The sequence below is a fragment of the Pinus tabuliformis genome, chromosome 8, assembly GCF_031772625.1.
Source record: "Pinus tabuliformis cultivar Carrire ecotype Pingquan chromosome 8, CPIR1, whole genome shotgun sequence".
NCBI lineage: Eukaryota > Viridiplantae > Streptophyta > Pinopsida > Pinales > Pinaceae > Pinus > Pinus tabuliformis.
Window position 1 is genome coordinate 815,059,974 of NC_142294.1, and position 288,358 is coordinate 815,348,331.

At 38.3% G+C, this 288,358-nt stretch overlaps 2 protein-coding genes and 2 pseudogenes across 3 annotated transcripts; 1 reads left to right on the forward strand and 3 right to left on the reverse strand.

Moving 5' to 3' along the window:
* Positions 1-17,454: 17,454 nt before the first annotated feature.
* LOC149238063 (purple acid phosphatase 23-like) lies at positions 17,455-149,668 on the reverse strand. The gene is made up of 7 exons (XM_089372906.1): positions 149,197-149,668; positions 148,906-149,097; positions 139,003-139,339; positions 19,481-19,698; positions 18,977-19,167; positions 18,497-18,775; positions 17,455-17,766 (listed from the first exon to the last, which is right to left on the reverse strand). The coding sequence occupies exons 1-7, from the start codon at positions 149,456-149,458 to the stop codon at positions 17,641-17,643; spliced, it is 1,605 nt and encodes a 534-aa protein (XP_089229032.1). The 5' UTR covers positions 149,459-149,668; the 3' UTR covers positions 17,455-17,640.
* Positions 149,669-152,759: 3,091 nt separating this feature from the next.
* Positions 152,760-191,465, reverse strand: LOC149238064 (cysteine synthase 1 pseudogene; annotated as a pseudogene). The gene is made up of 3 exons (XR_016245934.1): positions 191,315-191,465; positions 154,052-154,179; positions 152,760-152,882 (listed from the first exon to the last, which is right to left on the reverse strand). The product of XR_016245934.1 is annotated as a cysteine synthase 1 pseudogene (transcript).
* Positions 191,466-242,348: 50,883 nt separating this feature from the next.
* On the reverse strand, positions 242,349-258,275 carry LOC149238065 (phospho-2-dehydro-3-deoxyheptonate aldolase 1, chloroplastic-like; annotated as a pseudogene).
* A 287-nt stretch (positions 258,276-258,562) lies between these two features.
* On the forward strand, positions 258,563-260,514 carry LOC149238066 (peroxidase 5-like). Its single transcript, XM_089369459.1, has 4 exons — positions 258,563-258,790; positions 259,400-259,591; positions 259,733-259,910; positions 260,081-260,514. The coding sequence occupies exons 1-4, from the start codon at positions 258,563-258,565 to the stop codon at positions 260,512-260,514; spliced, it is 1,032 nt and encodes a 343-aa protein (XP_089225585.1).
* The last annotated feature ends 27,844 nt before the right edge of the window (positions 260,515-288,358 follow it).

Genomic DNA, 288,358 nt, shown 5'->3' on the forward strand with positions numbered 1-288,358 from the left:
GCTTGCCTGAGGGATAAATTTGTGCATTTCTAGGAGGGAGCAAGGTTGGATGCCCAGAGGGATTGCGCAATTTCTGGGCTGAGTAGTTGACTGCCCAGAATTGTGCAATTTTTGGGCTAAGCAATCCTGCTGGGTCAGATTCCGCAGTTTTCTCAAGGAAGGTTGACTAGTAGGATTGCACAGTTTCTGAGCCCAGCAGGCTGCCAGACATGATTACGCAATTTATGGAGGGAAAACTAGTTCCCCTCCAGAACCGCGCAATTTCTTGAGGGAGCTGCTAAGCTAACAACTGGACTTAGTTCGGGGAAGCAGCCTGTGAGGGGAATGCAACAAGCCATCATGCACAGGCTGTCATGTTGCTAGAAAATCACTGAAGCTCATGTACTTGACAGTGCAAGACATGCTACTGAGGATGGTTAGTAGGGAGGCTCAAAAACGAAGCTAAGGAAAAATTTTAGAGGGTGGTTGTAGCTACTACAACAAGACTAAAGACATCCTAATAAATAACAAAATTTGTCCCATCCTATATATTAGGGGATTTTTTAGATCTAAAATGGGTCTCCTAAGGAAATTATAAAATAATAGTGGAAATAATAAAATAAGATTAGATTACATCATCAAGTTTTAGAGGGAAAAAAGAAAAAACTATTTTTTCAACTCATATTTTCAATTTATCTCCTTATGGGTTTACTCAAATTTATAGCGGAAACATTCGTTGGATGCAAAATTTTATTCCTCATCCACGGAGTACCCATGTTGCATACTTTCGATGGACCCTACTACATGAAAAATGAGAAATACATGAAAAACATGATTGCAATCACGTTTTTTCATGCATTTCTCATTTTTTGTGTAACAGGTTCCATCGAAAGTATGAAAAATGGGTACTCCTTGGATGAGGAATTAAATTTTGTATCCAACGAGTACTCCCACTCGAAATTTGAGTAAAACCTTAGGGAGATAAGTTGAACATACGAGTTGAAAAAATAGTTTTATTATTTTATTATTTTTTAATCTTTTTACTTTTTGACTCCAAAAATTATGAATCATCCCCCATGGTTGACATCATCATCTTGAATCCTATTAGTTCTTATAAAGTTTATTTTGGTTGTACATTTTTCTTAGGAGGCCCATTTTAGAACTCAAAATTTCCCTAATGTTTCATTTGATTTACTTGGTCATTCGGTGAGTTATCTCTTGTAGCAATTATGTCTCCTCATGTAGCAAATTTATCCCTTCTTGTAGAAAACCTGTTACACCACTTTCCTTCATCAGTTTTGATCCCCACTGTAACTATAACTAAGTCTAGATGAATAATGACCCCCCAACTATGATTTTTTGATCAGGGGAAGCTCCTAAGCCACTCCAACCCTTCCTTTTATTCCCTGCAAAAACATAATAGACAGTTTTTTTAGCACAAGTATGATGCAAGTAGGTTACTGATTTACAAGAAAGTGTGAACTAGGTAGATGGTACATGCAATTCTGATTGGTAGTTTGATGAATTATGCAAGATAAAATATCTTTCTTTCTGCAAGTAGATTAACCTTTGTCCTTTCATGAATTGATTAGTTAGCATTTACAATTTGAGCAAGTAGCATTTCCATTTCTTGCAAATAGAGTAACAATTCCATTTTTTCAATTAGTTTAGGATTTGATTTCATGACATTCACTCCATTACATCAGATCAACAAAAGAATGACACATTGTATGCTGCACATATAGTGTCAATACCTCTTAAGTTTGTACAAACCCCGGGTTGATAATTAAAGTTGGTAGCCTTGGGAGTTGCAACATTCTTGTTGCAATACTGAGGCTCATCAATTTGTTCATTTGAATTTCCTTTTGGATTTATCTATTCACTTGGAATGTCTACAGAGATTTGGTGAGATCCTTCAGATTGGTCTTCAATGGAGCATAAGTTATTTTGGTGCAACTAGAACATACTGTAGTAGCTAATTACATTATAGAGTGCATTGAATATAGAGTTAACTTTGTATGGCTATTGGTTTATTAATGAAATGGGGAAAAAATGATCCAAATTTATGAAGGAATGAAAAGAAACACAAATATAATCAGAAACACAAAGATACAACGAAAACAAAACTTCAATTCATTAATAACAAAGTACTTAAAATTGTTTACATGTGGAATGGAAATAGACTATCTTAGGCGATGGTAGCTTATCTCTGAGAAGAGATGTGGCAGCTACATGCCTTCCGAATTGTGTTACAATGAGGCTCAAAGACCTATTTATTATTGAGAAATAATGAAAAGTTGTAAACATCCAAAAACCTAACCCTAGGAGATGAAGTGCTAAAAGTCTATGGGCCCTGTTGGGGTAAATTGGTACATCAACTTCATGGGGTCGTAACTTTGGCATATGATCTCCGTTTGATGCGTACAATACCTCATTAGAAATATCTATATGAGGACTACAACTTTTGAATACAAATATTTACCACGAGTCACAGGTTTGCCCATTTTCCAAAAAATCATTGCTTAGGGCCTCAAAATGGCTCTGGAAGTTTAGGACCTAAAAAAAAGTAAATTGTGCTACAATTAATGAAACTGAAAGAAAAAATGGTAGGGGTCCAAGTGGAATAGGTAGGTGGCCACCAATATCCACCTGGATCAGTCCTCCCCCCTTAGGAAGTAATGGTCCCTATTGCGTTGAGTGCCTCCATGAGATGGGGAAAGTTCTGCTGAAATTGGTCCTTGGTGAGCCACTTGCCTTGGTGCAGGAGTTGACCAAATTTGACAATCCAATACAGTTGGATCCTCTGCTAGCAAGTGTTATTCAATCGCGTGTCCATGATCGAATCAGTTGTGGCATGTTCCATGCAGTCTAGGTTTATCTTTTTTGGTGTGAGTTGTTCTGCAATGTTTGGTGTGTCCAATAATGGTGAAAAGTATGGCCGAAGACAGTCCACATTGAACACTAGGTGCATGCCTAGGAATGGGGGAATTTTGAGCTCAAAATCATTGTCTCCCACAACCTTGGTGATGGTGTAAATTCCATATCGAAGTGGTCTGAGCTTCCAATGGGCTTTGGTAAGGTGTTTCTGCAAATGCAACAAAACTTTGTCGCCAACCTGAAACTTGTGCGACACCTGATGTTGATCATGTGGTTGATTGTACTTGGCATTGGACTTATGTAAGATGTCGTGCACCTACTGGCAGATGTGTTGGATGTATTCAATAAACTGGGTTGCTTTATCAACCTCGGGCTGCACATGTGCAAATTATGTCTGTGTAGTCGCTTGAGGCATGGCAACATCAATCAGACACAATCATTGAAAACCCAGACCCACTTGAAAAGGGTTGCGACCAATCGAGCTATGGAGAGCTCTATTATAATTGTGTTGCACATAAGGAAGGCTCTCATCCCATGTTTGTGGATGCTTGGAGTTGTACATGCGTAGTATGTGCATTATCATCTTGTTGACAATCTGTCTTTGACCATTAGTCTCGAGATGGAATGCAGTCGACTTGACGAGCTTAGTGTCTAATAATGTCCAGAGGATCGACCAAAATGTGCTCAGGAACTTGCTATTCCGATATGATATAATGGTCTACGAGATTCCAAAATGTACCCATACTCGTTCAAAGAATAGTTTGGAAATGTCCTCTGCTGTGATACTCTTCTTGCAAGCCGAAAAAATATCCATCTTAGAAAATATGTCCACGACCACAAATACATAGTCATTACCATGCTTGGTAGAAGGGAGGCCCGACAAATAGTCCATGGAGATGGATTCCCAGGGATAACAGGGAGTAGGTAGAGGAGTGCACAAGACTTACTTCTTGATGGTTGGCTTGGTGATGGCACAAGTAGTGTAGGATCTGATATATTTTCCAATGACCTGTCAGAGTTTGGTCCAATAAAAATATTTATGTCATACGGCCGCAATTTTCTCCACACTGAAGTGTCCTGCGACCCGACTATAGTGTGCCTCCCAAATCAATTTGGCATGCTCTCTTGAAGGAACAAAAAGGTGGACCAGGTAGCATAATTATGCATCCTGGCGGTGGAAATCTAGAACTTGCTTGCCATCCACTAGAATCTAGTAACTAGTGGAGAACTCCAAATCATTCTTGTACAGTTGCGGCCATCCAGAGGTCTCGTGGCCACAAGAGCTGAGAATAATGGTTAGTGTTGCAACTGGGGGCTGATTGAGGCAATCTGCAAGATGATTGCTGCTACCCTTCTTGTACTTAATGTTCAAGTGGAATTGCTACAGATATGTAGACCACTTCTGATGGTAATCATTCTGTAGCATTCCTTGTGTATGTATAAATTGAAGAGGTTGGTGATCTGTGTAGATGAATATCTCCTTCCCTAGAATGTAATGTTTCCATTGCCGGAAAGCCTACATGATATAATACATCTCTTTATAATAGGTGGGGTGCTTCTGAATTGTATCAGAAAGTGTCTCACTGTGATAGGTCACCAGATGTCCTTGCTGGGTGAGAACTACACCAATATCAAAGTTAGAGGCATCTATCTCGTTTCAAATGGTTGTTGCAAGTTTGGAAATGTGAGTACAAGTGCATAACAGAGGTGGTGCTTCAGCTCAATGAATGCCTTCTGTTGGGACTTGGACTAGGAAAATTTTTCTTTCTCTCTGCCCTTGGTAACCCGAATCAAGGTCCAAGTGATATGGGAGAATCCCAACACGAACCTCTGATAAAATTTGGCAAGGCCCAAAAAGCTATAAATATCTGTCAGAGTGGTCGGGGCTGGCCAATCCCAAATGACTTGGATCATACCCAGATCCACATGCACGCCTTGCTCATCTATGATGTAACCCAGATATTGGACCTGGCTCATGCCAAAGGTGCATTTCTCCAAGTTGACACAGTTTGTGTTGTCGCAGGTTTTGAAGGACCTGTCGAATGTATTACAAGTCCTCTTCCTAACTCTTTCTAAAGATAAGAAAGTCATCTAGATATACAACCATGAACAAGTTGGTGAAGGGCAGCAAGATGTCATCCATCAAACCTCATAAAATTTGCAGGTGCATTTGTCAACCCGGAGGGCATGACCAACCATTCAAAAAAGCCTTCCTTGGATTTGAAGGCAGTCTTCCATAAATCTATGGGCTCTATTGGAACCTCATGATAGCCAGACTTCATATCGAACTTGCTGAAATACTTGCCCCCCTTGAGTTTGTTAAGATGGTCATCAATCCGCGGGATTGGATGCCTTTTCCTGACAGTGATTTTGTTTAGTGCCCAATAATCAATGCAAAGCCTCTAGGTCCCATCCTTATTCTATACAAGTACAATTAGGCTCCCACAAGGTGAGGAACTTGGTCAGATGTCCCCCTTTTGCAGCTCCTCATCGATCTACTACTTGATCTCTTCATTTTCCATAATGGAGCAGCGATATATCGACCTATTGAGTAGAGGTGCTCCAAGGGTCATATCGATCAAATGCTTGACCTGATAGTGTAAGGGCACCCTTGTGGAGAAGATGTTCTTGTATTCTTCCATGACCTTATCCACATGATTCTGCTGCATGGAGGAACCTTTCCTGGGGTCCATGGCTGTGGCCACGATCTTCCCCTTACTTTGAGAGTGAATAAAAAAGAAAACAAATTTCCTTGTTTGGGAGATGATCTTACTACATTTCTTAGTAGAGATCAAAGAATGGAAGTAGGCAGGACTATCTTTGGTATCATGTATAACTTATTGCCTAAAGTAATAATAACATTGTGAGGCCTAGACTCATACACAACATTATTGATTTGGGGTAGTATCGGATGTGCTCTAAGCTTAAAATTTTGAAGGGAGGCTTGGGCACATGTAGTCCAAAGAACCCAGAAAGCGTTTTGGGAAATTCCACCCATATTTTTTTTATTAAAATAATTAATATTTTTAATGGGGATCCTAAGTCCAAACTTAGGAAAGTTAAAATATTAATGGGTATTAATCGAATTATGGGTGAATCTTCTAGAAAAAGACAGATCAAAGCCAAAACGATCTGAGCCTTTGATTATGATTTAATCTAGGTCGTTGGTTGTCCAACAGAAAGATATAAGAAGGGGCTTGCGGGTCATTTGGAAAACACACTGAGAGATCAAGGAAATCGATTTTCTGAAGTGAGAAGTTCTCAGGAGGAAAAATCGATTGAAGAGATTTTTTGTAGCAGAGGGTAATGAGAATCCGAAAGAAGGAATTTCTGGAGAGTATGAGGCAAAGAGAGAACATAAAGGCATCTAAAGAAAGGTTAACACTGACCCACGCAGTGCTGACGCAGAGGCAACGCAGTCCTTGAGGGGAAGTCAATTTTCCTGCTAAGGGGAAGTCGAGTTTAAGTTGTCGGAAGCCGGGGTATGAGTTCGGGAGGCAGAAGTTCGCTTTTCTCAGCCAGCAGAGGAGACGGAAGAGGAACAACATAATACCTAGGAGGGGTGATGCAGAAACTGTCGGGAGTGACGTAGTTTGGCGCAGAGGCCATGCAGAGGGTGACGTAGAGCCTCCAGTTCAACATGGTCAGTCACTGATTCTCCAGTAACAGGGTGAGATCATTTCAACAATCTTTTGTTTAGTATTCTTTCTATATCAAATTGCTAGTTGAGCACCCTATAATTGTACTCAGATTTTCTCCTGCATAATAATAAAAGCCTCAGAGCTACTGCACCAGTTTTCCCGCATTGGGTTTTTCCGGGGACTATTGTCCAAAAATAACGGTGTCCTATGTGTTTCTATTTTCCTTGCTCAGTTTCTATGTTTCATAATCATATTTAATTTGGTGTAGTTTGCTTCAGTAATTTACTTCAATGTTTCAAGAAGAAATCTAAAATAAGTTTGTAATGCAATTTACGATCTAGGTTAAGTAGATTCAGATGGTTGCAGTAGGATTCTTGAGATTGTTAGATCTAGGATTTTTCACAAACATGACGCTTACACAAGTATGGTTGGCCTAATAATACATCACAAACTTCAAGAGGAGAAAAATAAGACAATACATCATCCGTGAAGGGCTTGATGTTGTAGGGAATTCGACATTGCTGGCTAATGCGAAGATCTCATCGTTGGTGAAGCCACCCAATGGTGTACAGTTGAGGGTGTGGTGTGGTTGGTAGGCACAACCGCTTCATGACCTCTACTAAAATGAGGTTATTTTGGTTCCCGCTGTCGACAATGAACTACAACGGCGAACCCTTGATCCACATCTATGAGTGGAAGAGACACTACCCCTCTGCTAGATCTCCAGGCTCAATCTTCTGGACCTTGGTGGTGGCAACAATGGCGTTGAGTTCTGCGTCAATAATTTTATTCCCCTTGTCATTCCCATTATCTAGTTCTAGCTTAGAATCAAAACATGTATCAGACTCTGAAGCTTTCATCTTGACCACTAATGACTGCTTGGTGCGACACTCATTTGCATTGTGAGTGGGGCTCTTGTGGAACTCACACCACTTTCCTGTGTGCTTCTTTGTCTTCGTGGTTTCATTCTTTGATTGAGGCTTCAATGGGGTGTTATGGGTCGATCCACCTTAGCTCTGCCCTTTGTTTTGTGATTTGGGGGTGCTCTTCCCTGCTTCTGATTCACATATCCAAAGTCGCGCTTCTTTTGTCTAAATTTTTGTTCAATCTTGGCAACATATTGGTATGCTGCACTAAGCGGGATGTTCAGGAAATCCATTTCTTCCTGAATGTATTTGTTCAGACATCCACGGTACTTGAGCACCAGATGTCACTCAGATTCCTTGATACCCAACTTTATGCGTAGAGTATGAAAATCATTTGTGAGCTCATGCACATCTTGGTCTCTTTGCTGCCGTAGATTGGTCCATTGTATGTACTTATCCTCATAGCTCCCCATGGGGTAATACTATTCCTTGATAACATCTTAGAAAGAGTTCCAAGAGGGGGCGACTATAAATAGAGAGGGTTCCTTGACCATTTTATCACAATAAGTTTCCCACCAGTCCTTGACATGGGGGCAGCCTTAAGCAATGCAAAAATAATCTTCTCCCTATTGGAGAAACTGCCTTAAGCAATGCAAAAATAATCTTCTCCCTATTGGAGAAACTATGGACCAAAAAATAACCTTCCAACAAGTTCAACCATTTATCTACAATGTTTGCATCTATTTGACCTTCGAATATAGGGATATCGAAGTTCACTTGTACCTTGAAGGGGGCGACGCCTCTGAAGTGACTGCTGGATGAAGATGCGACGCCGGTGGGCATCCACTGAAGGATTTGGGAAAAATTTTCCATCATCTTGTTCCTTTTACACTTGAGGGATTCTTCGAGCAACAATTTGATAAGATCTCCTACTCCATCGTCCTTCTTTTCTTCCGCCATGGGAGGCCGTCAGTGTCGGCGAGGATGGTCTTGCAAAGGCTCAACTAGTTCAAGTCCCAACTCCTTATACCTTGACCTCGTTGGGGACATGCACAGAAAAATACAGAAAGAACATACCGCTCTGATACCACTGATCCAAATTTATGAAGGAACAAAATGAAATACATATATAAACAAAAACAAAGAGATACAATGAAAACACAACTTCAATTCATTAATAACAAAGCACTGAAAATTGTTAACATGCAGAATGGAAATGGACTAGCTCAAGCAATGGTAGCTTATCTCTAAAAAAATATGTGGCGACTAAATGCCTTCTAAACTGTGTTAGCATGAGGCTCAAAGCCCTATTTATTATTGAGAAACATTAGAAAACCTTAAACATCCAAAAACCTAACCCTAGGAGATGAAGCGCCAAAAGTCTGTGGAACCTGTTGGGGTAAATTGGCACATCAACTCCCTGGGGCCATAACTTTGGCATACGATCTTCGTTTGATGCGTACGATACCTTGTTAAAAGTATTTATTCGATGACTACAACATTCGACTACAAACCTTTATTGTAAACAACAATTTTTCTTGCTTTCCAAAATTACCTTTTTCAGTGAAGACACATCAACAGTTGCTTTCCGCCTATTACACTTGGATCCCCACCATTTTTTCTTGCAATGATTTTTCTTGCACATCAACATTTTTATTAGCTCAGAAAACAATTTTTGATGGTCAAAGACCTGGATCGGAAAACGAGCTTTGTGCAATGGTGAAGCAGCTAAAGGATCGAACTACTTTGATACCAAATGAAGCGAACAAAGTTTGTTCTTCGAATTAAATACTCCAAAAGACTTGGAATATAAAGATATCCATGAGGATACAAATATTATATATTAAATGTATGAATATGATTGATGATACAATGAGAGTAAGAGACTTGCTTATATACCAAGCAGGTGTCTCTTCATGGAGAGTCATGTCTCTCATTTAGACATGACTCTTCAACCTAATTACTAATTAACTAATCATTATTTATGATTATTATCATTTACATTATTTCCTATACATTTTCTTCATAACAGACAAGTACTTTCCCTAAGCTAAATCCCTATTTTGCAAATATAATTTAGTTACCTTTCCATAGAAGTAGCTGTGGATTCCCAAAGGATGTGGGGAAATGCTCATATTGCATACCAATGTTTAGTTATTGAAACATAAATGTTTAAGTTCTTTTGTTGTTATACTTTCTAGTCAAATGGCATTTATGGAAAGGAAAAAATGCATTCACTTCTATGAAAGGAATATTCATTTCTGATTATAAGAAATGACCCAAATATTCAATATAAAACTCATAAAATAAACAATTAATTTCCTTTTCATTTAAAATTTACATTAATGATTTTAATTTTCCTTTTCTTTTCTTATGCAAAGAATTATCATATGAATTATCATACTTTTTTATTTTTACTGTATAGGACATTGGTGTAAACAATAATTATTATAATAAGTTATGATAGGCCTATTCTTACTAAGTTCCAATAACACATATCCTTCTCTAATCATTACACCATTCTACTAGTACTCAAAAGTGGGATCTATATCCATTGCAAAGACTACTATTTTTGCACATATGGATCTACTACAATAAAGAGATCATGTTCCTACAACCACATACTTGCTAGGTTAATCATGGATAGGTCATAGAGTATTTAAGGTAATCATGATTTGATCATTGATGTGTTCACTATAGGTGGTTTAAAGGTATTGGGCAACCCATGGTATTTGTCCATGTTATTTGATATGATGAAGCCTATTTAAAGGTTTCAAAAACTCTATTGCAAAATGTCTCAAACAACATTGTGTTTGGCTAGCTTGGCCAAGTAAAATAGATATCTATTTGGGTGTTGGTTTTCTATGTTAAAGGATTTTAGGATAAATATTGGCTCCACGTGCATGTGTTTTGTGTTGTCTTAATTTCTCCCTGGGAATTAACATTTAGTATCAAAGCCTAATCACCTCGGATCCAAGGTGTTGGGGACATGATTTTTTGATCTAATCTTGACTTGATTGGGAGCTTATGCAAAATAAAAAATTGTTGCCAAAAAATGACAAACACAACAAGACTTCAAAGCAGAGTGAGCTTAAAGTGTATGGACTTTCCTTGACATGCATAGAAAAACATAGATTTGTGGGTGGATGGTGTTAATTTGGTAGCTCGTGACAAATTCCAAACGTGGGACTAGATTCCTCGTTTCGAGAGAACCATTTTTTACTATTGAAGAACTCAAATCGGATAAGGGAAAGTGAACTTATGAAAAAAAACCCACATATGCACATTTGAACAGGTTGGTCCTAATAACAAATTGGTCACCCTTGGAAGCCTATAAATACAAGTGACTTCAAGCTCATTTGGACATCATCGAAGCATCTTCTTCTTTTCTTCTTCATTGATTGGTTCACATAGGTCTGAGTTGGGGTCGAGAAAATTGGTCCATACAGGTCTGAGATTACAGGGTCTGAAGCTCGCGCATGTTTCTAGGGTTTTGGGTTACAATTGGAGGCTTGTCAAAGGCAATTTTTGACTGTAGTCGCAGACTTGTAGGCTCAAGGTGGAAAATAGAAGCTCTCAATTGCACACATGTCGCTTCCTCCATGTGACTGGAAATTAGGGCAAAAATTTGACAGTTGACCGCAACTGACCGCAATTGACCGAAGACAAGAAAAGTTGTCTTTGATATATATTGATGATGAGAACATATTTATGAATGTTATTTGGTTAATTTTGTTGGATGATTTTGTATTGGGATCATTGTACTCTCTACTGAACATTTTATGACAATCTAATAGAAGAAAATTTTCAAAGGATTTTCCCCCTTGTGGAGTTTTTCCTTGGTCTTTGACCAAATCTAGTGTCTCTTTTTGATGTGTTGATTGTCTCCTTTGTCATTGCATTTACTATTCTATCTTGAATTACTGTTGATGATTGGAAACATTAATTGTTATTGAAAATATTGCTAATTGAGGAATTGAATTGGACTAAAGTAATTGAAACAACATAGAACAATCTGAAAATTAATAGATGGATAAATCTATTGCTTAGATGCCTCATGGTATTGACCTTAGGAGTTGGCCTATTGATCTGTATTGGCCTAACTGGACAATGTAGTCATCAAGTGCATAGTGTAGGGTTGAAGCTCACTATTGAACACTCTTGTTGAGAGCATGTAGACTTTGTAATGTATTTTAACCATTTAATTGCTAATAATACTTCAAGTGTGCTTTAGAATGTGGGGTTTTTCTCTCGAAAGGGTTTTCATTAGGAAATAGTTGTCTAATGGTTTGTTGTTTATTTCATTTATTGCTTTATGCTTATGCACATTCTTCCCTCATGGATTAGAGTAGGAAGTTATTATGCACATCTGCTTCCTTTCATTTGGTATCAGAGCATGGTTAGCCTAGACTGTCTCACGAGAGTGGTCAAAGAATGATAATGAAATTCTTGAGGTTTTGAATCAATCCATTGTTGGTATGGGTGTATGGATTGTTGTAAGTATAGATTGTTAATTTGGAAGTAGAATGATGGTATTTATACTGAAGATGCTTGTTAATAACCACAAACTGCATGAGTCATGTCTCCTTTTGTGTAGACAATGGAATGGAGCCAAAAGCCAAAGATCAAGCAAAGGTCAAGAAAAAAAGTTGTCATGCAAGATTTGAAAGCATGGGAAATAAGTGTTTAGATTCATTGGACTTACAAGAAATAGAAGAAACAAATCCACTAGTTGAGGCTAATTAGATCATGGTTGAGGTAAAACATAAACTAGATCTGATGAGAATTCGTCAATTTGCTTTATTATGAATCTATTGTGTGGTTCTATGCTATTGGCAAGCCAAGATAGAGGATCCATGATAGTTGAGCGTGAGTTTCCAAAAGGAGCAGTGTGCCATGTGATCAAGTGACTACCTTTAATCTCAACAACTTTTAGGTTGACTACATAGTTTTTAGCGATGTGATGGAGGACACATGTGCAAGGGATCTCCAAGGGAAGGATCAATTGGATGGAATTGTGGGAATTAGGATCATTGTATAAATTATTCAACATATAGATATTGTGAGTTTGACTGTGTTCATGCTTGAATCTTGTTAACTATAATGGTTGCAACAATGGAGATTTAGCCAAAGAAGATGCTAGACAAAATGGATCAACTTGTCACAAATCTCCCTATAACAAACTCCTAAGTTGTACAGGTATTGAAGGATGTCGATGACCATGGTGAACTTGGTAGTGCATGGCAAAACAATGGTATCAGAGCTTTGCATGGGGAAGTTGGGGAGCTTAGAGCTAGCAAGTGCGGTGTTATCCATCAGGTTCATGAATATAACAAGTTATTCAATGCTCTCTAGGTTGGCATCGAACATGGAATTGATGTGTAGGGAGGCATTGGGGTTTGCCCAATCTAGAGCTAAGTGTTGATGTTGTGGTTGTTTTAATGATTGTGCAAGATGATCAACCTACATGAGGTTTGGGATTATGAATTTGAAGAGGTTGTGTAAATCTAAGATTTTCCATCATTGGCATGGTGACAGTGTAAACAAGAATATTTCATGCTGGAATTAATGTTGCTCCTTGATATGTTGGTCTTTGTGTATTCACTTTGGTGAAATGGGAATTTTATTACCTTCTAGCACATTGCTATTATTTTAATGGCATAGCCATCAAGTGGAAGGGAGAATGGTTATATGTATTATTTTTATATATGTGGGGTTTTGATGGTTTGTGGGTATATGAACCATGGTGAATGGCGGCTAGAAATGCATCACAAGGATTAATGTCGAGCATAGGCGGAAGTATGTGGATGTAGAGTTAAAGGAAAAACACTTGATTAAGGATTTTTTCATTTGGCTCATTGTATTTGGAGCAAAGAGGGATATAGGTAAGGAAGTATGTAGATGCTTCTTCCATCATTTGCTCAGGGATACAATGATAAGTACATTGTCAAGAAGTACTTGATTTATGATTGTATTTGGAGCAAGAGGGATGTAGGCAATGAAACACGTTGATTTTTCCCAACATCACGTGTTCGGGCATACAATTATCATTATTTTAATGTAGTTTGATTTTATCACATATGTAAATGGGCATATGGTTGTAAGACCTTTTTAGGCATGCATATCCCTAGGTTAATGGTTTACCGATATGAAGTTTAGATGTAGATTTAGGTGATAGGGGGCATGTTGTATTCTTAAGAAACCAATTAATAAACTTTGAGGGAGGTACATGATTATCCGAAGTCAAGTTTAAATGGGGAGATGTTACGTTAATCTTGATTAGGTCATACTAAGTTGTTAAGATAACCTTGATTGAATCATTGATGGGTGTACAGGTGCATAGTATTTAGTAACCCTTGATATTTGATATACTGAAACCTATTTTGAAGACATGAAGAACTTCACTGTAAAATGTCTCAAGCAATCTATCTTAGGTTGGCTTGGCCAAGTAAAGCAGGTGTCTATTTAGGTTCTAGTTTTCATGAGCATGCATTTTGTGTTGTCTTTTATATTTCACTCTCCAAGAACCAACCATACTCCTATGGAAACATCATTGCCATGGAGGAGCCTTCATCATTTCAAACTTCTATGGTTGAGAGTATTGAATTCAAAGTTTCCACAAAAAAGGGTTGATACTAAATGGACTATATATATATATTGAAATTTACAATCCTGTTTATTTCAAGATAGCATGTTAAATTTGAGAGTATTAGATATAAGTGGGACAAAAGAAAAATATACAGAGTGGCTTAACCAAATTTATCGGTATCTGTGATGATGAATTAGCATATAAGTAATGAAAAAAATGAACTTAAGCAATTGGCAATGATCATAATAATGATCAGGAATCCGAAGGGTCAAGTTTTGAACAATGAGGATCCTAAACTAAATTAACATCTACAATCCTAAAGTAAAATAACATCTGCAACAAATTCAAGAATTCAACAGCCTTGAAATCAGGTGCAAGATCATTGTAAATCAATGGAAATCAATATGAAGAGAGGATCATTAATGGGAACAACAGTACCCACTTTCGGGATATTCAAAAATAGAGATAACTTTCCTCCAGGTCAAAACAGTGAATTAATTAAAATTCACAAATATAAGGTTTTGGACCAAGAAAGAAGTATTGGTACATTAATCAGTATTATCATTCAAGCATGCATTTATTTGCTAAAATGTTCACGAACAATTGCAGTATCAAGTATTATCAGTCAAGCATGTATTTATTTGCTCAAATTTTCATGAACAAATGCAATATCAAGTAAAATGAAATGTGCATCCATCACTAAAACCCTCAATGAGGCTATTAAATGATTATCACTACTCTATCAGAAATTCATGTCTATTCCTCTTTTCATTTAGACTACTCCATGGAATTAATGGTGAACATCTAAAACAATACCTCAGGACCATAAGGTGGATTATAGCATATCACTATTATACATGAAAGAACTGTGATAATCCCTTGGTTATAAGTGTTTTGATTTTCTAAATGATTGAAAAATCTTTGTAATTTATATACCATCCTATTATTGGCTTATAGAAGCTGTTACTGCGATCACACTTCAAAGGACAAAAACAATTTCAAGAAGGGGTAGCTGGTAATGTACCAATTATATTATTATATAACTATTATTTAAAACAACACCAATAGTAGTTGATTATAATGAATATTACAGTAAAAGATGACCAAATGAAAATGAAAATAAATTGCTATGCCACTAATAATTAAGGAATACAGTATCAACAATTATTTATGATATTAAGTAATCAAGATATAGGATTGTTATTTGTAACTGTTCAAATTGGTAGGAGACGAGTATATATTCTCGTCTTCCATTGTAATCTTTCTTCAAATCTGGAAATATTTTTATTTTTTTCTATGGTCCCATTACAACTTTCTATAACTCCAACAGGCCTTATGATGTCCATTTTTTAAAACAAAAAGTTCATTTGAGAACAGTAATGTTTTTTGTTTGATGGTAAATACTAAATGGACGAAAAATTGACAGTCGAACACGTCCAAAGCCTTCCAAGTCAATGAATTGCTATTGGTAGTTTAAGAATCTCCCATAAAACCCAAGGACACCTTTTTTGACCTTACTACTAGTCATCTTATTCATTTAGAAGTTCCTCTTCTCAAGTGTCTTTCCTGTAACTGACCAGAGTCATTCAAACACTTGTTCTAGTTCTATAGATTTACCAAGTCTGCATGGTGATGGGTAGCGGCCTTTTGTGGCCATCTATCCCCAATCCCATTTCCTAGCAAGCCACATCTCTGAGGGATAAATCGCCTTAGTTTGTAGAAATTTGCATGCAAACTTGATAGAATTGAAACCTGAATTTTAATATGGAAAAGGACAATACAATTTCTAATAAAAACCCTCCCTATAGATTTTTTGTTGGGATGAACAGGTGGCTCTGTGTGTTCAAATGTTTTTACTGATCAGGTGGCTCTGTGTGTCAAAAAGTTTTTGCTGATCAGGTGGCTCTGTGTGTCAATCTGTTTTTGCAGATCAGGTTCAAGTTTAGAAAGTTGAGTTCAGATATCAACCACGTCCACAAGTTCTATGACTACTAGGGTGGGGACCCCATGGGGCCTGTACCATGTGCCAGGAGCCTGCTGCTCCTCCAGTCCTCTTGTAGCAGTCCCACCTAAACAGTGGCTAGAGCAGGCACAAGCTTGGTCAAGTGGATAGAGAACATCAGAGTGTCACCATAGCCACGGCCTTGACGGACATTGTATATGGGGCATTCAAATTGCCCAATTTCTGGTGAGTCAAAGTTCATCTTTTTCTGCTCCCTTCTTTTCACAAACCCTATGACCTGTGTCATCATAAAATGGGCCAGAACCCCTGGGCCCTGGGGCAAAATTCCATGGTCAAAGATTCCAACAATGAGGTGGAATGTTTTAAAGTTCCTAACAAATGTAGGGGCAATTTTTGCTAGATATGGGGGTGATATGAATGCCCCTTATTCCACGCCGCTTTGAAGCCCCTATAACCTGCTGCAAAATGATAAATTCTCCATGTTGACCCTAGCATTTTCTGACAACAAAAGGAGAATGATAGCTGGAAAATTGAGGTCCAAAAGCCCAAACCTCATATAGATGGATGGGTTGGTCATGCAATAATGACAGCGGTGATACTCTTGCCAGGACATAGCACCTACAAAAGCATAATTTTTTTCTTCTTTTACAATATTGGCGCTTCTTATTATGTAGACTGTATCCACCATGATGGCATTTTAATTTTTGTACTGGCACAAGATAGCAACACGATATATTTTCACTAGATATTGTAGTTAGGGGAGTTTGTCTTTAGATTTTAATTTTTGGGACTTTCTTGGGACTATTATTGCCCTCAAACCTAGTGCGTATGGTGGTTGCCTTTGCAACCTACATTTCTTTTGTATCATAATGATGAGTACAAACATTGCTTTATTAATTGTTGAAGGAAGCATTTTCTTAAAAAATGGTAGATCCTAAAGTATAAGATATCTAACTTAATGACATTTTGGATAAGGCACTGTATATATTTGTTGTTCTGTTCATGTTGATGTTAAAGATTGCTTAGTAAACAATTGATATTATAACTTGGTTTCTAATACTGTTTATATACAGATCTCCACTTTCAACACTAAAACAGTGCATCAAGCAATAACTGCAAAAGAAGTAGATGACACATTAGGTTGTGTGGCAAAAATGCACAACATTTATCTGTGATAATTACTAGGTGGAATGTCTCAAACGTAGGAAAATTTGCTTCATAGGATAAGGATCAAATGTTGGCTAATTGTCTGATTGCAACAACTTAATTTCAGTTTGTGTTGCCGGTAATGTTGTGATTTAATCAACAGAGGTATAAATGTGCTGCATTGAGCATGAGCATCCTAAATGGTTTTTCCGATATCCACTCAAAGTCATTAGTCTATCAGACAACACTTTAATCTATTTTACTGTATTGAGGTCCTACAGTCTACAACCCATGTTATCAATTTGTCTAAGATTTTTGAGATTATCGAGTGTTAGTGCCTACTACCAAGTGATTAATTTGCAAAAACACAGGAAAGAAATATCAACACGTCTCTATGGAAAAGTAAAATATCTTTTCAAATCACATAATAATATTTATGCAAATATTTTGCTTATGGCAATGATAGCTAGATGTTCTCAGAGATAGATCTTTTCATCCGTAAAGTTGAGACTAGGGTGTTCTGTGTATTTGTCACTGCTTACTTTTGCTTTCAACAAAGGAGATTTCTCCCCTTATTTTTCACAGGAAGGCCGTCATATGAGCACAAATTTCAGGTTGTCTTACAATATAAATTTCATCACCCACATTTCCATAAGCATCCTGATTGCGATGCCAAGTCCAAAGTGCATGAGTGGAATTCTTTACCTACACAACCACATATACATAGTTATGTTAGAACCAAGTTACTGTTGTTTCCATTAATATCAATAAATTGCAGACAATTGTTGCATTCAGAGAAGTGAGGTGCTCTAAAGTTTACAGGCTGGGTGGGATGAAATATTCAACACTTCTGTGTGTGCGTATGTGAGTGCATATCTGTAACACTAAAGAAATGAAAAGCAACCAACATAGAGTTTATGTTACTTAGAATATTTAAAAAATAAATAAATTAGAATAGATCCAACTTTACCTTGGATCTATTACATGTCAAGAAGGATAACAAAACATTGAGGTTCGCACCTCATACATTTTGATCCTTATCGACACTTAATAGATCCAGGGTTAACATGTATCTATGCTAGTCACTCAATAAGGATACATAGAGCCTGCAGTGAGAGGTGGGTGGTGGCTAAGGGAAAGTTGGCTGAAAGGCAGCAGTGTTGAGGCAAAGGATTGGTCGGTAGGTGTAAAATAAGATTGACTCAGGTGAGATTGATGGTGGGAGGGGAGTTAATTGTTGGTTTTGGCTGGGGGAAGTTAGTTTCCACCATAGTGGTGTCAGAATATGCATGCATTTAACATATAACCAAGGAAGGGAAGTTGATTTGCAGTCCTTTTTTCTTGTAACTAGTATAAGATATCTCTGCCTGTATGGTGTAGAATCCAAGAATTTCATTTTGGACCATTTCATTTTTATTTTCAATGTCAATCATACCTCTAATATGCCATGTCCAAAGCTGGATTCTCTAAGGGCACTCCAATCAGGCTGTCTGTCCCAGCAAAGCTTCCCCTTTGCTGGACCAGAGGTGTAATTAAAAGGGCATACCCCTCCAAAGTCGTGGTTATGTATTTTTTTTGGACAATTTCCAGGTTTGTCTGCATGCCTTGTTGCAAGCTTCTCAATGTTTCCACCATCTCCCACTGTGATATACACTGGACCACATGGGTTTAGGACATAGTTATAAACTCTGTTCATCCTCTCATATGCATGTACCTGTCACAAATATAATAGTAGGAAGATTTGATTAAATTTTGAGGTAGAAAGCTGGATGCTATAAAACTACTCTTAACCAAGCATTTCTGTTTGTATCTACAATATGCGAAAATTCAGAGATTTGACTGTAGCAAGCCACCACATAAACATGATTATTAGCGTGTTTACTTTTTTTAATCTGACAAATGCTAGATAACTTACATGGCCATTGAACACCAAGTCTACACCATATTCATATAGGATGTCTTCCATCTGTTGTCTCATACACTCAAATTCTTGATAATGGTTAGTGTAACTATTATACCAAGGAGAATGCCATGATGCAATCAACCAAGGAGTCAGTTCACGGTTTACATTTTCAAGATCTTGCTTGAGCCAAGCATATTGTTCACCTAATCCATCAAAGAAACTTGCATTAGTTGACAATCAAATGAATGGCATGTTAGCAAGAAATCTGATTGCTGAAATGCCGATTTTACAGTTCAGAATATGATGGGTTGCATTTGCACTCATAAATAATATATAGTAGTAGACAAGGTCAATTATGCCAATCAAGTCTAGGCTTTCCAGCTGCAGACTGACAATCTGAATAGCAGATTCCAAATTCAACAGAACAAAAGAAGTAATGTGTATAAAATTTACTAGTTGCTATCTTTATTTAGTTATAAAGAACAACCAAAATGATATTAAACAAGCATAACTTACTGGATCTATTGAAATCTATATAAGCTGCAAGCATGAGAAAGTGTACCCCTCCAGCATTGAAGGAATAATACAGGCTATTGTTGGATCCAGACTCTTCAGAGGGAACTGCAAACCGGGCACTATATGACGCAAATGTGAGGTCTCCCACTTGAGGTTCTATATCATGATTTCCTCCTAGAACCATCATTGGTATGTGTGACAACAATGGCTCCATAAACCTGGAAAATCACAAACACAACAGTCTCTGTTTATTTCTCCTTAACAAAAGAATAACTCCATACACCGTGCAATAAATATGGAACAAACATCATGACTATATGGAGAAAGATCTATATTGTACAAGGGGCTCTTTTTCAAAGTTACACAAACATTGCTTCCTAAAGAGAGACACTGATACCATCAATTTCTTATTTTATAATTATTGCACAATGGGACTTCCATGGTACATGACACCAGTCATGTCAGTGGCTAGCCAATACATCTGTTTAAAAAAGTAAACAATATTTCTTGTTTGTGATGTTCAATGACAACTTTACTATATATCTTGTCATGTAACTTCAACAACAACCAATCTGCCATAAAAAACATCGCATGGAGATTTATAAATCTTGTTCAATGGCTAATATCTTTCTAGTAGATTAGAGGCTTAGGTAGATCAAGGGAAAACCTAGTTACATTGGCAATGGCTGGCATCTTAGACATCTACCTTAGTTTTTTCATTTTCCTTTCTGGTATGAAAAGAAGAGTTTCTATTACTATGGGCTTGTGGCCAAAGGATTTGCATCATATGTATTTGAAGTAGAAAGGGAACTCTCTTGTAATGCCCCATTTTAGTGAGTCTTATTATTAGTTATTATCATTGTTTTGAGGGCATTTGAGATGGGTGGATGACCTTGTATTGTTTTATGTATATAACTTTGTATAGCTTATGTTTTGACACTATTAGCTGATATAAAATGATTATAGGCTGCCATATGATCTGATGACTGTAGGATGATCTATGAGTAGGTTGAGATTCATTGGATGTTAGTGAATATTATAAATCTGTGCATGGATTAATGATTATTATTATATATCATGAGTCTTCCACAATACTTTGTAGATGTAAATTATTACTCTATTATTGTATGGATTCTAGATAAAGTATTTCATCTTGTCAAAAAATTAGTATCATAAGCAGGGCCATATATGGTCTAGTTTAGGGAGTGGGAATTTTTGCTATTATGCCTTAGGTGATTTGAAATTTGTCCTTATATGGTTTGTCATCCACCATAGTACATTTTAGCAGAAAATGGAAACTGTTACCACCTTAACTAGCATCTAAGTGGAATATCCCAATCCATGGATACCACCATGGGGTAATGGATAAGAGTTACATCAGTCACCTCAATACAACTTCCTCTTCACTTTTGGCTGATTCTCAAGAGGTCAAGGGTGGTACTCTGATATATGATAAATTATTTTGAGATTTGGTACTCACCCGAATGGGTAACCCCTTAGGAGAATTTATTTTCCTATTGTTTCAGCTTGTCAGCGAGGATCCCTTTGATGATCCACAGATAGTCAACCTCAGATGCCTCCCATCCATGCTTCGTTCAGTGCTTTATTGCATCTAGCCTACTCATAAGATGAAGGTGGGTCATCAAATATGAGGCACATTATGTTGAAGTTTGTAGCTCGGGTCGGTTGTTAGTTTTTTTTTTTGTAGCATCGGAAGTGTTCTAGTGTCGAAACTTTTTGGAGAGGCTAAAACATAGGAGTTTTCCATAACCCAGAAGTTGTTTATAGAAATTCCACCTAGAAGTGTTTCAATTAGATTATCAACCAATTTTTTAATACTTCCTAAGTCTAAAATTAGGAAATCTAGTTAATTAATCAGTATTAATTGAGAAAGGTGTGAATTATCTAGAAACTCACATGGATCCACTGAGAAATAATCTCAGCCATTGATTAAGATTTAATCTTGGTCGTTGGACTCTGGAGTCCCACAGTGAGATTATAAGAAGTCAATGGGTAGATGAAGAAACACACTTGAGATCGATTTCCTTGGGCAGTTCAATTTCTCCAGAGAGCAGCAGCAGTTGTTGGAAGAGTTCGAGCTAGAGAAGGGAAGCAAAGACAGAGGGGGGCAGAGATAGTGAGTCCGGGGGAAGTTTTCCAGTCTCGGACTCGGAAAGAGAAGGCCGAAAATTTTCTCCAAGAGGCAATGCAGAGCCTTAGAAGAGCAATTTGATCCAGCTGAAGAGGAAGACTTTGTCAGTTCCAAAGGCCGGGAAAGTTTTCCAGAGGGCCAGAGAAACATTTTCCTAGTCCGCAGCAGGTAGGATAGCTAGATTTTCAGTTCCAGAGGTCGGGAAAGTTTTCCAGAGGGCCAGAGAAGCATTTTCCTAGTCCGCAACAGGTAGGACGGCTAGATTGGCAGTCGATTCAAGTAGTGCGTGTGGTAGGCAGTCCTAGGGTGACGCAGAGCCTGTGTAGATCACTTGGACAACTACCTTTCAGAGGTCAGACAATGCTGGGATTGCTTGGAGAAAGAGTAAAAGCCCTCAAATAATTTTTTCCAGTATTTCTCTTGGATAGATTTGCCAGTTTGGTGATATTTATTGTACTCAAAATTTCTCACTGTTGCTTTGTAATAAAAACCCTCAGATGTTGCACCGGTTTTCCCAAGTTGGGTTTTTCCAGGGACTTTAGTCCAAAAACCACTGTGTCATATTTTTGTATGTGTATGCCAGTATTTTCTCAATTTCCAGTTTATCTTCCGCAATATTTTTATTTGTGAAGATTACAGTGTGAATAATTTGTTGTTGCCATAGCAATAAACTACTAAATTAATTAACAGTTAGAAGAATTAGTTCCAGTTGCTGCAATAAAAATTTCAGTGGTGAAATTTTCACATGGTATCAGAGCGATTTTGATCAAACGGGGAAACTTAGAAGTAGAAGTAGAATTTTTTTGTTCAGAGGAAGCAACAAGATGAATTTATGGTGGCTGCACAAAGCCTGACCCGGGCAGTGCGAGTTGCTCGAGCAAGTTCAATTTTTAAGTGTAGGTTGGCAAAAAAAAGTCAGCTTGCCAGTTCGAGTGATTCCAACAGGTAGAAGTGCAGTTGTAGCTCAAATTTTCGTTGAGCATATTCCTTGTTTGGGCGCAAAAGGGTTTTGCAACAGTAGAATTAGCGTGAGGTGGAAGAGGAAGTGCACACACAGAGATAATTTTTCTCAAAGGCTTTCTAGTTTAGAAATCTGATTTTCCAATTGCAAGCAGCAGTAGCTGCAAGCAAATTTTCACTCCAGAAGGGAGCGCGAGTAGTAGATTCAGCAGCCAAGCAAAGGGAAAGAGGGAGTTCCCAGTTCAGATTCGAGATGGACACAACTGGGCTTAGAGATCAGGATAGGTTGGAGGGAGCCTCCAACTTTGTCATCTGGAAGGCCGGATGTCCTTCCTGCTAGATGAATTTGGCCTAAAGACCTATGTAGAAAATGTGGTGGTAGTACCACTAGATGTAGATCAACTCTAAGAGTACAGGAAAGAGATGGAAACGGTGAAGTGGATGATCTTGGATGGTGTTTGAGACCATATAGTCTCACATATATTGGCCAAGAATATATTAGGTCCCTATAATACTAGTGTAGCCCCCTTATTGTTATTGTTAGTGTAGCCCCCTATTGTTATTGTTGTGCCCATGTAGCCCCCATATTGTTATTGTTGTGCCCCATAGAAGCCCACTATTGTTATTTTTGTTCCCTTACATTATTATTGTTATGTATGCTCTGATTATATTGTGACCCCTTAGACTCCTATATATACCAAGGAGGTCTTATCATTTGTATCATCTAAGAATTGTTCATTTATGTGATGTAAAGGAGGTTTCCCCTCAAAGAGGCTAATTTTCAATTTGTTGATCTATATTTTCTTCTCTTTTGTGATCTGGTTGCATAACATTTGGTATCAGAGCTTTGGCTTCTAGGGTTTCATTGCTTCAAACAGGTCATCAGGGAATTTTTATTATAACTTTTTTTCTGTGAAGCTTCAAAAGCTGACATTTCGACCACATGGAGAAGAAATCTAGGTAAACTTCGTGTAGAAATTTCAGATATTAGTTCCCTATATTTTTTAGATATAGTCTGAATAAGTTAGGGTTTTTGCATGCTCCAAAATTCAGTCTCAAACAAGTGACCTAGGGAAAATTGTCATAACTTTCTCTAGAGCCATCGGATTTGAATTTCATAAAAAGTTATTGAAATTGCACGAACTGTAGTTTGTCGTGTATCATTTTCAGGGATGAAGGATGAAATAATAACACGTGGAATTTTGTACAAGTTCGCTCTACTTAACCAATCCATAATCAGGTTATCGTGGGAGATTAGGCATAATGTTATCTTGAAGAATCCAATCTTGGTCCGACTTCTCGCGTTGGAAAGAAGATTCAAAGGGCTACCACAAGACGAAATTTCAGACCCTGAAGAGCCGAATTTATAGAGATACAGTAATTTTAATATTGAGCTCCTAAAAGCAAGAAAAAGGTGTGTATTTTTTTAATTTTTTTTTGCATAACTTTTGTTTGAAAAATCAGTTTGAAGTGATTCAAAGGGCATATTCAAGCATAGATATCTTTTTCTAATTCCATAATGTCTCGAAACAAAAGAATGGATACACCTAGTAAGCAACCAAAAAGCTCTACTATGACACATGAAGAAGAGGAAGAAATGCAGCATGATATATCAAAATTATGAGACCAAGTGCAAAAATTTCATTCTCGCAATAAGTAACAAAAACTGAATTGGAAGCCATGATGAATGTTAAGATAGATGGTATAAAAAGGGACATGGGAGTTTTGAATGATGGCTTAAAAGAAGACATGGCATCAACAATGAATGTCAAGATAGAAGGGTTGAAGGAAGGTTTGGCAAAGTTGTTATAAGAAAGGCTTCCCAGTGGTGACAAGGTAATCCATGAAAATCATGATGAGGAAAAAAAGAATATGAATTATGATTTTAGAGACTCCAATGTTGGGTTTAACACCGACCACATTCCAAAGATCGATATGAGGAAGTTTGATGGCAAGGATCTGGTAACATGGATACTACAGATGGAGCAATATTTTGATCTCTATGATGTGCAACACACACAAAAGGTATGCATTACATCTTTATATTTAGAACCCAATCAGTTTGTATGGTATCAATGGTTTTGTTCTTGTAAACCACTTGTAACTTGATCAACTTTTACGGAGGAAATGATAGCACATTATGAGGATACAAAGAGCAACACCTTCTTTAGCCCATTGATAAATCTCAAACAAAAGGGTTCAATGGCGGAGCACATTGAGAAATTCCAAAAATTGAATATCAAGGTAATTGATATTCCAGAGGAGCGTAGGATTGATTTCTTCATAGGGACTTTAAAGGAGAACATCCAACATGAGGTTCGCCTTTGAGAACTTGATTCATTGGAGAAGGCATTCAGAGTGGCAAAAAAAGTTGAAAGCAAAATTATGGCAACAAGGAAGTATACCAGTCACAACTATAAAGATGGAAGTGTTGCTGCTCCTAAACTTCTACAACCTACAAGGTTGACACCACAACAATTGGAGGAAAAAAGAGCAAAAGAGCTTTGTTAGAGTTGTGATAGCAAATATACTAAAGGTCATAAGTGTGTCGAGAATAAATTATTTTACATAGATTGTGAAGAGGAGGAAGAAAAGGAATAAGAAACATCAAAAGGGGAGGATATACACTAGGAACCAACCCCAAAGAAATAAGAAATGAATCCGACCATATCTTGTAATGCATTGGCGAAAATTACCACTCCTAAAATTCTCAGTATCGAAGGATATATCAAGAAGAAAAAGGTAATAGTGTTGATTGATTTGGGTAGTACCTATAATTTTATTCATTGTAAGATAACCAAGGAATTAAATTGCATCCTATATCCAACACCAGACTATCAAGTGATGGATACAAATGGAGGAACTATAAATTTCTCTGGAAAGTGCCATAATATCAAGCTAACCGTGGGGGAATATGTATTGAATAGTCCAATGCTTTGCATTCCAATGGGTGGTGTTGATGTTGTGCTAGGAGTCCAATGGTTACAATCTTTGGGGACATTACCTTTTAATTTTCAAGAACTTTTCTTCAATTTTTTTTGGGAAGGAAAAGAAGTTGAATTAAGGGGTATCGCAGGAAAAAAAAAAGGAAGATAATCAACTCTAATGGCATGACAAAGCTTCTGAAGAAAAAACAATGGGGTGTAATTGCATAATTATGCTCACTAGAGGTTAAAACATCAAAAACATCTATTTCTCCAGATCTCCAAAAAGTCTTGGACAATCATTCCAAGGTATTTGAGACTCCAAAAGGCCTCCCACCTATTCGTGATCATGATCATGCTATTCATTTGATTCCAAGAAGTGTTCCTTTAAACATCATGCCTTACAGATGTCCCTATGCCCAAAAGAGTGAAATTGAATGTATGGTTGCAGAAATGCTAAAGGTTGGTATAATTCAACCTAGTCAAAGTTATTTCTTTGCTGCAGTAGTATTGGTGCACAAGAAGGATGGATCATGGTGTATGAGTCCGGATTATAGGGAGCTCAACAAGCTCACTATTAAAGATAAATTTCCCATTCATGTGATTGATGAATTGTTGGATGAATTAGATGGAGCAATTTACTTCACCAACGTGGATCTTCGTGTTGGATATCATCAAATTAGAATGAAGACTAAAGACATTCTGAAAACAACATTCAAAACTCATGGAGGTCATTATGAATTTTTGGTCATGCCTTTTGGCATAACTAATGCACCTTCCGCATTTCAAGGTTTGATGAATTCCATTTTCAAACCCTTCATTAGAAAATTTGTGTTAGTATTTTTTGATGATATACTAATCTACAACAATACTTGGAAGGATCATGTTCAACATGTTGACATGCTGCTCAAATTATTGGAGGAAAAACAATTATTTACAAAAACCTCCAAACGTTTCTTTGGAGTACAGGAGGTGGAATATTTGGGTCTTATTGTATCTCATGAGGGTGTTAGGGTAGACTCTAACAAAATTAAAGCCATTAAGGAATTGAAAATACCAACCCTAAAGCATCTTCGAAGATTTCTTGGGTTGGCAGGGTATTTATCGCAAGTTTGTTAAGAATTATGGGAGAATATAAACACCTCTAACAACATTATTGAAGAAAGATGCATTTTCTTGCACTCTAGAAGCAACTAAGGCCTTTGAACATCTTAAAGAGGCAATGTGCCAAGCACCGGTCTTAGCTACGCCAAACTTCACAAAAACCTTTATTGTGGAATGTGATGCCTCGGGAAATGGAATTGGTGTTGTTTTAATGCAAGAAGGAAGACCCATTGCTTTTGAAAGTTGTCCAATCAAGGGAAAGTATTTACACAAACCTATTTATGAGAAGGAAATGTTGGCAATACTACATGCACTAAAGAAATGGCAACCTTACCTAATGGGAAGACACTTCAAGGTAAAAACAGAGCATGATAGTCTTAAAAACTTTTTGGAACAAAGATTATCTTCCAAAGAGAAGTAAAAATGGGTCACAAAGATGTTGGGTTATGACTTTGAAATCATCTACAAAAAAAGGAAGCAAAATGTTGTTGTAGATGCACTCTCAAGAAAGGATGAGGATGTGGAAGCATTGCTTTGTGCCATTTCTATTATCCAACCTGATTGGATAACTGAAGCAAGAGATGAATGAAAGAATGATGAAGAGGCATGGACACTCATTCAAAAGTTGCAGCAAGATCCCAGTACACCTGATACATTTATCTAGAAAAATGATCTGTTATGGTACAAAGATCGATTATATTTTTGTAATAATTCTCAGCTCAAACAAAATATTCTTTTGGAATTGCACACCTCCCCCTTAGGAGGGCACTCAAGATTTTTAAAAACTTGCCAAAGGGTCAAGAAGGATTTTTTTTGGGATGGCCTTAAATTTGATATTCAAAAGTTTGTGGTAGAGTGTTTGGTTTTCTAACAAAATAAAGTTGAAACAATTAAGACCTCAGGTATGTTACAACCTTTAGCCATTCCAAGTCAGCGTTGCGAGGATGTCTCAATGGATTTTATCACAGGCTTACCAATTATGAAGGAAAGAGTGTCATATGGTGGTAGTTGATAAATTTACCAAGTATGGACACTTTTGTGCATTATCTCATCCTCTTAAATGCAGTACAGTTGCTACTACATTTATGGAAACAATTCAAAACTTACATGGAAACCCAAAGATTATTGTAAGTGAGAGATCCCATTTTCACTGGAATTTTTTGGACATAATTATTTTCTTGTCTTGGTACTCAATTAGCTCATAGCTCATCTTATCATCCACAATCTAACGGGCAAACTGAGATAGTGAACAAATGTTTGGAAGGATATCTTCGTTGCTTTGTATCTGATAAAAAAACACAATGGGTCAAGTGGTTACCTCTGGCTGAATGATGGTATAACACTTCCTTCCATAATGCAGCAAAAATGACCCCATTTTTGGCACTTTTATCGATATCATCCACCGTCCATCGCATCATCTTTAAGAGAAAATTCTAAGGTTCAAGCAGTGGAAGATCACATCGAGCATCAAAAGTTCTACAACTCTTAAAGGATAACGTCACTTTGGTGCAGAATTGAAAGAAGCAACAGGCAGATCAACATCGTAGTGAAAGAAGTTTTGATGTAGGTGATTGGGTATTTTTACGGCTACAACCATACAAACAAATGTCCCTCAAGCAAGCTAAGAAGGATAATAAATTATCACCCAAGTACTATGGTCCTTACAAGGTGTTGCAAAATATTGGTACTATGGCATACAAATTGGAGCTGCCTGCATCTTCCTAAGTACACCTAGTTTTCCATGTTTCATGCTTAAAGAAGGTTATCGGTGACAAGCTCCTAGTTCAAACAATATTGCCAGAAGTTGACAAAGAAGGAAAAATCATATTTGTTCCTGAAGAAATCACAGTAACAAGAACCTTACAACTACGAAATCGATTAATTTCAAAGTATCTCATTAAGTGGAAGAACTTACCTGTTGAAGATTCCACATGGGAGGATGAGAATTTTATACAGAAGTATCCGAAACTACTCAATCGTTGAGGACAACACTTTTTTGAAGGAGAGGGGCATGTTAGGCCCCTATAATACTAGTGTAGCCCCCTTATTGTTATTGTTATTGTAGCCCCCTATTGTTATTGTTGTGCCAATGTAGCCCCCTTATTGTTATTGTTATTGTAGCCCCCTATTGTTATTGTTGTGCCAATGTAGCCCCCATATTGTTATTGTTGTGCCCTTACATTATTATTTTTATGTAGGCTCTGATTATATTGTGACTCCTTAGACTCCTATAAATACCAAGAAGGTCTTATCATTTGTATGATCTAAGAATTTTTAATTTATGTGATGTACAGGAGGTTGCCCCCTCGAAGAGGCTAATTTTCAATTCATTGATCTATCTTTTCTTCTCTTTTGTGATCTGGTTGAATAACAGCGTACGACCAAGGAGGTGTGGAATGCTCTCGATCAACTATATCAGAATCCTCCCGAGCAGTGGAAGATGTTCCTATAGGAGAAGCTGAGAAACATTAGGATGCAAAAGGGTGAAGACATAGATCCCTTCCTCACCAGGATTTAGGAAATCTGGGATCAACGTGCAACCATTAGGGAGGCACCTCAACTGATAGATCTTGTGTGTTTGGTACTAAATAGTGTCTCAGAGGAGTGGCAAGTCTTTGTCAAAAGTATCTTCGGCTGAGACACATTGACTAGACGAGACAAGATGTGGTCAAACCTGCAACAGGAGATGAGGCGAGCTCTAGTAAAGAGCTCCATCAGCGAAAGAAACATCAAGGGTTCAAAAGGTGAAAAGGAAGAGGAGAATGTGGCCCTTGCATCAAAGGGTCCTAGTCAAGGACAGGGGGAAAAAAAGAAAAAGAAGGACCTATCTAAGGTAAAGTGCTTCAGGTGTGGCGAGTTTGGCCACTACAATACTTAGTGTCCTCTTAGGAAGAAGGATAAGTAGGAGAAGCAAGACCAAGCAGTAGCATCTGCAGAGATAGACAAATTGTCCTCCAGGTTGGAGGAAGACTTCGCCATGTTTGCTGCTAAACCTCCAGGAGTGAGGTGGGGCAATATGGAGTTATAGTCTCAGGGCAGCATAGAGATGGGTAGGGTCCATTAAGGTGACCTCCTCATGGATCATTACCTTGCTACAGGGGCCCACAATATTCAATAGTAGGATGCAGTGATGCGGGGGAGCGCCCCCCCCCCCTTCGAACCCGCTCCCGAAGCGCGCTCCGGGCGGGAGCGGCTCGGGAGCGGGTCGGGAGCGCGCTCCCCAAATCGCTCCCGGACGGGAGCGATTTTCGGGAGCGCGCTCCCGTAAAAAAATTTGCGCTCCCTGGTCTGTGAGGGAGCGCTTCAGGGAGCGATCGCTCCCGCGCTCCCGGAGCACTTTTTAATGCCCGGGAGCGATCGGGGAGCGATCGCTCCCTGATCGCTCCCGGGCATTAAAAAACGCTCCGGGAGCGAATTTTAAAAATTCGGGAGCGATTCGGCGGAAAAAAATTCCGCGGACCCGAAAAAAACAAAAAATTTAACTTATTTTTTTGGATTTATAAGCCCAATGGGCCAAAACAAAATCATTTCAATGAGATTGAGCTTGAGTTTGAGAGCAAAGGAGCAAGGAGCAAGAGCTGAGGAGCAAGGAGCCAGAGCTGAGGAGCGAGGAGCAAGTGCCAAGGAGCGAGGAGCAAGCTTGCAGAGGTAAGTAACTTAATCATTTAGTTAGTTTAGCTGGTTAGGTGGTTAGTTTGGTTAGTTTAATTTACCTGTTTGAGTTTAAAGATCATTAATTTAAATTAAATTAATAAATTAAATGAATTAATCCCAATAAACTAAATTAATTTGCAGATTCAAGACTCAAACCCTACAAACATCAAACACGATGGACCTGGGGATTTTTATTGGCATTTTCCTCTTCCTGGTCCCTTTTCTGGTTATTATGGTGGTGGAGAGTAGGAAACGGAGGGGGCCTGAAACTGAAGAGGTGGATGAAGAAGCCGGAGGAAGTCAAATAGGTGAAAACCCCAGTGAGGAGGATGTGGAGGAGGGTGAACATGAGGGTCAAAAAACTAAACAAGACCAAACTCCATTGTGGAAATATGTTCAGAGGCCTGAAGCAGGGAGAGGGGGTGGAACCACTAAATTTCATTGCCCCCATTGCAATTCTGATTTCACAGGCTCATACACCCGTTTGAGAAGACACCTTTGCGGGAAAAGGGCATGGGATGGAGAGAAACAAATAGGAATCAGAACTTGCGACAAGGTGTCAACAGAAGATAGAGCCAAATACATAAAGGAAGAGGAGGACGCCCAATACAAAGCAAAAAGATCAAGGGGTTTCTTTGAAAGCTCACAAAGAACTCCTTCAGCATCCTCCCAAGGCAGTGGATATGGACATGGAGGCTCAGGGTCATCATCTTTACGCCGTAGAACCATATCAGATTTCCTTGATGAGGGGTGTAGGAATGATGTGGATTCAAAAATTTACAGGTTCCTCTATGCAAATGGGATACCATTCAATGTTCTACGCTCACCTTATTGGCACGAAATGGTTTCTGCCATAAATGATGCCCCTAAAGGATACAAGAGCCCTGGGTATGACAAGGCAAGAACAGTTGGCCTTGATCATGAAAAAGCAAAAATATCACATTCTTTGAATAAAATGACAAGTTCTTGGACTGACAATGGGGTGTCCATTGTATCTGATGGATGGACAAATGTAAAAGGCAAGCCATTGATAAGTGTTCTCGCTGTGTCCCGAAGTGGTCCCATTTTTCTAGCTGCACATGATTACTCAGACAAGTTCAAGACCGCTATCAACATTGCAGAAGCATTGCTTGAAACAATTGAGCGTATTGGCCCATACAATGTCATCCAAGTCATCACTGATAATGCTCCTAATTGTAAGGCAGCAGGAGCAATTATTGAGGATAGATACCCGAACATATTTTGGTCTCGATGTTTGGTTCACACATTGAACCTTCTGTTGCATGATATTGTCAAAAACAAAAATGAACAATACCAATGGATTGGTGATTTGTACAAGAAAGGAAAAAAAATGATAAAATTTATTACAAATCATAGCAATACCCATGGCCTTTTCCGCAGTCACTCGAGATTGGAGTTGCTGAAGATTGCGAGGACTAGATTTGGTAGCTATTACCTCACCTTCAGGCGCCTTTTGAAGGTAAGAGAGGGTTTAGCTAGCATGGTATCAAGTCCAAATTGGCAGGTGTTAAAGGAAAGGGCTACAAATGTAGCTGACATTGCAGGTTTTGAAACGGTGGAGGAGGCCGCTCTTGATGGGCAGTTTTGGACAACTGTGAGACAGGTATTGGATTTCACCAAGCCAATTTATAACATGATTCGGTTTGCAGATACAGACAAACCAGTGATTGGTGAGGTGTATGAGCAAATGGATACCATGTTGGGGGAAATAAAAGACATTGTTAATAACAGAGATCCCGACTTGTACAATCTGATTCACGATTGTGTGTGTCAACGGTGGAAAAGGCTTAACCTTCCACTACATTGCTTGGCGTATATCCTTACGCCAAAATACTACTCAGATTCTTGGTTGGGCAAACCTGCAGCAGGGGGTGGTGTTAGGACCAAACCCCATTTAGATCGAGAGGTAACTAAAGGATATCTGGATGCATTAGAAAAGTTGGTGCCTGACAGGGAGGAATGTGCAGCTGTGCGCCTTGAAATAGGCAGATACTTCACTGGCAGTGGTTTGTATGGTAACTTCCATGCAATGGACGACAAAGATAAATTTGATTCTCTCACATGGTGGGAAACATATGGCGGCGACGGACTTTTGCGAAAATTGGCATTGAAAGTTCTTGCACAGGTTGTAAATTCTTCTTCTGCAGAGAGGTGTTGGAGCACCTACAGTTATATACATAATGTGAAAAGAAACAGGCTCAACGAAAACCGAGCAGAAAGCTTGGTTTATGTGCACTACAATTTGAGGTTGTTGAGCCATTACTGTGATCGGGCTAATGAAGATCTCACATATAAAATTTGGGACAATCACCCTGAGGATGACAATTTGGAAGATGGCATTGTACATATGGAAGAACTAGAAGATGAGCTTGTACGGGATGAAGCTGAAGCAGCTGCAGCAGCCATGCCACCTCCACCTCCACCATCCAGTTCTCGGGGCCCGAGTCTTGTTCCATTGCTGTCGCCACCTCCATCGACACCCTCGCGTGGAGGCTCTAGTTCTGGTCGTCGGTCTGGGCGGGAGACTCCTAGAAGACCGCCAAGACCTACTTATACTCCTGGAGACTCTCGTGGCAAGGGCCACTTGTAGATTTACAGTTTACTTGTCTTTTTTAGTTTCTATTAGACTTGTGACTTGTCACTTTAGTTTTCATAACTGTTCAGTGTTGAGTTTTGAGTCCTTGACTCTTGACTCTTGACTCTTTCATATCATTATGACATTATGATATTTTTTGTAAACATTATATCACTGGTGACTGTGACAATGAAAATTTGAAGTTTGAAGTTGGGCCTTGGCAATTATAACTCATTGGTAATGATTGTGAATTATGAATATGATGCTTTGTGAAAGACTAAAGTTGTTTCATTTCATCTCATTATTCATGTTTCATTTTATAAATTTTTAACATTTCATATCATGTTAACAGTTAGAAGTTAGGACTTAGAAATATCTTCGATATTACTTCTTGTAATGGTTAAACTTGGCTTACAAGTACAACTTGTTACTTTGGTGATCAATGATGATAAATGTTATTGAATTGAATGTTATTTTAATTTATTATTTTACTAAGGTTGATGACGATTATAATTTCTAGATGATTGATGTGATATGGTTCAATGATCAATTTATGTTTTTTTATGTTTTTTATGTCTATTTCATCATTCTACATGTTTTTGTTGACATATATGTATCAAAAATTAAAAAATATAAAAAATATATATATTTTTAAAAAATCGCTCCCCGATTCGCTCCCAAACCGGGAGCTTCTGAAAATGGTCGCTCCCGCTCCCGCTTCCGCTCCCGCTCCCCGCTCCCGCTCCCGCTCCCAAGTAACACTGGTAGGATGGATCAACGTTAGTGATATAGTCAGATTCCAAAGTGACAGTTGCAAACTAGTTGCATTTAGGTGCTGAGGAGCACAGGGTAATGTTGACAATAGAGCAGGAGGCTTAGTGGCAGAGTCAGCAACAACGCAGACTCTTCAGTGGACAGTGCAGAGGCTAGTAGCAGTCAGATGCTCAGGAGACAGATGCAGCACAAAGACATAGTTGATTCAGTATTTCAAATGCTTCTCAGTTGCAGTAGTTGCAATTGCAACAACAACAGATGAGAGGGAGTTGCAGTGCAGATGCAGTGTTGGTAGCAGCATAGCAATGTCAACAACATCACATATGCAGCATCAGAGTTGCGGAGTGGTTGATGGGAAGTGGAAGGCAATCACAATCGCCAAACATCAACAACGCATGGAGGATGATGCAAAGATAGGGTGTTGGAGCAGTTCAACACTAGAACACCTTCCTCGCTAAGAGGGAGTGTTAGTTTTTTTTTGTAGCATCGGAGCGTTCTAGTCTCGAAACATTGTGAAGAGGCTAAAACACAGGAGTTCTCCATAGCCCATAAATCGTTTATGGAAATTCCACCTAGAAGTGTCTCAATTAGATTATTAATCAATTTTTTAATATTTCCTAAATCTAAACTTAGGAAATCTGGTTAATTAATCAGTATTAGTTGAGAAAGGTGTGATATATCTAGAAATTCAAACGGATGGACTGAGAAATAATCTCAGCCATTGATTAATATTTAATCTTAGCCGTTGGAGTCCCATAGTGAGATTATAAAAAGTCGATGGCTAGTTGGAGAAAGACACTTGAGATCAATTTCCTTGGGCAGTCGATTTCTCCAAAGAGCAGAAGCAATTGTCGGAAGAGTTCGAGCTAGAGAAGGGATGCAAAGAAAGTGAGTCCGGGGGAAGTTTTCCAGTCCCGGAGAGTCCAAAAGAGAAGGAAGAAAATTTTCTCTAGGAGGTTGTGCAGAGCCTTAGAAGAATAGTTTGATCCAGTTGAAGAGGAAGAAATTTTTAGTTCCAAAGGTCGGTAAAATTTTCCATGGGTCGGAGAAGCATTTTCCCAGTCAGTAGCAGGCAGGACGACTAGATTGGCAGTCGATTCAAGCAATGCGTGTGGCAGGCAGTGCTAAGGTGATGCAGTGCCTGCGCAGATCACTTGGGCGACTAACCTTTCAGAGGTCAAATAGTGTCGGGATTGCTTGGAGAGAGGGTAAAAGCCCTCAAATAATTTTTGCCAGTATTTCTCTTGGATAGATTCACCAATTTGGCAATATTTATTGTACTCAGAATTTCTCACTGTTGCTTAATAATAAAAACCCTCAGTTGCTGCATCGGTTTTCCCAAGTTGGGTTTTCCCAGGGACTTTAGTCCAAAAACAACTGTCATAATTTTGTACATGTGTGCTAGTATTTTCTCAGTTTCCAGTGTATCTTCCGTAGCATTTTTGTTTGTGAAAATTGCAGTGTGAATAATTCGTTGTTTCCATAGCAATAAACTGCTAAATTAATTAACAGTTAGAAGAATTAGTTCTAGTTGTTGCAATGAAAATTTCAGTGGTAAAATTTTCACACAGGTACTTCTGCACAGGCCTTGTGTCTAGGCTTGGAGAAGTCACCCACATCTCCTTAGAACACTTGCTCTAGGTTGAGCAAGTTGTTGATGTAACTTAGCCTAAGTCTAACTTAGGAGAGAGCACATATGAATATGTTGGCTTATTGAGCTAATAGAAACTTAGGAAAAGTAAATTAATCTACTTTAGTGAATAAGCTTCAATCTTAGCCATTGATCTCAAGTGAGGTGAGATCCAATCTCAGTAGTCAATCACTTTGAGATTAGGGCTAGGGTTAGGGTCAGTTGTTGCTCAAATTGTACACATAATTGCGACAATGCTCAGGGCAAGGGCTATCACTCTGATCCCTGCCCTCTCTGTTCAAGTTATCTCCTAAATGCAAGCTAGGGAGGGTAGTCCCTATGGATGAGATGATGAAAAACACGTTGGGAACCAAGAATTCCAAGAGACACAACTGAATGGCCTAGCAACTTGGGTTAAAATTAAATGGAAAGTATGATTATTAAGCACACTTTGATTAGATTCCTTAAGATTATGAATTAGAGACCAATGCCTTTAAATTTAATTACTTGCACAATATAGATTGATATTCCAAGTTACTGGATGAACAATTGCTGCAGGATGCAAACTCTATCCTAGATGAAATGCAGGACCTAGATCTAAGTGAGATGCAAGCTCTTGGAAGATTTTAATTATATGCCTAATCTAGATGAATCCTCCTCCTTAATTCTTTGAAGTTAGTCTCGAACGCAAGTTGTAGAGAGAGTCCCAAAGGAAGGAGGCTCTGGCCTCATTAACAATACCTCCCATGGGGTTCTACCTAGGTGCCTCTGTTCTGACAAGGGATTTCCCGCAAGAGAACCACAAAGTCACCTATTTTAACTGCGAATGAGGGTCTAGACTTCTCAAATTGTGTGAAGAAGTTGGTCCTATCTTTCTTTCAACCAAACTTGTGCTTCGAGGAATTTTTTTTAGAGATGCACTTCTAACCTAAAATGAAGATACAAGATATGAGTGATTGCTTCAATGAGATTACAAATAAATTAAATGCTTCAATATGACAAACTTAAGTCACTTTCTCACAATGTTATAAGATTACAAGATGACAATTGCAAATGAATGAAGCACTTAAAGAATACTTTAACAATTATCTCAATGAAACAAGATTTAGCAATGTCAATCATCCAAGATGCTTATTAGAGCCAATTAGATCTCATTTAATTTCTCTTATGCAATTTGGAACAAGAGAAACTTTAGAGCACAATGATGAGATAATATCTACTTATCACTTTGATTATGAACCAATTGCAATTTCCTCTTAAGCACAAAAGTAATCAAATCCAATTAAGCACAAGGAGAGATGAGATTGCTAACATTGATATATAATACAAGATAAGACTAACAAATACATTCAACTACTAATGAGATGCTCATGTAAGAGAAACTCAATGCAATGACGCAAAATGCAAAGGGACAAGTTAATGAACTAACTAGCTATCCTCAAGATGCAAGATTTATACAATTAAATCACCAATGATTCCTCACAATGCTTTCACTTTGAAAATGCACCAGACTTAAACAAATCAGATCAGATTCCCTTAACCATGAAATCGGTCCCAAAACTTGAATGAGAAGCACGCAAGAAACAAGTTATTTAAGCCCTTAGTTGATGTGCGTTACTTCTTAGAGTTATTAGGCTTATTTAGAGATGTTTTAGGGCTTCTTTAGAGTGATTAACATTTGATTATGTCACTGATAGATTAGTCTTCAGATCTGGTTATTTATAACAGCCAACAAAAGAGAGGAAGGGAGAGAAGATCAAACCCATTAGGCCAAACGGCCTAGTTTCAATGGCAAATTTGTCCTGTTGAGGCACCAAAAAGGTGATGTTTGAGCTCTCTAACACATGCAACCACCAATGATTAGACTGAAAACCAAAGGAATGCTCTCAAAATCCCACGGCTAGGGAAAGGTGAGCCTCTTAGGCTAGCGGCTAAGGCAAATGACTTCAAAAATGTGATGTGAGGCTTCCAACAAGTGCAAGACACCTGCAAACACAAGGGATTAGCCCTAAAAATAATTCAAATGATAAATCAAGCAAATGGCTAGGGTTTAGAGGCCCTTTAGGGCTGCGGCTAGGGCTAGAAGCCCTAGAAACCCTTGTGGCTAAGTGAGTGAAGGCCCTTTAGGCTTACGGCTAGGCTCTAAAGGGTTTGGATGATGAAACAAATGAACATTAAGCCCTTGAAACCCTTCTTCAATTGATAATGAGCCTGCAAAACCAAGATTAGTCCACTAGACAAGAAATTTCATGGATTAAAGGAAAAAATACAATTAGAAACCACTACAAACCCTTGCCAAAAATCACTTTAGGCCTGCAAAACAAATTGTCAGCCCATAAAATCAACTGCAAGGTGAAATTAGGCCCTTCTAGGCTTGCGGCTAGGCCTTAGAGGCTGAAATAGGGTTATGGCTAGCCTTCAAAGGCCACTTAGAGGATGCGGCTAGGGCTACAAGCTCTCAAATCCTTGCGGCTAGGACTACAAGCCCTCAAATCCCTGCGGCTAGGCCTTAAAGGCCTTCAAACCCTTGCGGCTTCCCTTGATGAAGTAGATGGATGAGTATGAGCCACACAAAATCGACATGCAAAGCATTCAGATTAGAAATACTTGTGCAAACCCAAGGTTTTTGCAATAAAAAGGCCGTCTAGGGCTAGTGGCTCCCTCTTGGAGGCTAAACGTTGCAAATCTGGCACTTGGGTCTTGCAACTTAGGGTGTCTAAATCCTAGATCAACCCTCCTTGGCTGAATGTACTCCTCTTGGCTAGACGACTCCTCCTTAGGTGAAAATAGGCCCAAACCCTATCCATCTAGGCTAGGTGACGGTCTCAAGCTTCTGGCTTCATATTTGTCTTTGAATCCTTGAGCTAATGGCACCTGGAAGTCAAATAAATAGAGCCAAGCCAAAAGAACTAGAAAATTATGAAATAAAAACCCCAAAATATTATTTACAAAATGAGAAAAACAATATAAAAGGGTTATAAATAATTTACAATATCTACAAGAGAAATATTAGCTCTAACTATCAAATAAATCATTTATAGTCCAAGTATATTTTGAAAATAAATGAGAGAAATAATTTTCTTTTAATGTCCAAGCTAAGACCTTGCACCAATAATCGCTAGATAAGCTTAGAGCCCAAACAAGATGTGATCACCTCAAAGTCCATGAACTTGGGGCATGCCCCAAGGCTTAATATCTGAAGATCTCTACACAAAAGATAGACTATTAGTTATAGAGGGGTTTGATTCACACAAATAGACTAGAGATCTAGAGATACCTGCTAGATCTACCAGCTTCAATGTGTTTCCTCTAGCCCAATACCTAAAGCAAGATACTTGTGCTAATAGATAATCCAACCACTGGCTATGGAACAACAATCTTTAGTTAAAGATAATTAGAGCATTAGGATCAATTCAACATACCATGAATAATCAAGCAAGAGACACCTTGCATTGAAACCCCAAAGACTTTTATTAAAAATATTCCAGCAGAGCTTAGCTCAATACAAAAGATTTTCAATCTAGTTCAAAACAAGTTGAAGGTACAATGAGGAGCTTGAAAGCTTCCTTATATAGAAAAAATGAGAGGGATTAACCTCTCCAAGTGGAAATAACAATTAGTTGCATTGATCCATGGCTTGATCCTTGTTGAAAAAATTTGATCCCTTGATCAATTGGCACAAATCTCTAAAACGATTTGATCTTCCTTGTTCTCTATGATGGAGGGTCAAACCTTGACTTCTAGACCACTGGAGGACCTTCAAAAAAATAGAAATATTGTTACTTGTGCAAAATTCTTAACTGCTTGGCCCAAAAAATTCGATTTGTTGGAAAATAGTCTTCTTTGGCCCAAACGAATTTCTGGACTGGGTCCTTCTGCCTTGGAAATGAGGCTTTTATTTTTGACTTGAATATTTTTCTTTGAAAATGGCCTCAAATAATTTTTTGATGAATTTTCCACTTGGAGAGCAATTAATTTTCCCTTCATTTCATTTTTTCGATAATTTTTGGCTAATTTTAACTTTTTATTTTTGCCAAAAATTAAAATTAATAGACTCAAGAGGGGATTGAATATTTTTCCACCCTCGAGGTGTATCTAAAAAATATTTTGGTAATGATTTTTTTGCCCCATCCTATGCTGGTGGCGTGACGGAAGCAAACTGAGCGAGGGTTTGGAACAGGGCTTTAGGGTTGGTAACAATGGAGGGGTAAGGAGGGGGGAGTTCTACTCCCTCCTACAGTCAAGTAGTTGCGAATAGAGACGAGGAAGCGGGTTAACTTCGTATGGATTAAAAAAACCAATGGAGGCAGAAATGGAGGAAATAAGCACAAAATTACAAAAAGAGAATCAAAAGGGAGTCAGAGGGGAGCAAGGAACAGGAGACAACAGTCAGAAAGCGGAGCACAAGGCGGGGACAGGACCCTGCAAACCCAGGGTTGTTCTAAATGATCCAGCGCTACAGGCACATAGGGATCACATGGCGACATATGCAGTTATTTGCAAATTTATGGGAATATGGCCAACGGAGAAGGCTTTGTACGCATGGATTAAAAACCACTGGAAACCAAAGGGGGACATAACCCTTCACCTTGGGTCCAAGGGTTTCTTCATAGTGGTGTTCACAAACCTCGAGGATAAGGATAGAGTTTTTGATGGTGGACCATATTTCTTTGCTGTTGCAGGCCTCTACATGCGACCACGGTTGATGAATTTGTCCTGGAACGAGAGACATTCACTTCTGTACCGGTATGGATAATGAATTTTGTCCCGGAACGAGAGACATTCACTTCTGTACCGGTATGGATAAGACTCTACTCCCTACCTTTAGATTACTAGTTGCCAGAATCACTGAAAGCCATAGGCAATAAATTAGGTCATTTTTTAAAAATATCAGATGCGACTCTGCGAGGAAAATACACATCCTTTGCCCGCATATGCGTAGAAATGGACCTATCGGGAGCACTGTCGGATGAAATCATTCTTGAAGTCTATGATGAAGAATGGGTGCAGGCGGTCGACTATGAACATGTCCCATTCAGATGCTGTAAGTGTCATGAACACGGACACCTCTTCAGAGACTGCCCACTAAACAAACTGACGGATAATACCAAAACCAACACAGGCAAAGACCCTGTAGGATTCACCAAGGTAGGAGGCAAAGGGAAAGGAGGAAAAAAGCACCAAAAGAAAGCTAACGAGGAAAAGCAACCAAGTCATAACAGTTTCAAGATTTTAGAAGAAGAAGGAGTGAACAATGGAACGAACCAGGCCTCGGAGGATAATCCTGCAGAGAAGGAAAAAGATACTAGCATGGAAGATATACCTGAAAACAACATACCAAGGGAGGTTTTGCCAAGCACTATGGAACTTGGCAGGGACCATGAGATGACCCCAAGTGAAGTTGGAACGGAGGACCACGAACTACAGGAAATCCTTGAGAGGGAGAATCTTGATCTAGAAAAGTTCCTGGAGCAAGGAACTACCAAAGGAGTTGACTCTCTACCACAAGAGGAGTTTGACAGAGTGCAACAGCTCTTCCTCTGGAGATCTCAAGCAAAGGGTTCTGGGGTCAAAAGGAACCATGACAGCCAGGAAAACAAAGGGATAAAATCGATGGAAGTTACATCAAGTCACTCCTCCAAGAACCCAGGCAGGAAAAGAGGAAGGAAGAGACAGAATGAACTATTGACAGAATGCGGGAAACTCATGATTAACTCAGGTAAGATGAAATATCTCACCAATTACTCATTCACAAACCTTTCATAATGAAGCTCACAACCTAGAACATTAGGGGTCTAGGAAGTAAAAGAAAACAACGAAATCTCAGTAATAGAATAAAAGAAGAAAAACCAAATATGGTATTTATACAAGAAACTAAATGTTCAATAGAAAAAATCAGAGAGATACATAGTAAATGGCTCATTAAGTATGAGTATCTAGAAGTTAAAGCAAACAACACTACAGGAGGGATTCTTACTCTTTGGAATCCTTGGAAAATTGGAATCCTGGATGCTGAGGCATCCAGGAACTACCTTTTGATGGTGATCCAACCTTTGGGTGATAAGGAACTATATATGATCACAAATGTCTATGGTCCCTAGAAACTTGAGGACAAAATCAAGCTTCTCACCTCACTGGAGGAGCTGAGAGAAAGACATCCTGTTATGCCCTAGATTCTAGGAGGAGACTTTAACATGATAAGATCTCTCACAGAAAAAAAGGAGGGACCAGGATACTAGGTAGGGACTCCATTGCCTTCCAGAACTTCCTAAATGACATGAGACTAGTGGATACGGAGACAATAAATGGCACTTTCACCTGGAACAATAAGAGGGGAGGGGCTTCTCAGGTTGCCTCTAAACTAGACAGATTCATAATCTTGGAGGACCTCATTCTCACGGGCCTTGACCTAACTGCTTCAATCCTTCCTTTTGGAGGCTCGGATCACTGGCCAATCCAACTTGAAGCTTCTTTTATAGGCACTCCAAGGAACAGACCCTTCAGGTTTGAAAATGTCTGGCTCACTCACCCTGACTTCATCAAGAACATGAGAAAATGGTGGGTGGAAGACATGCCCGTTCTAGGCACAAAAATGTTCCTACTACAACAGAGATTGAAACACATCAAACGCAGGCTTAAAGAATGGAACAAAAATGAATTTGGCAATATTTTCAAAGCCAAAAGAGAAATTGAACAGAAACTACAGGGAATTAATCAGATCCTCATCACAGATGGCTTTACCGAGGAAAGGAAAATGCAGGCTGACTCTCTTCAACAGGAATGGGAAAACAGATGTCAGCAAGAGGAGACATTTTGGAGACAGAAATCTAGAGTGCAATGGATAAAAGAAGGGGAACGAAATACAAAGTTTTTCCACAAGTCTACAGTTGCCCACAGGGCAAACAACAAAATTTCAAAACTTAAAGACACTCAAGGGAAAGAGCTCAGCACCCACAAAGAAATGGAATCAGCTCTGGTTCAACATTTCCAAAACATAGCTGAGGAGCCACTCTTAGACAGATCACGGTATATCAATAATTTCACTAAGTATATTCCAAAGCTTGTAACCAGGGAAGACAATTACAATCTTAACAGGCCAGTGACTGAAGAGGAGGTCAATGAAGTTATCAAAGAGATGCAAAATGGGAAGGCTCCAGGCCCGGATGGGTTCAATGTAGACTTCTTCAAAGCATGCTGGGAAATTGTCAAACAAGACATCCTTGATGTTGTGGAGGACTCGAGAGGTTCCAAAACAGTTTTGAGGGCGCTCAATGCTTCTTTCATAGCTTTGATTCCAAAGCAGGAAAAAGCTATGACACCAGACAGATTCAGACCCATAGCTTTATGCAATGTGGTGTACAAAATTATCTCCAAAGTAATTGCAAACAGACTCAAGCCCCTTCTTCCTACTCTTGTATCGGAGGAGCAAACTGGATATGTGGAAGGAAGACAAATTCTAAATAACATCATTCAAGCTCATGAGGTGGTTCATTCTCTTAAAAGCAATAAGCAAGCAGGGATGATCATACAGCTTGACCTAGCCAAAGCTTATGACAAGCTAAGCTGGTCGTACATCAGGGAAGTACTAAAAGCGTATGGCTTTGACCATAATTGGATAAGATGGGTAATGGCCCTTGTTACTACAGCTAGTTTTTCTATCCTACTTAATGGCTCCCCAACCAGAGTCTTTAGGCCCTCGAGAGGTCTCAGACAAGGAGATCCGCTCTCCCCCTTCCTCTTTATTCTCATGATGGAAGGATTAGGCAAAGCAATCAAATCAGCTAAAGCAGAAGGAAGAATCCAGGGTCTCAAACTAACCCTGAATGGGGACACCTTGACTCATCAGCAATTTGTGGATGACACCATGTTGCAGGGTACTCCCACGGTCAAGGAAGCAAAAGCTTTCAAACACATCTTGAACGAGTTTTCTATGGCCGCTGGTACAGAGGTGAGTCTTACCAAATCAAAAATTTTCTTTTTTAATACTGATATTGCTATTCAGAGAAACCTCTCTAGAATCCTCGGCTTTCAAAGAGATCAACTTCCCTCCAAATATCTGGGAATACCTCTCACTGACAAACCCCTGAGCAAGGATGTGTGGGAGCCAGTGACTAATAAACTGTAGGACAAGATCAGGAAATGGACAAGCAGATCTTTGAATTTAGCAGGAAGGCTAGTGCTTACAAAGGCTGTCCTGCAAACCATTCCCATCTTTATGTTTTCAGCTCTTCCTGCTCCTAAAGGTGTTATACAACATATCAGGAACATCCAGAGAGATTTTCTTTGGGGCAAAGGGGAAGAGAAAAAGAAATGGGCTTTGGTAGCTTGGGACAAGATTTGCAAACCCAAGACCCATGGAGGTTTGGGTCTTCACGACCCGGAAACCCTAAGCAAAGTCTTGGGGGCTAAACTTTGGTGGAGATGGCTAAAGGAAACGAGAACCCCTTGGGCTAAGCTCTGGAAATAGAAGTATGCAAATAACTGGCAAGATAGAGATCTTATTCAGATGATGGGGCTCATCAAGGGCTCCCACATTTGGAACAATGCTTGGGAGAATAGAGCCATAGTACAGAAGCACAGTTTTTGGGAGATCAGAGATGGAAACACAACTTGGTTCTGGGAGGACAACTGGCAGCAGGAACCTAACCTGTGTAGAGAAGAACTAGCATTTCTCAAGAATGACACTGACAATAAAGGTCTATTCAGGGTAAGTGACTTCTGGGATCAGACAAGGAACAACGACAAATGGAGAACATGGAAGGACCTAATATACAGGGAAGAAACCCCTTTGAAGGCCCAGGCTGCAGCTCTTGCAATGATCTTGGAACAGAGAAAGATTTTGACCTCAACTTCGTCTGACCAACTTAGGTGGGGGAGAAACAATGAAGGCAATTTCAACCTCAAAGAAGCCAAAAGAATTGCCATGGGGTTTGACTTTCCAAACCCTGACAAGACATGGAAGGACATATGGCAGAACCCACACTGGATGAAAATCAAACTGTTCATATGGCTAGTACAACACAAAAAAATTCTGACTTGGGAAAACCTTAGGAAAAGAGGTTTAGCTGGTCCATCTAGATGTCAGTTATGTGGTCTGCAAGAAGAAACGATGGATCACCTACTTAACCTCTGCCCATTCACCTCTACCTTGTGGAATTGGGTAGCCTCAATATTCAGCCAAACCGACAGGGACGATTATAGTATCACTAGCACTTTGAAGAAATGGAGAAAAGACTTCTCAGAAAATGAAATAATCAACAAAGCCTGGACTCTGATTCCAGGTTTTTTGATCTGGGATGTCTGGAAAGAGCGCAACAACAGGATTTTCAAGAACAGAAGTGGCTCAACCCAGAGCATCATAGCTCAGATTTTAAGACAGCTCAAAGAAACTGTGAGTACCCTTCTAAAAAAACCACCTGAGAACCCTCCTCTGAGGCAGGAGGCTCAGATTCTCTTTCAGTTGGGTCTCCAGTTACCTGCCCCTCAGGGCATAAGCAGGATAGTAAGACACATAACTACTGGAAAGGACATCTGGCAACCGCCTCCTCAAGGCTTTTTGAAATTTAATATAGATGGGGCCTCTAAAGGAAACCCTGGGGCAACTGGCTATGGAGGAGTCATAAGAGATGAGCAGGGTTACATAAAAATCATCTTTCATAGTCATTTGGGGAAGGCCACTAACAATATGGCGGAACTCATGGCCTTAGAGCAAAGCCTAGAAATCTTGATTGACTCTAATCTACACAATGCCATCATAGAAGCAGACTCTGAATTGGTAATCAATTCAGTCAAGAAGATAGGCAATGGCACAGCACCAGAAAAAGTTTCAAAACACTGGCGGTTACTGCAGGTTTACCAACGAATACAATCCCACCTGAGGACCCTGAGAACACTCAGATTTGTTCATGTGCGCAGAACAGCCAACAGGTTAGCAGATCGTTTGGCAAATGAAGGCGTGCTCTGCACTGGAAGCAACAAAAGATATGCTTGGGAGTTGACACCCTCAGGAAATTTGAGGGAGGACTGTAACAGACAAGCGATCGAAGACAGGGAGCATTATCAATCTATGAAGGAAAAGTAGTAATCAGGCCTATGGAAACAGAGGAAATGGAACCAATCGCAGAAAAGAAGCAGGGGGTAAATAGTGGGTAGTTTGATTGGCAGTCGACCCTCGATTGCAGCAATCTATGGCATCCAACGGATTTCGGGCGGTTAAATGCTCGGAAGATAACCCTCCAAACGGACCCGAAATATCTCAAAGCAACAGTTAATGCCTCTCATCGGGTCCGAATGGTTTGGTATCGAGAGGGCATGTTACCAGCCCGATATTGGCTAAGGACCGTCAGATCTACGATGGATGGATCGAACGGGTTTTGGGCCATCAAGTTGACTGACGGTTAACCCTAATCCGGACCCGAAATTGTTTAGACTTGTGGTTTAGACTTTTCATCGGGTCCGTTTAATCTTTTAAGGCGCGGGCTAGTTGATCACCCGAAATCCGTTATGAACCGTTAGATCTGCAATGATCGGATCGTTCAGTTTTCGGGTTGCTTTGTAATCCCAAGTTTAAGGCTTGTTTTAAGTCGTTTATTGTGGTACTTTGGGCTATAGGTTTGGTGGGCCCTCAACTTCAAAAGCTGTCGGGTTCTCCGTGACCCGAAACTTTTGTTTCTTAGCGGTCCCGGAAATAACTTTAAAACCCTTTTTTTCTTATCTTTCAGGTTAAGAAGGTTGGTTTTAAAGTGTTGCTTTGCGGGCTAGTTAAGTGAATTATTCCTTGGGTAGATTTTATTGAGGTTGGTAAGGGGTTGAGCTGCTATTCATAACCTCGATCTTTTTGTACATTATGTAATTTTCGTGATTAATGGAAAGTACCACTCTTACTAGATCAAAAAAAAAAATTGGTAATGGTGTTCTAATTATGAGGTACCATTCACCAAAATATTCCTATATAAAACTTTTACATCAAGATATTACAAATTCAACCCTTAGAAGGGGAAATTACACATAGACTCAAACTCTTAAGACTCAACCAAATTCTGCGACTCAAGACACATGATCTAGTATGATAAAATACATAGACTCGATAACACTAGGACTCACCTAAGACCTTGTCAATGAGCTCCACCCTAGCTTTGGGGTATATCTGGGAGAAAAACTTTGTCAATTATCTATATTTACAAACACAGATAATTTGGTGAGGTTAAAAATCTCCCTAGAGTGAAACCCTTTAAGAAGAATCATAAGCTTACCTAGGTGTTGTTACATGGCTTAATATTCATGCTAGAATCATTTTTACATTATAAAAGCAGAAATTGGGATTACAATGATGATAATGACACAAAAATTTATTCCACTATTGTATACCCTGCTTCATGGACTGCTGACATAAACATGGTCAACTGGGTCTTAGCTCAATGTAAAGTTTTAAAAGCAAGGCTAAGGAGAGGCAAAAGACACATTATACAACAGCACTAGCCTCAAGAGGAGGAGTGAGATACTGCAGTGTGTCGGGTCTGAGGAAGGTGCAAGGAACAACGAGGGAGACTAATCTAGATCAACCGAGGAAGATCAAAGGATAGATCTAGGGTTTGATCAGGTGGATAACTCCATATTTATTGTTGTATATGTAATTTCTCAGTTGGGCCATTATCCGAGGATAGGAGCCCAAGTAGGTTCTAAGTCATTATTAATGATGAACTAATTTGATTGGGAATAAATTTGTGTGTGTCATATGTGTTTGAGATTGTTATAATTGATTCCATTGATATTTTGTTAGGAACCTAGTTGTGTGTTTATTCAGTAAGTTTTTGCTAGGAATTAAATGTTGGGTGTTGGGTTTGGGAAAACTAACATGATATTAGAGACGAAACTCTGAAGAAAATTGATCTTGGAACTGTAGGTGTCAGGTTTGTACTGGATTGTAGGGGTCAAATTTGGCCACGATTGTACGAGCGAACAAAGAAAAAAAAATAAATAAATAAATAAAATGGGCTGAAGTAGATTGATCGAGCGACTAAAGATAATTTTTTTAAGGCATGATTAAAAAAAATGGGAAGCGTTCGAAGAAGAAGAAAAGAAAAAAAAAGAGCGTGGAACGGCTAGCGGCTCAGTCGTAGCAACCGATAGGCCTAACCCAACTGCCACAGTCGCCAGGCTACAGGCTGTAAGGAATTGTCAAACTGATTGACTGAGCCAAGACGCAGGTGTCGAGTTGTAACTGACAAGCACGAACTTGCGAGGGAATTCGGCCTTTGAAACAAATATGAATGACGACAACTCAGGTGACAACGCAGCTGAACATAGTGGCAAGAGCCAGATCAGGTCGTGTCATGGGGTCGATGAACTAGCAACAATGTCGCCAAGAAGTCTGCATCAAGAACAATTTGACCAAGACGCTTACACAGTAGGGAGACACAACTAGATGAGTGGGCCATGAGGGGACCCACAGAGCCAACTAACAAAGGTGCCAGAGATTAGCCATTGATTGACATGAGAGACGTGAGCTCATGCAAGCCACAATGTACAGAGGTCGATAGGTTCAAATCTAGTTGCCAAGGGAAAAGCGCACAAGGGTACACCAAGGGTTAAGTCGAGTCTGTGTAGGTAGTTGTCATGTGGATAGTCTAGCGTCAAGCAACATGCGGGGGTAGAATGTGGCCAGGTTACAAAAGTTAGAGTAGGGACATCGTGAAGGAAAATCAAGTCGAGCAAATATGTATGAAGGTGTTACCATTGAAAAAGAACATAGTTGTCAACCAGATTGCCTGTCACAAACTGTGTCACTAGTTAAGGGAAGCAAGCCATGACATAGATGTAGTAAATCCAGTGTCAGAGACGAAGATTATGACAGACGGATGCAGAGTGAGACAAAGATTGGAAGCTAAAGGTGCCATTATGGTGCAGGTGGTGTCGTAGAATCCAGTCTATTGAGGATCGTGTCACAGGTAGGGTGTTGCATTGGGCATGATCAAGTAACTGTGAGATGTAGTGGGGACCAAAGAGTCATTAGGCGTAGGATCTATCGCGACAGGCTGTGAGTGTCGGCAAGGTTTGGCCAATAGAGCATGGTACAAAGGACATTACCGCCAACCAACAAGATAGGAGGAGGTCAGTCCTCAGGGGGAGAGAGGGAGAACATACTAGTAGAGGGATTAGCAACAGAGCTCATCAATGTCTCAAAGGATTGAGATAGACCCACAGTTGTGCTAAAAGGACTTAAGCACAATAGGAATGGCAAGAAAAATTATAGAGATAGAGAACAAGGAGCGGGAGTCTCCGAAGGTTGAGCAACTCAGGGGGAGTTAGCCTTCAAGTTTAGGTAGGGAGAAGCAGCTGGCAGATTCCTCCAAGTCTGTCAAGAAGGTTATTTAGGAGGAGGAGGCTTCTAGGAACAATGCTAAGGGGAATTGTACTTCAGGGATTTTTCTAGACCAAATGGCAGAGAAGGATTCCAGTTCAAAGTGAGCAGCCAAGGCAGTAGATACATGTCTAGGATCGAAAACAGTTTTAGGGGACAGAAGTACCTCCCTTGCTAAGAGGGAGTGTTGAAGTTTGTAGCTCGGGAAGGTACTTTTGCATAGGCCTTGTCTCTAGGCATGCAGAAGTTGCCCACATCTCTTTACAACACTTTCTCTAGGTTGAGCAAGTTGTTGACGTAACCTAACCTAAGTCTACCTAAGGAAAAATAACACATTAATATTTTGGCTTATTGTGCTAATAGAAACTTAGGAATAATTTGTAGAAATTATGGTGTAGATTTGCAACTGCTCATGAAATTTTAATCAAAATCACAAGACACAAACCTACTTTATTGCTCTGCAGAAAGTAATTCACAGTCCAAAACAAAAATTTCGGACATGCAATAAGAAATAACGCACATGCATACAATATATTTCTTGGGAAAAGAAATTTGCTAAAAATCCCAATGCCTATTTGCATTAATCTGATGAATAGAGATGTATTACAATTTCTTTCCTCAACTGAGCACAACCTGCACGTGCATAACCTATCTCTCTGCTCACTAAGAAGCTCTGACCCAGACTTAGTCAATTCCAGCCTCTGCTTGAGCCCCTATTTGCTTGTGCAATGCCTCAAGGTTGATCACCTGACCTCATGCAACACCTGTACAGTGTACACTCAACTAGTTCACCATTGTTGGTTAACTGCCTTGGAAACTCCACCATAGCTGGGCAACTCGTATTCTTTGCATGCATGAGCTAATTATTGGTCGATTGATCAGTTAAATAGATGATATCTAAGTTAGACTAATGTCCCACTACTTAACTGACCACCAACTAGTTCTATTAACAGTTAGAACTAGTTTAACTGATTACAACTGAAATTAACTCAATCTAGGCTCCTAAAATTTAGGAATCACTACATATAGCTGAACTTCATGCCCCTAACTCAAATAACTGAGCTAACCGAGTGACAAGAGCCATGTCACCACAATTAACTCCTTCAAGTTGTCTGCTGATCTGGAATTTCAAATTTTCTCAATTTAATCAAGGCAAAATCAAATTGAGAATTTCTCGCTACATTTTTCAACACTCCCTCTCAGCAAGAAAATGATTATCAACCACCCTTATCCTGCACCTGTGGAATGTGTTGCATGCAACACCTCTCATTGTTGTTGTTGCTACTGCAACTCCTACAACCGAGAAGCATCCAAAAAAAACTGAATCAACTGTGCCTGCAACTGTCTACTGGGAAAACTGCATTGCTACTGACTCTGCTACTAAGCCTCCTACTCTGTTGTCAACACTCCTCTGCACTCTTCAGTATTTGACTAACACTGGTCCTCTTTCAATTAAATACTGTGGGCCCCTGTAGCAAGGTATTGATCCATGAGGAGAATGCCTCAATGCACCCTGCCCAAAGTTTTGTAATTCTGGGACTAAGGCTTCACATTGCCCCACGTCACACCTGGAGGTATGGCTGCATGTAATCCCTCTGCCCACTTAGCTCGAACCCTCCCCTACTGGAGGTCTCTGCTTGATTGGATGTATCCACTCTGCCTCCTCTTTGCCTCTCCATTTGTGGTTGCTCCACAACTTCCTTGAGGCTCCTTCTGAGACTCCATTTTGAGAGGTCTATCTTGCTCCTTCTCAATCACCATATCTCTAATCTCTGCCTTGCTCCTCAAGGATGTGCATGCATCTTCTAAATCAAGTGCATACAGGTTCTTGACTCGAACCTCGATTTGCTTCACCTGTCCCATGGCTATGTGTCTCAGGATTTTTTTTCCTTTGTTGAAGGTCACATCATAACCACGGTCTTCCAAAACTGCAACAAAGATGAGATTTTTCTTTAGGCCTGGAACAAACATGACATCTTTGAGTATGAGAGGGGATCCCAATTCCCTCTAAAAGGTTACTATACCGATCTTGGTTGCGTTGTGCCTTATGTTGTCTCCAAACTCAATATTCATCTTGAGATCTTTCTCCTCCAGGTCACTGGAAAACTCTCTACAACCAGCCATGTGGAACGAGGCATCCAAATCCAAGTACCAAAAATTCACCATCACAATGCTAGCCATGCATGTGATAAGGGTGAAATCTAGCTCAAACTGTGAAGCCAAAGCTTCACCTATTGCTGCTACTGTAGACTCCTTCTTGCTAGACTTTTTGTGTGGACACTTAGTAGCATAGTGCCCGAATTCATGACAATTGAAGCATTTAATTTTGGACAAGTCTTTCTTCTTGCTCTCTTGGCTGGGTTTAGCCTCACCTTGGGATTTCTTTCATTTGGCCTTCATTCCTTTGTTGACTAGAGAAAAGTCCTCTTCCTCTTCTTTGGATGAGGTTCCATCTCTGGTATTCCACCTTATTTCCTCATGTACCAAATCAGACCATAAGCGTTCCCAATTCGGTAGTTTCTCCCTCTCGTTCATCGAATCTCGATAGCTATGCCAGATCTTGGGAAGGCCCAGAAGGGGCTAGGCTTACCAAGTATCCTTCAGGAACATTAACACCGACCCCCCAAGTTCATCACGACATTGTGTGAACTTGCTCAGATACAGTGGGATAGTGCCATTCTTCTGCATCTTGATACTTCGAAGTTTATCCTTGAGTGCAAGCTTCCTATGGTCATTATTATTCTCGAACAATTATGTCAGTGCTTTCCACATTGCGAACGAAGTTTCTTTTCCGTGGATATTTGAGACAATGTGATCCCATACTCCATCCAAGATTATTCTCCTCACCTTGGCTACATATTTCTTCCACTGAGCAAGGTTATGGGCATCAGTTTCCAGTAGTTTTGCAACATTTGTCTTGATGTATTCTAGCAATCCATTGTCATCTAATACTGCCTCCATGTGATCCCTCCATGCAACAAAATTAGAGGTGCCTTCCAGGGTATACTCTAGCCTTAGTCCATTGAATGCCATCTTCTCAGATCTAAAGAGATCCTGCTGCACTAAACTCCAAATTCGAACTTCCTGAGGAACAACTTTGAAATTCCTACTCTAATGTGAATCCTACTCTAATACCATGTAGAAATTATGGCGTAGATTTGCAACATCTCGTGAAGTTTAAATCAAAATCACAAGACACAAACCTACTCTACTGCTCTGCAGAAAGTGATTCACAATCTAGAACAAAAATTTCAGATATGCAATAAGAAATGACACACATGCACACTGTATTTTTCTTGGGGAAAGCAATCTGCTAAAAACCCCAATGCTTGCTTGCATTAATATGATGATTAGAGATGTATTACAATTGTTTTGTTCAACTGAGCACAACCTGGAAGTGCATAACCTATCTCTTTGCTCACTGAGAAGCTCTGACCCAAACTTAGTCAATTTCAGTGTCTGCTAGCCCTATTTGCTTGCGCAATTCCTGAGGAAATAGGCCCCTATTAATTAGGAATTTCCTCCAAATGCTTGCGCAATTCCCTAGGGTTGATCACCTGACCTCATGCAAAACCTGTACACTCAACTAGTTTACAATTGTTGGTTAACTGCCTTGGAAACTCCACCACAATTGGGCAACTCGTATTCTTTGCATGCATGAGCTAATTAATAGTATTTGGCTAACACTGATCCTCTTTCTATTGAACACTGTGGGCCCTTGTATCAAGGTAATGATCCACGAGGAGAGCACCTCAATGGACCCTGCCCAAATTTCTGCAATTTTGGGACTAAGGTTTGGCATCGCCCCACGTCACACCCAGAGGTATGGCTACATGTGCTCCCTCCACCCACTTAGCTCGAACTCTCCCCCTACTAGAGGTATCTGCTTGAGTGGACGTCTCCACTCTGCCTCCTCTCTGCCTCTCCATTTGTGGTTTGTCCACAACTTCTTGAGGCTCCTTCTAAGACTCCATTTTGAGAGGTGTATCATGTTCCCTCTCAATCACCATATCTCTAATCTCTGCCTTGCTCCTCAAGGATGTGCATGCATCTTCTAACTCAAGTGCATACAAGTTCTTGACTCGAACCCTGATCTGCTTCCCCTGTCAAATGGCTATGTGTCTCAGGAATTTTTTTCCTTTGTTGAAGGTCACATCATAGCCACAGTCTTCCAAAACTGCAACAGAGATGAGATTTTTCTTTAGGCCAGAACAAACATGACATCCTTGAATCTATGAGGGGATTCAGACTCCCTCTAAAAGGTGATTGTACCAATCCCGGTCGCGTTGTGCCTTCTGTTGTGTCCAAACTCAATATTCATCTGGAGATCTTTCTCCTCCAGGTCACTGAAAAACTCTCTATACCCAGTCATGTGGAACGAGGCACCCAAATCCAAGTACCACACACTCCTCATCACAGAGCTGGCCATGCATACGATAAGGGTGAAATCTAGCTCAAACTGTGAAGCAAAAGTTTCACTTGTTGCTGCTACTGCGGACTCCTTTCTAGACTTTTTGTGTGGACACTTAGTAGCATAGTGCCCAAATTCATGACAATTGAAACATTTAATTTTGGACAAGTCTTTCTTCTTGCCCTCTTGGTTGGATTTAGCCTCACCTTGGAATTTCTTTCCTTTGGCCTTCATTCCTTTGCTGACTAGAGAAAAGTCTTCTTCCTCTTCTTTGGATGAGGTTCCATCTCTGGTATTCCGCCTTATTTCCTCCTGTACCAAATCAGACCATAAGCATTCCCAATTTGGTAGTTTCTCCCTCTCATTCACTGAATCTTGATAGCTATGCCAGCTCTTGGGAAGGCCCAGAAGGGCTAGGCTTACCAAGTCTTCTTCAAGAACATTAACACCGACCCTGCCAAGCTCATCACGACATTGTGTGAACTTGCTCAGATATAGTGGAATAGTGTCATTCTTTTGCATATTGATACTTAAAAGTTTATCCTTGACATCAGCTTCCTATGGTCACTATTATTCTTAAACAATTCTGTCGGTGTTTTCCACATTGCGAACGAAGTTTATTTTCCGTGGAGGTTTGAGACAATGTGATCCCATACTCCCTCCATGATTATTCTCCTCACCTTGGCTACATCTTTCTTCCACTGAGCAAGGTTTTGGGCATCAGAATCTAATGGTTTTGCAAAATTTGTCTTGATGTATTCTAGCAATCCATTGTCATCCAATACTGCCTCCATGTGATCCTTCCATACAACAAAATTAGAGGTGCCTTCTAGGGCATACTCTAGCCTTAGTCCATTGAACGCAAGGTTGCACGAAACGGGTACGAGTTTCCGAAACGGGAAGCGATACGAAACGCGACCTCCCCAAATTTTGGAAACGGGGAAACGCGAATATATATATATATATATATTAGGACATTTAAGAAATATGTGCAATCATAAAGCATATATGATACATTCTAATTTATTACATTATGATAAAACTGTCAATTGTCAATGCATAAACTATAAGTATCTAAATTTGCATCACATTTACTCATGAATAATCACATAATGAAAATAGAAATATCCAAAATCAGCCACGAGAAATTTCTAATTTCTTGTCTCGTGCTTGATTGGGAGTCTCCTCCTACATAGTCGAACGACCTTAATGCTCTTGATTAAATACAAGTTTCATACTCTAGTACCCTACATTCTCTTGATTATTGGGAGTCTCCCCTGCATAGAGGGCTTGGTTCTCTTGATTAAATACAAGTTCCATACCCTAGTACATGATAAAATCCAATGGAAACATTGCAATCCCCCCAATCCTGAAATCCTGAAAAATAGATAAGTCTGCTGGATTTTGAGTGAGATCTAAAATTCTACTTTCTCCATATGAAATCCAATGAGGGCGAAACCACTCTCAAACATCCTGAGTCATTTCATGGTAATGTTAAAAATTTAAGTAAAAGGATGAAAATGAAAAATAAAGGAGAATATCACTTTTACTTTAAGAATTTAACATTACCATGAACTGCTTATCAACACTAGGGCAAAAGTTCACTTTTATAACTTTAGACAGGCATCTGGAAGCAACTAGAAGTCACTTGGCTAACGTAAGAATAGATTAGAAAACAAATAAAAAATAAAATAAAAAAATAAAACACAAGTAAATGCTGAAACGTCGGTCGTACGGCCCTGAAACGCGTTTCAGGCCGTACTGGCCATGTTTTAGTTTCGTGAAACGTGGCAGTACGGCCTGAAATGCATTTCAGCGTTTCATACCCGTTTCCGTACGGAAACGCCCTTCTGCCCCACGTTTCCTGCAACATAGATTGAACGTCATCTTCTTAGCTCTAAAGAGATCCTACTGCACTGAACTCCAAATTCGAACTTCCTGAGGAACCACTTCGAAATTCCTACTCTAATGTGAATCCTACTCTAATACCATGTAGAAATTATGGTGTAGATTTGCAACTGCTCGTGAAGTTTAAATCAAAATCACAAGACACAAACCTACTTTACTTCTCTGCGGAAAGTAATTCACAATCTAGAACAAAAATTTCAGACATGCAACAAGAAACGACATACATGCACACAATATTTTTCTTGTGGAAATCAATTTGCTAAAAATCCCAATGCTTGCTTGCATTAATATGATGAATAGAGATGTATTACAATTTCTTTGTTCAACTGAGCACAACCTGCAAGTGCGTAATCTATCTCTCTTCTCACTGAGAAACTTTGACCCAGACTTAGTCAATTTCAACTTCTGCTTGAATACCTATTTGCTTACGCAATTCCTAAGGAAATAGGCCCCTATTAATTAGGAATTTCCTCCAAAATGCTTGCGCAATTCCTCAGGGTTGATCACCTGACCTCATGCAACACCTGTACACTCAACTAGTTTACAACTGTTGGTTAATTGCCTTGGAAACTCCACCACAATTGGGAAACTCGTATTCTTGCATGCATGAGCTAATTATTAGTTGATTGATTAGTTAACTAGATGATCTATGAGTTAGACTGATGTCCCACTACTTAACTGACCACCAACTAGTTCTATTAACAATTAGAACTAGTTTAATTGATTACAACTGAAATTAACTCAACCTAGGCTCCTAAAATTTAGGAATCACTACATACAACTAAACTTCATGCCCCTAACTCAAATTAACTGAGCTAACTGAGTGACAAGAGCCATGTCACCTCAGTTAACTCCTCCAAGTTGTATGCTAATGTGGAATTTCAAATTTTCTCAATTTAATCAAGGAAAAATCAAATTGAGAATTTCTTGCTGCATTTTTCAACATAATTTACTTTAGTGAATAAGTTTTAATCTTAGCCATTGATCTCAACGGAGGCAAGATCTAATATTAGTCGTTAATCACTTTGAGAATAGGGTCAGGATTAGGGCTTATCTCAACGTAAAGTTATAAAAGCAAGGTTGAGGAGAGGGAGAAGACACACTGTACAATGGTAGTTGCCAGAGGTTGGAGGAGTGAGATACTCCAATGTGTTGAGTTTGAGGAAGGTGCAAGGAGAAGCGAGGGAGACAGGTCCAAATTAGACAAGGAAGAGCAAAGGACAGATCTAGGGCTTGATTAGGTGGATAACTCCAAGTTTATTGTTGTATATGCAATTCCTCAGTTGGGCCATTATCCTAGGATGGGAGCCCAAGTATGTTCTTTGTCATTATTAATCATGAACTGATTTGATTGGGCAAAAATATGTGTGTGTCACATGTAATTGAGATTGTTATAATTGCTTATGCTGAATATTTTGTTACGGACCTAGTTGTGTGTTTATTCAATAAGTTTTTGATAGGAATTAAAAGCCAGGTGTTGGGTTTGGGAAAACTAACACATTACTATTTTTGAAATCAAGTGCTTCCATTTAATGTTTAAGGTCATTCTAGTATGGATTACAGTATGAATTGGATGATTGACCACTTTTGGTTGTATTCTTGTTTCCATGCTTCACCTTGGTGGTTATCACTTTCTCCTAGTCTAGTGTGACCTTCCTTAAGGCCTTTCTTTCCAATGCCTAGAAGGGGAACAAATAGGAGGCTCTGATTGATGTTGTGTGTCCTTGGTAACCCATAATTAACATTTCCATATTAACTCTTCCCGCTCCCCACCCTCTCCCTCTTCTACACATAGCCCACCTTGGGAAGATTGTTATATGTCACTAGTATTGGTTCCCTGATTTCCTCATCCTTGAGTAGGGCCTAGAAACTTTGTCCTAAGAGGTTGATGCAACAGAAAGAAAAGAAAAAGCATGTGTCATAATGTTAAAATGCAAAAGATTGGAAGGCATAAATGAAAGTGCATCGACAAAGGCCTAGCTAGAGCTCTACCCCCCTCATTAGCCCTCACCCAGTTCCTTTCTAATGCATGCCTTGTCTAATAGAATGAAATTTGATCATACTAGACCTGATGAGCAATGAAATGTTTCATATTTAAGGGGTCTGTTACCGATCAAATCAATAGTGTTGGAAAGGTTCTAGCAACCTGTTGGATGGGCACACATAGGCGGGGATGCACTATCTCCTTGGCCCAAGCCCCCGCTATTTAGGCCCAACAACCCCTAAATGGCCAAAGTAGGAGTCCCTAAATTAGCCCCAAGCAACTCCTTACTGAGATCAGTGCCTTTAATGGAGTCACCTAGAGTGAAGGTGTTCACTTGTATGAGTTGTCTAGCTGTAAAAAGTGTCATTGTGGTAGCTAAAAACTAAACAACAAATATTAGTAGCAAAAAATCACTAAAAATATATCATGCAACCTATGGATTTTAGTCTAAACTGAAAACCCTAACCAGAATATGATTCTCTTTTGATTTGGGTCATTGGTTGAGGGTTTATGATTCAAAACAACTTGATGTCCTATGTAGCAGATTGTAGAATCTGCATAAAATGCAGGGACAACAATGTAATTTGATTGTAACAACCACCCTACAGGTTCTTTAGCACTTCTATATGATTAATCTAGGGGTGGAGAAGATATAAGGTTTAATATAGAGGCTTTTGAGCAATGTTGTACATATCACGATATTATCACCAAAATGGCCCTCGCTGATATTATCACTGGAATTTATCACAATAATTTTGCTATTTTGAATTTATCGCCATAATTTCAGTAATTATCACGAGACGCTGGTAATTATCGCGATGCTGCTCATTTTTGTGAATTAAAGCCTTCAAGTTGGGTTTTTTTGGTCATTTTGGGTTTTTATGTTGCTGAGATTGAACTATGAGAAGAGAAGTTTCCATGTGACCATTTTTCAACCAGCAAACAAGTGGAAAGACGTAGTTTTATTTTCCATTAACTGAGTATTTGTGGAGTGGATATATACTCTAGTATACCATTTCCATATTTCTAGGTCTGTAAAAATAAAAAATTTCTTCCTTTTCTTTGTTTTTCAAGATCTAGTATAGGGTATGAATGTGCATTAGATATACCTCTTTGAATGGAGGATTTAATGTAGCTAGGGTATTTTAATTGGAGCATTTTTCATGTTTTTTCAATTTTGTGGATATGTATTCTATTTCTAAGTTCCCCTCCTTTTTTTGTCACATAGGTTTGTTGAAATAAGTTGTGATTGATGCCAAAGAATGTCTAAATGAAAGAGAAATTTACATATTCAAATAGCATAGTTCGAAATGTTGTTTTTGGAGTTTTGATGGCCCATTTAGATTCCCTATCTTTGAATGCAGTTTTAATCCATAATACATATACCTAGCTCAAATGAAAACATAACATATATAGTTGGAAAGCTCATTCTGAGACCTTTCCAATAGTATATGGCACTCCCTCTAACTCCTCACTGTTGAAGAGAAATGTTTTTTTGAATATTCACTCCACATTCTGTCAGTTGCACAAGCCAGTCCAGCCAGTGGACAAGTCAGCCCAGTCTAGACCTCAAATGCACTATAAATAGGCGTGAGAAGGAACATTTCAAGTCATTCACTCAAGCAAGTTTGCATCTGTTCAAACAAGTGAAGAAAATGAGTTTTGAGGTTCATACCTCATGAACTAGAAGTGATGAGGAGCTGATTTGGAGAGACATTCTAGGAAGGATTTTTGGCACATTTTTGAAGGGGTTTTGGCGAACCAGGAGAGTGGAGAGGAGCTAAATTGGAGAGATTTTCTAGGAAGGAATTTTGGCACATTTTTAGAGGGTTTTTGGTTTATTTTGGAAGGGTTATTTGCCTTATTTTGGAAGGATTTTGGCACACCTTTTGAAGGTTGTTGGCCCTGGTTAGAAGGCTTATTGCACACCTGTTCTTGAGGGCTGAATTCTATCCCCTCTGAAGGCTGAATTTCAGATCTGAGGACTGAATTATAGTGTGGAAGGCCGAGTTTCAGGCCTTTCCTGAGAGCAGTGACTTGTCCTTGTTGAGGCTAAATTTCAAGATTGAAGTTCAAACTCAAGCCTATTTTGAGGGCTAAATCTTGGTGTGTTTGAAGGCGAGTTTCAAGTTTGTTTTGAAGATTTGACATTGTCCTCTGCAAGGAGGCTGAACCTTGTGGAGGAGACAAAGTTCTAGAGGAGTTCTTTTGATAAGGATGCCGAGTTCAAGGACCATTTGTTGAGGAAAGATTTGTTGCTAAAAAGGTCGTGTTTAGGAAACTGAGTGCATGTGTGAAGGCTAAGGAGCAATTTCCAGAAGGGCAAACTTTCTTTGACTAATATTAACTCTTGTACAATCTTTGGTGTTGATAAAACATGGAGTTGTTGCTTGAAGGGTAGAATTTCTTTGACTAATATTGACTCTTATACAAGCTTCGGTGCTAATGAATTAGGGAGTTGGTGCTAATAAACCAGGGAGTTGGTACTTCCTTTCAGTTGGTGTTGATAAACCTGTGAAAATTTCTAACATGAAATTCTACTGCAGTAACTGATTTATTTCTCCTACTTATTTTCCACAATAAGTTATTTACAAAACCCTTTAGTAAACATCAAAGTAAATTCTACTACAGTTGTCACATAATAGCATAGGGAAAAGAACAGTGAAATACAAACACAAGAATCAATCATATCAACACAGTTGTTTTTGGACAATAGTCCCTGGAAAAACCCAATGCGGGAAAACCAGTGCAGCAGATGAGGGTTTATATATTATTCTTCAACAACAATCTCTTTACAAGGAATGATTTGCAGAACATAGAAAAACCTTTCTGAAAACACCTGAGATAATTTTCCTCCACCCTTTGGAGAAATTCTGACACCCAAGAGACCCTCTAGCCTTCACTGCGTCACCTCTGCGTCATCTTTGTGTGAGGACTGCGTCCCTTGATGCACTAGCTCTCTGAGCTGACCTTCTGCATTGTCCCTCTGATGCACTGCGCCCCCTCCTCCTCAACCTTCGACTAATGCTAATAGCCTCCTCTTCCTTCACCCTGCAACTATCCCTCTAAAATCGAACTCTTACTTCTTGAGAATCGATTTCCCTTGGGTTACTAAGTATTTGCCTGGTGTGTCTCCAAATGACTCTCAAGTCTTCATTTATACTTTTCCTGTTGAGATATCAACGACTGTGATCTGATCTCTAATCAATAGCTAAGATTAAATTCGACTTGATCCTCGTCTCTTAGAAGCTTCTCACCCATATTTTCATTAATACCCATTAATATTTTAATTTTCTTAAGTTTAGACTTAGGAACCCCATTAAAAATATTAATTATTTTAATAAAATACAATTCGGGTGGAATTTCACCAAACAATTTCAGGGTCTGGGAGATCTCATGTGTTCTAGCCCCTCCACAAAATTTTGGAGCTAGAGCACATCCGATGCCACCCAAAATCAACAAAACCAAGGAATTGGTGCTTCCTTTCAGTTGATGCTAATAAACCAGGGACTTGGTGCTATTAAATTTAAATGTACTCTTTATATATATGTGTGTGTGTGTGTTGTGTTAAAAAATCGAAAGTGGCAACTATTAATCTTATTTTCCTTAACCTTGATATTTGCTCATGAATCTTATTTATCTTCTTTATGGTCTTTAGTTAGATCTTTTCATCAAACAATATCAATAACAATAATAGAAACAATAGAAGACACAAATATTAGGCTCTAAGACAGGGAAAAACCCCTCCAAGAGGAAAACCCATTAACTCTTCTCTTCTTAGAATCTACTTCAAATGAGATACAAAGACCCAAACCCTAGACCAAGTCCATCTCCTAGTACCAACTTAGCCCTTCCTTGATTATGCACCAACCAACTTCAATACTGCAACTTCGACCTGCCAGCTTCAATACTGCGACTCATCCTGCAACTTCAACCCTGTAATTTCGGACTTGCAGCTTCCTCAGAAACCCTAATCTAGCCTCCTCCTGAGACCTACCTAGAGCAAGACAACTCTCCCAAGGTCAACGAGGTTAAGGTATGGATTTTTTCTTTCCAGCTATAAGATTTTGCACTTTGTGTTATTGCAACTTGAACCTGCAAATTTGACCTCCTTTTGTAGCACCAAAAACCCTAAAACTTCGCGTGTGTGAGAGAGATAGAGCCCAAAACTCTTTCTTGATAATTTCATACCAAATTCTTTCTTGATAGATCAAACTTGTGGAGTGAGTGAGTGTTAAATGAGGTCAAACTGCTCCTTTATATAGCCTTCTCAAGGGGTCGAATTCCTCCTTTAGGGCGACTTGTACTTTCAGAGTTTCCGTGACTTTTTAGACTCAAAAATAATTCTTTTTACAATTACATTTTCCCTAGAAGGGTATTATAAACATGATATTGACTCCTTTGACCTATGACAATAAATCCTAAGACCTAAAAAACCCTAGAAGCATGAACATGCTTTTACCTAGAAAACCATCAATAAAGAGCATTGTTGGTGTGTGTTATATTCTTTCCACGACTAATCGCATGCGTGGGGGAGGTCACAGGGGTGAGCAACAGACCCCCTTGTTCGTGGCGTTGGGCGCAATAGGGGGGGCGTAGCCCCTTTTGTCGGGGGGTTCCAGGGGGGCGGTAGCTCCCTTGCATGGGGTCAGGGCAACACCGCAGGAAACATTTTTGGACCCTATATTAGGTGGGTGAACCTACCTATGGTTTTGTGCATGGGTTTTACACATGATTTTGGGCATGGTGGTTTTCTGCCCATGGTATTTTGTAGATCCGGTTAAGGGAACTACGATTATGTTCTAATCTAGGGTTAATGGATTGGGGTTTATGAATGCTTCGACATGTATATATATGTATTGTAACATTGAAAGGAACATAATGAAAAATCAATCTGGTAGTCCCGATTTTGGGATCCAGGGGAAAATCTCTGTGTATTTGTTTTATATTCTCATCATTGTTTATTTTCTATTTTTAGAATTCATCTGCAAGTAATTTTTGTACAGAGTTAAAACCTACATTTGGTATCAGAGTTGTTACGGTTTCAAGGAGACGCCTTTGCTGCTGAGGGGTTTTGCTCGAGTCTGTGGTAGACCCTGTTTAGTGGCAGATTTGCGGAATCAATTCTTATGGTGAAAGAAGATGGTGAGCAGTGGAAAGATAAAGATCGAGAAATTTAATGGTCAGAGTTTTGAGTTGTGGAAGCTCAAGATGGAGGATCTACTGGTAGATAAAGATCAGTGGATCGCGGTAGATCCAGGTACTAAACCAACGACAATGTCAACAAAAGATTGGGCGAAGCTAAATCGGAAGGCAAAGAGCACAATACTGTTGTGTATCTTAGATTTTGTATTGTCGAATGTGTCAGGAGAAGCTACAACGAAGGATTTGTGGGTCAAATTAGGGACTTTGTACCAATCTAAGTCTCTGGTGAACATATTGTTCCTGCGAAAAAATGTTAAAATTGGCAACTAGGGAAAAACTTCATGTGGATCGTCTTATTCATGGCTGATAATATTTTTATTAGATTCCTCTCGTCGAGAGGTGTAGGATTGATATAAAGATCATTCGATTCTGATAAGTATTCATGGAGATATGAATTTATTTTGATTATCGAATTATTATCAAGCCGACCTTCAACTCATATAGGCTCAAAAGCCCAACAGTCGCATCTATTCAAACATCAACGTTGTGTATAAATACAGGACGACTTTTCCTCATTTGGACTCACTCATCTCATCACATCTCTCTCTCTATTGTGCAGAAAAGAGTCTCTTCTCTACTGTGCAGAAAAGGGTCTCTCCCTCACACATGTGAAGCCTGAAGCTGCAACTGCAGAAGTAAATTGTGACCTGCGTGGACCAGAAGATCTCATCTGAACTGCGTTGTAGGTTCATCTGAACCTCCTCTAGAAGCCGCAACTTTTGGTGGTGGAATCAAGTCAATTCGACGGACAGTTTGCAAGACATTGATTGCCCTAGTTTGAAGGAAGCTACTGAAACTGACGCAGAAACTACAGAAGTAGAGATTGACCTGCATGGACCAGAAGATCTCCTCATCTGAACTGCGTTGTAGGTTCATCTGAACCTCCTCTGCAAGCCGTAAATTTTGGTGGTGGAATCAAGTCAATCCAATGGACAGTTTGCAAGATATCGACTGCCCTAGTTTGAAGGACGCTGCTGAAACTGAAGTTGCAACTGCAGAAGTAAAGTTTGACCTACGTGGACTAGAAGATCTCCTCATCTGAACTGTGCTATAGGTTCATCTGAACCTCCTCTGAAAGCCGCAACTTTTGGTGGTGGAATCAAGTCAATCCGATGGACGGTTTGCAAGATATCGACTACCCTAGTTTGAAGGAAGCTACTGAAACTGAAGCTGCAACTACAGAAGTGAAGTTTGACCTGCGTGGACCAGAAGATCTCCTCATCTGAACTGCGCTGTAGGTTCATCTGAACCTCCTCTAGAAGCCGCAACTTTTGGTGGTGGAATCAAGCCGATCCGACGATCGGTTTGTGAGATATCGTCTGCCCTAGTTTGATGATGAAGCCGCTAATGCTGATGTTGCTGATCTAGGGTTTTCTATTGCTGATATAAATCAGATTTATTGTACTATTTCTCTCTACTGAATTATTGAAGATAAAAGAAGATTTGATCAAAGGGTTTCCCCACACATTGTGGGGTTTGTCCCTGGCTAGCCGCCACATCTTGTGTCTCTTGTCTTGGCTTGTTTTCTGTCGATCGTTTAATGTTCTATCTGCACTTTACTTTATGTACACGTGATTGCTAATCTGTGGAATATAGTAAGAAAAAGAAGTAAACTGTTATAAGCATAGAACATACCATAACTTAACATGGTATCAGAGCTGAGGTGAAGACAAAGCCCAAGCAAGAGCAAGAGCAATCACTAAAGAGAAGATTGGCAAGGCTATCCTAAAAGAACTATGGGGTCCTCAACACTCTTTCCTGCCAAAGACATGCTCCGTGAGAAAGCTGACTATCATGGATGGAAGATGTCTATCGATCTAACCCTAGAAGATCAAGGAGTGTTGGACCATGTGAGAGGAAATATTGTTGAGCCTCCATCAAATGCATCCGCTACTGCCAGGTACAAATGGAAAAATGGAGAGGTAAAAACAAAGAAGATCATCCGGGACTCTATCGACAAGCACTTGCTGGCCTACATCTCTGAACTGGACACCTCCGAGGAAATCTACAATAGACTGGTGAGTTTATTTAAAATTAATAATGCAAATCAAGTTTTGTTTCTTAGAAATAAGCTGAGGGAAATCAAGAAGGGTAAAGATGAGAGTATGCAAGCATACTTCTTAAGAATCACCGAGATCAAGAACGATCTCCTATCTATTGGGGAGACTGACAGAGAAATGGCACTCACAACTCTTGGAGAATTACCATCCGAATGGTACGTGTTCAGGACTACTCTTCTGAACAATAATGTAATTCCTGGTTTCGAGGAATTAATGGCTAGATGCATTCAAGAAGAAACAAGGGTAAAAGAACAAGAAATGCCCATGCCTAAAGGTCCTCCTACTGCCTTTTCTTCTCATGCTAAGAAAAGAAATAATTCCGAGACTAAATTAAAAAGAAAGGCTGGACCTAAGGGTGGAAGACAAGGATGATGTTACATCTGCAATAAAGCAGGTCTCTATGCAAGGGAGTGCCCTGATAGAAAGAACTCACACCAGGACGATGATCAAAATCCCTCTGATGGCAATCAAAGGAATGACAAATTCATAGCAAAGGTAAGAGGAGAGCTAGGAATCAAGGAAGAGGACAACCATTCAAGAAGGCTAGAAATTCCAGGATGTATTAAATGCACCTAACCTCAAAAGGAACCTGGTGTCCATCTCGGCGATGGAAGACAAAGGCTACAAGGTAACCTTCAGCGATGGCAAGGTATGTATATGGAAAAATAATGTTAAATATGCCTTTACTCTTAGGTTTCGTGTTGATTCATTATATCAGGTCGATGGAAGTCCACTAGGTGTCATATCTTATGACACATCTCTTCAGTCCGAACTTTGGCATTGGAGGTTTGCCCACCTTCATTACAAAGATCTACCCGATGTAAGACATATGGTAACAGGGATGCCCGAATTCCAAGTAGAAAAAGAAGGTGTATGTCCAGGATGTGCCGAAGGAAAGCTCAAAAGGGGACCATTCCCCTCAAGCCTAAGCAAGACCTCTGATATATTATAGTTGGTTCACTCAAGCATACCTAAGGTTGGCATTAAGAGGGAGACTACTACACCACATACTCCAGAGCAAAATGGTGTGGTACCGTACGATTGTGGAAGCTGTCTCTATGGGTAGATGATGTAACAATGCTTGATATGGAAGAACCCATGGATCCTATTTATCCACCTGAGCCTTCCTCTTCTAGAAAGAGGCCTTCATGACTTAGGGGGATACTTGATGATGCTGAAGGACATGCTGCACCCCGAGGAACCTTTCGTGAAAGTAAGAAACCCAACAGGTGTCAAGGATACCTGACCAATATGAGCACAATCATACAAAATGAGCCTTCATCATTCTCAGATGCCGTCAAGCATCAAGTATGGAAGGATGCTATGACCATTATGGAGAATGATGTCTGGGAAGTAGTTCCCAGACCCCAGGACAAGAAAATTGTTACTTCAAAATGGCTTTACAAGATAAAGTTGTAGCAGATGGAAGTACAAAATAGTATAAGGCTCGTTTTGTTGCTCGTGGTTTCTCCCAGAAGGAAGGTATAGACTATGATGTGATATTTGCACCTGTTGCCAGATATACGACCATCCGCTTGATCATAGCCCTTGTGGCTTCAAAAGGATGGAACCTACATCAGATGGATGTCAAGACCGTGTTCTTGCATGTTTCGATCAAAGAAGAGGTCTATGTGGAGCAACCCGAAGGATTTGAGATTTATGATTGAAAAGCTCATGTATGCAGGTTGAAGAAGGCTCTCTATGGGCTGAAGCAAGCACCCTGAGCATGGTATGAGAGGATCGGAAGCTACTTGATGAAGCCGGGATTCACTAGGAGTGAAGCCGATCCTAACCTTTACTTTAAAGTTGAAGATGACAAGCCTCTCATACTGGTGTTGTATGTGGATGACCTCTTTCTAACAGGTGCAGACGCTCTCATTCACAAATGTAAGAGGGAGTTGGCTTCTGAATTTGAAATGAAGAACCAAGGACTTGAAGTGTGGCAAAAGCCAAGGGAAATTTTCCTATCTCAAGGAAAATATGTGGTGAAGATTCTGAAAAGATTTGGTATGGTGGACTGCAAGCCTGTGACTACCTCGAGGATCTTAACTTTCAGAAGTTATATGGTAGTGATGTCGGACCAGATTTTGGGAAATGCCTCTGAGTTTCAAAAACTCATTCACGTTGATGTTCTTGGTGAACCTCTGTCCGAACATATGTTTTGCAGTTAGCATTGTGAGCTCATATTTGGTTGAGCCTCACTAGATTGGTGCCAAGAATCTTCTGAGATGTCTTTAGGACACAATCTCTCATGAATCGAGATACACTGCCGGAAATATGAAACTGCATGATTATTTGAATGCTAATTAGGCAGCTAGTGTGGAGGATCACTGAAGCACTTTTTAGTGTTGTTTCTCTTTGGATTCTGCTTCGATATAATGAATGAGCAAGAAGCAGAAGTCAGTTGCCATAAGCACCGCCGAGACCGGATACATATCTATGAGTATGATCTCGTATGAAGCTGCCTGGTTGGGGAAGCTCTTCAGTGAGCTGTTTGATCACATACCACTGTGATTCTCTTTAACAACTACAGGTGGGATTCGATTGTTGAGGAATCCTGTATTCGTCGATTGCTCCAGTAGATAGACATCATCTGGGATATGGTAAGTCGATGAGCAAGGGGGCTCCATCGCAATAAGATGATGTACAGGTCGATACACCTTGTCAAAGCCCCGAGGAAAGATCTAATCTGTGATTTTCCCAAATGACTTGGAGTCATCAAGAAACCCTTTTACAAGGGCCCTGCATGTTGCATACATTGAGCTCTGGGAGCTCTGAGGGCTTGCGGTTCTTACTGGAGCAACATACGACCATAGGGTGACTCACCCTCCCCTGGTGATGCGCACTGGAACAAGATGATTCGCTCTCTTGTGGGACAAGATGATTCGCTCTCTTGTGTAGCAAGATTGATGTGTTCTCCTGTGAGGCCTGGATTGATGTGTTTTCCATGGAATTGTAGCAGGATTGATGTGTTCTCCTGTGAGGCCTGGATTGATGTGTTCTCCATGGCGATTGTAGTAGGATTGATGTGTTCTCCTATGAGGCCTGGATTGATGTGTTCTCCATGGCGGCCTGGATTGATGTGTTCTCCATGGCGATTATAGCAAGATTGATGTGTTCTCCTGTGAGGACAGGATTGATTAGTTCTCCTGTCGAGGCATCCTACCCATGCAGTCTGGGACTCATGGGAAGTACCTCTCATCTGATCAATGAGCAGGGAAATGAAGTTAGGGACCATAGTAGTACCGATGGACGCATCGTTGTATCTACCGTACTCCCTACGCTAGGATGACCTCCATTGATCTGGGATTAATGATACTGGTCTGGGACCAGTAGTAGGAGTTGTACCATACTATGACATTGACTTCGGGTCAGTTGAGACTGGTCTGGGACCAGTGGTACATACTCTAAGACTGACTTCGTGTCAGTGCAATATTGGTCTGGGACCAATGAGAGTGGTACATACTATGACACTGACTTCGGGTCGGTTGAGACTGGTCTGGGACCAGTGGTACACTCTCTAAGACTGCGATACTGGTCTGGGACCAGTGGTACACTCTCTAAGACTGCGATACTGGTCTGGGACCAGTGGTAGGAGTGGTACTCACTATGAAGCTGACTTCGGGTTGGTTGAGACTGGTCTGGGACCAGTGGTACGCACTCTGAGACTGACTTTGAGTCAATGGAGGATGATACTGATCTGGGAGCAGTGGAGTTGTACTCACTATGACGTTGACTTTGGGTTGGTTGAGACTGGTCTGGGACCAGTGGTACATACTCTAAGACTGACTTTGAGTCAGTCTGATACATCCTCGATCATTTCTTCTTCTTCATAATTCGGACAAAAGCAGAGCAGAACATAACAAAGCAGAGCAGAGCCGTACAAATCAGTACAGGGCAGAACAAGACAAAGCAGAACAGGCAAAATAGAGCAGAGCAAGGCAAGGGTCAAGCTGTACAGGGCAGTGCATTTATGGATGAACAGTAACGACTGATAGATAGATTGCAGATGAAGTTCTCCCTAGTTGAGAGGGAGTGTTAAAATTGGCAACTAGGGCAAAACTTCATGTGGGTCATCTTATTCATGGCTGATAATATTTTTATTAGATTCCTCTTGTCAAGAGGTGTAGGATTGATATAAAGATCATCCAATTCCGATAAGTATTCATGGAGATATGAATTTATTTTGATTATGGAATTATTATCAAGCCGACCTACAACTCATGTAGGCTCAGAAGCCCAACAGTCGCATCTATTCAAACACCAACATTGTGTATAAATACAGGAGGACTTTTCCTCATTTGGACTCACTCATCTCATCACATCTCTCTCTCTCTCTACTGCGCAGAAAAGAGTCTCTTCTCTACTGCGCAGAAAAGGGTCTCTCCCTCACACATGTGAAGCTTGAAGCTGCAACTGCAGAAGTAAAGTGTGACCTGCGTGGACCAGAGGATCTCCTCATCTGAACTGCGTTGTAGGTTCATCTGAACCTCCTCTGGAAGCCGCAACTTTTGGTGGTGGAATCAAGTCAATCCGACGAACGGTTTGCAAGATATCGATTGCCCTAGTTTGAAGGAAGCCACTGAAACTGAAGTTGAAACTGCAGAAGTAAAGATTGACCTGTGTGGACCAGAAGATCTCCTCATCTGAACTACGTTGTGGGTTCATCTGAACCTCCTCTGGAAGCCGCAACTTTTGGTGGTGGAATCAAGTCAATCTGACGGACGGTTTGCAAGATGTCGACTACCCTAGTTTGAAGGAAGCTGCTGAAACTCAAGCTGCAACTGCAGAAGTAAAGTTTGACCTACGTGGACCAGAAGATCTCTTCATCTGAACTGCGCTATAGGTTCATCTGAACCTCCTCTGAAAGCCACAACTTTTGGTGGTGGAATCAAGTCAATCCGACAGACGGTTTGCAAGATATCGACTGCCCTAGTTTGAAGGACGTTGCTGAAACTGAAGCTGCAACTGCAGAAGTGAAGTTTGACCTATGTGGACCAGAAGATCTCATCATCTGAACTGCGCTGTAGGTTCATTTGAACCTCCTCTGGAAGCCGCAACTTTTGGTGGTGGAATCAAACCGATCCAACGGTCGGTTTGTGAGATATCGTCCGCCCTAGTTTGATGATGAAGCCGCTAATGCTGATGCTGCTGATCTAGGGTTTACCACTGTTGATATAAATCAGATTTATTGTACTATTTCTCTCTGCTGAATTATTGAAGATAAAAGAAGATTTGATCAAAGGGTTTCCCCACACATTGTGGGGTTTGTCCCTGGCTAGCCGCCACATCTTGTGTCTCTTGTCTTGGCTTGTTTTCTGTCAATCGTTTAATGTTCTATCTGCACTTTACTTTATGTACATGTGATTGCTAATATGTGGAATATAATAAGAAAAAGAAGTAAATTGTTATAAGCATAGAACATACCATAACTTAACAAAAAAATGTATAACCTGAGGATGAAGATTGAGACTTGGTGACAGAGCATCTAAATGTCTTTAATAGTGTGGTAAGTTAGTTTTTATCTGTTGATATAAAAAAATTAGATGAAGATAAGTGCATCAGTTTGTTGTGTTCTCTACCAGATTTGTGGGATAGTCTGGTTGTTGCTATAGGTAGCAATACAACTACATTGAAGTTTGATGAAATAATCTCACCCTTGTTGTCCGAGGAGATGAGACGAAAAACTATGGAGAGCCAAAATAGAGATGCATTGTATCTACGAGGATAGTCCCATAACAGAAACAAAAATAAGTCCTCCAGTGGGAGATCTAAATCTCCAGGAAAACCTGTAAAGGTATGTTGAAATGCGGAAAGGAAGGGCACTACAAAAAGGACTGTAGATCTAAATCTCCTGAGAAAGGAAAGGGATCTAATGATGCTCCTTCTGCAGAGGCGAAAACCAGCTCAGATGAAGGTGGGGATGTGTACTTGGCTTCTTCTTCAAGTACACATGTAGATCATGAGGCATGGTTGATTGACTCAGGTGCATCCTTTCACTTCACTCCCCATAGGGAGTGGTTCTGCGAGTATGAGAAATATGATGGTGGTGATGTCTTCTTAGGGGATGATAGGAAGGCTAGAATCGTCGAACACAGAAAAGTCAAGTTGAAGTTGCAAGGTGGAAGGATTAGAACATTTCCAGGTGTTCTATGTATCCCTGCATTGGCCAAAAATCTGATTTATGTAAGTAACATGGATGATGCAAGTGTAAAAACAATGTTCGAGAAAGATACCTACAAGATGGTTCGGGGAGCACTGATATTGATGCGGGGAATTCGGATTGAAACTCTGTACAAGCTTCTAGGTAGTACTGTTATTGATGGGTGCAACAGTTTTGTGGTTCCTGAAAGTAGAGCAAAAAATCTAATGGTCTCTGGAGAAAAGACCATGTTATGGCATCAAAGGCTTGGACATATTGGAGAAAAGGGCCTTTAGATACTTCATGGTAATGGTATGGTAGAAGGTATATCTAATTTCTCTCTGGATTTCGATTTTTGTGAACATTGTATATATGGAAAGCATAATCAGGTGAGTTTGCCCTCTAGTGCTAAGAGGGCGAAAAGGATATTAGAGTTTGTGCACAGTGATGTGCTTGGACCTGTGTCGATTCCATCACTGGGTAAGTCTGTGTATTATGTATCATTTATAGATGACTTCTCAAGGAATACATGGATATACTTCCTTAGGAAGAAATCTAAAGTATTTGACAGGTTTAAAGAATTTAAGGTTCTGGTGGAAAACCAGACAGAGAAGAAGATAAAGGTGCTAAGGACAGATAATGGTGGAGAGTTCTGCAAGAAGGAATTTGAAGAGTTTTGTAAGAAGTGTGGTATAGCACGACAGAAGACTACTCCATACACACCTCAGCAAAACAAAGTTGCAGAAAAAATGAACAGAACGTTGATGGAAAAGGAAAGAAGCATACTCAGTGGTGTCAAGTTAGGACGAGAATTCTGGGCAGAGGCGGTGGAGACTGCATGTTACCTGGTTAATAGATCACCTTCATCATTATTGGAGGATACGACTCCACATGAGGTATGGACTGGTAAGAAACCCTCTCTTTCACATCTGAGCGTATTTGGATGTGCTGCATATGTACATGTTCTAAAGGAGAAAAAAACCAAGTTGAATAGTAAATCTGAAAGGTGCATCTTTATTGGGTATAAGGATGGTTTAAAAGGTTATAAGCTTTGGAACCCAGAAACAAGGAAGGTTGTGTACAACCGAGATGTGGTGTTTAAACAGGTGAAAGATGTTATTAAACATAAAGTCCTACCAAAGGAACTTGAGAAGATAAAGTTTGAGCTAAAGGAGGAAGAATCAAAATCTATAGCAGAACATGAGTGAGAAAATGAAGAGCCACAAACTCCAGCTGCGAGAAGATCATTTCAAGAAAGAAGGCAGCGAGAAAGGTATAGTCCATCTGCTTTCTGTTCAAATTTTTCTTTATCTACTACTGATGATGATCCTAGAACTGTCAGGAAGGCAGTAGATTCAGAGGATGGCAAACTCTAGAAAAAGGTCATGGTTGATGAAATGGCATCTTTGGACAAAAATGGGGCTTGGGATCTAGTGGAGTCATTCGCTGGAAGGAAACCCATTGGAAGCAAATGGGTGTTTAAGAAGAAGATGAATGCAGAAGGCAAAGTGGAGAAATACAAAGCTCGATTGGTAGCGAAAGGCTATTCACAGGTGCCAGGAATTGATTGTGGTGATATTTTTTCTCCTGTTTCCAAGGTAGCTTTTATAAGATTACTTTTATCTGTTGTTGCTACTTTTTATTTTGAGGTAGAACAGATGGATGTGAAGACAACATTTCTTCACAGGGATCTGGAAGAATAGATCTACATGAAGCAACCTGAAGGCTTTGCGGTGAAGGGTAAGAAAGAACTGGTATGCAGGCTAAAAATGTCTCTGTATGGGTTAAAACAGTCACCAAGGATGTGGTGTCAGAAATTTGATACATATATACGGGGACTTGGCTTCACCCGAAGCAAAGCGGATCACTGTGTGTATTTTAAATTAATTTGTGATAGTGTTATTTATTTGGTCTTGTATGTGGATGATATGTTGCTGATTGGAAATGGCATAGAAATTATCCAAGATTTGAAGACCCAATTGTCCCCCAAATTCAACATGAAAGATCTTGGTGCTGCAAACTATATTTTGGGCATGGAAATTAAATGAGGTCAGGCAAAGAGGAAGCTCTGGTTAAACTAGAGGAAGTATGTGGAGACAATATTGCAGAGGTTTAATATGCAGGATAGTAAATCGGTGAAGGTTTCTATTCCTGTAGGTGTAAAGTTATCTGTTGAACAGTCTCCCAAGACACAAGAAGAGGAAGAGGACATGTCCCATGTTCCATATGAAAATGCAGTTGGTAGCCTGATGTATGCAATGGTCTGTACTAAAACATACATTGCACTTGTAGTGGGAGTATTGAGCAGGGTTATGTCAAAACCAGGGAAGGAGCATTGGACAATAGTGAAGCAAGTTTTCAGGTATTTGCGTGGCACCAATGATTATGGTTTGTGCTACCAAGGAAGACCAGCATTGGACAGAGTTTTGGACATTCGTGGCTTTGTTGATGCAGACTGGGCTGAAGATCTGGATCAAAGAAGATCTACAAGTGGGTATGTGTTTAACCTATTTGGAGGTGCAGTCAGTTGGATGAGTAAGAGACAGTTTGTAGTGGCACTTTCAACTACAAAGGCAAAATACATGGCAACCACTCATGCAAGCAAGGAAGCAGTTTGGTTGCAGAGATTGTGTTCAAGTATGGGGTTAGTACAGCGAGCTATAATAATAGACCGTGACAACCAAAGTGCATTTTTCTTGGCAAAAAACCCTGCTTATCATTCAAAGACAAAGCACATTGATATCAGTATCACTTTGTGTGGGATATGGTTGAGGATAAAAAGGTGTGGCTGGTAAAGGTGGACACTTTGAAGAATGTTGCAGATGCATTGATGAAGTCTGTGAAGGCCAAGAATTTCTCTTGGTGTAGAGAAACAATGGGTGTTGCAGGGTTGGACCAATGACTAAGCTCTTTCGTGACCCCCTATGTGGAAAAGAAAACAACAAGTGGGAGAATGTTGGGTGCAGTGTTACTTGGGAGCGGGAGCGGGAGCGGGGAGCGGGAGCGGAAGCGGGAGCGGGAGCGACCATTTTCAGAAGCTCCCGGTTTGGGAGCGAATCGGGGAGCGATTTTTTAAAAATATATATATTTTTTATATTTTTTAATTTTTGATACATATATGTCAACAAAAACATGTAGAATGATGAAATAGACATAAAAAACATAAAAAAACATAAATTGATCATTGAACCATATCACATCAATCATCTAGAAATTATAATCGTCATCAACCTTAGTAAAATAATAAATTAAAATAACATTCAATTCAATAACATTTATCATCATTGATCACCAAAGTAACAAGTTGTACTTGTAAGCCAAGTTTAACCATTACAAGAAGTAATATCGAAGATATTTCTAAGTCCTAACTTCTAACTGTTAACATGATATGAAATGTTAAAAATTTATAAAATGAAACATGAATAATGAGATGAAATGAAACAACTTTAGTCTTTCACAAAGCATCATATTCATAATTCACAATCATTACCAATGAGTTATAATTGCCAAGGCCCAACTTCAAACTTCAAATTTTCATTGTCACAGTCACCAGTGATATAATGTTTACAAAAAATATCATAATGTCATAATGATATGAAAGAGTCAAGGACTCAAAACTCAACACTGAACAGTTATGAAAACTAAAGTGACAAGTCACAAGTCTAATAGAAACTAAAAAAGACAAGTAAACTGTAAATCTACAAGTGGCCCTTGCCACGAGAGTCTCCAGGAGTATAAGTAGGTCTTGGCGGTCTTCTAGGAGTCTCCCGCCCAGACCGACGACCAAAACTAGAGCCTCCACGCGAGGGTGTCGATGGAGGTGGCGACAGCAATGGAACAAGACTCGGGCCCCGAGAACTGGATGGTGGAGGTGGAGGTGGCATGGCTGCTGCAGCTGCTTCAGCTTCATCCCGTACAAGCTCATCTTCTAGTTCTTCCATATGTACAATGCCATCTTCCAAATTGTCGTCCTCAGGGTGATTGTCCCAAATTTTATATGTGGGATCTTCATTAGCCCGATCACAGTAATGGCTCAACAACCTCAAATTGTAGTGCACATAAACCAAGCTTTCTGCTCGGTTTTCGTTGAGCCTGTTTCTTTTCACATTATGTATATAACTGTAGGTGCTCCAACACCTCTCTGCAGAAGAAGAATTTACAACCTGTGCAAGAACTTTCAATGCCAATTTTCGCAAAAGTCCGTCGCCGCCATATGTTTCCCACCATGTGAGAGAATCAAATTTATCTTTGTCGTCCATTGCATGGAAGTTACCATACAAACCACTGCCAGTGAAGTATCTGCCTATTTCAAGGCGCACAGCTGCACATTCCTCCCTGTCAGGCACCAACTTTTCTAATGCATCCAGATATCCTTTAGTTACCTCTCGATCTAAATGGGGTTTGGTCCTAACACCACCCCCTGCTGCAGGTTTGCCCAACCAAGAATCTGAGTAGTATTTTGGCGTAAGGATATACGCCAAGCAATGTAGTGGAAGGTTAAGCCTTTTCCACCGTTGACACACACAATCGTGAATCAGATTGTACAAGTCGGGATCTCTGTTATTAACAATGTCTTTTATTTCCCCCAACATGGTATCCATTTGCTCATACACCTCACCAATCACTGGTTTGTCTGTATCTGCAAACCGAATCATGTTATAAATTGGCTTGGTGAAATCCAATACCTGTCTCACAGTTGTCCAAAACTGCCCATCAAGAGCGGCCTCCTCCACCGTTTCAAAACCTGCAATGTCAGCTACATTTGTAGCCCTTTCCTTTAACACCTGCCAATTTGGACTTGATACCATGCTAGCTAAACCCTCTCTTACCTTCAAAAGGCGCCTGAAGGTGAGGTAATAGCTACCAAATCTAGTCCTCGCAATCTTCAGCAACTCCAATCTCGAGTGACTGCGGAAAAGGCCATGGGTATTGCTATGATTTGTAATAAATTTTATCATTTTTTTTCCTTTCTTGTACAAATCACCAATCCATTGGTATTGTTCATTTTTGTTTTTGACAATATCATGCAACAGAAGGTTCAATGTGTGAACCAAACATCCAGACCAAAATATGTTCGGGTATCTATCCTCAATAATTGCTCCCGCTGCCTTACAATTAGGAGCATTATCAGTGATGACTTGGATGACATTGTATGGGCCAATACGCTCAATTGTTTCAAGCAATGCTTCTGCAATGTTGATAGCGGTCTTGAACTTGTCTGAGTAATCATGTGCAGCTAGAAAAATGGGACCACTTCGGGACACAGCGAGAACACTTATCAATGGCTTGCCTTTTACATTTGTCCATCCATCAGATACAATGGACACCCCATTGTCAGTCCAAGAACTTGTCATTTTATTCAAAGAATGTGATATTTTTGCTTTTTCATGATCAAGGCCAACTGTTCTTGCCTTGTCATACCCAGGGCTCTTGTATCCTTTAGGGGCATCATTTATGGCAGAAACCATTTCGTGCCAATAAGGTGAGCGTAGAACATTGAATGGTATCCCATTTGCATAGAGGAACCTGTAAATTTTTGAATCCACATCATTCCTACACCCCTCATCAAGGAAATCTGATATGGTTCTACGGCGTAAAGATGATGACCCTGAGCCTCCATGTCCATATCCACTGCCTTGGGAGGATGCTGAAGGAGTTCTTTGTGAGCTTTCAAAGAAACCCCTTGATCTTTTTGCTTTGTATTGGGCGTCCTCCTCTTCCTTTATGTATTTGGCTCTATCTTCTGTTGACAACTTGTCGCAAGTTCTGATTCCTATTTGTTTCTCTCCATCCCATGCCCTTTTCCCGCAAAGGTGTCTTCTCAAACGGGTGTATGAGCCTGTGAAATCAGAATTGCAATGGGGGCAATGAAATTTAGTGGTTCCACCCCCTCTCCCTGCTTCAGGCCTCTGAACATATTTCCACAATGGAGTTTGGTCTTGTTTAGTTTTTTGACCCTCATGTTCACCCTCCTCCACATCCTCCTCACTGGGGTTTTCACCTATTTGACTTCCTCCGGCTTCTTCATCCACCTCTTCAGTTTCAGGCCCCCTCCGTTTCCTACTCTCCACCACCATAATAACCAGAAAAGGGACCAGGAAGAGGAAAATGCCAATAAAAATCCCCAGGTCCATCGTGTTTGATGTTTGTAGGGTTTGAGTCTTGAATCTGCAAATTAATTTAGTTTATTGGGATTAATTCATTTAATTTATTAATTTAATTTAAATTAATGATCTTTAAACTCAAACAGGTAAATTAAACTAACCAAACTAACCACCTAACCAGCTAAACTAACTAAATGATTAAGTTACTTACCTCTGCAAGCTTGCTCCTCGCTCCTTGGCACTTGCTCCTCGCTCCTCAGCTCTGGCTCCTTGCTCCTCAGCTCTTGCTCCTTGCTCCTTTGCTCTCAAACTCAAGCTCAATCTCATTGAAATGATTTTGTTTTGGCCCATTGGGCTTATAAATCCAAAAAAATAAGTTAAATTTTTTGTTTTTTTCGGGTCCGCGGAATTTTTTTCTGCCGAATCGCTCCCGAATTTTTAAAATTCGCTCCCGGAGCGTTTTTTAATGCCCGGGAGCGATCAGGGAGCGATCGCTCCCCGATCGCTCCCGGGCATTAAAAAGCGCTCCCTCACAGACCAGGGAGCGCAAATTTTTTTACGGGAGCGCGCTCCCGAAAATCGCTCCCGTCCGGGAGCGATTTGGGGAGCGCGCTCCCGACCCGCTCCCGAGCCGCTCCCGCCCGGAGCGCGCTTCGGGAGCGGGTTCGAAGGGGGGGGGGGGGCGCTCCCCCGCATCACTGGTTGGGTGTGTATTATATCCTTTTCACAAATAGTTGCACGTGCAGGGGTCCCCTTGTTCGTTGCGTCGGGGGATTCCAGGGGGGGCAGTAGCCCCCCTGCATGGGGTTCGGGGTAGCGTCCAAGGAAATTTTTTTTGGACCCTATATTAGGTGGGCGGACCTACCTACGGTTTTGTGCATGGGTTTTGCACATGGTTTTGGGCATGATGGTTTTCTGCCCATAGTATTTTGTAAATCTGGTCAAGAGAACTATTGTTATGTTCTAATCCAGGGTTAATGGATTGGGGTTTATGAATGCTTCGGCATGTATACATATGTATTGTAACATTGAAAGGAGCATAATGAAAAATCAATTTGGTACTCCCCGTTTTGGGATCTAGGGGAAAATCTCTATGTATTTGTTTTACATTCTCGTCATTATTTATTTTCTGTTTTTAGAATTCGTTTGCAGGTAATTTCTGTACAGGGTTAAAACCTACAAGCATGAAACACATGCTTTTATAACAATACCTTTTTCTTTTCTTGTCTTGTTTGTTACATAGGATACATATTGAAATGAGTACAACAATTATGAAGACCCAAACTAGTTATATTTTCAACATTCCCTCTTAACTAGGGAGGTATTCACAATTGTACAACCAATACAACATCATATCTCACACTGAAGAGTTCTCACAAGAAGAGTTGGATTGATAAGCCATACTGTAAGCATCATCATCATGACCAGCACTCTCTAAGGCCTAACTAGACAAGCTCTTTTTTAATCAAGAGCATTATGCTGGGAGGCTTTATGTGTGATACCGCATTACCTCTACAAGGTACATACCCCATCCAAATTTCTACAAGGTATGTCCTTTTAGGACTATTCTTATCTTGGATCTCCAGTCCTGAGTCCTCAATGAATATCGGTCCTCTTCGACCACTCTTCTCTTTGATTCCTGGCACATCCTCAAAGAGTGTTGGTACCTTTCCTTTCTTGGATGTTTTATCCTTAAGGAAACCACAGATGCTTATGCAATTCTCTGCCATTCTCTCTTCATTACCTTCACTTAGACTTACGATTATTAGACCTGGTCAAGTGCATGACACATGAAGAAGAGAATGCCCATGTGATGTTTAACATCACTCCCTCTTAAACCGAGAGGACATCCATATTCTCCCTTAATCTTGAGAATAGAACCTTGCTCCTATACAAAGAGACTCCTTTACTCCCTCTCAAAATTAGAGGAGATCTAGACTTCCTTTTTATTTGGGAAGTCACAATCACAAGCCTTACATCTTGTCTTCATAAGAGTATCAGCTACAAATTCTCCATAGTTGCCCGACTCCCTCTCTTCTTCACATCTCAATCTTGCTTCCTTTCGTGGTATCATGGAGCCATCTTCACTCTTCAATCTTGTGACAAGTTCCAGGTAATTCTTCTTTCTCATCACTTCCATCTTCGTCATCATAGATGAAGGCATTGTATTGAGCCTTTCCAAACTTCAAGTTGATCATAGCTTCCTCTTGAAAGTGATCTTCCTTTGACCTTTAGGTTATCTTCTTGCACTGCTACCTTTTAATCCCAACATGTACACTTCTTGACTTCACAGTTGCCAAGTACCAAATGTTGAGGTTAGTAGCTTGAGAGGTACTCCAAACCCTAGGCTTGAGGGTTGTGGAGGCGATGGCACACAAAAGTCTTTTGTGGGCTTGAAACCCAAGCTTGGGGTTTTGTACCCATCAATGTTGGGGCCAAAACCATGGAGAGAATTTGACATGTGATGGATGGAGATGATAGAGGATGCCGAGACAAACTAGATGCATCTAAAATCATCGAAAGCCAAGTTGTCTATGAGGAGATATTAATCTTAGAAGTTAATGTGTGAATTTGGTCAAGGTTGGCTAGGAAAGTTGTCAAGCCCACACATGTGATTTGATGAAGCCCTTGTATTTTGTATAAATATAAGGTGGAGGAGAGTCATTTAACACATCCAAGGAGCATCTTTCATAGTCTACACATCAAGAAAGGCAACACGAGTACGGGCAGTGCGAGTGCGAGCAGCGTGAGCGCAGGTAGCGCGAGTGCGGGCAGCGTGAGTGTAGGTAGTGCGAGTGTAGGCAGCACACGCGTAGGCAACGCGAGTGCATGCAATGCGTGTAGCAAACTACACCAGGGTGACACAGAGCTAGGTATGTATTGTATTGATGTGTTAAGGTTGAATTGATGTTAGTGGATGGTGTCCTAGGAGAGGACAGTTTGGAAGTTTGTTAGCAGCCAAGAGGAAGGGTTTCCTAGGTGGTTGGATGCCCTAACTAGGAGCAGATGCTACAACAAGGATTGGTCACTCGTGGTCTGTTGGAGGGCAGCGTGAGAGTGGACCAAGTGTGGATATTGGATTGGGCATTTATGGTCTATTGGAGGGCAGCGTGATAGTGCCCAAGTTGGAGCCCGGTGTGCACCATCTTCATGGACTTAAGTGGTTGCTAGAGTGGCAGAAGAAGAGCTCAAGGGTCTAATCATCCAGGAGCAGTTTGAGTAGCCCTAGACTTGCTGTGTGGAGAAGGAAATTTACAGCATAAGATGGCAAGTCCTCCTAGCCTGTGTTCATTGTGAGAGATGGGCATGTTACAGTGATAGGTGGTAACCCTTCGTGCCCTATGTTAGTCTTCATTGGAGCAGTGCAGGAAGACTATAGTGGGATGAAGTCCCTAAGTAGTTGAGGAGCAGCAGTGGGCAGTTGTGAGTTATTCATAAATGAAGTTGTGAACAACTCAACAGGAGTATCAATGTGTTGATGCATTGATGGACGAACGATTAACGAGAGAGTAGATGTTTGAGCTGAGATTCATTGGCCAAATGGACTTGGAGCATTGATAGAGGCAGATGCTGCAAATCAGGAGCCGAAGGACCAGGAAGGTACAAGGTATGCCTGAGAGGAGCTAAGAGAGTGCTCTACATCATCCAGATGGTCAGAGTATCTTGTTTAGGGTAGATTGGTTGTCAATGGATTGACACCAAGGCCCAGTTTTGTATTCTTGTACTAATGGATATTTGAGGGCCATTATCCCTAGTATGGGAGCCCTAGACTGTTGTATTATCAGATTGATTAATATAACGAAGTTGGTTTGGAAATTTGTAAAAAAAAGTTGTCTATATTTGTGCACGTATGATTTACTGTTATTATATTCCGTTGTAATATGTTGTGATACTTGGTTTGGTAGCGTCAGTGATTTAAGATTCTATCCTAGAAACCACTATCATGGAAAGACAACACCAGATATTGAGCCCTCCTCAATATTCTTCATCCATACAGTTGAACTTGCTTCAACTGCCATCATATATTCCTGCAACTTTCTTCCACGTAGCAAAATAATGTTAACGAGATAACCCACAATAATGAAAATCATACTTACCTCATCATGATGGCCTTCTTGTTCAATCAACATCCTCATGGTCCATATCCATATGAATCTTCCTTCATGCATCAAAGTGCCCGAGGATCGAACTTGATTACCAAGTTACAACTTTTCTTCCAAAGATTTATACTGGATGTTAATCACTATGTATATATTCTAGAGAAAGTCTTAAATTATTTGTACATCCTTAAGTCAAATCCTATTCTTTTCAAGCATCATATATCCATATACCTAAGCATATTTTATGATCAACTTTCTTTCCTCAAGATTCTACACATATGAATCTTATCCAACATGTATTCCTATGCTTTCATCCGATCATCTAGCTATCCATATATCTCACAAAGAACTTGCATCCTGACCCATTGCATTCTTTCATGCCTTTACCAATATTGATTCCACATTACATGGAATGTCTACTAACCTTTGTCATAGTGCTTCTTCCAAGAACCTTTCATAATTATGGTTCTTCCAAGATCATGAAGATCCACCTAAGCAAGATGACTTCCTCTAACATAATGTTAGATAATTCCTGTATGAACATTATGCAAAAATGTTCTATCTATCCATCTGTCTAGATGATCTCTATAAAACAACTTAATCGTGTAAATTCTAGGCGTGCTACTATCATATGCTTCTCTCCATGATCCTATAGGTAATCAAGATTAACAATGCATACTGTCTAAAGGAAAGAACATTTTTTATAAAGAACCTGACAGTCAGTGAACCATCTTTAGTAGTAAATATCCTTCACTTCTTCCTTCTTTGCTTTCTTCTCATGTTCTCCCATTGCTTCGGCTAGATGAGCTTCACTCCTTTCCTTTCTCTTGTTGTTTTGTAGGCTTGGACAGTCCCTCTTAAAGTGTCCAAACTCATTGCACTTAAAGCATTGAACCTTGGACATGTCTTTCTTCTTGGACTTTCCAAACTTTCCCTTCTTCTATTCTTGACTCGAGCTAGAAAGGCTTGAGATTGCTCATCTGATCCAATATCATCCTTAACTTTGATCCTTGATTCTTCTAATATGCATTGGGCCCACAACTCATCAAAGGGAGTTGAATCCTTCTTGGAGTAGATGCTTGTTGCAAAGCTACTCCATTCTGGTGGTAATGCATTTAGTACACAAATGGTTACTTCAGAATCAGTAATTGGTTCCCCAAGTCCTTGCAGATGTTCTCTTAGTTGAGAGACTCTCATGAGAAAGGATGCCACATCCTCATTCTTTGATTTCTTCATTCTATATAACTTGTTCTACAAAGACATCTTTTGTCTTGTTGTACTTACAGAGTACAAATTCACTAGCTTTTCATGTATGGCTTTGGAAGTCTTCAAGTTTGCAACAGATGGAACAAAATAATTCTTAATTGATTCAACTATGATCCTTTGAGCCCTTACTTCCCCTTTATTGTACTTTGCTAGTTCTTGTGTCTTGTCTTTGCTTGATTCAATGATTTCCCCAGTTACATATTCCATTACTTCTTGTTCTGTGAGTATCAAGTCAATTCTTTTCTTCCATGCTATATAGTTTGATGCCCCAATGAGCTTATTGCTATCCTTGCAGAAATAACCCATATGACTTGAAGATTCAAACATAATATGATACTTACTTGAGATCAAGATTCTCCTTGATGATGCCTTCAATCTTCTTGATTCCTTCAAGATCTTTGAAGAGACTTCCTTAAAACATGTTTCCTTGGATTTCTCCAACAATAGCTTCCAATAGTGATGAATGATAAGATCCTTTGATGCTTCCTTTAAAGAGGTCTACCAATGTGTCTTCGACTAGATTCCTTCAAGAGATACTCCTTGAAGTCTTCTTCTTCAGGATTTCCTTGAGAGTTCCTTTTCTCTTGCCCTTGACAAGTAATTTCTTCTAGTGTCCTTCTAGCTGCCTTCCTTGTTCACCTTAGCTCTGATCCCATGTTAGAAAATCGAAAGTGGCAGTTATTAATCTTATTTTCCTTAACCTTCATATTTGATTGTGAATTTAATTTATCTTCTTTATGTTCTTTAGTTAGATCTTTTCATCAAACAATATCAAGAACAATAATACCAAAAATCGAGGACACAGATATTAGGCTCTCAGCCAGGGAAAAACCCTCCAAGGGGAAAACCCGAAAACTCTTCTCTTCTTAGAATTCGCTTCCTCAAGTTCTTCCTTGATTCTGCACCAACCAACTTCAATACTGCAACTTCAGCCTGCCAACTTCAATACTACAACTTGTCCTACAACTTTGAACCTGCAATTTTAGACTTGCAGCTTCCTCAGAAACCCTAATCCATCCTCCCCCTGAGACCTACCTAGAGCGAGACACCTCTCCCAAAGTCAATGAGGTCAAGGTAGGGCTTTCTTCCTTCCAGATACAATATTTTGCACTTTGTCCTACTGCAACTCAGACCTGCAACTTTGACCTCCTTCTGCAGTATCAAAAACCCTACAACTTTGCATGTGTGAGAGAGATAGAGCCCAAAACAAAGATTTTTCATCTTTCTTTCTCCTCCGAGACATTCACTCTTCTTCTTCTTGCTTCCCAGATTCAGATCGAACTCTTTCTTGATATATTGAACTTGTGGAGTAAGTGAGTGCTAATTGAGGTCGAATTGCTCCTTTATATAGTCTTCTCAAGGGGTTGAATTCCCTCCTTTAGGCCGACTTGTAACTGTTAGGGCCGACTTGTACTTTTGGAGTTTCCAGAACTTTCTAGATTAAAAATTAATTCTTTTTAAAATTACGTTTTTCCCGGAAGGGTCTTATAAACATGATGTTGACTCCTTTGAATCATGACAATAAATCCTAGGACTTAACAAACCCTAGAAGCATGAGAACATGCTTTTACCTAGAAGACCATCAATAAAGAGCATGGAACCCATGCTTTAATAATAATAACTTTTTCTTTTCCTCTTATTTGTTACATAGGATACATATTGAAATGAGTACAACAATTATGAAGACCGAAACTAGTTACATTTTCAACAATATATATATATATATATATTAAGAAAAGCATTCCATGGTTTTCTCCCACTTTGGGATTCCATGTAAAAATCTCTATGCTTTGTATATTTATGTGCTTTTCTTTATATCTGTGGATGCATTTACAAGTTTTCGAAGTTAAAAATTGTTAATACTGATTCACCCCCCCATCTTAGTATTGTTGAATATTCCAACAATTGGTATCAAAGCAGGTTCCTTCATAAACAGTTTGACCACTAGAAGGTAGATCTTAGTAAGACTCATGGGAAAGCAAGTAGAATACACCAAACATGGTCTACCATTATTTGATGGACATATGGCTTTTGGGGCATAAGGATGAGATTGTTATTACAAGCACAAGGAGTTGATGTTTGGCAAGTTGTTCTAAATGAATGCAAGGTACCAACCTCTGTTATTTTGTGTAGCTTGGATAAGTGTTCTAGTCTTACGTAGTGTCTATGAGACTAAGGGATAGTGCATTAATTATCTCCAATACCCATAAAACGTTTCTAAGGAAAATTGTCTTAATTAGATTTAATAGCTAGTTTAATTATTTCCATAAGTCTAACTTAGGAAAAGTGGTTAATTAATCACTATTAATTGAGACAGATCATTTTCTCTCTAGTGACTTATAGAAAAGTCATTATTAGAAGTCAAGATGATCTTAGCCATCGATTGGAGTTAGATCATAGTTGTTGATTGCTCAACGGGAAATTATAAGAGGAGATTGATGGGGCTTTTGGAGACACAATGAATTATAGTGAGAGTAAGGGCACAGTGATAATGTGGAGGACACCAGCAATTGAGATCAATAGTGATTGAAGATTGAGTTATCGGAGAGAGATTTCTTCATAGTGATTTCTAGATTCTCGATGACAGAGGGCGATTGATTTTATCTGTAGAGGCCGAGTTTCCTAGAAACGATGCGAATTAATTGAGGGTGAGTTCTCTAAGGAAGAACAAATTTCCCAAAGAAAGTCAATTTGCAGGAGGGAATTCAATTTGCCAGAAAAGTTTGATTTTCCACTAGAGGCCATGATATTCTTCCAAGAAGTGCGAGTGGCCAAAGGAGGTCGAGTTATCTGCTAGGGCCGCATGTCTGGATCAATTCAGGGTTCTAGAGGAGGGCCAAATTGATTTTGAGAGGCCGAACTGCTTCCAGGAGGTCAGATCATCTAACAGAAGTGAAGAAAATAATTTTCTAGAGGTTTGCTAATTTTACGGAAAACAATGTATGTAATTTTTTAATTACAAATTTGCTAAAGAATAATAAAAATACTCATCTGCAGAAGTGGTTTTCCCCAAAGTGGGGTTTTTCTAGGGACAATTTATCCAAAAATATCGATGTCTAATATTTTGTGTATGTGATATTTTCTCAGTTCATGCGATTTAATTTTGGTGAAGTTGTAGTAGTGTTTTATTTAGTATTTGCCGTAAATAATTTGCAAAATACAAATAATCTTTAAAAGATAGGTGAATAATAACCAGTATCTGCAACAGTATTAAAAACTTCTCATGGTATCAAAGCAAATTTGAGGGTAGAACAGGCTTAGTGCAGGCATAGGAAGAGAAAATTGAGGGTTTATCAAACCCAGTTTGACTTCTTCAGATTTATTTGGGCTTTTCTATATCCTCCGAGGGTTTTCAGAAAATGGCTTTAGCGATATTGAGAGATTAGGACATATTGGATGGTGCCTTTAATTTTGGTGTTTGGGAAGCTAGAATCTCTTTGTTGCTGGAAGAAAATAGTCTCAAAGAATCTGTGACTAGTGTGATAGTTATACCTACCGATCCAACACAACTTGCAGCGTACAAGAAGGAAGATGCCAAAGCGAGGAGGATAATCCTTGATGGTGTTAAGGATCATATAGTCCCACATATAGCATAATTTGATATTGTGAAGAAGATGTGGGACTCATATCTAAATTTGTACTAGAATGCTACTACGAACAAGAAGTTGATTCTTAGAGAGAAGTTGAGGAACACCCAGATGAACAAGGCTGAAGACGTTGTTAACTACCTCACCAGAGTTTGACTTGTCAGGGACGAGTCAGAAGTTATTGGAGATAAGCCAAGTGATGACATGCTAGTGCAAGTAGCCCTGAATGGGTATACTGAGCAGTGGGATGTCTTTGTTCAAGTCATTAATGGACGAGATACATTACAGAGTTGGGATCAACTTTGGAGCAATTTCACTCAGGGGAGCTTAGACTAAGTCTTGTCAGTTGGAACAACAGTAAGGTGTAAAAAAGTGAGGAGCAATAGGGAAACATGGCCCTAGTAGGAAAAGGGAAAGAAAAGAAAGGGTCTAGAAAAGGACCTAACCCAAGAGGTGAGAAGAAGAAGAAAGACCTTTCCAAGGTCAAGTGCTATGTTATCATGAGTTTGGCTACTATGTCAGCGATTGACTGCAAAGGAAGAAAAGTGAAAAGAAGGGAAAGAAGCAGACAACAACTTTAGCAAGTGCAGATGATCTCTCTAGCAGGATGGAACAAGAGTTCGCACTCATAGCTTACTTGACTAGCTCAACCTCACAGGGAGTTTGGTATATAAATAGTGGGGTGTCATTTCATATGACTAGAGTTAGGCAGTACTTCTCTAGTTACAAGGAGGAGGACATCAAATTCTAGATTCATATGGGGAATAAATCCAAGTGCAATCCAGTTGGGAGAGGGACTGTTTTATTTTAGACTAAGAATGGCAAGCTGATTATTATTCATGATGTATTGCATGTGCCAGGATTGGGCATGAACCTAATTTTTGTATCTATCCTTCAAGATAAAAGGTACAATGTACTCTTTAGAGGGGCACAATGGTTGATCAAGCACAGAGATTGGAAATCACCCATAGCGATTAGAGTCAGGAGCAACCGACTTTACAAGTTGCAGATGGATACTCCTTGGGCACTAGTGAACAACAATGGTCCTAGAGATCAAGGAGAGCTATGGCAAAGGAGGATGGACCATATTCATCATGGGGCACTTAAACTGCTTCGTGAGATGATGACAGGGGTTTCAAAGGTGAGGTCAAAGCATGATGACATATGCAGGGGATGTGTGTTAGGGAAGTTTGTGAAAGCAACTTTCCCAAGGAGTGGCACCAGATCCAAGGAAGTTCTTGATCTAGTACATTCTGATATATGTGGACCGATGTCGACGAAGTCTCTTAAAGGATATGACTACTTTGTTACTTTTATTGATGATTTCTCTAAGAAGACCTGGATATACTTCTTAAAGACCAAGGATGAGGTCTTCAATCGCTTCCAAGAGTTCAAAGCTCTTGTGGAGAATGTGACAGGAAGGAAGGTAAAGGTTCTTTGGTCAGACAATGGAGGTGAGTACATTGGGAAAGAGTTCCAAGAGTTGTGTACCAGGGTAGGAATCAATAGAGTCAACGCTTCCTTACAACCCACAACAGAATGGGGTTGCCGAGAGGAATAGTCGTTCAATATTGGAGGAAGTGAGAGTTATGTTGTATGACAGTTTATATATAGAACAGGGTTCCATATAAGGCATTGGGAAAGATGACATTAGAGGAGGTGTTCATGGGGAAGAAGCCAAATGTCAATTATTTTAGGATATTTGGTAGTTTCGAGTGTTGTCCAGAAGACACACATTCTAAGTTAGATCATATTGCAAAGAGGGGCTACTTTGTGGGGTCAAACAAGACCTCAAAGGCATATTGGATATTTATTGCAGTGGGTAGGAGGATTATTGTCGGGTGGGATGTCAAGTTCATGGAGGACAAGGCATATAAGAGGTCCAAAGATTTTCCAGTAGTTGATCAAAGTGAGCACCCAACAGAAGCTCCAAGGATTAAGTAGTAGGATTAGGGGCAATAGAGCATGAGTAAGGTTACTAGTAAAAGCACATGCTCAGGTGTAGGAGTTCCTAAGAGTTTGCGAAGTATGGAGCAGCACATACAATAGATCCGAGAGATGACTCGGGAGGACATGAAGGTTGATATTCCACCCTCTACAGTTGGTAGGAGGAACTATGAGGTTCAACACACACCTAGGGATGCTCAGGAGTTTGTGGGAGCTCCTAGGACGGGAAGTCAAAAAGGAAGACAACTAGACAGTTACATTGGCTACATGGAATTAGTCAGTCAGCTAGTAGATAACGAACTTTCTAGCTATCAGGAGGCCACACATCAGTAGGTGTGGCAATATGTGATGGTTGAAAAGTATACCTCAATCATGTAGAATGATGTGTGGGAGGTTGTGCCTAGACCATCTGACAGGGAGGTGGTTGGATCACGCTGGATATTTAAGATCAAGTACGGTACAGATGGTAGCATTGAGAAATACAAGGCGAGGTTTGCAGCCAAGGGGATCTCTAAGAAGGAGAGAATAGACTGAGGAGATATTCGCTCTTGTGGCTAGGTATACTTCTATATGATTTGTGATCTCACTCGGAGCACAGATGGGATGGAAAATCCATCAGATGGATGTCAAGGCGACGTTCCTTAATGGTGATTTGGAAGAGGAGGTATAAATAGAGCAAGCACACAACAGTGAGACCCACATGTGTAGGTTGAAGATACCTTTGCGCTGCTTTGGGACAATAGCTCCATATTGCCCCACCTCATTCCTGAAGGTATAGCTACAAACATGGTGAAATACGATCTACTCATACTACTACTTCTATTGCTCTGTTGATGCTTCTGCACTGTTATTGCAACTACTACAATAATGAGCCTGATCTCCCCAGATCCTGAAGCGCTAACTTCCATAGGGTTGTTCCCTCTGAAGCTAGACTCCCTCTGAATTTCAATCTCCCTATGGGAAATATCTCTGCTCCCTCCTGGCAACTCGCACTATCCTCTTGCACTCGAAACTAGACTACGTAGTTATGCATTGGGAATCTTCTGGCTAGCACTGCAACTGGGAAATTCACACTACCCGTGTCATTGCAACTGTCTCTCGAGTATTGACTGCAACTAGCTATGCAGTTGTCATTTGAATAACCAACTGCACTTGCTAATAATGAACCTGCTACTATGATACTGTGGACCCTTTTAGCAAAGGTGATGGTCCTACAACAATGTGAAAATTTCATCTATCACAACAACTATAAATTATTTTCCTAATTGTTAATTTATTTAACAATTTATTTGCAGTTTGTTACGACAAATTCCAAATAATTCACACTGTGATTTTCACAAATAAATACCGCAGAAGAAAACTAGCACTGGAAACTGAGAAATGCTAGCACACACACATAAAAATCAACACAGCTATTTTTGGACAAATGTCCCCGGAATAACCCAACATGGGAAAACTGATGCAATAGATGAGGCTTTTATTATTATGCAACAGCGAAATCCTAAGTATAATTTGGATGCCTGAAACTGGCAATCCATAGCAAGAAAATTTGGCCGAAATTATCTAAGGGAATTTCCCTTTCTCCACAAGCAACCCCATCACTCGCGCAACTGCCTGTACTCATGCTTCTACCCGTACTCGTGCTGCTGCCCGTACTCAGGATTCTGCCTACACTCGCGCTGCCTGCACTTGCGTTGCCCACACTCAAGCTACCTACACTGGGAATAACTCGGCCTCTTGCTGCTGCCTCTCCAGATCTGGAAATATTCCTCCGGATCACTGTCCCTGCCCTCACTAACACTATGTCCCTCTATGGCTCGAACTCTTACTGCTAACTCAATCTGCACAAAGAACTACTGCTCTAGTGTGTCATCTTCATCACCACATTGATCCCTTCTTATATCTTCCTGTTGAGACTCCAACGACCAAGATTAAATCTTAATCGATGGCTCAGATCATTTCTGGATCGATCTGTGTGAGTTTCTAGAGAATTCTCACCAAACTCAATTAATTACTATTAATTAACACTATCTCCTTTAATTTCTAGTCCCTAGCTGGGACCCTTCCTTTCTTTGCAACTCGCACTGGATAACTCATACTTCCTCTGGAACCTATCTCCGACAACTAGAAGTCGACCTGCTACCCATATCTGTATGCTAGCTAAGCCGCACATCCTCCTCTAGCAATCTCGTATGATCATCTCTCCAAAGTTGCAAAATTTGTGAAACTCAAAAACTTGAGAAAATAAACTGGAATCTCCCTCTTTCTATCTATTCAGCTGCTGAATCTGCTACACACACTCCCTTCTAGAGTGAGGAAGTCTGCTCACAGCTACTGCCAATCGGTAACTGGAAAATCGAACTTCTGAAACTCAAAGTTCCCTAAGAGAAATCTCCCTCTGTTGTGTATGCTTTTATCTTCCACCCGACGTTGATTCTACAACTGCAAACTACTGCAAAACCCTCTGCATCCAACCAAAAATCTGCTCAGTGAAAATCTAAATTGTTGTTGCTCCCTCTGACTGTTGGAATCACTATCCCGAGCAACTCGATTTTTCTACCCACCTGCAACTAAAAATCGAATTTTGCCCCAGCAATTCGGCCTGCCTGTCAATAAACTACGCAGCCTCTAGGAATTTCGGCCCGCTACTCCCTCTCAGCAGTGAAATTCTCTCCTCTACTTTTGAGCTTCTCGATTGATCACTCACGCTCCGATACCATGTGAAAATTCCATCTATCACAACAACTAGAAATTGTTTTCCTAATTGTTAATTTATTTAACAATTTATTTGCAATTTGCTACAACAAATACCAAATAATTCACATTGTGATTTTCACAAATAAATACTACAAAAGAAAAGTAGTGTTGGAAACTGAGAAATGCTAGCACATACACATAAAAATTGACAGAGTTATTTTTGGACAAATGTCTCCGAAAAAACCCAACTTGGGAAAACTGGTGCAGCAGATGAGGGTTATTATGCAGCAATGAAATTATGAGTACAATCTGGATGCTTGAAACTGGCAATCCATGGCAATAAAATCTGGCCAAAATTATCTAAGGGAATTTCCCTTCCTCCACAAGCAACCTCGACACTCGTGCTGCCTGCACTTGTGCGATTTCCTGTACTCACACTTTTGTCCGTACTCACACTGCTACCTGTACTCGCGCTTCTCCCTACACTCACGCAACCCACACTCGATTTGTCGCCCATACTCGAGCTTCTGCCTACACTCGTGCTGCCCGCACTCGAGCTGCTTGCACTAGGAATAACTCGGCCTCTTGCTTCCACCTCTCTGGATCTGAAAATCTTCCTCCGGATCATTGTCCCTACCCCTCACTGACATTGCGTCCCTCTCTGGCTCGAACTCTTGTTGTTAGCTCAATCTGCACAAGGAACAACTACTGTAGTGTGTCTTCTCCATCACCACATCAATCCCTTCTTATATCTTCATGTTGGGACTCCAACAACCAAGATTAACATTTAATCGATGGCTTAGACATTTCTGGATCAATACGTGTGAGTTTCTAGAGTTCTCACCAAATTCAATTAATTACTATTAATTAACTAGATTTTCTAAGTTAGACTTAGGAAATATTTAATTATTGGTCAATTAATTTAATTGAGCCATCTCTAGGTGGAATTTCTAGAAACCATTCTGGGTTTCAGAGATCTCATGTATTCTAGCCTCTCCACCAAGTTTTGTGGCTAGAACACCTCTGATGCTACACAAACTAACAAGAAACAATTTGGAACTGGCTTAACCGATCTCCTTGTTGCATCTGCGCTGGACCCTGCCGAGCTTGATATGCGTAGGTATCAAGCTTATCCTCCTCCTAGATATGGTGCCTCACTATCTCCTTTTGAGCTCAGTCCTTGTCCGGGACAATTCTTCGCTTTGCAACTTGCACTAAATAACTCATACTTCCTCTGGAACCTGTCTCTGACAATTGGAATTCGATCTACTGCCCAGATCTGCATTCTGGTTAACTCGCACGACCTCTTCTGGCAATCTTGTACGACCATCTCTGCAAGGCTGCAAAATTTGCGAAACTCAAAAACTAAGAAAATAAACAAGAATGTCCTCCTTCCTACTCGGATGCTAGCACTGCTACTCACACTCCCTCATGGAATGCGTAGATTTCCCTATTGCAACTGGAAATTTGAATTCTAGCCTAGAAACCCTCTGAGAGAAATTTCCCTCTGTGTGCACTTTCTCTTCCACCCAACACTAATTCTACTACTGCAAAACTCTTTTGCGCATAAACAAGGAATCTGCCCAGCGAAAATCTGAGCTCTTGGTGCTCCCTCGGCCTGTCAGAATCACTCAATCTCGCAAGCCGGCTTTTTCTACAACCTTGCACTGAAAAATCGTACTATCCAGCAATTTTCACTGCCTGGCTAGGCACTGCGCAGCCCCCAAAAAATTCATCTTGTTGCTCCCTCTGAACATCAAATTTTCTTCTTCCACTTTTGAGCTTCCTTGTTTAATCAAAATCGTTTTGATACCATGTGAAAATTTCTTGAAATGCAACAACTGGAAATATTTCTTCTAACTGATAAATTAATTATGCAGTTTATTTTTTTTATATCAAAATAACGAAATATTCACACTGCAATTTCTTCACCATAAAAATTAACCATAGAAGCAAAAAAAGGAACTGAGAAATGCTATCACATACACAAACATATTGACACAATTATTTTTGAACAAAAGTCCTCAAAAAAACCCAATGTGGAAAAACCGATGCCACAACTAAGGGTTTTTATCATGAAGCAACAATGACAAATTCTGAGTACACTAAATATTGCCAAACTGGCGAATCTATCCAAGAGAAATACTGGAAAAAATTCGCCGAGGTAATTTATCCTCTCTCTGAGCAATCCTGACACTGTCTAACCTCTGAAAAAGCTAGTCCTCCAAGTGGTCTGCGCAAGCTCTGCATCACCCTAATGCTGCCTACCACACGCAATGCATGAATTGACTACCAATCTAGCCGTCCTGCCTGCTGCTGACTGAGAAAATGCTTCTCCGACCCTCTGGTAAATCTTCCCATCCTCTGGAACTGAAAACGGCTTCCTCTTCAACTGGATCGAACTACTCTTTTGAAGCACCTGTGTGGTCCATGTGCTGCTTCCTCGAGAAAATCATGACCTCCTCTTTTTGACTCTCTGGAACTGGAAAACTTCCTCCGAACTCACTGTCTCTACCCCCCACTGTCTCTACTTCCCCTCTCTGGCTCGAAGTATTCCGGCAAACTACTGATGCTCTTTGGAAATTCGAAGTGCCCATGGAAATCGATCTCAAGTGTGTTCCTCCATCTACCCATCGACTTCTTCTTATAATCTCACTATGGGACTCCAACGGACTGTTACCCACTACCTGTGGGTATTATGCATAGGAGAATTTTCTCTCCTAGTTGGTCTTAAGCCGGCAGCCAACAACCACCAGATAGCTCAATGTGTCACTATCTCCGCGACCTAAGCTAGCCATGTCGTCCCTCGCCCATTTGTTATGATTATATGTTTGAAGGTGGGCCTTCTGACCCTAAAGGTATGACTTTTCATTGGTTTAGTTGAGTAATTTTGTTTACTTATCATAGACACCTTTGGGCATGAATTAGTGGGGGGATTTGACAGAAAGAGTGGGCCAGGTTTGTACTCGTCTCTTATGCCTGATTCGATGGTCAGCCTTGTATCCTAGTCTCGTGGGATCTCCTTTACTGTCCATTAGCTTTAGGGCTGGCACTACATGGGAAATCCCGATTTTGGTTGTGTGCTCCCACTTCCCGACACCACATACATCACTCCCTTCGACTCGTCTTAACCCCATTCATCACTTTTCCCACCCGGATCCACATGTGCCCAATGAGTCCACATAAGGTTAGCCTTCCTCGCCCCCTGTCCACACTTTGGGTCGGGCTTTGAACGATGCCCGGAGGTTGATGCAACTAAAAAGAAAAGAAAAAGCATAAATTGGCCACTTACAACAAGAAATGTACCACAAATGCAAAAGATGGACGGGACATACAAATTTAGCACGTGGGCCAAAGCCAAACATGAGCTTTACCCCTCATTCATGACCATCACCTTGGTTCCTATGGGCCCTAGATGAGCCCACTTCACACTAAGGAACCCATGATTATCCAAAGCCCCAGTGGGCAATGAGATGTCCCACCTTAAAAGGGGGTATCTACTGTTATATCCTACACTTCATGCTCTCATCCCCTGGAGCCTCGAGCAGTTATAAAGAAAAATCAATCAAAGGCAAAAGGCATATGAAGAAGGGTGGAAAAACAAATGTCGGGGTAACTCATGTACCACAATTTTCTCCCTCCTACACTCATATACCCAAGTGTGGGCTTCCCTCATCATAGCTACCCTTGTACCATGACATGTGGACTAGAGCCTTCCCCTAATCCCCATTCCGTTCCATCACTATATCACATGCCACATACCCATTGATGGATATACCATGGACATGTCGCCCCCTTTAAAGGCGGAAACCACCTAATAGGGTCCTTGGTTAACCCCCTTATTGACTTTGGAGACACCTGTACATGCCAAAGCCCACTATGGAAGGGCATGCCACCATGAAGTGCCCAATTGATTCCGTGATTTGTAAGCTCTTTTACTTGATTACTCTAATGATTTGTTGTATTGGAGGGCAAGGGGATGCATTGGATCTTATGTCGGATTGCAGGTGGGTCTCCATTTGGGGTTTGGTCTCCCTATACGGGGTCCAAGCCCTCCAAAGGGTCACATTGGCACTTGTAGGGTGAGCATAGAGAGCCATGGGCCTCCACCATAGCAGAAAACACTTCATGGATCCCCAAAACCATTCAATGATTGCTTGTGTTCCACCTTTTGGATGAGGATGATGCACCTAGTTCACCATGCCCAGCCGGCTCCACACTTGCACCATACACTTTGCAGATGTTCCAGGGTCCAGATGAGGATGTGTCTCACTGCAGGAGACAAAGGGAGGGCTTAAGTCATCATCATAGCCCTTACATATGGTTTACAAGGATTATCAATCCACTTGGAGACCCATGAGGATGTCATTGTGCCCCCACACCCACTCGGGAGCACCACATGTAACTTGCTTGGAAAACAAGGGGTCAACCCCTTGTCCACTATGTTTGGAGCCCAACGACTCATCATATTCATTATTTTCCCTCTTGAGAGGCTATTCTTTGTATTATTGAGCTATCTTGGTGGTCTTGTCACCAAGTCATGTCATTATTGAACATTATTTTTATTATTTGGGGCTAAATAAGACAAATTAGGATATCTGAATCCCATATTGGATCGTACAAATAGATGAGAGGATTATTCATTTCTCTCATCATCGCTTGGATTGGATTAGTATCTCTTGAGAGATTTTCGCACTTTTTGTTGGGATAAACTTTTTGGAGTTTCTTGATGCACTATGATGTTTGGATTTTCGCTATTGTCTTTGGACTCTGGAGCTTCTTTCTAATGCAAAGTAGATGAATGGAATCAATGGATATAATCTCTCTCTCATGTAAGTGAGCTTTTAATGCTATTCATGTTATCTTACTTGTCAAATGCATGTATATTGTTATCATTATTCTTGTATGGGTTAATGTAAAGTGAAATTCTTTTGAGACCTTGAAAAAGTGATTTAATGCATGCGTTGCTCTTTGAGGGATTGGACAAATATTCCTAGAGGCACCTATTATGTTGAAAGACCTCGAAACTTCATCTCTTTGGCAAATTTGAAATAGAAATCTCTAACTGACCTAGTTGTTGCCCTTGGAAAGGCTAGCGAAGATCAATTAGGGCTCCTTAGCTCACGAAATTCTCGATCTATGTGTATCTTGACTCCATTAAGCCCGAGAAATAAGGCACTGATCCTCGTGTCCCTTTGGTGATCAAATTTACCTCTCTTTTCTTCACTTTTCTAAATTCTAGGCTTAACCTTGAGGGTCACCTAGGGCATCAAGCGAAATTCATTCTGGCCATTCAAAAACCTTGAATTTGGGTCCACTATTGCGCTTGGGTCTTCTCAAGGGGTCCTCCAAAATTGAGGAAAATATAATAGTGGAATCCCAAGATATAGCAAGCCCTAGCAGCAAGACCATTTCTTTCCCTAGGTTGATTTTAGGTTAGTGTCCTCAATTGGGTCATTGCATTTGTATTTCAAAGAAAATTAGTCCTTTGATACTATTCCCTACCCTAATTAGGTCAAGGCCCTCATTGGTTGATCAACTCCATATCCTTGACCTAGTTTTGGGTCCACTTGGCTCTGTGTGGTCCCACAACTTTGTAACTCCAATTCCACAAGGATTACATAGAAGCCTCTTATCCATAAGGATCCTTAGGTCTAGGAAGCCCCTTGTTAAGGCATATCCTCCAAACCTAGGCTCAAGAATCCTCTTAGCCCTTCCTAGAGAACCCATCACCTTGCTTTTGAAGCAAGCAAGCTATCTAATTGAGCCTCTCTTGTGAATAAGCCTTAGGAATCACTCTTTATCCATTCATAAACCCATCCTTCCTAGTGATTCCTCTTATACCGACTCTCTTCCCATCGGTGAAAGTCCATAAAGAGAAGGGAGCCGTAGTTGAGGTGACAGTGGACTATCGCTCCATTGTTGCCCCTTGACCTAGTAGTTGCTCTATATGATCCCCTCCTAGGACCTTTGCTAGTTTGAACAGTAACATTTTGGTGTCATTGTCAGGGACACGAGACGTGTATTGTTCCCTTTATGACATCATTGATATATCATTATTGGCGACTCCAATGGAAGAACGAAGTTGTAGTTCTTCATTGAACTTTAAAGTCAATGCTTGTAGGGTGCAACAAGCATTTGTCTAGGCACCTTTAAATTCATCCTGGAGACTCCTACGTAATTTACATGTATACCTCAATAGGATGTCTTTCTTTGATGATATTCCAGCTTTGGACATTGCTAGCATCCTTGGGAACCCTAATCATGTCACAAGCATAATGGTATGTGGGGTGCCTATGTTTAATGGTGAATCCACTCGCCGCAATTGATCATGTTGAAAGATTTAATGCACATGCTTCAAAGGAGAAAGTGGTCCACCAGGATGTCCTTATGTTGTTCATGAGATCTCTCTATGGTCATAACTCATGGTTGCAAAATCATGAACCTAGGAGCATCTCATCTATTGAGGAATTCTTTGATGGCTTTCTTAAACATTTTCAAGTATGCCCCGCATTAAACATTCAAGAGGAAGCCTTCATTGAGCATCATCATGATGAGCAGGAAAAGGGGTCCTCCCTAGGTTCACATGACGAAACATGGGATGATGATAATTCTGAAAACATGTGTGATAAGGAGGGTGAGTTTGTAGAGAGTGAAGTTAGGGTTGACCCTACCTTTTCCAAGGATACTCTCTTTGATGATCTACCCTTTGAAAACCTTGGAGAAGGTGACCCCATAGCCCCTTCAAACATTGATATCAATGATTACTTACATATTAAAGAAGGAAAATGGGAGGTTCATGGAAATCGTTTCGACAAGGACCCTATCTATGACACCGATGATAATGATATCGATAGGACCCTTGTCTTTCCTCACAATCCTGGGGTTGTAGTTGAATCTTGCGTAGACCCTTTCCTCAAACCTTCTTACATTATTACTAATAATGATGAATCCTCCATCCCTCCTAAGTGTGATCATCATGGACAACCTACTTGTGTTTCTCAATCTCATCAGTCTCCCTTTCCTACTAATCATGACCCTGTCGTGGCCATAAAGCATGGCATAAATGATGGGGACCATAATGGGGATGAAATTCCTGAGGTTGCTATCCATCGGAGGTTTATGAGCTTAATTGTTGATATCTCTATCTTTTGGTTGGAAGAAAGGATCCTGTGGAATAGATTGCATCCCTTGGATCCCTCTTCTTCCGTAGTACTCCATGCGTGGTCATTTCATTTTCCCACCTCCCGCCCTTGTGACCTTCCATGTTGTCATTCCTACCCCTGCCTTTGGATCTGTTGCATGAATAAGCAAAAGGGCAATTGTTTTCATATTGACTGGATGATATGTTGGTTGCATTGGGTCTATGATTACACTTAGTATTTGGGTGATGTAACATGCATGTTAAGGTAGGATGCATTGCATGTTGATTTTCTCATTAGAACTATATGATATTACCATCATAGATTAGCTGCATTTAGAATAATTTTTTTTTCTTATTGATTTTATGGCCTAATACTAAGCATGGGTGATCATAAGACACCACAAAGACATGATGTCCCGTGTGTTTGGTCTTTGATATGTGCTAGTAATAGATCTGTGGTGCCAAGGGATTGCTAGCATTCTCATGACCTCTCATTTGAGTAGTTTTGCGCACCTTTCTGAGACCTCGTGTCCTAGTTGGAGCCAGATGTCACCCACTACCTGTGGGTAGTATGCGTAGGAGAAAATCTTCTCTTAGATGGTCTTTAGCCAGTAACCAGTAGCCACCAGATAGCTCAATGTGTCACTATCTCCACCACCTGATCTAGCCATGTCGTCCCTCGCCCATCTACTATGACCGTATGTTTGAAGGTGGGCCTCCTGCCCCCAAAGATATGACTTTTCATTAGTTTAGTTGAGTAATTTTGTTTACTTATCATGGACACTTTTGGGCATGGATTGGTGGGGGGATTCGACGGAAAGATTGGGCTAGGTTCGTATTCTTGTCTCCTATGCCCGATTCGGTGGTTGACCTTGTATCCTAGTCCCGTGGGATCTCCTTTACTGGCCATTAGCTTTAGGGATGTAACTACATGGGAAATCCCGATTTTGGTTTCGTGGTCCTGCTTCCCAACACCATATACACCACTCCCTTCCACTCATTTTAAACCCATTCATCACTTTTCTCACCCGGGTCCACATGTGCCCACTGAGTCCACATAGGATTTAGCCTTCCTCGGCCCTTGTCCACACTTTGGATCGGTCCTGGAATGATGCCCAGAGGTTGATGCAGCAAAAAAAAGCATAATTTGGCCACTTACAATAGGAAATGTACCACAAAATGCAAAAGATGGCCCAGACATACAAATTTAGCACGTCAGCAAAAGCCAAACATGAGCTCTACCCCTCATTCATGGCCATCAACCTAGGTCCTATGGGCCCTAGATGAGCCCCTTCACACTAAGGAACCCATGATTGTCCCAACCCCCATAGAAAAAATGAGTTGCCCCACCTTAAAAGGGGGTATCTACTGCTATATCCTACACTTCATGCTCTCATCCCTTGGAGACTTGAGCAATTATAAAGAAAAATCAATCAAAAGGAAAAAGGCATATGAAGAAGGATGTAAAAACAAAGGCCAGGGTAACTCATGTACCACAATTTTCTCCCTCCTACACTCATATACCCAAGAGTGGGCTTCCCTCATCATAGCTACCCTTATACCATGACATGTTGCCTGGAGCCTTCCCCTGATGCCCACTTTGCTCCATCACTATATCACATGCCACCTACCCATTGATGGATATACCATGGACATGTCACCCCCTTTAAAGGCTGAAACCACCTAATAGGGTCCTTGGTTAACCCCCTTATTGAGCTTGGAGACACCTGTACATGCCAAAGACCACTATGGAAGGGCATGTCACCATGAAGTTCCCAATTGATTCCATGATTTGTAAGTTCTTTTACTTGATTAATTTAATGATTTGTTGTATTAGAGGGCAGGGGGACGCATTGGATCTTACGTCGGATTGCAGGTGGGTCTCCATTTGGGGTTTGGTCTCCCTATACGGCGTCCAAACCCTCCAGCGGGTTACATTGGCACTTGTAAGGTGAGCGTAGAGAGTCATGGGCCTCCACCATAGCAGACAACACTTCATGGATCCCCAACACCATTCAGTGATTTCTCATGTTCCACCTTTTGGATAAGGATGATGCACCTGGTTCACCATGCCCAATCAGCTCCACACTTGCACCATACACTTGGCAGATGTTCCAGGGTCTAGTTGAAGATGTGTCTCACTACAAGAGACAAAGGGAGGGCTTATGTCATCATCCTAGCCCTTACAGATGGTTTACAAGAATTATCAATCCACTTGGAGACCCATGAGGATTCCATTGTGCCCTCACACCCACTAGGGAGCACCACATGTGACTTGCTTGGAAAACAAGGGGCCAACCCCTTGTCCTCTATGTTTGGAGCCTTTTCACTCAAATTGGCACATTTGGACTACATCATGCCTCTTCAATAGCCCAACAACTCACCATATTCATTATTTTTCCCTCTTGACAGGCTATTCTTTGTATTATTGAGCTATCTTTGTGGTCTTCTCACCAAGTCATGTCATTATTGAGCATTATTTTATTATTTGGGGCTAAATAAGACAAATTAGGCTATTCAAATCCCCTATTAGATTGTATAAATAGTTGAGAGGATGATTCATTTCTCTCATCATCACTTGGATTGGATTAGTATTTCTTGAGAGATTTTCACATTTTTTGCTCGGATAAACTTTTTGGAGTTTCTTGATGCACTATGATGTTTGGATTTTCAATATTGTCTTTGGAGCTGTTGTGGGTCCCTATAATACTAGTGATTACCCCATTACTATTGTAGTTATACCCCTTATTTATGTTGTTGTGCCCCTATTACCCCCATATTGTTATTTCTGTGCCCCATAGAATCCCTCTATTGTTATTTTTGTGGCTTTATATTATTATTGTTAGGTTGGCTGGATTATATTGTGATTCCTTAGACTCCTATATATAGAAAGGAGGTTTTGTCATTTGTATCATCAAAGATTGTTCATTTATGTAATGTAAAAGAGGTTGCCCCCTCGAAGAGGCTGAATTCTAAGGCGTTGATCTATCTTTTCTTGAGCTGGTTCATAACATTTGGTATCAGAGCTTTGGATTCTAGGGTTTCGCTTCTCCAAACAGGTCATCGTGGCATTTTCGCTATCTTTTTTTCTGTGACGTTTCAGAAGTCGCAAAAAAAAACCATTTGAGAAGAAATTGCGCTGAACCTTGGGTCCGAATTTCAGAGCTTTTCGCGCAATATTTGCGGAGATATGATCTGAGGAAGTTGGTCTTTTTGCAGACTCCTGAATTACATTCAAAACAGGTGACCTGGGGAAAATCGTCATAACTTTCTCTCTAGGGATCGGATTGAAATTTCGTAAGAAGGTACAGAAAGAGGACGGACTGTAGTTTCTTGTATGCATGTTTCAGATTCAAAGGTTGAAACAGTGACTCGTGGCACGTCGTACAAGTTCGCTCTACTGAACTAGTCTAAAAGCAAGTCACTGTGGGAGATTTCACATAACTCTTCCTTGGAGAATCCAATTTGGGTCAGACTTGTGGCATTGGAAAGAGGATGCAGAAGGCTACTACAGGTTGCAATTTCAGAACTAGATGATCAGAAATTACAGAGATACATCAGATTCAATATCAGGCTTCTATAAAGTGAAAAAAGGTGTGTAGTTTTTTTTTAATTTTTGTGTAAGCTTGGTTTAACGGAATTCAAAGGGCATAGTAAAGCATTATTATCGGTAACTGATGCCCCGAGGAAAGAAAATGCAAACACCTAGTAAGGAACCTGAAAGCTCTAGCATGACTCATGAAGAAGAGGAAGAAATGCTACATGATATATCAAAATTACAAGAACAAGTGCAACAAATGTCACGCTCACAAAAGCTAACAGAAGCTAAGATAAGTGGCGTGGAAGCTAAGATAAAGGGCATGGAAGCTAAGATGGATGATTCGAAGACAGATTTGAAGAGAGACATGGCAGATTTGAAGACAGATTTGAAGACAGACATGGCAGATTTGAAGACAGATTTGACAAATTTTCTACAAGAAATACTTACTAATGGTGAAAAGGTAGTAAAGGAAACTCATGATGAGAACAAAAGAAATGTTAATCATGATTCCATAGACGCTAATGTTGGATCGAAGACCCACCATATTCCAAAAATCGATATGAGGAAGTTTGATGGCAAGGATCCCGCCACATGGATATTACAGATGGAGCAGTTCTTCGATCTCAATAATGTGCAAAACACACAAAAGGTACGTATGGCAACTGTATATTTGGAACCAAATCAGTTTGTATGGTATCAATGGCTTTGCTCTCGTAAAAAATTTATCACTTGGGCAATTTTTACGGAAGAATTGATAGCACATTATGAAGATACAAAAAGCAACACTTTTTTTAGCCAATTGATAAGTCTCAAACAAAAGGGTTCAATAATGGAGCACATTGAGGAGTTCCAAAAATTGAACATAAGGGTAAAAGATATTCCAGAGGAGCATAGGATTGATGTGTTCATAGGGTCTTTAAAGGATAATATCCAACATGATGTTCGCCTTTGGGAACCTGATTCATTAGAGAAGGCATTCAGGTTAGCAAGAAAAATGGAAAGCAAAATTATGGCAACTAGGAAGCATACCATTCACAACTATAAAGACGGAAGTGTTGTTGCCCATAGTCTTCCACAACCTACAAGGTTGACACCACAACAATTGGAAGAAAAAAGAGCAAAAGGGCTTTGTTACAATTGTGATAGCAAATACACAAAAGGTCATAAGTGTGCTGAGAAGAAATTATTCTACATAGATTGTGAAGAGGAAGAAGAAAAGGAGCAAGAAAGGTCAAAAGAAGAGGATATACTCCAGGAACAAAGCCTAGATGAAGAACAAATAAATCCGACCATATCTTGTAATGCATTGGCGGGAATTACCACTCCTCAAACCATCAAGATAGAAGGACAAATCAAGAAGAAAAAGGTAATAGTGTTGATTGATTCAGGAAGCACCCACAATTTTATTCATTGTAGGGTAGCAAAAGAATTGAATTGCTTCCTATATCCAGCACCAGAGTGTCAAGTGATGATTGCAAATGGAGGAACAATAAATTGCTCTGGAAAGTGCCATAATATCAAGCTATCCATGGGAGAATATGTATTGACTAGCCCAATGCTTTCCATTCCAATGGGAGGTGCTGATGTTGTACTAGGAGTCCAATGGCTACAATCCTTGGGTACAATAGCTTTTAATTTTCAAGAACTTTTCATGAAATTTTCTGTGGAAGGAAAGGAAGTTGAATTAAGGGGTATTGCAGGGAAACCAGGAAAGATAATCAGCTCTAATGGCATGACAAAGCTTCTAAAAAAGGAGCAAAGAGGTGTAATTGCACAATTATGTTCGCTAGATGTTTCCACATTGGAATCATCTATTTCTCCAGATCTCCAAAAAGTCCTGGACAATCATTCCAAGGTATTTGAGACTCCCAAAGGTCTCCCACCTATGCGTGATCATGATCATGCTATTCATCTGATTCCAGGAAGTGTTCCTCCAAACATCAGGCCGTACAGATATCCCTATGTCCAAAAAAGTGAAATTGAACGTATGGTTGCAGAAATGCTAGAGGCTGGTATAATTCAACCGAGTCAAAGTTCTTTCTCAGCTCCAGTAGTATTGGTGCACAAGAAGGATGGATCATGGCGCATGTGTCCAGATTATAGGGAGCTCAACAAGCTCACTATTAAAGATAAGTTCCCCATTCCTGTCATTGATGAATTACTGGATGAATTGCATGGATCAATTTACTTCACCAAGTTGGATCTTCGTTCGGGATATCATCAAATCAGAATGAAGATTGAAGACATTCCGAAAACGGCATTTAGAACTCATGAGGGTCATTATGAATTTTTGGTCATGCCTTTTGGCCTTACCAATGCACCTTCAACATTTCAAGGTTTGATGAATTCAATTTTCAAACCATTCCTTAGAAAATTTGTGTTAGTATTTTTTGATGATATACTAATCTACAGCAAGTCTTGGAAGGATCATGTTGAACATGTTGACAGGGTGCTACAACTATTGGAGGAGAAACAATTATATGCAAAAAGATCCAAATGTTTCTTTGGAGTCCAGGAGGTGGAATATTTGGGTCATATTGTATCTCATGAAGGAGTTAAGGTAGACCCTAGCAAAATTAAAGCCATTAAGGAATGGAAAATCCCCACATCCATAAAGCATCTGCGAGGATTTCTTGGGTTGACAGGGTATTATCGCAAGTTTGTTAAGAATTATGGGAGAATAGCAGCACCTCTAACAACATTATTGAAGAAAGATTCATTTTCATGGACTCCGGAAGCAACAAAGGCCTTTGAACATCTTAAAGAGGCAATGTGCCAAGCACCGGTCTTAGCTACACCGGACTTCACAAAAACCTTTATTGTGGAATGTGATGCTTCAGGAAATGGAATTGGTGCTGTTCTAATGCAAGATGAAAGACCCATTGCTTTTGAAAGTCGTCCAATCAAGGGAAAGTTTTTAAGCAAAGCTATTTATGAGAAGGAAATGTTGGCAATACTCCATGCACTTAAGAAATGGCGACCCTACCTAATGGGAAGACACTTCAAGGTAAAAACGGATCATGATAGCCTTAAATACTTTTTAGAACAAAGATTATCCTCTGAAGAGCAACAAAAGTGGGTCACAAAGATGTTGGGTTATGACTTTGAAATCATCTACAAAAAAGGGAAGCAAAATGTGGTGGCAGATGCACTCTCAAGAAAGGATGAGGATGTGGAAGCATTGTTGTGTGCCATTTCTATTATCCAACCAGATTGGATAAACGAAGCAAGGGAGGAATGGAAGAATGACGAAGAAGTGTGGGCACTTATTCGAAAGCTACAACAAGATTCCAGTACTTCTGATACATTTAGCTGGCAAAATGATTCGTTATGGTACAAAGATCGCTTATACCTCTGTAAGAATTCCCAGCTAAAACAAAAGATTCTTATGGAATTGCACACTTCTCCCTTAGGAGGGCACTCAGGATTTTTAAAAACTTACCACAGGGTTAAGAAGGAATTTTTTTGGGATGGCCTTAAATCAGATATTCAAAAGTTTGTGGCGGAATGTTTGGTTTGCCAACAAAATAAAGTTGAAACAATTAAGACACCGGGTCTATTACAACCTTTATCCATTCCAAGCCAACGTTGGGAGGAGGTTTCAATGGATTTTATCACAGGTTTACCCAAGTCTGAGGGAAAGAGTGTCATCATGGTGGTAGTTGACAGACTTACCAAGTATGCACACTTTTGTGCATTATCACATCCATTTAAAGCCAGTACAGTTTCTACTGCATTTATGGAAACAGTTCAAAAGCTACATGGAAACCCAAAGATTATTGTAAGTGACAGAGATCCCATTTTCACTGGAAATTTTTGGACAGAATTATTTTCTTGTCTTGGTACTCAGTTAGCTCATAGCTCATCTTATCATCCTCAATCTGATGGGCAAACTGAGATAGTAAACAAATGTTTGGAAGGATATCTTCGTTGCTTTGTATCTGATAAACAGACACAATGGGTCAAATGGTTGCCTCTGGCTGAATGGTGGTATAACACTTCCTTCCATACAGCAACAAAAATGACCCCATTTATGGCACTTTATGGGTATCAACCACCATCCATCACATCATATTTAAGAGAAAATTCTAAGGTTCAGGCAGTGGAACATCACATCGAACATCAACAACAAGTCCTCCAACTCTTAAAGGATAACCTCGTGTTGGCACAAAATAGAATGAAACAACAGGCAGATCAACATCGCAGTGAAAGAAGTTTTGATGTAGGTGATTGGGTATTCCTACGGCTACAACCATATAAGCAAATGTCCCTAAAGCAAGCTAAGAAGGATAATAAATTATCACCAAAGTATTATGGTCCGTACAAGGTGTTGCAAAAGATTGGTACTATGGCATACAAATTGGAGCTTCCTGCAGCTTCTCGATTGCACCCAGTTTTCCATGTTTCATGTTTAAAGAAGGTTATAGGCGACAAGCTCCCAGTTCAAACAATATTGCCAGAACTTGACGAGGAAGGAAAAATTATATTGGAACCGGAAGCAGTCACAGAAACAAGAACTCGACAGCTACGAAATCGATCAATTTCAGAGTATCTTATCAAGTGGAAGAACTTATCCGCTGAAGATTCCACATGGGAGGATGAGAATTTTATGCAGAAGTATCCAGAACTACTCAAGCGTTGAGGACAACACTTTTTTGAAGGAGAGGGGCATGTTGGGTCCCTATAATACTAGTGATTACCCCATTACTATTGTAGTTATACCCCTTATTTATATTGTTGTGCCCCTATTACCCCCATATTGTTATTTCTGTGCCCCATAGAATCCCTCTATTGTTATTTTTGTGGCTTTATATTATTATTGTTAGGTCGGCTGGATTATATTGTGACTCCTTAGACTCCTATATATAGAAAGGAGGTTTTGTCATTTGTATCATCAAGAATTGTTCATTTATGTAATGTAAAGGAGGTTGCCCCCTCGAAGAGGCTGAATTCTAAGGCGTTGATCTATCTTTTCTATCTTTTCTTGAGCTGGTTCATAACAGGAGCTTCTTTCTAATGCAAAGTGGATGAATGGAATCAATGAATATACTCTCTCTCTCATGTAATTGAACTTTTAATGCTATTCTTGATATCTTACTTGTCAAATGCATGTATATTGTTATCATTATTCTTGTATGGGTTAATGTAATGTGAAATTCTTTTGGAACCTTGAATAAGTGATTTAATGCATGCGTTGCTCTTTGAGGGATTGGGTGAATGTTCCTAGAGGCACCTCTTAGGTTGAAAGACCTTGAAACTTCATCTCTTTGGCAAATTTGAAGTATAAATCTCTAATTGACCTAGTTGTTGCCCTTGGAGAGGCTAGCGAAGATCAATTAGGGCTCCTTAGCTCACGAAATTCTCGATCTATGTGTATCTTGACTCCATTAAGCCCAAGCAATAAGGCACTGATCCTCATATCCCTTTGGTGGTCAAATTTACCTCTCTTTTCTTCACTTTTCCAAATTTTAGGCCTAACCCTAGAGGGTCACCTAGGGCATCAAGGAAAATTCATTCTAGCCATTCAAAACCCTTAAATTTGGGTCCACTACTGCGCTCGGGTCTTCTCAAGGGGTCCTCCAAAATTGAGGCAAATTTGACAGTGGAGTCCTGATATATAGCAAGCCCTAGCAGCAAGACCATTTCTTTCCCTAGGTTGATTTTGGGTTAGTGTCCTCAACTAGGTCATTGCATTTGTATTTCAATAAAATTAGTCCTTTAATCCTTATGGCTTTGTGTGGTCCTGTAACTTTGTAACTCCAATTGCACAAGGATTACATAGAAGCCTCTTATCCATAAGGATCCTTAGGTCTAGGAAGCCCTTTGTTAAGGCATATCCTCCAAACCTAAGCTTAAGAATCCTCTTAGCCCTTCCTAGAGATCCCATCACCTTGATTTTGAAGCAAAAAAACTATCTAATTGAGCCTCTCTTGTGAATAGGCCTTAGGAATCACTCTTTATCCATTTATAGATCCATCCTTTTTAGTGATTCTCTTATACCGGGTCTCCTCCCATCGGTGAAAGTCCATAAAGAGTAGGGATCCTTAGCTAAGGTGACAATGGGCTATTACTCCATTGTTGCCCCTTGACCTAGTAGTTGCTCTATAGGATCCCCTCCTAGGACCCTTGCTAGTTAGAGCGGTAACACAACCAAGATTAAATCTTAATCAATCACTGAGATTATTTCCTAGTCGATCTGTGTGAGTTTCTAGAGAAATCTCACCTTCCTCAATTAATTACTGTTAATTAATAATTTTTTATAAATTAGACTTAGGAAAAATTTAATCACTGATTAATTAACTTAATTAAGGCATCTCTAGGTGGATTTTCCTTAAACCTTTTATGGGTTATGGAGTCCTAGTGTTTCTTAGCCTCTCTGATAATTGTTGAGACTAGAACACCATCTGACGCTACAAAAAAGTAACATATGTGGATGAATTGTTTCTAATAGGTTCACTGGGGCTCATAGAGGAGTGAAAGAGGGGCCTTGAAGCAGAGTTCGAGATGAAGGATTTGGGGCTTATGCACAACTTTCTAGGCATGGAGGTGTGGTAGATAGATGGGGAGATTTTCCTTGGATAAGGGAAATACTACATCTAGATCCTGAGGAGGTTCAGGATGGAGGATTGCAGAGCCATTTCTACGCCCATGATCATGAATTGGAGGAAGGTAAACACTTCTAGGGAGAAGGATGTGGACCCCACCTTATACAGGCAATTGATTGGCTCTCATGTATTTGGTCAACACTAGCCAAAAATATCCTTTGCAGTAAACTCTCTCAGTCAATTCATGTTTGAACCTAAGAGAGTGCATTAGACAGTGGAAAAGCATGTGTTGTAGTATTTGCATGGTACAAATGAGTATGGGATCGGATATGCTTGAGGTGATGGTATCAGATTGGTCAGCTATACTGACACACACTGGGCAGGCAACACATTGGACAGGGAAAACACTTCAGGGTGTTGCTTCACCATGGGATAAGTTGTCTTTTGGTACAACAGGAAGCAAAAGTCCATGGCATTGAGCTCTGCAGAGGCAAAATACATACTCGTATCAAACTTGTATCAAGTTATCTGAGAATCTAGTGTTTCATGACAGGTCTAAACATAGACATCATGTATCACTTCATCAAGGATTGTGTACAACACAAGATAGTTGAACAACAATATATACCTATAGATCAACAGGTAGCAGGCATTTTGGCGAAGGTCTTGGGGAAGGCGAGATTCATCTTCTTTAGAGACATGCTGGGTGTTATGCAGAACACCTTCCTCACTAAGAGGGAGTGTTAGTTTGTGTAGCTTAGATAGATGTTCTAGTTCAGGTGGTATCTATGAGACTAAGGGATAGTGGATTAATTATCTTCAATATCCAGAAAATTTTTATAAGGAAAATTGTCTTAATTAGATTTAATTAGCCAATTTAGTTATTTTCCTGAGTCTAACTTAGGAAAAGTGGTTAATTAATCAATATTAATTGAGACAAATTGATTTCTCTCTAGTGACTTCTAAAAAGGCATTATTAAAAGTCAAGATGATCTTAGCCATCGATTGGAGTTAGATCGTGGTTGTTGATTGCTCAGCGAGAGATTAAAAGACGAGATCAAAAGGGATTTTGGAGACACAATGAATTGCAGTGAGAGCAAGGGCGCAGTGATAGTGTGGAGGACACCAACAGTTGAGATCAACAGTGATTGAAGATCGAGTTGTCAGAGAGAGATTTCTTCACAACAATTTCCAGATTCTCAGTGACAAAGGGAGATCGATTTTATTTGCATAGGCCGATTATCCTAACAGTGGTGTGAATTAACTCAGAAGTGAGTTGTCGGAGGAAGAACAAATTTCCCAGAGAAAGTCGATTTGCATGAGGAAATTTGATTTTGCCAAAAGAGTTTGATTTTCCAGTGGAGGCTATGATACTTTGCTAGGAAGTGCGATTTTCCAGAGGAGGCCAAGTTATTTTCCAGGGCCGCACGTGTGGATTGATTCAGGGTTCTAGAGGAGGGCCAAATTGATTTTGAGAGGCTGAATTGCTTCCAAGAGGTCAGATCATCTAGCATAAGTGAAGAAAATAATTTGTCAGAGGTTTGCTAATTTTACGGAAAACAGTGTGTGTAATTTCAATTATAGATTCGCTGAAGAATAATAAAAATACTCACCTGCAGAACTAGATTTCACCACATTGGGTTTTTCAGGGACAATTTGTCCCAAAATATCGGTGTCTATTATTTTGCGTGTGATATTTTCTCAGTTCCTGTGATTTAATTTTAGTGAAGTTGCAGAAGTGTTTTATTCAATATTTGTCATAAACAATTTGTAGAAGACGAATAACCTTTAATAGATAGGTGAATAATAACCAGTAATTGCAACAATATTAAAAATTTCATAGCCTTTACTCCAATAGGTTTGGTTGGACAAAGACTACGAAAGTAATTCAAAGGCTATGTATGCCATTCTAGGAGGGCTGACAGGATCAAAATTTGTCAAGGTTATTGTGAATCAGCGAAAGAAATTTGGGACAAGCTCAAGAATGTGTATGAAGGATATGAAAAGGTCAAAGGGGCCAAGATTCAAACTTGTAGAGGACATTTTGAACACCTAAAGATGAAGGAAGATGGAGATCGTAGATACAATCATCATTCAAAAGAGAAGATCACAGATACAGTCATCGTTCAAAAGATACTAAGATCTCTCACAATGAAATTTGATTCTAAAATCTCGACTTTAGAAGAAATACAAGATCTATCTACATTGAGTATGGATGAGCTACATGGAATTCTTACAACATATGAAATAAGGAAAGAACAAGAAAATCCATCTAAAAGGGAAGCAACTTTCAAGGTCTCCAAGAAGATAAGGAAGAACAAGCAAAAGTCAAAAACAAGCTCTAGTTGTAGTGATGATTCAGACGATGAAGAAGCCAACTTTGTGAGAAAGTTGAAAAGAGGAACTGGAAAATATAAAGGTAAAATTCCTTTAAAATGTTTTGAATGTGGTAGAATTGGTCATTATGCTTCTAAATGTCCTTTTGCAAAGGGGTTAGATAGTGATGAAGAAGAAAGTTATAAGAAAGAAAAGAAATATCAAAAAAGAAACAAAGGAAAGAACAAGGGAAAATTCTTCAAGAAGAAAAGTATCTATTTAAGAGAAGATAGTAGCTCATCTGATGAAGATGATGATAGTGACCATGATTCCGATAGAGTGCTCTTCATGGAATTAGATATTTCGAATGAAACTCTTGAAAACTATGAAGGTAACCATGAAGAATAATAAGGAGAAGTGGGTCGTGAGGCAGAATTGATTAATTCCTTAAGTGATCTTAGACGAACAAGGAAGAAAAATATCATATTTAAAGAAGAGGTAAAGAAACTAAAAGAATGTTTACAAAGTCCCAGTAGGAATCCTGAAGAGACCAAACAGATTATCATAAATCTAAAAGTATAATTAGATGAAGCCAGAGTGATTGAAGAAACATTCAAGAGACGATTGGAAGAGAAGGAGAGAATAACCAGGAATCTAGAAGCTGAAATACTCTCCTTGAAGAAGGAACTACGGAAGAAGGATATCTAACAGAACTTCGACAATATTAAGAAAATACTGGATGAAATTATCAACAACCAAAAACCATTCAATAGTAGGTTTGGACTAGGATATAAACAAAATAACTCTGATAAAGGTTCAAGCTCTATGATAACAGGAAATGAAGCAAAACAAGGAAGCTAAATTGATGAGCTCAAGGATCCTATCAAGAAGGAAGAACACAAGCTGCTAAAGGAGGACATACAACAACCAACAATGAAGAAGATTCAAGAAGAAGATCACAACTTCAAAAGAACAACACCATCAAGAAGACCACCTACACTCAGGTACCAAAATATTCTCCTTGGAGTGTATTATTCTTGTAATAATTTTGGGTGTAAAGATATAATTGTAGAGCCTATTCACTAGGTAGAAATACAAGAAATAACTATGAAAATCCCAAGAAATACTATGAAAGAAATTATGGTAAAAAAACCTCATGGGGTTTTCAACAAAAAATATAATAGTTTTGGTGATCTTAGTTATGAAACCGAATGTTGCAAATGCAACAATTTTGGACACAGGTAGAAATTGTATATGTAATTTGATAGTTCCTTCAAGGGAAACAAGGCAGGTTCCTATCCATCATATGGGGGAACAACCAAGAACTTGGAAAAAGAAGCAGGAAGATTTGAAGGTTGAGGAATGCGAGCTTGCTCTACAAGCCCAAAGCAGAAGAAGTCAATGGTATATTGATAGTGGATGCTCAGAGCATATGACTGGAGACAAAAACAAATTTGTAACACTAAAGAAAGAAAAATAAAGATCTATCACTTTTGGGAATGATAACTCTGCCAAAATTATAGGGAAATGTGCCTTTAACCTTGGAAGAAAAGATGTGGTGGCAGAAACTGATTTTACTTGTTGAAGTTATGAAGCATAATTTCTTAAGTGTTACCCAAATGTGTGATCAGGGACACACACTTCTATTCCAAGAACATGAAATAAGAAAATAAGGACCAGGAAAATTGGTTGCAACAACAATAAACTCCAAACAACATATACATCCTAAATGAGATTGGAAATGAAAGATGTTGCAAGGGAAAGGAAGATGAAAGTTGGCTTTGGCATAGGAGATTGGGGCATATACACTTTGGCAATATTGTTAAGATCAACAAGAAGGAAGTTGTAAGGGATATGCCTTGAATTACAAAGCCTTCAAATACTATGTGTAAGTATAGTCAACATGAAACACAAACAAGAGTTGAGTTCAAAACTAAGGAACATAAAACCACTGGAACTTGTACATATTGATTTATGTGGGCCAACAAGAACAAAAGGACTAGATGGCGAAAAATACTTCATGTTGCTTGTTGATGACTACAGAAGGATGACTTGGATTTGTTTTCTCCAAAATAAGTCAAAAGACTGTGAAAATTTCAGAATATTCAAGGAACTCGTTGAAAATTAAATTGATTTGAAATCCAAATGCTTGAGATCCTATAATGAAAGGGAATTTACTTCAAATGAATTCAATGACTATTGTGAAGAACATGGAATAAGAAGACAATTCTCAATAGCTAAAAATCCTCAGCAAAATGGAGTGGTTGAAAGAAAGAACAGAATTGTGGAAGAGATGGCTAGAACTTTGTTGCACAAATCCAAGCTAAGTAATATCTTTTGGGTACAAGCAGTACATACAAATGTTCACATTTTGAATAGAGAATTACTCAGAAGCAAAAATGACAAAATTCCCTATGAACTATGGAAGGGAAGACCAACTAGTGTCAAGCATTTCAGAATATTTGGAAGCAAATGTTACATAAAGAGGGATGACCAGAAGTTAGGAAAGTTTGACTCCCAGACAAATGAAGGCATACTTGTTGGGTACTCATGTAAAAGCAAAGCATACAAGTGCTACAATCTTAGACTCAACAAGATAGTAGAAAGCATCAATGTAAAAATTGATGAAACAAACTTGTTGAAGACCAAGAAGGAAAGAAAAAATCCACACATCTTTGAAGAACAGGAAGAGGAAGAACCAAAACAAGAGGAAGGAAATGAAGACAAACACCAAGAAGATAAGCATCCATAGGCAGAACAAGAAGAAGTAGATAATCAACAAGATTTTCAGACACTTTCCAGAACACCTAAACGCTAGTATCAGAAGAATCATCTACCAGAATAAATCATTGGGGAGAAGAGTGTTGGAGCAGAAATGAAAAGAAGAAAACAAACACAAACACCATAGCAAGGGAATCTATCACTATTGTCCACAATTGAACCAAGTAACTTTGAGGAAGCTAGAAATGATGAACATTGGATCAAGGCCATGGAAGAAGAACTAAATCAAATTGAGAAGAATGAGACATGGGAACTTGTTCCAAGGCTCGAGAACAAAAATGTGATTGGTACAAAATGGGTCTTCAAAAACAAACTAAATGAAGATGGAAAGGTGACCAAAAATAAAGCAAGGCTAGTGTGCAAAAGATATGCCCAAGTTGAAGGGATAGACTTTGAAGAAACTTTTTCTCTAGTAGCCAAAATGGAAGCAATCAGAATGCTCTTGGCCTATGCATGCTCCAAAAGAATCAAAGTGTATCAGATGGATGTAAAATCAACCTTTCTTAATGGAGAGCTAGAAGAAGAAGTCTACATAGAACAACCAAAAGGATTCCTATTATCAAAAGATGAAGACTATGTTTGTAGATTGAAGAAAGCCCTATATGGACTTAAGCAAGCCCCTATAGTTTGGTACTCAAGGTTGGACAAGTATTTGCAGTAACTAGGATTTAGAAATGGAAACACAAATAATGATCTCTACATAAAGGAAAATCAAGACAATATGGTCATCATTGAAGGATATGTTGATGACATCATTTTTGGAAGTAGTGATAATAGGTTAAGTCATGACTTCGTAAAAGATATGCAAAATGACTTTGAAATGTCTTTGCTTGGAGAATTGAATTTTTTTTTTGGGATTCCAAATATCTCAGCTAGATGGAGGCATTTTCATCTCTCAAATCAAGTACATCAGAATTTTGAAGTAGATCAAAATGGAAGATTGCAAACTTGTGAGCACTCCTATGGTCACAGGATGCAAGTTGAGAAAAAAAGATGAATCCAAGGGAGTGGATCAAAGATTCTATAGATCAATGATTGGTAGCCTAGTCTATGTGACAGGTTCAAGACCAGACATAATGCAAGCAGTTGGATAGGTTGCAAGATTTCAAGCAGCATTGAAAGAAACTCATGTTCTAGCAATGAAAAGGATCTTTAAATATCTCAAAGGAACAACAGACTTTTGGTAGTGGTATCCAAAGGGAAAAGAATTGACAAGTAGCTTACATAGATACAGATTGGGTAGGAAGTATAGATGACAAAAGAAGTACATGTGGAGCAACCTTCTACTTGGGAGACTGTTTAGTATTCTAGTTCAACAAGAAGCAATCTTTAGTATCCTTGTCTAGAGAAGAAGCATAATATATTGCAACAATAACATGTTGTACTCAACTCCTCTAGATGAAGCAAACCTTGCACGACACACAAGTAAAATATGATGTCCCTATTCTAATACTTTATGACAACACCAATGCAATAAACATCTCCAAGAATCCAATGATGCATTCCAAGACCAAGCATATTCTTATCAAGTTTCACTTTCTAAGGGAGAAAGTCACAAAAAATAATATCAAGCTAGAGTATGTTGGGACGAAGGAACATATTGCAAACATCTTCACCAAAACACTTCTCAAAGAGAAATTTGAGTATCTTAGACAAAAATTGGGAGTAATTTTTGCTCCAATTGATTTGCACAATCTTCAACAAAGGAAGACAAGGGGAGAGAGTGTCAAGGGGGGAGTTACTCTTCGGGGAGAGAAAAATCAAGAAGCACGAAGATAGGGGGAGCGTGATCACAGGGAGAGTATGATGGTTTCCATCAATGATGAAGGCAGAGATTGTTGCAAGCCATTGCCATTGATGTCAAAGGATGTCCAAATGAAATAGAAAGTTACATATTCAAATAGCATATTTCGAAATATTGTTTTTGGATTTTTGATGCCCCATTTAGATACCCTATCTTTGAATGCATTTTTACTCCATTTACCTAGCTCAAATGGAAGCATAATATATATGGTTGGAAAGCTTATTCTGAGACCTTTCCAATGGTATATGGAACTCCCTCTAACTCCTCACAATTGAGGAAAAATGATTTTTCAAATATTCACTATACATTCTACCAGTTGCACAAACCAGTCCAACTAGTGAATAAGTCGGCCCAGTCTACACCTTGAATGCACTATAAATAGGCACAAGGAGGAGCATTTCAATTCATTCACTCATGCAAGTTCTGATTTATTCAAACAAGTGAAGAAAAGGAGTTCAGCTAGTTCATATCTCATGAATTAGAAGTGAAGATGAGCTAATTTGGAGAGACTTACTGGGAAGGATTTTTGGCATATTTTTGAAGGGTTTTTGGCTTATTTTGTAAGGGTTTTCGGGCTTATTTTGGAAAGATTTTTGGAACACCTTTTGAAGGTTTCTGGCCCTAGTTAGAAGGATAATCACAAACTTGTTCTTGAGGGTAGAATTTTGTCCCTTTTGAAGGTCGAATTTCAAATTTGTGTAGAGGACCAAATCCCAGGGTGGAGGGTCAAGTTTCAAGCCTATCCTAAGAGCAGTGTCCTGTCCCTATTGAGGCCAAATTTTAGGACTAGATTTTTGGTACAAAGAAGGCCGTACTTAGGCCTATTTTGAGGGCTAAATCATGGTGCGTTTGAAGGTGAGTTTTAGGTCTATTTTGAAGATCTAACATTGTCCTCTATTGAGGAGGTCGAATCTTGTGGAGGAGGCAAAGTTTTATAGGCTAAGTTATGCTAAGAAGGAGCCCAAGTTCAAGGATTTTTCGTTGAGGGATGTTTTGTTGCTAAAAAACCATGTTTAGGAAGTTGAGTGCCTGTGTGAAGGACATAGGAGCAGCTATCAGAAGGGAAAACTTTCTGTGACTAATATTGACTCTTGTACAAGATTTGGTGCTAATGAATCAGGGATTTGGTGCTTCCTTTCAATTGGTGTTGATAAATCAAGGAATTGGTGTTGATAAACCAGAGATTTGACGCTTCCTTTCAGTTGGAGCTGATAAATTTGAATGTACTCTTTCTATATATTAAGAAAAGCATTACGTGGTTTTCTCCTGCTTTGGGCTTCCACGTAAAAAACTCTATGCTTTGTATATTTATGTGCTTTGCTTTATATTTGTGGATGCATTTACAAGTTTTTGAATTTAAAAATTGTTAATAGTAATTCATACCCCCCTCAATATTGTTGAATATTCCAACAAGGTTTACAAATTGATTTAGTGTTATAGACTCTAGATTCGACACATGTCAAGAATCAAAATGCCAAAGCCATTGGATCCAATGTGGTAGTATGGTCTACCTTATGAGGGTCATAATAGAATGAGGTTGAATTGCAAGTTATGTGGTATGGAAATATTTGGTAGAATTAGTTGCTTGAAATATCACCTTGCCAAAATACCAGGTAATGAAGTGGATCTTTGCCCAACAACTATGAAATTTCCACTACCCAAAAGGTGCTATTAACCCAGTAAATTATTTTAATAACTTATGCACAATAAAATTCAATTTTTAGTTGAAAGTAATGAATAAGAAATACGAACAACACCATTCACCAAATTAAAATGTAGTGGAACATACAAGAAACCAATCACACAAATGATACAAATGTTTTTGGACAAATGTCCTTGGAAAAACCCCAAGATGGGAAACCAGTTTTCATGACAAGGGTTCTATTATTAAATCTTCAACAAAACTAGTAATGAGAAATTACATTTATTGCTTGCCTAACACTGGCAAATTGATCTTCACCCCTGTTGATTAAATCGACTATGAAAACCCCACAACCTTCCTTCTACAAACTATACGGCCCTCTGGAAGCAACTCGACCCTTGTATGACCCTCTCTCGGCCATAGTTTTAAAAATCGGCCAACTTGAACCTGAAACCATTCAAACCGGCCGGTTCGTTGGGCGACCGGGTCAATTCAGATAAAAACCAATTTAAGGGCCCATTTCGCCAAAAATTCACAAAAAACGACCCAAACCAACCGTTTTAGGATGAAAATGGTCCGTTTATGGTCAAACCGAACGGTTTCGTCCTAAACCGGTCGGTTCATTGCCGAGGCTGCGGGGGACTCACACGACATCTTTTTGGAAGCTTCCTGGGTGTTTTGGAGGGAAAGTAGGGGTTGTTTCCCTCCAAAAACACCCTCTACAAGCCTTTAAGAGGAGCTCACCCCCCTCATTTGCTTCACACATCTCATTTAGAGTTTTTGTGACTTTGATTGGGAGATTGGAGAGTGTTGACTAGTCGTGCAACTCGACCAACTCGTGTTTCCATTAGGTCAACTTCTATTGTTATTAGTGGCAGCGTTACTACTGAGGTTGCAAACGAGGCTGAGGCATCCTCGGACTCTAAACCAGATGATGTCTATGTAGCTCATGATGATGATCCTGTGTCTAGTAGTGGTGATGAATTTGATGATTGATCATTTGTAGACTTGTAGTCTTGTAGTAGGCCAATGACCTCATAGCTTGTAGCATTGTTTTTGGACTTTATAGGCCATTTAGAGCCTCATTGTTTATGTATTTTGTCGATGATATGTATTGCACTCGGTGCCATTTTGATATATTCACTTTTACATGGTATATAGATGAGGAAACTTTGCATATTTTGTCTCTATTGGTTTGGAATCATGGTTTTAAATCTTAAAAATAGTTTTTTTCATTAAAAATTAATTATTTAATGTATTTTTTTAAATCGATTCATTGAGATCTGACCAATCCCAGTTTGACCGGTTCTGGTTTGAAACCCGATTTATTAGGTGGACCGGTCCGGTCACTGGTTTCGGTTTTTAAAACTATGCTCTCGACCCACACATGTAGCGTAGAAGAATTCGGCCTCGCTTGGAAAATCACACGACCTCTTTATGGCTTGGAGAAAATCTCAACCCCCTCTGCAGAAAATACACAGCCAGAAAAACTTCCCTTTGAAACACAGAAGCTGGAAGTCTCTCCAATGAAGAATAAACCCTAGAAAAATTCTTCTCAAAAACTGTTGTTGAAATCCTTGTGGTGTCGCTTTGAAAACTCACCCGACATAACTCAATTTGCTCTAATGTTGCCCATCAATTTCCCTTTATAATCTTTCATTCACAAATGAACAACCAAGATTTTAAGTTATCTTGTCCCAGTTAATAGCTAAGATCATCTTATAAACTTTCAATAAGCTTCTAGAGGCAAATTGACCTTATCTCAGCTAATGCCTATTAATTAACCAATTTTCCTAAGTTTTAACTAAACTTAGGTCAAATTTAAAAATTATTAACTAACTTAATTAAGACATTTTCCTTAGGTGAAACTTAAGAAAAAATACATGGGCTTGGAGATAATTCATTTCTATGTGTTCCTAGCCTTAGTGACACCTCTCAAGGATAGAACACTGGTTCGAGCTACAACTTCGACTTCCTACTATACCAAGAGACAACCCTTGATCCCATGTTGAAGCAACACACTAAAGTGCTTTTCCAGCCCATTGTATTGCCTGCCTAGTCTGCATCAGTGTAGCCAATCACCTTGACACCATCACCTTGAGTAGATTTCAACCCATACTCAACTATACCTCATAGATATCGCAACACATGCTTTGTTGTTGTCCAATGCACTCTTTGGTTCCACTATGAACCGACTAAGAGAATTGACTACAAAGCTAATATTCGGCCTTTTGTTGACCAAATACATAAGAGAGCCAATAAGCTATCTATAAAGAATGGGGTCCACTACCTTCTGCTTTGATGCATCAATGTTCCTCCAATTAGTTACAATAGGTGTAGACATGGGTCTACAATCCAACATCCTAAATTTCTTCAAGATTTCCAAAGTATATTTTCCTTGACCAAGGAAAATTTCCACATCTGTTTGCCACGCCTCTAGTCCTAGAAAATAGTGCATCAACCCCAAATCCTTCATCTTGAAATCTACTATTAGGTCCCTCTTGCAGTCTTCTATGAGCCCTAATGACCCAGTCAGAAATAAATCATCCACATACAAAACAAGAATGAGTTATTCACCTCCATTCATAAGATAGTAGAGATTAGAATCTGCCTCACTCTTCATGAAACCCATTGCCTGCAAGTAGTTGTCAATACGACCATACCATGCCCTAGGAGCTTGCTTCAGCTCCTATAGTTCTCTCTTCAATCTGCATACATGTGTCTCCCTACTATATGCCTAAAACCCCTCTAGATACTCAATGTACACCTCCTCTTCTATGACTATGTTCAAGAATGTCGTCTTGACATCCATTTGATGAATTTGCCATCCCATCTGTGCTACAACTGAGATCACGAACCTAATGGAAGTATACCTGGCTACAGGAGCAAAAGTCTCCTCATAACCTATTCCCTCTTTATGAGAGAATCCCTTAGCCACGAACCTAGATTTGAATTTTTCTATGTTGCCATCTGCAACGTGCTTGATCTTATAGATCCAGCATGAACCAACCACTATCCAATCCAACGGTCTAGGAACCACCTCCCAAACATCATTCTTCATGATGGATTTGTACTCCTCCACCATAGCGTCCTGCCAAACCTATTGTTGTGCAGCCCCTTGATAGATGGAAGGCTCACTGTCAATGAGCTGACTCATCAATGCCATGTAATCTGAATATCTCTCTGGTGGTATTTTGTCCTTGGTGCTCAATCTAGAATATCCCACAAATTCTTGAGCATCTCTCAATATCTAAACCACCTCACGGTTCCTCTTGCCAACTGAAGTGGGTGGAGCTTCACGCTCCTCATCATGTTGCTGCTCCATATTCTGTGAACTCTCCTCAATACCCTTACTTGTGCCTGTACTAGTCATTTTACTTGTACTTGTGCCTTGCGCCTGATATTGTTATTCAACCCTTGGAGCTTCTTTCTACTGACTTTGATTAACTGTTGGCAACTCACAGGACCAAGTGGACCCAGGTTAGGTTAAGGGGAGGGAGTTTAGCAACCAATGATGATCTTAACCTAAATAGGGAAGGGGAAAGGACAAAAACAAGAGTTTCCACTTAGAGATGCCAAATTGATTCTATGAGTTACTAGCCTAGGGAACACCAGGGAAAAGTTTGGTCTCAGGGCTAGGGCTTGGGATATCTTGCAATCCTGCCACTGGAATTTCTTCAAATTTGGAGGAGACTTTGAGGACACACCAACACAGTAGAGGCCATTTTTCAATGGCTACTTTGTCGGGAAAATGATGCCCTAGGTGGCCCAACATGGCTAGACCAAGAAAAAGAGGGAAAAGTAAAGAAAAAGAAGTTTTAAGGTGACCACCTTATGGTGGATCAGTGCCTAGTTCCTTTAGGGATATGAATTCAAGAAGAATTATGAGAGTGGATCTCGTTTCTAGCTCAAGGAGGCTTTAAGGGTAACTTTGTCTATGTTCACACCTAATCCGAAGGCGGTTGGGTAAACTGGAACGTGAACAGTCATCAAGAAGATGAACTGTTCCGTCTCCTTTGTGTATATAAACAATAGTTCTCTAATGAAATAATAGATCAGTTTTCTTCTGTTCATTCTGGAGTTACCCTGGCCTGACATGGTATCAGAGCACAGGTCCCAGGTCCCTTTTTCTGGCGTGCCTTGTAACTCCTCTGCCTCTGCCAGCGCTCTCTCCTCTAGTGTAATTGCATTCGTTGGTTAACGCCTCTGCCTATGCCAGCGCTCTGTCCTCAAACGGCTATGTCAATCTGCCACACCTGCTCTGTCCTGCGCTGCTCTGCCTCTGTCTGATATTCCTCTGACATAGTCTAATGACGCTGGTCCGTTACGCTACTCGATACTTGCACCCTTGTCAGCAGTATGGCATTGTGCGTATTTCATTTTGAAGATTTTCTCTCTGGCATTACCATTGCCTGGAGGAACCTCCGATAGTCATTCTATCTATCTTCAGATCTTCTATTGACCGAACCAAACCTCTGCTTTTCAGCTAATTTCAGAGTCTTTTTCTGGGCTTTCAATTGCCGCTTCCTCTCCTTGCGCTCCGCTTTGGCCTGTTCTAATTGTCTCATCATCGCATTCACAGCGTCCGAGATAATTTCTGCTCTGACTTGCTCTGTAATGGATGCACTCGCATCTGCTGGGGTCGTAGCCAAAGCAGGAAGATCTTTCGATATAAATTCCAATAGATTCAGCCTCCTCTTATCTAATAGAGGCCGATCATTCAGAGGCGAAAGATGCTTCGATTTCAGCTTCTCTGATTTATTTTTCTTATGGTTTAACCATTCCACCGTAATATTGGAGGTGACTCTCATGGGAAAACGAAAATCGGGAAGCAATTTGTTGATTTGAAGATACAGAAAGCCGACCCCAGCCAACTGCGACATCGTTTCTGGAATGTCGACGACATATGACTCCAGGACCACGCCATCACAAACACAGTATTATTAATAATGCTGGTTAATACTACACTGCCTGCCCTACCTGCGTGACAGCTGCATCCAGAAGCTCTTCTTCAACGAGAACGACAGCGAAGTATTGATCCTGTGCTCCAGCGGGAGGTCCACAAAACATTAGTGACAAGTGCAACGCAGAGAGGACGTATCAAATGGCTATTCAAATGGTATGGGATGGTTGCCGAGAGATTTAGATTAACATTGCAGCTGTCTGACTGGCCATTCACAGTCAACATCATAAGTATGGTGGCCATCATCACAATCCACAAGTGCTATGCGTAAATTGAGGGCAACGGAATAGTAAGATCGGTTTGATTGTATTGCTTAGTCTTGTTTTTGTGGAGGTGAATAGTAATATTGCACAATTCTTTATCATTTGAATGATAATGCTGTAGTATTGGGTCGTCTATATAAACAGTTTTTCAAAGCATTGCGCTGTTTTTTCAAAGTGTTCATATGTATCATTCAAGGCAGTTTTCAAAGCATTCAAAGTTATATCAGTCAGAGTGTTTTTAGTGTTACATGATAAATTGATATATTGAAGTGATATATTAATACATTGAAGTGATATATTGAAGTGATCCCTTGAGCATTTTTTCAAAACATAGTAGTATTGCAGTGATATGTACAATGAAATGCTGATGCTTTTAGCAAATATCAGAAGGATTTAAAGGCTGTAACGGTAGGATTTTTTTATCAGCAGAAGTAATTTTTTACAGAATGCATTCAATCATCTCTATGGTCGGAATAGTTCTCACTGGCAAGGAGAACTATTCTGAATGGTCTCGGATGGTAAAACACACCCTCATCTACAATGAGTTGTGGAAGGGAGTGTGTGTCGGAGAAGAAGACAAAGACCCTGTGCAGCCCACATCAGATAAAGAACTTGTCATTTGGAAAAACAAGAACAGCAAAGCCTATTCATTGATCGCAGCATCTGTAAATGAAGAAGTAAGTTGTCATATTTCATCCTATTCCACTGCCTTTGAAGCTTTACAAAAGCTGAAAGAACTCTATGATACACATTCTGCACTTGAAGTTGTTCAGCTCATGATTAAACTCTTCACTCTTGAACTGAAAAATAATGACCCTCTTGCTCTTGCATCTGAAATAAAGTCTATAATGCATGATATTAAATCCACTAAGGTTGAGCTAGATATCTCTCTTATTGCCTTTCTCAAAGCACTCTATCCTACCTACTCCAATTATCTTGAGTCATTACAAGCAAATGGAAATCTTAAAGATATAACATTTGACTCTCTTGTGAAAAAGTTTGTTGAAAGAGAGAAAGCCTTTGGAAAGAAGACGGTCCCTGAATCTTCTGAAGAGACTGTTTGCCTTGCTCATAAAGAAAAGCATCCTGCTCAAGATTCTACAAGAGGAAGAGGTGGACGAAGAGGAAAAGGAAGATACTTCAGAGGCAGGGGGGCAGACATTCTCAAGCAGAAAAGGCAGATCTGCATTGCATTCGCTGCAAACGAAATGGATCACATGATGCTTCTACATGCAAGCTACCATGGGACAAAATTGAGCAAAGAAGAAATCAGCAGAAAGGTAAAACTGATGACACAGACAAAGGTAAAGCACCTGAATCCGCTCACTATATTGAGGCACAATGTAACATTGGAGTAAATGAAGATTTGTTTAATGCTTCACTTGCTTCTTCGAAAAATGATTGGTTGCTTGATTCAGGAGCAACCTGTCATATGACTCATAGGAAAGATTTTTTTGAAGATTTCACTGACAATGTTGATGGAGCAGTATACTTTGCAGATCAGTCAAAAATCAAGCCATCAGGGCTTGGCACAATCAGGCTTAAACTGCCTGGTCTTCCAGACTTTCTTCTGGATCATGTTCTATATCTCCCACAGCTCAAGAGAAACTTGTTGTCCCTGGTCCACATCCACCAGCAAGGTCACTCCATTCATATGTTTGATGGAAAGCTTGAGGTAAGAAAGGCATCTGACCACTCACTTGTCATGAGGGGTATAGAAGAAGAAAGACTTCTTAAACTGCAAGGAACCTCTGCTCATGCACAACATTTCTCATATATTTCTCATCATGAAGAAGGTACACTTCCATCAAGTTTATTATGGCATGCTAGATTTGGACATTTAAACTATGACAGTCTTCGCTTATTGAAGAAAAATGGTGTTGCTGGTTTGCCTACAATTCCTAGGAAACATAAGCAATGTGATGCTTGCATTCTAGGAAAGCATAGCAAACAGTCTTTTCATGATTCACATTCAAGAGCACATAGAAAGCTTGAACTCATTCATTCAGATTTATGTGGTCCAATGCCTGTTCCTTCTGCAAATGGAAATAAATATATCATGACATTTATTGATGATTACACCAGAATGTGTTGGGTTTATTTATTGAAGAACAAATCTGATGCTTTTCAAACATTCAAGAATTTTCATAAGTGGATTGAAAATGATGCACAATCTCATATTGGGTCTATTCGCACTGATAATGGAAAAGAATATACATCAAATGAATTTGAAAACTATCTTCGCCAACATGGGATCAAACATCAAACAACTGTACCTTATAATCCCCAACAGAATGGTGTAGCAGAAAGAATGAATAGAACAATCTTGAATATGGTACGATCCATGCTTTTCTTCAAAAATGTAAAGATAATGTTTTGGGCTGATGCTGTTCTGTGTGCTGCATATATAAAGAATAGATGTCCATCTAGTGCTATAAGAAACAAGACTCCTTATGAATTGTGGTATGGACATGTTCCTTCGGTAAAACATCTCAGGATTTTTGGTTCCACCTGTTATGCTTTAATACCAAAGGTACATAGAAACAAACTTGGTGCTAGAAGTCGTAAGTGTATCTTCCTGGGGTATTCAAACACCTCTAAAGCATACCGTCTCTATGATGAAGAAAATAAAAAGTTTGCTGTATCTAGAGATGTCATTTTTCTTGAATCATCCAAATCTGACAGTGTTGTTGAGCGGCAACTTGATCGCTTGGATAGATTCACAAAAACAAAATCATTTCAAGAGTTTGATAATCAGATTCCACATCTTGAAGGGGGGATTCCTATACTAGATCAACATGTGGAATCTTCTTCTGAAGAACAATCTCCCTTGCGTGAAACTCCAACACCGGATGATCCTTTAAGCGATGTAATTGATAGAATTGGGAGACTCAATCTTGATTCAGTCCCAACTCAATCAACAGAGCAGCCTGGACCATCTCAGAAAGGTCCCCCAAAGTGGCTGACAAAGACACTTGAAAGTGTTCATCCTAATGAAATTGGAAAAACAGGAACCAGAAATACAAACCGACAAGATGGAGGTGATGTAGATGACTCTAATTCACCTGTTGATATGGATGTTACTTATGATTGTGAATTGAACTTGTCTACAGATTTTGAACCAACTTCCTTCAAAGAAGCTGCTTCTCATGATGAATGGAAAGAAGCGATGCAGAAGGAGTATGATGCCCTCATAAAGAATGGCACTTGGAAGCTGGTTGATCCTCCATTTGGAACCAAACCAATTGGCTGCAAGTGGGTCTACAAGAACAAGTACAAAGCTGATGGCTCACTTGACAAGCACAAAGCCAGGCTTGTGGCAAAAGGTTTTGCACAGAAGGAAGGGGTCGATTATGAGGAAACTTTTGCCCCCATAGCAAAATAGGCCACCATCCGGACACTTTTTGCACTAGCTGCTCAGAACGGTTGGAAAGTCCATCAAATGGATGTAAAAACTGCATTCTTGAATGGAGATCTAAAAGAGAATGTTTTTATGTCCCAGCCTGAAGGATTTGCTGTGAAAGGACATGAACACAAAGTATGCAAACTTGTGAAGTCCTTGTATGGCCTCAAACAAGCACCACGAGCCTGGTATGAAAAACTAACTGAGCATCTTCTGAAACTCAACTTCAAACATTTTGATCTTGATGATGCAACTTTATTTGTCAAGAAAGTTGGCAAAACAGTTGTATATCTTGTGGTATATGTAGATGATCTTTTAATGACAGGGAACAATGAAAGCTATATTGCATCCATAAAGAAAGAATTAGGAAAAAGTTTTGAAATGACTGATTTGGGCTATGTTCATTACTATCTTGGGATTGAAGTAACCCAACATCCAAAATCCATATTTCTTTCTCAAAAGAAATACATTGGAGATTTGTTAAACAGATTTGGCATGACAGAGTGCAATCCTCTTTCTACTCCAATGGAACAAAACTTGAAGCTCACATCTATTGAAGGAAAGGAATTTGAGGATGCAACAAAGTATAGACAGCTTGTAGGAAGTCTCATCTACCTCACTACTACCAGACCAGACATTTCATTTGCTGTTGGAATCCTCTCCAGGTTTATGCAAAAGCCTTGTGAGGGACATTGGTCTGCTGCAAAAAGAGTTCTAAGGTACTTGAAGGGAACTCAAAACCTTGGAATCAAGTATACACAGGTGGACGACTTCAACTTGATTGGATACTCTGATTCAGACTTCGATGGAGACAAAGAAACTGGGGTATCTACTTCAGGATATGCTATGAGTCTTGGATCAGGAGCTGTCTCCTGGAGATCACGCAAACAATCAGTTCCAGCAGATTCCACAACAGAAGCAAAATACGTGGCAGCAGCTGAAGCAACGAAAGAAATTGTGTGGCTCAGGAAAATTCTTGAAGATTTGCAGGTAAAACAAGTACAATCAACTCCACTCATGATTGATAACACCTCTGCAATAAAGTTGGCCAAGAACCCAAAGTTCCATGATCGTACTAAGCACATCAATACTAAATATCATCTGATCCGACATCATGTTGAGGCCAAAACAATCCATCTCCGTCATTGTTCCACAAATGAGCAAATTGCAGACATCTTCACCAAAGCGCTTGGAAGAGAAAAGCTTGAAAGATTCAGAACGATGCTTGCACTCACCAACATCCCTTCAGATTAAGGGGGGGAATGTTCACACCTAATCCGAAGGCGGTTGGGTAAACTGGAACGTGAACAGTCATCAAGAATATGAACTGTTCCGTCTCCTTTGTGTATATAAACAATAGTTCTCTAATGAAATAATAGATCAGTTTTCTTCTGTTCATTCTGGAGTTACCCTGGCCTGACAGTCTAGCATTAGGGCAAAAAGAGAGTGACCTTAAAGCATTTATACTTCGTTTGCAAATCAGGATGGCTTATCAAGATAACTTCGATCTCTAGGAAAATTTGTTCAACCAACATGGCCCATAGATATATGCTATATAGAAACATAATTCCACAATGAAGCAATAAATGCATGCAACAATTAGCCCTAAAATAGCGAAAATCCCATGATCAATGTATGTGACAAAGTAAAAGAAAATAGCATCAAAATTGTACTTACATGTAAGAGAATATATCCAACCATCAATACATTTTCCAATTAAGAAGCTCCAAGATAAGAAAATGCAATCCAAACATCAAAATTCATCCATGCTCCAATTTCGTCCACCAAGAAGGAAATGTGAAATTCTCAAGAGAGAGAATGATCCAATCCAAGTGATGATACAAAATGAATTCATGTCTCTCCTATTTATACACTCATTAGGAGTTCGAATTACCTAATTTGAGCCTACATTAGCCCATCAACTAAAATAATAATCTTTTGGTGACAAGTTCACCAAACTAGCTCATAAACAAAATAATAAGCCTCTCAAGAGGTTGAATAATCAATAATGCATGTCATTGGGCTCTCTAAGAGGCCCGATGAAGTCCATAAGTGCCAAAATAATGAATTGGACTTCCAAAAGTAATGGACAAGGGGTTGGCCCCTTGTTCTCCACATAATAAACCTGTGGTGCTCCCAATCGCTGTGAGGGCACACACATGACCTCATGGGTCTCCAAGTAAGTTGAAGATGCCTGTAGACCATCTGTAAGGGCTCAGATGATGGTGTAAGCGATGCCACATCAGCATACAAGTCTTGGTTCTCTGCCAAGCGCATGGAACAACTCTAAGGCTAGCTGGGCAAATGTGATCCAGGTGCATCTTCCTCATCCAATAGGTGAATCTCGAGCAATCTATGAACATTGCTAGGGATCCATGGAGTGTTGTTTACTGCTGTGGAGGCCCAAGGATCTCAACATACACCCTACATGTTCCAATGTAGCCCTCTGGAGGGTTAGGACCCTGTATAAGGAGACCAAACCCAAGATGGAGACCATCTGCAATCTTTCATAAGATCCAATGCGTCCCCTAGCCTTCTAGTACAACAAGTCATCAAGGAAATTGATTAAAAGAGCTTAAAAGTCATGGACAACAAGTGGGGACTTCATAATGGCATGCCCTTCCATAATGGGCTTTGGCATGTGTTAATGTCTCCAAGCTCCAAATGGGGTTAACCAAGTATCCCATTAAGTGGTTTCTACTTTTAAAGGTGATAATATGTCCAAATTACACCCTTTAAAAGGTGGTGGCATATGGTGAAGAGATGAATGGAGTAGGGAATGAAAGAGGCAACCCTGGGCCATGTGCTGGGGTACAAGGGTAGCTAGAAAAAGGGAAGCCCACACTTGGGTATATAATGTATATGAAGGAGCAATCGCGGTACATGAGTTGCCCCGAACTTCATTTTTCCACCCTTCTTCATATGCCTTTTGCCTTTTTTTATTTTTCTTCAATTAACTGCTTGGGGCTCAAGGGGTAAGAGCATGATGTGTGAGATATAGCAGTGGATACCCCCTTTTAAGGTAGGGCGATTCATTGCCCACCAGGGGTTGGGACAATCATGGGTTCCTAAATGATAAAGGAGGCTCATCTAGGGCCTGTAGGAACTAGGGTGATGGCCATGATGATGGGGTAGAGCTCATGTATTGGCTTTTGCCCACATGCTAAATGTGTTTGTCTCGACCATCTTTTGCATTTTGTGGTACATTTTCCTATTGAATGTGGCCAATTATGCTTTTACTTTTCTTTTCAGCTACATCAACCTCTAAGGCATCATTCTAAGCCTAATCCAAGGTGTGGGCAAGGGGAAGGGGAAAGCTAACCCTATGTGGACCCAGTGGAGGAATGTGGACCCAGGTGGGAGAAATGATGAATGGGGTTATAATGAGTGGAAAGGGGGCAATATATGCGGATGAGGGAGTAGGAAAAATGGTCAATAATGGTCAGTAAAAGAGATCCCATGAGACTAAAATCCAAGGTTGACATCCAAAAGGGGTCTAGGGGACAAGAGCACAGACCTAGCCCATTCTTTCCGCCAAATTCCCCCCATTAATCCATGCCCAGAAGTGTCCATGATAAGCAAACTACAATACTCAATTACCAAATGACAAGGCATACCTTTAGGTTCGGGAGGCCCACCTTCAAACATACAATGATGGCAGATGGGTGAGGCGCCACATGGCTGGCTCAGGTGGCAAAGAAGTGGCACAATGAGCTAGTTGGTGGCTGCAAGGCATTGTTGGTTGTCGACTGAGGACCATCTTGGAGAAAAAATTTCTCCAAGGGATATCACCCACAAAATGGTGGGTAACATGACCCTATTCTGAATGTATATTTTTGTGCTACATGCTTTTGCCCAAATATATCTAGGCATATCCTGATCATATAGCATGGCCCTTTGCTCCAACTATGGATTTGTTCTTGCGTTCTACAACCCCATTTTTCCGCGAGTTGTAAGGAGCTATCCATTCTCTCCTGATTCCTTCCTTGGCATAGAACTCCTTGAAGGTTTTCTCGATATACTCACCCCCATTGTCTATTCGAAGTACCTTTATCTTTTTTCCTATCGATTTCTCCACAAGACCCTTAAACTCTTGGAAGTGATTGAATACTTCACCTTTTGTCTTCAAGAAGTATATCCAAGTCTTCCTCGAGAAATCATCAATGAAGTTTACAAAATATTCATAACCCCTGAGAGACCATGTGGACAAGGGACCACAAATATAAAAATGTATCAACTCTAAAACACCCTTGGTTCTATTGTCACTCCTTGGAAATGCAACTTTTGAGAATTTTCCAAGTACGCACCATTTATATACGTCATTGTGCTATGTACTCACCTCTGGAATACCTGTCACCATTTCTCGTAGTGACTTAAGTGCTCCATGATGGATATGATCCATCCTCCTATGCCACAACTCTCCCACATCTTTGCTACTATTGTTGCTAACTAATGCCTTTGGAGCTTCAAACTGCAACTTATACAACTTGTTGCTCAACTTCCAATCTCCTTTTCTAACTTACAATCCTAGTGTACACCTTCTATCCTTGAAAGAGTACATCATACCCCTTATCCTAAAGAGTAGATATTGAAATTAGATTCATACCCATACCTGGCACGTGCAACACATCTGTTATTTGGATATTCTTGTCTGACTCCCCCTAAAATGTGACTGCCCCTCTCCCAACTAGAGTACACTTGGACTTGTTTCCCATTTCTATTTGGAATCTCATGTCCTTTGCTTTGTAGTTGGAGAAATACTCTCTAACTCCTATCATGTGACATACCCCACTATCAATGTACCAAACACCTATGGTGATCGAGTTAGATAGCCAAGCAATGAGAGTGAACTCATCCTCAATTCTTGAGATAGTTCATCAATGTATGTTGAAGTTGTTGTCTGATACTTCTTCCTCTTTTCACCTTTCTTCCTGTTAGGACATTGGTTGACATAGTGTCTCTGTTGATGACAACGAAAAAACTTGATTTTATTGACATCTTTCTTCTTCTTTTCTCCCTTAGGGTTAGACCCTTTACCTGAGCCTTTCTTGGGTTTTCCCTTTCCTGCAAAAGCAGTGTTCATCATCCTTACCCTTCTAGCCATTTCTACTGCCTGCATTGACATAGCTCTTCCTAAGTGAAATCGCTCCAAAAATGATCCCAGCTAGGAAGATCTTGTCTTCTAGTGATCACCTAGACAAAGACGTCCCATTTCTTTGAGAACCCATTCAAAGCAGTTCTCATGAGCTTTTCATCTTCCACTTTTTCTTCGATAGTTGCTAACTCATCTCTAACTTGTTTGACCTAGTAAGGTAGCTGACAATGATTTCTCCCTTGTTCTGTTTTGTGTTTCGTAGCTTCTCCCCGAGGATCAATTTCCTATTCACATTTTCACTCTAGAAAAGATTCAAGATGGCATCCCACATCTTTTTACACATATCCAATTCTGTAATATGGGGTACGATATGATCATTGACCCCATATTGGATAATACACCTATATTTGGCATCCTCCTTGTGGTAGGTCCCTAACTGCGTTGGATCTATCAGTACGACAACATTAGACATTGCATACTCCTTCAGCCCATGCTCCTCCAGCAACAAAAGTATCCTAGATTTCCAGATACCAAAGTTCAATGCACCATCAAGTCTATTTTGATCCCTCAAACTAGCTAAAGTTATTTCTAAAACCATTGAACAATAAACCCTAATAGATTTGAAGATATTTGACGAAAATCAACCTGTGTGATGAAACCCTTGGTTTCTCTTTCAAAGCCCTAGCACTCAGATAAAGAAAAACCCCAACGTCGTTGTGAGATCTGATACCATGTGAAATTTCCACTACCCAAAAGGTGTTATTAACCCAATAAATTACTCTGATTACTTATGCACAAAAAAATTAAATTTTTAATCGAAAGCAATGAATAAAAAACATGAATAGCACCATTCACCATATTAAAATGCAGTGGAACATACAAGAAACCAATCGCACAAATGAAAAATATTTTTGGACAAATGCGCATGGAAAAACCCCAAGATGGGGAAAACCAATTTTTAGGATGAGGGTTCTATTATTAAATCTTCAGCAAAATTGCTAATGAGAAATTACATTTACTACTTGCCTGACACTGACAAATCGATCTTCACCCCTGCTGATCAAATTGGCTAGGAAAACCCCACAACCTTCCTTTTGCAAACTGTATGGCCCTCTGGAAGCAACTCATCCCCTATAAAGCCCTCTCTTGGCCCACACATGCAAGCTAGAAGAACTCGGCGTCCTTCGGAAAATTGCACAACCTCTTTATGACCTAGAGAAAATAACACCCCCCTCTGCAAAAAATAACACAACCAACAAAACCTCCCTCTAAAACTCAAAAGATGGAAGTCTCTCGAATGAAGAATAAACCCTAGAAAAATTCCTCTCAATTATTGTTGTTGAAACCCTCTTGGTGTTACTCTGTAAGCTCACCCAGCAATACTCAACTCAATGTGCTCTAATGTTGCCCATCGATTTCCCTTTATAAACTCTCATTCACAAATTAACGACCAAGATTAGAAGTTATCTTGTCCTAATCAATGTTGAAGATCATCTTAGAAACTTTCAAGAAGCATTCCGACCCAAAAGGTATGTTATTCATTGTGCAATCGGGTGCTTATGCTTGTTTTTCATTTGGGAATTTGACATGGATTGTTGGGTGAATTGGAAGAAGGAAGGGCTTTGACCATGGGTTTGTTCCCTCTCCTTAAATGGGGTGTTAATCGTCAATCCTAGTCTAGTGGGATCTCCCCTAATGGCCCATGGATTTAGGAAGGGCACTACTTGGGAAAACCCAAATTGAGATAGTGTGGTCTCATTTTCCTATTACATACTTATCACTTCCCTCCATACATTATGAGCCTTATACTCCATCTCCTCCCTTCTTTGGGTCCACATGACCATGGGTCCACTGGGTTCTAGCATAGCCCCTCTCCCCTTGTCCACATTTCTGGGCTATGCCTGGAAACGTTGGCCCAAAGGTTGATGAAGCTAAAAGAAAAGTAAAAATCATAGCATGGCCACAAGCAAGAAGCAAAAGAAAGAAAATTATAAAATGCAAAAGATGGCTAGAACATTAAAATTAGCACGTGGAAAAAAGCTAAGCATGAGCTCTACCCCTTATCATTATGGCCATCACCCGGTTCCTAGGGCCAATGTTTCCCCATCACATCATAAAAGGAACCCTTACATGTCCTAACCCCTGATGGGCAATGAACTACCCCACCTTTTAAGGGGGTAACCACTACTACACATCATTCACAGCATGCTTGCATTTCCTATAGGTTTGAGCAGTAATACAAAGAAAAATCAAGCAAAAGAAAAAGCAAATAAGAGGGGTGGAAAGACAAAGGCCCGGATAACTCATGCATCCACGATTGCTCCCTCCTCACATCTGTATCCCCAGAATATGAATCTCTTGCTACCCCTTTGACCATGGCATTTGGCCCTGAGACCCCTTTTCCCCCTTCATTCCATTATTATTCCTACGACAGTTATTGATTGAAGGATGTGCCTTGGGACTTGTCTTTCCCCTTAGGGGTTGGGAACAACTAATATGGTCATCCATTAGCCACTCCTACAAAGGGAGGTAACACTATTACATGATCAAAGCCTCAATTTTGGAAGGGAAGCCATGTATGAAGTGTCAATTTTCCTTTGACTAACAAGCTTAGTCCACTTAGATGCACTAATGATTATTGTACCTAATGGTGAAGATGCAGCACTAGATATTGTGTGTGATTGGCAAGTGGCTTTGATCATGGGTTGGGCAACTTAACTGGGGCCCAAGTCCACTAGAGGAGCATTATCACACCCAACAGGTGAAGTGTTGAGAGCCATAGGACTCCTGCCACTTGCAGAGCATCATTCCATTCCATGGGCACATAGAACACCCCAACAATCTGCACATTGCCCCACATTATTCATGAGATGATGCACTTGGACTAATATGCCGCAGCTAGCTTAGTAGTGATCACGTGGTTTGGCAGCTGATTTGAGGCCCAGATGAGGTTTGTCTCACCCCTTGAGACATGGGAGGGATAGCACCATCCTCACAACCCTCAATGTTGGAGTAGAATCAAGCTATTCTATCACCAAGAGACCCATGAGACCAGTGTTGCAAGAAACGTCCCCCCCCAGATCAAAACCCTGATTCGCGATCCGTACGGATGCGTGGGGGAAGCGCCATCCGAAACATGTTTCGGAAAAACCGAAACGCGTTTCAGGCTGATAAACACGCTTCCTGGAAATTTCAGGAAGCGTGTGCCCAAAACGCGTTTCGGTTTTTCTGAACCGCGTTTTGGTCTTTTCCGAACCGTGTTTCGGACGGCGCTTCAGCTGTACGAAGCGTCAAGCTTTCGAAAAAAATTATAAAAAAAATGCAAAAAAAAATTTAAAAAAAAAAAAATATATATATATATATATATATATATCTAAGTCACAGGACACGTCCCCTAGGGTCCCGTGTCCCGTATTTTACGTATTGGACACGAAAACGGCCCTAATACGTGTCCAATACGATTTTTAACGTGTCATAAAAATCGAATACGTATTCGACGTTTTCGAGTCGTGTCATACATTTGGAATACGCGTATTTGGTACATAAAATACGTTGCCCTAACGTATTTCGATTTTTGAATACGTATTGAAAAAAAATCGTGGTTTATAACGTAAGCGTCGGTCTATTCCGGCCTATTTTCGGTTGTCGGGAGTGTTCTGTCGTGTGGAGCGAGCTGCGGGAGTGTTCTGTCGTGTGGAGCGAGCAGCGGTGAGGTGATGTTGAAACAGTCACAAGTTTTCAAATCCAAAAATTAAAAAGGTTATTAAATTGGCAAACCAAATGTTTGTATTATTGAGAGCAAAATTGTAATGTTTCATCCATGACACTGAAACTTTCTAAGGATAAGCGAGGTAGTCGCGAGGAATGTCACCATATGCTTGAAGGATTAAATATGACTTGGACCACTTTAAGCAATATGAAGCACATAAATATAATCTACATTAGTGATCACTGATGAGCATTAAAAAAATCAGAAATATTAAAGAGTGCAAACCAAATAAGAAAAAGAGCAGAATGCAAACCAAATGAGAAGAAAAGTAAATGTAAAGAAGCGTATCAAAATCATTGTGTGCTTTTTCTTTTTCTGGGCCAATTTTAAATAAATCCGCCATACTATCAACAAAGCTATATAGTCCATAGGAAATTGAAAGTGGAATGAGAAAATAATCAATTGTAAAACGATCTCGAAACTTGGGCTTACTTCCCTTTCTTCCATGTAATATTAACAACGTTGCCATCAATACCATATAGCATTAAATCCTGATTATTTCCTCAATTCTGTATTGAGAATAAATATGCTAAATTATATATATATATATAGCAAAAAAAATATAAATATAGCAGACGCAAGTTTTGAATATAAATGCAAAAAATATATATATCTAGCAGACGCTTCGCTTCCTAGATTTTTGGAAAATGACGCTTCCGCATCCCTGCTTCCAAAAAACGTCCCCGTTTCATCCCCGCTTCATGCAACATTGCATGAGACCCATTTTGTGCCCCAAACACAAAATTGGGTCCAAAGGATGGTTTGCATGGAGATTTAGGGGCCAACCCCTAGATCATAATTTTTTGAGCCCTCTCCACTCACTTTGGCACTAGAGAAGCCCAACACATGCCCTAGAAGGGCCTATGCATGCATGATGTCAACATTTCAATCTCTTTGTGGGTTAATTCTTATGTTTTTACATTGGCTATGAGGTTGGCTTGTAACCTCACTTAGTATATGCCCATTATTTTATGACTTGAGGGGCTTTAGGCTAAAATGAGAGATCATTGAACATGTATAAATTAGAGATATCTAATTTGATCTCTCTCATCATCAAGCTTGTGAATTTCGGACCTCTTAGAGAATTTGTATTTTCTTCTTGTAGGTGATTTTGGAGATATTTGGATGCATTTAATGTTAGAAGCTGATTTTGACATTCTTTGGAGCTATTTCTTAGTCTAATGGATGGATATACTACATGTTATCTTGTAAGTGTCTATCTCTGAAGATTATTATTTTGAATTGTCTAATGTATGGAATTGTTGATTCTAAATTATGCTTGTTTGTGCCCTAATTTGTTGAAAATAAATTCTAAAGGCTGTCTAGTTGAGTATTGCACATGTTACTCATTGTATAACATGTAATGAGTATTCCTAGTGGAGTACCTTTTGTTATTCTCCATAAAATCTATTATTCCATTAAGTGGGTAATTGTTGAAATTTTGATAGCTAGGGCATCAAATTTTGACCTCCTTGGAAGGGAATTAGGCTTATCTAACACATCCTTGACTCCATATATCCATTAGACAAGGCACTGGTCCAATCACTTAATGATCAACCTCAAATTTTCTCTCCTCAAATTCAGTCCTTTTAAGGCTAGGGCGAAAATCTAGGGCTTGGAGCAAAATTTTAGGAAGGACGTTTTTTGGTGATTTGAGAGCCCAAAACTCAAGAGATAAGTCTAGGCTACCTAATCTATCAATTTGGTGGGCATCCACTCAAATTTCATCCATAAAATCTCTTGCCCTAGGTGTTGTCCTAAGAGAGAAAACCTAGTTTATGTTCCCCTCAACTTGGGGACTTTCTTGAGGGTTTCATGGGCCTTGTCTTAGTTGAATATCATTGTAAGAAACCCTTTCCCTCGAGCCTTGACCTTGTGAATACCTATCACCATCGAAAATCTCAAAACCCTAGGTCTTGAGCCTTCTTTTCTAGGGCTTTTCTTTGAGAGTGTTTTGCTTCTTTGAAGCCTTGTACCTTTAGTGTGTCTCTCTTAGAATTAGTTTTAGTAGGTTCACTTAGTACCTTATCATGAGCATATCCATTTTAAGTGATTCCTCCTTTACTGGGACTTCTCCCATCGGTGAAAATCTGTAAATAACAGGGGGTTTTGGCTAAGGTGACATTGGGCCTCTACCTCATTGTTAGAACTTTGTCTAGCTCTTGTCTTGTTGGGTTTCCTTCTCCAAGTCTTGCTAGATTTTGTGGTAACATGCCCTTCTTATAATGACTTGAGAGGGCATCTCCTTCAAGGGGAAAAGGTTGATTGCACAAGGAGATTAGCTAAGCTCAAAGAATCATGGTAGATCACAGGATGCAACATTATGTCAGATGGTTGGACAAATGGGAAGGACGGGTCCATTATGAATTTCTTGGTTACTTGTCCTCGAGGGACAATGTTTATGAAATCCATTGATTCATCTACATAGGTTAAAGATGCACAATTATTATGTGAGTTATTGGATAACTTCATCCAGGAGATAGGTCTGCAGTATGTTGTCCAAGTCATTACGACAAATGTTGCTAACTGTATTGTTGTTGGCAAATTTCTCATGGAGAGGTATCGAAGTTGATCTTGGACCTCTTGTGTCGCCCATTGCATTGATTTGATGCTAAAGGACATGGGAAGAATTCCTTGGATCAAGGAAATTCTTGAGTTAGCTAGGAGTGTTACAAAATATATTGACAATCATATATTTGTTCTAACACTCATGAGACAATTTACAAGTGGAAAGGAGTTGGTCCATCTAGCTATCACACGCTTTGCAACTAGCTTCATTTCTCTTCAATCTCTCCACAATTTGATTTTGGAGTTGCAGAGGAAGTTTCTCTCAAATGAGTGGAAAGCTTGTGTCTATAGCGCTAAATTGGATGGGCAAGCTATAGCCCAACTTGTGAGACACAATCAAAGTTGTTGGATGGGAGTGGAGTTGTGTGCTATCAGTGAACCTTTAGTAAAGGTTCATCGCTTGGTTCATGGTGAGAATCCCACAATGGGATACTTGTATGATGCCATGGATAGGGCCAAGGAAGCTATCCATTGGTACTAAGAGGACAAGGGGGAAGAGGGATTCACTACAAAAGACGACATATGGGGTGTGATTGATGAGCGATGGCACAACACTGTCCATTGTCTAATTCATGCAACAGGACTTGGCCTCAGTGATGCATTCTCTTATCCATGTGGAATTAGGTTTGATGCAAAGGTTATGAATGGTTTTTACTAACGTATTCAAAGGATCATGTTGACTTTCGCTGAATGCAATGAGGTTTCCAAGCAACTTGAGGTATATAAGTTGATTTATGGGACAATCGGGTATGATATGGCTATCCAAGATATGACCACTAGGATTCCAAGTAAGCTACAAGTAAAATTTACTTCAATTTTCAAACTTTCAAATTACAATGTATTTCCTTTCTATGAGTATCTATGATTCTATTTCACATTTGTTACTTAATGGAAAATTGAAATATAAGTCATTGTCTTTCCTTGGAAATTGGAATCCTTTCCATTTATTTGTTGTAGATGTCTGGTGGGAAAACTATGGTAGGAGAGTCCTAGAATTCCAAATACTTTTCATTCAGGTGCTAAGTCAAAGTTTAGACTTATGTTTGAAGTGCAGATCTTGCAGTACACTTTATTATCAGAGTTTACAGGGCTAAATTTGTTGTTGTTATTGCAAATTCTGATTTAGAGAGCTAGTTTATGACAACCAAGTGTAATTTTGTGATTGTGTGTGTTTGGGAACTTATCTGAGCCTCTATTGGTTGACCTAAACCTCTAGATTGAACGATATGAAGTTTAGAACTCAAATCTTGAAGTTACTTTCTAATCCACCATAAACTCTAATTTCCTATCATTTTCCTTCGGTGGAAATCATTGTAGAACCCTTAGGGGGCACTTAGCTTGAGCTAATTGGTTATTTGATCCCTAAGATCTTCTCAGGAAGCTTCATTATTTCCATCACTAAAACGAGGGGAGTTGTTGCTGAGGTGACAATGGTCACACTCCCATTGTTGCACTTGATCTAGGTTGCCTGGCGAGGCTTTACATTAGGGTGCTGGAATTTGCTATAACAGGCAGCTTGGCCAAAAGTGGGGATTGAATCTAACAACTGAAGGCGAAGGCCAATTTTAGGAAGATATATGGCAATGCCCTGGTTTAGAGCCATTAGATGAAGAACTAGGACTAAACAAATCAATGAAAATCTCCATCCCATCATAATACTTGCATGCAGCTTACCATATTTCCTTTTCTTCACTAATGTTGCTCCTTGAGGTAGCCTTCATTCTGCTTTCCAAAATCTTAATTCCCTGTAGGAAGTCTTATCCACCGTAGCTGTTACATATGCTGTCGCAGCATGCTGACCTCCATTGGTTCATTGTGAATTCCAAGAACCAACATTATTCATGATGATGCTAAGGATGTGTTTCGAGGGGACTCACAAAGAACTGGATGCAATTTTCATTGACTTCTTCACAACAAGACTAGAGAAATGTTTTAAGCCATTTTGCCTCTTGAAGAAAAGATTGAAGAGAATCCTCAGGTGCACTCAACATGGCCGGTTTCTCAACCAAACATGAAGGTTGTTCAGAGGCCTTACCAGTCTTTTAGGGGCTCATGTGAAGTGGACTGCTTTATTGACCTTCAGTCAAACAGTCAAAGATTTTTGGTGGATGACACAACAGTCCTTATGCACTTATTGGATTTGAGGCAGCAACTGCATCAACTATATATTTTCCAATTGCATGAAGCTGAGGCAGATACCAGAATACAGGACAGAGAGGCTAGGGTGGCCAGCAAGCATTGGTGCTTGGTCTCTAGTATCATGATTCAACAGGTCATAATTTATGAATCTATTTCTTTAGTTATAAATTTCTTTCTGCTTTGACATTGGTATTTAATTGTTTTACTTCCTGCTATTTTGTAATCTTGCTTTTATGTATATAAAATTTTACCTTCATAAGAAATTTGAAATAATATTGTGCATCATATATCAAGATTAAATATATGCTTTAATGTCCTAAATGCCAGTTGTTTTGATATTTGAAGTCTTTTTCCCCATGAACATTAAATAAGAATTCATACATACATGCGTGCACACATACATACACGTCATTCCCCCATTTCCTGAAAAATTGGAAGTATTGTTTTCAAAACCATAATTATTTCAAAAACTCAAATCTGTTTCTCCATTCAATAGAATATCGCTTCAGAGTCTTGACTTCACCTTCCAAATCACTTTATCCTCACATAATTTTGAAAGCTTCCTTTGTCTTTTAGGCTTTCTTTATTTTTTCACTCTCTTAATTATGATCTTATACGTCTATTTTTCAATCCTTTCTATCAACCACAAAAACTCCACTAATGATGGGTTTTTAGACTTTTTATTCTAGAGGATATACATCCATCATCAAATGATGGTAAATGTGTGAAACTTTGTAAATGAGCTAGTTATGGGTACACACTGACAAAGATAGCTAATGCTATGTAGTATCTAATGAGACAAAGGGGAAGGGAGTCAAGACAAAGCTAAAAAGTCCAGGGCACAGCTCGGGAACTTGCCAATCAACAAACATGCATAGGAATTGGCAACAATCATTAATGGTAAATGATATATACAAAATGTAAATTATGTTTAAGGCAGTTTGTAAAGTGTCCTGGCTTGAACCAGGAAGTTAGGAAGATTACCTGCCCCATGCATCCCAGCGAGGTTGGTATGTCTCTCTGATAGGAGTGTCTGGAAAGTCACATTCATAGCATGGTACTCCTTTGTTGCCTGTGGTTAGGTAGTTGTTTGCATAGACCAGATCTCCAACCATAAGAATCATGCTGGGATCATTTTCAACAAGATGATCATATGTGCTAGATGAATTATATGTGAGGCCCAAATCACCAATAACTGCTATTCGAGTAAGATAGCTATTTGGGCCTGGAGATGGTGGTGTCACAAACTCGTGCTCTTCACTTATGGCAGATAAGGATTGGTCTCCACATCTGTAGTAGTATTTTGTGTTAGGAAGAAGCCCTGGATCATTTCCAAAAGTTAGGTGCAGCCTGTTCAAAAGTTCTAATTTTATTAATTATTGACACAATAAAATCATGAATAAACAATAATGAGACTCGAAATTTAAGTGGATTTCTGCACGATCCTGGAGCAATTTGCATGTTAATTTTATTAGGAGGATCAGTGATAATGAAGTTGAAGAAACTGGCCCTTGTTTTCTCGGGCTTCCTGTGGAGTCCAACTTCCATAATGGAAGAATTGTCTGCAGAAACTGATGCAATTACTGTCAGAGTTTTCTGGGGTGAACAAGGAAGTATGAGGTTTTAATTGCACAACCAGACCAGAGGCAAGGGCAGCACATAGCCAATGAAATAGATAAAATTTCATCACAAACACCAAGCATGGGCGGTAAAGTCCTGTTGAAAGAAATCAAAAGCAGCTTATATCATGAAGCAAAGGGGCAAGACGGCATGAATGATTTGCAGCATATCTAATCTGACAATAAGAAAGGAAATCTCCAGATGCAAATGATCCAAAATGAGATATAAGTTATCCAGGCTTAGAAAGAAGCATAACAATCACACAACATTTGGATGGTCTTCAGGACTTGCAATGGGAGAAGGCAATCTGCATCTTGACAGCCTTTGCAAAACATATTTTGGTGCAACACAAATGTCTTGCAGTAGAAGTAACTAATCTACCAGTATTTATAGTGTCAAAATTCTGTTAAAAGCCTCCAATTCCAGCGAAATACTTAAGGAACATGAATTGGACAATTCAGATGAAATATTTCAATAACAAGCCCTAACACATACTTTTATTCTACACTTAAAATTCGCATGTTTACTCTGCGTGTATATTATAATCGACTATTCCACATCCATGGAAAAGCATTCCCACAAAAAAGTTCCCTGTAGCATATTCCTCAGAATGAAATCCACATATTGTTAGGGTGGATCTGGTAAACTTGACTCAGTCAAGTTACCCGTGGTTTTGGGCTCCAGGTTTATGGGCATCCATGGTTTTTCCCATGGTATTCATCTCTGATGAAGCCTATTTAAAGGATAGAAAAATCAATGGTAAACCGTCTTAGTAGCCACTGGGAACAAAACAACGACGTCTTTAGACATTTGCTAAGTCACTGGAGGGCATCTATTCTACTGCTGTACTTGAACTATTTTTGCACTTTGTTTACTTCTAAGTTCTGCCAAATATTAACTTGTATGGTCAGAAAATCATTTTGAAAATCTAATCACTCTCGGATTCTGGTAAGCAACATGCTTGCCAAACTGTTGAATCCTAATGGGAAGATGTCTTTGCTAGATGCATATAAGATCACACCTGGCAGATTATGAGATGGGTCCTAGGGAAGTGGAATTATTCAATATCACTTTGCAATGAAAGTTGTGTCTTCTAGAACCTGAAGATCTGTATTGATTTCACAGTAGAGTCCTGGAAACTCTTCTTTATTAATTCTTGCAGAGAAATAGAAATCAAAGCTATGACAAAGTGTGTAATAACTAAAACTTTTATATGGATGGAAAAAGGACAGGCCAACCCCCTAGCTGTTGAAGAATGTAACTAGGTTTGGTCTTCATAATTGTATTTGAGTCATAATGAAATGTATTTATCAAAAGAAAGAAAAATCAATTTTATTATTATTATTATTATGACGTATTAAAGCATGGGTTTCATACTTGGGTCATCATGTTTTAGGTCAAAGTCCCCATTGAGGACATCTAGGATTTATTCTGAGTCATTAGCGTGATTGTCCATTTAAAGAGACCCTTCTTGGGCTTTTGTATCATATAAAAAGATTTATTATTGATTCAAATAAGTCATTTTTCACCTCCACACCAAGTCAGCCTCAAACAGGGTAATTCGACCTCACCAAAAGCCTATATATTGGAGCAGTTTGATTCATTTGGAGGATACTCTCACACAAGTTCGATATCCAAGAGAAGGAGGCAGAAAAAGTGCAAAATTCCAAGAGGAAAAAAGGAGAATTGCTGGAAAGGACAAGATCGAAGTTTTTGGGTCATCTCTCTCTCACACATGTGAATTTTCTGGTCTACTACTGGAGGGTCGAAGTGATGTTGCTAGATCGAAGTTTAACTATTAGGTTGAAGTTTTGCTAGGTCGAAGTTTTTGCTGGGCTAACTGCTAGGTTGAAGTTGCTGTTACTAAGTCAAAGTTGCTAGGTCGAAGTTGTTGCGGCTAAGTCAAAATTATTGTTGAAAGGGCTGATTTGGTGTGGAGGAAGTTTGTGTCTAGGTCAAGGGTCTTGGATCATCTCTTGAAATTATTAAAGAAGAGTTGTTTACTGGGTTTTGCCCTGGCTATCTGCCTACATCTAGTGTCTGTGATCTTTGTGCTATTGTTTTGGTAATTGCTTGATGAACTAAAGATAAAAGAGGAACATAAGAAAACATAAGAATATCACAAGTAATTATCAATATAAAGAAATTATTTCTTCCTTTCTGATTTTCTAACATGGTATCAAAGGTGAGGTGAAGAAGGAGGAAAAAGGCAGCTCAAAGATCTATTGAAATAAGAATAAGGAGTTTTAAAAAGTTTCATCAAAAGGATCATATAAGAAGTCAAGTCTACCATCTTCAAGGACAATGTCTAACTCAATGAAGGGAGAAAACAAATTAGAAGGAGCATCCAACTACAAGGCATGGAAGAAGAGGATAGATCTCATCCTCGAGAAGAATAAAGTATTGGATTTAGTCAAAGGAAAAGTAAAGAAGCCTACTAATGAGTCAAGTGATGCAAAAAAGGAAAAGTTCAGGGAAACATAAATATTGGCCATGACACTAATGGTGGATGGAATAAAGGATAACCTCATCCCATATATATCCAACATAGATTCTTCTCAAGAGATGTATGAGGCATTATCCAAATTATTCACAATCAAGAATCTTGGTTAAATAGCAAGTCTTAAGAATGAACTGAGATATATAAAGATGATAAAGGAAGACATTGTGGCATCCTTCTTTGTGAGAATAGCTAGATTAAGAGATGAACTCCAAGCAATTGATGAGATAGTACCGAAAAGGAGCTTGTAATCACTGCACTTCTAGGTTTACCAACATCATGGAGTGCCTTCTCATCAGGTCTCAACAGTTGGAAGGAAACTCCTACATTCGAACAACTATGGAATGCATGCAGTCAGGAAGAAGTCAAAATTTCTCTAGTAAGCAACAAAGAGAATGAAGAGGAGAAAGTTTCAAATGCCTATTCCACTCATCACAAGAACAAAGGATCATTCAAGAAGTCTAAAGGGCCTAGAAGGAAGATAGACCTATCCAAAATTGAATGCTACAATTGTCACAAGATGGGTCACTATAAAAGCGATTGTCCTGAGAATCCGAGAAATAGAAAGAGAAATAGGGATCATGCAAATATTACTGAAGAAGGATCTCCAAAGAAGCACAAGACTGAAGAATCATAAATAAAGGACTTATACTACTAAATCCTTCTACTATAAGTTTTTGAATTGTTTTGTATTTTTTATTTTTAGTACTTATAGGTTTAACATGCTTTGGAAAAACATTGTTGAATTGTTTTGTTAAAGTTATAGGTATCCCTCGAGATTGGATTAAGAGGGAGCCCTCACCATTTTCCAAAGATAAGTATCTTACTCCTTGTATTATCTTTATATTTGGTTTTCCTTTTCCTATCTAGATGTGTTTACACTAGATGCTAATAACATTTCCTTTTATATTTTCCTTGTTTAGGAAAAGCTTGTTGATATGCTCAAAGGGCTATGAAGAAGACCTCAAAAGACAAAACATAGAAGTTCTATTGAAATTAATGTCCTATAAGGTTTGTCTAAACTCAAAGGTATGTCTTAGACTATAAGTTTTTGTTTCTCTTTGTTATAAAGGTATACTCATTCATTTTAAGGAATTTGCTTTACATTACTAACAAGTGTTATGTCTAGGACCTTTGAATCATAGAGATTCTTGTTTGGGAGATTAATCATTAGATTGAATCTACCCTCATTAAAATCATTATGTTTGTAGAACACTAAAAGGTTCTCTATAAACCCTAACCTAAGGGTATGTCAACGCTAATGAGAAAAACCCTAGTCTACTTAGGGTTACTGATGAAATATAGAAAATACTATTCTTTTGATGTTTAGGCTTTTGATGATAATGTCATGCATTGATATGGAAACCCTAGTCCTTTAGGGTTGGATGGTAATGTGTTCTTAGACCTTGAGATTTTGGTAAATTAGGGTTTATGAGTAAAACCCTTATGTATCTAGAGTAAGCTCCTAGGAATGAAACCCTAGGTGTATGTTTGTTCATCTGATCAAAACCCTAACCTAATCGAGATTGTTATATGTATGACTTTGAATGTATTGATATGTGTGTCTTGGGATTACCTAATGGATATTGATCTTGTGTATGAATATGAAATCCTAGATATATGTGCTAACTAAAATTGTTGGTGTTTATAAAGTTCTAGGGTTTGTAACTAAGCCCTAGTAGAAGTTTGATATTCTAGGATATGATGAGATGATATTGTTTCCATTGTGATGATAAAATCTAGGGTTTACAACAAATCCTAGTGGAAGTTAGTCATATTGTTGAAATCTTAAATTGTGATGTGCTTGGTTTTGTTTGTTGACATCTAAGGCTTAGTGTGGAATCTAGGGTTTGAATTAAATCCTAGTAGAAGTCTAACATATGAAGTTTAAAGTTGTTGGTTGCATTGTAGAACTATACTTGTTTGAATTGCTTCTAGGGTTTGCAATATATTATAGTAGAGTATGTCATATCTCTAGAAGAAATATTGAAACCCTAGATATAATGAAGATTGTTATCCTGATTAAGTTGTTCAAAAGTCTTGATGATGAAGTCTAGGATTTATGACAAAACCCTAGCAAGAAATTGACGTATAAAAGTATGTGTCTCTTGTTGATTATGAACCTAACTAAGTTTAGGTATTTAATGTCTAAAGTCTAATGCTTCCATTATTATATGATTCTGATATAGTTAACTTCATGCATATGTATTTGGTTGTACTCGCTATCTAAGTTGTGCAGGTACATAATCTTCAATATGCTGAAGATATTCATAAGTAAAGTTGATTTGGTGAATAAGCATGATGAAGGAAGTTATATGAATGATGACGATTGAAATGACTTTTATAAGAAGGATGGAAGCCATGAAAGATTCTCCAATGTTATAGAAAAGAAGCTAATCTCCTTCAGAGGGAGTCGAGATAAAAAGAAGGATATCTCCCAAGTTGAGAGGGAGGACATATTATAGTCATGATGAATACCTTGATGAAGAAAATTGGAGAATGAGGTGTTGCTGAAAGAAGGAAAGTTGGATTTGAAGTAGGAAAGGAAGCTGAATGATTGAAGAAACCTTTGGCAAGATTTGTTTGGAAAGCCTCGAAGTCCTACTGTGATGAATTCTGAGGTAGCATCAAGATATCTAAAGACCCCAAGGATTGTGTTTACTCATGAGTATCTGAAAAGTTGTTACTAATTAGGATTGTGACTGTTCAGGTAAATCTCTCGAAGTTTTTGAAAAGCATGCTTGTGGTAAGAGAGATTTGATGTGTTGAGGCATTAAGTGTGTAAAATGCGTGGGAGGACATCTAGCTGGCATAGATGTTGATGTCTAGTTCCCGAAGTAGAAGGGATGGTGGCGTTGGTCATAGAGCTCTGACCTTGCATTACGCACCTAGATCCCTAGGTTGATGGTTAGCAAGTAAGCCAATGGTACCTAGAGACGCTGAAATCTTTAGTCCTTCTTAGTCTCACCCAGATAGATTGCCTTGGTCAGGAATCTAGTTTGTGGCACTGTAAGTGCCTAAACTCTTCATGGTTCATGTGTTTTGAGATCTTCCATGTACTTGTGTCTATAAGTATGAATACCTCCCTAGTTAAGAGGCAGTGTTGAAGAATATAACTAGGTTCGATCTTCATAATTGTATTTGAGTCATAATGAAATGTATTTATCAAAAGAAAGAAAAATAAATTATTATTATTATGACTTATTAAAGCATGGGTTTCATGCTTGGGTCATCATGTTTTAGGTCAAAGTCCCCATTAAGGATTTCTAAGATTTATTCCGAGTCATTGTCCATTTAACGAAACTCTTCTTGGGCTTTTGTATCATGTAATAAGATTTATTATTGAGTCAAATAAGTCATTTGTCACCTCCACACCAAGTCCGCCTCAAGGAGATCCAGTCCACCTCAAATAGGGTAATTCAACCTCACCAAAAGCCTATATATTGGAGCAATTTGATTCATTTGGAGGATACTCTCACACAAGCTTGATATCCAAGAGGAGGAGGCATAAAAAGTGCAAAATTCCAAGAGGAAAAGGGAGAATTGCTGGAAAGGACAAGATCGAAGTTTTTGGGTCATCTCTCTCTCGCATGTGTGGATTTTTTGGTCTACTACTGGACGGTCGAAGTGCTGCTGTTGGATTGAAGTCTAACTGTTGGGTCAAAGTTTTGTTGGGTTGAAGTTTTTTCTAGACTAACTGTTGGGTCGAAGTTGCTGCTGCTAAGTCGAAGTTGCTAGGTCAAAGTTGTCACTGCTAAGTTGTTGCTGAAAGGGCTGACTTGGTGTGGAGGAAGTCTGTGTCTAGTTCAAGAGTCTTGGATCCTCTCGTGAAATTATTAATGAAGAGTTGTTGATTGGGTTTTCCCCTAGATAGGGGTTTTGCCCTGGCTGTCCGCCTACATCCGGTGTCTGTGATCTTTGTGCTATTGTTTTGGTAATTGCTTAATGAACTAAAAGATTAAAGAGGAATATAAGAGAACATAAGAATATCACAAGTAGTTATCAATATAAAGAAAATCTTTCTGCCTTTCTGATTTTCTAACACTAGCATGATATTCTTTTTGGCATTTGCTTTGTATTGTGTTTGATACTTAAATTCCCCACAGGTCATGTCATGGAAGGGACAAATTAAGCAGCTCATCTTTGTCTCTATGTTTTAACTTTGCTGTGGATATCCAAATGAACAGAAGGGAAAGGAACTATCATAATGGAGCTTTACTGTCAAACTTCCTAAACAGCTGGACAGTTCTTCGAACATTCTCAATTTTGTAGAAAGAGTTGAAACTCCACAAATTTCGTGGTTACATCCTTTTGCATCAGAGAAGCCATTTGTAGGGCTCAGCTTCCATTCATTAGCTAAAAACCAACTAACTAATTTTATTAACTGGAGAAGCTCAGTAATTTGTCTGCTCTGGGTTTACACAACAATCTATATGAAATAAAATTAGCTGATAATTATTGTAAGCATATGTGATCAACTTAAGGAAAATTACCAGTGCAACTTTACAAAAACTATAGTAATAGTTGCCTGGAATAAGAGGATATTCACATCACTGAGTTTGATGTTTCTATGGGTGGTTTGTACTTCTGGATTCTCGAAACGTGCTGTTTTAAAATCATAAAAATTGTCAAGCAGCCATGATATTACCAGATTTCCATTTCAGAGCTGTGGGAACTCCTCCAAGCTGGAATTCAAGCTCCTAAGCTATGCACAATAGTCGCAACCAGCCAAAAAAAAACTATATCAAATTATCAATCAATAAGAATGACAGCAAACTTTCCCAAGGACGATGAACCCCACTCATTTGTAAAAATATAGTCTAAGATGCAGGGATTAGCATCGAGTGCATGATTAAAGTAGGCTGGAGGGTTGCTATGCTGAGCTGACAAAGCTAGCCCCTTCTCTAGTAACGATACATAGGATATGCCCCAACTAATGGATTATTAGATGAACAGGACCGTGCTTCAATTCTTTCAGTTGTAGCTGCAGAGAGAAAAAAGGAGCTGGTATCCCAGGAAAAATGGAACAGTGGACCACAGATTCCCCCTTTCTCTCTGCCGGGCATGCTGAAGAGTAAAAAAATTAAACATCAGTGAATGAAATCAGAAAATCCATGCAGTAGATGGATGATAAGTGTCATGAGAAACTCTTAATCCATAAGAGCTAAAGCCAATCCCCTTATCTCACCAAGGGTTGGAGAAAGCTTTCTACAAAGTAGGAGTCTCAGTGTTTTTCGGACAAGATTCATTTTTTATCATAGAAGCTTCCCTGGGTCTTCATGAGACATCCTTTTCTCAAAAGTCAAATCTAGTTGGCTTCCTGTGGCTACAGTGAATGTCCTCGAGGTTTTCCTCCAATCCAAGAGAGAAAATAATACAGTACAAAAAGTTTAAATGTATTAGCGTATTTCCGTAGGCCACCCACTTAACACAACAGAACCAGAGAAATCCCCCTAACACAGAACCAAGGACTTGTATCCAAAAACTGGTTGATTGGCAAAGCTCCAGTAAGTATGGAAGATGCTTTCAAATTTTGCTTTAAGTGACAAGCATCCATTAACAATCAAAACGTGGGTGGCCTTTTACGTTGTATGCATATACCATTCGGCCGTATGTATATACAACCAGCCCAACTTGACGACCTTGACAAGCATGTATCAACTATCAAAGGGTAGGTTGCCTTTTACACTGTACGCATATACCACTCAACTGTATGCATATACAACCCAGCCAAACTTAACGACCTTGAAAACTTAACAGTGAACAAACAATGCTTCCTTGCCACATGATATGTGACGAATCAAACCCAGGTAGGGACTGTAACAATGCCTACTTTCACTAACCCAACTCACTTCTCATGGTTAATTGGCAAACTTTCAGGTCCACATTGCAACTTACTGGCAGCTCTTGGGATTTCCGCTGAGAATAAGTTCAGAATATGTTCATACACAATCAAATGAATAGGACATATGGTAGCAATTCTACTTCCTGGTAATACCAACCAGATAACACCTACATGGGCTTGCTAGCGTTGTTTGCCGATTATAATGTAGCTAGAACAAGAAGAAGAAAAACCCCAATGCCAACATGGAAGCTAGTTTTGGACTATGGGTGCAGGTCCCTGGGTTGCTGTGATGGCATGCCAATGCCAATCTCTGAGTTGGCTTTGGGGGTGCAAGTCCCTGGGTTGTTGTGATGTCATGCCAATGCCAATCTCTGAGTTGGCTTTGGGGGTGCAAGTCTAAACAAGAAGAAGAAAAACCCCAATGTCAACTTGGAAGCTAACTTTGGTTTCTGGGTGCAAGTCCGTGGGGTGTCGTGATGGTATGCCAATGCCAACCTCCGAGTTGGCTTTGGGGGTGCAAGTCCCTGGGTTGACGTAATAGTATGTCAATCTCAAAGCTGGCTTTTAAGTGCAAGTCTCTCACACCAACAACAACATAGCAAGTGGTTCAGGTGTCATGATAATATGCAAAACGACGGTTGGGTTTTGGTGGAAGTTCTTGAATTGATGTGACAATATCCCAGCTTTGAGTGCAATTCTCTCATACCAACAACAACATAGTTGGTGGTTCAGGTGTCATGATAATATGCAAAACGAAAGTTGATTTGGATGGAAGTTCTTGAATTTGGTGTGACAATATCCTTCCTCACTCCAGCTCTAACATAGCTAGTTGTTTAGTTATCATGCTCTATAATTACCCAAACTTTAGACTTAACGTCTAAATTGAAGATAAGAAAGGGATTTTTTTTTGGCAAAAACATACCAGTAAGACGCACCCGATGAATAATTCCAGAGGTGTAGTTGAGAAGGCCTTCGTATGGATATATCTGGCTGTAGACTAGGGACTTCCCTTTGGAAGTGAAGGTATAATTACCAGTCTGGGTGCCATAAAAAACCTCGGACCCCACAGACGAAGGATCCAGCGGAACCACTTTGGGTCCAATTTGAGCGTCGCCTGTGCGGACAACCATGAAATTTGCATCATTCAATGCTCATTCACAGAGGGGTTAAAACAGTCCATAGAAATAAAGGGCTAGAAGCTTGTGTTATATACCTGTTATCCAGGAAACCCACATGGCATCGGGCGTGGAGAGTGCGAGCTTGATCTGCTCTGGGAAAACAGAGGGGACTCGTTTGACGAGACGAGAATGATAAGGGGGTAGATCATCGCTTCCCAGACGAAGATTCGGGTCGAGCGACACCGTGACGGGAGTGAATGGCCCGTCTAATGTGCTAGGAATGGGGGCGGAGCAAACCTTCTGAGAGATGCAGTGAAGGCACCCAATCCATAAGAACAATAGGCGTAACCATCCCATCTTCGCAGCTCGGATTGTGAATTCTCCCTCGGGCGGAGAAACCGAATGTCACAAACAATGCCGGGAAGTCGCGCCCGGGTGCCCAATTATGGCAATATACCACTTTTTTGAGTCAGGGATGGCAGAGAGCATTAACAGAAAATGATAACAATATGTGCCCAGCTGCTCAAAATGACAATAAATGTTTTCATGCATCACGAAGACAGAGAGCACTACAGAAAATAATAACAATATGGCTGGCGTATGGTATTGGTTACGTGAAAAGCGACGTAAACCTAAATTAGAAAGGACTGGTTTAAGTGGCGATGATTTCATTTTGTGATTAAAAAATCAGAAATTTTAATGGTGAAAATTGATTTAGCGCACGCAGGAATCCTGAGCATCTAAAAAAAACTTGGATTTCCAAAAAAATTGGTTAAATTTAGTCAAAATATTGCAAAAAAACCATTCTTTTCCGGACAAAAGTCACCTGTTTAAACTACGTTTGGTTAAAAATGGGACAATGCTAGCTTATTCTCGGGAAGTCAACTGTTTAAATTACTTTTGTTAAAAATGGGACAGTGCTAGCTTATTCTCGGGAATGGTAATGTTGAATTGAATTGGCGATAGATGTGCAGTGCGAGATAAGGGGGAATTTTCTTTTTTCTGATTCTCGGGAAGTCACCTGTTTAAACTACTTTCGTTAAAAAATGGGACAGTGCTAGCTTATTCTCGGGAATGGTAATGCTGAATTGAAATGAATAGATGTGCAGTGCGAGATAAGGGGGAATTTTCTTTTTTCTGAAATGTTTGATGCAGGATTGGTGTAAGAGTTCCACATGTTTGCCACTGCCACCGATTTTAAAATTTTGTTGGCATGCTAATACGTTATCGTAGAGACGTGTAAAGACAATGCAACATGTGAGGTACCCATAACCATTTATCAATTTTGCTGGCATGCTCATACCTTATCGTAGAGATATGTAAAGACAATGCAACGTCTGAGGTACCCATAACCATTATCTTCTTGAAATTTCATGGCCATTGGCCATGAGTTAGATTGCTGGGTATTGCAGATTGTTTGCTGGAGTGATGTTATGTGCATGTTCTATATATGATTTTTTTAATTTATTATTATTATTTTCTTAATAAGAATGTATTATTAGAATTATATAATGATGAGCATAATCACATTTACTTATAATTAATGTGGTTGATATAAGTCAATAAGAATATATCAATCAGAATGGAAGAATGAATTCCATACTAATATTATTAAATTATATAATGACTAGCACAATCATATAAGCCAATAAGCATAAATCAATCAATGATTAGCAAATATGATTAAAAAACATTGATAAATTTTAATAGTGTAGATATAATATTAATATTAATAATAATATTCATATGGATAAATATATAAAAATATTAATATTGATACTATTATTATTATTATTAGTTTCATAACTTAATTATTTCTATAGTTTTTTTAAATAATTCGACGATATGCTTTTTTTGAATCAGTTTAGTAGTCTACACTTTCATTTTCTGATTGACATCTGGCATATGATTTTCTCTTTGACATCTGGCTACATATCTTCTGTTGTTTGACATCTGGCTACTGTATTTATGTTGCAGAATTATGCTATCTCTAGTTCCTAATGATTTCTCCCTCTCCAAAATCGCATGGCTACATTTCTGTTGTGCGCACGACCTGCTTCCGGTTTCTGCTGTGCACGATCTGCTTCCATGACAATGAACAATTATGTTGTCGTCTGGCCTTACAGCTCATCAGCTACCCAACCCTTTATAGACCGTGTTCAGTATAGCAGAGCGGCCCGTGTTCAGAAGTTTTGTGTTCAAAATCTCACAGACAACCTAGGGAGACCAGAGAAGGAGCCTGTGTTCAGTATAGCAGATTTGTTGGAGGCGCTAAAGCCCTTTAGGTAGGTGCTAAAACATTTTTATCTCAGAACTGTTGAAGAATCCAACTTTGTTGTTTTAGTTGCAAACAACCTCTTCATATTTTATCTTGAAAACAATCTTCTTTCTTAGGGTGCCATAATAGAATAGATCACCTGTACTAGATTTGTTCATGTAACATGAGACCAGTCATGTTATTCTTTTGCTTCCTTCCAGAACAAAGCATTCGGAAGCCAAAATTAAGGCCCATCTATAAATTGAATATTATGCCAAAATAGCATCCATTTTATGTCTGTTGGGATGTATTCTAGGGCCAAGTTAGAGCACTTGTGAGGATGACCCAATTTCAATTTCTGGTGGCCAGGATCCCATAGAAAATTGCATTCAAGACCAGGTGAAAGTCCGACAACCTTGACAACACACAGATGCAAAAATTTATCACCAGTATTTTGCAGGGTTTGTCTGCAACATTCTTGTTTGGTAGATTTAAAAATTTACAGTTAAAGAAATGCAGAAATTATTTTAAATTTCTTGCTAATCATTATTGAAAAAGCGATAAGGATCAGGTTAGCATGTGATTCCTCCCCAAAATCAATCGTAATGAAACATCTCTAGACTCTGGGCATGTTTGGCATGTTCTATTTTAGTGTATTTGGGTAATCTTGAAATTCAAGAAAGAAACCCCAACAATTCTGGTTGATTCTAATTTTCTAAAAACCCCAACGATGTTGCATTATGGATATATCTTCAAATAAAATCTATTCATGTAAATTGGAGCGAACCGGAGTCTTATTCCTTTCGAAGTCATTTCCTCTGAATAATGAGGGTTGAAGTATTGGAAAGAGAAAACGTAAATTGTAAAGCCAAAACGTAGTAGGCTTAGAGAAATCCAGTTTTAAATCAATGAATAAATTAGAGAATTAACATCATCAAATTTCCCTCATTAACATTTCTTTTCTGCTTACTTTTCAAATTCCCAGGGTTAAAATGAAATTCTATCCTTATTAAGGACACCCACACCTTCTCCGAGGTCCAAACTGTAGTTTAAAGAGAGGTCCTAACTGTAGTTTAAATGGTAGTTTCTAAATGGTCAAGTAAGTGGTCAAGTAAGGTAGATCGAGTCCAAAAGTCCAAATTATAGTTTTATACTTTACAAAAGCCCAAATTTACAAAAGTCCAAATTGTAGTTTTATACTTTAGATGGTAGGTTCTTAAGTGCCATGTTTCACTAGCTGGAATATGAATATAATCTTATATATTATAAAAACTCAATTCATTGATTAACTATTTTGAATTTAACAATCACAAATCACATCCCAAGATGTTTCAGCATAGCAATCTTATCTACAATCTCTATCTGAACTGTCATGCATATGCAAGCATTCGAGATAAAGCATCAGGCCTTCAGATAACGACCTGCACCAGTAACCGTACCCCCTGTTCCAATACCAGAAACAAAAGCATCTATTTGGCCAGCAGTGTCTTGCCAAATCTCAGGTCCAGTAGTTTCATAGTGAATCTGCAAAGCCACCAAAAAGAATTTAATAAGACATATTTTGTAATTTTAGCAAATCTCATAGTTTAGTTTCAAGTGATCAAATTACATTTGGATTAGAAGGGTTCTCAAACCGCTGAAGCATATAAGCATTATGAGTTTTTTCTACTATTTCCTCTACTTTTTAGACAACACCTTTCATACCCCTGCCAGGATCTATACAAACCAATTCAGCTCCTTATAAGAGTTTTAGCTGTTGGGATGTATTCTAGGGCCAAGTTAGAGCACTTGTGAGGATGACCCAGTTTCAATTTCTGGTGGCCAAGCTCCCATAGAAAACTGCATTCAAGACCAGATGAAAGTCCCGGCAACCTTGACAACACATAGATGCACTACAACTGGCCACCATAGAAAACTACATTCAAGACCAGGTGAAAGTCCCGACAACCTTGACAACACACAGATGCACTACAACGTTGAAGAAATATAGTTGTAATGTGAAAGATACCCAACACAAAGATTGGCAACCATTCGTATAGGTATCTCATGGGAAATGCTAGCTAGCAAAAGACAAATGAAGCCTTCGGTAGTGAGTTACTTCGTCTCTTTCTCCATGGCATGTAAGGAAAATCGCATATCTGGCACATACCATGGAGGGAGATTGTTGGGTAGAAAATTTATGTTGTTGTTGTGGTGATTTTCCTATTAATTTCTGCTGCATAATTTTTATTGAGAAGTTAAAAATACCAGTGAATTTATTTTCCAGCAGTTTTCAGAATTTATTGGAGTAAATAGTTTTCTGAGAATAAAATAATTGTTGAGGTAAACCTGATATTAAAAGTTAACATACCTAGCTTGCCTCCAGATATAACAACACTCTCAACTGGCTCCACAATACATAGTTCAAAACAAACAAGGGGAGAGATGATCTCATGTTTATGATCCCAACATGGAGTTGACAGTGATAAACACATAACACTTTAGGTTAGGCTTTCATTCCAATTTATGTTGGAGTAACTAAGGTACCATGTATTACAGGCATCACCTGATCCATCACTACTGTTATTTTTCATAAACAATTGTAGTTACCCCACCATCATATAAACAAAAAATAGAAAAATGACTAAACTTGTTATTCAGGTATTTTCTAATTTTAGCAAAGCTCGTAGTTTAGTTTCAAGTGATCAAATTACCTTTGGATTAGAAGGGTTCTCAAACTGCTGAAGCATATAAGCATTAGGAGTTTTTTCTACTATTTCCTCTGCTTTTTGTACAACACCTTTCATACCCCTGCCAGGATCTGTAAGGACCAATTCAACTCCTTATAAGAGTTTTAGAAACATCGTTATAGTTTTGAGAATGTTTAGACACATACCTTACATACATAGCATGGAATTTAATTTATGCAAAAACATGTTAAAAAATATGTGCTAAAAGGTCAACCCGTCTTTAATAGTGGTGTGAATGACAATGTCACTCTCATATCCTATGCCCTTATTATTGTTTCACCATGAAAAGTTAGCCTTGTTAGATTACATTCTACATTCACATTGCTTTAAGCAGGTTTTCTTTCCTCAAGATAATATACAGCTAAAAGTAGTTTGCCTTTTGGGAAATCGTTAAATAATACTAATAAATAGTTTGTGGTATCGTTCTGCACCCAAAATTTGTTGCCACAGTTCTCCTTGTTGGTTTGGGGGCAGAGGAGTTCCTGAAACAGGATCAACTATATTTGCTTCACTATTTGAAGACAACAAGCCAACCATCCCATAGTGTCTACTTTCATCTTGACTATCTGTGGATGCTCCTACTCTCAATGTTCTTATTAGCCTACAACCCTACAAAATTTCATGTAACCTTGAGAAAAAGCATAACCTCGCTGTAAGCCTTTAGATGGATATCCTCCAATAATATCCATGTTGTCCAAAATGCACAGAGCATGATTGTTGTAGTTGTAGATTGCCCAAAACTGTAATTTTCAGTGAAACATAGTTACGCTCAACTTTGACATCTTTCTTTACTAGAATTTTGTGTTGGACGGAGGTAGGTCAATTCTAAATTTGTAATTTGTTTAATTCAACTATGTGAGGAGTAATTCTAATGCCATGAATTTATGATGTGAAAGATACCCAACACAAAGATTGGCAACCATTCGTATAGGTATCTCATGGGAAATGCTAGCTAGCAAAAGACAAATGAAGCCTTTGGTAGTGAGTTACTTCATCTCTTTCTCCATGGCATGTAAGGCAAATCGCATATCTGGCACATACCATGGAGGGAGATTGTTGTGTAAAAAAATTATGTTTTTGTTGTGGTGATTTTCGTATTAATTTCTGCTGCATAATTTTTATTGAGAAATTAAAAATACCAGTGAATTTATTTTCCAACAGTTTTCAGAATTTATTGGAGTAAATAGTTTTTTGGGAATAAAATAATTGCTGAGGTAAACCTGATATTAAAATTTAACATACCTGGCTTGCCTCTAGATATAACATCATTCTCAACTAGCTCCACGATACATAGTTCAAAACAAACAAGGGGAGAGATGATCTCATGTTTATGATCCCAACATGGAGTTGACAATGATAAACACATAACACTTTAGGTTAGGATTTCATTCCAATTTATGTTGGAGTAACTAAGGTACAATGTATTACAAGCATCACCTGATCCATCACTACTGTTATTTTTCATAAACAATTGTAGTTACCCCACCATCATATAAACAAAAATAGAAAAATGACTAAACTTGTTATTCAGGTATTTTCTAATTTTAGCAAAGCTCGTAGTTTAGTTTCAAGTGATCAAATTACCTTTGGGTTAGAAGGTTTCTCAAACTGCTGAAACATATAAGCATTAGGAGTTTTTTCTACTATTTCCTCTGATTTATGTACAACACCTTTCATAACCTTGCTAGGATCTATAAGGACCGATTCAACTCCTTGTAAGAGTTTTAGAAACATCGTTATAGTTTTGAGAATGTTTAGACACATACCTTACATACATAGCTGGAATTTAATTTATGCAAAAACATGTTAAAAAATTATGTTCTAAAAGGTCAACCCATCTTTAATAGTGGTGTGAATGACAATGTCACTCTCATATCCTATGCCCTTATTATTGTTTCACCGTTAAAAGTTAGCCTTGTTAGATTACATTCCACACTCACATTGCTTTAAGCAGGTTTTCTTTCCTCAAAATAATATACAGCTAAAAGTAATTTGTCTTTTGGAAAATCATTAAATAATAGTAATAAATAGTTTGTAGTATCGTTTTGCACCCAAAATTTATTGCCACGGTTCTCTTTGTTGGTTTAGGGGCGGAGGAATTCCTAAAACCGGATCAACTATATTTGCTTCACTATTTGAAGACAATAAGCCAACTGTTCCATAGTGTCTACTTTCATCTTGACTGTTTGTGGATGCTCTTGCTCTCAATGTTCTTGTTAGCTTACAACCATGCAAAATTTCATGTAACCTTGAGAAAAACCATAACCTCGTTGCAATCCTTTAAACGGATATCCTCCAATAATATCCATGTTGTCCAAAATGCACAGAGCATGATTGTTGTCGTTGTATATTGCCCAAAACTGTAATTTTTCAGTGAAACATAGTTACACTCAACTTTGACATCTTTCTTTACTAGAATTTTGTGCTGGACGGAGGTAGGTCAATTCTAAATTTGTAATTTGTTTAATTCAACTGTGTGAGGAGTAATTCTAATGCCATGAATTTATGATTATAGATTTAAGTCTTCAGGTTCTATATGCATTTTATTATCAAATTGATATTATAGATAATAATTCTCTGTTGTAACTGACATTGCAAAGAAGGTCATTTTAGTTAACTCCATTCACTCAATGAAGAGTGCAGGATGTAAACTTAATGTTGATTGTTGATAGATAGGATGACCTTTACCGTTCAGTTATTGAGATCATTTCTTTTTTCGTGGATTCTCTAAATTTATTCGATTAGGTTTCCTGACAACTCTTATACATGTAACTATCAAACTTGCAAATAGAAAACTGCATTCAAGACCAGGTGAAAGTCCCGACAACCTTGACAACACACAGATGCACTACAATGTTGAAGAAATATAGTTGTAATGTGAAAGATACCCAACACAAAGATTGGCAACCATTCGTATAGGTATCTCATGGGAAATGCTAGCTAGCAAAAGACAAATGAAGCCTTTACATAGTTCAAAACAAACAAGGAGAGAGATGATCTCATGTTTATGATCCCAACATGGAGTTGACAGTGATAAACACATAACACTTTAGGTTAGGCTTTCATTCCAATTTATGTTGGAGTAACTAAGGTACCATGTATTACAGGAATCACCTCATCCATCACTACTGTTATTTTTCATAAACAACTATAGTTACCCCACCATCATATTAAAAAAAAATAGAAAAATGGCTAAACTTGTTATTCGGGTATTTTTCTAATTTTAGCAAATCTTGTAGTTTAGTTTCAAGTGATAAAATTACCTTTGGATTAGAAGGGTTCTCAAACTGCTGAAGCATATAAGCATTAGGAGTTTTTTCTACTATTTCCTCTGCTTTCTGTACAACACCTTTCATACCCCCGCCAGGATCTATAAGGATCAATTCAGCTCCTTATAGGAGTTTTAGAAACATCGTTATAGTTTTGAGAAGGTTTAGACACATACCTTACATACATAGAATGGAATTTACAAAAAGCATTTTTAATTTATTCAAAAACATGTTAAAAATTTATGTGCTAAAGGGTCGACCCGTCTTTAAGAGTGGTGTGAATGACAATGTCACTCTCATATCCTATGCCCTTATTAGTGTTTCACCATGAAAAGTTAGCCTTATTAGATTACATTCCACATTCACATTGCTTTAAGAAGATTTTCTTTCCTCAAGATAATATATAGCTAAAAGTAGTTTTCCTTTTGGGAAATCGTTAAATAATACTAATAAATAGTTTGTGCTATCGTTCTACACCCAAAATTTGTTTCCACAATTCTCCTTGTTGGTTTGGGGGCAGAGGAGTTCCTGAAACAGGATCAACTATATTTGCTTCACTATTTGGAGACTACAAGCCAACCGTCCCATAGTGTCTACTTTCATCTTGACTGTCTGTGGATGCTCCTACTCTCAATGTTCCTGTTAGCCTGCATCCCTGCAAAATTTCATGTAACCTTGAGAAAAAGCATAACCTTGCTGTAAGCCTTTAGATGGATATCCTCCAATAATATCCATGCTGTCCAAAATGCACAGAGCATGATTGGTGTAGCTGTAGATTGCCCAAAACTATAATTTTCAGTGAAACATAGTTACACTTAGCTTTGACATCTTTCTTTACTAGAATTTTATGTTTGACGGAGGTAGGTCAATTATAAATTTGTAATTTGTTTAATTCAACTGTGTGAGGAGTAATTCTAATGCCATGAATTTATGATTATAGATTTAAGTCTTCAGGTTCTATATGCATTTTATTATCAAATTGATATTATAGATAATAATTCTCTGTTGTAACTGACATTGCAAAGAAGGTCATTTCAGTTAACTCCATTCACTCAATGAAGAGTGCAGGATGTAAACTTAATGTTGATTGTTGATAGATAGGATGAACTTTCCGTTCATTTATTGAGATCATTTCTTTTTTCGTGGATTCTCTAAATTTATTCGATTAGGTTTCCTGACAACTCTTATACATGTAACTATCAAACTTGCAAATAGAAAATTGCATTCAAGACCAGGTGAAAGTCTCGGAAACCTTGACAACACACAGATGCACTACAACGTTGAAGAAATATAGTTGTAATGTGAAAGATACCCAACACAAAGATTGGCAACCATTTGTATAGGTATCTCATGGGAAATACTAGCTAGCAAAAGACAAATGAAGCCTTCGGTAGTGAGTTCCTTGGTCTCTTTCTCCATGGCATGTAAGGCAAATCGCATATCTGGCACATACCATGCTGCTTCCATCTGCAGTTGCAATTTATCCAACATGGGATAGATTCTTCCAACCAGTGGATGGGATCTGTCTCCTGCCACAAATGTATGCACCCTCTTTCTGGTTTGAATCCAACTACATCCTGGCTCCTTTTTCACCCACTGTCTTTCATCATTTTCCTCACCTTTACTACATCGTCCCACTTTCCAGGAGAAGCATACATGTTTGAGAGAATCACATATGTTCCAATGTTATATGGTTCCATATCAATGTGGTAAGTTGTTTATTAAGTTCTTTGCCTCATCCATGTTCCCAACACGGGCAAGAAGATCAATCAAGCAGGTATAATGGTGTGTATTTGGTTTAACCTGTGTTGAACATATGCACAAATCATAACTGTCCATGCGAAAACATGTTGAGGAAGATTCTGAGCATGTTATAAGAGTTTTAGAAACATTGTTATAGTTTTGAGAAGGTTTAGACACATACCTTACATACATAGCATGGAACTTACATAAAGAATTTTTAATTTATGCCAAAACATGTTAAAAAAGTATGTGCTAAAAGGTCAGCCTGTCTTTAATAGTGATGTGAATGACAATGTCACTAGCTCATGTGGTAAGTTGTTTATTAATTTCTATGCTTCATCTATGTTCCCAACACGGGCAAGAAGATCAATCAAGCAGGTATAGTGGTCTGTATTTGGTTTAACCCATGTTGGGCACATGCACAAATCATAGTTGTCCATGAGACAACATGTTCAGGCAGATTTTGAGCACGTTATAAGAGTTTTAGAAACATAGTTATAGTTTTGAGAAGGCTTATACACATACCTTACATACATAGCATGGAATTTACATAAAGCATTTTTAATTTATGCAAAAACATGTTAAAAATTTATGTGCTAAAAGGTCATCCCGTCTTTAATAGTGGTGTGAATGACAATGTCACTCTCATATCCTATGCCCTTATTATTGTTTCACCATGAAAAGTTAGCCTTGTTATATTACATTCCACATTCACATCACATCTTTCTTTACTAGAATTTTGTGCTGGACGAAAGTAGGTCAATTCTAAATTTGTAATTTGTTTAATTCAACTGTGTGAAGAGTAATTCTAATGGCATGAATTTATGATTATAGATTTAGGTCTTCATGTTCTATATGCATTTTATTATCAAATTGATATTATAGATAATAATTGTTTGTTGTAACTGACATTGCAAAGAAGGTCATTTCAGTTAACTCCATTGACTCAATGAAGAGTGCAAGATGTAAACTTAATGCTGATTGTTGATAGATAGGATAACCTTTACCATTCAGTTATTGAGATCATTTCTTTTTCCGTGGATTCTCTAAATTTATTTGATTAGGTTTCCTGTCAACTCTTCTACATGTAACTATCAAACTTGCAAATGAGGTGAGGAGAATTATCATATTGATAATGACCATGCTTTTTTCAATACAACCCATCCCCAATGAGGAAGCATTGTTCTACAATTTTAGCCATTTTCCCTTATAGGTTCTAAATTGAAAAATAAAATTAGATGAGCTATTACTATCCTTCCAAATTGGTGAATTTGATGAATTACAAGTATTACTATCACGGAAAAAATATTTCCATATGTTAATATTATGGAGTCAACCTTAACTACGAACACCATTCCTCTGTTGCTGAATGGTTCCACTAAGATTCAACCACTACTCCAGATAATCGATATTGGTTCTGTTACCTCATTAAAAACTACATCCTCACACTTCCACATTACTCTCTCTGATGGAACACATCAACACAAGACTCTGCTACCATCTGCATATAGCCCACAAGTTGCATCTGAAGACATCAAAATTGGCTCAATCATTCTGCTTTAAAAAGTAGCTTGCATGGTGCTTCAAAACTCTTCGTAAGGCCCAACATTTGAATTTACCCTCTTTTATTTTTTGTCTTTTATACTCTTCCTGCATTACAAAAATAAAAAAATAAAAATAGAATCTACATTAATTCCTTTCTCATTTGTTTACATAAGGTCCATCTGATTTGTTGAGCTTGAAGTTGTGATGTGTAAAGCAACGTTGACCAGAGACTCATCAACACTACTACGTGCAAAGGTAGGTACATCCCAATATAACTCTTCATCATCACAAGAGAAATTTCCCTTTGTAGTTACTCCACTAATTACGACGACAACTATGTTGGAAATAATACTGAGAGGGGGGGTGAATCAGTATTATCAAATTCTTTTCAATATATCTTCCAGATTTATACTTTAAGTTATTCTTCAGATATTGATCATTAGTTTGTATGTCAGTACCATATAATAATGAGCAAGAATAGGAAAAACAGATAATCACACCAAAGAACACCAGATATAAGGTGGAAACCCAATGTGGGTGAAAACCACCTGCTGCAATATGTCTCTATCTTCTTTCAATTAGAAACTTCTTTTACAATGATTTTGTACTGGTGCAGTCCTTTACCAGTACGCAGGCTGCAACCTGCAGAGAGCTACAACCCTCTCTTGTTTTCCAGTCTCTCCTGGAAGGGAGCTACAACCCCCTACTTCTTTTCTTCCAAGGACCACTTTTCATAAATTTTCAAACTGGATCCATGAACATCAAATAATCATCAAGTACATGTGAATCACCCAATCAACTTTTTCAATCAACCAATAACTTCTTAGCATGCAATAACCAGATCAACAATACCAGTAATCTAAACCCAGGACTCTTCAGCAATAGATAAAAGACAACCAAACAAATGTTTCAAGAAAGGTCGCAACTTCACCGATAGAGGCCTGCGAATATCCACAGAACTTCTGTGTCTAAACTGCACAGATCCGCACCTGGTCCTTGTTCTACTTTGCGTACCTCCGCACCTACTCCTTCTACTTCCCTACGTCCCTCTGTTCAGATCCGCACCTGCACTGTTTGTCTAACAGCGTACCTCCGCACTGGTCCTTCTGTTCCCCTGTGTACCTCCGCACTGTGCCTTTTTCTGTGCTGCGTACCTTGCACCTGTGCCTTCTGCTGCTCTGTGGATCCCCGCACCTGCGCCTTCTGCTGCGCTGCGGACCCCCGCACCTACTCTGTGGATCGCCTGCGGACCTCTGAATAGAGCCAAATTAACAGTCCTCCAATGTGCCACAGGCAGTCAGATCCACAGATCTGATCATGCGCCTGAGAGATCACGACCTCTCAATAGATTCGCCTTAAAATTCACCTTGATTTAGATCTAGCTTTTAAAACTGATTACCCAAAATTTCAGATCTTAAGATATTCAATTTTCACAAGTGTCTAGCCAAGTGATCTCCTTTTCTTTTTATAGGCAAGCCTTTATTCACACCATGGGACAAAACCATCGAAAACTAATACAAGGGATCCAAACCGAGGTTCAATACTTTAGATCCAATACCACGGACCAAAACCATAGGATCATGATCGACGGGCTAAATACCAAGGGCCAAACATAAGAAACCCCACGTGTACGTGCTTCTCTGCATTGGAGTGAGTGAACTGGGGTCCGCACCTTCTGAACGAAGAACCTGCGGGTATGTCCGCACTTCTTGGTCAGCGTACCTGCGGGTCCGCAGCTTCTCTTAGGATCACCTACAGGTATCTCATTTTCTATGATTTTGAGAGCCTGAATAGATATCTGCCATGTGAGTGAGTTGACATCAAGTACAACACCTGTGCCATAGCGCCAAACCTGAATCATAATGCCAACAAACTACAACTATTACATTCAAGGCGCCCAATCCCTACTGAAAGTATTGGTAAATCCAAGGTAAAGAATCTGCAAAAACAACATTGAAGACTTACAACAATGTGCGAGGCTCAGGAAAAGTTTTTGGATTTGACCTTATCGATCGTGACAAAGAGGAGATCCATCTTTCCGCATTTATTGAATTGGCCGAATCTCTTTATATTCTAATTCAAGTTGGCCAGCTATACATTGTTTTGAATGGCATAGTTAAAGAAGTAAACCCAACTACAACCACCTAAAGAACAAATGGGAAATTTACTTGTTTTCTGCATCCACTGTCAATCCATGTTTCATAGATGATCCAACCTTTCCTTATCAGAGCTTTCACTTCAAAACTATTGCTGAAATAAAAAATGCAAGCCCAAATATGAATGTGGATGTCATTGGTGTTGTTACCTCTACCTCATTTGCATCAACAATTTGACGAAAAAATAGAACTGAAACACTAAGGAAAACACTCATATTAAAGGACAAGTTGGGTTTTGGCATTGATGTAACACTATGGGGAGATCATTGTGACTCTACAGGACAAAACCTTATTGAATTCTGCTCTTCTGACAACCCATCAATCCTTGCAATCAAACAAGGTCATGTATCTGAATTTAATGAAACCATGATAGGGACGATATCAACTAGCACTCTTGTCATAAATCTAGAAATTGAAGAAACTCATCAACTGCATGCATGGTTCCATGAAACAGGTTATAACTCTTCCTCTCCATCTTTGAGTAGAAACTATGGTGTTGCTTCGAAACGAGCCCTAGCACAAAAGACGATTCATGAAATTGCTTGCATGTAAGCCTCTGAGAAAGCAATATGGGTTTCAGTTCATGCAACGATAACTACTCTTCACATGGATGACTTCTACTTTCTTGCATTTCCATTAGATTTCAATGGAAAACAATGCATGAAAAAGGTTATGCATCATTCTAACAATCTTTGGCATTGTACAAAGTGTAATGATGACTTCCCAGAATGTGACTACCATTACAAACTTAAAATTGAGTTGCATGACCACACCGACCACCTAGAGAATGTCACAACTTTCAATGACGCAGGAAATGAGCTCATGGGCATCACAACAAAATACATGTTCCTTCTTTCTATCGAACCAACTGATCTTCAAGAAATTTGTGGCCGAATTTCAAGGCGACGCTTCCTGTTGACACTTTCCATTAAAACATACTACTTCAATGGTGTGGAGCACTTGCAACCAATACTGATTAATTCAGAAGAAATTCAATATGACTTTGCATGCAAAGAATCCCTCAAAGACATTCAAGCAATGTCCACTTCAAAATGACCTGTTGTTCGCCACCTTTGAAATTTTTTCAGGGTTTCAACAAATGCTACTGTTTTGTACATAAATTGACATTTCTGCATAGCTCATTGTTCCATATTATTGTAAATTACGCCCATGTTGTTGTGCTACACACTTTCTCTGAAAATACTCTTTTTCAATTATTCCAAAATATGTATGTTTACCCCTTCACAATTTACATAATATAGATATCAACATCTGTAAAAATTTAATTCATTTTTTTCCTTCGTTGTTTATATGGCTATACATTGATTTCTTGCTTGTTTATCTATTCATGCTATCATTCAATAGTGTTGAAAAAAAGAAGAAGAAAGCCAAAACTTGGTTATCTTTCTCTTCTCCTATCAATAATTGATGCCATAATAACGTATATTTTTGTAATACTCTTAATTACTACTTTCACCATATGTATGCTTACCCCTTCAAATTTTACATAACCTATATATCAGGCTTTGCAACAATGTCAAATCATTCTTACTCCCTCATTTATGTGTCTATGAATTGCATGTTTGTCCTTTTACCTATTCTTCCTATACTTCAACAATGTTCAAATAAAAAAAATGGAATTCTAAAACTTGTAATACATTCTCTATACATGCAAAACTCATTTATGATTCACTCTAAGTTGGTTATGTATCCAAACTAACGATAATTATTTGTACTTGTTTAGATATGCCAAACAACAGTCAAAATGTGGATAGAAATGAACGATGACGTCTTCTTTATGCACAACACAAAGATACAATAAATGCACGTCAACGACTTCTTTATAAAAACCGCAACAACCCTACTACTTCCACTACATCCCTTCCCACCTCAAGTGCTCTCCCAACTATGCAAACCAACCCACCTCACCTTCATCAAATCCAATATAACCCTCCCCTTAATGATGAACATCGTCGCTTTCGACAAAGGATCGATAGACTTTCTACCATGCATGTTTGCACAATATGCAAAGAATCATACCTAGGAATGAAAACAAGGCTTTTACACGGTAGCCTTTCTTGCTTTCGTTGTGCATCATCTAAATCTACCAATCATTTTTCTCATCTGAACAACATGGACCCTGGTGAACAACCATATGTCCTTCAACATTTAACACAAGTTGATGAAATTATCATTGCACTTGTGAACCTTATTCTACAAGTCACTCATGCCCGTGGTGGTCAATACAAATATAGTGGCCATACAATTAGCTTCCCTCAAGACATCACTATTATTTCCAAATACTCACCCCGAATGCTTTCTGACTTAGACATACGCATTGTGAAAAGGCACAATCCATCTGAAATGGCTTATGAATTCTTTGTTTGCAAATCACGAGTACTTGTAGCACTTGAATACAAAATAAAAAATGACCCTTACTACAATGATGTTCATTCAACTCATCTACAATTTCTTCTCAACCAGATCACCCTACAGATATTTCTTCTCTTCTTCATAATGTAACCACCTCCTCTTTTGAACCCCATCAAACCAATATTGATTCTAATTATGATACTGATGTCATGCTACCTCCATTACAAATCCAACCCTCTTCTGTTATGAAACCAGCTCCCAAAAAGATATAAATTATAGATCAACGAATTCAAATTAGCCTCTTCGAGGGGGCAACCTCCTTTACATTACACAAATGAACAATTCTTGGATGCTACAAGTGACAAGACCTCCTTTCTATATATAGGAGTCTAAGGGGTCATAATATAATCAGAGCTGACATAACAATGATAATGTAAGGGCACAACAATAACAATAGTGGGCTTCGATGGGGCACAATAATAACAATATGGGGACTACATGGGCACAACAATATAAGAAGGGGGTTTCACTAATAAGGGGTTACACTAGTAGTATAGGGACCTAACATCTTCTTTCATTCCAATACTCCCAAATTCATGTACTGAACTTGAGCACATTTGTGATTATTTGCACTTGACCCATTCAAATTCAACAAGCTCAGTTGATTGGCCTCCAATATCTTTAACAACTATGAATGAATACAACACCGAGGGTCTCTTTTCCATGGCATTCCCCACACTCTTTCCTACAGGCATTTCCATGATCATGCAACCAAGAATTACAAAAGTTGAGATGCATGAATATGCTTTGCACTACCATGATAACCGATTTGTCCAACATCCAAGATTTCGCTACTACCTTTATAACATTCTAATGCGCCACCATAGCCAAACAACTGCTACTATTTCATTGAAGAAGTACATTGAGGACAACTTTCCTACGATAGTGTCTTCATGACTTTCTAGATTCAAAATTACCCGAGCAAGTAACGCGGTTCGGTTCAGGCCTACGAGGAACACAATCTTTCTGCAACAAGTGAAGATGTGAGCTAACTAACATGATCACACAAATTGGAAGTCTAACATTCTTCTTTACTCTCAGTGCAGCTGATACCAAATGGCATGACTTGCACATGATCATGCCTACCAATGTTCCCTCCAATTCAGATAACCACTTCTAATGGAGAATTCAAAACAATTAAAAACCCATATCCAACACCTAATATATGCATTGCAGATTTACAATTTTCCTCAAAGAAGTCCTGCAAAAATGCCTCCACGCAATAGATTATTGGTGCAGGTATTTTTTAATATCCATTTTTGTTTGCATTAATTTCTACATTGCATATATGTTTTAACCAACTATATTCAGATACCAATGGAAACATAGAGAATCCACACACATTCATGCTTCCTTTGGTTGCAAAATGCACCAAATATGGACACTATTGACTGGAACAATGCATTAGAAGTCGTTGATTCTCAAAAATATTTTGATCACTCTGTAACTGCCTGGAATCCATGACAGCCAGAACATTGAAATCTTTCTCTTCACTAATTATCAATTCAAAACCCATGTCTTCCTGACACAGGATCAATCTTCAGGTCAACCCAGTCTAAAGATTATGCAGAGCTTGTCAACTGCGTTCAACGTCACACAAAGTGTCATGAATCTTCTTGTCTTCACAAGAAAGGCAATGTTATTAGTTGTTAGTATGGAGTATTGTGGGAGTTAAATTCCACATCTTCACTTCTCATTGATGATAAATATCATAAAACCTACCTCCCTTCTTGCAATGATGATAGATTTAATATTCACAATGCCGATCTAATTTCTATCTGGAGAGCAAATGTTGATTGTCAACCAGTTCTATCTCGCCACGCTGTGTTAAACTATATTTCAAAGTATGCAGCAAAAGAAGAAACAAGATTTGAGAGCTATTGGAAAATGTTGTCACGTCTTTCGCAAAGTGCTACTCCAGAAGCACCTACTATTATTGTTATCCAGAAACTCTTTACATAAACCATTGCAGATAGAGACATTGGAGCACAATAAACATGTCATATGTTACAAAAACTAACTCTCTCTCTGCAGTCGTACATTTGTTTCTTTGAATGTTAATAGGACTGTTTTCAAACGTGTTTCTCAAGATACTGAGAATCCCCTTTCGACACCAAATTTTATCCTTGCATACATGAACAAACATATTTCATTGGAATCATTGTCCCTCCTTGAAGCTACACGCTCTTGGTCATTTTCTGCCCATTGGAAAAAAACCAATGGAAAAACATATTCCCTCCAATGATTGTACATGTCTTTCCACGATAAAATGGCATTCCTTCCTCTGATGATCCTTGTTATGATACTTTTTGTTGGAGTTAATTACTATTGTATTTCCCTTTCCGCGCACTCCCCAATGACATTGGTTCAACTAATGCAGAAATAATTTCACACTGGGAATAGGAAAAAGGTACATATACACCATGGCATGTCCACCGAGAAATTGAAAACCCACAAACCCCACATACTGAAGATCAATATACCTCTGAAACCCCTCTTGATTCCATGCAAATGAATGAATGGAAAATCCTCTCTCAACTCCACCAAGGTTCCAATATTGAAATTGATGACCTCGAAATGATTGGCTACCGCAACTTCGATGCTAACCACAATTGGTCACATACTTCTATCCCTCTCCACTTGCAAGAAACTGCCATAAATTTCATTGAATTCAACCACTCAAATATTCAAAACCAACATCATCCTTTTTCCAACCTTCCCCAATATCACACATTATCTCCTACCCAAAACACAACTTTTACCATTATTTTTTTCTCACTTCAAAACCCCTTCACCAAAACCCCCACGCAGAATCATCATACAAAGAACAACTGGGACAGGAAAATCTCATTTAATTAAATGTCTGCAACGATGCATTTATGGAAAAATCACCAACAAACAAAAACCCTTTGTTGTTACTTGCACCAACAGACGTTGCAACTTTCAACATAAATGCCATCACAATCCACTCTGCCCTTCGTATCCCTATCTAATCAATGCATCCTCTTGAAGTAAAGTCACTCCTACACTTGCAAGAGCAACTCCGTCATGTAGAATACATCCTCATTGATGAAATGAGCTTCATCAATCCAAAAATGCTTTCTCACATTGATGATCGTCTAAGAGAGGCGTTCCCCCTTCATTGGAATGCACCATTTGGTAATCACTTGATTATCCTTGTCAAAGATTAGGCCAGCTACCACCTGTAAAAGACATTCCTCTATATGTTGGGACATCACGTGGAACTGCACTTTGGCACAACTTTGACACATTCATAACACTTTCAATTGTTTTTCGCCAACAAGGAGCTAACCCGTCCCAGGTTGCTTTCCAGAAAATACTCACAAATCTCAGAAATGGAATATCTACTCTTGAAGATTGGCAACTCCTAATGTCAAGGAAAAATTCCTCTCTTACGCATGAAGAGCAGCACACATTTGAAGAATCCATGCACCTATATGCAACGAACAACTCAGTTGTCTTGCATAATAAAAAAATGCTTAAAAAATTGAACATTCCAGTCGCACTTTGCTCTGCAGAACAACAAAGGCAACAAACTTCTACTACAACAGAAGATGAGCATTTGGCTGCAAAAGTGCTCTTATGTAATGAACAAAAAGTTATGCTCACCAACAACTTGTGGGTAAATGCAGGCCTTGTCAATGGCGCACTTGGGAAAGTCATTTCAATATTTTATTCAATTGACTCAAAGCCCCCAGAATTACCATCCTTCATGGTCGTTGACTTTAGCCAATACAAATCAATACCACGGGACATTTCACACCGAACATATGTACCCATTTCTTCCATCACAAGGGGTACACGCCGACAGATACCACTTCGAATGGCATGGGCTTTAACGATACACAAGTCACAAGGAATGACATTAGACAAGGCAACAATAGACATTGGCACCAAAGAACAACAAGGGCTAACATTCACTGCAATTTCAAGAGTGTGGTCATTGGCAGACATTCAAATCAATCCAGCATTTCCATTCTCACGCATCACACACATGCACGAGAATCCATATCTTAAACGTAGACAACAAGAGGAATCACTACTTGCATCAAAATATATGCAGGAGAATACACTCTAGGCAATCGTACACCCTATCTTCCATATTTACCCACATGGTAAACACCACTTACTACTTAACCAAATTTCACATACATTTTCTTGCTATTACATTTAACCTCATATTGTTTTATACTTATTTAAAAAATTGTTTATTTTATTTTATTTAATTTCTTAAAAAAAGATGTTTTCAGCATTAAAAAATGTTTATTTTACTTCATTTCTTAAAAAAAGACGTTTTCAGCAAACACGTCCATTCTCACTTACTATTTTTCCCTTTTCAATAGCCAACAGGTATGGATACAGACTACTTACGCATGGTATATGAATATTGCCAAGAAATTCAGCAACAAGAACTTACCTTACAAGATATTCAAGCAAGGATCCTGCCCCAACAATCATTGCCTCTTTACCGTTTGTGTCCAACTATTGAATTATTACGGAAGATAAGAAAAATACTAAAAAAAAACAATTCACGTCCATGAAAGGGATGCACAAAGGAAAATGCAGAATCAATTGTAGGAACAACTCTCACAATTTGGCACAACAATAAACATTAATTGGTGTTGTCGATGCCATGCCCCATCATGTATATATGATTAGTTGCTCACAGTCAATTACATCTATATGTCATATAATACTTTTATTGTATACAAGTTTAGTTATTAACTACCAAACACGTCTTTATGTATACACCATATGTAAAAATTCAAGAAAGACATTGCATAGCGTGTACAATATTGTTTCCAATTTTATGATAATACTCATCAACATTGTATATGATTCAAATTTCATTTGCTCATCGTTGTATATAAATACTTGGTAATGTTTTTACTTTTAATTATATCACTTAAATATGTTTCTGGTACGGCTTAATCAACCTAAATACTCAATTAGGCCTATGTTTTTAGATAATAATATATTATTAATTTTCTGAGAGAGATAATGCTAAAGCTTCTATTGTTCTGGTTTGTTTCATTCCATTAATATCTTCACCCTTTTTGGTCATTTGAAAAATTTTAGGAGCCAGACTGAGGCTTTCTAGCTTCATAAGATTTCCATGCACGCTCATGCATGCTATACTTACCATCAGTGTCCCCAGTAATCCCCACATGAACATGATCCATCCTTGAAATGATGGAAATGGTTAGCATCCCTTACAATTATTTCTCTCGAAAATCTTGGAGATGAATTTACTGGCATTGTGGCAGTCACCACAGACTCAAGGTTTTTCGTGATCCCGATAGGGGTACTAGGGCTTGCGTTTATAAGGCCAAAAGCGATGGCTAGCTTTTCACTATGACTATGCAACATGTCTTCCTTTGCCTCTTCCTCCACATCATGCAATACAAAATTTGTGTATGGGACATACCCTGCTTCCTCCATTTGCTTAGCCAAGTTGTTCAACATTGCATATATTTTCTCAGATTAAGGGTGTGACTTGTCTCCCACAATGAATGCATGGAATTTTTTTTTACGTCAACTAAGCTGCAACTTGGCATCTTTTTAATGCCTTGGTCTTTCATCAGTGTCCTCACCTTTAAAACATTATCCCACCTGCCATTTGGAGCATAAATATTTGACAAGGGTACATAATATCCATATTTTCCAGGCTCCAGTTCAAAGAGGCAATCATGAATGCATAATGTTGCACTTTAGATGTGATGCGGTAATCTCAATTCACGCAATAAAAGTATTCCCAGCCCTCTTCTAGTAACCTTGCATGACAGCAAGCAGACATAACACATACGAATGTGATGGAGTCTGGGTTCATACGTGTTTGCTGCATTTTGGGAAAAAGACCAAGAGCATCTTCACTTTTCCCATGCATACCATATCCTGCTATCATTGTATTCCATGAAACAACATCTCTTGATGTTGGTAATTGTTCCCTAGTTGTCCTATTATCAGTAGTCTATTGCTAATTTTCTACTATTAACTGTCTGGCCAGTATAAGCCTTACAAACTGGCCTAGCAAAATCACAAACTTGAAATACATCATAATATTAACCATTTTTGTTATCATGCCCAAAGTGGGCAGTCCTTTTTCTTCCTACAACTGATGACACCATGGATGGGTATGTTCTCCTGAAATGCTCAGAATGTATTTCCACAGAGTCTTCATCCTTTGCTACAGCTTCCTCTTGTCTAAAGGAACCAAAGAAGATTGTTGGTGAGGCATAAGGGACCTCAGATCTACAAACCTAGGATGTTGCTCCAACTCCAAATGTCAAACTCTCTCTTGGAATTCTTGTATTAAGTCTTCTTGATCTTGCAGTTTCTACCTAATGCACTCTTCCCCTACTTCCACAAGGATTATTTTCTTTTTATGCTTGTCCAGCTGGGTATTCATCCTAAGCATTTGTTTTCTTGTTGGTTTTAGTTCTTTTTCATAATTGTGCTTCCAATCCCTTCAAAATGTCTCCATTCTCCCCATCGCTTGTGCTAGAATTTGTTGACTGTTGTCACAAAGGCACTCACAACATCTAATTGAATAAAAAATGTGGTCTTGGTGATTTTCCTTTTCGCTTGATCCAAAGTATATAAGTTGAGTATTAGCCCAGAATTCTTCTATCATATTAGAATGTGAAAAGCAAGTATACCCGTACAAGATCTCATGGAAGCAGCTATCCAGACTTTGTAAACACCTGAAGGACCATCCCAAGGGAGAGTAGTCCAAGGCTAGATTGTATTGTCTAAGAAAACATCCCTCTCTAAAAAAATCCACAAAGGAATATGCCTAAAGTTCCCTAGGAATTTCTTGAATCTTGTGAACAAGAAGGCTTGAGGCCGACATCGAAATTGCAACCAAGTCATGTATTCCTTGCTCCTAAAGTCAAGATTTCAGGTTCTCACAACGAATCCCCACTAAAAATGTTCCAAATCCAACCTTCCAATTAGAACCAGACCTTCTAACTGGAAAATAAAAGAGCATAATTGTAAGTCTCTAATCTCTCCTACTAAACCAGAATTGAAACTTCCAGATGTCCATAAAAAGGGGAAGAAAAATCCTACATGCTTTGTGCCATCCCATCTGGACATTTTGCCAGGGATAATAAAGAGTGTCTCTTGTCAAAATGAATTAATGATACAACAGGCCACCCTTATGTCCTATGCAAATCCTTGTTGTAACTGAATTGCCACTTGTTAGCATTGTTATTGTGATCATTCAATAAGAAGAGCGGGTAAAAATCTTGGGGCATTGTCCCACCCACTTTTCCAAATTTGACCAAAAGGAAAGGAGCAGGCCTTATTGGCTATCACATCTATTGGTTGATTGAAATTTGAGTCCTCTCAGGGCATGAAGAAACAACCATTGTCATATTTTTTATGCCTTGGTTCTTCAGAATCTAGACTCATCCAGAGAGCCAAATATGGGCATGATTATTTGAAGTATCTCCAATTAACGAGGCATATGATGTTTCTTATTTTCCTTTTGGTAAAGGAAACCCTCTTGCCCCCCTCCTCGCACCTGCTGCCCCAACAAGTGAAAAGTTATGGTTATGACAAGGCTTCAATTTTTTGGACAACTCAACATCTTACACATAGCACTTCTTGATTTGAAGTAGTTGTATAAAAAAAACAGGTTAATTATTTAAAGTTTGATTTGAAGTAGTTTTATCAAGAAAAACAAGTTAATTATTGAAAGTTAGTATCAAACAAGTTAATTATTTAAAGTTAGTATCAAATTTAGGGAGGATGCTATCCCATTAATTCAAGAATTTAAATTTCAAAACTCCAAGTCTTTTTCCAATACAATTCATACTTTGTAAATACCCTTGTCTTACAGTTGTTATATAGATAAAATTTATGAAAAACAAATTTTTGAACAACATACAAACAACATTATATCTAAGAAAAAATTTAACAATCCTGCAAAATTATAACAATGTTGCATGAGACACCTGAGCTGCACCATTCTTTGTAAAGTAATTGGGAGCTTCAGATTTCTAATGGTCCTAAGTGTATACTCTACAACTATTCAAATGTAACTATGTATAACTATTTTACATAATGCTTAAGGTTCCTTTATTTAGTCTATGATAATGGCCCTATGTGTGTACGCTACAACCATTCATATGTAACTGTGTATAACTATTTTGTATAATGCTTAAGGTTCATTTGTTTACTCTATGATAATGGCCCTATGTGCGTATGCTACAACCATTCAAATGTAACTATGTATAACTATTTTGCATAATGCTTAAGGTTCCTTTGTTTATTCCATGATGTCCAAAAATATATGGATAAAAAGTGTATGTGTAAATAGTCACTCGGGTTGAAACTCAACTAGTTAATTGTTTAATATTATTGTGGGTGATTACTAAAGCTATATTTATTTGTACAAGAAATAAGAGCTTGAGATTGCTTCCTTCATTATTGAAATGGATATGAGAATCTTTTCTTATGTTACATTTACTGAGTATTAAAGCCATGTTTACATCTAAAAGATCTGCAGGGTTTGAGTTTTCTAATGAAAAATAAATTTGGGATTTCTTAGTGTTTATATTTTTATAAAATTTTCATCAAGATTTCTTAATTTTTAATATTTATTTCTTTATATAAAGCCATTTTTCATTACATGAGAAAAGAAATGTGTGAGATTTATTTCTTCATTATTGAAATACATTTCAGTTTCTTTGTTTTTACATATAAACCACTCTTCATTATTTTCACTTTGAACCAGTGTACAAAGTAGATTCATTTAACAGATTTGTGTGGACCGCTTTCTTTCTTCTTGGTAGAGTATTTGGATTTTGCTCTATGTATGTGCATATTTCTTTCCCAGGCAATTTGTTTGGAATTGGCTTGCTTCTCCCTCCCTAAGTATTGAAGGGGTTGGGTAGAGAAGAATTTTCAGATGGTAGGGGATAGTCATGGTGGTTATTGCCTTGGTCACTAGAAAGCTTCGTAGATGCTTGGGCATCTATAGAGGTTTCTTGATTTTGGGTAATTAACTTACTCTAAAATGAAATAAGACATTCAATGTGTTCAATGTAATATATATATAAACAAAACATCTAAAGCAAAGTAATTACACAATGATCTAGTCCAAGAAAACAAGGTTTTCCATAAACCAATTCAAAGCAAGTATAATCTTGATTATAGTTTTAATTGTAGTCTTTCAACCTTTTCGACTTATTTGTTTATATCAAACATTTGTGCAGGGTTTCAACGAAATAACATTTCATTGAGTATGTATTTACAAATCAGTGATTTTGGGACCAAATCCCACAAAGTAATTCTAAACCTGCTCTTCAAATTCCTTCAAGCTTTTGAAAGTAAAACCAATGAATTATCAATATAATTTTAGCATAATAAAAAAAAATTAGAAAGACTTTAGCCAGCTCAAATTGCTCATCGGTTAGACTTGAACCAATATCTCTTCTAGAGAAATTCAACAATTCCAATTTAATAATCCTATCGGCCTCTCTTTGTACCTTTTGGGACAATTGCTAGTTATTGTTATTATGTCCCCTTGGGGTAGTTCAATTGGCAATGGCCAAGAAAATGAAGTCTCAGCAAACCAAAAGTCTTGGGTTCAAATCTTGTGCTATCCCCCAATTGGGGTGAGAAGTTGGACATGATGAAGATGTAGTTTTACCGAACTTACAGAATAATAATAATAATAATTGTTATTACTAATTAATTATTATTATTATGATTATTACTATTACTTAATAATATCAACCACAAGCCAATAAACATTAATGGTATAGATGTAATATTAATATTCATATTAATAAATATATATTAATATTAATATTAATATTAATAAAAATATTATTATTTTGTCAAGTTCTCTATGTTCCTTTAGGCTTGACTTGTTGCTTGAGAAACCGCGACCCAGGGGTATCTAAGCCATCAAAGTCACCCGAGGATCACGCCTCGCCTTAGCCACACCATCCCTAAGCTAACTGGATTTTAGCATGTCTTCTCCCCTAGCACAAGCACAATAGCCTCCGTGAGGCTTGATCACAGGTCACGTTGCTAACAAGACCCATCCTTAACCGATTGTGCTAGTGAGACTTGACATTATTATTATTATTTTAAATAATTATTAATTTGTATTAATTTTTATAAATTAATTATTTCTCTAATCTTTTGCAAATAATTATTATTATTACCAATTAATTAATATTATGATTATTATTAATAATTAATATATTTGTTTGCAAGCTTGGTAGGACTCTCCGATTTTCGAGTTTTACATGTCCATTATTCACCCCGCTACGGGGGGAGGGTAGCACAAGATTCAAACCTAAGATCTTCGGTTTGGTGAGACTTCATTCCACAGCCATCGCCACATGAGCTACCAGAGGCAGAGCTATTAATAATTAATATTAACAGTATTATTAATAATTATTAATTTTCATAAATTAATTACTTTTATAATATTTTTTAAATAGTAATTATTATTAACCACGTTAGGATTGAAAAACACTTATATTAATAAGAATATTAATATTCATATTGATAAATATATAAAAATATTAATATTAATAAAAGTATTTTTATTATTATTATTTTTTATATTTATTAATTTATATATTTTTTGTCAATTTATTATTTTTATAACCATTTTTAAATAATTAATTAATATTGATGTCAATATTAATGTAATACCATTATTAATTAATTAAGATTAATAATATTTTTTTCGTAATTATTTATTCTAAAATAATTAATAAATTAATTAACACAGTTTATTAATTATTTAATTTAGTTAATGAATTAATGAATATAAATAATAATTATTTTTATAATCATTTTTAAATAATTATTTTACTACTATTATGATTATTATTATTAATTAATATTACCAATATTATTATTTAATGGTATAGATGTAATATTAATAATAATATTAATATTCATATTCTTTTAGACTTAAAGGCAGAAACATTGTTTAAAGATAAAAGTTATTTGGATAGGAAAAAAATGAGAGCTTCTGAGGCTGCCCATGCGCAGCCCTAGCTGTTGTTGCAGCTCTCGGAGACACAGGCCTGCTTCTCCTCAGCGGCCTCCAGCTGCTGAGGATCGACTTCTTTTGGACTAGAGAGATCGCACACCTCCCTGCAGCAAGCAATTCACTGCTGCCCTCAACGGCCTCCTGCTGTTGAGGCTCGAGAAAATGGACCCACCAAAGAACGAAAAACATCATTTAGTCCACCATCAGGAATCAGAAGAAACAGCCAAAACATTTGCCTCTCTCATTTCAGCAATGGGATCGGCTAAGAACAGACCAGCAGTCTCAAAGTTTGTTGAAAGAATGGAAGAAATACTAGAGATATCTCTTCCTCCGACCCCCCCACGAAAAGTAGCTCTTTCCCTGGCAGAACGAGGATTAGTAGGGCAGTTCACGGGGCTGTGGCCATCACCGAGGACTGTCCAAAAATGGGTAGAAAGAAACTGGTCGACTTCAATAAACGGGAAGATCTTGATTAAGTTTTGTGGCAGAGGATATTATACCTTTCACTTCGAGACCAAGGAGGATCAAGACTTTATTTTTAGGAATGGTCCGTATTTCATGGATACGAGGGGGATGTATTTGAACAGATGGACCCCAAACTTTGATCCAGAAATGAATGTCCCAAGCATTGTACCTGTCTGGGTTAGATTGCCGCACCTCCCTCTCCACTACTACGGAGACGACTAGGTTAAATCCATAGGAAATGCAGTGGGGAAGTACATCAATCGATGTGAGCCAAAGGAATATATGCATGCATGCGCCCGAATATGTGTCGAAGTGGATATAGGGAGATGCCTCCCGGAAGCTATCAAAATCAAAGTGGATGATTGGACGCACATAAAGCAGCTGGACTACGAGAAGATTCCCTTCAAATGCAAGGCATGTCATGAATACAGTCATTTCACAAATAGATGTACAAAAAAAAAAAAAAAATGAAAGTGAAAAAATAGAGGATCTGGAAAATAAACGGGAACAGGTTAAGAAGGAAAAAACTACAAACAAGCAACCAAACCACTCTTCTTCGCAGCCCTCAACATCCACAGAAGCCCAGCCTATGTTGCTGAATGCAGACCTTGCAACTGCAAACCCATTCGATCAATTGGATTTCTCTTCTCCCCCATCTCCCCGTCCCAAATCTAGATGTAGAACTCCTCATTCCCCTAACCCTTCTCCCCACTCCCCTAAAATCTCAAATTCCCCCCTCTCTGCCCCCCTCAGTAGACAGAATCTTAACCAAAAATCAAGCAAAGGAAGCACTCCCTAATATTGAAATTCAAAAAAAAGTGGGAAGGAAGACAAACAAGGAACTAAGGGATGAAGCAGCAGCAAAAGAAATGGCTCTAGGAACGCAGCAACCTATGGACACTTTCCTAGGGAAGAGCACAGGGAACAATGAGAGAAGTCAACCCAAGGGGAAGGGCATTGTGTACCACCAAGCAGGTAAATAATGATAATAGTCTCCTGGAATTGTAGAGGAATGGGGTCAACATTAAGGAAAATGCAGCAAGAGATATATTAATAAATGAAAACCCAGATATTCTAATGATCCAGGAGACAAAGGCAGGCAATCAAGACACCGAAAATCTAAAAAAAAAGTTTAGGAAGTATGAAGGGGAAGCCATGCAGGCAATAGGAGCATCCGGAGGCATATGCACAATATGGAAAAAAGGAATATGGGAATTGATTCAAAAGAAAATAGATCAGCATTGGATAATAACGAACCTCAAGAAAATCAGTACAAGGGAGAGGTACAGGGTCATAAACATCTATGCCCCCAATCACTATAAGGATAAAGAACAGTGTTGGGCTTCTTTGAAGGAAATATTACAGGAAAATCAAGCAGGGAAGGTGATTTTAGGAGGAGATTTAAATCTGGTAAGAAGTATTGAGGAAAAATTTGGAGGAAATTATGAAATGGACCCCTCTAGGAACTCTTTAGAAGAAATTATGGAGCAGCATAACCTTCTTGACATTCCCCCAAATAACGGGAAATACACCTGGAACAACAAAAGAGTAGGTAAAAGTAATATCAAAGAAAGGCTGGATAGGATATTAATTCAAGAAAGTATAGCAGTAGAATACAACTCTATAAAATCAAAAATTATCCACACCTCTGCTTCAGATCATAAACCAGTTTTAATAGCTCTGGGTAAGTTGGAGAACCAGGGTCTGCTCCCCTTCAGATACATCTCAACTTGGGACAACAACATAGAAATCAACAATTTAGTTAAAACAGTATAAGAACCAAGAGTAGTAGGTTCACCCTGTTAGTGTCAGTCTTTCCAGCCTTCCTACAGTGATCAAATATGCTCTTACAAAGTGGTCTCAGAGTGTCAAGGTCAAATTTTGTCATTTCAAAGAGTTTTCAAGCAAAATTTGGTCACTAGGCATTAGGTCTAGGGTTTGCCCAAATGTCAGTCCATGTCACCATTCAGCTGAGTTTATCATCATTTGTAGGGTTTTCATTATCATGTCAGTGTCTAATGAGTCATTTTACACCTTGTTCATGCTTCAGTTGCACCTAGGCAAGGTCATTTCCCTCTCCTAGGGTTTTGAAGACAATTTCTCTTGGATGGTCAAATCACCGACAAAACTTGTTTCCTGATGTTCATACACCTTTCCCTATCCTTAAAGTACCTTATCAAACACTTCCCATCCCTTAGATCCGCCAAATTCCTCATTTTTGCACAAACCCTAGTTTCTAGCTACAACCTGGCAATTTTCTAGGTTTGGCCTGTATTTTTCCCTTTTCGACCCCTTCCCCTCACTCAATCTCTGAGATTCCACTTTCCCCTGCTTCCTAACATCCCTCCCCACTCCCGAAAATTTCCCCAAGAATTTAGAAGCCCTCTATCCCCTTCATTTCGCTCCATTTCGACAAAATCCCTTGTTTCACACATCGGGACAAGTTGCACTCAAATGATGTTTCAGGGCAATGAAAGATGAATTTTGGAAAACTGAGAGAGGTTTTTGTCCAAAACATGCCAAGGAAGAAAAACCTCTTTCACTTTTTACACAGGTGTCATGGTTTGAGAGAAATGTCAAAAATACCGGCGAGAACGAAGGTGCTCCAAGGACGGTTGGCCAAAGCACAAAAACGAAGGAAAACGCCCGATCCACTCCAAATTTTGGCCAAAGCCTCTTTGATTGAGCATGGTACTTGATTGGGGACTCCCAGCCCAAATTTCAAGAAATTTGGAGAAAATTTTGTCATTTGTGAATTTTTTGTGCAATTTTACAGGTTTTGGCCGTTGGAGTGGTCTCACCCCGCGCGCGACCACTCGTGGGGACAGCTCAGAACGGGGAAAACTCTACATTTTTGGAATTTTCATGCAAAAATACACTTGCCTATGGATGGACTTCAAATTTTATGGAGATTTGGACTTCCAAAAGCTCAAAATACATGCAAATTTTGACTTTCTGCCCCTTTTTTGAGTTGTAGAACTCTGCCTTGGGAGAAATGATTTTTGAGGGGTCAAATCAACTCCAAATTCAGAAATTCCAGTGGGGTTGGAAAGTAGACTCATAGAACTTTCCAACAAGCTATCTTTCACTTGATTTGGACACCAGGAAGGCCCTCAAACACAGCTTCCAATGTGCGCGACCACTCCAAGGGAGGGGCGCGACCACTCAGGGAAATTTCACCATTTTGACTATTTCGGCCTGCAAAACACTGTTTTTACTTTGGTTGACTTTTGATGTATGTAAATGATGGATTTTTGGGTAATTTTCATGGCACATGGATACATTTACTCTCCTTTAACACTTCTAGAAGTTTCCTTGATGTAAATAGTGAATATTAAATGCATGGATGGGTTACCTAAGTTTTAGAGGCAAGTTGTTTTGACTGCCTATTATCTAGTGCTCAGTTTAGAATTAGTTCAAACTGCTCCTAGGAAGCTGAGCTCGGCCCCTAGAGGTGGGGAAAGGAGTTAGATCATCTATATTATGCCTTCTCTTACTCATTTTCATGGTTGGACTCTTGAGGGAGAAGCTCTATTGTATATTTTACTTGTATCTCTGCAATTTGAGGAAAAGGAAGGCCAGGGTTTTGCAGACATCATTGTGGATTCTTGTGGATTATTGTGTTGATGGTGTGTTTCCTACTTGTCATTGTAAGTGTGTTTATGTGTTCCATCTCTTATTCTATTGCTGCTAATTAAACAAAAGAAGTGATAAAGTTTGAATTCATGCATGCCATGCTCAGCTTTCAATTTTGTTTAATATTTATGTTTTCCACTGTCTAAAGAGGATTCAAAGTCATTGTTTGCCCTCTTTAGCTCCCTCTCTTTCTTCCTTGATCATCCATCTCAGCTTAAGGCATCAGCACAAACTCCTACCTTGCCCCAAAGACCCACCTGCAAAAACTGAGCTCAATCCCCGCACCCTGAATTGCACTCCCTCCAATTGCCACCAAAAACCCCAAAAACTTTAAATCAACCCTCCTTATCAGTTTACTAGCCTAATATCAGTGTTCCTAATTGGGTCAGCTCATCCTATTGAAAGATCTACCGAGTTTGACCGGAGAGAGCCTTCTCATACCCCGTAGGGCTAGCTACGAGGTGAAATGGTTTGATGTTGCCTTGAAGGTTTACCTTCTTCAGCCTAGGGTGAAATCTCAAGCGCTAACATAGTGGCGACCATACTGGGGAGAACAAAGTGATTGTTTGATTATTGGTGTGTTTAATTCATAAGCTTAGACGGAGCCTGAAGATACGCTAGGTAGCCTTCGAAAACGGTCTTGTTTTACATCAGCGTTAGTAGATAAATGCTGCTTCAGTCAATCTTCGTGAGCTTGTGAATGCAGCACTTCATTTGCAATTTACCCCGGTACATGTATCAAGTTCAGATCTGATTGTTGATGGTGAACAACGATCAGACACTGGCAAGGCTGAAATCATTCACTTGGCGACTCTAAATCAGTTTTGAAGATCAGATCCAAAGACTCCACTGGAGGATGATCCCGACCAGCAGAAACATGAAAGGAGAATATGGCAAGATCAGGTACTCAAGTTGGAATTTCATCCAGGATATTTTGTTCTTTGTTGTAAATTATTTCTTCTCTTTTCCCGAGAATGTCAAGACTGTTTTGCAAAGCATATTGTATTTGAGAAGAGATCCTCGGCCTGCAGTTGATTCTTTCCCTTCGAAGATTGTGAATACCAAAGATTTGCATGCCTTTGAGCTTGATCAAGATTCTTTTTCCGAATTTTGTGATGACCATCTTCAAATTGATGAGCCCCAAGAGACCAAGACTGATCCTATACCTGCTGTACATACCCCTACACCTTGTAAAATTCCAGATCGGTATAAACCTCTTGTTTTACCTCCTGTTCTCCATGCTTTCCCCAAAAACTATGATCTATACTTGCCGATGTTTGATGGTGAATGTAAGAATGTCAACGCTGAGCAACATGTCCAGAATTTTGAGAATTTTCTAGATCTTTTTGAAGTTGATGAAGAAGATGTTAGTATAAGGCTTTTTGCTCTTTCTTTGCAAGCTGAAGTTAAGTGTTGGTTCAAAACCCTGCCTGATGCAAGCATCTCAGATTTCCAGCAGTTTGTCAAAGTTTTTCTCGACAGGTGGATGATCGGGCAGAACCTTTTCTTGATTGTAGAAGAATATAACCAGCTGAAAAGATTGCCAGGTGAGACAGTACAACAGTTTTCGGCCAGATTTAATCAAGTTTATTATTCGATGCCAGTTGATATAAGACCTTCTCCTAGATCTGCTCTCTTGCACTATCCGGGCGCCTTTGATCCGGAGATGGAGTTTCAGCTGAGAGAAAGGGATATTGCAACACTTCACGAGATGCAAAACAGTGCAGTGAATATAGAGGCACATCTGCTGATCCGAAGGGAAAGAATGAAGGAAGAAGAGATGAAAAACATAGATCCGGCCGAATCAAAATCTCTAGAGGTGAAGCTTGACATTTTGGTAAGTGCAGTAGAAAAGATGATGGACAAGATCAACGCAAGAAATGCTTATGATGTTCAAGCTCATGGCTCGCTGATTGAAGAAGAACAAGTTGCTGATCCAAAACATTTTGTTTCTTATCCTAATTGTCATAGATCTGATAATGATTGTTTTGTAGATCATCTTGGTGAAGAAAGAACTGTTGATATGACCTGCATGCTTGATGATATGTTTTATACCGATGATTTGCCTCAGTATGATCAGTATGATGATGATTATGTTCTCCAAAAAGAAGCTAATCTTACAGACAAATCAGCAGCTAGTTTGTGGGAGGAAGAGGTTCACTTACAGTAGTTTGAAAACAATGTTCAGCCATCACATATCAGCTATGACATTGACGAGGAAAGTGCAGCAAATTTTGAAGTAAGTGAAGGATCTTTGCCTTTTTGCTTTGATTCGTTTCAGTTCATCAGAGATAACTACCATGCAATCAGAAATCAGCTGTCAACAAGTCTTGATCTAGATCATCTTGAGAGCAATGAAAATTTTGTTCAAGACTTTACATATTCAGATTTGCAGTCCCCAAATGCCATTGGTTGTCAAGTTGCATATGAAAGCATGGAAGCTGACATATTTGATCAAATGATACAAGAAGGTTCCCTACCTTTCTGTTTTGAATCATTTCAGTATTTGAAGGGAAATTTGCATAGTCCATCTTTAGTGAAGAATGAGCAGCATGTAGGCAATCATGTAATCACAATGGAACCAATAGAAATGGGATTGCAGCAGTCTTTTCAAGTTTTTCATGATCCAATAGCTGATGTTTTGGATGAGGTTTGCAGTCAAAGTTTTTTTCCATTAACCACATGTGAGCTTGAAACATGTGCTGATATGAATTTGATCCAGCAGCCGGTTTCTTTGTCATTTTCAGCAGAGGTCTCGTCAGAAGGCTCAGATCAAAGTTTGCATTCATGGTATGAGGAAAAGAGAAGTAATCCATTGGATGAGCTAAGTTCCAGTGAGCTTGAATTTCAAGATCCTTATGCAGTGTTTTTGGAGGCAGATAGAGAGTTCGTATCATTCAACGGATCTGTTTCTAAGTTTCCATCAGAGTTGCCTTTCAGTAGTTCTCTCTTGTTGTTCATAAGCAAACACTTGTGGAGAATTCGAACAGCAGATGGGATACTTACTTGGTTGCATTGGTTGTTTCATTTCACTTGATCAGGTGATGAATGAAACTGTTAGAGTAGGTTGTGATGAATAAGCTCCGCTTTGAGCATCATTTTCAGTTTGTCGGTTGTGTTTAAGTATCGAGTCAGTTTCTAGTTGAGTCATGAGTCCTTTATGAGTCAATTTTTTGTCTTGTTGTTAAGTTAGTTTGTGTCAGTTTTCAGTCAAGTTTTCATTCAATAAATGTGTCAAAGTTTTGTGTCAAAGGTGTAAATAATGACTCCATCGCCCAATGATTGCAAGCACTGGTCTGCTCTCCCAGAGGTCTAAGGTTCTTGGTACCTCCAAGGAGCTACCATCCCCATTGGAGCCAATGTTAGTGTCAGTCTTTCCAGCCTTCCTACAGTGATCAAATATGCTCTTACAAAGTGGTCTCAGAGTGTCAAGGTCAAATTTTGTCATTTCAAAGAGTTTTCAAGCAAAATTTGGTCACTAGGCATTAGGTCTAGGGTTTGCCCAAATGTCAGTCCATGTCACCATTCAGCTGAGTTTATCATCATTCGTAGGGTTGTCATTATCATGTCAGTGTCTAATGAGTCATTTTACACCTTGTTCATGCTTCAGTTGCACCTAGGCAAGGTCATTTCCCTCTCCTAGGGTTTTGAAGCCAATTTCTCTTGGATGGTCAAATCACCGACAAAACTTGTTTCCTGATGTTCATACACCTTTCCCTATCCTTAAAGTACCTTATAAAACACTTCCCATCCCTTAGATCCGCCAAATTCCTCATTTTTGCACAAACCCTAGTTTCTAGCTACAACCTGGCAATTTTCTAGGTTTGGCCTGTATTTTTCCCTTTTCGACCCCTTCCCCTCACTCAATCTCTGAGATTCCACTTTCCCTTGCTTCCTAACATCCCTCCCCACTCCCGAAAATTTCCCCAAGAATTTAGAAGCCCTCTATCCCCTTCATTTCGCTCCATTTCGACAAAATCCCTTGTTTCACACATCGGGACAAGTTGCACTCAAATGATGTTTCAGGGCAATGAAAGATGAATTTTGGAAAACTGAGAGAGGTTTTTGTCCACAACATGCCAAGGAAGAAAAAAATCTTTCACTTTTTACACAGGTGTCATGGTTTGAGAGAAATGTCAAAAATACCGGCGAGAACGAAGGTGCTCCAAGGACGGTTGGCCAAAGCACAAAAACGAAGGAAAATCCCCGATCCACTCCAAATTTTGGCCAAAGCCTCTTTGACTGAGCATGGTACTTGATTGGGGACTCCCAGCCCAAATTTCAAGAAATTTGGAGAAAATTTTGTCATTTGTGAATTTTTTGTGCAATTTTACAGGTTTTGGCCGTTGGAGTGGTCTCACCCCGCGCGCGACCACTCGTGGGGACAGCTCAGAACGGGGAAAACTCTACATTTTTGGAATTTTCATGCAAAAATACACTTGCCTATGGATGGACTTCAAATTTTATGGAGATTTGGACTTCCAAAAGCTCAAAATACATGCAAATTTTGACTTTCTGCCCCTTTTTTGAGTTGCAGAAAGCTGCCTTGGGAGAAATGATTTTTGAGGGGTCAAATCAACTCCAAATTCAGAAATTCCGGTGGGGTTGGAAAGTAGACTCATAGACCTTTCCAACAAGCTATCTTTCACTTGATTTGGACACCAGGAAGGCCCTCAAACACAGCTACCAATGTGCGCGACCACTCCAAGGGAGGGGCGCGACCACTCAGGGAAATTTCACCATTTTGACTATTTCGGCCTGCAAAACACTGTTTTTACTTTGGTTGACTTTTGATGTATGTAAATGATGGATTTTTTGGTAATTTTCATGGCACATGGATACATTTACTCTCCTTTAACACTTCTAGAAGTTTCCTTGATGTAAATAGTGAATATTAAATGCATGGATGGGTTACCTAAGTTTTAGAGGCAAGTTGTTTTGACTGCCTATTATCTAGTGCTCAGTTTAGAATTAGTTCAAACTGCTCCTAGGAAGTTGAGCTCGACCCCTAGAGGTGGGGAAAGGAGTTAGATCATCTATATTATGCCTTCTCTTACTCATTTTCATGGTTGGACTCTTGAGGGAGAAGCTCTATTGTATATTTTACTTGTATCTCTGCAATTTGAGGAAAAGGAAGGCCAGGGTTTTGCAGACATCATTGTGAATTCTTGTGGATTATTGTGTTGATGGTGTGTTTCCTACTTGTCATTGTAAGTGTGTTTATGTGTTCCATCTCTTATTCTATTGCTGCTAATTAAACAAAAGAAGTGATAAAGTTTGAATTCATGCATGCCATGCTCAGCTTTCAATTTTGTTTAATATTTATGTTTTCCACTGTCTAAAGAGGATTCAAAGTCATTGTTTGCCCTCTTTAGCTCCCTCTCTTTCTTCCTTGATCATCCATCTCAGCTTAAGGCATCAGCACAAAATCCTACCTTGCCCCAAAGACCCACCTGCAAAAACTGAGCTCAATCCCCGCACCCTGAATTGCACTCCCTCCAATTGCCACCAAAAACCCCAAAAACTTTAAATCAACCCTCCTTATCAGTTTACTAGCCTAATATCAGTGTTCCTAATTGGGTCAGCTCATCCTATTGAAAGATCTACTGAGTTTGACCGGAGAGAGCCTTCTCATACCCCGTAGGGCTAGCTACGAGGTGAAATGGTTTGATGTTGCCTTGAAGGTTTACCTTCTTCAGCCTAGGGTGAAATCTCAAGCGCTAACACACCCCACTACATATGGGAGACAAAAATTAAAAATTTAAGAGCCAAGTTAAAAGAATGGGCAAGAACAGAGGAACAAAAAAGAAAAGAAAAAAGAGCTCCAATAGAAAATGGACAACATGAAAATGGAGAAAGAGGGCAAAGAGGAAAGTATGCAGGACTATTTAAAAGAGAGAGAAATATTTTGGGAAATCTATATGGAAAACAGGAAAGACAAAGAAGAGGCCAGATTGAAGTCCAGGAGTTTATAGCTCAAGGCAGGTGACAGGAACACGTATTTTTTCCATAATTCTATGAAGATTAGAAGAGCTAGAAATCAGATAGAAAAGATCCAAGTGGAAAATCAAGAAATTAAAGGAGTGGAAGAAATTAAAAAAAGCAGTCCATAAGCATTTCAAAGATCTACTGTCAGCCACAAATGAAACGGCTGAGTATGAAGAAATTTTGCAGCACAAAATAAAGAAAATAAAGAGAGAACAAAACGCAAATTTGTGTAAAGATCCAACAGAGGAAGAGATAGTGGAGGCCATATGGTGTCTACACCCGAATAGAGCACCAGGAGGGCCAGATGGTTTCACCATAGCTTTCTTCAAAAATCACTGCTATACAATAAGAAAGGACTTCATAAGAATGGTGAAAACCACCTTCAAAAAAAAAAGATGGGAGGCAATTCAAAATCCTTCTATCTGGCGCTTGTCCCAAAAGAGGCAAATCCCATTACTTTCAATAGATTCAGGCCCATCTCTCTATGTAATTCATCTTATAAGATAATAACCAAATTAGTGGCAAATAGAATCAAGAAAGTGCTGCCTCAAATCATATCTGAAAATCGAGAAGGGTTTGTGCCAAACCGACAAATCATTGATAATGTCATAATTGTCCAGGAAGCTGTCCATTCTAGTATCCAGAAGCAAGAGAAAGGCATGATAGTTAAACTAGACATGGCAAATGCCTTTGATAGGGTCAGCCACCCTTATCTCATGGTTGTCCTCCAGAAACTTGGCTTCTCAGAAGAAATAACAGGTGTGATTCAGGCACGCATTTCCACTCCATGGATAGCCCATCTCATAAATGGAAGACCCAACGACTTATTCCAAATCACAAGAGGTCTTAGGCAAGGCTGCCCTCTTTCCCCTTTTCTTTACATAATAATGGTAGAGACTTTAAGCAGAGCTCTGGAAGCCCAGAGGAAAGAAAGAGCTATAACAGGGATAAGAATAGCAAAAGGAATAAAAACCATAAATCACTCCTTTTTTGCGGACGATACTCTGCTGATGGGAGAAGCATCAACAATAATAGCCAGAACATTTAAAAAAACATTGGATAAATTCCTACAGGTGTCAAGTGGGCTATTAAACAACACTAAATGCAGGATTTATGGTTGGAATGTTCCGCCTAGAATTATGCAAAGGGTATCCGAAATCATAGAAATCCCAACACAAGAAAGATGGAGCCATTTCCTCTACCTGGGACTCCCAATCTCCAAAGAGAGCATGAAAGCCGAAATATGGACAAAATAGATCAAAAAAATGCAAGCTAAGATAAAAAATTGGGGAATGATGTGGTTAAATATGGCTGTAAGGGTGACTCTAATTAAAGCTCTTCTTGCAACACTGTTGATTTATCAATATGCTATAATCATGGCACCAGCAAGCGCCCATAAACAGATGGAGTTAATTATAAGAAGCTTTCTATGGCAAGGTGGGAAGCAGGAAAACAAGAAGTTCAGCCTGGTCAAGTGGGATCAAGTAGTGTTACCATATGAAAAGGGAGGGCTATCTATTTGACTGCCTAGACTAATGAATGCAACTCTTGGTATGAAAATAGTGTGGAGACTCATAACAAGTAAAGAAAGCTGGTGGAAAAAAATCCTAATTAACAAATACATGGATGGATCCAAAGAAAAGTTGCTGAAAGGAATCAGCCCAATCAGACAAAGTTCCCAAGTATGGAAGCTAGTCAAAAAAGTAATTCCATTAATGAGAAGCCACATCTCAAAAATTCCAGGTAACGGGAAAACCATTTCGATATGGGAGGACAGGGTCATGGGGAAAGATCAAATCCAAAATCTCCCGGAAGTTGAAGGCATTCAAGAATGGATAAAAGAAAATGGATACAACAATATCCATTCAATCTCTCTATGGAACCAGAAGGAGTGGCAGGAGTGGAAAATTCTAGCCATTCCAGTAAACCTAGAAGGACAATGGAAAAAAATCAAACAACATTTAAAAGGGGCAACTCCTACCCACTATGATGAGGAAGACAGCTACCTATGGGATCTAAACAATGGGCAGTACACAGTTAAATCTGGATATAATATCCTCCAAGAGCATATTGATCACCGGGAATGGGACCCCTGGAAACTAGCATGGAAGTCAGAAAGCTTGCCAAAAATAAAAAATTTCATATGGACATTGTTAAAAGGGAAGATTTTGACTACAGAAAATTCAAAAAAAAGGGGCATTCAAGGGCCATCAAGATGCCCTTTATTCCGACAAGCGGAAGAAAACATACAACATTTATTCCAAGAGTGTGAATTCTCAAAGGAATGCTGGAAGTAGCTAATATAGCCATTGGAAATTAACTTAAGCTTTGAAAAACCATTTCCGAAATTTCTCGGAAACTTTGAGAAAGCTTACCCTTATGAAACAAAGAAGAAAGCCACGATTATAAGAATATGGAAATGTATTCCAACAGTGCTATGTTGGCAAATCTAGTTGGCTCGAAACAAGAGAATTTTCAAAAATCAAAACCCAAGAATTGGGAAAACACTATCCAAAACTTGGGGAATGACTTCCGAAATTCTCAACGCAAAAGGAACTACACCAACGGACTATAGCATTCTCCAACAAGAGGAAAGGGATTGGCTTGGCAAGGCCATAATAGACAACAATGGGCAGAAAGGTCAAAGAAAATAAAATACAAAAGGAAAATGGAAATTAAGAATGACGGAAGAGGAGTTGGAAAGCTAGAAGAAAACTCAGAATAGACACTGTATGTATTTTGACGGAGCCTCCAAGAATAATCCCGGAAAAGTAAGAGTGGGTGGAATAATTTATGATCCAAATGGGGAAAAATAACCACCTACGAGTGGGGATTGGGACATATGTCAAATAATTAGGCGGAAGCATACAGTTCACTGATGGGAACAAGGCTGATTCAAAAAAAAGGAATTCAAAATCCTAACATCATAGGAGACTCAGCCATCATAATCGAGATTATGGATCGAAACAGGAACCCAAACAACAAGACTGTTTATGAGCCGAATCATTCAAAGAACTAGAAGCAATTTAGCAGGATCCAGAAATGCAACCCTCAAACACGTCTTGAGGATGCATAATAAGCAAGCGGATCATCATGAAAATCAGGCTGTGGAGAAGGAAGAAGGAATCGTCATAGAGAATCAGGAGGAATACTATCTTAGCATGCCATAACACCCATCGAAAAATGACAAGAATGAAGTTTGGGTATACAATAGGACAATGCAGAAGAAGTAGAGAGAAACATCAAGGAAGAGAATGTACAACGCAACAAGGAATCTGCAGCCATCAGGAAATTAAAAAAAATCGGATAATCAAAGGAAAAATCATGACAGCAAGGAACAACACATGAAAGATGTCAGTGATGGTAGCTCGGATCACAAAGTTAAGGAGAAAAGCAGAGGCACTGGGGAAAATCGAGGCAGGTTGAAGGAACATCAGAAGAAGGAACAACAAAAAGACGAAGGAACAACAGTAGAAGGAAAAGCAACCAGAAGGAACAACGCCAGAAGGAACAACAACCAAAAGGAACAACAGCCAAAGGAACAGCGGGCCGAAGGAACAACAGGCCGAAGGAACAGCAGGCTGAAGGAACAACAAGAAAATGAAGGAACAATAGTAGAAGGAACAACAATAGAAGGAACAATAGTAGAAGGAACAGTGCCAGAAGGAACAACAACAGAAAAAACAACAGTCGAAGGAAGAGCAGGCCGAAGGAACAACAGAACGAAGGAACAACAAGCCGAAGGAACAGCACCAAGGAATAGCAAGTAGAACGAACAACATAAGAAGGAACAACAACCAAAAAAAGGAACAACAGCATAAGGAACAATAGATGAAAGAAAAACAGACCAAAGGAACAACAGGTCAATGGAACAGCAGCAAGGGACAACAAGCAGAACGAATAACAACACAGGGAAAAACAAACTTAAGGAACAGGAAAATGCAAAACATATGGAAAAGGCCACAAAATATACTCTCCCAGTTTACAAACCATAAATTTCTATGAAATATGCTATGTAAATTTGTTTTCTTAGCAGGTCAATATGTAAAACAGTACTCTAGAATAGCTAAAAAAACTTCTGAAGTTTTGATACCAAGCACAGAAGAAAGGTCTGCTTGCCTATTTAACTGCTCAGTCTATCATAGCAAAACAACAGAATGTAAAAGGAGCTTGCTCCAATTTTTTTTTTGATAATATAACAACTATCTGATCTTGTTAAATAATAATAATAATAATAATAATAATAATATTCATATTGATAAATGTATAAAAATATTTTTTGTAAGTCGCAATTCTATTCATTCGTAAAAAAAGATGTACATCAAGATTAACAAAAAACAGGTGGTCTCACCCCAACCAGGTTTTTTAACCACCATTTGCAGCATATGACAAGAAAACAAAAAGGAGACTAGGATATCGTTCATAACCGAGAATGCTAGAGACACCAGATGACAAGTAACACAAAGATAACATATGTAGTCATGCTAGTCATCTGACGTGATGGAAGCTGGGTTGTTCAGGGTTGTCCCAGGAGGAGGCAGATGACGAAAGGAGCATTAGACATGCCCTTCGAAGTGAGCCATCTAGGACTCCAACTTCTCTACCTTCTCTGATAGTAGGTTCTGTCCATGCCAAACCACCACCACTCGTTCTCGAACCTGGCACTAGAAGTAGTGCATTTTGTCTAAGGTGGATACCAGTTCAACATGCTCCTCTCTTCAGATTCGTTCAGCCGTTTCCAACCGCTCCAGCAGAGATTGTATCAGCTCACGACAATTCTCTAGACAACAATGTTGAATTTCCCTCACATTAGGTGTCAAATGCCCTACAGGATCACGCATTCCCATGCCACCATGCCGCATGCCACCACTCCAATGTCGTTGTTATGATCGCCCCCCACACCATGTTACCGAGTCGCCACCTCCATGACCACCTCGCACACCAGCCACCCTTCGCCAGGAGCACCCTGCTGTCTTACCACCCTGGCGAGCCCTTGACGCCTCCACTCCCGGGTCCAAATATTTTATTTGTGTTTTTGGGTCCCCACGTCTAGACGAGCCAGGATTTGCTGGGAGGAGGACCTCCCTCGTCATGGAGATGGGCATATATTGGTTAGACCAGCAACGCCACTGTCGATACTAGAGTCAAGAATGCAGGAACCATCGACAACCTTCCAAACATGCTCGACCCCTAACAACCAGGCCTGCCTTGCCCAAGGCTGAAACCTCCAGCCACCTAGGCAAGGATGAGAGATAACATTTCCCTCCATGAAGTAGCGACACACACCTACCAAACTTCCGCCACCCCACCAATATTTCCAACCTAGGCTCCGACACATAAACTCACTATAATTTTGAAAATTCAAAAGAATAAGGGTCGAGCAATACCCAACCCTTTCTAAAGCACTCAAAGGAGCGCCTCCCCAACCAAACCAACAATTGGAAACCACAGTGACCTTCAAGGACCCAACTCCCTTCGCCCCAGAACACAATGAAAACCACACACTTGGAAGCAGAGTAACCCAATTATAGGCCTAACAACCTACAAAGTAGCACCATGCACAGAGCCGCCACCATGCCCAAAAGCACCACTAACTATATCACCTCCACCAACCTCCAAGAAACCAATAACCTACAACTTCCAATTTCCAAATGAACCAGAAATACAAACTAGTCAGCACCTCCGAAATTCGCACTGTTCATTCACAGAAAAACATGGGACACCACCTCTAGAATAGGAAGGATACTAACCAAGAGTCTGGGAAGAAACTCTGGGGTTGCCACCATGCCTAGAAAATTCAACAACACTTCCTTTGCTGGCAAGCAGAATACCAATAGGGAACGTGAAACTGTATTGAAACTCCAACGCAAATGAATTTACCATAACCCATCATGTGTCTTAGATCATTGCCTTTGGCACTAGTCGAGGCGTTGAGGTATTTCACACAAACGCCATAACTCTCCCCCATCCGCTAAGTGATTTGAGAGGGCGAGGAGGCCAACCCTCCACCCTTATGCCAATTGTTTACAAACATGAGCCACGTGATGCTTCATGCATCGGGTTCCTCACCCCCATAGGGGAATAAATATATAAAAAATATTATTATTATTATCATCATTACTTGTTAATTTATACTAATTTTGTTGATTTATTTTTTCTATTAGCATTTTTAATAATTAATTAATATTAATATCAATATTAATGTAATATCATTATTAATTAATTAATGTTAATAATAATAATAAATTTTTAATTATTTATTCTAAGATAATTAATTAATTAATATAGTTAATTAATTAAAGTAGTTAATTATTTTTTGTTAACTAATCATTATAAAATAATTATTGATATTACTAAATAATTATTACTATTATGATGAGTATTTTAAACCCTAAATTAAACATGGTTGACCATAGTTTACCATGGTTGAATTTCATATTAAGACAATCTTTGTCACAATGCGACGTTGGACCATGGTCAACAATGGTTGAACATGGTTGAGTTTCATATGGAGAAAACCTTTGACACAACGCGACACTGGAGCATGGTTGACCATGGTTTAACATCATTGATTTTCATACAAGTCAACCTTTGTCGCAATGTGACATTGAATCATGGTTGATTTTCATATTAAGAAAATTTGTGTCACAATGTCACATTTGAGCATGGTTGACCATGATTATAAAACCAAAGATTAACATTTTTAATAGTATTGTACCCTACAAATATGAACCCTATGGATACTATTATACCTCTAAAGCCCTACTACTAGAAATTAAACAGAATACCCAAATTTAACTAGAAATGAAAACCTACTATCCTAAATTATGAATTAATTTTAGTAAGTCATTTGCAGGTACTTATTTGAATCTCTTTTGTGAAGGCGTTTTTAATGGTCTACAGTTGCTCCCGCCAAACTAATGGTTTCCTCCTAGCCTATATGGGATCAACCTATTCGGTTATCAGATCCATAAGACTTGTCTTCTAGCCCTCGTGCCAAAAAATCCAAGAAAAATCGAGCTCAATCTTTCTCTCTTTCTATGGCTATGTTGGGAATTTCTCCTATGTCTCTGTAATTCTCCAAAAGAAAACTCTTCTTCCTTCACTTCACTACCCAGGGAAAAATTTCTCCCCCTCAATGTCATAACCCTTCTCCTTATATGCCCAAAATAACTGCCTCTTCATTTCCACCATATCAGCATTTCTCAATATAATAAGGTTTCCAGTACTCTCTCTGTCAATACCTGACAGCCAGAAGGGCCTTTTATGAATTCTTGAGATGTCACATTTAAGAATTGACTATCATAATTTTGATTTTAGTTCAAGTGACAACTAGCTTAAATAAATTACAATCCATGAAATATTTGATATTAATTTATTAATTTATACCTTTTTGTTAAAGTTTATTAACCTGATTTAGAGCTTATAAATTTATATACCTTATTGAAGTTTTAATCATTCGTCCTTGTAAGCATATATATACATGCCCTTTTAGTTGATATAATATATCATGTTTCTTTTAGTTAATATATAACCTCTCATAGTTAAAACAATAAATACTATATATCATATTATTATTCTCTTTTATTTGCATAAGTAATTTCATTTATTATTATTATTATTATTTTTAAACAATATACTAGTTATATATTATGATGGTGGCATATACAATAGGTATCTTACAATATATTCATTACATTACGATGAGTTAGGTATTTACTCAATACTTTAATAATTAATTCATTACCCTATACTTAGACTTTTCATACTTATTTAGTATGTATACTAGTGCAATGCATGTGATACATGCATATGTAGCTATCATATGCATGCCTCGTATGCATGCTAATATTCCTATGGAGCTCATGATTCAAGATGGGTTGTTACATACACCCCTCCTTCAAAAAATTGCCCTAAAGTTAGGGTTTATATAGTATATCAATAATTATTTAGCAATCAGTAAAATCACATAAGGTTTGTGTTTCGTAATTGAATTTTTGTTTAACGTGAGGAAACTTTAAAATTTGTGATTTTGAACATTTATAGTTTTTCAACTATACTAATCATGCCCTGCCCCAGTCGAGCTCCCAATCTATTCTAAAACCATATTATCCTTCCTAATCTCTTTCGCTCCCATCCTATCTATCCTGTACTGGGATATGCCATGGCATCATCTATGCTGATCTAATCATTTATAAACCTTGAGGGTGACAATATCAACTATATTGGCCTAATTTCCCAATAGGCATCCAAAAATCATCATCACACGTCTAAGGGGAGCATGAGTCGTACAGTCCTCCCATGAATCTAGGTTTTGGAGGATAAATAGTGGGAAACACCTCCACCCCTTTTAATAGGACCAGGGTCAACATCCTATCATGTAACCTCATTAAGTCTGAATTGTTCTTGGATTTTGTCATCACGTGGTCGGTTTGGTAACAATATTATTTACAATGTAAACACTTTTCCACACATTATAACATATGCCTCAATATATTCAAAACCAACTGTATTCAAATAATAGTTTATGTGCATTTCAAATATATTACTATCTATGATATTAATATGTGAGTTCATATAACGCATTTGGCTATGTCCAACCTATATATATGTAAGTTAGCTTTCATATCGTTGGGTGTAGTATAAGGTGTATTAATGGACCAACATTTAATGTCAATTCGAGGTTAGTGGACTTCGAGACGTGGTAGTGGAAATTCCAAAGAATGTCTCCAACAAACTACAAAGTAAAACCCTAGACTATCTGCTCATACCTTGAGTTCTTACACCCTACTCTGATCTTGCACTCAAAAATAATATTTAGAAACGAAACACTAGATATTGCAAACTTCATCCTGTAGTTACTAGAAATAGAAATCAAACCCTAATATAAGGGAAAACTCTAACTATTATCAATTAAAGAGAAAAATATAATTGTTGACAACCAAAAAGAAAAACCTAGCTATTGGTAGTTGAAGAGAAAACCTTAATTACCGAAAATATGTACTCTAACTCATTAACAATCATCAAAAGAACTATCAACACACAATGATGAATATAAATCCAAGATATGAAATCAATCCTATTGCGACTACTTATGTGTAAAAACCAATAAACACAAGGAAGGTTCTAAATCTTCTTGAGTACAATGTGCTAATTATGTGAGCCCAACATAAATCATGATGTTTCTTGTCAGTGATATCATAGGCAAATGACCGATGTCCAGATTTCAAAAGACTATTCAAAAGAATTTCCTACAACCTTAAAAGCACGTGCTTAGAAAAGTTATAAGTCAATAATCCAATATGTATGTTCTTTCCGTGAAGCAAATTTGAACTTCCAAACTCGTCGTTCAAGAGATATGTGCATGTGTTTTATCAAAGATAATCGAAATATGAAGGAATCTTAACCCTTGGAAAGATCATTCATGGTCATAATCTACAACAATAAAATTCTATCAAGGAGAGGACTTATAACAACACCCTTTTCAATCTCAAAAATTCACTATATATATTTATTTATTAAATTTCTGAAGTTCTTCTCCATTGTTCATGAATTCCTTTTGGATTGAGCCTGCATAAAAGGCAAAGCAATTAGTTAAATGTATAATCAATCATGCATTTTTCCCCTTTAAAATTGATTCTTTAAATGGAGCTACAGGGTTATGAATATATGACTGTTTAATTCAAGTGTGCACTTCAAACTCTCCTCAAATTTGTTTCAAATGTAATTCTGGCAAAGGGAATGAGACAATGTAAAGATGTTACTAGATTAAAATATATTTGTCCCACAAATTCGAATCATCATATATTCTGCTTTTTTATGATATAAAGTTTAGAAGAATAAGTCTTAGATGAAAATTTCTGGACATAAATATAAAAATTTCAACATAGGAAATCTTAACTTGTCTATTAATAAAACTTACCAAAAATATAGGTGGCCATGCAGAGATTAGATTACACTTTAAATTTGTTCACAACGTGCTATCTAAAGCAAGGTTACAGGGAGCAGAGCATTTGAAGATTTCATTACCAAAACATTATTGATTCAAAGGTTGCTATCACAACCCAACATTATAAATTTGATCCTTGTATTCACCATACACACACAACTTAAGCATCGACAAAAATAAAGTATAAATGTTAATCTTTTCTAGACAAAATTACTTAGATCTAAATCACTCATTAGCACACTAGACTCTGTAAATTAAATAACGAAAAAGTAGATCTAAAACCTATACTATCAAATGAGCAGAAAGGAGGGCAACAAGCTAGGTTGGGGGACCTTCCAACCGACATGTGCTTCCCTTTAAAAATAAATTACAGAGATAATAAAATACTCAATTATTGAAATGCAAAACCTGGCATAAACTTTGTATTAAATCAATGTCCAACCTTTACATTATGTGGAGAGAGAGAGAGAGTCCAGCACTCTTGTTGATCAAAGGGAAGGGGAAGAACCCCTTTGAATTCAATCCAAAAACATGAGAGTACAAGGAATGGCTTGTTGTCCTAGGCTTGAAGCCATAACTATGGTTTTATAATTTATTTATTTTTTTACATTACAAACTGAATAGAAAATAAAATAAATGAAGATCCAATCAGTTTGCCATTGATGGAATTCCGTAGTAGCCATATTCCAAACCAATAAATCGAGATCTGGTGTACGAGAAACTGAAAATTCCATTTTCTCCAAATCTAGGCAAGATCCTAGAATTCTAGAAAAGTTGCATTTTTTTTACAAATCTACTGCAAAAATCCTTGTGTATCTCCCAAACATTGGTGAATTTTGGAAAATGGATTGAGGATTACTCAATTTCCTATACTAGGAACAAAAATCATGTTATGGAATTTCGAGATTCGTTTTCATCGGCACAAAAATTGAGGACAAAGTTGGAAGTTTGGAAATTGTGCGAATTTTGGGGCTGATTTGTTAATTTGATTCTAGAAACTCACACGTGCAACCTGAGTGCAATATAACATATGTGGAGGTGTTAAAACATCATTTTGAACAAAAACCTTCCTCGGTTTTCCCCAAAAAAAAATTGAGATGTCGAATCCCCAAATTGGTTGCTCTTTAGTGCAAGCAGAACCATAGACTGGTGCAGGAAGAACCTATATACACATAAATTATCTTTAATGATGATTTTAATGTTAAATCTTGTTAAAACAAGGGAAATGTGCTAAATAGTAAATATTTACCTTATAATGCACAAAATGACGACAATAACCCTAGAAACTAAGTGAAAACATGAAGGACTTCAGAACAAAAAGTGATGTAAAATCAGACAAAATGGAGGCCTCACACATATTAAGTAGCCAAATGTAGTCATTCTTTTATTTCCATCTCATCATTCATGTTGCTATGTAAAATAAAAACTATATACATCACATCCATGTCATAATTAATAATTCATATATATATCATGTACCAACAATGTTAAGTAAATACTACACTTCATATTGGTATCCATGTACCGACAATGTTAAGAAAATAACATACTTCATATTGGTATCCATGTACCAGCAATGTTAAGAAAATAATTGGAAATCATTCTTACGTGTAACCTTTCATAATTATAGAATAGTTCAAAATGATAGTTCCAAGTATACAAAAGTAAAGATATACAAACTAAGGTGTTAAGTGTTTCAAAATCAGAACAATTTGAGGTATTTATGGCATATGGTATCTGTGTCTTCCCAAGTAGCTGATCCAGGACTGTACTTGTCCCACTAGACCTTAACTTGTTCTACCAGACGGTTTTTGAGTTATCGAACCCTATGTTCTAGTATACGTAATGGTTTGACTAAAATGGTTCCCTCGTCTAATACCTGCAATTCCTTCCATTGAAGGTTATGCGATTTGTCAGCTATATAATGTATTAGTATAGATACATGAAAAGAATTATGAACTTTATGTAGGTGGGGTGGTAGTGCAAGACGATAGGTGACATGTCCAACTTTTTCCAGAACTTTGAATGGCCCAATAAACCGGGGTGAAGATTTTGTTCCTTTTCTAAACTAGATAATGCTTTTGTTTGGTCTAATGTGGATGAAAACTTGATCCCCTACTTCATATTTCCTATCTATATTGTGAGCATCATCATAACTCTTATGTCTAACTTGTGCCTCCTTTAACCGTTGTCTAAATTGTTTTACCTATTCTTCCATCTATTGAATTAATTCTAGTACCACTATTACCTGGTCCTCTAACCTATCCCAACTTAGCTATGTCCTGCAATACCTCCCATATAATGCTTCAAAGGGAGGCATTCCAATTGAGCTGTGGTAGTTGTTATTGTATGCAAATTCAACCAAGGGAAAGTACTTTTCCCATTGTGTTTGCTAATCCATAATTTACATACTTAACATATCTTCTAGTACTTAAATTTACTTGAGTTCCTAAGGCTGACTACATACAAGTCCAGAATATTGAAGTAAATCAAGAATCTCTATTTGATATGATATTTTTAGGTACTCCATGAAATTTGATAATTTCATTTATAAGTACCTGAGCTACATCAACCACTTCATAAGCCTCTCTTACGAGAATAAAATGAGCATTTTTCATTAATTTATCCACCACACCCAGAATGGAATTGTTTCTTTGCGGAGCATGAGGTAGTCTGATGATAAAATACATAGAAATCACCTCCCATTTAATCATAGGAGTGTCATGAGGTTGCAGGGGACCCGCTAGGTGACAATGACCAGCCTTCACTTGCTGACATTCAAGACATTTTGCAACGAATTCAACAATATCGCGCTTCATTCTTGCCCAAAAGAAGAGTTTCTTTGTGTCAGTGTACATTTTCTTTACACTTGGATGCGCGCAATATAATGCTTTGTGATATTCTTTAAGGATGATGTTTCAAATATTTCCACTATCAAAGATGTACATTATGCCATGGAATCACATCAATCCATCATCCTCTAGTTCATATCCCTCAAACTTAGGTTCTTTTGAACCTTTACTATCAAGCTCAGATCTCACTTTTAAATACCAATTGTCTTCCAAAAGATTTTCTAGCACTTGCTCCCTCAAGTCTACCTTGATGGGTATAAGAGAAAAGATCCTTGGCTTCCTACTTAGAGCATCTACCACTACATTCTCTTTTCCTTTAATGTATGAAATTCCAAAGTCATACTCACTTAAGCATTCACTCCATTGCCTTTGCCTAACATTCAAGTCCCTTTGGGTAAACAAATATTATAAATCCTATCACAACCCTCCAACATAAAGGAGTTAAGTACAAGTGGACTGAAGAATGTCACATCATATTCTCTGAGCTTAAAATACTATTAACTAATGCACCAATCTTACGAGTACATGACATGGACAAAGACTTTATTGTATATACTAATGTATCTAAACAAGGACTAGTTAGTGTAAGACAAAGGAGTAATAGTGTATGCCTCAAAGAATTTAAAGCCTCATGAAGCACTCTACACCACTCATGACTTAGAATTGGCCGATGTAGTACTAGCATTAAATATATGGAGACACTAGCTTGTAGGGAGAAGCTTTGTGTGTAAAAGCGATAATTTACAATCCATGAGATATTTGATACTAATTTATTAATTTATACCTTTTTGTTAATGTTTATTAACCTAATTCAGAGCTTATAAATTTGTATAACTTATTGAATTTTTTATCATTCATCCTCTTATATATATATATATATATATATTCCCTATATATATATATATATTCCCTTTTAGTTGATATAATATATCATGTTTCTTTTTAGTTAATATATAACCTCTCCTAGTTAAAATAATAAATAATTTATGTCATATTATTATTACCTTTTATTTGCATAAGTCATTGCATTTATTATTATTATTTTATTTGGAACAATATACTAGTTATATATTATGATGGTGGCATATATAATATGTACCTTACAATATATTCATTACATTTTGGTGAGGTAGGTATTTACTTAGTACTTTAATGATTAATTCATTACCCTATACTTAAACTTTTCATACTTATTTAGTACGTATACTAGTGCAGTGCATGAGATACATGCATATGTAGCTATCATTTGCATGTCTCATATGCATGCTAATATTCCTATGGAGCTCATGATTCAAGATGGGTTGTTAAAATACTCTACAAATATTGACCATGGTTCATTTTCATATCGAGACAATCTTTGTCACAATGTGGTGTTGGACCATGGCTGATTTCCATATTCAGAAAATATTTGTCACAATGTGACATTGGACCATGGTGGATGAAGACTATAAACCCAATGATTTATATTAAACCTAAAGATTAATATTATAAACCCATGGAATAATAAACTCAAGGGATTAACACTAAAAATCCAAGGGATTAATATTATAACCCAATGTATGTAAACCTTAAGATAAACATAATAAACCCTAAAATAAACATGGTTGACTTTCATATTGAGACAATCTTTGTCACAATGCGACGTTGGATTGTGGTTGACCATAGTTGACCATGATTGATTTTCATATGGAGATAATATTTGTCACAATGCGACATACGACCATGGTTGATTTTCATATTGAGAAAATATTTGTCACAATGTGACTTTGGATTATGGTTGATTTTGATATTGAGAAAATCTTTGTCACAATGCAATGTTGGACCATGGTCGACCAAGATTATAAACCCAAGGATTTATATTATAAACCCTAAAATAAACATGGTTCAACATGGTTGACCATGGTTCATTTTCATATTGAGACAATCTTTGTCACAATGTGACATTGGACCATGGTTGATTTCCATATTGAGAAAATATTTGCAACAATGCAATGTTGGACCATGGTTGAATTTTATATTGAGAAAATCTTTGTCACAATGCGACGTTGGACCATGGTCGACAAAGATCATAAACCTAAGGATTTATATTAAACCTAAAGATTAATATTATAAACCCAAGGGATTAATACTAAAATTCCAAGGAATTATAAACACGAGGGGATAATATTAAACCCAAGGGAACAATATTATAAACCCAAGGTATGTAAAATCCAAGATAAACATTATAAACCCTAAAATAAACATGGTTGACCATGGTTGATTTTCATATAGAGACAATCTTTGTAACAATGTGACGTTGGACCATGGTTGACCATGGTCGATTTTCTTATTGAGACAATCTTTGTCACAATGTAACATTGGACCATGGTTGACCATGAAAGCCCATGGTTAACGTCAATTGACAAAGGTTTACTATTGTTGACAATAGTTGATTTTCATATTGAGATAATCCTTGTCACAATGTGATGTTTGACTATGGATGACCATGGTTCAACATGACTATAAATCCAAGGGATTTTTATTAAACCCAATGATTAATATTACAAACCCTATGAATAATATTATACCTTGGGAATAGGAACCCACACATTAATAAACCCAAGAGATTGATATTATAAACCCAAGGGATTAATACTAAAACCCCAACGGACTATAAACCTAAAGGAATAATATTAAACCCGAGATATTGATATTAACGTAAACCCTAAAAAAAATATTACAAACCGAAAAATATTAATTAATTAATAATAATTAATAATTATAAACAATAATAATAGTTAATTATTATTAATGATAAGCATTAATAATAATAAGAAATAATAATTTATAAAAAAAATATTAATTATTATCATTAAAATTTCGATATTAATTATTAATTATTATTTAGAATTAATAATATTACTATTATTAATAATATTTTAATTAATAATAACCCTAAGTAATAAGTAATAAGTAATAATTTATAATAAATATTAATTATTAATTATTATTAATTATTTAGAGTTAATTATTAATTTTTTAAATTATAAATTATTATTATTATTATTATTATGGTGGATAATAATCACAATTAATAATTAATAATATTAGTATTATTTATAATTAATAGTATTATTAATATTTTTAATGGGGTGAGCAATTAAACCTGTGACTTTACATTAAAGAATATCTAAAATACCTCAACATCATACCCGATCACCATCATCTATCCAAAACCCCATAAACATAAAATTATAATTTATTAATTAATAATATTACTTACTATTTATTAATAATAATAAATAATTATTATTATTTTATATGTCATTTTTCCAATGCTATATATTTTATAATTTATAATAAAACTTATGAATTGTTTTATTTCCCTCACACATCCAATTTCAATCTCATTTATTACTATCCGCTTTATAAAAGTATATTGTTTAAAAAATTTAGAATGAAAAATATATTCCTGTTTTTATTTTAATTTTAATTTTATCCAATTTTACCTCGGAGTGGGCTCTGAAGTCTCCTCAGCCCAGGGGTACCTGCAATGTGATCGAAGAGCAGGTTGTACTCTTGCAGCAAAGTGGAAAGCTCAAGTCATCAATCTTGTATTTTTAAGGAGGATAAAATTTATGTGTTAGTTACATATTAAAATATATGAAGTTAATAAAAAAATAATAGGGAACATATATAAGAAAAAAAAAAAAAAAAGGTAGAATAGAGTAAGTGTACAACCAAAATATTAGTTTAATTAAACTTTCTCTGGTTTTAAAGGCTGAGGAAAACAGATCGAATTTTTTCACATTATTCCTTTCTATCAAAGAATTTAGAAAGCTTTAAAAAGAATTCATGGAAGGGGTGCTACTGTGATTCTTATCCCAAGGAGAGGGTCCCTTTTGCATTCACAAGGTGTAATGTTAAAGCATAATACCATTTTATTTAATCATAGATATTATGAAGATATACCTATATAATTTTACCTTAAACTTGTTGCTTTTTCATTTTTCACAAATTCGGAGTAGATTTAATAGAAACGTGTTAGACTTTAAAATAAAACAAGGGGTGCTGCATGGCAGCAAGTCCCTGCCTTGAGCTGGAAAGTGCTGATAATTCAAATTGTGTACAGGCAGAAGTTACACAAAGGTTGACTATTGACAAATATCATACAATAGTGACAGCATGGGCTCCCATTGAAGCTCTGTTATCAACCACGGACTACCCCTGCAGTGTTATTTGTAGCAGTGGATCCCTTCTGAAGGTCAAATTGGGCAGCAGACCCTTGCTAAGGTATCAATCTTGGCAGCAGATCCTTCTGAGGGTCAAATGTGGCAGCGAAATCCTTTCTGAAGTCTGATCTGGGCAGCAAGGCCTATTAGGGCACCTCTGGCTAAACAGCAAGGTGTAATCTGAGAATTGAAGGGCATTGTTAGGGTGTTTGCTGAGGCAGGAAGGAAACAGATGATCTTGTAAGTTGAATTGGCCAAATGCACAGTTTGCTGATAGGATTAACTGGTGTCATAAGCTATTGTTTATAAACGTATGAGTACTGTACAGTGTACAGCTGGTGTAACAGATTTTTAAATCAGTATCCTGTTATGTATTATTGGTGATGCTCATGAAATCTACTACTTCAAGCACATATGATGGAAACAGATTCCAGAACTTTACACTCCTGGGTAGGATCAGTAACCTTAATGGATGGCACCCATGTTTATGAATAAAGCACTGCAATAGAGCAAATTGCAGGTTATACTAAATGTACAAACCATGCACCCGTATGATGGGAACATAATGAACAGGATGAGCCGTTTCGCATGACAACTTGAGAACCTCAAACAAATCAACTAGATGTTCAGCATGAGGAAGCCACTGAAAATGATGGAGAATCTTAGCCACCCACAAGTTAGTAGTGGCCCATCAAAGTTCAGGAATAGATTCAATGTCATGAGAAGTTTAGGATACATGACTAAAACAGTTACACATAAATTGCATAAACATGAAGATGTCATTGCAGCGTTGATATGACATTAAAGTATTGAATATACACAGTTCATTACACAAGTTGCACAGTGTACAGCTGGTGTAACAGATTTTTAAATCAGTATCCTGTTATGTATTATTGGTGATGCTCATGAAATGTACTACTTGATTATAATGATTGTGCATTTAATATCATCTCTGTTTGCAAAAGCTGAAGGAATCAGAGTTCAAGCACATATGATGGAAACAGATTCCAGAATTTCCCTCCTACCTACAAACTAGAAAATAATGCTTCCTCTCAATCAATGCCACTATTTTCTCAACAGTCTGCCACAAAAAGCAAGAAAAATGATGCAGGGGCCAATTCATAGCATTTGACATCAGTGAGAGAGGGAGGGATTGTTGCACATATTTGTTTTTTTTCTTCTTCTGGTAGACCGTACATTTGAATAATTGCAGACTGTTAGGTGCACTTCTAATTTAAGATGGCATTCTAACCTGCATTTAGTGCTAACATCAAGCATCTGTCAGGGCATAGTAGATCACAGATACTTATGGACCAGCTCGTGGGTCCACACCAAGAACAGACTGTGCCTAGGCACTTTACACTCCTGGGTAGGATCAGTAACCTTAATGGATGGCACCCATGTTTATGAATAAAGCACTGCAATAGAGCAAATTGCAGGTTATACTAAATGTACAAACCATGCATTCAATTGAGTACATGTAGTGAGCTACGGATTAAAGGGAGAGTTTATGCTTCAGGAAACATGATTTGTGGAGTTAACTACCTACAGATTAAACAAGTTTAAGGAATTGATGGACCCAAGGAGCAGTATTTAAATCCTGCAGTGGGTCATTGGCTGAAGCTTCTGTGTGCATGTTAAATAAAGCACTGCAATAGAGCAAATTGCAGGTTATACTAAATGTACAAACCATGCATTCAATTGAGTACATGTAGTGACATAAAATTACTAGGGACAGTGGATTGTTAGATGTTAAATTAAAATAGGCTACAGCTGAACCAGACAGCATATTAGTACAAAATTCCAAGAACTGATTGGCACTTGGAAGACTTTCAGCCTCCCATCAAAGTGCAGGGAGAGAAATTTCCAGTGCTTTCGTTTACATCTCTACACTTTTTTCTAAACTCTTGCCTACAAGGGGTAGACTCTTACAAACTGATTGCGTAACTGATTAGAGAAACAGAACAATATTTTCAACGAGGTTGGAGTATGTTCCCTCCCTTAAACATTGAGTTAAAAGAGATATCCTAGAGAAAGATTTGCTACCATCTCTTTCTATTTTCTTTACCTATTTGATTTTCTTCCACTTGTGGGAGAGAGGGGAAGAATGGGGAACTTTCTTTAAAGCTTTAGCAAAAGAAGCGTATTCATAAAGTCATGTAAAAAATGACCTGATTTAAATCACTACAACTTCAAAAAACCAATGAATGAAAACGTGCAATCGAGATTAAGCCATCTTGTCTTCTCATCTAAAATTTATTTTAAAATGTTCCTATTCATCTACTTAAGATAACCTAGAGGAAATGGAATAACAACTTACAAGCACAAAATTCATTCACAAATGTTCATATTCCTCTATATACAATAGCCTAGAAGAAATGGAATAACAATTTAAAATTTCCTCAGGATACTTTAGAGGCAAACATCATAGAGTCAATTAGTATCGATTAAAGAGGGAGCACAAGCAATGATGAATGAATAGAAAGGGAAGCTTATGACCCCAACCTTGTGGAAAATAATATCACAGTGACTTGTGAAGACATATAAAAGTCATGTTACATAATAGAAATTATGCAGACATAGGAAAAAGGTAAAGAACCGAGTACAGTAGACTAGACTGAAAACACAAATGGTAAGTTAAGGGTTTAAACCTTCTAAATTATTGCAGGAAGGCCATGGAAATTCACAAATTTCAGTGATTTTCAATTTAAAAAGCAGGATTGTTTCACAGATTTTATTACATTAGCTATATATCATATATACACAAAAATGAGAGGTAAAGCATTATACTATGTTTGGCTTGTTGATCCATGTATCAGTTTCTTTAGAATAACAGAAAGTAGTTGTGTAAAATTATAGAAATGTTCTCGTGTTCTTCATGCTATTTGCATATTACCAAAAATGAGAGTTCAGTTGTGGATTGGGTGCTTTGGTTTTACTGAATATTGGAATCAGTGATTGGTAGAAATTTTCAAATATATATGTCAACAAATTTGAAAAGATAAAGCATTATACGATATTTGAAACATATGAATATGTTGATCATAGCTTCAAAGGACTGTGACTCAAATGCAAACAGCTACGGTGCTACCAGAGAGTGACAAAGTCGCCTTTTGAATATTTGTGAAGCCTATTTTGAACTTGAAAAGAAATTAAATCTAAGATCGGACTAGCTGTTCCCCTTTCTCAGAATGGCAGTGACTGGAGTTGGAGATATGGTGTCCCTTTTTCAATATACAAAACAGGAGAATTGTACAAGATGATGATCCCCAGATCTTCTTTCGAAACTAAACTTAAAAGCTACTGGAATCTTGAAGATGATGAATGCAAATGGATTAGAAGTATGCAGGCTTTATATAGCATGAGATTTTCCTCCAAAATCAGTCTCCTTTCTCTGTTCAACGTAGATTTAGTGTCCCTATGTAAAGGAAGTCTTCATAAAATTACTAGGGACAGTGGATTGTTAGATGTTAAATTAAAATAGGCTACAGCTGAACCAGACAGCATATTAGTACAAAATTCCAAGAACTGATTGGCACCTGGAAGACTTTCAGCCTCCCATCAAAGTGCAGGGAGAGAAATTTCCAGTGCTTTCGTTTACATCTCTACACTTTTTTCTAAACTCTTGCCTACAAGGGGTAGACTCTTACAAACTGATTGTCTAACTGATTACAGAAACAGAACAATATTTTCAACGAGGTTGGAGTATGTTCCCTCCCTTAGGCATTGAGTTATGAATATGTTGATCATAGCTTCAAAGGACTATGACTCAAATGCAAACAGCTACGGTGCTACCAGAGAGTTACAAAGTCGCCTTTTGAATATTTTTGAAGCCTATTTTGAACTTGATTAGGTCCGTCAGGGTGCGTAGCACGCTCGACTAATAAGGCCGCCATCGGCTCGACTGATAAGGAGAGGAGAGATTGGTTCATTCTTTATATATGTCATTATGCATGAAGAAATGGCTCACATTCTAGTAGGGAAATGCCTTCCATTAGCGGAAGTCCATCACTATATTATATATGTTGCGGTGGTTGATCAGATGCATGAATCGAGCCTACTATATATGTCATTGTGCATGAAGAAATGGCTCACATTCTAGTCGCGGAATGCCTGAGTTTAGTAGTGGAATGACTGAAATCTCTTATATATGTTGCGGTACCCCGACTCGGAAGCGTAATCAGAGAAGCGTAATCAGGCCTTTCAATATCGACCAACCAGGAGAGATTTCTACCATCCATCTCAGGCCTTGCCTTGTAGGGTGGCCTTCATTTGAAGGGGGCGAAGCCGCTTGTCCCTCCGGGGGCAAGGTTTCCCTCTTCTTTAGGTTTGATGGTGGGATTTGGGCTCTCATTCACCATGTCAGAAATGACATATGCCCATATCAGTCATGAATCTATCTCCCTCTCTCACTCACTCAACTCCTCACTCTGCATCACTGAGACATGAAATCACCACATGATGGATTTCATAATGACATATATAATGATCAGTCATGAATCTCTCTCCTTCTCTCACTCACATCTCTCTGGTCTGGTCCTTCTCTCACTCACATCGAATCTGGTCACATATCATCTGGTATGACACATATCTCGAGTCATGACTGGAAGAAATGCATAATGACATATATAATATCTCTCATTCATGATCGGAATGAATGAACCGATCGCATAATGACATATGCATAGCCGGTAGATTGCATTTTTGTGATATGTTACCAGAATGGAACTAGAGGCAAGGAAGAGTGTTTGTCCCAATATGAAAATCTTGGGTCTCAAAAACCATGTGATGATCTTAGGTGAAGAAAGAGAACGAACCAAAGGTTCGCCTTTAGCTAGGATGGATCAACTCTAGAGAATTTCTGTGCCCAGGTATTCGGAATATCCGTCATACTTGCCACTTCTATGGTTCAAAAATAGGCTCGATTTACCGCACATAATTATTGTAGAGAATCCTAGTTGATCAAGATCTTCGCCCCGATATTTAGCAAAGGGATAGATACATCCGGGATTTTCGATTGAACGGAAATTTTGTTCAACCCCAACGGAATGCGTTGCATTTGGATGGAGCTAAAAGTCACATGTCCGATCGATACTTTGACTGCTCTATGGATTGCTTGGAACATATGATATTCGAGAGAACTCTCAAATTTTTCAAAGAACTAGCGATAAAAATAAAAATAAAAATAGTTTATAGGTTTGATCATCTGGTATCGGATAAATCTCGATCGATCCAAAATACTAATATGCCTGCTCTGGTCCAACGTTCCCATCCATCGATCTCGATAAGGACATGAGATTGATATGATCTGAAAGACTTTTCAAGGCCAAGTCATAGGGACGGACTATGAGGGGATATATATAAATAGTATCACTTAGTGGAATGTATAGGGCTATACGGGCTCGAACCGTAGACCTTCTCGGTAGAACAGATCAAAGTTATTATTATCAAAATAATTTGAACTGTTCCAAGAACCCAACATGCATTTTCTCGCATTGGGCTCTTTCATTAACTGATGGAAAGATCGGTTAGTCTGCCATTCTCCTCTTTCCGGTAAGATACTAATATGGCTCCGTGTGCTCCAAATTCTTACCCTTCCGAAGCAATCCCAAAGTTATTCAAAATGTTTCTTTGATGTAGGTCTGCCTTGCTCTGGCATAGATTGACTCAAATAGAGTCTCTTCTATCGCTCCAAAAGTAAAATATGACACTTCATACAGCTAAAAGTTTATAGAGTGAAAAGAATCTATTTTGAGGTCCCCGTATTATACTCATTATGCCTGGCATTCAACAGAGCTAGGATTGACCATATCAATTAGATCCGTAATTCGAATAAGATCGAACTTAATATTTGTCATGCTATTGTTCCCCAGAGAAACAAATTTATAGAGTAAGACTATTTCACATAGAATCTATTTCGTGGATCGGATGAATCGATAAACTCTCCCGAAAACCATTGGCACACGTGTAAACGAGGTGCTCTACCTTGCTGAGCTATAGCCCTTCCTTGCCAGTCTTGGTGATACACTACTATACTAACCAGATGGATCACTTTATGTCAAGGTAGATATTTCATGATCCAATACTATGATCCAATACGTTCCAATAAGTTCGATCTATGCCAGGGACACATACATTGTCTATGCATTTAATTCAATTTCGATTTAGAATCGTTTATAAATCCAACTCTACCTATGAGAATAAATGACCCACTTAACTCAGTGGTTAGAGTATCGCTTTCATACGACGAGAGTCATTGGTTCAAATCTAATAGTAGGTAAACTTATTAGATACCATCGAGTTTTCAATGGTATCTAATAAGTTTTACTCCACGTGTTTGGATCGAGGGGGAACATTGAATCCATAAATATTCAATAAATATCTAGTTGATCCAAAAAAATAAGAGGGAAAAAAGACCATTTTGAAAACAAATAGAAAAATTATATCCTTCTTTTAATTGATTTTCACACGTGATTTGTAACAATAATACTATTGTTTGGTATTCAAGTATCCATATATGGTACAAAGATTGATGATCTATTCTGTTGTACTTATAATTAGGATTCCGGAGATTACGTAATGCTTACTCTTAAGTTGTTCGTTTACGCAGTAGTGGTATTTTTCATTTCTCTTTTTATCTTTGGATTTCTATCGAACGATCTAGGATGTAGTCCCGGACGTAACGAGTGTCTAAAGACCCTCGCCCTTTCTTTCTTACCCTCAAATGACACCCTTTCTTCCCCTCAAAGAGCAGAGCTAGCTAAGCAGGACCTGGCCTTTGATGGATTTCTTCCCCTCAGAGCTAGAAGGGAATAGAAGAGTAAGTCTTTGAAACCCAGCTGTCTAGGGTTACCGCTCAAATTCCCTCATCTAGTTATAGAATAAAAAAAAAACAAAAAAGAATGACTAATGGATCAGACAGTACCAGATCCAGTCACAACTTGTCCAGTAGTAGCAGCAACTTCTAATACCAGTGATCCAGCAGACCTATTGAACTAGTAGCATAACAACTAGCTTCAGCCCAGGCACAGTGAAGTGACAGGACGAGATCGAGCAGTTCCCCCTGATGATCGTGATTGATACCTTCGTTATCCAGATCCTGTCTTTCGTGATCGATAGGAAGATTCTGATATTTCTTCTTTAGCGAGACCCAGTTGCTTACCTTAAACAAGTGAAAGAGTCAGATCGATGCCAATCGTGGTTACAGACAGGAGGAAATCACAAGCATATTACGGAGCAAAGCAAGCAGTCAAGGTATAAGCAGTGAAGGCAGGGTTGCGGAACAAGTTGTTGTTGACTCAGTTTACCTAGTAGCAGAGATTCCTATCTAGTCCCCGTGGACCCATCTTTCTCAGTCTCATTAGTAGCGGTAAAGGCGGCTATTATTCAAATGCTCCAGGCTTCTGGCTATGGATCTTATAATGGTCCTGGGCGGGCCTTACTTAGACACTGAGCTTCCCCAACCCTTCTCATTTGAACCTGCTATCCTCACCAGGCATAGGCACCCCACCTACCAGCCGGGCATACCAGGCTAGGCACTACTGATGCTTATAACAAATAGATTATTTACGAGCATGTTCTAAAGTGGAAAATATCATTAGTAACGAGAATCTCAAATCCTCTCCCTTATGGTCGAGCCCCTCACCCATCGGAATGAGTGAGTGACTCCATCCCTCTCCTTAACAGTCGAGCGTGCTTACGCACCCTGCCGGTTCAATTTACTTATTTGGTGGCCCCTCTCAAATAAGTAACTAAAGAGCAACTAAAGTTCCTCTCCTTATCAGTCGAGCCCCGTTGCCGGTCCTCATTTCTTCAACCAGCCCGGTCGGTTCTTCGACTATCCAATCCAGCCCAGATATTTAGTTCCTTCAATCCTAACGTCTAGCCACCACAGACAGGTTCTAGCTAGATAACGGGTTCTTCCATCCCTTGGGTTTCTAGCTAGATAACGGGTTTTGTCGTCTCGTCCTGTAGAAGCTAGGGTTTCTGTCGTCAATCAATCAATCAAATCAATAACTCACTATCCGGGCAAGGTGGGATCACCAACCTAGGCTTTTCAGTCGTTATCAATCTCTAAATCAATCGGTGCTTTTTTTTATTGTAGATCTGAGCATAATCATCATCGGGTGTAACCTGTATAGCCAAACGTTCTAGCGTAAGTTCTTGCCTCACGGGTTAAAGCAGCCCTCGCTCGGTTAATCAACCGGCAACCAGCTCTGTTCAACCAGCCTCAGAATATATCGACCAGCCTTAGTTAGGTCTAGCAAGCAGGCTAACCAACCAGCTCCCCAGCAAGCTCCCCATCCAGTTAACCAGCGAGCTCCCCATCCATCCAAGCTGATGAAATCCATCATCGAGCAACTTAATCGACCCAAGCTGATGAAATCCATCATCGAGCAACTTAATCGACCCAAGCTGATGAAATCCATCATCGAGCAACTTAATTGACTCTAATGAACCTACCTAACTATCGGTCGGAGAAGGGAAACGAGAAGTACGCTCAGGAAAAACTCTCAGGCTTTGGTACAGGCAGAAGCGAACAAGGATGCTATGCCCGTTGAAAGGCATAGACTACCCCGCAGGCCAAGGAGAAAGGATGGTAGGAGCGAAGAGCGAATTCTACTATAGTGTGAAGAAGAGTAATTCATAATACTAATAGCAGTAGCAGGAACCGAGCAAGGAATATGATGCCACAGGAGATCTTGAATCATAAACTAATTCATAATTAGATGATCAGGACAATGAATAAGAAGTATGCGCGCGATCAATCCGTTCTTGAATGGTATGCCAACGTGAATGGTAATTTGTGAGCTGGGCCAAACAATTATCTCTTTTCAACCAAGAATCCAACGCCACGGTAATCCCTCGCGCTAACAACACATGAATCGGGAATCCAAAATCCAAAACGGATTCAGCGACCATGCCCAAGGGATCGCACGTGGAACACATATTTTCTGAGGTTGAGCATGGGGCACCTTTTATTTTTCTTTGCCTAATCACGGAATCATTGAATGGTCTATCCTAATGCTGCTAAATTCCTGTGCACAGTCATGGCCAGCCTTCTATATTTCTCATCAATGTTATGATACAGAAGCTAGAGCATAAAAGCTAACAGGTCTTATGTTGAGGCAACTATTCACAAATTTCAGTGTAAAAAAGGAGAGAAATACACCAATGGTATGATTCAGAGCAAGGAAACTCTGTTTTTATTATTTTAAGAGTTTGCCATCTATTTCCCCTAGGATCTAATACCTCCCTCGAGAACAAACCTAGACACCTGGAATCCTCACACCATGATATCTATCTCAACAATGCAGCAATCAAGTCATTGCTACCATCCTGCACACAGTGGAAAAACGGGCACTCATTCCTGCAAGGACCTGGGCACTCATTCCTGCAAGGACCTAAATGTCATATAAGGACCTCTGTAATAATAATGAGGAGCTGAATATGACATACTGAGTTCCTGAAATTAAGCAACCAAAAAGGGAAAGAGAACTATGAGTATCCATATTTGAAGTCTGTAAACATGCGCCCATACTACGTCATCCAAGACAAGAGGAGCAACCAGGAAGAATGTCGACCCACAGGGTCACATTGCTTGTGGACATTACATGGACAAGGCTCATAAAGTCATGTAAAAAATGACTTGCATTCAACCGTAAGAAACCTAGATACTGATCACAGCATTTGCCACCACTTACATTTTCCAGCCAGAAAAGAAAAAAGATATGACATCGAAGATGCAGGCATCTTACCGAGAATTTGCAACAGCGATGTGATGTAAAGTTTCGAGGACAGTTGAAGTCGATGCGAGGTAACCACGAAATCATTTCTAACTTTATTATATAGCAACAAAAGTAAACAAAAGTAAGTTACACGTAGCGGACGCTGCATGCAAAATGTTGAATAGAATGAAATGTGTACACAATGAATAATTAGCAGCTAACACGTACAAATGACCTGACTTACGTTAACCTTGACCAAATCAGCGTCGCAGGTTAACTAGCACAAATGTCTTAGCTTCCCAAACAGATGGCAGCGCTCTCCAAACAGATGTCAGGGCCATTGCTACTTTTGCTACCTTAGCTGCTGGCTTAAATGTTCAAACTCTTGGCTGTTTAACCCTCTAAGCTGTTTGACCGTCTAAGCTCCATGCCCTGTTGTTTAACCGGCAAAGCTACATCCCCTGTTGGCTGTTTAACAGTCTAACCTCCCTGACTGTCAGCCCGCTAAGTTACATCCCCTGTAGGATTAAGTCCCTAAACCCGCAGCATCAGTACTCGTTGTGTCAACGGTCCACTATGATTGATCAAGGTCCTTTCTTTCTCCTTTCTAGCCGTCATGGGCACAAGCTTTGATCCGTCTCAGCTTATCACCCCTCCAGGGACTAAGGTTCGTGTGCAGTTGAAGGAAGGGGATGACTTACCAGAGATCAATATGATATCCTTCGGTAGACAGAAGCTTAAACCCAGAAGGAAGAAGATATCTCAGCAGGAGCTACAAGATCCTTCATATAAAGTCAACTACCATGTCCCACGCCCAAAGGAGAGTTCTGCGTATTTGGCTGCACCAGTCGTGACACCGGCGTTCTTGTGGCCATCTACTTCCGAAATAGGCCCTACGATGCAGTTACTTTCAGATGTGACCCCAGGTGGCCTCATTGATTACAGTTACGAGGTGGAGCTTTTCTTGAGCATTGATGAGCCCCACGGCGTATGCAACAGAGGCGTGAGATTGCACCTGCACGACGGGGTGGACCAATCCATTGCCGATGGTCAGTCCATCCAGCCGCAATGGCAATACCCCATTATTGTCCAGCTGGTTGAGCATGTACAAGCTCAGGGAAGGAACATACTTTCCTCCATAGCTCTCGCCCGTTACATAAAATGGGCGTTTGCGAAACGGGGGATTCAGGTCGAAGAACGCCTGTAGGGCAGCATACAAGTCCTTGGCAACCTCGTCCTGGTTCATAGGAATGTCTTCTTTGGAAGGGGCAATGCTGAAGTCGCTTCCAATAGGATTGTCCAAGAATAGTAGCCCAAACACATGATTCTAAGGTGCAGGATTCTGATTCAAGCCGAGATCTGGGCTGTCACTGACTCTCCAGGGTCCTAATTCGTAGATATTTCCGATCATGTTAGAGCAGCCGGGACCTCTTTGCAGCCATAGAAGAATCGGGTATCAGAGAGTTGTTTTTTAGGGGAGATGGCCTCAACCAGAAGATCCACATGATGGAGATCCACGACTATGCTAATCTGCAACCCACTAGGACGAATAGGATTCCAAGCAACGTTCAATTATTTCCTAGCCCAGTGTCTCTACGGGTCTTCTCCTCTAGAACGAGTAGCAGAGGTAGTATCGGTATAAGAACTAGTGGAAAAGCCAGTAATAGATGAGCCAGTACCTTAATACTTGACCTTACCTGAAGGCCTTACCTGCCTACCGCACTACTTACTTATTTCCGCTTGCACTAGAATATCTTCTTGGTTCTCGGCGGTTATGCCTGTTATAAGGTGTTTAAGAGACAGGGGAGTTTCGGGACGAAAGAACAGAGTTCTCCCTGAATGGGACTCCAGAAAGCCCAGAAACTAGCCAAATTAAACACTCCCGCTAGAGTATTACCCTCGATCTAGCCTACCTGCCTACCCAAAGCTGTGAAATGGGGATGAAACAAAGGCACGCCAGCCGAAAGGGGAAACAAGAAAGGGAGGCCAGCAAAACATGACACCTCCGCCATGCATGGACAAACATGACACCTCCTCCATGCATGGACACTTGCAGCACCTGCTGCACAACACCTGCCAATATGCTCAGACCTGCTAACATGCTCAAATAGCCAACCTGCAAACCATTGTGCTAATAATTCAAACTAATGTCAACATTAATATGAAACCGTTGATGGTCAGTAATAATAAACAGGGTAAAGCAAAATAGGCTATGCTCCAGCCTCTTCCGCCTCGGGAAGAGGCCAAATAAGATGGCAAACCAGATTAACTTCGAAGACTTTGGTTATCCCGACAATAGCAAACACAACGCATTTGAAAACTTTGGTCTAATCACCATATAACAGAGTTGAACGGATTGAAACTAATGCTATAGCAACGCTTTTGGATTACTATAGTCCCTGTCCATTTCCAGATGGCAGGGACTAATAAAAGAGAAATTTCTCTGAGGTGAGTTTAATTTTTTTTTCTTCTTTCTAATATGATGCAAAAAAAGATTGGATTTGAAACAAGTCGGTTTGTCTATAGAGAACATAGAAACGATGCCCAACATTTAAATATAATAAATTGGTGACTAATTAAAACTTTGTAAGGTATTTAGTACAAGTTCTTGTGCTCCCAACGGTATATAATTAGATATATAATTATAGGCTATAAACTTTGTAAGGTATTTATGAAAAGTTTTTGAGCTCCCAAAGATATGCACAGTTTTAAGATAGGTTAGTTTCAAGATAGGTTAGAGAGAGTTAAGTAAGGAGCTTAATCTAACTATCTTACAGTACTACAATTTTTACAATTAGGTAGAATAGAAGCAATTTTCTTTGATGATCATTTTTGTTTTTAACATTATAAATGTGAATTAGATACAATGCAATTACACATAAGATATATAAAATAAATTCATTCAAAGTCATGTTCATAAAAAAGTTCTTTTTAATGATAGTCTTGATTAAATTATGAATCATGGGGGCTTTACCATGTTGACCAAGTGGAGATTCCATGCTATTAACCCCTTTAAAGATAAATTATAGATAGGTTAATAGATAACTTGATGTTGAAGGGGTTGAAATGTGAAAATGGATAACACTCTTTAGAATGGCGTGCAATGAGGGATTATAAATTGTTACAGGGAAAAGTGTCTATGCAGAACTGCTAATCCCACTAAGGCTGGTAGCTACCTTAGAAACAAACAAAGTAAAACTACTTTCGTTTTCCTTTATGAAAGATAGATGAGAGAAGAATAAAGGAGACCAACCTCTGTCTTGCGCTTGGTTCCTTGCTCGATTCCTCTCTCTTCTGATAGTCTTTTGCTACTTGCTTTCTTGTATACCCAGCTTCACAGAGTACCTGTAGAATCAAAGCAGCATAACACTATACGAGAACATGGATCTATTATCATAAACAATCTAGGATCAGATGTAAATTGACCATACAAATGCATCAAACATAAATCACACAAGAGTATGGAGGAAAAATTCAATAGCTTTATTGATAATCAAGAAAGAGCCAAGAGAGTTACAACCAATCGTTCTGACCCAACATCATCCTCTCAGCAAGTGAGCCCTTCTTCACCTCATGAAAATCTTAGATCACCCAACACTATGATGTTGCCTCAAGAAACCAACAACAATTCCTTACAAGATGCAAAATTCCAGCCTCTGGATCTCTGGGATGAGGGAGATGAGTCAGCTTGTGATTTGATTAGTGTCTTCCCTCTGATAGTTCTTGATTCCACTTGGATATTGATGATCTCTTACTCCTCCCAGGTCGAATTCAGAGAGGCAAGTGTCATAGGAGAAGTTCCTGGAAGATTCCATGCTTCTCCACCTCGCGGATTGACACTGCCATTTGTCCTTTCTCACCCATCGCACCCCATAGAAGGGCTTTTTGAAATGCAATGCACCTACTATGTGTATTTAGGTGAGATACAATGCACTTTGCCTATGGAGCAGGTGAAATGGTCCAGTTTTGACCAGTTCTGAGCAGTTTTTCATGGAGAACTTCTGGGAGAAGATGTAATCAATTGACCTTGTTCTTTTAGGGGTTGGAACAACACTTTTAGGGACTTAGGAGCCCTTAGTTTATGGACATTTATGCTTGGGGTTGCAGTGCCCAAAAATGTCTATAACAGTTGCCCCCTAAAGCATGAGGTCGTTAATCTTTTTGATGTCGGGTGAAATGCTTTATCATGAGGATCCGAAGTTCTTTCAAGCTGGAAGGAGACCTGTAATAAGATACAATACAATACATTATCTTCATAATATTTTCATGATCTAGCTGAGGCGGGCATTCCCATGCTCAGCTTTATAAATTCATTTTCATGTACATAGGACAGACAATCGTCTGAGTGTAGACTGATAATTCTGGTAGAGCCATCATCGCTTAGATGGGATGATTATCTGTGCAGCAATGATGTACATTTGATGTCTTTATTTTCCTGAATATATATCGCAGCCCGGATGGATGAAACTAGATCCAGGGTCTTCAATCTCGTTGATCTTCACTCAAAGTACAAGTCGATCCATGTGAGAGATGTTCTCGAGTCAAACATGGAAAGACATCGCCTGATTACCAGCCAATGATGTAAGCTGTTAACAGGCGCGAGAGGAATCGCCGATAATGATAATGATCCTCAAGGTACTGCAGTACAATTCACGTGGTGTGAATAAGGGACTTAGCGTCGAACACCACACAAAATCTTTCGGTCAAAGGCCATTGATGTAAACATGTCGCCGGAAGTGAGAAACTTGCCATTGAGGCATGCAAGCTTCAAAGTACTAAAATGGGTGTTCCTAGATCGACTTCTTGGATAATGAGCTGATGTCGACAAGAAGCGATCCGTCATAGGAGGGCCTTAATGAATCCCACATCAACGACACAGAATGGAGCAAATGATTTTAATGGAGGTGAAAACGATCTGGTGATATAAGGTTGAGGGTGGCGGTCATGAAAGAATGCAGCGTAAATGTAGTGCAGCGGGTGAGGCACAGGTGAATTCTCTGAGTGAATTCTCTTGAACATATCAGCGACACTGACATGATGGATTGGTAGAATTAACCCCAAATGTGGATGGTGTGATGTGACCATGGTGATGTGACCGGTGAATGAAACAACCCAACCTGACTTGGATGCGGAGTGAAAGTGTCATGTTCAAGAGCGACTTCCTACCAACAAAGTTTCTTCAAGTTTTCTTCCCAATTTTTCCCCAGTCATTGCTGACCAGTACCTCATTATTTTTGTCAAGCTTGAGGAGGATAACATATGCTTGTTCTATAATTTTCCCTTCGGGCAAACCCATCGCTATGTTTTAATGAGCCTAGCGATAGTGAAACTCGTTCTTGTCTGTTATGGACAAGTTTGTCGCTATTAGGTTTTAACGAGTTTAACGACAAAGATAACTTGGTCCTTTTCAATTTTGGAGAGTTTGAAAAGGGACATAAAGGAAACTCCAAAAATCCTTTTTCGTCATCTAATCCCTTAAGTCCGAAAAAGTATAAAATAATACAGAAGGGATGAAGTTTCGGTACTTTTAACGAGCCGAACAAAACAAGCGCTCGATCTTTTTGTGTAATGATTCCTCAGGTCCAAAAATATTAAAATCTAAAGGAGGGATATCACTTTCGGTCACTTTAACGAGCTGGAGAGGCCAATGGCTCGACAATCTTTTCATATTTTACGAGTCAACTGAAAAGAGCTTAAAGGAGACTCGTTTTTTGAGGAACGAGTGATAAATTCGGGTAGCAGCTGATTCCAGGTAAGGTTTGGAATTTCCCAATCACGGTAGTGTTACAAGGATGGCTAATAGAATCACTCTTCGCAGCTGTTCCTCAAAAGGGGTAAACAATCAAGTGGAGGTGAATGATCGGCCAATACAAAGTGGAGGTGATGATGAGAACACGACCAAGGCTTCAAAGGCTGAAGTACTACATTCACGATGGTTATTTACCGGAAATTGGTTCATTTTTTAATGAGCTTAAATGCTGGGGGAAACATTTGCTCATTGCTTATGTTTATTTTTTAACAAGCATGAAGTCCACGTTAAAATTGCTCGATGCGGGTTTATTTTTTAACGAGCTTGAACCTTGCAGTAACACTGCTCATGGCGGGTTTATTTTTTAACGAGCTTGAACCCTGCAGTAACACTGATCGTGATAAGTTTTCATGCCCCCAGCATAATAACGCAAATCGAGGTGCATGCCCCCCAAGCTTCATTGCATTCAACTCGGTGGTTGGAATGAAGGTTTACCTTTGAGATTTGGAAAGGGGATTTGTTTCATTTTTTAATGAGGTTGACACAGTAAAAGAACTATCCTCATGACTCCTTGTTTCATTTTTTAACGAGGTCGACACAAGATAAGAACCATCCTCGATATCCACCGTATTTACTGTATTTGATAGAAAATAAAAAATTGAAGGATGATTAAGGTTGCTGGAATAATCTTCATGGTAATCCGGAAGACGGGAACGATGGTGGTAATCTTCCCATGGTGCCTCTCCTATCATCATTGACTGAACGATTCCTTTGTCTGTAGAATGTACATGCGACCAAGGATCTGAAGTGGTACCATATTCCTTAGACCTATCTATCCAAACACTCGATGAGCATTGATTTGGGTTTTCCCCCCAGGCCAAGAAAATTGATTGCTACAACATTTCTAAAATGGTGATGATCCATGCTGACAAAATGTTTAGGAATCTTCTGAATCCATTAGATATAGAAGATTTCATATTGTAGGTTTCCACTGTGGCCACTTCCGCTAGATTACTTTGAGGCGGTAGGGCAAAAGTACCCATCAAGGCAGGGTCTTTTAGGAGGCCTACTCCAATATTTTGAAGCGAATGATTGCTTCCATGGATCATTGGAATGCTTCCTGTAACTTGTGAACTTTTGGGGAGAAATGTTTGTTGGTCGACGATTGTAATTCTTCCTTGGAAGGGAAATGTAATATTCCTGAAGTAGGTCGACACAACTGCGGCCATGGCATATATCCAGGGCCTTCCCAGTAGGATGTTGTAATCAAGGTTTCCGTCGATTACTTCAACATCAATTTCTATTGTTTTTCCCCCCAGTTCAACTTGAAAGTTACTTAAAATCCTGTATGGTGTGTATGATCGTCCATCAAATGCTTTTAACGTCGTTGACAATCTCGACAAGGGTGGTGAGCCTAAATTTTTCCAGCAGCTCATCGACATAATACATGTAGATGCCCCCTCATCAATAATTTTTCGATGAACAGTTTTGTTGAGGGCTTTCACTTGAATAAGGAAAGCTAGTTGAGCTGGTAACTGAGGGTCATATCCTTTATGATCAAAAGCCACAAGATTGGAATCCATTTGGTCAATCCCACCTATTGCTGATAATAAAGCTTGCTTTTGGGAGGGGCAATTTCGCGGTACCCCAAGTGTCGACATAGCGGGCGGCGATTGGGCCAGGTCATCTACTATATTATAATTCTATGCTACTTTGGCACAAGGATTAAATATCGATTTGGGTACTACTCCCTTTGGTGGCTTTATCGTTAGCTCAAGAATGATTGGTGGCACAACTTCTGTCAAAGTTGTTGTCGAACTACTAGGTTGTTCATTAGCCTTGTTATTCGACAGCTGTGGATTCTCGTAATCTTTATTCCTTGTCAAAGCATCATTTTGCTGCTTTGAGATAGACAACATAAGCACTTGGGATCAGGAAGCATTTTGATTAGCAACCAGTTTGGTTCCTGGGCTTGGAAACGGATCAGTCAATACTGCTGAGGTTTTTGAACTCTGAAAGAGTTTCTTAACTTCAGCTTTATGTGGACAATCTCTTGTCCGATGATCCTCATCGCATATCTGACACCCCGCATGGGGTTTCCTTCGCCCAGAAGGGTTTGAAGAAGGTTTTTCAGGAGATGACTCGTCCTACTTCTTTTTTCTCCCTTTCTTTTTCTTCTTGCCTCCTGGTTGCTTGGTTTCTTTGCCTTCACCAGTTGAGATGGCATTTACTTCCGAGGCGAGAGGTTCTTCTTTTTCATTTTGACTGGAAATATTACGAGCCTTTTTAGATGTAGCCTTTGTCGATTTCGTGTCTGTCGCGCCAATCACGCCATTGCCGACATGAGAGTCATTGTTTGATTTAGGAGGAGGAGGGACCGAGAATTCCGATCTGGGCGCGTCAGGTATTTTATCGTAGAGCATGCCAGACTGAGCGTAAATCAAGTCCAAATATTGCGCACGAGCAATAACTTGCTCTTCGGTGACGACTCCCCCTTTTGCCACATCTTCTGTAATGGAAGGTAACAAAGACTTAATAAACCATTTAGCTAAAAGTTGATCAGGAACATACGTTTTTACCATTCTACGACGACGTTGCCACTCATGTATATGATCAGATATGTGAGTGGTCGTTGTTTGTTTGAAATTGGTAAGAAGTTCTGTTCCCATTTTGTACCTTATCGGTAACTGAAAATGGGTTAAAAAGGTTGTGGCTAGGGTACTGAAGTTGTCAAATGAAGCTCTGGGCAATTCGATATACCATTTCGCTGCCAGACCAGTTAACGTCCTCTAAAAAAGGCGAAGCCTAATCGAATCATCGTTTAGGGTGTTTGATGAACACCACAGGTGAAAGGTCATCACATGATTCGACGGATCTTCACCCGGATTTCCATTAAATTTAGGAATATCTAATGGTATTTTATCCAGAATCGCTAGCCACCAAGGGGTGTAAGTGATTGGATCGTTTGTTAACTGATTTAGATTTGGTAACTCTAAAGTTGCCATGAAGGGTAACTGTTGATTCAGGTTAGGCGAAGCATACCCAGGATAAGATGGAATCGCCTGAGTAATTGGTCTTTGCATACCAGCATAATGCATTTGATGTTGGTAACTTTGGTAAGGTTGGTGGGAATAACCATTGTAGAATGGTTGATTTTGACCGTTTTGAATATACGGTTTCCCACTATTTGCAAAGATTTGTTGCTCAGATCCTTGGTATACTTGTTGGAATTGCGGTTGTTGGTATTGCACCAGCCAGGGTTGTGAAGCCATGTGCTGTTACCCAATACTAACTGTTTGACCAAGATGAGGGGTAATTGTACCCGTTTGGGCCTGTGTCATTCCACCAGTCGGCGATTGTGGTTGAGTCGCAGGGTCAAGAGGCTGTTGCATTACAACCTGAGAAACCTGAGGTTGGCATACAACAGGAAGCGCTTGTACTTGTGACACCGTCACAATAGCTGACGTAGTTGGTATATTTGACATAGGTAAACATTGTTGCATTGAATATACAACTCTTGGTTGTTGAGGCAGTATCGACACCCAACCGCTAGATGTAATTCCAGCATAACCTGAATTTTGTTGTGAAATCCCGTATGGTTGTCCTCCCGGAGGAGACAATGAAAGGGTATACTGCCCCCCATATGGCAGTAATCCAGTACTTAAAGGAATGGTTTTCCCTTGGGGACCAGATTGCCCAAATTGACACCTTGAAGGATCAATTTGCTGAGACTCAACATAAGAGTTTCTGGATACTATTCCGGATGAACAAACAGGAACAGACCATACTGTCGAAATAGCCCCTGAGTGGGCCCCTTCTAGCGATTGAGAGCTAGTTGGGACAGATGGTATACCGGTGAACATTGTTGGAGTGACAGCAGGAAGTTTTGTCGTCGTTGTGTCGGACGACACAGTCCTAGATGTCGACGGTTGTTCAGACATTTCTAGTCTATCCAAAAGATTACCTAGCGATTCTACAGGAGCTTCCATTGGCGGTAGACTAATTTCTGATGAAGAAGGATACAGAGTGATCCCAACTCCAAATTTCGATGGAGTACTAGATGCAGGATCATCCACAATCTCTTCTATAGCAATCAGACCAGGTGGAAGAGGTAGACCATCAGGTCTGTAAAATATTTCTGGTGCCGAAGAAGGTATGGAATCTGCAGCGATAGATGTTTGGGGAATAACACTCTCTGAACCGGTTGTAGGTGAAACTGGTTCAGTAACACAAGTGTTTACCTTCAAACTAGGATCAGAGCTACTGTCCCTCGGTGGCTACTGAACTTCTTCTGTAAAGGCAAGGATACCAGAAACGTTTGGAGTAACCGGAGTTTCTGATGGTGTTGGAACACTTGTTCTAACTTTACCAGGAGATTTGGAACCAGTTAAATGAGTTCGCTTTGTCCGTAATAGTTTCGATTCCGGAGACAAAGACGGTTGACTCGTAAGCCTCCGTGAATGACGGGGTTTCAATTGACTTTCTTCCATGATTGCGGATTACTCGATCAACTAAAAATAAAGGGGAAGTATGTTTCCGAATTAGATGAATTTTAGACGCTTTGACACAACTTGTTTTTTCAATTTTTAAGAGTCGAGAAAAAACAAAATATGACTCTAGTCGCCTTCGATTTTTAATGAGCCTGAAGTGACAAGTGCTCAGATGGAACTTTTCTGTTAAGGAGTTTGAAAAGGAATGAAAGGGACTGCTCTGGAAATCTAGGCAGAGGGATTACCAAACCAATCGAAAAACTACAGAATACTTTTTATAGTACGACAGTCAATCTTCCTGAATGCTGTGTTCAGTGCATTGCGATTGATAGGGCGGCAGACACGGCTTCCTATGGATAAAGGATTAAGCCTATTGTGATCTCCCAAAATATACTCGACGGTACGTGGGAGCACAAGTCCGTACTGGCACTTATCGTCTCAAAGTGGAGGAATCACCCAACCAATAGTGAAAACAACAGTTACCAGGCTTTACGACGCCAGAATACCTCTCTAGCCTAGACTTCTAGACGTTGTGCGTTAGGTTCCAAAGCGTTGTTAGATTCATTAAATTTATTTTATAGTTGATCTTGCTTAAGAAATTTTCCTTTCAGGTTCACCGCATGATGTAGATGTACAATTCCTAAAATGCAATCTAAGATGATAAACAGTCGTTTTATCTTCTTTGTGCAATGAATATCCTAGCTACTAAGGAAAGAGAAATGGCATTCTTTCAGCAAAGAGTATAGAGCACACACTATATGCACTGTCCTAAATCAAACCAATCAAACAGTCTAAATGCAAATTCACATGCATGCATTTGTTTTCAGCCTTCTTAATATGTGAATGATAAAAAGAAAGCTAATGCGCAAATCTGAATTATTTTTCAAAGCGACAATTACTAACAAGTTTCTTTTCAAAATCAAAATGAAGAAAAGACAACACTTTGCGATTTGGAAATGAAAACTTGCTTTCGACACTAGAAAAACTACTAATTCAGATCGAATACAATAGTAACAGGGTAATCGACTATCAAGAACAATCAGATTCTCTTCTATGACTGAAAACGACACTTGCGACACTTTCAAATCAAGAAACAATAGTACAATTACGTTACTTCTTTGTAAAGGAGAACTGAAAATGACTCAAAAAACACATAAAAACATTTACAGTTATTTGCACAATGGAGGCGGAATAACAGCAAGGAAAGGGGTTTCAAACAGAGGTGTACTGACTACAGGCAGCAAAACTCTTGAATAGATCTGAAAAGAGTGAACACAGAAACCAAAATTTAGGAACAATGCCTAGTCTGATCAGCGCACCTGTAACACAGTGAAACTGAAATGCAACGCACCTACTACACTCGGGAAGTGCGCTGAATTTGAGATTCACAGAACAGACAGTGCGCTGGACTAGGGACGAGACTTTGATTGGGTTCCGGGTCACAGTTTGCAGTTCAGTTCAGGGATTTTGGTCGAGCAAGTGATAATCAGTAAATCAATCACAAGGGTAGATCGAAGGAGGTTACTAGAGCACCACGAGGGCAATTAGAAAGCTTGTAAATCAATTGTTTAATTCATAAACAAAACCCGGAGATTGACTGAAGCAGCATTGATCTACTTTGTACTTGCATAGAAAATGCAGTTCGAAGGCTAGCTGGCTTGACTTCAGGCTCCTTCTATAAGTTTATAAAGTAAACAAATGTAGATAAACAATCAATCTATTCGTTCCCCAGCGGAGTCACCATTTTGTTACAGGGAAAAGTGTCTATGCAGAACTGCTAATCCCACTAAGGCTGGTAGCTACCTTAGAAACAAACAAAGTAAAACTACTTTTGTTTTCCTTTATGAAAGATAGATGAGAGAAGAATAAAGGAGACCAACCTCTGTCTTGCGCTTGGTTCCTTGCTCGATTCCTCTCTCCTCTGATAGTCTTTTGCTACTTTATTTCTTGTATACCCAGCTTCACAGAGTACTTGTAGAATCAAAGCAGCATAACACTATACGAGAACATGGATCTATTATCATAAACAATCTAGGATCAGATGTAAATTGACCATACAAATGCATAAAACATAAATCACACAAGAGTATGGAGGAAAACTTGAATAGCTTTATTGATAATCAAGAAAGAGCCAAGAGAGTTACAACCAATCTTTCTGACCCAGCATCATCCTCTCAGCAAGTGAGCCCTTCTTCACCTCATGAAAAGCTTAGATCACCCAAGTTGCCTCAAGAAACCAATAGAAATTCCTTACAAGATGCAAAATTCTAGCCTCTGGATCTCTGGGATGAGGGATCCATATATAGATGTTTGCAAGGGAGATGAGTCAGCTTGTGATTTGATTAGTTTCTTCCCTCTAATAGTTCTTGATTCCACTTGGAGATTGATGATCTCTTACTCATCCCTGGTCGAATTCAGAGAGGCAAGTGTCACAGGAGAAGTTCCTGGAGGATTCCATGCTTCTCCACCTCGCGGATTGAAACTACCATTTGTCCCTTCTCGCCCATTGCACCCCATAGAAGGGATTTTTGAAATGCAACGCACCTACTGTGTGTATTTAGGTGAGATGCAACGCACTTTGCCTATGGAGCAGGTGAAATGGTCCAGTTTTGACCAGTTCTGAGCAGTTTTTCATGGAGAACTTCTGGGAGAAGCTGTAATCAGTTGACCTTGTTATTTTAGGGGTTGGAACAACACTTTTAGGGACTTAGGAGCCCTTAGTTTATGGACATTTATGCTTGGGGTTGCAGTGCCCAAAAATGTCTATAACATAAATTTCCTTTTTTGGGGCTAAGAAAAAAATCTACAAATTATCTTGATTTAGAGATTTTTAATCTCTCAACTAAAAGTTAGGTTGAGTTTTCCTTGGGTTAAAAAATTCTTAACTAAGAATTTTAGTGCACACATAATTTTTCAATTAAGAGTATTATTTTTCGAATAAGAAATTGAAATTGAATCACAATTTCAAAACTCCCGAAGAAAGTCTTAGACAAGAATTTAGGTTCTCTTCCTAAACTCTTAGCTAAGATCTTGGAAAACTCCCAATAAAGAATTTAGTCATCTCTCAACCAGGAATTCCTATCTTTTTAAAGGGCCTTTAGTGAGTTTTATGTTCACTATGTCAAGAGAGAAATTAGTAAGATTTTACCCCATCGAGAAAACTACACCCACCTCCAAGTCACTATGTTTATGGATTTCTCATGCCTTTTTGGATTTAACAATGTTTATTATGATTTCCCATGCCTTTTTATTTTTAATTTCCCATATGTGGTTTGTTTCATCTTTGATTTTATTCTTCTCCATTAAAACTTCATTTAGAGACAATTTGCATGCTCAATTAAAACATTGTAGCATTTCTTATCTATTTGATTATCTCTCAAGGATCTTTCAAACTAATTATTGGCTACCTCAAACATTGTATAGGTTCCTCAACCATGATGGTGTCAAGGGGATTCACTTGTAACCTAATAATATGTTACAAGGGTTCATATTGCGTTTTAAAACTAGTTAAAAGGTGAGTCAATATATTAGATGGTATTAAGGGGTGACGCTATTTTATAATTAAACTAGGAGTATAGATATTGGTTGGTGGAGATGGAGATGGAAGTGTTCAATCAACCAAAAAATTTAGGTAGTTGGAGTGGTTTCCAAAACACCAAAATTCAAGGTGCATTACCAAGTGGAATTGGGCAACCCTAACACTAGAGAATAGGAAATTCATCTATCGTTAACCCTAAATATTAAATTTCTTCCTTAATAAGAATAATTATCATTGTGGAGTCCTATGGCGCAGCTCAATTGGTGATTAAAGTAATGTGAAATTTTTGAAAACTGAGAGATGCAAGGTTCAAATCCTCATGTTTGTCACATGGTTTATGGAGAGGAGGACATGTCATCAACCCCCATAGGTTTTCTAGTACTTATGTGTTAGGCAAGTTGTTGGGTTTCTCTGGGATACAATAAAAAAAGGTATCGTTCTAGAATTTTGATTAGAAGAATTTGTAGTGAAAGAACCTTGAATTTAAAGTTGGTGTTTGCATATTATTTGGAGATCATTAGTGTTGTTTTCGTAAAGAAGGAAGTTGTGTACAATTTGACATTATTTTTGTGTTTGAACCTATTCTATACTTGGGAGGAATTCATGGCATTATGTAGAAAGTATCTTATATTATATTCCTAATGTTATATCGACCTTCAATAAGCTATAATTCTATTTCAAATCACAATGAGGTTGGATGTAAGAGTTGTTCTTGGAAGCCTACATAGCTTGAAAAATCTAATATTGGATTATTGGTGCCTTTTCTTATTAGAATCATTAGTAGGTTTGAAGTATGAGGTGATTAATGTTGAATTAGCCATGAAAGGAGATCTATATTTCTAAGTTTTTTTTGTTAAAAGTGAAGCATCTCTCAAAGAAATAGGGTGATTCATCTCTAGTCTTTGTACCTCATAGAAGTTCTCAATGAACCATGAAATTCTATGAACAAGAAATACAAATGACCACAATTTTAAAGGAGGATCTAAAGATGAAATGTTTTTCTAATTCCTAAGGAACATATTTGGTGATCTTGACTCAAAGCTCAAGTTATATATGATGAAGAACATTTTCTAAACTAGATGTCAAATACATATTTTAAATATTGGGGTCAATATGATAGGAGTAGAAATAATGAGGGGTACATAATATGTCATAAAAAATGGTACTTACAATATTTCGTAAAAATAATATTTTATTTAGATCGTTGTATTTGAATGTGTAACTAACAACAAATGTTTGTGAGCTAAAAATGAATGAGGTGTATTCTTTAATATGCTACGAATTCATGCATTATGACATAAATTTACTAAGTTAACCTCATGTGGTTGGTATCCCATGCCCAATAAAATATTGTATGTGGGAATGGAGGGGAATCAATTACCCATAGGGGTTTCACTTAGTAAACCGACATCATAGTGCATCACATATGGGATATTAAATAATATCTCTATTTTTGTTTCGACCCTATATAGCTTTATTGTTGACACCCACTTTCAATACATATTTCCACATAAAATAACCTCTGCTTTTAACAGATATTGTAAGTAACATTTCTTCGTGATATTTTTTACACCCTTTATTTCTACTCCTAGTATATTGGTCCCATATTTTACGTGTGTATTCAAAATATACATTAGGAAATATTGTCATCGTATGCCACTTTAGCTATGAGTCATGGTCATCAAGCATGTTCCTTAGGAATGAGAAGACTTTATCATCTTAAGGTCCGTGTATGAGATATGTGGTCATTAGTATTGTTTGTTTAGAGTCTTCCATGGTTTATTGAGAACTTATATAAGGTACAAAGTCTAGATATGTGATTGTATCCATTGTATAATTCACTTCCAACAAAAAACTTATAAAGAAAGATCTCCTTACATTATTGATTTAAAGATTAGCATCTCCTACTCCCAACCTCTCAATGAATTCAATTTGAAAATACACAAATAATCCAATACTAGCAATTTTCAAGGTATGTAGCCTTTTGGCAACACCTCTTACTGCCAACTTCTTGATACTTTAAATAAAAAAAAGGGATTATATCTTACCAAAGACGCATATAGCTTCAAGAACATAAGGCATATAACATATTAGCATAGAAATAACTTTAAACTCTATGCAAATGCCTTGATTACAGAAAAATGCCATCACCAAACAACATGCAAATACCAAATTTAAATTCTAGGATATTTGATTAAAAGTTTCTCTAATCAAAAGCCCAAAAGTATACTCATCCTTGTCAAGGAAGATATTAAATATTTAGAGTTAGGATTTCATAATTTTCTCTGCTCTAGCATTAAGGTTTGCTAAATCCTCTTGATTCTATAGCCCGAATATTGGTGACTTAATAGTCTTCCCCCAAAAAACCCCACCTAAACATTTATTTAGTTGAACACCACCTCACAATATGTTGTAGTGCCCCACGATGTAATTATTTTTTATAAGACTCCATGGTTTTTATTTATCTTACAAATATTTTAATTGGAATAATACTAATGGGGCTAAGACTAAGTGGGTAATTTTGATGGCATATGTAAATATTAACACATTATTATGAATGTAATATTGTTATTTCAATTATTTTATTATTTGGAAATATAAGAGGAGCTAGCACACAAGTATTCAAGCCATCCTACTATTAGGAAATTAGTTGAATCAGTTAGAGTCCAAGAAGGGACAATTTTTGAAGTGACAATTGTCGCAATATTAAACATCCATATTTTCCAATATTACCAACCACCATAGATAATGTGATGGGAGCTAAAGATCATGCGATGGGAAAGAAAAGAGGATTTTATGAGAGAAAGGAAATCTAAGAAAAAGGGTTCCAATGGAGAAGAAAAGACTAGATCATAAGGAAGTAAACGAAAATTTCAACAAACTAGCAGATAGGGTCTAAGGAGGAAGAATATCAATATTGATCAAGATGCTTGACAGAAGGGTAGCTTGAGGAAAGGGGGAATTGTTGATACAATAGTTCATTTGGTTGTGTGGAGCATGCTTGCTCCTGATGTATTCCCACATACTCAGACAAGTGAATTGTTTATTTTGTTTAAGTTCTTTTAGAGATTGTTTTTCAGTTATATTACAAATGTATGAGTAAATGGTGGAGCAAATAAATTATTTATGTCTTCTTGTTAAATAACTAATTTCTTACATGAATCTAGTTCTCAAATATTCTGAGTAGGATAAAGGACTATCTTTGGTTATATTGTTAAGATTAGTATAAAGGACTATCTTTGGATAAAGGACTATCTATGGTTAAACTTGAGGAAAGTTTTTCACCTCAAGAGATTTGATTCGTCTTGCTCAAGTTAAGATGGATCTATGTTAGTTTTGAAGAACATTCTAATAAAATGTTTTAACTATAAGAAAATTTTAATTTTCACTTGTTTTGTATAATACATATTATAATTTTTGTTATTAATATTTTTTAAAAGTCAAAGAATTTTAGGTGGATTGGTTTGGTGAACAATTTGGTGAAAATCTCTCTCTCTCTCTCTCTCTCTCTCTATATATATATATATATATATATATAGATAATCTTTTACTCAACATATATATTGAAATATTTGATTTATAACTTACACTAAAGCTTTTTTTGTTATTGTACTAGATAATATATTTTTTTCAACTTTACTAGATTAGATATATATAACTATTACTCAACATATATATTGAAATATTTTATTTATAACTTACACTAAACCTTTTTTTATTATTGTACTAGAGAATATATTTTTTTTCAACTTTAATTACTTTATCTCTCTATATAAAGTTTGATGCAAAATCAATGTGTAAATTGAATTATATTATTTATGGTGACAATGATTTTTTTTAATATTAGTATTTTTTAATTTGTTAATGTATGTATTATTTTTAAAAGTAACATTATGTGACAACATCTCCCTCATACTGAGTTGCAAAGCACCTCTTAATGTAACAACTAATCCAAATTTAATTTGAGCATGTTCTTATATGAACGATGCAACAATTATATATAATTTTATTGCTTCTCATGAAATAAAAGTGTAGATTATAAATAATTGGATTCTTTTTTTTTTTTTTTTTTTGCAAGATTTAAATTCGATGACTAATTATTATCATTGTAATGAAAACATTTCCATCTATGAGATTAGCATATACATTTTATATGGTTGCTTCCATGCATATATTCAATTTTGGGCAAAGAAAATGCATTTCTTCATTCCATATAGATATATACATCACCTATTAAGTTCTCTTCATCTAAAATTACAACCTTTTTCATATCCAATGCAACGTTTAGATTTTACGACATGTTAAATACTGACTTAGTTAGATGGTTATTTTCATGTTGTGTTTGCATTTCTCTTAGACTCGTAAGGTTCTCACTACTTAACCCAATTGGTTCTCACATTTTAACATATAGCGTAATTATTCCTCTTTACACCTTAACTTCCTTTCTTTTTTTTTCAAAAATAGAAAAAACACTTTTCATTGATTATAATGAAAGTACAACACATACATAACCAGAGTTCATAGATTCTAGGTTCTAGGTAGCCTGAGCAAGAAAAATATCGGCTCAATCTTTGTGTTTGTTCTCCATCTCAGCCTAAACAGTCGAGTGAAACACAAAGGATGTAGAGGATGCACATATGTGCAATCCAAGATCCAAATTCAAAGCTTGTAGACTGACCATGTCAGTCATATCCATCATATCAAATAAGAAGTTGGGAGCACAGATTTGTCAACGAAACAGAGTGGGAGATGGAGCCTGCTGAGAGAAATAGACTTGATCTCAATGATAGCCCTCCATATCCAATACAGTCCTAACAGAGACAGTCCTATAAAAGTAACAGAGGAGGTAGATACAAAAAGAAAACAAAGTTTTGTAGATGGCGTCTTCAGTCAGCATTTAGATCATAAAATGTCCAATCCCCTGTAGTGAGCCAGAGTCAAAAAACTGGAAAAAAATTCTTGCGGACTCTGCGCTGAACCTTCCTTGGATAGACAATCTGCCTCTCCATTTTGGATCTAGTAGATATGTGAAATAGTGATAGAGTGAAACTCTTTGATCAAAGACTGAATTCTGCATTTCCAGGCATCAAGATTTGGAGAGTTGAGGGAGCCTTTGTCGTTTTCCCAGTCGATGACAGATTTGGAGTCTCCAAAAACTAAAAGATCCATGAGGCCGAGCCAAAAATCACAATACAGAACTCCCCAGAGTGCAAGTAATTCAACTCTGGTGTTGGATCCCTTTCCATAGTGCCAGTGGAATCTGTAAAATGTCCCAGGCCCAAGATGGATGGCCATTCCACAACCACATAGTCTGAAGGAGGAGGCCCCATCAAAAAATCCTACCGGAAAGTTAGACCAGATGTTATGAGGAGGTGGCGGACATTTAGGAACATGGGGCAGGTTGGTAGAGTGTTCTAGATAGAAGGAGATAATTCTGCAGCTGGAGAGCCAGATGTCGGGCAACACATGGTAAAAAATGAGGGCATTTCTCGTCCGCCAAATGCCCCAGATGATGAAGAAGGCTAGAGTGAAATGAGATTGGTGTTCCGCAGTCCAACTACTAAGACAAGAGACAATATTAGAACGGTCCCAATCAGTAGGTGAGTTAATCAGATGTAGCACACAAGTCCAGACAGAAAAGGCAAAGGGACAATGAAGGAAGAGGTGGTTGGCGTCCTCTCTGGTAGATGAGCAAAGACAACACCAACCCGGGCCCTGATAGCCTCTCTTGATAAGGACTTCCCATGTCAAGATCCTCTTGTGCACCACCAACCAGGAGAAGCATTTGAGTTTGAGCGGAAAATTGCATTTCCAGGCTCGAGCCAGCCAAGAGAAAAAAGGGATCTGTTTTGAGGGCTGGTGGATGATCCGATAGGCCTCATGTACAATGACCTTTCCATGTTGTGGGCCACCGAACCAAATGAACCTGTCTTCTTTTGCTGATAGGACAATTCCGGCAAGCTTGAGGTTTGTTATGTATGTTTTCCATTCCAGAGTGTGGGCCTCAGGAATTTCAAGCTCGGTGGCATCTTTCCAATGAGTGAAAGATGAAGAGGAGAGATGTGCTGAAGCAATGTCTTTAATCACATAATAACCATGAAAGTGCAGGAAAGTAATGAGATGCAGAGAAAGTAAATGCGGGTCTGTCAAGCCAGAGAGGGAATCCAGACCAATCTGTCAGGCCAGGCAGTAACTCCATGGGGCAGAAAATAATTGACTGTATTATTCCATCAGGTAGGTCCTCATTATATACATGAGGGAGAGACTGTTCAGTTCGTCTCCCGATGACTGTTCATATTCCTATCTATCTATTTACAATAATTCACCCAATCACAAGGATTAGGTGTCAACATTCCCCCCCTTAATCTGAAGGGATGTTGGTGAGTCCAAGCATCATTCTGAATCGTTCAAGCTTTTCCCTTCCAAGCGCTTTGGTGAAGATGTCTACAATTTGCTCACTTGTGGAACAGTGACGGAGATGGATTGTTTTGGCCTCAACATGATGTCGAATTAGATGTTATTTAGTATTGATGTGCTTCGTTCGATCATGGAACTTTGGGTTCTTGGCCAACTTTATTGCAGAGGTATTGTCAATCATGAGTGGAGTTGATTGTACTTGTTTTACCTGCAAATCTTCATGAATTTTCCTGAGCCACACAATTTATTTTGTTGCTTCAGTTGCTGCCACGTATTCTGCTTCTGTTGTGGAATCTGCTGGAACTGATTGTTTGCGTGATCTCCAGGAGATAGCTCCTGATCCAAGACTCATAGCATATCCTGAAGTAGATACTCCAGTTTCTTTGTCTCCATTGAAGTCTGAATCAGAGTATCCAATGAAGCTGAAGTCGTCCACTTGTGTGTACTTGATTCCAAAGTCTTGAGTTCCCTTCAAGTACCTTATAACTTTTTTGCAGCAGACCAATGCCCCTCACAAGGCTTTTGCATAAACCTGGAGAGGATTCCAACAGCAAATGAAATGTCTGGTCTGGTAGTAGTTAGGTAGTTGAGACTTCCTACAAGTTGTCTATACTTTATTGCATCCTCAAATTCCTTTCCTTCAATAGATGTGAGCTTTAAGTTTTGTTCCATTGGAGTGGTAAGAGGATTGCACTCTATCATGACAAACCTGTTCAACAAATCTCCAATGTATTTATTTTGAGAAATAAATATGGACTTTGGACGTTGGGTTACTTCAATGCCAAGATAGTAATGAACATAGCCCAAATCAGTGATTTCAAAACTTTTCCCCAATTCCTTCTTTATGGATGCAATGTAGCTTTCAGTGTTCCATGTCATTAAAAGATCATCTACATATACCACAAGATATACAATTGTTTTGCCAACTTTCTTGACAAATAAAGTTGCATCATCAAGATCAAAATGATTGAAATTGAGTTTCAGAAGATGCTCAGTTAGTTTTTCATACCAGGCTCGCGGTGCTTGTTTGAGGCCATACAAGGACTTCACAAGTTTGCATATTTTATGTTCATGTCCTTTCACAACAAATCCTTCAGGCTGGGACATAAAAACATTCTCTTTTAGATCTCCATTCAAGAAAGCAGTTTTTACATCCATTTGATGGACTTTCCAACCTTTTTGAGTTGCTAGTGCAAAGAGTGTCCGGATGGTAGCCCATTTAGCTGTGGGGGCAAAATTCTCCTCATAATCGACCCCTTCCTTCTGTGCAAAACCTTTTTCCACAAGCCTAGCTTTATGCTTGTCAAGTGAGCCATCAGCTTTATACTTGTTCTTGTAGACCCACTTGCAGCCAATTGGTTTGGTTCCAAATGGAGGATCAACCAGCTTCCATATGACGTTCTTTATGAGGGCATCATACTCCTTTTGTATCGCTTCTTTTCATTCATCATGAGAAGCAGCTTCTTTGAAGGAAGTTGGTTCAAAATCTGTAGACAAGTTCAATTCACAATCATAAGAAACATCCATATCAATAGGTGAATTAGAGTCATCTACATCACCTCCATTTTGTCGGTTTGAATTTCTGGTTCCTGTTTTTCCAATTTCATCAGGATGAACACTTTCAAGTGTCTTCGTCAACCACTTTGGGGGACCTTTCTGAGATGGTCCAGGCTGCTCTGTTGATTGAGTTGGGATTGAATCAAGATTGAGTCTCCCAATTCTATCAATTACATCACTTAAAGCATCATCCGTTGTTGGAGTTTCATGCGGGGGAGAGTGTTCTTCAGAAGAAGATTCCACATGTTGATCTAGTATAGGAATCCCCCCTTCAAGATGTGGAATCTGATTATCAAATTCTTGAAATGATTTTGTTTTTGCGAATATATCCAAGCGATCAAGTTGTTGCTCAACAACATTGTCAGTTTTGGATGATTCAAGAAAAATTACATCTCTAGATACAAAAAACTTTTTATTTACTTCATCATAGAGGCAGTATGCTTTGGAGGTGTTTGAATACCCTAGGAAGATACACTTACGACTTCTAGCACCAAGTTTGTTTCTATGTACCTTTGGTATCAAAGCATAACAGGTGGAACCAAAGACCCTGAGATGTTTTACCGAAGGAACATGTCCATACCACAATTCATAAGGAGTCTTGTTTCTTATAGCATTAGATGGACATCTATTCTTTATATATGCAGCACATAGAACAACATCAGCCCAAAACATTATCTTTACATTTTTGAAGAAAAGCATGGATTGTACCATATTCAAGATTGTTCTATTCATTCTTTCAGCTACACCATTCTGTTGGGGATTATAAGGTATAGTTGTTTTATGTTTGATCCCATGTTGGCGAAGATAATTTTCAAATTCATTTGATGTGTATTCTTTTCCATTATCAGTGCGAATAGACCTAATATGAGATTGTGCATCATTTTCAATCCATTTATGAAAATTCTTGAATGTTTGAAAAGCATCAGATTTGTTCTTCAGTAAATAAACCCAACACATTCTGGTGTAGTCATCAACAAATGTCATGATATATTTATTTCCATTTGAAAAAGGAACAGGCATTGGACCACATAAATCTGAATGAATGAGTTCAAGTTTTTTATGTGCTCTTGAATGTGAATTATGAAAAGACTGTTTGCTATGCTTTCCTAGAATGCAAGCATCACATTGCTTAAGTTTCCTAGGAATTGTAGGCAAACCAGCAACACCATTTTTCTTCAACAAGCGGAGACTGTCATAGTTCAAATGTCCAAATCTAGCATGCCATAATAAACTTGATGGAAGTATGCCTTCTTCATGATGACAATTGTATGAGAAATGTTGTGCATGAGCAGAGGTTCCTTGCAGCTTGAGAAGCCTTTCTTCTTCTATTCCCCTCATGACAAGTGAGTGGTCAGATGCTTTTCTTACCTCAAGCTTGCCATCAAACATATGAATGGAGTGACCTTGCTGGTGGATGTGGACCAGGGACAACAAGTTTCTCTTCAGTTGTGGGAGATATAGAACATGATGCAGAAGAAAGTCTGGAAGACCAGGCAGTTTAAGCCTGATTGTGCCAAGCCCTGATGGCTTGATTTTTTATTGATCTGCAAAGTATACTGCTCCATCAACATTGTCAGTGAAATCTTCAAAAAAATCTTTTCTATGAGTCATGTGACAGGTTGCTCCTAAATCAAGCAACCAATCATTTTTCCAAGAAGTAAGTGAAGCATTAAACAAATCTTCATTTACTCCAATGTTACATTGTGCCTCAACATAATGAGCGGATTCAGGTGCTTTACCTTTGTCTGTATCATCAATTTTACCTTTCTGTTGGTTTCTTTTCTGCTCAATTTTGTCCCATGGTAGCTTGCATGTAGAGGCATCATGTGATCCATTTCTTTTGCAGCGAATGCAGTGCAAATTTGCCTTTTCTCCTTGAGAATGTCTTCCCCCCTGCCTCTGAAATATCTTCCTCTTCCTCTTCGTCCACCTCTTCCTCTTGTAGAATCTTGAGTAGGATACTTTTCTTTATGAGCAAGGCACACAGTCTCTTCAGAAGATTCAGGGGCTGTCTTCTTTCCAAAAGGTTTCTCTCTTTCAACAAACTTTTTCACAAGAGAGTCAAAGGTTATATCTTTGAGATTTCCATTTGCTTGCAATGACTCAAGATAATTGGAGTAAGTAGGATAAAGTGCCTTGAGAAAATCAATAAGAGGAATATCCAAATCAACCTTAGTGGATTTTATATCATGCATTATAGACTTTACTTCAGATGCAAGAGCAAGAGGATCATTATTTTGCAGTTCAAGAGTGAAGAGTTTAATCATGAGTTGAACGACTTCAAGTGCAGAATGTGAGTCATAGAGTTCTTTCAGCTTTTGTGAAGCTTCAAAGGCAGTTGAATATGACGAAATATGGTGACTCACCTCTTCATTTACAAATGTTGCGATTAATGCATAAGCTTTGTTGTTCTTGTTTTCCCAAATGACGAGCTCTTTGTCTGAGGTAGGTTTTACTGGGTCATTGTCTCCTTCTCCGACACACACTCCTTTCCACAAATCATTGAAGATGAGGGTGTGTTTTATCATCCGGGACCATTCAGGATAGTTCTCCTTGCCAGCGAGAATTATTCCTACCATGGATATGATTGAATGCATTCTGTAAAAAAAATACTTCTGCTGATGGAAAAATACTTCTGCCGATATACAGTAAAATTGTACTCAAAAGAGCATTCTCAAAATATTTCAAATCTCTTCCTCATATACCAATATGTACATCAATACCTCACGCTACAACTTTATGCAACATATTTTCTCCAAACTTGTTTTCTTCAAATCCCTCCAATGTTTGATATAAAAGCATCCAACATTTCATTCAAATATTACGTATTACATATCACTTCAACGTTTTAAATGTAATATACGCCCATTACATTTACATATTACATATCACTTCAATGCTTTAAATGTAATATACGCCCATTACATTTACATATTACATATCACTTCAACGCTTTAAATGTAATATACGCCCATTACATATTACATTTCACTTCAATGTTTTAAATGTAATATACACCCATTAAAAAATATTACATATTTCACTTCAACGTTTATATGTTCTAATGGTAATATTACATATTACATTACCATACAATGAAACACGCAGGCATGATGATTTCCCACGGGTGAGGAGCAGCGGTGCGTGGTCTCTTAAGATTATGCAGTGGCAGGGCTTCTTCCGTCGGGAGCTCGGCCTCTTGGATGTGTCTTATCTCGTTTAGCCACACAACAATGGCGTTCAAATGCAAGTCTCCAGGCAGAAGGATTATGGAAAGGGAACAGTGATGGTCGCAGGATTTGAAAAATACAGCGGTTCCTTACACAGGTAAAAACATAATAGTAGTTCGTCAAACGAGGAGACCCTCGAAATCTTTATTAACATCTCTTAGGTGACGCCATAAGGATTATTCAATTGCAGCGTTTCTAGAGCCAACGTATACGCTTTTAAAACAACATGATAGCGTTTCAAAACAACCATAGTAAAAGCGCTGGTTAAAACGCAAGACCTCTGCGCAGTTTTGAATAGTCAAGGAGACACACGACAAATGGAAGTATGTTGCAGCAGGGTCGATGTGGACATAGCAGCGTACGAGCATATGGGAGCCAAATGCAATAGAGTAACGTAGCAGCAGTCAATGGTGTAGGTAGGTTCGACAGAAAATGTCAGGGAACTGACACTAACGAATATATGGGCAGCGTATTGTATGGAGCAGGGCACAGGTAATGGAATATTGAGCAGAGCGCAGGTAATGGAATATGGAGCAGAGTGCAGGCAGTACAGGCACTCAGTCAGACAAGGGAGTTACAAGGCACAAGAGCTAAAAAGGAGCTGGCTCTGATACCATGTCAGGCTAGGCAGTAACTCCATGGGGCAAAAAATAATTGACTGTATTATTCCATCAGGTAGGTCCTCATTATATACATGAGGGAGAGACTGTTCAGTTCGTCTCCCGATGACTGTTCATATTCCTATCTATCTATTTACAATAATTCACCCAATCACAAGGATTAGGTGTCAACACAATCAAAGGAGAAGATCTCGAGCCAACCTCCCATCGAAGATTCCCGAAAAATGAATGTTTGGCGAGAAGAAGGCTGCGCCAAGAGGCAAAGATCTTGGGAGGATCCAGGGCAACAACACATATCCATCCAATAAGATCTCTATTTTGAAGGTCTTTGGCCTTGATAATTTGACTCTGTGGACCATTGTTAATAACAAATCTCCAAAGGTTGTTTAGGACCAATGTTAGATTGAAGGAGGAGGTGTCTTTTATACCCCAACCGCCTTGATTAACCGGAAGGTCAAGAGATCTTAGCTTCTTTACTTAATGATATTAAAAAAAATACTATATATAACAACAATAATAAATATGGTTCATGATTAGAAACATGGGTATGAATTATGGACCAAACATTATTGAAGAAAAGATAACAATAATAATAATTAGCAATTGCACTGAGAGGTGCAAAGGAACGTCGATAGGAGTGGAGGGAATGTGGAAGGCAATAATGAATTGAATTTAGGATATTTTTTTTTAGAAATAAATTGATGGAACAAAGCTTCTTAAGTTGTCTAGACTATACTTATAATGGAAAGCAACAATGCATAAGAAAAAAAAACTATCCTCAAAAGTTTTGCTGTATATGTATGTCAAACAACCCAAACTAAAAAAATACAAATATTGCAGAAGATTAATGCATGAATACAAATTATTTTCTAGTTGTCTAGCTTCCACAACATTTAGAGTCAAAATTACCAATCTTGTAGAAATTATGATCCATTGAAATTAGGGCAGCCCCAATGAAAGTGATGACTAAATGATGAAAGATTACTGAAGTAAAAAAGTTGCCATACCTAAAAAGTGTAAAAAAAAAGTCCAGATAAAATCATTTGGTGAGAAAAAAGGCATGAACACTCTCATAAATATGTCCCAAACCTTCTTTTATAGTCGAAGAAATATCAGATAGGCATTCCCATCAAGTGAAAGGAGGCATTGTAGCAAGTTCAACCATCCCTCTATACATCTTTATCAAAAAGTTTTCACATGATATTTTACCATTTTGTAGAAGTTTTACACATAATTCATCTTTCAAATTGTCCACATGAGAGACATCAATATCCTTAATAGCTATGTAGAATAAACCCTAGAATAAGTTTTCCCCATTCTGTAAACACTGAAGTTTGATTTCTCTCTCTTTGTCAAGAATAAAATCCTAATTAAGGAGGTAAGTGTCATAATTGTTAAATAAATCTTTGAGCATATACATTATTATAAATGTAAAGGTGAAGAAATTGAAATATCATAAATTGAAACCAACAAAACCTAATTAATAAGACAGTCCTCAAATCAAACCTTCTTGTTGGATATTGTTAGATTACTCAAGGCAACATTTAGGACCAAAAGTGACGAATATTCTAGCTTTGTCCTTTCAAAAGTCTGTAGTTCAGGCTATTAAGTACTTTTCCATGGACAAAAACCAAAAACTTGCCAGATCTCATAAATGTAATTATTTTCAGATCTATTGTCTTGGGATCACCAGATTCACAAATGGTTCCTAGTAAGAGGGTACAATGCAATGCATGAGTTGGAATTTAACTCATCTAAGTCCTTTTTATTTTGTGTCAAGTCTACAATCATCCATTATAAAATTCTACAATGTTGCAACAAAGCCACATGTCAACATAATCACATTTTATATCAACTAATGCCACTAAAATGCCTTGAAATTAAGAATTCCAAAAATTTCCATTTTTACCTCCTCTTTCGAAATTTCTTGTAAAATATCCGAGATGAGAAATTTTTATCATAGTTTAGTGTCCTACAAATTAATGAGGAGATCCCTGTGTTCTATTGAAGCATCTCCTACTTCTTCTAGAGAGTAAAAATTCAAAATCACATTTGTTTCTATATAGGCACAATAAGCTTCACATCCCTCAGAAAGGCTTGAACACTTTCATAACTATCTCCCAATTCTTCTTCTGTGGTCGAAGAAATATCAGATATGCATTTCAATTGAATGAAAGGAAGCATTCAGTGAGATCAACCATTCCTCCATACATCACAAGATATTTTATAATTTTGTAGAAGTTTTACACAAAATTCATCTTTTAAATCAACCTCATTCGAGACATCAGTATCCTTAATAGTTATGTAGAATAACCCCTAGAACAAGTTTTCATCATTCTGCACCAAGTTTATCCCACTCTATAAACACTGAAATTCAATTTTTTTCTCTTTGTCAAGATGAAAATCCTCATTAAGGAGGCAAGTGTCACAATTGTTAAAAGAATATTTGAGCATCTATATTATTATAAATGTAAAGGCGAAGAATGCAAAGGAATTTTCTTTGGTGCACCACCTCACCAGTTTCAATAACTGAAGATACTGAGCAAGCCCCTTTTACAAGGCAGATTGGTCCATTCCCACCACATCATTCAATCTGATTTGAAACCCTACTATTGTTATTCCATTACATTTGGAGCATTGTGAAAGAATTGTTATTCCATTACATTTTTAGCAAATTGAAAGAAAATTGTCAATAAAGTAGCAGTATCTAGTGTCATTAGCTTGGAAATAGCTTCTGAAGTTTTCTCTTTGGCTAGAACTTCCAAATATATTCCTAGAATAAAGGAGATGAGCATGGCACTAGTCTAAAAAAATCAAATCCCTTGAAACTGTTATTAGTTGTAGCCCTGAACATTGTGTATACTAAATAGGACTATGCAGGCCAACCCCATAAATGCAACCTCCCATCTCATGTACTTATATTTACACAATGCACTTATAATTACACTATTCTTAACGCCAAATCTTCATAATATAATTATGAAATGTTGACAATTCTCTTTGCCACTTCCGTTTAGGAGAATAAAACAACAACAACTCAAATGCTAAACTCAATAGTTGTTTCTTTGAAAAGGAGGCCTGTACAAGTGAGTATTCGTGAAGCGTCAGTGTAATGTTGTATGGATGTTAATTCAAAGAATTCATAAATTAGTTATCTTGTTAAAATATACAGAAGAAGAAGAACAATTTTCATGAGAAATTTTTAACATGTGTATTTTAATCAATAATCAATCTGATAAAACTCAAGTTGTAGAATTTTCATACACTTTGTGAGGGAATTTTCAACTTCATCAGGAAAATGATATTATGAGTAATAGAGAAACCTATTTTTTCCTTTTTAAAATGTAGATTAATCATCATCTCCACGTCTCCCCAAACCCTCTCAAATCACAACAACAACAAAATAAAATTCTTCAAATTAAACTGCCTTTGATATTTTATTTTCAAACTACAGTAAGAAATACACAAGCCAATTCCAATATTGACATACAACCATAACCATAATAATAGTCCAAGATACTCATCAGAGAAAAGACACTTTCTCTAAGTAAAACCCATGTCTCCTCCTTATTTCAATATATGACACCCTTTAGAAGGAGACAAGTCCTTTGAATTGAGAACCCAATCCTGAGAGGTTAGAACCCAATCTTCTCTACTATGATGAAATCCAATTCAAGAGCCTGGGAGGCATTCAAACATGGATCACAATGTGTGGGGTAGCGACCGCTGAGATCATCCAAGGTCACAGTCCTAGATCCACCAATGCACTCTATCACATTTTGCCCTGTCATCTCCAAATGCACACCACTGGGGTGGCTCCCTTCTTGGTCATGAACATCAAAGAAAGCACATACTTCCGCCTATAAACAAAATAATAAATGTTCATATGACTAGGTAGATAATAATAACTGCAAATATTTTCTAAAATATGATGATTTTATTCCCTTATAATGCATTCATTTGCCTTACATCACTCTCCCAAATATACAACATTGTATATATGTTTCTCCCTTGTATGCCCCTTTAGTATATCCTTATATTGGGATTTTTTTCTGCATTAATAGTCTCTTATACAAGATTGTGCAATCACAACAATGCCCCTTTGGTCGAAAATCCAATAGAACCAATTCCTTTGTAATGATGCAAGATGTTATAGCAATGGATTTATAAATGTAAATACTTATTTATAGGGGTCTAGATTACTTACTCTTATCACATCAAAGGGTCGAGTCTTAAGGCCACATGGAGCTTTGATAGTGTTACCATGCATGGGATCACTAACCCAAGTGACAATAAGGCCTGCACGACGCACCGCTCTAATGAGGTGAGGTAGCTTAACCCTAAGCTTTTCTTCCCCCATGCGAACCACCATAATGAGATTACCAAGTTTTCTCTTTGGATTCAAAACCTCTACCATCTTACCAACTCCCCTAGATCCATCTTGTCACTCACTTTCACATATTGAAAACAATTGATTAACAACATGTGTGGAATTATATATTAGTAACATGTATGGAATTATGTCCACAAAGTATTATGCATTGTGAGTCCTTGTGGTTGTTGTATATGTGATGTGCATAATAATTGCAAGTCTTACTAATATAATGGCATATCCCATAGTTGAGATTTAGTTCCACAATAACACTTCCTTTCTTTTGATAACTTAGTGGGTGACAATGTTCCAACGCCTCAAACAATAATAAGGTGAGGTGCATGAATGAAAATGAAACACATATACAGAAAAATGAAAAGGAGAGTGAATACCTTAACACCGATGGGATTAGCCACCCCACGAAGGAACTCCACGTGAGAACCATCTAACTAGCGTGTTCTCTCACTGATCCAAAGCATGTGAGCTGAGCAGTCATAGAACTTTCCAGAGGTCGAATCTTGTCTAGTGAGTGCTTCTTCATAGGGGAGTAGGAGGCACTCATGAGAAGTGTAGAATTTAGTTGTAGTCATAATCGGGTGATCTACAGTCAATCATGCAGCTGCCATGAATCCCAGAGCCTCATCCACACGGTGTGCAAGTTCTCTATATCTGCAAGTGTTATGATACCATTGTTAATAAATGTAGTATATGGTTAAGAGAGTTTGTTGTCTCAGCTAATAAACAAGTCCAATTTCCAACTCGACTAAGTATCTTTTGCTACAATACAATCAAAAGGAAGACTAATAATTTGCAGATTTGGGTGTCTTCTAATTGTTGCTCCAAATGTATTTTATGACAATTATTTGAACATGTTTAATTTACTTCATGAAAGTTGATTTACTTTAAACAAATCAAATATGTCATCCAGTGCAAAGGGTTCCTTGTTCAAAATTAATTTGTAGTTCTATTTCTTGCCATAATTTGCCAGCAAAATACACTGAAATTTCAAAAGCCTAGATCAAATGCTTGGCAGTAGCAGGAAATTTAAAAATTACCATCATTTGCAAACCTCCCAAACCACAGTGGGAACTTGGATACCTAACAAGCATGGAGTTATGTTTAAGTAGCTTCACAATATCAAAAATCAGAAATCATGTGAAAAATGCATTAATCCTAGAGTAATCATATTTTCATGTCAACTATGCATTTCTCATTACAAAATTTGGTATTGGGAAATTCTGGTAGAGTTGAATATTTCATGAGCTTAGTTTTCAGCCTATTTTGAGACAAACTACTTCTTAAAATTTGGAGGATGGGCAGGAAACTGTCAAACTCCAGTCTCAAAGATCCATTATTTCTCAGGTTAGGATTGGATCTTATACAAAAATGTTCAAGTTAATGATTTTAATTTTTTCTTGAGGGCTTCAGAGTGTTGGATATCAATTCAAAATTTTCAACCAGGAACACTTTGCTCTTCAGCCAATAATGGAATTTTTAGTTTTCATAAAATTTTGCATCTAAGCCTCCTAAAAGCAACAATATGATAATCATCACCAAACTGTATCCAAAATATCACATATCATATATGCTTTGAGGCTGGAAATTATAAGATGTACAATGAAAGTCGATACTAAATATTTCCAAGTTTCATATTTTAAAGATTTGATTCACAATTCACAAATGGTTAAGCTTGAAGTGTTTGATGTGCAAGGCCATGGTTTTCAACACTTGGATGGACACTTTGTTTATCATAGTGGAAAGCTTGTTGGAGCTTAGATATATTTCAACCCCAGGGATATATACAATAATGGGGAATATATCCTTGGGGTTGAAACAGATCTAAGCTCCAATAAGCCTTCCAATACGATAAACAAAGTGTCCATCCAAGTGCTAAAAACCATGGCCTTGAACATCAAACACCTTTCATATCTAAAGATTCTTAATAAAATTTAGCTTAAAATGTTGTAACATTTCTCCATTACCATATGAATCACTAATCGTAAGTCTCTATATGTTGTAATAAATGCAAGAGATCAGATAATATACCAACTAAAATGAAATTCTAAATTGAACCAAAGGGTTCAAATCATAGATAATAAGCTAGTAACAGTAAGTCCAAAGGCTTAATGAGTTAAACAAAAAGTAGTAAATACCTATCACCCTGTTCACTTTGCTCTGTGAAATCCAAATTCCATTGGTTAACCTCCTGTTGCAAAAGCACGAAGTAAATTCAGTGTGGTCGCTGACTGGCAGTAAGCTCTGATCATTCTCTCTGGATTAGGAACATGAGATTTCTCATCAAAGGCGTCCCCATTAATGTTATCTCCCCTGTAACTAGGAAGATTTACTCCATTAACCTCCTCAAATGGTTCAGATCGGGGTTTTGCAAACTGTCCAGCCATTCTGCCTACCTGATAACCATAGAAACATGAATGTATCAAAGAAAAGAAGGGGAAAGAATATATGCATTTAACAGAAAAGTAGAAAAGGCCCATTCTAAAATTTTTAAAGGAACTGAAGTCTTTGCAGTAGTTGATCTTAAATTCCAAAGATGTGGAAATTTGACGAATGAAATGGAGAAAATCATATACCAAGGATTGAATTTAAACAATATAATTATCAACAGAGAAATGCAAGGATAAAACTGTTTTCCAAAGAAAATTTAAAGAAGATGAGAAACATTAGAAGAATTCATAAACTTCATCTAGACGGGACTCAAATTGTTAACTATTAATTTGGCCCATGTTAACAGATACTTCATTATTCAAAACATCTTTGTTAACAATAGAAAAAAAGTCAAGATAATACAAAATAAGCCATAAGTAGATCCTGTCAGGCTTGTAAATTAGCTCTGTAGGAGTAAAACTCCAGCCAACCAGTGTATGAACTGAAACTCCAATATTCTCCGAACATTTCACGCAAAGTTTTCGGTTGGAAGAAAAAAATGAACATTAGCAAGACGAGGACCCACCGATATAATGTACACTGCAAGGAAAGTAGGTCATCCCTATAGATGCATGGAATGAACAAATATCCAAGGTATGCAATCTAATGTAATTGAGGATGAAAAGCACACAATACTAGATTGTTGTGGATTAAGAGACATCCAGAACAAAGGGACGGACATAAACTGGTTCTTTTAGAAATTTTTGCAACTTATGAGATCATGAAAACTGTAAAAAAAATCACAATAGACAAAAACCAAACCAAACACATCTTCTGCTATAAAACTCAATCACCTATATGGTCTAAAGAGAAACAAAACAAAAGAACACTAAGCATAGAGATATGTTTGATCTCTAAGGTTGGAACGCTGGAGATCAAAACAAATAAGAAACACAAATACACATACCAATATAAAACTATGCTACTAGCTTCAGAGAAACCATCCAGGAACACCAAGTTGGTATATCCTATTCCTATGATCATGCCATATAAAACACACATAGATGAAATCATACCAACCAAAAACTATGATACCAGAGTCAGAGGGATCATCTAAAAACACCAACTTGGCCTATCATATTCCTGTGTTCATACCCCACCTACACATATAGTGAAATCGAAATGTAAATGTGCATACCTTGACAACCGATATTTGACCACCAAACATGAGGACAACACCCATTTGCAGGAGGATCATGAAAGTGTCCCTGATGTTGTCAGCATTGAAATCCTTGAAGCTCTCTGCACAGTCTCCACCCTGAAGAAGGAAGGCCTTTACAAGGGTTGCTTTTGCAAGCCTGTTGCCTTCAAGGTCTTGATCACCAAATTAAGCTCTTCCTTATTGGGGTACTTTGACAAATGCAATGTCTTCTTTGGCTTATATCTCTCTATGCTCCACCCATCTAGTTTACTCACATATTAGTTGATATTCGCTAGTTCGGTATTCATTTCCCTCACCGCCATTGTATCATAAGCCAATCTCCTCTTTTGGTGCTTTATGGGCATTTCTCCTAATTTTACCAAGGAGGCTGAGGATGTCGACGAAATGGAGAAATTGTCCATTCCTATTCAATGTTGTAGAAACAAGAAGGTATGATGTGAGAAGGAGGGTGGAATTTCTACTCAAAGGATGTCGTGAATGTGAGCGGAGGATGGCATTTAATGCAATTCAATGTTGCAAAAACAAGCAGGTATGGTGTGAGAATGTGGGTGGAAGGAAATATTCTAGATGGAAAATTTTAGTTGGCTGGAGGGATGAACAAATGACAAATTTTAATTAGTTGGAGAGACAAAAACCAAGTTCTTCAATTGGCTAGGGTGAAAAATATTTTCCCACCCCAAGCCGGCAAAGAAAATGCCTATCAGCGTAAATATGGTTCATGATGAGAAACATGGGTATGAAGTATAGACCAAAGATTATGGAAAAAAAATATGGAGATAAAAAAGTAGGTTTAAAAAATGTTATTGTTTTAGATGACACTTTGATTATAGATGAACAAACTAAAATCTTTGAGGAAAATTTTCGGATGGAACTGATATCATTTCTAAAATTTTATCAAAAAATAATTTTAAAACCACCTTTAAACCTCATAGAACTCTAAGGAATATGTTTAGGTCACCCAAAGATAATTCTGACCCCATGTCATGTTCTGGTGTTTACCAAATTCCCCGCTCATGTGGGAAACCTTATATTGTTTACACTGGTCGTCCCTTCAAAGCTCGCTTGAAGGAACATATGGTTGATACTAACCATCTCCATTTATCTAAGTCGGCCATTGTTGAACATTCCTTCAATTCCAAACATCTTGTTTTCTTTGATCAATCCAAAATCCTAGCTCATGTTCCTTTTCACAACCTCGCATTATTAAGGAAGCTCTTGAAATAGAGAAGCACCTTGATAATTTCAATAAGGAAGATGGGTTCAAATTAAGCCAATCCTGGAAGCCTATTATCCATCATCTTTCTCGATCCTGATTTGTTTATCTGATTTGTTTATTCTCCCTGGATATTTATTTCATTTGTTTAATTTTATATAAATTATTTTATTATTTACTTAATGATTATTTATCATTTAAAATCCTTTTTGTCCCCTTCTATTTCTTTATTAAGTTTAATTATCGATTATTTTTAATTCCTTGTTTATTTATTTAAATCATTGATTTTAATTTCATTACCATTTTAATTTTAAATTACTTTTGACTTGGTCCTTATGAACTTCTTTGAATTTAATTATTTAAATAAAATTTTTATTTTAATTATTTTAATCAAAATCCATGTTAATTATTTATTGTTGCTAATTTATTTTTAATAGTTACTTATTTTCCTCTTTGACTTCTCCCTCCTCATTTTACTTTATTTTTATTAGTTTATTATTTTTAATTTGTTAATTATTAATTATTAATTATTAATTCGTTTATTTTAAATTGTTCTCCTTAGATTTCAAATTCATCTTATTTTTTACCTTCTTGACCTGACTCTTAACAACTATTTTCTTCCCTTTGAATTGACCCTTAACGACTATCTTAAAAATTAATTATTTTTTTTTCCCAATGGCTAAATAAGTGGATTATTTTCTATTTAAAGCTTCCAACACTCGCTTGTTTATCATTCAATATTCTCTAGTCTCTGATGATGGGTGGAGGGTCCACTTGAAACGTTGGACGGGATATTAATCCGATACACAATTCCATCCGAAAATTTTCCTTAAATATTAATAGTTGTGTAAATATTCATTCTATTATTAAACTAAAATCTTTGAGTAATCATCAATATCAATGTAATTTTTGAAGATAAAAAATCGTGATGGAGGTTATTTAAGGAGATGATCTATTAAAAAGGAATTATGGACATAGCTAATACTTTTATGTGTTTGAGGCTTCTTTTTCATTTACATCTTCATCCAAATGTTGTTAGTTTTTTTTTTTAATATACAAAAATGAGTACTTTTGTATTAAATCCACACCCAGTCGCAACAAATACCCAGGTGAATTGCATTATCATTATGCCCAAGGCCATTTGGGATAGTTTTTGGTATCTAAATTCCTGCACCCAAATTTCATAAAAAAAACACCATATTCTACAAGTGCTCTTATTTATGAGGAGGAGTATATATGACAAAATTGGGACAAAAAACATTTTACATTGTAAATCAAACATTATAGAGCTAGTCAATCTGAAGGGTCTACTGGTCAATTGAGATCGATGACCTGAGGAGGTTCGACTACGATGTTGTTCGGTTGAGTGCACTGCAATTTTAGGTTCAAGATGATATTGCAAAGTGCATCGAATTCATCTTCGAGGTTTGGAACGCACTGTTGAAGAGCCACTATTATTTCATAGGTAGTGTAGTCTGAGGCCCTTTGTTGATACAACATGATATGCAAATCATAGAGCTCATAGTTAATGGTTACATGCTCATTCTTACAATGTTCACACATGGAAGAGGAAAAATAATATGTGTCTAGAGAGCTATATTCCATGGTGAGGATGTGTTGATGACGACACCAAGAAGAAATTATTTTATCAACAATATTAGCAGAGAAATATGACCCCTGGTTACCGAGATAACTCCTGAAAATTAGAATCCCTTGGTCGAGAAAATGGAAAGCATGGGATGCACTTAAAGAACCAGAGCATAGAGAAGAAGGGAAAGTCACTCCCAATTGGACCATAGTCACAATAATAAGACTAGGGTATGAAAAAACAAGGAAACTACATGTAACCCAAATCACACATTGCCAAAGGGAATGGAAATTACCATGCTTACCTCTGACCCAAAAAGGCCAACATGCCAAACCACCTAGTTGTAGTGATGTTGGTTCACCCTTGACTCACACAACTGGGTTAATCATGGTACATAGCCCAAAGTTCATCTTAAAGCTTCCAAAATCACTTGCGACTAGACATCACCCTTATTACAGGATCTCTATACTGCAAATTCCATAGAGGACTATGGATTTGAAGCCTACTCAATTCTCAAGACATGAGTTTGGATGAGCTCCCAAGACCATATTTATTCTCATCTCTCTCTAATGGTCACGCTCAAGCCATCAAATTCACATCATTACTTTCAGTTCTCCCATATATTATTAGAATAAAAATCGGTCCAAGGACGCGCACTTCTCGCAAGCCATGAACGCGGGATTGATAATAGGTTTATTCTACACTAGTGGAATTGAATTATGCACACTTGCAGAGATACAACCATAAAAATCTCCGAGGACTAGGATGAGGGCAAGTCTAATCCACACAATATCCATTAAATGATGTGTGTTTGCATGGGAACATCAACCATACGATGCCACATTGAACTGACAAATGATATCATTAAAGAACCTTAGGTGGCCAACAAGGGGGTTTATATTATGGTTCAAGATAACATAAATGGCCATGGAATGAATGAGGGAGGGAGGGGAGAGGAGGGGGCACCTAAGCTGAAGAGGGGGAGAGGAATGATTAATAGTCATAGGGGAGAAACCCATAGTCAATTTATGGGAAAGGGATATACTCACTAGTACAATTAATTTCAGCATGTCCTTCACATAGAATACAACCCTTGTCATCTTTTGAATCCTCTTCAAAGTTAAGATTCTAGAGGATATGAAAAAAGAAGCATTATAAAAGGAAAGAAGAAGACCTTTGATTCGATGAAATGAGAGACTTAAAGTGTTATATTTTGGAAGAGTGTCCCTTCTCAAAAATCGAATAATAAAAAAGAGTCACCCAAAATGTTGATTTCTTAGATTCCATGTCTTTGTGCTAGCAATATCCCCAAGTAGAGCCCATACATTTCTGCTTGATTATTGGATTTTTTACCAAGTCCCCATGAGAATCTATCCACAATGTTTCCTTTGAGATTTAGTAATATCCCTCTGCATCTTTCCACCCCTGGGTTTCGCTTTAATGCACCATCAAATTAGAGGATCCATTTTTGGGCTTGAAGACACCACTCAACAAAGTCTTGAGGAGAGAGAAGAAGCATCCAGGTGAAACTAGGCTTTCGTTGATCAAAATTAAAAGAGCAGGGAGAATGAGGGAGAGGGATCCAAAGAGATAACCAATGCTGCTTTGTAGCATCCAGAGAAGGTTCTAGGAAATAAGGATTGAATTCAAAGCAGAAGGAGAGGGATTTTAATGACGTGGATCGAGCAGGGGAAGGGACGTTTTTGAAAATGACATGATCTATGGAAATCCATATTTTCCTGCAGAGGTATTTGGGGAGAGCGTTCCACATCAATTTGAAGGATGATTTGGTCTTAAGGAAGTCCATGTAGGATTTACTTTGTGTCAAGAAACAAATTGGATATGAGGAGGCCATTAGATTCTAGAAAATAGAGGTCCAAGGGGAAAGGCCCAAACAATCTTTGTGTATGTGTAAGAAAGAAGGAAGTGATGGATTGACTCATCTGATTTTTCGTAGAGGGGGCATCTTGAGGGACTGATAATTCCACGCTTTCAGAGATTTTTAACTGTTAACTCTTTTTTATGCATCAGAAGCCAACAAAAAGTGTTTATCTTGGGTATTTCATTAGATCTCCAAAGTTTGTTCCATATAGAAGACTTCTCTGAAATCTGGGACTAGAAAAGGTGTAGAATAAAACTCTTTGATTGAATAAGAGGAATATTTCCACCTCCACTTATCAATTTCATATTGGCAAAGCGGGGCACATTTGACTTATTTTCTTTTCATAATTTCTCCAGTTGGTTTATGAATGCCAGGTTCATCCTCTAGCTTCTAGTTCTTCCAAAGGCATGTTACATCCCAATTCCATAATTGGGCAAATGTTTTTATCCATACCTGCCTTAGGTATTTCTAAAGGATCTAAATGACCTCTTCTTGACCTAGCGAAGCATGACCTCAGATCGAACCTTTCCAAATATTAATTTTGTTCTCGTTTCTTGGAACCCAACATAAATGATTAATAATTAGGGAGGAAGATGAAGCAATTAGTTTCCAGATCATAGATACTTGAATAGTCACCCCATCCAAAGAGAAAACATTGTTTGCTTACATATGCTTGACTTTTTGGACGTCTAGTTGGGTCTTAAGCTTCCAATATAGCTTTGTGCCCATCGCCATATTAACCAAAGAGGGATCTCAAATACCTAGTCCATCGTGAAGCTTCAAAGCTCTGATAGTGTGAAAATTGACTAAATGGAAATTTTTAGTGTATGAATTACCTCCTTCCCACAAAAACTTCCTAAGATAGACTCCTATTTGATTTAGCGCATACTTCAGGGCTAACAGGGAAGAAAAATGATATGTGGGGATGGATGAAATGATTGTGTTTACCAATATTGTTCTCCCTACAACATTAAGACAACGAGTGCCTCATTTGGCTTTGATCTTGTCCAAAATATTTTGCCAAGATTTGGGAGACGTTTTCCTAATATATATTGGAACTCCCAAGTATTTAAACTCCTTCCAATCTCTGACCACCTTTTATCCCATAACGCCTCCAATTTTCTTTTGTTTGTGCGTTGAAGTATTCCATGTGAATATATGACTTATAGAAGTATTTTTCAATCCCCCAAAATCAGAGAGGAATCTATCTAGAATGATTTGAATATTTTTGCTATTAATAATGAGGCTCCACCTAATAAAATAGTATCATCTGCAAATTGTCCATGGTTGATGATCTTTATCCAAGTTGTAAATCTGATACCCAAGAGGTTGGAAGAAGACCTTTCAAATTCCAGACGTCGAATTAAAAGGTGTGCCACGATGATGTATAAAAAAAGGGATAGTGGGGATCCATGTCTCATGCCCTATGAAGCTTTGAAAAATAATTCCACTCGTCCATTCACTAAGGGAGCTATCCAAGGAGAACCGATGCAAAGGGCCACCCACTCTATTATAATTTTTGTGTAAAAGCCCATCTTTTTCATGACTTTGAAAAGAAATTAATAGCGGACTCGATCAAATGCATTAACCATGTTCAACTTTATGATCATTGCCTGATTTCCTCGTCTCTAGCTAGAGTCCACAACCCCTTGGATTATGACTATATTGTCAAAGATCTACCTGCCCAGGACAAAACCACCTCGATTCACTGAAATGAGATGGGGAGGCAATTTTTTGATATGGGAAACCAGAATATTCGAAACAAATTTATAAGAGACATTGCAAAGGGAAATCAGATGAAAATAGGAAAAGGAGGAAGGATTTGATTCTTTTGGGATTAATTCCAAAAAGGAGGGGTTGATGCCTCCACCAATACAAAGGCGTTTCATAGAGTATCCAATCATTCTACATAAATCCTTACCGATTACCTCCTAGTATTTTTTTATAAAAGTTGGCAGTAAATCCATCTAGCCCAAAGCCTTATCCGGATGGAGGGAGAGCACGACACTCTTGATTTTTTTCAACTGAGGGTGTGACTATAAGATGGGAGTTCATATCTTCCATGATTAGAATGGGAACATTTTCTATCATGTAATCTTCATCAATAGGATCTCCTAGGCAACTATCTTGATACATGTGACAGTAATGAGTTGTGGTAGCATATTTGATGGCTTGGAATTCTATGATCTTATGCCCTTGAAATTGAATTTCTAATATATTGTTCTTGCTTTCTTTGAATTTTTCTTGTTTGTGAAAAAAATTGGTGTTATGATCACCCTCTTGGGGCCAAACATTGTGTGACTTTAGGAACCAACATTCTTCCTCTTTCTTATTGAGTGAATGGTAGGTCTTAAAGGTTTCAGCTTCTTGCTACAAGACATCTCGGGTGACCATTTCAATTTCCAACTTCTCTTGAATAAAGGCCATTTGTTGTTGAACTTCCACTACTGAATGCTGGTGTTTGGTCTTCCCATCCTTCAACCATTTTTTAATACTGTGTTTAATATGTTTGATCTTAGTTTTGCACACCACAATTGGGCTTAAATCCATCCATTCAGACCAGAATTACTCAATCAAGTTACTGAAACCAAGTGAGAGATTATAAATAGGGGAGAAGAAGAAAGGAATGGGGCCATAGTTTGGGGGGGGGGAGATTTAGGTGGATGGGCTAGTGATCAGAACCTATCCATGTAATAATAGAGGATTTTATGGTAAGATTTAGGGAGAAGAGATTGTGAGAGGTTGAGAAGCGATGCAAATGGGGATCAATATGACCATGACCATAACACTTATTACTATAGGTATAACGAAAGTGAGGAGGCTTAACATCAAAAAGGTTGAGAGACTGGATGAGGTCTTCCATTTCCTCCCGAAAGGGGTCCCTGACCAAGGATCCCCCTCTCTTTTCCTTATGAATCATAGTGGTATTAAAGTCCACCCCAAAAGTACATTTCTATCCAAACCCTATGTCTTTTAAATCGATTAAAGATTTCCAGCACTCCTGCTTTTCTCTAAAGTGAACCAACATGTTTAAGTTTATTATAGTACATATCTAGTGAATAACTAGTATTATGAAGGAGGTCATTATCCAGTGAGTAGATTTGATGGAGTGTAGGAGATGTGGTTGATTTGGGTCCCATGGCGCACATAGACCTCAAGAGGCGCCCCGAGAGCCAACAACTGCCTTATTTCTTCTACCTCATAATTTATTTTTCTTAGAGGAGAGCTCACTCTTGCTCATTTTAGTCTCCTAGAAGAGGGATACTATGGGATTTTCTTTAAGAATCAGAGATTTTGCTTCATCCATTCTTTTTTCAAATCCAAGGCCCTTGCTATTCCAAGAGGCTATATTCATTATTTACTTTTGGAGGTAGATATCCCCTTAATGTGGCTTGTCGATTCTCCTTTTCTCCCCCTTTTGTTTCCAAGATCTATTACTTGTTGGGGGATGATATGCCAATAGCCAAGTTCTTTATCTTTCTCGATTTGATTTTTCTTGATCTCTTTATTAGATTTGTGTCCCGGTCTACGGGTTCTTCCTTCTAATTCTTTTTCCTTCTCTTTTTCTGAATTTTCATCTGTTGAGTTAGCGTTGATTGTTGGTTCAATAATTTCCTTTGACGAGATAAAATCATCGTCTTCCTCAATATATTTCTCCTAAGAGTTTCTACTTGATCTTCTTATAGAGTGAGGGATTTGAGGAGGGATCAACCCTTGGGTTTGAGAAGATGTGAGATCCTGCTATGGAAAATTTTCTTTGGTGACTAATTGTGAAGGTTCACCTTCTTTTGGAGTACTTGAAAGAGTTGCATATTGGTTACCCATGCTGCGAGAACTTCCCTCACAACTAGATCCACCTGAGGAGGGGTCGGAAGTTCATGTAACTTGGGCGTCCTTAGGAGGATCTTTATCTGGGGTTAGACTTGATTGGTGTTGTGGTTGAATCATGCCTTTCCTCCTTTTGGCTTGCCACCATTTCTCATTCTGCTCCCCTTGTTTCTCCTAGGTTACTTGTGTTTTTGGAAATCCCCTAGCGAAGTGCCCATATTCGTGGTAGAATTTGCATTTGAAGGGAAACTGGTTTTAATCCACCTCCTACACATGAGTCCAATTATTCATGCATAGATTGACTGTCACAAGTAGTCCTTTGTTTAGATCGACCTCCACACAAATACACACATAGGAAAAGAGACCATATTTTGGTTATGCAAAATCGATGTATTTTCCTAACAAGTTGTCAATCAATCTAAAGGTTGTGTCATTCCAACAATGGAGAGGAAGATAGGGAAGTTTAGCCTAGACCAGGACTGTAGTGCAATATCACATTCTAGGTTAAAATCAAGGTTCCAACGGTCAATATAGAGATCTTGAGCTCCCATGAAATATAGACCGCTTCTAAAGATTAGATCCCAATCAACTTTATTCTCAAAGTAGAAAGTAAAGGAACCCTTACCACAAAAGGAAGAAACAACCTCTCCCGTGATGTGGGGCTTCCAATTCTTCCCAATATAGGTATGAACAGAGTGGGAAGAGGGCCAACGCCCCATGAACTGACCAATTAAGCCTCGATATGCAAGCTGGAGCGCATGGATCCGAGCTTGAGGGCCCTTGATCTCTATTTTGGGGATATCATCAAGCATTTTCATGAAACGGGAGGGGCCAGACTTTTGGAACTCGGGGTAATTAGTGACTAAAGAGTTGATCATAATAATCTTCCTTGCGAGGGAGGAGTCTTAGGTTGGCCTAACCATGGCAGGTTTCCCAACCAATGAATCTCGAACTTAGCTCCCGACGAATCAATAGAGAAGATCAAAAAGGAAAGAGAAGAAAAATGGCCAAGTGAAACTTCTGATAGCAAGCTCTGACAGGGAACTCAGGCTCGTAGGCCCAAGCTGCAGACTAGGATCAGACACTCCATCTCTCCTCTATTTTAGATAAAATCTTAATACTTATATCGCCACTAATACCAACACACACATCAAAATGTTGTTAGTTATAAGTTAAAATTTAGGGGCTAGATTTTGGTTGTGGGTTATTATTCCATATTTTTCCAAAAAGAGATTAACCAATTTTCATTTGAATAAGATGTTCCCAAATTTTATAAGATAAAAGTATTTTATTTTAAATTATCAAACTTTTCTAAAAACTATTTAAAATCTTAAGAAATTTGAATATTTATAAAAAATATAGATAAATATTTTATGATTAACATTTTAAGGATGAGTAAGTTTCATAAAGATTTTGGCACTTTAATATAAGAATAGATCTTTAAAATTTTCCCTAATTGAGCACACAAATGTAGTTGTTCAATAGTATAAGGTAAGCATGAAAGATTGTTGGTTTGCAAGATTGACACAAGGACATATCACTTAGCTTAAAATAAGGATTCATCAAATTTCCAATAACAAAGTCTTGAGCAAAAAAATATGGGGTTTGAACCCTAACCGTTCCTTTAGACCCTTCATCATGCATAGTCCATGTAGAAATCATTCTTTGACTTTTAAGAGCAATACGGGAAGAATCACATGATAAACATGGTACACATAAATATTCTACCTCAAGACATTGTTTATGGTTGAAATGAGAGATTCAGATGAGGGGAGCTTCGGCCCTATTAGTGCATTCAATTATTCTCATAATGGAGTTAATTTTGTTCTTCTTCCATATTAATTGACTGTCATTCCAAGGAATTTGTCATGATCTAGGCATGGATTCAGAAGCCTCACAAATCAATGCTCAAGTGTCAGGCTAGAGGTAGATGAGGGTATATATGGCTCAACGTTGTTCATATTCGCACTCGCTATGTGCTACTACACAGTTGTGAGCAGAGGCAGTTATTAATATTTAGACCTCGAAGTGTTGAACAACATATTCCTGTAATGGCAGAAATAGGGGAATCATCCCATGAAGACGAGCATGCACAAATGAATTGGCTCTTGGAAAGATTATTAGAATTAGTTGAAGGTTGTTGAACACCCTAAAGCAAAGGATTTTTGTGAAGCAGATGGAGAGGAAGACTTATCAGTTGCTAATAGACACTACATATGAATTGTTGCAAAGCAAGATGGAAAAGTTTCAAACTGAGATATGAATTGAATTGACAACCATGGACATTGAATTGAATTGACAACCATGGACATTACGGTGGCAAATATCGAGGAAAACTTCAACAGTGGAGTAAGGATCAGCTTGGAGGAGATTGTGACCAACAAGGAACCAACGAAGAAAAAGGTCATAAATGTTCAAGGGGAAGGAATAACAAGACAAGGATGACAAGCCAAGTTGGATGGAGAAGATGACGAAATAGGATTACCCTGTGCCAAATAAACTATTATACTTTGAAATCCTCTGATATTATGTAGCTACATACTATTTTTAGGAGTTTTTTTGTAAATGCAATATAATTTGGAACATAAAGAATTGTGTAAGGATTCTCATCTAGAAACCAGATATTCATTTTAATATCAAACTCCTATCAGTTTCTTTGAAAAAAAGTTTAAAAATTCATAAATATTTTTTATAAGTTTACGAGTTAATTTTTTATACATTTACAATAATTTAAAAGTTATTTTTTATTGTAAACTTAATCATATCTATTAATATATATTTGTTATCAAAAAATTTAAAGGTAGATATTTATGAATCTATTATGGAAATAAGTTAAATTTACAAATTTTTCAATATAATATATTAAAAACTAATTATCACTATTTATTTATTTATTTTGAAAATTTAAATATTTATTAAAATAAAATAAAAATTTGAAAATTATATATATATATATCTTTTACAACAATTTTTAAATAATATAAATAACAAATATCAAAAAAATTATTAATTAAATTGAATTTCAATCATTAATCTCAAACTAATAAACTTACATGTACAATTCCCATGCATGACGTTAAAATAATATGTGAACTCAACCAATACTTCTTGGAAACTAAATCTAAAGTCACCCAAATGGATCTATGGGTTTATGTAACTCTAATAATACTTCGGTAGTCCGCCACATTTTGGAAACTGAATCTCCATGTTGTCCCTAAATGGATCGAATGTGTTTATATAAACGAAGAAAACCTAGATTGCCATTGTCACTATCCAATACAAGGATTTACTGACTCAGAATCTTTGGACATTCCGCTTGAGAATCTTGGGAGTTAGTCATCTTCTTCGTGGGTGGTGAGATGGACAAGACTGAGTACTGTTTATGCACTCTCTTTCTATTATTACTTTATGTTTTAGTTGCTGCTCCAGCAGGGCATGGAGATGGCAATCTTGAAGTGGGTTTCTACTCAACTCGTTGTCCAACAGCGGAATCCATTGTGTTTGACACAGTGAAAGATGAATTCACAAATAATCCTGGGGTCGCTGCTGGACTTATACGCTTGCATTTCCACGATTGTTTCGTGAGGGTACGTATTTCATATTTGATATATATACACACAATTTACGTACTATATTGTTTTCTTCAAATAGTTCAGTGTATATATATTTGATATATATACACACAATTTACATACTAATTTGTTCTTCTTCTTTTTAGATAGTCCATTGTATCAATTTGTTACCAACTAAGTCTATGAACAACATTGTACCGACTAAGTCTGAACACAATATCTACTTGTTAGTGCGAAGATCTAATATAGATAATGGCATTACATAGTTAAACATATGAGATTTGTTAATGGGAAGAATGAAGATAAATAATCATATTATATAGTTAAATATATTATAATATGAGATTCATATTTTAGTGCGGAGAAAGACATCAAATTGTTTCTAAACATCTCTAAACATGTAACATGAAATTCTCATACCTTAGTGGGAAAAAGACCACCACACAATCTAGACAAATAATTAACAATATATACGTAGCTACTGAGTCGACCAAATGTAAACATTGTTGGCCTAGACAAATTCCATAATCTAAAGGCATTATCTATTATTGGGTCGCACAGTATTGTTTTAACAATCTACATTTATGGCTAACCTAATGTTTTAAGCATCCTTTCACTTCGCAGGGGTGCGATGGGTCTGTTCTCATTGACTCAAAAGAGAACAACGTAGCCGAGAAAGACTCGCCTGTTAACAATCCGGGCCTCCGCGGATTCGAGGTGATTGACAGAGCAAAATCGAAAATAGAAGCCATCTGTCCCAAAACAGTTTCTTGTGCGGATATCCTAGCATTTGCGGCCAGAGATAGTTCAATCCTGGTAACTATTTTTTTAATTTTTGTACAAGTTTAGTTTGAGGATTAATTTAATTGGTTGAGTTTTTCTAGATAAAATATCTTTACTAAAATACAATCACAGATTTAATTCTTATAAATACTTAATGAATTGTGTAAAATACAGGCGTCTCCGGCTGGATCTCCTCTGGGTTGGAAAGTTCCTGCTGGGCGAAGAGATGGAAGAATTTCACGTGCTGCAGAAACTCTGACGAATTTACCTCCCCCGTTTTTCAATGTGGAACAGCTGACACAGAGTTTCGCAGCCAAAGGTCTATCCCAAGAAGATATGGTCATACTTTCTGGTAAATAAATGCAATGTTATGTAATGGACCTTCAAACCAAGATAAATTTTCGGACAAAACTATGTGGAGGATGTTTAATTCTATCCAAAGCTCTACCCATTGCCTGAGAATTGAATATATAATGTATGTTTTTATGAATCATATAATTGTTTCTTGATATGATATTTCAGGAGCACACACCATTGGGCAGTCGCAGTGCTCTTCTTTCATGATCAGGCTCTACAATTTCAACAAAACTCACCCGACGGACCCATCTCTTGATCCTGTGTATGCTCAGGTACTGAAGGCCCAGTGCCCCATAGGCAGTGAACGCAACAGCAAGAGTACCGTGGCCATGGAGGATGTAACACCCAACACCCTCGACAATGTGTACTACGACGGCGTTATAAAGAATAAGGGCCTGTTAACCTCTGATGCAACGCTTCTTGCAAATGAAAACACCAGGAATTTGGTGTTTGCAAACTCTGGTAGCTCTAATCTGTTTGGGTGGCAACAAAAGTTTGGGGGTGCCATGGTCAAAATGGGAATGATTGACATATTGACCGGTAAAAATGGAGAAATCCGTCATAACTGCAGGGTTATCAACAATCGTCGTCGAGAATGATTTTTTTGTGACTGCCGTCAGCTTTTGAATTCTGTTTAGAGAAATGTATTCTGTTTAGAGAAATATATTCTTTACTATTTTAACATGGGCCTTACGCCCATTCACTCTCCAGCACCATCTATCTAAATGCGAAAGTTATGTAGGAGATATCTTCAGTCATAAGTTGATACTATTCTTCTCACTAGTGACAGTATATAACCATCAAGTTTATTATGCGGCTCTGCAAGTTATGCATGGAATATTTAGAGTTATAAAGTTACATCTTCTTCTTAGTCGTGAAAGTAGTGTTGTTATCGCAATATGGTTTTGATTTTCCACAATTTACTTCATGGCTGCGTGTTAATGGCTTTTGTTAAGAAGTTTCAGAAGTGTGTTCATATTTCAATTTGACAGTTAAAACATAATATTTTAAATCTATTATAGTATATATTTCACCTGATGATTGTATATATTTCATGAAGAATAATTAAATTATTATCATAAAGGTATAATTTCTCACATGTTTACAATAGATGGTTGTACATATTTCATATGGAATAATCAAATTATTGTTATAAAGGTATAATTTCACACATGAGTTTACAATGAATGGTTTTTATTTATTTATTTTTCTGTTTTCTTGGCTACAGAATATTCTACTTTTTAAGATTGAGATGATATATTTTTTTATTATTAATTATGTTTTGAAGTTTAGGTTACCAATTGATTTATATTAGTAGAAAACAACTACTTTGATGTTATTTAAAGTGAATCTTATCTTCATAAAATCATACGGAAAAGAAATAACTTAAATAACTTATAAGATTTGTTACCACCTTAATCTAAAATTCAAATGTTATAAAGTTTTGTAATAATGTTATAAGGAATCTTCTCCAATGTCACCATAAGCATGTTCCCTCTCCGTAACGAACAACATTGACTTCTTAAATTGTCACCATAATTATGTTCCCTCTCGATAACCAAACACATTGATTTCTTAAATGCAAAAAATTAAAGGAGGCTCCTTCCGAAGTTGTGTCTCTTTAACAATTACAAATTAGTAGTGAAATCATGTTCCCTCTATATAACTAACCACATTGATTTCTTAAATGCAAAAAATTAAAAGAGGCTCCTTCCGAAGTTGTGTCTCTTTAACAATTACAAGTTAGTAGTGAAATCTTGCAACTATGGAAAAAAAATATGCAATAACCTTAACATATAGAAATGAAAATAATAAAGCAATCATTGAAAAATGATAATAATAAGTTATAAGAAGGTTTTGATAAGTTTAATTAAGGCTATAATGTAAATCTTTAAAGACTTTACTAAATAATAGTGCTCTTGTTATAAACCTTCTGTCTTAAAAAATGATAAAAAAACTAATAATTATAGTCTTTTTTTAGCAGGAAATTTCTTTTTATAATGAACACAATGTACAAGACAAAATTTGATAAACCTAGACTATATTTCGTTAGTATGCATATCAGACACAAAGGGTATAATTATAATAAAATGACACTATAAAATGTTCTAGCTTACATAACAATATAACAATAGTAATGTAATCACTCAATATCTAGGGCTTAATGAGGCGTTTTAGGATTAATATGTGGCTATTATAGGGCTTAACATGACCCTCCACTTCAAACAATGTTTTCCTTGACACTTAACTAACTATTAGTGATTCTACATGAATAAGTCATCTTCCCATATCACCTCTTTCATTGGTAGGCTTAGTTTGATGAGGCACCTCCACAATTGTTTGATTACTCAACTGCTTAATCATTTTTTTAACTTGTGTGACATGGCTTGTGTCACCTAGTTTAATCAGTAAATTCGAATTGGAGGAGTTAGAGTTCAGTTAAGCATGTGTGATTGCTAATTTGTAGCAATCAAGGTCATTTATTTCAATTTGTTTTCAGTTAAACTAGTTCCAACTGTTGGAGGAACTAGTGGAAGGTCAGTTGTGTAGTGAGACTTCAGTATAACTCAGTGATCATCCAGTTAACTGATCAATCGGCCCAAAATAGCAGTGCATGCAGAGAATTCGAGTTCCTCAGTTGTGGTCGAGATTACAAGGTAATGTAACATCTTTTGTAGAATAGTCTTTAGTGTACAGGTGATTCATGTAATCATATGATCAACCTTGGGAGTTGCAAAATCATTTTGGAGGAATTTCCTAAATAACAAGGGCCTAATTTCTCTAGGAATTGTATAATGAAATAGGGACTCAAGCAGAAGCAGAAATTGACTAAGTTTGGGTTAGAGCTTCTCAGTGAGTAGAGAGATAGGTTATTCACTTGCAGGTTGTGTTAAGTTGAGCAAAGAAAACATAGAGATTTTTCGCACATTAATGCAAGTAGACATAGGGATTTTTAGCAGATTGTTTTCCCCTGGAAAAATATTGTGTGCATGTGTTTTATTTATCATTGCATGTTTGTGATTGATGTTCTAAATTGTGAGTTGAATTTTGCAAAGCAGTAGAGTAGGTTTGTGTCTTATGATTTTGATTAAAAGATCATGAGCAGTTGCAAATTTACACCATAATTCTACATGGTATCAGAGTAGGATTCACATTAGAGTAGGGATTTTGAAGTCGTTTCTGAGGAGGTTTGAATTTTCAATTTAGTGTAGTAGGATCTCTTCAGAGTTGGGAAGATGACCTTCAACAAGTTGAGACTAGATTATGCCTTAGAAGGCATCTCTAATTTCATTGCATGGAAGGATCGCATGGAGGCAGTGTTGGATGAAAATGGCTTTCTAGAATACATCAAGAGAGATGTTGCAAAACCAATGAAATCTAATGTCCATAACCTAGCCCAATGGAAGAAAGATGTAGCCAAGGCGAGGAGAATAATCTTAGAGGGAGTGTGTGACCACATTGTCACAAATATCCATGGGGAAGAAATTCCTTATGAAATGTGGCAGACACTAACCTATCTCTTCTAGAATAACAAAGACCATAGGAAACTGGTGCTTAAGGGTAAACTTCAAAATATCAAAATGCAGAAGAATGACACTATTCTGCAGTATCTGAGCAGGTTCACACAAGCTTGTGATGAGCTTGTAGGAGTTGGTATTACTACTTCAAATGATGAATTGGTAAGCCTAGCCCTTCTAGGCCTTCCCAAGAGTTGGCCTAACTATGAAGATTTGGTGAATGGGAGGGAGAAACTATTGAATTGGGAACATTTATGGTCTGATTTGGTATAGGAGAAAATAAGACAGAATACCAGAGATGGAACTTCATCCAAGGGTGAGGATGAAGAAAATTTTGCATTGGTTGGAAAGGGAAAGAAGGGAAAAGGGAATAAATCTCAAACCAAACCAAATCCAGCCAAGGGAGCAAGGAGAAATATTTGTCCAAAATCAAATGCTTCAATTGTCATGAATTCGGGCACTATTCCACGAAGTGTCCACACTAAAAGTCAAGTAATAAGATCTCTGGAGGAGTAACAGGTGAAGCTTTGGCTTCAAAGTTGAGCTTGACTTCACCCTTATCGCATACATAGCTAGCATAGTGATGGCGAGCATATGGTACTTGGACTCAGGTGCATTATTCCACATGACACGATGTAGAGACTTTTTCGGTGACCCAGAGGAGAAAGATCTCTAGATGCACATTGAGTTGGGGGATGACGGAAGGTACAACGCAACCAGGATTGGTACAGTCACCTTTCAAAGGCAGCCAGGCTCCCCTCTCAGAGTTAAGGATGTCATGTTTGTTCCAAGCCTAAAGAAAAATCTCATCTCTGTTCTAGTTTTGGAAAACCTTGGTTATGATGTTAACTTCAGCAAAGGGAAAGCATTCCTGAGATGTTGTTCAAATAGGGGAAATGAGGAAAGAAAATAAACATTCAGTTATACATTGACCAAGAAAGATTCATAACTAACTGGAAAACTGAAACCAAACACACAAATAACAACACAAGATTTACGTGGTAAAACCTTGAGAGGGTTTCAAGGAAACATCCACGGGGCAAGGGTTGGAATCTCTATTCAATCAACAATGATTCTCCATGATTGCATTTCTTGGGCATTCACTAGTTTTATACAAGCCTCCTCTGTTACATAACTATTGTTTCGATATAAAACTAACTAGTAGTAACTAATACAATTATTACTCATATTTACATAATTCGTTGTCAAACTTCCAACAAACTCCACGTTGACAACAATTTTCCTAATCCCTTGCCCATGCCCATTCATCATCTTTTCTGCAAGTCAAGAGAAGCTAAACACCATCGCAGCTTCTCTACTGTAACTGGCTTTGTGAACATGTCTGCACAATTCTCTCGCGTATGGACCTTTTGAAGAGCTACTTTTCCGCCATCTATCACATGTCTCAGAAAATGATACCTTACATCAATGTGCTTGGTTTTGTTGTGCTAAGTAGGATTTTTAGCCAAGTGAATAGCACTTTGATTGTCACAAAGTACATCCACTTTCTCCTGCATCCTTCCAATCTCATCAAGCAGACCCTTAAACTAGATTGCTTCTTTACTGGCATTTGAAGCAACGATATATTCAGCTTCGGTAGTGGACAATGCAACTGTTTCTTGAAGCTTTGACATCCAACTAATTGCTCCACCTGCAAGGGTAAAGACATAACCTGTAGTAGATCTTTTTTTGTCCAAATCACCTACATAATCAGCATCTACATATCCGCAAACTAATCCTTCACTACCACTAAAGATGATATGATGGTCACTTGTACCTCTTAGATATCGAAGCACCCATTTCACCACTCGCTAATGTTCTTCACCTGCATTTTCCATGAACCTGCTGATAACTCCAAATGCATGTGAAATGTCAGGTCTTTTAGATACCATGGCATACATTAAGTTGCCTACAGAATTTGCATATGGTACATGAGACATATACTGCTTTTCTTCATCAGTTCTAGGACATAAAACCAAAGAAAGCTTAAAATGGGAAGCTAGTGGAACATTGACAGGTTTCACATTGTTCATAGAGAACTTTTCAAGTACTTTCTCCACAGACTTCTGTTGTGATAACCAAAGCTTACCATTTTTCCTGTCTCTGTGTATCTCCATGCCCAAGATATGTTTTGTTGCTCCAAGATCCTTCATATCAAACGTCCTAGAGAGCTGAGCCTTTAACCTGTTGATCTCTTCCATGCTTTTGCTTGCAATAAGCATATCGTCAACATACAAAGCTAAGATAATGAATATGCCATTGAAACTTTTGAAGTATACACAATGATCATACTCACTTCTTATAAAGTTCTGGCTCACCATGAAGGAATCAAACTTCCTGTACCATTGTCTGGGAGACTGTCTCAGACCATACAATGATTTCCTGAGCTTGCAAACTAATCTTCTATTGTAACCTTGTACAAAACCTTCTGGTTGTTCCATATATATCTCGTCATTCAAATCACCATGTAGAAAAGTTGTTTTAACATCTAACTGTTCTAACTCAAGATTAAGTAACGCAGTTAGTGCCAACACAAAATGAATAGAAACAAGTTTTACAACTAGAGAAAAAAATCTTATAAAAAGTCTATACCTTCAACCTAAGAATACCCTTTTGCTACCAGTCTCGCCTTATACCTTTCGATACTTCCATCAACTTTCCATTTCAGTTTGAAGACCCACTTGCATCCAACAACACTTCTCCCTTCAGGAAGCTCTACAAGATCCCAGGTATTGTTCTTGGCTAAGGAATCCATTTCTTCTTCCATAGACGTTTTCCATTTTTCGCTATCTGTATCATCTACTGCTTCCTAATAACAAGAAGGTTCCCCATCTTCAGTAATCAAAGCAAAAGGTGAAGTAGAATCTGCATACCTTTTGGGAGTTTTTCTTTCCCTTGTAGACCTTCTTAGAGCAACTGGTTGCTGAATTGGTTCAAAAGATTCAACGACTTCCTTTGTGTCTTCAACACCTTTTTCTCCAGAAGTCTCTCCTTCCTTTTGACTGTCACCGAAAGGTCTAGCATCCAATTGAACTTGTTGATTTGGTGATACATGTTCCTGTTCAATTCTTTCAACATTTGATTTTAAAAAAGAAGTTTCATCAAATGTTACATCTCGACTAATGACTATCTTCCGCAATGTAGGATCCCACAACCTGTATCCTTTCACTGCATAGTCATACCCAACAAAGACATAACATTTCGATTTTGGATCTAATTTTGAACGTTGATTTTTAGGAATAAGAGAATAAGCATCACAGCCAAATATCCTCAAATGTGAATAATCACAAGACTGACCTGTCCAAACTTCTTCAGGAATTTTACAATTAATTGCTACTGAAGGTGATATGTTAACTAAATAACAAGCAATAGATACTACTTCTGCCAACAACTCCTTTTGCAAGTTAGCATTGTTGATCATGCTTCTGGATCTTTCCATAAGAGTCTGATTCATACACTCAGCAACACCATTTTGCTGAGGAGTATAAACAACAGTTTTGTGTCTAATAATTCCCTCATCCTTACAGTATTGTTCAAATTCAATTGAAGTGAACTCACCACCATTGTCAGTTCTTAAACATTTAATAGATTTGTCTGTTCTTTTCTTTACCATTACTTTAAATTGTTTAAATACATTGAATACATCAGCTTTCTTTTTTAGCATAAAGACCCAAAATTTATAGGAGAAATCATCAATAAACGTTAAAAAATATAGAGCACCTCCATATGATACAACAAGGGATGGTCCCCACAGATCAGAATGAATATAGTCTAAAATATCTTTACTATTATGATTTCCAACTTTAAATCTCTATTTACACTATTTTCCATGCACATAATGTTTACAGAAATTTAACTTCAAGGATTTCAGATCGGGAAGAGATTTACGTTTCATCAGTATCTGAAGAACTTTCTCGCTCATATGACCTAATTGTTGATGCCATAGATGAGTACCTGCTTCTTCCTTTTCTGACGCAACTGCTGCTTCACTGACCTAAGTACTTCCTTTTAACCTGTAAAGATTTCCGACCTTTTCTACTTTCATAGCCACTAGGGCTCCTTTAAAGACTTTCAAGATGCCACCTTGACTTGTAAACTTATAACCATCTGAATCCAACACTCCCAAAGAAATCAATTTTTTCTTCAAATCAGGTACATGTCTAACACTAGTTAATGTTCTAACTGTGTTATCATACATCTTAATCCTGATATTCCCCATCCCAACAGTCTGACATCACACATTATTACCCATAAACACAGAACTACCATTTACATTTTCATACGAAGTAAACCAATTTCTGTGTGGACACATTTGATGAGAAGCACCAGAGTCTAATAGCCAGCTTTCTAAACCCTGAAAGACATTACATTCAGGTGAAGTCTCATCTATAATACATAATTCTTCAGTAGATAAAACTTTGTCTATCATGCCTGAATCGACCTAATTCGCTTCCTTCTTCAGGTTATCGGATTCTTTTCGTTTCCAAAAGTCTTTCTTCAAGTGTCCAATTTTATTGCAGTGCCAACATTTTACCTTACACTTTTTTCCCTTCGATTTAGATCTGGAAGACCCCCTTGGTTTTTCTCCTCTTTCCTTTGAGCACCCTCTAGCTACCATGGCTTCTGATGTAGTTGTTTCAGTACTGGATTTCCTTCGTGCTTCTTTAGATAGGAGAGCTCCCACGACTGATTCAAACTTCAAAGAATCAGTAGTGCTCAAGCTTATTGAAGTTACAAAGTGATCCCACGATTTGGGCAGAGAACATAGCAAGGTTATGGCTTTATCTTCTTCCTGAACTTTAACTCCCATATCTGTTAATTGGCATATACGTGTATTAAAAACATTCAAATGTTCTACAACTTTTGAACCTTCTTTCATTCGAAGACTGTACAACTATTTTTTCAAATAAATTATATTGGTTAATGACTTTGTCATATAGAGTTTTTCTAGTTTTTCCCACAATCCTGAAGTTGTACTCTCTTCAACAATGTTGAAGAGAACCTCGTCCGCCAGGCATAACCTGATGGTACTGAGAGCTCGGGCATCCAAGTCCTCCCAGTCTAAATCAATCATAGTTGCAGGTTTCTTAGTTTTCCCATTCAATGCCTTGTGCAACCCTTGTTGCACAAGCAGATCCTTAACCTTCAGTTTCCAAAGAGAAAAATTTCTCTTTCCGGTGAATTTCTCCACCTCAAATTTCGCATTTGACATCTTGGCCATTTTTTCTTTCCTCCTAGGGTTTTTTTAAAATAAAATATTTTGATTGTCTTCTTCCAACAAAGGGTTTTCCAAGTTTTTTTTTTTATAATCAATTCTACTTCAATTTTCAGGAAAAAATTTCACAAATTCCCCAACAATTTTTCAAATTGACTTAGAAAACATTTTTCTGAAAAACTTCCCTTTTGTTTAATTTCAATTTCCTGCTATTTAACAAACCCTGCTTCAGTATCCTAAAATTATTTTCTTCAATTCACTGAATTTATTCAACAAATTATGCTGAAAAAATACCCAGTTTGGTTTTTCCTTAGAAATCTTCTCCACGTAGTTTTTGCACACCAAAATTCTCTGTGGATCTGGACAAGCTAGCACCTTCTTTCTCCTCTCTTTGGCATGCAACCCTTCAAGCCAGCAAGACCACGGCAGCTCTTTCCCTCACACACGCAAGCTCTGCCTGCCTTCAACGGCTCTGGCACACAATAGCACCACGGAAAACGCCCTCCTCTTCATTGGACAACAGCTCTTGCTCTACTCCTACTAGACTAGGCAGTGGTCTCCTAGGCAGCGGCTCTCTGGCAGCACACGCAGGGAAGCAGATTGGCACACAACAGTGGTGTCTTCCTTGACACAGATGTCAAGGGTCCTCGATGGACGCAAAGACTCCTCTCTCCACGGAAACTCTGGATGCAGAGTATGCAGGTTCCTGCATCCTCTTTTCTCTTTATGTAGGTCTAACAGAGCAGTCTGGAAGCGTAAAGCTAAGGTTCAGGCAGCAAGTTTTAGGCAGCAAACAACCTCCTCATGTCATTCCACGCTCCTCCTTCTTCCTCGACCAACCAACACATGCCACTGGCAGCGCAGAACTAAGGTTCAGGCAGCAAACGCAGTACATGCAGGGTGTTGCGACAGTGGTCTGATAGCGTTCGTCTTGCACGCAACAACTCAACTCAATCACTTTGTTCTTTACGTCCAGCAAAGATGTCTGCAGGCAGGCTCGCAACGTATTAACGCTCAAATGCCTCCCACATAGGACTCAAACTCAAATCATTCACTCTGATACCAATTGTTGTTCAAATAGGGGAAATGAGGAAAGAAAATAAACATTTAGTTATACATTGACCAAGAAAGATTCATAACTAACTGGAAAACTGAAATCAAACACACAAATAACAACACAGGTTTTACGTGGTAAAACCTTGATAGGGTGTCAAGGAAACATCCATGGGGTAAGGGATTGGAATCTCTATTCTATCAACAATGATTCTCCATGATTACATTTCTCGGGCATTCACTAGTTTTATATAAGCCTCCTCCGTTGCATAATTGTTGTTTCGATGTAAAACTAACTAGTAGTATCTAATACAATTATTACTCATATTTACATAATTCGTTGTCAAACTTCCAACATGAGACACATGAAGTAGATCAAGGTTCGTGTGAAGAACTTGTATAAGCTAGATGTGGAAGATTGTGTTGCATTAAGCATTAAGGCAAAGAAAGTGTAGAGTCGCGATGTCGGTGAACTTTGGCACAAAAAACTTAGCCATTTGCATCATGGAACCTTGAACATTATGCAGAAAATAACCATTGGTATCCACAAAGGAGCACTTGAGAAGGATGCATGAAAAGGATGTAGTTTGGGGAAGTACACAAAATCCACATTCCATGATCGGGACAACAAAGCACATGCAGTCTTGGAAAGGATCCACTCTGATGTTTGTGGACCTTTCTCGATAGCCTCCACTGCTAGCCACAAATATTTTGTCATTTTTATTGATGGCTTCTCAAGGAAGTGTTGGACCTTCTTCATGCAGAATAAAGATGAGACATTCTCCAAGTTCATAGAATTAAAGGCACTGGTTGAGAAAGAAATTGGCAAGAAGGTGAAAACTCTCAGGAGCGATAATGGAAGTGAGTATGTTTCGAATGAATTCAAAAAAAATTATGTGAAAGAAGGTATTCAAAGACAGCGTTGAGAATGCAACAAGATGATGGAGCTTAGTGAAAAGAAGTCGCCTTCACTAAGTGGGCCCGTAGTCTATTTTTGGTGCAAAGTCTATTTTTAGACTATGTCTATTTTTAGACATATGGATCATGGTCTATGAGTTGCAAGATGCTATTTGTGGATGATTGGTCATGTTGGTAAAAATAGATGGAATTCTGTTTTTAGACATATGGGCGGAGTCTATTTTTAGACTGCCATGCTAAAAATAGAATAGTCGAATATTATTAGCTCATAATAATATTTGGACTATAAACATTATCTTATCCTCTTGGAGCACTTCAGTTTGAGCTACAGATGTGGCACATGCAGCTGTCAGAAGGAAATACGCTTTTCTTATGGGTCAGTTGAGCTATTGCATGAAGGACTTCAGTTAGAACTCAAGTAGTTGAGTTTGGTGGAGTTGATTGAGGAGTTGATGGAGTTGTGTTCAGTTTGACTTGGTTGAACTAGTTGTATTTAGTTTAACTGCAAATACACTAGTGATGGGTGATGTGAATCAATTGTTAATTAATTCACTAATTATTAACTCATAAAGCAACTAAAGAATACATCAGTTAACTTAGTGCATGGACAGTTCAGTGGAGACAAGTGTTAGAGGTTGAGATTGCTATCAGTTGTGACTATAGTTGTGCATGAGATTTGCACAATCAATGGATTGAGTATTGCCAATGAGGATTGCGTGGTTCAGCCAAGGAAAATACGAGTTTGGATCAGCCATTCTCATCAATTCTCATGCAGGATTGCGCAGTGGAGGCAGGCAAGCAGTGGTGGAGATTTGAACCTGTGATTGATTCAGATCTGAGCTAGTTTGTGTGTAACAGGTGGAGATAGTACTAAGTAATTGTGAGGAGTATTGTAATATGCATTGTTACATGTTCTCAATCAATATAATATACAGATAGTTGGGGGTTTTCAGCTGGATTCTTTCCCCGGGTTACATACTGTGTTAATGTGCGCATGCGATTGATGTTTCATTATTTTTAATTCCATAGAATTGATGATCAACGTAGAGGAGGTTATGTATTATGCATGCATTCTGCAATAAAGTATAATCGGGATAATCTCTATGAATAAGTGTCATATTATTCAAAATTTCTACAGAAAGATGACAGTACCCCACAACCCATAACAGAATGGGGTGGCTGAGAGAAAGAACCATAACATTGTGGGAACTGCAAGAACCATAACTGTGGGAACTACAACACAACGGTTTACTTGCAGAACTAGATACCTCATCAGATTCTTAGTATGATTATACAAGAGGAGGATTTCTTGGGGAGGAAGCGAGATGTGTCGCACTTCAAGATTTTTGGAGCCTCTGTTTACTGACATGTCTCCAAAGAATCAAGGAAGAAGCTTGAGCCAATAGAAAAGTTGGGAGTATTTATGGGTTACAAAGAAACTCCTCACAACTACCATGTGTACTTGTCATCCCTCATAATGACATGTGTGCGAAGGGATGTAAAGTTTGATGAGGAGAAGTGTCGCACAATGATTGTAGATAAAGGAAAAAACGACAGAGTGTTGCATGACAGTTTTGGCAACACGAATTTGGGGTTTCCAGTAGAATGTAGTGCAAACGGGTGGTAGTGGCAGCACGATGGGAAAAGTTGCATGACCGAGCACGACTATTGGGCAACTTTGGAAAATTGTGCAGGTTGACTTTGGGTGGCTACACGTACTTGTAAAATATTGTAAATTGTAAAGTATTTGCTTATTTATATTATTGTCGAGTAGCCCTTACATGGAGTTTCCCCTCCCATATAAATGTGTGTATTTGTGTCTTGATGATGATTTGTATTATGCTACATATAATTGAAGATAAATGAAGAAGATAAATGAATGAATGTTATTTTCGTTGCATTATGAACACTTAAATAAATTTGACTAAGTGTTGAGTAGGCATAGTCCATGTACTTGAGTAGTGGTGAAATGAAAAACTTCAGTGGTGACGCACCTGCCTATATATGGTTGAAAGACTACCACTGGGTAGGGGCGTGACAAGTGGTATCAGAGCCCATTTTACATAAAGTGGGCTTTGTTGATTTGAAATTGAAGAAAATCACTGTGACCAATAGTGTGACAAAAGTGCAACATAGTTAAGCAAGGGTAAAGTAGTGAGATTGGGCCAACCTAAATGAAGGAAGATGGAAAATGTAACAGCTTTTTGAAAGCTTGAAGACATGACATATTATTGGAAGGACAAGAGGCAACAACATTGTGAAACTCTTTTGCAAGAGTGGGAACTCGTTGGGCACATTGGAGATGGAATAGTGGACATATGAAAGGCCTTGAACAATCTTCAAGGAAGGTTTGTTGAACTTGAGTAACTTGAAAAGAAGATAAAACAAGGTGACCAAAGACTCCAAGAACTCATGGATGAACGAGTTCACATAAGGGAGGAAAGTGCCAAGTTGCAGGGAAAAGTCAAGGGACTTGAGGAAGATATCAAGAGGGACTTTCTTGATCGTAAACCCATTGTTATAGAAGAAGCTGAGATTGAATACATTAACAAACTTGGAGATTATTACCAGGCCATGCAGGATGACTTGCATATGGTTGGGTCACTTCGAGTGGAGGAGGTCGATTTATGCCAAGTAGGTGCAGTTGAGCAGCATACAAAGAAGGAGAAGCTTGATGGAAATCAAGCTAGACTAGGATCGAATTGCTCGAATGAACCAAAAGGGGAAGTTGGATACCTTAAGAGGATGGTGAGGTCAAGGCATAAGTTGAAAGACAGCTCTGAGGTGGAATTGTTGAAGAAGGTTAATGAGATAAGATGTAAGATGAAGCCTATGAAGGATGGAGATGCCTTGAGATTGAGTTTTGTGCAGGTGACCTTACATGGGAAGAAGTTTATTGCATTGGTTGACACGAGAGATACACATAGTTTCCTTAGTAGGAAGACAACAACATCTTTTGGGAAGAAAGTTGAAGTGAAAAGGGAGTTGAGTGCTTTCAGAGCTATTAACTCAACGATGAAAGATCTGACAGATGTTTTCAGGTGTTTTCAGGAACACACAAGTGAGAGTGGGTTCATGGTTTGGAAAGTTGGATTTTAGGTTAATTGAGATGGATGATTATGCTATGGTTTTGGGGAAATATTTCTTGGTAGTTGCATAAGATATACCAATGGTGGATCATGACATACTATTGATTACAGTTAGGGGAAAACCATGACCATTTCGATGACAAGGAAGAGTCGCTTGGGATACAGACCAAGGATTCCTTCGATGACCTTATATGAGAAGGACCTGAATGTGAAGCATGACTATGTAGAACAAATGGAACTTGGATGTGTGCTTCAAGTAATGAATAAGAATAGGATGGTTGACTTTATTGTGAGAGACATGAAGGAAAAGAAGGATGGAGGTGGAAAGACAGTTCCACCCAGCATGGAGAAAATGACAGGTGCATCTTCTACTAGGATAATTCACCATGAGGTTGTTGATGAGAGAGGGAGTCTGAGTACTTCTTCTAAAGAAAAAGTTGGGGAAGGAAATGCAGTTAGAGATCCTATTGGCATTGTGGACTATTGCAGGTATGCTATGGGCATATATGACTTTCAGTTGATGAAGGAAAATCTTGGGAAGCTTGGTTGTACACAGGAGGAGGTTTTTGTTGTGCAAGAGTACTTGAGGATGAAGCATCAATATGATACATGGGTGGATGAGAGTCAGGGAGGCAATTTCCTAGCACTTGTAATGCACTAGACCTTTAAAAATGGGTGTGTGCAGTGCCTTGATGATGAGGAGGACTGCACCGCCATGACAAAGGGGCATTGGGGAAGGGCCTCTCACACATAGAGAGATGATGCTTAGATGGATGTGGCTGATTGGTACATGACCATGGACAACACATGGACGATAGCATTGATGACAGCATATTGCAGATGAGATGAAGGCTACTTCATGGACCTGGATATGGCTTACTTAGAGTATTGGATGGAGATGGGATGGATTCTTGATCAAGTTGAAAAATGTGATAGGATGCAAGAGAAAAAACCAACGGTGGCATTAGGAGGAGCATTCTCATGGATTGGACGTGACAATTGGACTGATCACCCAACTAGTTCGATCCATGGGGGCATGCATTGCACCAAGCTATGTAAGAGATATATCGAGGGTTTACCAAGATGTGTTGTGTTAGGATGGAGTATCATGGCAGAGGTTCATTTTATGATGATACATGATGGGTTGACAAGATATATGTTGCAGTGAGAGCATGTAGCTGAGTTACAGGGACCAGCCTTCCATAAGATGGGGCAGCATGGAGATTACGACGGAGGTGGTTGATAACCATGGATTGAGGAGACTTACCCATTTATCGAGTCATAAGCCTTGGTGGAGGTTTGCGCAATGGACAACAGAGTTGGGAAGCATGAACATTGGATGTTGGAGTTCATGACACTTTGCGATATTATGGAGTTTAGACGAGAGATGGGAGTTATCGAGGACTACAACCTTATTTAGAGCGGGGGAGGATGTCAAGGCCTCGAGCTGCGAGAACTTGAGGGAGTCAAAAAACCAAAGTAATAGTACAAGCATGCTTAGATGTGCGACAGGAGACTATGTTTCGTTAAATGTGACTCAGGTGGAGCATTCAGTTAAAGGAAACTTGGAGATGAGACGTTCGGTTATGTGCAACCCATCATCAATTAAAGGTGACTTAGGTGTAGTGGTAAGTTAAAGGCGACAAGTTAGCGCACATGTGTGGCGGGGGGGTCGTGATAAACAGGCACTTACCCAATGAGATGAGCGATCAAGTGTAGTGGGAAAGGCATTTGGGCAGACTAATGGTTAGGCGCCCAGGTGAACGAGTCACTGGGTGGGCGAGTCGGTCGAGTTGAGTAGCTAGGAAAAAGGTGTGTGCGGAAGGTCATCTTGGGTGAAGAATCGTGGAAGATTCGTGTCGTAGGTTGGTTGACTATTGCCCATCTATAACACGACAGTTCATGAGCAGGTGTGTTATATGCAATAGGAAGATAGACCAAACAATATGTGGGCAGGCTGGCCCATAAGCAACACCAAGCGACAAGTTCGTTGGGAAAATGCATTCAGCGGAATGCGTATAAGAATAACACGAGTTAATGGAGTTTGACTTATCCATCACCCACTCGTTCAACACAGAACAGTTGAAAGGAGTTAAGAGACAAGGCTGTAGAACGAAGGGTGAGTTCAGGCAGAGGTTGGGTTGGCAGTTGTTTGGGTAGTAGGCGAAGTTTGGGCGGACCCCATCAAAGGCGCAGGCAGGTCAGGTGTCTTCGACATTGGGTTGGGTGATGCGCCCATACAATGGGAAAGACGTGGGTGCTACACAAAAGTTCTAAACTTGGGAAGACTTGGTAGAAGTGTCACACAACGATTGTAGATTCGACCAGAAACGATAGAGTGTTGCATGACAGTTTTGGAAACATGAATTTGGGGTTTTCAGTAGAACGCAGTGAAAACGGGTGGCAACGGCAGCATGATGGGAAAAGTTGTATGACCGATCACGACTGTTGGGTAACTTTAGCAAACTGTGTAAGTTGACTTTGGGTGGCTGCACAGACTTGTAAAATATTGTAAATTGTAAAGTATTCGCATATTTATATATTGTTGGGTAGTCCTTATAGGGAATTTCCCCTCCCATATAAATGTGTGTATTTGTGTCTTGATGATGATTTGTATTTTGTTGCATATAATTGAAGATAATTTAAGAAGATAAATGAATGGATGTTATTTTCGTTGCATTATGAACACTTGAAGAAATTTGACTAAGTGTTGAGTAGGCGTAGTTTGTGTACTTGAGTATTGGAGAAACGAAAAAATTTAACGGTGCTGCACCCACCTATGTGTGGTTGGAAGACTACCACCAAGTAGGGGCATGACACACGTTATTACATGACAACCTTTCGTATGCATATAAGAAGAACCATCTTATTTAGCTTGAATAAATAAGGCTCTATGAAGCACAAAATAAATGCCTCCCAATGTCACACTCATTTCATCCCCCTTATCTCAAATACATGTGGAGTACCTTGTTGGCGTCGAGATGTTTTCATGTAAGGCAAGGTGGTAGACAGTTGGGATGAAGGTTATGCACCTCCTAACTTAAATCATGTGGAAAGGATGGATCCAAGCCTTATCTTTGTTTACTCCTTTGACTGTCTATGATGGATTCTGAACATGGAAAATTTAAGTTGTTCTAAATGGATTCGTTCCGTGAATCCTGGAAGAGCTCGGGGTCTTGTGCTATATTCATGGAAGAAAATTCTAGGTTAAATAGGAAAAATATGTTTTGAGAAGATGCAATGCTGCAAAAAAATGGTATTTATGCAGGATGGTGGGAAAATTGCTTCCTTGTCTTAAGTGAAATTATGCGCTCTTCCAAGTCTAGCAGACTTCTTCTCAGAGGATCAAAGAAGGATTAGTGTGTCCATGCTTCATTGTATATATGAGGAACCTTGGCGTTATATAACAACTCCATGGATAGTCTAATTTTCCCTCCTTCATGTGTGCTAAGAGGATCTAGTTATGCACGAGTTAATAGTCTGGAAGCTTTCATCGTAGGTGTATTTATTCATACCTTCGTGCTACCTCTTTGTATCCTTATAAACATCCTCCCAGTTGCAAAAATTTTTCTTCTATAGGGTATCTCTCAACTTACTAAATTTTCTCCCCGTGCACTTCTGAACATTCTCCAGAGATCCCTTTTATTTTCTGTCTCTAGTTGGGTAGAACCTTAGTTCCTTTTCTAGCCCCTTCCATCTATCAAACCCTATGGGTTAGTTTCTCGGATCTGTGCTCAATTGGTCTCTTCATCACGTGGAGTCTCTATTTTCCATCCTTCTTCGGGAATTATCAACATTCTTAATGCAGTCCAGTTATTTTTGGGTTAATAAGTGCCTCAGTCCCACATGGAGAATCAAGACACTACTCATGTTTTAGTTGTCCTAGCCATTTCCATATTTTTCCTCATTCTCCCAAAGGAAATAATGATGGGAATAATGAGCTCAAGTGGTAGATGAGTCAATAGTAAGATTCTATTTTGTTCCTCATTGAAGAATTACAGAAGTTCCAGTCCAAAATGAATCAGTTTGAAGAGGAAATCAATTAGATTCCACACAAATTTATGGACATGAAATTCTAGAGGAATTCCAATGAAAATTGAAGCATAGCAAGCAGTTACTCAAGCAGACCTTCGAATAAGATGTTTATCAATCCTTATATCTGATCTATGTTTAAATTTTGCAAAAGTATTGTGTTTTGTGGCCAATTTTGTAGAGCTTACAATTGTAGTAATTTCTACATATTGTATCAACTCATGTAGGGAAGTAGTAAGTTTTGAAACTCCAATTATGATCCTTATAGAATAACATTTGCCTTTCTACCAAATGTAAACACTCCCTGAGTTTTTCACTATGTACTGGGCACAGACTTAATGAAATTCTTAATCACTCTTGTCAAAAAAAACAATTGCCCAAACTTATACATGATTAGGTGTTTATGTTTATCAAAGTTTAAATCTAGGTCGTGATTATAGTAAAACATCATCTTAACCACTATTTCATAATCATGTCAATAGAAATGTTTGGTTTTATCTTATCTATTGTTTATTAAACATTAAGTTTATAATATGTATATTAATACTTGCATTTAGAGGCACATTTTACATCCTAGTATAGTGCAAATTGTCATAAATGATCGAGTGTAATGTTGATGCCATTTTGATTTCTAACATATAAAAAATAATGTACTTTAATAATAATATTACTTAGATGATCATTTTAACAAGTTAAACAACTATATACAAACCAAGGTAGATCAATCTTAACCATGATGTAGAAATTTTGAAAATCTACTCTATTTGAAATTTCCATCTCACTTTTATTGGGTTGTAGATCTCCTCCATAGATTTTTCAATGTTGGAGATTAAACTAATTTCTGAAGTGACACTACAAAAAACTTTAAATTTTTCCTATGCTACATCAGACAAGACATAGAAGAGACTTCAAGAATAAATCATTTCAACAATTGTTGGGGAAAATACCTATATCAATACATAGATTTGAAATTTTTTCAATTATAGTAAATACAACATCAAAAAATGTGATATAGAAGTTTCATTAAGCATGCTAAAAAAATATAGCATTCAACCTTACTTTCCTGATAAATTGACTCACTAAATAGACATGGAACTTGCTCAATACGTGATACGATTAGATTTTGAATCACAATTCAAGGCAACGAAGGTATACTTCATATTATCATAGCAGTGGAAATAAGATATGCTACCTTAGCTCATCCCAAGCTAGTAAAATAATTCCTTTAGCTCAACATATGCAAGGATTCTCTAGTGCATCACAAACCTTAGCTAGGGCTTCCATAATCTCTATGAACCGTAACAAGTGACATAAATCCTAGGAAAGTATCCCATTGAGATTTATAAGCCAATCTTTGGAGTTTCCAAATAATACAACATCAAACAGACTATGAAACTTGATTTTTTTCCACTTGCATCCCACAAGAATTAATACTCAAAAATTTCATCTCACAAGCCAAAGGACACTAGCACTAGCATCTGAAAATCACTTCTTCTTATATGAATATTGCATGATCTTCTAAGAAATTTGAAATATATAGTATTATGCTAATTATTGATACAAAAGACACAAATTATTCATTTATGAAAAAGATATTATCCTTCCTTTATATAGACTAAGGTGAGGGAGTTCAAGAATAAAACATAGACTAATTCCATAAGCAACCTTAGGCTAATTTAATAAACAAAACTGTCAATGGAGACTCCTCAAAGCAAGGTGTCCTCATGTCACACTAGGGTTTGTCCAACCCCTAAGATGGTATGCCCGCTAATCTAGGTATTTGCATGTTAAGTGCTCCACCTCCAATATAGTGTGTCATTAATCAATGGTTCTCAATTTAAGTGTTTCTTCTCAAAATATGTGTAAGGTGGTTGCTTGCTCTTAGTGAAAAACACCCATAACTGTAATAAGTGTGCCTTTATAGAAGATGTAAAATACACCACATTATAACTACCACATCCAAAAGTGTACTTCCTTGGCACTGGTATTAACTCAAGAATGCACTCAATCTAAGCTATCCAAATGTAAGTCAAAATGTAAACAAAGGGGCTAGGAGACCATGAGCAATTCACACCCCATAAATCACTTTCATAGTTAAGTGAAAACACTTTTGAAGTAACCAATAGTATGAGGTCCCTTTTATCATGACAATGTTTTATCCAACACTAGTTTTCTCCATCTATACCTCAATTATACACTCATTGTGCAAATCCAAGTCTCATGTAGTATATAATTTTCTCCCAAACATCACCCTCCTCCACAATGGCATCACACACACACACGCGTTTTGCAAAACTAAAAGAATTGATAATGGAAGAAGTCAATACAACATGGTTCATGAATATCTTAGCGCAAACAATTTCCATAACTAAAGTTTGAGGTGATCCTACACATTTTTTAATGCTTGACTAAGCCATCTCAACTTCCAAGGGGCCAAAGCATAAGGTAAAGAGGCATGCTTCCCTTGACCTTTTGTGACCATATTCTTTGAGTGTTGTTTTATTCCTAGACCACGTTCTAAAAAACAACCTTTTCAATTTCTTCAATCGGAGAAGGATATCTCTATAATCTTAAGGACAATAGATCCTCATCTAACTTCAAATATATTCTCACTATTGTCTTTCACTAAGTTGGAATGTGAATTTGGGAATCCAAGGAAGTCTTATTGTGTATATCTATATATACAATAGATCCTCATCAAACTTCAAATATCTTCTCACTATTGTCTTTCACTAAGTTGGAATGTAAATTTGGGAATCCAAGGAAGTCTTATTGTCTATATACATATATATACTATTTATACATGAGGGTTCTAACTTATTATTTTTCTCAGTGAAGACATGAATATAAATTGGACTACTAAAGCCATGAAAATGTGATACCTAAAATTTCTCACCAATAAATATTGCCTTTGATGTCATGTCCTTTGGAATAATATGAGAATGATTATTCAAAATATGCATTGTTGTATTGCACACCTTTATCCAAAGACACATGGCCAAATATATGTCATAGACTATTAAAGAATCTTAGTTTGAGTGGTTTGGTGAACAATTTGTTTACCTAGTTGTGTGGGTTCAAAACTTTGGAAACACGACCCCGGGGGTTACCTAAATTGGTCAAGTTCCCATTGCCAAATAACCTCACTAATGGCAGGTCATAGGGTCAATTATCCTCAACTCCTTTAAAGTTAGGCTCTGCTAATAAGTTGGCGGGATGTGATCCCTTTTGGTGGAACTACTTGGATATTTCCTCGGAATATATAGATATATATATATATATATATATATATATATATATATAACTCTAAATTTGTAGTTGTTTATCAATTCAGACTGAAAACAATAGACACAAATTTCCTCTACTCAATCTGCAGAAAGGAAAACATACAATAGACAAATATGCAATTATTCAATCATAATGAACACAGTTTTTACTAGGTAACCCAACTGGGAAAACCCATCCTCTGTTTGTATTACATCATATGAGAACATTGATCTATTATAATGACAACTCCAATCCTTGAAGCTCAACCTTCCCTGCAATATTAGGAAGTCTTATTGTGTATATATATATATATATATATATATATATATATATACTTGAGGGTTCTAACTTAGTATTTTTCTCATTGAAGACGTGAATATAAATTGGACTACTAAAGCCATTAAAATGTGATACCTCAAATTTCTCACCAATAAATATTGCCTTTGATGTCTTGTCCTTTAGAATGATATGAGGACAATTATTCAAAATATGCATTGCTGTATTGCACACCTTTATCCAAAGACACATGGCCAAATATATGTCATGGACTGTTAAAGAATCTTAGCTTTTGTGGTTTGGTGAACAGTTTGTTTCCCTAGTTGTGTGGGTTCAAAACTTTAGAAACAAGAGCCCCGAGGGTTACCTCAATTGATCAATTTCCCATTGCCAAATCACCTCGCTAATGGCAGGTCATGGGGTCAATTCTCCTCGACTCCCTTAGAGTTAGGCTCTGCTAATAAGTTGGTGGGATGTGATCCCTTCGGATGGATCTACCTGGATATTTCCTCAGCATATATGTATGTATGTATGTATGTATGTATGTATGTATGTATGTATGTTTGTATGTATGTATGTATGTATGTATGTATGTATGTTTGTTAATCAATTCAGACTGAAAATAATAGACACAAATTTCCTCTACTCAATCTGTGGAAAGGAAAACATACAATAGAAAAACATGCAATTATTCAATCACAATGAACACAGTTTTTACTGGGGAACCTAACTGGGAAAAACCCCTCCTCTGTTTGTATTATATCATATGATAACATTGATCTATTATAATTAAAACTTCAATCCTTGAAGCTCAACCTTCCCTGCAATATTGATTTACTCCTCTTGAGTCTGCTCTGCCCAATACTTAGGAAAAATAGGCCTCCTTCTTCCTCCTATTTCCTTGTGAAATTCTTGCTTCTAAAAATAGGGAAGCTCCTATTTCCTTACGCAAATCCCAAGAGAAATAGCTCACCTGCTCAATGAAAACTCTTTACACTCACTAGTATACAATAATGATTACAATTATGCCTTTTTCCTCCACCCCATTAGGCAATTTGAATTGCATTCATGACTAGGGCTATTTTTAGTAAATTGACTAGTTAACTGAGAGATCATTGAGTTAAAAATTGTTACAACTACTCAATTGAAATCATACTAACTCTATTTTAGACTAGAGCTCAGATAACTAACTTTCACTAAATATAACTCCACTAGATAGCTAGATATTAGAAATCAATTCATGCACAACTCTACTTCTTTCCCTCAAACTCGAATTGACTGACTTAACTGAGTGACTTGGCCATGTCACTCTTGCTAACAGTCTAAAAAATCATCCTGCTGGAAATTCGAATTTCTACATTTGACTAAGGCACAAGTCAAATGAAACCTTTTCTTACTACAATTTAGCACTCCCTCTTAGCATTAAAAGGGTTTTGAACAACCCCAATCCTACTCTTGTGAAACTCAAACTTGCCTCTTAAAAAACCCTTTGTCAAGATGTTCGTGTCATGCTCCTCTGTAGGAATGTACTGTAAGAAAATAATCCTCCTTTGCCCACAATATCTTAGGCGTTGGTACCTTATGTCTATATGCTTGAACTTATCATGAAACACTATATTTTCAGAGAGTTTTATACAACTTTGATTTGTGAAAATTTGACCATTGAAATCGTATTGCAACAACTAGAATTAATTCTTCTAACTATTAATTAACAATTTATTTGCTACGACAAATTCCAAATTAATCACACTATAACCTTATCAAATAGAACTGTGGAAATAAATACTGGAAACTGAGAAAATACTAGCACACACATAATAAAAATGACACCGTTATTTTTGGACAAAATTCCCGGGAAAAACCCAATGCGGGAAAACCCGTGTAGCAATTGAGGGTTTTTACTATTATGCAGTGGTGAAATTATGAGTGCAAACTATGTATTTCCAACTAGAAATCCAAACAACAAGAAAATCTAGCCAAAACTATTTAAGGAAATCTCCCTTCTTCCATAAGTAACCCTGACACAACTTCCCTTTGGAAAATTCGTCCTTCTGGACCCTCTGTGTCAGCGTCTATGTAGTGGTTGCGCAAAACCTTGGACGTCTAAGCCAGGAACTACCTTTGATGAAGTCTTTCTTCCTGTCTCTACTAAGGAAAATGATTCTCCAACCCTCAAGAAGGATTTTTGGCCTCTAGAAGCTGAATCTATTTTTCCTCCAGCAAAATCGAGTTGCTTTTCTAAAGAAACTATGTAGTCCTTTGCACTGCCTCACTGGGATTAACTCAACCTTCTTGCTACTGCCTCTCTGGATCTGGAAAACTACTTTTGGATCATTGTCTCTTCCACTCACTGCCTCTATTTCCTCACTAAAACTTGAACTCTCCGGCAACTGACTACTGCTACTCTAGAAAATCAAATTCTCCATGTGACTATTGTGTATTTTCCATCACCACATCGATCCCTTCTTATATCTTCTTTTTTGCGACTCCAATGGCCAAGATTAAATCTTAGTCGATGGCTTAGATCATTTTTGACTCGATCCATGTGATTTTCTAGATAATTCGCACCTCGGCTTAATTAATTCTGATTAATTAACAAGTTTTCCTAAGTTTAAACTTAGGAAACATTAAAAAAATGGTTAATAATCTAATTAATACATTTCTAGGTAGAATTTCCAGAAACGATTTATGGGTTTTGGATATCTCATGCATTCTAGCCTCTCCACCAAATTGCGTGGATAGAACACATTTGATGCTACATAAACTAACAGTCCCTCTCAGCGAGGATTATGTTCTCTCTCATGCTGCACATCCTATCACAACGCCCTGTCTTTCTATCACCTCCTGTCACATTGCTGATGTTCTGATGTTGTTTCCCATCAACCACTGCGCAACTCTGATGTTGCATATGTGTTGCTACTAGCATTTCCAACTCTGCATCTACATTGCAACTCCCTCTCATCTATTGTTGTTGCAACCGTAACTACTGCAACTAAAAAGCATCTAAAATATTGAATCATCTATATTCAGTATGATGCATTTGTCTCTTGAGCCTTGACTACTACTAGCCTCTGCACTATCACTGAAGAATCTATGTTGTTGTTAGCTCTGCATTGATCCACCTTCTTTGTTGTCAACATTGCATTACACTCCTTAGCATCTGACTACTACTAGTCTGTAACTGTCACTTTGGTATTGACTGCATCTACTGCCACTAATCCATCCTTCTACTGAATAATGTGGGCCCTCATAGCTAGGTAATGATCCATGAGGTGGACTCCTCAAGGACCTTGCCCAAATATGTAGCTCTCTGGGGCTACAACTCCAAATCACCCCACCTCACTCCTGGAGGTATGGCTGCCAACATTACGAAGTCCTCCTCCAATCTAGAGGACAACTTGTCGATTTCAACTAACAATGCCTACTAGTCCCACTTCTCCAACTTTTCCTTCTTCCTGAGAGGACACTTTGTGTTTTAGTGACCAAACTCGCCACATCTGAAGCACTTGACCTTAGACTTGGACCCTTAAATGTTAGGGCCACATTCTCCTCCTCTCTCACTGCCTTTTTTTTGGCGCTATTTTTGTCACTGATGGAACTCTTCAACAGATCTCGCCTTAATTCCTCCTCCTGCAAATCGGCCCACATTATGTCCCATCCTAGTAAAGCATGTATTTATCGAATACACTTTGGACGAAGACCTTCCAATCCTCTAAGACACTATTGAATTCCAATTATACTAACTCAAAAGGTTGAGGAGCTTCCCCAACAACTAAAAGCTAGTCTCGGACCTCCTAAATCCTGGTGAGGAAGGGATCAATGCCTTCTCCCTTCTGCATCCTGATGAATCTCAGCTTCTCCTCGAGGAACATCTTTCGCTGCTCTGAACTACCCTAGTATAGTGTGGAGAGAACATCCAACATTTCTTTGGTTGTTCAGTTTGTTGATATATGTGAGACTATATGGTCTGAGACTCCATCCAAGATCAAACGCTTCACCTGCGCCATCTCCTTCCTATATTCCTTAAGTTGGTCTGCATCCTGAGGAAATGCCACTATATTATCAATGTAGGCTTTCATGCCATATTCATCTAGAAGGAAAGACATCATGGTCGTCCAGATGACATAGTTGGATGATCCGTCCAACTTATCCTGATCTCTAAGCCCTGCAGTTGTCATCTCGAAAACTGTCAAAAGTCCCCTCTTTCCTTATACTTAGTTGCTACAATTCTACTCGCACACTTGTCTGGAGCAAGAATATCTGCTCACAACTACTGCCAATCTGCAAGGAAAAATTGAACTTCTGAGACTCGAAGTTCCCTAAGAGAAATTTTCCCTCTATTGTGTGTGCTTTCCTCTTCCACCCGACGTTGATTTTGTTTTTGCAAAAACGCTCTGCGTCCAACCATAAATATTCTCAGCAAAAAATCTGAGTTGCAACTTCTCCCTCTGACTACTAGAATCACTTTCCTAGGCAAATCAAATTTTTTGCACCCCTGTAGCTGAAAAATTGGACTGTCAGCCCAACAATTTGCCCTGCCTGTCTAAGCACTGATCTTCCTCAAGAATTTCAGCCTACTTCTCCATCTAAGTAGTGAAATTCCTTCTCCACTTCTTAGATTCCCGACTAATAAATCACGCTCTAGAACCATGTGAAAATTTCACCACTGAAATCCTACTACATCAACTGGAATTAATTCTTCTAATCGTTAATTAATTTAACAATTTATTTGCTATGGAAAATACCAAATTAATCACATTGAAACCTTCACAAATAGAACTGCGGAAATAAATAACGTTGGAAACTAAGAAAATGCTATCATGCACATAATAACAATGACACCGTTATTTTTAGACAAAATTCCCTAGAAAAACCCAATGCAGGAAAACCGGTGCAAAAACTAAGGGTTTTTATCATTATGCAATAGTGAAATTCTCAGTACAATCTATGGATTCCCAACTGCCATTCCAAACAACAAGAAAATATGGCCAAAACTATTTAAGGGAATTTTCCTTCTTCCACAAGTAACCCCGGCACAACTTCCCTTCAGAAAATTCATCCTCCTAGACCGTTTGTGTCGGCCTCTATGCAATGCTTGCCCAGACCCTTGGACGTCTAAGCCTAGAAATGCCTCTGATGAAGTCATTATGCCTATCTGTGCTGAGGAAATTAATTCTTCGGCCCTCTAGAAGGATTTCTTGGCCTCTAGAAGTTGAATCATTTTTTCCTCCAGCCAAATCAAATTTATTTTCTAAAGCAACTATGCAGTCCTTTGTGATGCCTCACTGGGAATAACTCAACCTTCTTAAAGCTTCCTCTCTGAATCTGAAAAATTTCCTTCGGATCATTGTCTCTGCCCCTCACTCTCTACTTCCTCACTGTAGCTCGAACTCTTTGGAAACTGAATGTTTCTACTCTGGAAAATTAAATTCTCCTAGTGACTCTTGTGTATTCTCCATTACCACATCAATCCCTTCTTATATCTTCTTGTTGGGACTCCAATGGCCAAGATTAAATATTAATCGATGGCTCAAATCATTTATGGATCGATCTGTGTGAGTTTCTATATAATTTGCACCTTGACTTAATTAATTCTGATTAATTAACCATATTTCCTAAGTTTAGACTTAGAAAACATTAAAAAATTGGCTAATAACCTAATTAAGTCATTTCTAGGTGGAATTTCCAGAAACGATTTCTAAGTTTTGGATGTTAATTTTTCATAAGGTTATATTGTTTTTTGCTTTGATAATTACATTTCTTCATTAACACAGTAAGTTCGCCCCATAACATCATGAAATTATTCGTATTTACATCATTATTCGTCATCACATGCAATTATGTAGAAAGAACAATATCATCATCATCAATGTAGCGGAACATAAAGGAACAATAGAAGAAAAGCATTCACACATAGAGACACCTGGATTGGTTAAAGACCATGGTAAAACCCACTATGGGGAAAACCCTTTCAAATTCTTATTCTTATTATAAAGTCATCAAATGATTCAACAAAAGAGAGTACAATGATCCATATCTTCATATATGCAACTAATTATCAAAACAACTAAAACATCCATGAAATGAACCAAATAATGTATATACTCAAAACCATGATTTTGAAGACTGTAATGAGTTTTCATTGTTTGCATTCAACTACCGAACTCTTCGGTCACTTAGCGAAATATTTGAACAACTAAGATTTCAACTTTTAGGCCTCAGTCCCACGGAGTAGGTGTCATGTGAGCGATAATGGCTTCCCAGACGCTCCCTTAAGCCTAGAATGCGAGCGACTAGGGTCAGATATGGACTGTGGAAACCCTAAACCCATAGTTGCATGGATGGAGAGTTGTTCATGAGAATGGAAGGCTCCAGTTGCACGGATGAGCTTATGCGTGTGCGACTATGGTTGAATCCTTCCCGTATTGTTCCTGTAACTGAGGCCCAAAACCCTAAATTAGAGATGTGAGCTTCAGACCCTACAATTTCACCTCAGAGTGAACATGATCCTTTGCAGACGAGCCTCAGACCTGTACGAGCCAAAAAAAAAAGACAGAAGAGTGTCTCATCAGTGTGCCTAAATGAGGTAGAGGGGACTTGTATTTATAACCTTCCAAGGGTGTCCACTTTGCTTTAGGGCCGACATTGACAAATGTGTCAGTGGGATTTTCTTCATAAGTACACTTTCCCTTATCTGATTTGACTGATATTTAGGTCAATTTTGGTCCTCTCGAAAAGCGAAATCCAATGAAATCATTATCTCCACTAAATGAGTTTCCCAAAGTGAAATTTGACCCTAGTTTCATATTTTTAACACTGCCTCTCAACTAGGAGAATTCCACCTGTCAATATCTTACCATCGATCAATATGCTATCATGTCATCCTATTTAATCTCAAGTATCTCATCATCTCATATCATCACTGATCATCTCAATTCATCTCATGCTTATTCTTGCTTAATCTCTTGATTTTCCTTGCCCATACGTTGAATATTTTTGAAACTAAAAGAAGAATATTTTTGACATCGAAGGGGAGAATAATCTACCACCCTCTATCCATTGGGATACTACCCAT

Bases quoted from the DNA above. Each gene is read 5' to 3' on its own strand.
- LOC149238063 (XM_089372906.1), bottom strand. From the start codon at position 149,458: ATGGGATGGTTACGCCTATTGTTCTTATGGATTGGGTGCCTTCACTGC. The intron at 18,776-18,976 runs GTAAGTTATCTA...TATTTGTGACAG, and splicing joins ACTTGGTGTTCAATGGCCAT to GTACATGCATATGAGAGGAT. The intron at 17,767-18,496 runs GTATGATTGACA...GTGGTTGTGTAG, and splicing joins TTGGACATGGCATATTAGAG to GTAAAGAATTCCACTCATGC.
- LOC149238066 (XM_089369459.1), top strand. From the start codon at position 258,563: ATGGACAAGACTGAGTACTGTTTATGCACTCTCTTTCTATTATTACTT. The intron at 259,592-259,732 runs GTAACTATTTTT...TGTAAAATACAG, and splicing joins CCAGAGATAGTTCAATCCTG to GCGTCTCCGGCTGGATCTCC. The intron at 259,911-260,080 runs GTAAATAAATGC...ATGATATTTCAG, and splicing joins AGATATGGTCATACTTTCTG to GAGCACACACCATTGGGCAG.